Here is a 288,358-nt window from a genome sequence, read left to right as displayed (position 1 = left end):
TCCAACTCATCTCTGCTCTGTTTGTTTATTTTTTTGAGTATTTTTAGTATGTATTTGTATTTTCCTGATTATAAAAGTAAAAACTATTCATGTAGAACTTTTTAAAATTAGGATTATTCTGTCATATAATTTAGAAAACTTTTTCCCCCTTAATGGAGTAGGTCTACTATATAGTTTTTCAAATTTAATGTTTAAATTTTTGTCAAAATAATAGAGGTGTGTAGATTAAACTAGTTCAATTGTGTGATTAAGCTTATAGTGGAACAGAGCAGTCCCTCTTCTATTCCTCCTAGTCCTGATTCCCTTTCCCTAACAGATAACATCTTTTGTGGGGTATATACATTGATAATCTGAAATCACACGTGAATACCACTACATTCTGTTTTTTTTGTTTTTTTTAATTTCAGTATTAGCTTTTATATGCTGATCTCTGCTGGGCCCCCCATTTTTCTGCCCTTATGTTTCCACATGGACCGATGTTGGTTAGCCCTAACCTTCAGGGGCCCCCTCCTCCAGGGAGGAGTGACTCACCTGCCTAGTGAGCAGGCCCGCCTCAGTCCCTCCTCTTTCTCTGTTGTCAGAGCGCCTTCTGCTCTGCTCTCCCATTCCCTGAGCGCATTGGGGCAGAGTTGCCCTGTGCGTGAGGCCAGTGATGGAGTGGCTGAGTCAGCCTAACTCACAGTGGAAATATTAGCACGCTCACCCTGCACGCTTCCGTCCAGCTTCTGTGTGACAGAGCTGTGCAGACCCGCCCCGTATCCCACACCTGCCTCTCAGCCCACCTGCTTCGGCTGGAGTGGCAGCTCCCAGCCTGCTGGCAGCCCCCGCTTCTCTTCGCTTCTCCGCAGCTGGGCTGTCTCTGGCCCGCAGGCGCTCTTATTCGTGCTGCTGGAATCAGAAGCGCAGAGGAGTTAGCACCATCTTTACCTGGTGGGACCAGACTCCTCATCCTCTGGCGGGACAGTTCTAGGGTGAGTTCCACATGGTTTCTCAGAAGGTCCCCTGCGGGACTGATCTCATTGGCACATTCTCTACTGGCTTTTCTCCCTTCTCTGTCTCTCTTTCCCACGTCCTCACTTATTTCCTAGGACCACTTCCCCCAAAACCTTCCGGGACACATATCTTGTCTCGCAGTAGGGAAACTGATATTTTGATCATCTGTCTCCCTCTTACATCCATCTGTCCATCTCTCAGTTGATTCTGAACAACCTCCTATTACGAAAGTTGAGGATTTAATCCTCTCACCACCCCCCCAACTCACACATAGGTGCTTTTCTAATCCCCATGCCTTAAATATAGTTATATAATCGGTATTGGGTTAAGTTAGTACTTATTAGTAACAATGTAATTAATGTCAGATAATTACATTATTATGACCATAAATATAAATCTTATCTGATCCACATAGGTACTGCATTATGTTTCCCTCCTGGCACGACTTTTGTCTGTAAAATCCCTCTGACATGGCCAGACACATTTCACAGTCTGTCAGTCTCAGTTTTCCTTGGTGACATTGCTCCTGCTCCAGCCTGGACTGGTTGCTCTCTGACCTGCTGCCCCGTTTCTCCCTTCACCCCCATCATGGGACTGCCCCGGCCTCCTCCGTGTGCGTGACCCCCCTTTGCCTCTTTCTTCGTTTACTCCCAGTTACTTAGTGGAGCCCAGTCACTCCCAGGAGCTTTCTGAAAAAGGATATGGAAGGTGAAGCATTTCATGCCTTGCTCATCTGAAAATATCTTTGTTTTATTTTTGCACTTGATTTAGAGTTTGCATAGGTACAGAATTCTAATTAGAAATCATCTTCCTTTAGAATTTGATCAACTGCCTTCTAGTTTCTAGTGGTTGCTACTGGGAATGCTGATTCCATTCTGATTCCCAATCTTTTGTGACCTAGGTTTCCTCTCAAGGAACTTTTCATACATATGTATTTTAAAATCCCTAGTCTTCTGAAATTTCATGATGCTGTTCCTTGGTTTCATTTTTTTGTAGGACTCTAAGCGAGATCCTTCCATCCGAAAACTCCCGTCCTTCAGTTCTGGAAAACCGGCTTGTGCTTTGCCTCTAATTTCCTTTCTCCCGTGTTTCATCTTTTCGTTCTTTCTAGGAGATTTGCTTGACCATATCTTCAAGATTTCTTTTGATTTTTAATTTCTACCATCTTATTGTTTAATGCCCAAGTCCTTTTTACTGTTTTCTGAATATTCCTTTGAAAAATATCTTGGTTTTGTCTCATGGATACTTTACTTTTTATCTTTTGGAGGATATGATTATAATTTTTTGTTTTGAGTTTACTTATGCTCCCTGAATTGTCTCTGCATTGTCGCGGAAGTTGCTTGCTCTTTCTCTTTCGTGTTAAGAGTTTTCCTCAAAACTCTAGTGAACCTTAAGTGGTTCTTACCTAAGCGTAAGGTACAGAATGTGATGGGAAGCCCTATGTGCATGTTTGGGTCTTGTCTGTATGTCTGCACGTGTGTGGGCTTCACTTAGGGCAATTGGGCAGAAACCCAGTGGTTTGGTGGGAGACTCCCAAGTGTTGGCTTATGAAAGGGTTTTCTCCTGGAACAGCCAGCTTCCCACAGAGGGGATCTCCTGTCTTCTGCCCAGAGAATGTACATCTGGCTTCCAGCACTCTGGGAGGCAAGCAGGGGAAGGGGGGGGTCTTGCCATTCTATATGTGCACTTTCACTTGAATCTCACCCTCTTTTTTCCCTAGTATGGACCCTCATCCCCATCCTCAGCTGAACCTGGTGTCCCTGAGATTACAGCCAATCTGCTTCAACCACTTGAGAGAGCAAGCTTCCATTCTTCTACCAGGATAGGGGAGGGATAGTAGCCATGTAGGGAGGGGTGAAGAGATGGGGAGAGGGGTCGTCTCCCTACTCCTTTTGAAGGTTTTTAACTACCCTTTCTATTTTAGGCCCAATTGCATCCTTACCTCCAGTGAGGTCCTTGGAGCCTCCACTTCCTGAGCCCTTCTGTGACTCTGCAGTTTGCTTCTTATTGGCCCTCTCCATGCTCTCCTCCTCCACCCCAATCCATTCTCCCTCCTAGGCAGAGTTAAATTTCAATTTTCTCTAGTCTGCTAAGTCAGTTACCACTCATTAGATTTCTAGCAGGTGAAAGATTTTTTTCCATATAGTGGTAAGATTATTGACATTTGCTTCCAACTACCTCACTAATAATGACAAGACATTTGCATGGGGTGTTGTAGTTTATGCATATATCATCCATGTAATCCTTCCATCAATCTAGTGAAAGATTATCCTCATTGTGCAGATTTATTTCAAACGTAGTGCAAGATAATGCTTGCTGGGTACCAAGCACTGACAAGCCGCCTTTACAGATGATAACTCATTTAGTCCTCAAAACAACTCTATATGGTGAAACTATTACTAACCCCACTTCACAGTTGGAAAAATTGAGGCACAGAGGTTTAGTAACTTACCCAAGTTCAATTAGATAGTAAATATGGAGCTGGGATTCAACATAGTTTGTCTCCAAAGTCCATGATTTTCAAGAGTATTTTATGCTGCAGATGAAAATGTTAAGTAACAGACTCAAAAAGTAATTTTCTGGAGTCCGCCAGTAAATAAGGGTCAGAGAAAAGACTTGACCCCCAAGTTTTTTAACTCCATGCCTAAAATGTTTCTCAGATTACTATGTGAGATGACCGTCAGCATTGAAGTTTATGGTAGACCAGTTAGACAGTAGTGGGCTAGTAAGTGTTTGGTGCTGTTATCTTTGCCAAATCTAACTCATTATGTCTACCAGCCTATATCCATTTACAAAGATTGTCATATGATTACTCAAAACTATAGCCATTTAGATACCAGGAGAGAGATGTGACTCAGTGACTTCTTGAGAGAAATGATGGAAATAAATATTTTGCTCGTCTCTTTGAACATAGCAAGTCATAAATAGCTTGGTGATTCACAAATGCCCACGCAAAATAAAAGCCCACTATAACTTTATTAACTTATTATGCTGGTAAGTGTCTTTTTACATAATACCAAAAAGATTTTTATTGAATTAAGATTAATTCTCCTGCCTACGTTAGCATATGAACTTTAAACTGCATAAATGAAAATTACTTTTATGTATATTTGGAAATGGAGAGATCCTTAGTATTGAAACAGCCATGGCTTTCATCTTCAGACTGTTTAAAACTATGTTGTTAAAATGTAAATTATCAATGGCTTGAAAACTGAAGGGTCTTTCTTAAAAATCAATTCCTCTGAATTAAAATATTGAGTGCTTTGGAGTAAAACAGAATATATACTACACACTTAAAAAGATTTCTTGCCGAGGTTCACAGAACTTTACAAGTACCAAATAACGTGCAAAAGTATTAGCTGTTATTATTTATGACAATTTTATAAAGGAAGTAAAAGAATAGTCTTCATGACATTTTCTTTTTAAAAAATTAAAGTTCTTCAGTTTTTGATAGTATGAGCTTCAGTTAAGTGCCATATGTTTGGGTTAAGCCTTTAACCTCTCTTGTAATGCACATAAATCCTAGAGGAACTGCAGACAAAGGCACAGTAGCCCAGCGGAGACGTGTGACAGTGAGCAGGGAGCAATAAGATGTGCCGCTCATTAGAGAGAAACGCCCAGACAACTGAAGGCTTCCTCTTCCCACCCCCAAGTTCCTCCAAGACTCACTACCTCGTCTCCAGGACAGTCCTGAGCCCTGTGAGGACACACCTGCAACCACCAGTTGCTTAAGGGCTAACTCCTGTGCTTCTTAAAGAGGGGTGTTTGAAGCTATAACCTACGTAAATGGAATAATGACAAGAAAGTGTAATTTACTGAGGTGTGAATATGCTCTAGGCATTATAAAAACTCTTCAGCAGAAAAGTTCTTTAAGACTTGCACACTTTTTTTGTGTGTGTGTGCTGAGGAAGAGTCACCCTGAGCTAACATCTGTTGCCAATCTTCCTCTATTTTGTATGTGAGCTGCCATCACGGCATGGCCACTGGTAGACAAGTGGTGTAGTTCTGCGCCCAGGAAGCGAACCTGGGCCGCCAAAGCAGGGGGCACCAAACTTAACCACTAGACCTCTGGGGCTGGCCCTTGCACACTTCTGTACCATTTCACCCCCATCACTTTCCCACCAGGCACCCACCAAAGGAAAGAACCAAAAACATTGAAGTGTTATTCAAATAATACTAATGTTCAGTAATCGTTAGCAGAAATAATAGGTCTAAAATATCAGTGTGATGTTAGATATTCCAAAGGTACTTTCAAATGCTGTGAATATCAAACTTTCTCAAAATTTGGAGTCTTAGTAATAACAATATATATTGTCAATTGAAGTAGATAAAAAATCGCAGCAGAAACCCCCCTCTGTAGGTCAGTGCTCACTGCTGAGCCTACTGTAATTATGCACACTAAATGAGCCACAGCTTGAGCTAGTAATACCATACTGAGTACTAGAAATCAGTAATTATAAAATTACATAGTGAATGCTTGGCAAGATTTTCAGTTTTGGGGAATCTGCTGTCAAATAGCATCTGGCAGAGTTTAAAGTCCAACTTGGGGGTAGAATAATTGGTCTAGACTGAACTAATTCAGGGCATTGTGGCTCAAGCAGAATAAGTTGTATGCCTATTAGACAGACAAACCCAATGATAATAGTGCAAACTCTTATGTCCTATAATCACATTACTCTAAAACACAAAGCGTTTCCAAGATGAGCACCTGCCACATACCTATGCACTGTGCTGGGTGCAGGAGAATAAAAAGCAAAACAGGAGAGGAAGAGAGAATTCCTGACGCCAATTGCTCATAATTGTGACATAGGGTGAATTTGTGTTTTCACAGTGGTATGTCCAAAGTACAGTGAATTAGCCATACCATCGATAGCTCTGCTTTCTTTAATGATGACCTAGATTAAATCACTACTTGAATGTCTTGTTTGAAAATATTTCCTTTAAATCTCATATTCTTCTCATATTTCCTGATAGAATTACACAGGATTGCCTTCATCACAATATTTCTGTTAAGATTTTCTCCCTTCTTGCTAAGCCATTACGTTTTATTTTGAGTCCCACCTACTCTACTAAGGGCAGCTAAGATTATTCCATTATTACAAATTTGTCCTTCCATCTGTCCCACATAATGGATGCAGAGAAGTCTTTTCTCCTTAATAAGGGTTAATCAGTGTTTCTTCTGTATGTCTTAGCTCTGAATTCCATTTAGCGTACAAAAAGTTTTATGTAGAAATCTAGTTGGTGGTGTTTAAAGTACATATGCTTAAATTTTGCCAAATGCCACACTTTTATTCTGGTAGAAATTGCTTGTTGGCCAAGTGATTTCTTGGACTTTTTAGGTGGTAAAGAAATTTTCCATCCAATTGATTTGATCATTTTTCAGGAACTTGTTTCTAAAGGCATCTAGATTTCTCGTGACTATTTCCGGAAATTTCCGGCTTCTACAGTTATGTATTTGCATGGAAACCTTGTCTAAGTTTATTATGGTGGAGCATAATTTTATTCTATATATATTGTTCAATTCAGAGAATGGTGTGTATATCTTGATGCAACTAATCTCTTGAAGCTCTTATTAAGCAATAAATTTTAATCAATTTCAACTGGCAAAAATGATCACTTTGACCTAGTCATTTTTGATAGGTCGTCATTTAGGAAACTATTCAAGAGACTTTTTTCCGCCTCTAATACATGTGCTTAACTTTTCTTCTCATTGTGAGTACTGTTGAGAATGTTCAGAGGTTATTAAGTATGGCTATTCACAGAAAGCCATAGAATATTGATTATCACTCCGCTTGCTGAGATAAAGCAATACAAGTGGTCCTACCCTTTTGTAACATAATACATTCCTGAAATTCATAATTATGTGGCAAAAAAAAAGGACTGAGCATATGAATAAGGAAGCCAAAGGTAATTATAGGTATTTACTAGGCAGAATTGAATAAGCTGATCATTGAAATGCAAAGCAGAAATTACCTGTGCCATTAAACTAGACCAGCTGATTATTACTGCATGCTCCACAGGGTTCAATTCACTGTTTCTCTTTCTATATGTAGGTCACTAGATTATTGGTTTCTCCTCATCTACTTCAGAGAAAGTACACAACTTTTTCTTTCTTTCTTTCTTTCTTTTGTTCTTTTGTTCCTTTGTTCTTTCTGTCTTTCTGTCTTTCTTCCTCCCTCTTCTTTTTCTCTTTTTTTTCTGGATGAGATAATCCCAACGGAATCAACAGAAAGACTACAATCTAATAAGAGATTTCACAAGAATGACAGATAAAAGATCCATTCACAAAAATCAGTAGTGTTCCTCTGCATCAGCAATAGTCAACAAAAAATATAACAGTCTATGATGCCATTCTTAATAGCAATCAAAACTATAAACTATGAATTTAACCAAATAAAAGATGTATAAGATCTTTATGGAGAAAAAGTTTTAAATTTACTTAAGGACATAAAAGCCTAAATAAAGGGAGTGCTATACCATGTTCATGGAATGGATGGCAACAGTGTAAAAATGTCAGTTCCCAAGATTAACCTGTAAATTCAATTCAATCCCAATGAAAATTCCAGTAGGACTTTAAAAAAATGAATTCAACATACTTATTCTAGCATGTATAAGAAGATTAAATATGTTATGAGTAATTAAAGCAATTTGAAAAAGGGCAGTGAGAGAGGCACCTCACTGCCAGGTACCAGACAGCTGATACGTGCAGGTGGAGAAAGGATTGATAAAGTGTGTAATAGATGATATTAGGGAAATGTCATTTTATGGAGAAAAGTAATGCAGTATTCTTAGCTTATACCAGTGATTCTCTACCTTTTTTCATTATTATCCTCTTAAGAAACATTTTTAGACTTTTTCTCCCCTAATTTTCCTCCTTTCCCAATAAAATTTTAATACCACAAATATAGTATATATCTGTTTATGGCCCTTGGAAGGGTGAAATCTGGTTGAATTAAAGTTCTAAATGGAAAAGGTAAATCTGAAAAGCTAATAGAAAAGAAAAAAGGAGACAGATTATTTTTTTGGCTTTAGGATGTGGAAGAACTTAAACCAACCCCCCAAAGCACAAACTCTAAGATAAAAAAGAAATGGATAAAAAAGAAATTAAAGTTAAGAATTTCTCTCTATCAAAAGATATAATAGGCATCCCCATGTGTGCACATGTTGCCTAACCCTCTTTGTGTCACCCTATAGGAATTGGGCTTTGAGGAACTGGTACAAGAAAAATGATGATACTCTGGCCACTGCTATTGCTGTGAGTAATAAACTGTCCTTTGTCTCTGAACCAGGAGTCTTGTGTCTTCTGCCAACATCCATGACACTGTGGCAGGGTAACTTTTAGCTTGCAAGTAGGGTAAAATCTTGGTCCTCTCACAATTCTTGACATGAAGATTCCTAGGCACCTCCAAGCCCCGTAGTACAAGGGATGTGAGCCAGAAAAAACCCACAGGGTATATGGGATTAGCTCTGTTAGTCTGTCTACAGGCAGATTGTGGTGAATGAGTGTGGTGAGGTAGGGAATGGAAATCTTTTCAGAAGCTACAGGGCTCTGGGAACCCCTCTGCATTCCTGGAGCACAAGGTGCTGTCTTCATTTTGACATATTCACTACTGACAATGAAGCTGTAAAGGTCAGGGGGATGGGGTCCTACCTAAATCATGTGGAACTCTGGGCCCTCTCTATTTAGTTCTTTCACATAATTATTTAACATAATTTGGAATTTACGTATTACAAATACAGACACAAAATAATACCACATATTTTATAAGGATATAGACGTATGGAAGGATGTATATTGTTTATACACCAGGATGGGTCCTTATGAGGGAGAGAGGAATAAGGGTGGGAATGAAGGATTAAGGAGGAAAATCAAACAAAACCAAATAAGAAGGAGCCCTTGCCCAGGCTGATGATGGCAGCACACCACGAGTAAATCAGTTCTCTCTACCTTCAGTGCAAAACCAAAAACAACAAAATATAGATTTGATTACATTCCAGCAAACAACCTGTAATGGTCTGAGATTTGTGAACCCTGATTCCAACTCCAATTTGAATTGTTTTCCTTCTTTTTTTGATTTTTGAGCTCTGTTGCCTATTTATGATGTCACCTCAAATGCCTTAGGCATTTGACTTTCTGCTCTTTCTAAAGGACTTTCTAGCAAACTGGTCTCTCATCTTTACAAATTTCTTATTACCTCAGGACAGGATCATTCTGGTTCTTCAGGGCCCAACAATTCTGCCTCAGCCCACTTGGCTGGCATCATGGCCAGGCCATACAGGACCTCCGAGGAACCGCTCAGCACATGGAAAGTGTCTTGGGCAAGCAGGGGTCTCAGAAGTGGTTGGGGATACAAAGCTTTTCAGGGATATTATGAGAAATTCTTTCTGGCATGAGGCGATAGTAGTGGTGGGTGGTGGGAGGGATTTGTAGTGTGGGAGATGGAAAATGAAGTGAGGGGAGGATAAAATAATGAGAAAGAAGAGGAGGAGGTGACTGTGAGAGAAACTGACGTTTGTTTCTCATTACAGTTTATCAGAGTTCAGCATGTGATCTGTGAGTTTCAGAGAAAGTGTGTTGGGGGTCGGAAGGCAGCCACACTTGAGTGATCTGACCCTGGGAAGTAGAAAATTTGACTTCAGCCCTCTTGGAGTTGGACCAATGGATATCTAAGTGGTAGACAGTGGGCTGTGGAAGTGATGAATGCTAAAAGGGAAAGTTCTTTCCTCATTTCACAATTATGAACAAATTAAAAAACTTAAAATATTAGAAATTTGATAGTTTCTAAAAGGGATCCTATTAATTTCACATACCAGCTACTGACTTAATGCAGTTATTTATTGTTTGATATTAAACTTCATCCTATTATTTTGTGCCAAGAGCATTTGCAAAGTATGATAAATAAGGAAAGAACACTGGCTGGTTTCATGGAGTAAATATTTTTATGTATACCACACACTGAAGTGGTTATCCTCATATATTCAATGATTTGAATGAGATAGAAGTTCATTTCTCCCTCACATAATAGTTCAGGGTTGAGCAGTCCGGGGCTGTTATAATGATTGTGTTGTCAAGTCCCAGGCTCCTTTTAGCTGGTTTTTCTACCATATCTAGAGAGGGACCTTTGTCTTTAAGGGCGGAGATGGTTCATCGCCATATCCCCAATCCAAGTAGCAAGATGCAGGATGTGGAGGAAGGAAGGTATTCTCCTTCCCTTTCCTGGCACAAACTGAGAGTAACACTCAACACTTTGCTCACATCTCAATGGCCAAAACTTTGTCACATGACCACACCTAGCTGCAAGGGAATCTGGGAGGCTTAGTATTTACTGGGTTGCCCTATGCCCACCTAAGGTTTTTATTACTCTTTAAGAAGAGGAAAATAGATGTTAGGTGATAATTACCAGTCTTGGTCATGGTAGGATATTCACAAAAAATTTGAATTGAGATTTTTTTGGGGGCAGTGATATGAGCTTACTCTGACAATGAGGAGGGCTATGAAGAGTTTGGTTCAAATAATTTAAATGTCTGACATGATCCCCATCCCTATATGTTCCATCAGGAATTTATAGCCTCACTAAGGGAGACAGGAACATAAACCAATTATTTCAATAGAAAATAAGATTTTCAATTAAGTATACACAAAATGCCATGGAAGACAAGCAGGGAGCATTGACCCAGATAGGAACTCTTTGAAGATGCTCTCACTGAACACCAAGGATGAACCAAGTCTCTTTTTTTGTTTTGTGAGGAAGATCAGCCCTAAGCTAACATCTGCCAATCCTCCTCTTTTTGCTGAGGAAGACTGGCCCTGGGCTAACATCTGTGCCTATCTTCCTCCACTTTATGTGAGACACTGCCACAGCATGGCCTGACAAGCAGTGCGTCTGTGCGCGCCTAGGATCCCAACCCGGGCTGCCAGCAGCGGAGCGGGTGCACTTAACCACTACACCATAGGGCCGGCCCTACCAAGTCTCAAAGGATTAGACATATAAAGAGCTATGGAAATGAAATGTTAAAACAAATTTTCAACAATACTTCATTAATAATGGTAGTTTCATTCCTTCAGTGGAGTGATAAAATGATCACTAGTCCTGGCAGTGTTCTCAATGACATCATCAGTGGGTCAGTAGCGCCCCAAAAGCTGCAGCACATTCCAGTTTTGCCACTCTTGGTCCAAAGCATTTCAGGAGCTGGCTCTGGGGACCACGGGTCTCCTTCTGCTCTTTGAAGGAGGAGCCGTGAAGAGTCCATTCTCTTGGTTTTAACCTCTGTAAATACAACTGTACTTAGGAAAATAATCAACCGGCCCCCTGGTTTCACTGGTTCTTGCTCCGCCTGCTAACACAGGATCTTAGTGTTCTGCAAAGGCCCCTCCCAACCCAGGTATTTACGAAGGTCCCCAGGTATCTCCCCCACAAGTTCCCCAAACAAGGCTGGTCAGTTACCTACCGTAACAGTGATTTTGTTTCTATGCTTCTATCCTCTATCCACCCCAGCCCTTGTCCACTGAGCACGTCAGCCCCCTCTCCAGGTAGAACCGGTCCAGAGACCTTGCTGTCACGTCACTGGCTGTGCCTGCTGGGCAGTACTGACTCCTCACACTTGATGCTCCCACGCAGTGAAGCCCTGTGTGTGCCGACCACGTGTGGGGATTGTCCCTTTCTCCTTTTAGAAACTCACATGTACAGTGCTGCTGTCTCACCGAACTTTTGTGAACGAACACTTAGTTCTCACTCACAGTTTTCCTCTACTAGCCAGCCCCACGCCCTGTGTGGAATGTGAGTCTGCGAGGCCTGATCTGAGGACAAATCTGAGTGAAGGACACCAGGTAGTCCTCAGAATTGCCTGTCCCCTCCTGCAGCTGTGATGTCTGTTCCCTTTGCTCAGGGACTGATTCTCTCCAAGGGATCCTCCTTCACTCTTGCCGATTCTCGCAGCCCCACCCTATAGCTCACCAGAGCCAAGTCTGAATTGGCTTGTCTGAACTCCACTTGCGTTCAAAGTGGGACACCTTCCAACACCACGTTAGGGAAGGAGGAGGCGCATATTAAATTGTCTGAATTTAATGTCTGAATTCCACTTGCGTTCAAAGTGGGACACCTTCCAACTCCACGTTAGGGAAGGAGGAGGAGCATATTAAACTACACTCCCCATATCCTGACATTGCCTCCAGGCCACAGCCCCTCCCCTTGACCTAGCCGTGGAGAGCAAGTTTCAGCGGAAACCCTGAAGCCCATCTCTTTGCTGCTTGCGGCACCGAACAGTCATCCAGAGGAGGAACACTTCTCAGTGCAGCAGAGATTTTGGAAATATCTCCTGGTGTGTTCTCCCTTTTCCGTCACCTGGTTGCCTTCCCTGTGGACGGCCCCTTTGCTGTTCTAACCCTAGAAATGCGTGCACACATGTGAGTGTGGTGTGTAAATGCCATTTGGCAAAAGAGAAGGATGTGATGTGTGGACAGTTCCTGTTGGGCAAGAAAGGGAAATGGAAGGCCTCTCCGTGACTGGGTGAGAAGAGAAAAGGAAGCAAAAGTTACACCGTCAGATGGGAGGGTCCAGGCACGGTTACAGAAAATAAACAGTTCACTTAGGTCAGCCAGAAAAGGGCAGGAGGCATGAAACTAGTGGATTTCAAAAGCCTTTATTTTCACGCTAATGGACCCTTTGGCTGGGAGGCGCTGATTTAGGCAGCCCTCTGCTGAGATGATGACCTGTCGTCTTTGATTCTAGTCAAAGCTGTTGGCCTCTGGCTCTTGACAGCAGCCCTTTTAACCCTGGTACTAATCTGAGTGATGCGGAAGTTAGAGTAAATCCACCCTGGTTTAACAACATGGAGTCATGACTTTCACCAGTGGCGTACTTCATGCTGGCAGATAAAAATTACTTCACTTGCTTAGGTGATTTTAGAAGTGAGTTATCGGGAGAGCATCAACTCTGACTCCCAAGGGTAGTCCAATAGCATTGTGCCGAATGTCAACAGATGCCAGCAGCCAATTGCAAACAGTGACCGTGCACTCCGGGTGGGCTCTTAGAGCCGAGCATCTGTGGGCATTTACCGCTTATTCTGCCGCACATTCTTTCCAAAGAGATATTCCACGGTTCATTTAGTGAACAGGACAACAAGGACCCTCAGCTGGAAAGGAAGTAAATAATTATTTAAACTATTTGTCTTATTTCTGGTGAGAAAGAAAAGCATTGTATTAGTGAATTCAACATTTGGAGCTGAATACATAATTCCCTTCATGGCAACAAAGAACAATAAAAGCAATTTTACCTGTTCTGAAGTTTTGCTTCCTCCCTGCCCCCATCTCCCCGAGGATTATAAAGGACTGTGCTGGCTGTTTTACCAGATGGGGAAATCTGAATCCTTTCAATAGGCAGAAGAGTTAATGGTGTCTGAATTTCATCAACGATCTATATTCCTCAAATAGAATTAGAACTACTTCCTATATAGAAAAATGTTTACTGAATGGAAATTTTATTATCTGGGTATTGAATTCAATGATACCAAGGGCATTCCTTTGCAGACAAAGGTCCTTCTGCCCAGGTTTGATTTTCATCCTTTTACTAAGTTAAATGCAATTAAATAATGCCTTTGAATTACTGTTCAATTTTTTTGGTGGGTTTGATATCTCAGTCTTTTTTTTTTTTTTAAACCGGTTGAACATTTCTTTTGGGGTGTTAATTCTTTCATATACATTTTCCCTTTTTACCCAATGGTGAGCAGAGACTAAGGGTCCCTCAGCAGAGGGGGCAGGGCTGCACAGACACTGGGGGTGGGGGCGGAGTCAGCATAAACAAGAAGCCTCCTCTTTGCTCCTCTTTGGACTCTTCTTTGCTGATGTGGACACTGCTTCCTCCAACATTTTTTCATCACGATTTGATAAACAGTGATTTTTGGCACCTTTTAAACTGGTGACAATAAATTACTTTTGGAAAATGTGCTCAGGAGACACAAAAGCAGTCCTGTGTCACCTCTGATGCCTTCTGCCGGCCTCCCTCCCCTCCCCCCAGGGCAACAAAGCCTGCTGTCGGTGATCTGTCTTCGTCTTAGCCTTGGTTCAGTGACTAGATGGCTGGTATGATTCACCCTGATTCAAGTTTGGTTTGGTTTTGATCACAGAGTTTTTCCCTAAAGATTTTGAACTGCTGGGGGGAGGGGAAAAGAGTGCTTGAGGAGAGAGTAATATTAAATGTGTATGCTGTGGATAAAATTATATCTCAATTCACAAAACATTTGAATTCGTGTTCGACTAACAACAGATTTCTGATAGTCCTTTAACTGCCTGTGACTTCTGTGCTTTGGGTCTTGATCAGTCATCTTGGAAATCCACTTTCATGCCTCTCTTGCCTTTGGTGGCTCACCCAAGTGAACTTGATGATTTTCTCTTGAGTCCTTATTATGCCCACTTCCAGGGATTTTCAAAATCCCCTCTGAAGAGTTTGCAATCCAGTCATTTGCACTCCCCTAGGGCTTTGTTGGTTGTTTTGTTTCTGTACTTTGTCTTCTCGCTCTTTCTTCTCCATTTTTCCTGCTTCTTTTTTCCTTCTGGTTCCTCCCTCTCCCCTCTACTCTAATTTCTGGGGACTGTAGCCTGATGCTCCTCTCACTGCTTCTCGCCCCGCACCTCACTCTCCTCCTAGGTGCACTGCTGACTTGGGTACCACTCTTCCAGCTGCGTGGGGTTTCTTTGCGCTCTCAGGTGGAGGAGCGGGGCGGGGTGGGGTGCATCTTGCTTCAACATGGAGCTCTGTGATTTGGATCAGAAATGATGGGAGTCCAAGCTGTGTTCCCCAAAACCAGACCCACCACTCTTGTCAGAAAAAGCCTTCCATCTCTGTAGTTTGCTTGGGCAAAGTATAATGTTTAAAAATTTAAAAATATGTCTCTCCTACATGAAAAGGACATGTTTCAAAGATTTATTCACATCGTTAATGAAGGAATCAGGAAGAGGATTAAGCTGATTCAAAGAGCATTTGAGTAAATGGGTATTTAAGGACGTCAGAAAAAAAGAATATTAGAATTAAGATTGTTAGGTTAGATATAAAACTGGTTAATAGTCTACCAGGCAATAAAACCATAAATTTGGGATAGTCCTTCCATTAGACAGAAATCATTTACATCTCTCCCAGAGGAAAAAAATCTACAAGTTAAGATGCAACTTCACAGAAGCTGAGTTTTTAATCAATGCTAGATGGTGAGTCAAACAAAGGTGTATTCCCTTAGATACTTAAATAATCCCGTGGGTGGCCCTGTTAAAATGTTTAACATTGAAAGGATGTGCTACCTTTCCTTTGCCTTGTTTCTAAGTTTTGGATATTTTTGTCTTACCCCTCTCTCCCTCATCTTAAAGCAGCCCAGCTGCAGGGAGTAGAGACCCTGGGCTGTGCAGCTCAGCTGCCTGTGGTCACTAAGTCCTCAGCACGTGCGCTCCAGTGCTGTGATGACCTTCAGGACGTGGCGCACGTGGCCAAGGTGGTGTAGCAGTGTGGTGGGGGAGGCAAGAATGACACAGAAGGGATCCCTTTGTCATGTCAACATTTTACCCTTAAAATTTTGTTGTAAAGGAGCCACTTGTGGAGATTATGCTCAGGCAGAACAAGCGCTACCCCTGTAGCGGTGTGGTAGGGAGGTGAGAGAGGGTACGGGTATCGACTCAGGTAAAGAGCGTGAGTGCGCTTCAGGCGCCTCCGTGCCGTGGGAGCTGGAGAAGCAGGAGGTCGTTTCTAGATGTGGCGATGCAAAGAACCGTTCACTGACCAAAAAAAGAAAAGTGAAATTCAAAACAATTTCTAGAAACTATTAGTTCATATTTAGAATTTTTACCATTTTAAAAACTGCAAATATCTCACTTAGAAACAAAACAAAACAATTTCTGAGCTGGGCTTCAGTGTCTCTCAGCGACAGCTCCTCATTTATGACAGCCCAACCTAGTTGCAGGGAACAGGATCACAAGTGAAGCCTGTGTGCTGGCCCCTTAAAAAAACCAAAGCCTCTGAAGGTGACAGACAAAAAACAAAGTCTTATTTTTATAGGATCTGAAAAATCCAGACGGTACAAAAGCCCAAGTGTGCTACACGTAGCAGCAGGAATTCAACCAGTATTGATGTCCTTGAACCAAATGTACCTGAGGGCACTTAATTGTGCCTTCCAGACACCAAAGCCACCTGTCCCTCTAGTGGTGGGAGAGACTGAACACAGACAGGAAGCACACTGTCTCCCTGCCCCAGGCGGTGAATTCTGCTGTGGGCGCTGCAGTAGAGGGAGGAAGCGGGGCAAGATGGTCTCTCTTCTGGTTTTGGTGCTGGAACTTGTAAGCCTAAATGTACACACCACAGAGGTGAGGTGGGTGCACATTTCTAAGTTAGTAGTCATTTCCTCACGATATTCTAAAGATCTTATTCTACTGTGTTCTGGCTTTCGTTTTATAGTTGAGATGTCTGCGGTCACATTGTCATTTATGTTTAGGTTATCTATCTTTCGTCTCTGACTGCTTTTAAGATTTTCTCTTTGTCCTTGATATTCTGTGGTTTCATTACATATGGATTTTTAATTTACCCTGTTTAGTTTACACTGTGCATTCTGTATCGGTGCAATTATATCTTTCATTTTCTGGAAAATTCATAAGCATTATCTCTTCAAATATCACCTTCCTTTTTTCTCTTTATTCTCATCTTCTGAAATTTCAATCAGACCTTTTTACTCTGTATTGCATATTTCTTACCCTCTGTTTCATTTTTTCCATTTTATATGCTGCATTTTTGAAATCTATCTTCCAGTTTACTAAATTTTTTTTCTGCTGTGTGTAATCTGCTAGTTAACTCATCCATTGAGTTTTGTTGCAACAATTATATGTTTCATGTCTACTTGGTTCTTTTTCAAATAACTTTTGTAGTCTTATTTCTTCCTCAATTTTGTGACTTCTTTCTTATTTCTTCAAATAGTTTATATACAGCTTTTGCATTCTATGTCTGATATTCGACATATATAGTCCTTGGGTCTATGTGTTTGTTGTTCCTCCTGACTCTTACTCATGGTGTGTGAATTTGGAGTTTGAACTTTAGTGTGAGCTAATATGGAGGGCATAATTGGGGATGCTTTTCTTCAGAGAAGATTTGTGATGTTTTGCTGGGATCCAGGGATGTTACTGACCTGGCACCACACTAGTTCTTTTTGCGGGGCTCAGCTTAGCATAAAAGTCTCAGCCTCCCCTCCCCTACATTGCTGCTGGTCCAGGCTCCTCTGCTGCAGGACGTTGCTGGCGTCTGCTTCCAGGCTGTCTATCTGTCCTTCCTGTAGTTGGGGCTTACCAGTCTTATTCTAGCCCATGGGCTTTTCCCCCTCTCATTGTCTGTAAGCCCAGCAAGGTCTATTTCTCATGTGGGATCTAGTTGTTTTGTAAAAGAAAATTCCCTCAGAATAAGTGAATTTCTTCATTTTGTTCAAGGCACTTAGCACCATCCAACATTATATTATATAATTACTTGTTTATTATTTTATGGCGGGTCTCCCTACCAGAACGTCAACTTCCTGAGAACAGAGACGGTGATTCACTGCTCTGTCTCCGGGGACCAGCACATAGCGCTCAGTTCATAGTAGAGCCTGGAGCTTAACAACTGCTTCTTGAATGTTGAAATGAATTAATGAGTGAATGAGTGGATTCCATCATAACTTCATTAATATCCACTGTTCCATTGTGTTCTCTAGATACAAAAATGAACCTGACAAAGTTTCTTCCCTTGAGGTACTTACTAGACTAGTGGAGGCAAAAGGATATGAAAGTAGATAAATTTAATAAAGTACTGTGGTACACACACATACACATACACACACATATTATAACACCAGATCAAAGCTCTCTCTCTCCCAAGCCATGTTCAGTAGTTTTTAACCTCATCCTGTAAATGACTGTGAGCCATTCATAGGGGATGCTTCCCATACAATCAATTTTGTGCCTTAGAAAGACTTTGGTGGAGCATGGTGGATGGATCAGGATAAGCAAGATTGAAGACAGGGAAAGAATATGAGAGATTACTGCAGTCCATGCTTCATCTAATCAAAACTATTTTCTGAGTGCCTGTGATTAGCCAGGCACCACTCTACACATCAAGGAAATATCTGTAAATGAGACAAGTAAGGTCCTGCTGTCAACAGAGTTTATATTCGAGTTGATGAAAACAAAATAAATAAGTAAACAAGTTAACATAAAATAATTTCACATAGTGGTAGGTGCTATACAGCAAGTATAACAGGGTTATCAGAAACAGAGCTGTCGGTGGGGCTGTGGTGACGGCGCCCGAGGGAAGACCTCTCGGAAGAGGTGACACATGAACAGAGACCTGAATGTCAAGAAGGAGGCAGCCACAGGCGAGCCAGAGGGACAGGCCTTTCAGTGAGAAGGAATGGCAAGTGCAGCCCCATGTTTCCTGCTTCAAGGATCAGGAAGCAGACCCCTGAGCCGGGCGCTGAGTGAGCGAAGAGAGGATTACTGGAGGCTGGAGAAGTAGGCAGGGCCGAGACCATCTAGGTCCTCAGAGCCACGTACCGAGAGTGGGTGTTGTTCAAAGTGCAACTGGAAACTGCTGACGGGTCCAAGGCAGGAGCGGGGAGCATAACACGACTTAAGTTTTAAAAAGCTCATTCGTGTGGTTGCTCTTTGAAAAACGAGCAGCAAAAGTCCAGAAAAGAGGTGGTACAAACCACTGGGTTGGGCAAGATATGCAAAGGGCCGGAGCTCAGGCGGGGGCGTGTCCGTGCTGACCTATCTCCCCTCCTAGACCGGGACTCCTTCTGCAGCTTGCGCATCGCCGAGTCCCTGGTGTGCAAAAGGGATGAAATGCACGTTCAAACAATGCTCGAGCCAGGGAATCCTGTTCTTAGATGGCGTAAACTCAATTGCTTAAAGGATATTGTGAAGCTGTGGGCTCAGTCACAGTGTAGGTGAATGAAGTTTTGGGCTGTTTCATGGTTACATTGTAATCATGGCAATTGTGGTAACATCATCTATTCGTCTTACAAATGCGTTTTGCCACAGTGGAGTCTGGATAATTCTGTGTATACAATTCACTACGAATCCGTCACCACTATTAGAAATTAATTGCAAAGAAATACGTATTGTGTCTGGTTTGTCGGAAACCTTATCATCACACACGAGAAGATAATGTATGTTTAGAGAATTTTTACTGCTAATAAGTGTGAGGCCTCAGAGATGATTACATTTAGAATTACCAGTAGAATATTCTGTTTATAAAAAGCAAACTAGTCTTGTTTTTTAAGCACACGTCCAGGAAATAACTAGTCCTCCAGAGAAGTGGGAAGAGAATTCTAGCTAAGACTACTGCTTTGGAGCCAGACACACCTGAGTCTGAGTCCCCACGTGGCCCTCATTAACTGTGTGAGCTTGGAGAAGGTATTTCCTCAACTCTGACTTTCGGAAAATAATACCCACGTCCAAAGTCGTGAGGATCGAATGAAATGCTATCACCCTTTTAGGCTTCTCGGCATCTAAACTCTTTTGTCTGTTTTAGAAGTTCCCATTTACGACGTTGGGTAGCACAAGGATCGTCTCGCCCTGTAAGCGTCGCAAGGGCTCAGCGCCTCGCGCCCCGGTTTCCGTGCGGCGAGGGCACGGGCAGGAGCCTGGGCTCCACCGCTGGCGGCAATGCACTCGCGACGCGGGAGCGACGCCCAGGAGAGGGGCCGGGAGCGCTCCAGACGGCGGCCGTGGCGGCGGCCGCGGGGCTCCAGTCAGGGTTCTGCTGCACACGTGACAGCGGCGGGGCGGCGGCCGCGGGGCTCCAGTCAGGGTTCTGCTGCACACGTGACAGCGGCGGGGCGGCGCCGGCTGCGTTAACGCGGGCTCCAGTCAGGGTTCTGCTGCACATGTGACAGCGGCGTGGCGGCGGCCGCGGGGCTCCAGTCAGGGTTCTGCTGCACACGTGACAGCGGCGGGGCGGCGCCGGCTGCGTTAACGCGGGCTCCAGTCAGGGTTCTGCTGCACACGTGACAGCGGCGGGGCGGCGCCGGCTGCGTTAACGCGGGCTCCAGTCAGGGTTCTGCTGCACATGTGACAGCGGCGTGGCGGCGGCCGCGGGGCTCCAGTCAGGGTTCTGCTGCACACGTGACAGCGGCGGGGCGGCGCCGGCTGCGTTAACGCGGGCTCCAGTCAGGGTTCTGCTGCACACGTGACAGCGGCGGGGCGGCGCCGGCTGCGTTAACGCGGGCTCCAGTCAGGGTTCTGCTGCACACGTGACAGCGGCGGGGCGGCGCCGGCTGCGTTAACGCGGGCTCCAGTCAGGGTTCTGCTGCACACGTGACAGCGGCGGGGCGGCGCCGGCTGCGTTAACGCGGGCTCCAGTCAGGGTTCTGCTGCACATGTGACAGCGGCGGGGCGGCGGCCGCGGGGCTCCAGTCAGGGTTCTGCTGCACACGTGACAGCGGCGGGGCGGCGCCGGCTGCGTTAACGCGGGCTCCAGTCAGGGTTCTGCTGCACACGTGACAGCGGCGGGGCGGCGCCGGCTGCGTTAACGCGGGCTCCAGTGCGGAAGTGGCACCGGTGCGAAGCGTACCACCCAGGGCGCTGTGACAGTGACAGCCGTTTCCTCTCAGCACGGTTCCGGCATTACTCCTGGGAATTCAGCGAAAATCTGTTTCTCCAGGTTTCCGGGCAATTCTGCAAGAAACACGTAGCCCCTGATTAAACTCTCGTACAGTGTAGTCGGGCAGGTTAGCTTCCGTTGCTGGCGACAGAGAACCCCGTTGATTTCGATTCTGCACCCACACTCAACAGCGCAGTGACTGGCAGAGGGGACTCAACACGTGCGGCTGCCAGCAGCAGTTATTAACAACATGGCCTAATATTATCTGGGTACTAAATTTTAAAACGAAGCTTTAGTGATTTTGCCCACATTTAAGAGCTGTGTTTAATATTGCCAAAAAGGTGATGTCTGTTTATATTCTGAATTACATCTTGATTAATCTAAAGACCCTTCTCTAGACTGTAAGCTTCTTGAAGGCAGAGATTGTCTTGTTCACAATTAGGTTATTTTCTGGCATAGTGCTTAGCATAGGTGGACCCTTAGTAAATATCTGTGGAGGATGTACATTGTGAGCTTATTCATGAAATGGAAGTGCCATGTCAGGTATCTGGCTGCGGGCTTGGGCAGACCTCTAGCTTGCCGTTATCTCAGTGAGGTAGTTTGGTCCAGGCTTGGTCCTCAGCTCTATAGGCCTAGGAACTTGATATTGCACCTTAGCCAAAGTTGATCACACTCTTGTGTGTGTGAGGTAGACTAGATTAGTCTGAGGTAGACTCAGACTAAATAGACTCATAAGAGACTGATGTATAAACCATATTTCTTTCCACTAAGAAATATATCTATCGAGTGGTCTGGAATTCTGCTTATTTATTCATTTAAAAATTCACTATGTTTCTTATGTGTCAGGTTTTACTATATCTTTGTATAAACAGTGAACAAAACAGACAAGATCATTACTGTCATGAAATTTGTACAACTATGTCAACAAATAAATATATAATTTCAGGTAATGGTAACTGTTATAAAGAAAAATATAGCAGGATAAAAGGATGAAAATTGTTAGGAAGGAGTGTGTGCTACTTTAAATTGGATAATTAGGGAAGGTGTCCTTCAGGAGGGGACATTTAAACTGAAACCTGAATGAAGTAGGGGATGAAAATACCAGAAAGGCAACATTACATTACAAGGCTCTGAGGCAGAAATAATCCTGGGGGTGTATGAGGAATAAACAGTTGGCCAGTGTGGTAGGCAGCCTCTAAGGTGGCTCTCAGTGGTCTCTGGATGTTGGCATTCACGCCCTTGTGAAATTCCCTACCCTGAGTATGGCTGGATGTAATAACCAGCTTCTGACAGATAGAACGTGGCAGAGGTGATGGAATGTCACTGCCAATATTAGGTTGCAAAAAGATGGTGCCTGCCATCTTGGGCCCTTTTTCCCCACTCGCTTGTTTTCTCACTGTGCAGACAGGAGCTAACACGGGGGGCCCGAGACCGCTGCCCTTGTAAAGGCTGGCTTGGATGACTGGCCCGTGGCTGGCATCTGGAACTTGGCTGGTACACAGTTCCCTACACTGATATAAAACCGTGCCTGGACCTTTTGCGCAAACAATATGCTTGCGCTGACTCCTGCTTTCTCCTGGGAGTTGGGATTCTAGTATGTGCTAGGCGGAGGGTACCCGGGTGACCAGCTCCCAGTGAAATCTTCGGGTGCTGCGTCTTTAATGGGTTTCCCTGGGCAGAAACACTGCACACACATTGCTGCACTTTCTTTGCTGTGAGAAGAGTGGGTTCTGTGTGAGCTCTTGTGGGAGGGTGAGAGCATGAGGGAGCCTACAAATGGATTCTTCCAGATTCCGCCTGTGCCTTTGTCTTTTATGCTCCGGCTGTGTATCCTTACTGCATTCCTTTGATAAATCTTAGTGTGAGTACAATCGCGTGGTGAATCTTGTGAGTGCTTCTAGGGGTGGGCTTGGGGGCCCTCAGCACAATGCTCTGATGAAGCAAGCTGCCATGAGCCGCCCTATGGAGTGGTCCGTGGGGCAAGGAGCTGAGTTGGCCTCTGGCGGATAGCCAGCGAGGAGGAACTGAGGTCTTCAGTCCAATGGCTGGTAAGGAACAGAGGTCCAGGCGAGTGAGCTTGGAACGCATCTTCCCCCAGTTGAGCCTTCAGATGAGGCTATCGTCATGGCCAACATGGCCAACACCTTGATCGCAGCCTTTTGAGAAACCTTGAACCCCAGGTACCACCTAAACTGTGCTTGGATTCCTGGCCCACTGAAACTGTCAGATGATAAAGCTTTGTTGTTTTAGCCTATACGTTTTGGGGTGATTTGTTATGCAGCAATAGATAATCAATAGAGCCAGAATGGCCGGAATACAGGGAGCAAGGAGAATGTGGGAGGTGATGGGCTCAGAGAGGTAGCCAGGGCTCAGCTCGTACGGGCCTTATAGTCTGTGGGAAGGATTTGGCGTTTTATTTCATTAGAGGATTTGGAGCAGGGAAATCTGATCAGCACATTGTCTCCTGTAGGCCAGTGGTTTTCTATCTTGGCTGCATTTTAGAATCACCAGGGAGCTTCTTAAAAATACCTATGCTGGGCCCCACCCTCAGAAATTTTAGTTCAATTGGCCTCAGGGGAGGCTCCAATATCTTATTTTTTAAAAGCTCCCTAGGTAATTCTGATGGGCAGCTCGGCTGAGAACCAGATGTGCTTTAGGTCAGCAAACCTGTGTGGGAAGCCAGAGAGGATAGTTGCTGAGTTGGAATCAGAACAAAGGGAGTGAGTTGCATATTTCTAATGATGGATTGTTATATCAAAGAAAGCAGGCCTGTGTATCTAGGGTGATACTCTCTCTTCTGATCAGTGCTGGAGAAACAGTTACAATTGCTCAAACCTTGGATTGTCCCTTCCTGTGGTAGCATCATCCATCTGTTCTGTTCACACAAGGTACAATACTGTGGATTAGGCTTCAGTTTTAAAGAGACCAATACACTCAGCAAATGTAAATCTTTGGCCCTAAAATTCTTTTGATAAATTCCAGCCAGAACAGAAAGAGTCTTCTGTCTTATATTTCCAAACAGAAGGACAAGATGAACTCCTCAGCCTACCTGGCTCTGTTCTAAAAAGAATGGATCTTATAATTTATGTTGTGTGGCTCTATAATCAACATATGCATGTAAGAGAGCAGATTAGGAGACATGTCAAGATGTCTCATCAAACCTCAGGTTCTTAAAATTTATCCCCTATAATGAGAAGCACAGACATTAATACACCAAAACAAAACAAAAAAACCACTTTCAAGTTTCATGGGACTACAACAATTTTGGATTTTTATGTTTACTGTATTTTCTATCAGTTATCTTCTATGTTTTTGGCTGAAGATATTTGTCTGAATCTTAGATTCTGATTAACACACTAACATTCTTGACTGAAATATAATGAAAAATTTAATTCAATTGAAATGTAAATTTTAAAATCTTGATTTATAATGTTTCATGTTAAAAACCTATGGCTTTTTGAGGTGGAGATGAAGATAATTATGTTTGCTTCTCCTCGCTTGTCAGTGTGTGGCCTAAACAGAAGGGACGTTACTTGGGGAAAGTGTGACAGTGTTGCTATGACCAGAGGCAATACCCTACACTCACTGAAAAGAAACAAAAATGGCAAGTTCGAAAGCATTAAACTCCGAGCATTCGTTCATTCATTCAACAGACATACCGCGTGTATTGCATGCCGGGTGCTCTCCCGTTGCTGGGATGCAGCAGTGAGCAACTACACAAGGTCCTTACTCAAGGAGCTCTCTTCGCCTGGCTGTGTGTGTCAGACAATTGACAAATAAATGTCAGGTAGCAGTAAGTGCTATTATTACAATAAAACAAGATGATGTGAGTGGGATGTGGGCCTGGAAGGGTAGAGGATGGCCACTTTGGGGTAGGTGGTCTGTCAGATATCAGATTTACTCCAGAAGAAAACTGTTTGACCCACAGTTTTAAATATTTTTTTAATTAGTTGCCAATCTTTTAATATTTGGGAGATTTCACATAAAATCCATATTTTTATCTTCTCTTGAAAAATCTGAAGCTATAATTTTGCTGGGGGGGCGGTATTTCTGTGTGGCAGTAGCATTCCTTTCGATGGAAAGGTCCCTCTTCCTCATAAGCCCCCTTTCCTCACAGAGCGGCTGCTCTCATTTCCTCTATCTCCTTCTGGATTCTGAGGAATTTACGACTCCTGGGCTGTCAGAGAACGAGGCCAACGCGTGGTGTGGAGTGGACGCCAGCATCCAGAGAGCCCGGAGCTGAGGAGCAGTGGGGAGCGGCCTGGACGCCTGTGTGGACATGGGAGGTCCCTTGCTTGCCTGGTCCCAGTACGGCTGGTAACGGTATGGCGAGTCCATCTGGAAAGCGTGTGCGGAGGGGACCAGAGGCAGTGTCAGGGAAAAGGGCGTGAGCTGGTGGGCGGGTCTGCTGCTGCATAGCTGCATAGCTGCATAATTCTACACGGTCACACGTGTTTACATGACCGTATGTTTTTCTAAAATGAGCAAAAATAAGATTTTTGAACCACTGTTTCTTTCCACTCAGACTTCCTGTCTATTAGAACCTCCCTCATGTCAGATGTCATTGGAATGGCAATGGGCATTTTTAGAATCCGGATAAGGAAACGTTGGGAATATGCCACTTTAACTTCAATTTGGAAAGCCATTTTGGAATGTTTTGACAAAACTTGTGAGAATTGATAGACTTTTTTTTTTTTTTGAGGAAGATTTGCTCTAAGCTAACATCTGTTGCCAATCTTCCTCCTTTTTTCCTTTCTTTTCTCCCCAAAGCCCCAGTAGATAGTTGTAAGTCACAGTTGTACATCCCTCTAGCTGCTGCATGTGGGACGCGGCCTGAGCGTGGCTTGGCAAGCAGTGCGTAGGTGCGCGCTGGGGATCAGAACCTGCGAACCCTGGGCCGCAGAAGCGGAGCGCGCACACTTAACTGCTATGCCACCAGGTCGGCCCCTGATGGACGTTTAATTTGGAAATAAATGAAAGGTATGTTCTTTTGTCAGCTTTAAATTTATTATAGAATTGAGAAAAATTCTGATAAATATTTAACGGAATACGACACAAAAGGGATAAAGAAGAACAGTAAAATCAATGGAAATTATTCTGACATTGAGAGACAAATGGTAACGAAATTGTTTTGAGAGCATAACAAAACCAGTAACTCAAAAAAGGGAAGATATAAGAGTCGAATTGTTTGATACTCTGGTTAGGAAGAGTTGATCACATGGAGAAAGACTCAAATTTCTCACTGATTGACACGTGTGGTTATTGGTATACTGCCTTTCAGTTTCAAATCACCTTTTTTTGTCTGCTCTTTGAAAAATGGATCCGGGCTCTTTAAATAATTTTCCTTTCCCGGCCGGCACTGAGGCTTAGTCGGTAGGAGATGCCGGAGGAGCGCCGCAGGAGGAGGAGGTTTGCTTCCCGATTCTCGCGCTTGGGCAGGTCTGCGGCACGCAAGGCTTCTGCTCGCAGCGTCTGCAGCGCGCGAGTCCTGCCGTGAATGGTTTCTCCAGCATCCCCCTCCTACAGTGCCAGCAGCTTCCCCGGTGCCCAGCTCCTGCGGGGCACAGCAGCCTGTGGCCGCCCTGGCAAGCCCCCTGGGGGGTTTGGTGATCAGCTTTCACCAGCACTCTGTAGTGCAGTTCCAGAAAGTTCCACAGGGGGCGCCACAGCAGCTTCTCTGCCATTCCGTGAGTCACAGCCCTGCACCGTCTGTGTCTCGGTCCTGGTGGGCGGAGGGGGCCTGGGGTGCTCTCTCTCAGCCCTCAAGGCAGTGGCTGCTCCTATTATCTGCATTTCTATATTGTACATTCTTTTTAGTTTATTCTCTTTATTAAACTTTTATTATTCTTTTTATTAAACTTTTTCTATCAAATTCTGTGTGGTTTTCACTTCTGATTGAACCCAGACTGATACAACATGAAATAGTGATATCTATGAAAAAAAAACAAAACTCATTTTACACAGCTACAGTGAGAACATTGATGACAAACCGACTAATGGTTGTCATCAATTTAAAGAGTATGTAAAATTAGGTTTTGATCAAGAAAACTTACATGCCCTGAGAAGCTTGCAGCTCACTCATGAGAGAAACTTGATAGGGTTTTGCCAAATTTGACAACAATCCTAAAAATATACACAATCGTACTGATAAGAATTGTAAAACTGAAAGAAACTTTCCTAAACTGTAATAAAAAACAAACTGCTCAACCATGCTGGAGGAAAGATCAAATTACCTTTCAGTTGTCTCCAACTAGAAAATATGAAGTTATCATATGAAGAGGTGATTAGAGTATGCAGTCAAAAAAGGTGGGAAAGAATAACAGAGGTGTGTCAAACAGATGATTAATAAGAATATTACGATTTTTTATGATTTTGTAATATTTGTGGTATTTATCAGCTTTTTGAAGTTTGTAACGTGTTGTGATTTCTTTTCTCCTTAGAAGTAGATATTGGCTTGTATAGCTAATGTTTCATTCATAATTGTGTATTCTTTGTCTTAAAGAGGATCCCCGAATTGTATAAGGTTGTCCACAGTCTGGAGCTGGTCCCACCAGCCCCTTTTTCCCCGTCTGTATACTGGGGGTTTGTTTGGATCTGAGTCTCCACCAGAGGAAGCTCATCCCTACTGCCTTGTGAGATGCTGTTGATAAGGTGATTTGGACCCATGAATAGGATGGGGCAGGAGAAACAAGTTGACCACTAGTTGTGATGAATTTCACTTCCCAAATTCTAAGATCCTAATGACTTATTTTCTGTAGAAATATCCTCTCCAAATATGCAGGAGGGAAAAAAGTAAGCTCTCCCAGACCTGGGGGCAGCTCAGCCTCTGCTCCCGTGTGAGGTACAGGAGGGGCAAGGCTGTGCTGGGCTGTGCGCAATGTGACAGCGAGTGGGACCACCCCTCCTCCCACCCCACAAAGGGCAGAACGAAATTTTAAAAGATTCATCATACAAACTTTTCTGATGCCTGGAATTTGAGACATCAGAAGATGTCATCATCAGAAAGACAAAGCTTTTATTTCTGCAAGGAATAATAAAGCTAGGTTAATAAGATACAGATACTCTCAGGGAATGTAACCTATTAACTTAAGTTCACACACAAGTGTCAAATGACTGCAATTATATCCTTTCCTCGACAGTTTTTTTTTAACTTTATTGAGAAATAATTGACAAATATAATTGTATATGTTTAAAGTGTACAACATGATGATTTGATGTACATGTACATTGTAGAATGGTCACCAAGATCAAGATAATTAACACATGGGTCACCTCACATAGTTAAAGTAGTTAACTCTGTGTGTGTGTGCGTGTGTGTGTGTGTGTGTGGTAAGAATGCTTAAGATCTACTCTCAGCAATTTCAAGTATACGATATCGTATTACTAACTATAGTCACCATGCTGTACGTTAGATCCTCAGAACTTATTCTTCCTCTAACTGAAAATTCGCACCTTTAACCTGTATCACCTCATTTCCCCTCCCTGCAGCCCCTGACAACCACTCTTCTGTTCTCTGTTTCTGTGAAATCAGCCTTTGGTTGAGGAAAGGAAAACGAGGTAAGGACTGGAGAGCCACTCCCACAGGGAGACTTGTTCCACGTACAAAGAGGAGTCAGGACATGAGATGAACCGTTCCCACACCTGACACCTGCCAGAGGCTGGCTTGGAGAAGCTGGCTAAAGGACAGGGAACATTTTTAATAAGAAAACTGTGCGTAAATGTATTCATTGTGGCTAGAAATAGCCGTACACATGCAAAGGGAGAGAGAACCCCATCAGGAAGCACTCATTGGCAGCCCTCTAAGGAACAGGCGATGGCAATTGTAATGAGCTCACCACACAGCTTCCCTGACTCTTCTGAGTTCGTTCATACTTTGTTGTATCTTCACTAATGCTCCAGGGGGTCTCGTTACTCTTTATTCACTATTTCTACTTACAGGGAGGTAAATTGACTGTATTTTCTTTTGGGAGAATGCATGTTTTGTTTTTCCTCATTTTTGAGAAAAGGCATGTAACACTTGTCCCTTTTATACTTAAGTGTTTTTACATGGACAACAGATCTTTATGGGGAAAATGTCTACTGCTGGAATATGAAACACATATCTCATATTTATGTAATTATGGAAAGATTCCAAATTATGATATGTGTGTCTTCTATTGCAATTGTAATATCTGAGAGGAAGTTGCGTGTGAGTGGTAGAGACAGAAGGGTCGATGCTTCAATAACGAGTTGTACCTGACTGTGGGCATCATGAAACTAGAATTTAAGTTGATTCCCAGCCCGGGGATCTTTTCACCACACCAAATTACTTCCTGTATTTGCCTCATTGTTTAAACGAGAGTGATAATCAATTAGACACGATTCATGTTATATAAGCAAAAATTCTCCTTAATATTATCCAATATTCTGCCATTTTGTGGAATAGTCAGCCAATGTAGAAAAAATAACACTAATAATAATAGCTACCCGTAAGTGAGTGCCTTCCACTTGCTAGCCATATATAATCTTCATTAACCTTCACAATGACTTAGGAAGTACATACTGTGCCCATTTTACTAGTGAGAAAGATGAAGGCAGAACTGGAAGCTGAACCTGGTTTATCTGACTCTCAAACCTGCCATTTTAAGGAAGCATGGCTATGAATTGATGTTATAACCAATTTTACTTGTTTTGTATTTACTATTTTAAAAACTTACCATTTTACTAACACTCAAATAAGTGGCCAAATCAATACTTTTTAAAATCCCAGCTTTTCCCATATTTTCATGTCATAAATAGGACAATAAGTTCATTGAGTTTTATGGCTCATAAAATTGTTTCACTTGGATGCCTCCTTTAAAAAAAGTAAGTAAGGGGCCAGCCTGGTGCCGTAGTGGTTAAGTTCACGTGCTCCGCCCGGGGCTCACAGGTTCAGATCCTGGGTGCGGACCCACACACTGCTCATCAAGCCATGCTGTGGCAGCATCCCACATACAAAACAGAGGAAGATGGACACAGATGTTAGCTCAGAGCTAATCTTCCTCACCAAAAAAATAAAAATAAAAAAAAGTAAATTGTCATGTCACTGCTGTGCTCAAAACCTTCCAAGATAATAAAAGCCAAGGAATTTATCATTACCTGTAAGGTCCTCATAATCTGGCCCCCCTCACTCCTCTCAGGCCATGCTGGCCTCAGGACCTTTGCCTTTGCTGTTTTCTCAAACTGGAATATTCTTCTGTCAGATATACACATGGCTGGTCTCTCACTTCTTCCAGATTTCTGCTCAAATGCCGTTGCGTCTGAGAGGTTTCCTGACCACCCTGTCTAAAATAACAGTGTTCCCTCTCTCAGCCTCCTGCTCTTTGTCTTCATGTCCTACCATATTTGTGTACGTAGAAGTAACTTCACACCATGTGTTCTGTATACCTGTTATACGGTTATTATTTGTTATTGCCTGCTCCCCGCACCATTAGAATGTAAACTCCATGAGGACACTAGACAAATGTTTCTTGAATGAATGACTGATGAGGAAATGTCCAGAGCGGGTTGCTAGGCAGCTTTTATCTGCTTGGTGGTTCTCGTGGTCTGTCTCTATTAGAATCACCAGGGAACATCTTAAAAGTAGAGATTCCTGGGCCCCACAACTAGGGATTCCCTAGCTCTGGAAGTGAGGGTCCAAGAATCTGTATTTATCCTTTATGGACTATTTGCTGATGGTTTGTAGTTTTCAATTGATTCTTTTACCAGAAAATTCCATCATACTTAGTTTTATATATGGCACCCAAAGATCCTGTTCAGTTGTTTGCATGGTTTGATAAGCCTGAAAAGTTGGATCAGGTAGTTGTTCTAAGATAAAAATTTCCCCTGGAGATGGTACCCTGTAATCAGAGACATGCCAAGAAGACATCAGTATTGGACATTATTCTTTCAAGTTTGTGCACAAACATATAGTTATCAGCAGGGAGAAAAGCCTGCAGCACTGCCTATGTGGTAAGTTTCTGCTAAGTTCTTTCCCGCTGGAGAGTCTTAAACCATGAACCCTTCAGCAGTGGGAACCCTAACAAGTAAAGTGACCTGTACACATTGACCGATTGCAGGAAGATCAGAAGCTTGAGTTTCGTGTCTTGGGTCAGTGCAGCAGAGTCCAAAAAGACGATATTGACTGTCCAGTGTTCCATTTTCTTCTTTTACTCAGTCACCTAATGTGCCAAAATTATTTTTGAGGTCTTCATTATCGTCAGTCAACTCCCAGATGTCATTTTTTTAAATTTATGTTTGAAGTCCTATTCCCTAGGGCCAGCTCCATGGCTTAGCGGTTAAGTCCCTGTGCTCCGCTACTGGCGGCCCAGGTTCAGATCCCGGGCGCGCACCGACGCACCCCTTCTCCGGCCATGCTGAGGCCACGTCCCACATACAGCAACTAGAAGGATGTGCAACTATGACATACAACTATCTACTGGGGATTTGGGGGGAAAAAAAAGGAGGAGGATTGGCAATAGATGTTAGCTCAGAGCCAGTCTTCCTCAGCAAAAAGAGGAGGATTAGCATGGATGTTAGCTCAGTGCTGATCTTCCTCACACACACACAAAAAAAAGTCCTATCCCCTAGAAACTAGAAAGCAGGCCTAGCATGGAAGACCAGAATATTACAGGGACAATAGAAATTGTGAACTCAAAGCACTTATTATAGAATGTTTCTGGATAATAGTTTCTGTCTGTATGGGAATCAGCAATGCCCATCTGTTTTTTATTAACTTGGGAGAGGTTGAGTTTTGCAAAAGCCTTCTTCTTGAGCATGTGCAGTAATGATTTTATGGGCTACAGTAAGTGGAGGCAGATGATGCTCAAAGGCCTTCTTCCCCATATACTTGCAGGGACCTGGTGGACGGATGAGCAGGTTGTGCCCTGCACAAGGGCACAAGGGCTGGCATGAGGCACGTGGGAGCTGATGTCAAACCTGTGCTCTGGTCATCAAGCTCTAAGCCCTGGAAGGGATCATGATGGCCGAGAGAAAGAGATATCACGGCCTCTCCATGATCCTGTGTTGGACTTCAATTTAGTACCATGGTGATTCTTGCAGACTTCTGTGCAGGAGCGACTAGTGCAAGGACCAGAGGACCAGAATGAACAAACAAGACGTCAAAGGAACCAAGGAACACTGAATCACAATATGTAGCCCCTAGCAAACATAACCCCCGCAAATGCCCCTTTTCATATTCATTCTTTGTTGGTTCAAATTAGAGATCAAGAGTCATACTGGGCAGCAACCACATTCATATAATGAGAGTGGAAAATCTTTCAGTTAAAAATCAGGTCTTAATTATGGAAACCATTCAGGATAAAATATTATGAATGTAATGAGTGTGGGAAAACCTTTGCTTCTAGTTCATATTTTATGTGACACCAGAGAATTCATTCCGGAAAGATGAGATAAGGAATGCTTTAGATGTGGTAAGTCCTTCAGCTGCTGGTCAAATATCTTTCTTCACCAGAGAACCCATACTCAGTTAAATATGTGGGTAGGCAATAAATATGGAAACATGAGAATTTAGTAGAATGGAAGATTCCCATTTGAATCCAAGATTTTTTAGTAGATTTTCAGCTTCTCAAGAATAATCCCATGCTTTTCTAATTGCATCTTGATTTTACCCAACAAAATGCCGCTCAGTGGTTATTGGCTGAACTGTTGAAGACAAATGAGAAGCCTCTTACCACGCTGAGGTTTCTGTTTTTCCTAAATGTCTGTTGCCCAAGGCACAATTCCCTGCCTTTTCTTATGTTGTTTTCTATGCCTGGAAATCTTTCCCCATCTCTTCAACTTAAAACCTTAAATGTCAATTCCTTTGTCCAGCTGTCTTTGACTTTTCTAGCATGAATTGGTCACTCTCTCTAGTCCTCCCTTCATACTTTATTTCATAAATGTTCTTCAGAGCTTGGCACTGTAATGGTTTGTTTATGACTTGCTAGCCCACTGGATTATGAATTTTCATTGTTGTTGGAAGAATGGGTATTTTGGCAGTTCTGTGAGAATATGTTTTCATGTAGTTTGATGTTTTTCAGAAACATTTGTAGCTAAAATAAAAGAGAGTTTAAATCAGTATTTTTTACTGTGCTCATACTATGTGGAAAGCACTACAAAGAATGAGACATGGTCCTTTTCCTTAAAAGAAGTAACAACAGTATAGTAGGGGAGATAAAGCATGTAAATAAATAACTACCGGATGAGGCAAGAAGAGTGTATTAAGTGTGTAAGAGAAATACAGGCAAAGTGCTACAGAAAAGCAGAAGAGGAAGACATTACGTCCTGCTTTGGGTTGGGAGTGGAAGGATTAAAGAGAAGATATTGACTTTTTGTCAAGTGTGTCTATTTTTCAATCTTTTATTGTAATTAGTTTAATAGGTGAATGTAATATTATGATTTATAATAAGAAATATATATTTGTTCTTTGTCCTTATTTCCACTAGGAGCACAGTGCTCCTAAACCTCTTGGAATTTTCTTTTTTTTTTTTTTTAAGATTTTATTTATTTATTTATTTCCCCCCAAAGCCCCCGCAGATAGTTACATGCCATAGCTGCACATCCTTCCAGCCGCTGCACGTGGGACACGGCCTCAGCATGGCCGGAGAAGCGGCGCGTCAGCACGCACCCGGATCTGAACCCGGGCCGCCAGCCAGCAGAGGAGTGCACGCACTTAACTGCTAAGCCAAGGGGCCCGCCCTCTGGGAATTTTCTAAATGATAAGAATGATAAAGGTGTCTTTGTCACGTTAATGAAGTGACTTTTGGAAACCCCCTAAGTAACCAAAGGATAGGGGCTGGTTTCCAGGGGAGCCAACCAAGTGATTAGAGGCTTGGAACTTTCAGCCCTATCGCCACCAACCTCCTGGGAGGGGAGAGGAGCTGGAGATTGAGTTCAATTGCCAATGATCAAGATTTAATCAATCATTTCTATATAATGAAGCCTCCATAAAAACCCAAAAGGAGGGGGCCAGCCTGGTGGCACAAGCGGTGAAGTGGGCACGCTCCGCTGCGGCGGCCTAGGGTTCGCCGGTTCAGATCCCGGTAGCGCACCGGTGCACCGCTTGGCAAGCCATGCTATGGCAGCATCCCATATAAAGTGGAGGAAGATGGGCACGGATGTGAGCCCAGGGCCAGTCTTCCTCAGCAAAAAAAGAGGAGGATTGGCAGATGTTAGCACAGGGCTGATCTTCCTCACTAAAACAAAACAAAACAAAAACCAAAAGGAGAGGGTTTGGAGAGCTTCTAGGGTTGGTGAACATGTGGAGATTCAAGGAGAGTGGGGGGCTCAGAGAGCATGGAAGCTCTGAGTCCTTTCCCCGTACCTTGCCCTGTGCATCTCTTCCACCTGGCTGTTCCTGAGTTATATCCTTTTATAATAAACCCGTAATCTAGTAAGTAAAATGTTTCTCTGAGTTATCTTAGCTGCTCTAGCAAATTAATCAAACCCAAGGAGAGAGTCGTTGCAACCTCCAACCTGTAGCACAGAAGCACAGGTGATAACCTGGGCTTGCGATTGGCATCTGGAGTGGGGCGAGGGGCAGTCTTGTAGGACTGAGCTTTTAGCCTGTGAGATCTGATGCTATCTCCAGATGGATAGTAGCAGAACTGAGTTGAATTACAGGACACCCTGCTGGTGTTGGAGAATTGCTCAGTGGTCTTGGGAAAACCGCCACACATTGGAATTGGAGGCAGACTCCTTAGTGAAAAACAAAGCTAAAATGTGTGTTACAACAGGGGCATTTTTGGAACTTGGAGAAGATAAAGGGACATTCTTGAAAATTTAAGCAAAATCTAATAAGTTTTCTATAAGGATACCATCACTGCGACCTTTGTTAGCACCTAATCTTCTTCATTAACGTGTAAACAGCTGAAAGTGGCATTGCTATATATTTGCCCACATCGAGGCATAAAATGTTAGGCAGCAATAAATTAGACAAGCATAATAAGATTGTAAATGTTTTATCAATTAAGGTTTAAAGGAGTCTTTATAAAATTGAAAACTTTACAGCTTTCTGCAAGATGTAATGCCCTACTAAAGTAGTGAAAAACGAAGTAATGGAAAAAATTATGGACATTATCAGAGAAGAGCTATTTACTTTAAAAGCTTCAAGAAATGAACCCAGAACTTCTCCATAAGCAAACTGAATGTGAAAGGAAAAGAGTCACACAGTCTATTTGACCTAAATTTTACATGGGAAAGAAAAGCAAGGTTATTCCCAGACTAAAGTTCTGGTTCCCTTTTGAGAGTAAAGTGGAGAGAAATCATGTCATGATTGAGATCAACGATGGCAGACAGGCTAGCTGGGCATGTAGCTAGTCAACATTTCCCAGTGTCCCTTGCAGTTAGATGCACCAGGGTGACTGAGTTCTAGCCAATAGAATGTGAGCTGGAGAGATGTATGCCTCCTCCAGGACAGGTCCCTAAGACACTTCCGTGCTCTTTTCCCTTCTTCTGGTTTGATGGAGATGAACATGACAGCCTTGGAAGTCATGTATTGAAGATGAAGGAGCCACAAGATGGGCTGGCTCTTAGTGGAGAGCCATCTGCCATCAAGAACACTCATTTTGGACTTCACGTAATCGTGAAATAAATTTCTATTGTGTTTGAGCTATTGTACATTTTGAGGTTTGTTTGGTACAGCAGTTAGTGGTATCTTAACCAGTATAACGGGAGTCTGTAAATCATTTCTTAGTGATAGTGGCATGCTTCAAACTAGGTTAACCTAAAGGCTCCCACACAAAAACCACGGCTATATCTTACCTTTATCCAGCCCTCCAATATAACCCATCCCTAATACTGATACAGGTCTTAGCCAAGGGTATAATAGGGTAGGATATATTTAATTCAGTGAAGTCTGAATCAGCGTGAGTTGAATCCCATCTCTGCAACTTACTAACTGCATGGCTTTAGGCTCTTAGGAGAGCCCATCCTTCCCTGCTGGTCCACGAGAAAGAAGACATCGCCCAAGCTGTCTAGGCCTCTGTCCAATCCAGGACAAAGGAGGAGTCTTGATTTAGCCTAAGCACCAAGTTCCACTGGAGCTTGGACCCACAGCTCCAGAAAGGAATACGGAATGATTTTGCAACCTAACAGTGGTTGCTATGGCTTAGGTAAGTAGCTGGGTTGGGATACCAGATTTTGGCTGTCCTGCTATCTCTTTCTACCTGGAAGACATAACTACCATTCAGAAATATCCAATTTCAACCTTGATGACCTCAACTTTAGAGATTTAGACAAAAATGTTGTTTTAATTAAAAAGAATAGCTGGCACCCGTTGAATACTGTGTGCCAGGCACTGCTCTGAGTGCTTTGAGGTATCCTTTATTGCTTGAGATAAATGGAAGTGTTTTCTCCCCACAATCCACATCTTTTCCAGTGTTCTCTGTACACATCACTATTATTGATCCAGGTGTTCAGGTCAAAATCCTGAAGACATCCTAGTTTCCTTACTTTTATTACACCCTATATCCATCAACATATCCTATGGGTTCTATCTACAAAATGTATAATTTCACCATTTCTTATTTTTTTTAATCTAGTCTAAGGCTCTCTATATCTCTCTTACCCAAGCTACTGCTATAGCCCTTTAACTGTTACTGTGAACTCTTTAACTTCTGCTGTTGACTCACTAGAGTGTATTCTTTACGTAGCAGTGAGAACGATCCTGCTAAACGTAAAGCAGATCATAATCCCCCATCCCCTTCCTCCTTACCCTCCTGTGGCCTCCAGCATCTATTCCAGTCTCCTACTGTGCTTTCTCGTCCTGCAGGGACTGAAAGGTTAAAAATCGCGTGTCTTAGACGCTGTTGCAGCTATGGCTCGGACACTATAAGAACTTAGGAGGGTGAAGCGGAGTGGAGGCCATGTGCTGGCTGCTCTGACTGTGCGGCAGGTCAGTGTGGTCACAGAGAGCACACTCGGGTCGGTGTGGGTGTTAAGAGACAGCTGTGGTGGCAGCGATGAGGGCTTCCTGTTCCCTGGGTCACGGCCATGACATCTATTCTTGAAATCACCTGCTCCTTTGCAACCTCTTGATTGCCCCTCTTCCTGATTGCGGCAGAGGTGGCAGCTTTGCTGGCAGGCTGGTTTGACGGTGTGTTCTGGGTGTCGTTCCTGAGGCCCAGCTTAGAGCTAGCTCCTGTAGTCTTTTCAGTCATTTTATAAGCACCCAAATCTCTTTCTAATTAAATAATGAATCTTTTCGGTCTCCTGTGACTGAATCCTAACTGATACACTTCTAATCACACTGAGAATCAATCTGTAACCCTCGCCAAGGCCTACAAGCCAGGATGGTCTGGCCTTAGCTACTCTTCTCTTCCCGACTCCGCTCAGCCACACTGCCCTTCTGCACTCTTGCACAGTGCTCTTCCTGAACACACGACGCTTGCCCCTATCTAGGGCTTTTGTGCCTGCTGTTCTTATTCCCCTAGATCTATGGCAGGACTCTTGCTTTTTTCATGTCCTTGCTCAAATACCACTTCCTCAGAGAGGTCTTCTCTGACCACCTATCTGAAATACCACTCCCTGTCACTCTTTTCCTTTCATTTTCCTTTATTTTTCTTCATTATACTTAATATCTATCATTATAGAATACATTTGGTTAAAGTGTGTCCGCCCCATTGGGAAATAAGCTCTCTGTTTTGTTAATTGCTCTATCCTCAGAGGTCAAGCAATTCTTGGCACATAGTCGGTGCTCCATAAATATTTTTCGCATGGATTCCCATTTTACAGATGGGGAGACGAGGCAAAGAATGATTAAGGGACTTGTGCAAGCTCACACAAGAGTGGCAGCTGATGCAGGAGCATTTACTCTTAGGCAGGACACCATGCTGCCTCCCCAGCATGGCTTGCCTCCAGTCAAGTGCCCGAGGACTCCGTCTGGAGAAAGATTATAATCCTGTTGCGGGTGGAGGCAGGTACCGCATGAAGATTGAAAAAGGAAAGGAAAAAAGTGCTTAAGCGTTTGCCTGTCCAGGAGAGGGATGTCCTGACCCACAAACACAACAGCCTGCCATGAGGCAGGCGCATCTCTGTGGCGGGACCAGGTGGCAAAACAGAAAAAGAGAGATGGCCCAGTGCCCAGTGCCCTGCCTGGGAGACCATCCCCCTAACTCCTCCACTCAGCTCAGCCTATTCTAGAACCACCCATCCCACTGCTTCCCAATCTCCAGACATGCTGAAATGCCCTTGAAATTACCCTCTCCCTACTCAGCACCTGGACATTCTCTCCGTAGTGGTGGATTTTTTTAATCCTACAAGGGCTGGTTCTTACTCTTCTTTATTCATTTCTGCCTTTTTACTTCCTTCTCTTTTTTCTTCTCTGTTCTCTCCTTACAGTTTAATAAACAAAAGTAGTCCAATGCTAATTTTATAACATACTAATTTAAATTCAGAAATAACAAAAAGTGTTAACCCGTTCACATTGCCACTTCAGGCCACCAGAGCGGGAAGTTGTTGGTTTTGTATCATCTGCCCCTTTTGTCACCAGCTGGGCTCAGGGTCTCCATCATTTTCTTCCACACGGAACCTTAGTGTCTCTCTCTGGGAGTCACTCTGTCCTGTGGAATCGTTCAGCTCTGGAGTCAGACAACCTCTGCTCGGATACCAACCTCCGAGGTTCTCACTTCTCTCAGCCTGATTCCTTATCTGTAAGATCAGAATGAAAAAATCTTCCCTGCCAAGGTTTGTGAATAGTAGAGATAATGTATGAAAAGAGCCTAGCACAAGCAATACAACATAATCAAACCACCAAAAGAAAGCAAGAATTTTTCTCTTTTTTTCCCCCATATTAAACCATAATAACATGAAATGATTATTCTGTGATTGCATGGAATTAATTTGTACAATTTGTTTCCTGAACATACATGCTTCCTACTGGAGAATGCACATACAGACTTCTAAAAATTTTTGTTCAAGTGCCTATTGCAAGATATTTTCTTTTAAAATGATTTAAATTGATGGTCTATTTTCTTCTATACTGTATCTGAATTTTCTAAAAGCTAAGACTCATAAATATAAGATAGATTTTTTGATCTGAATTTAAATTTGATCATGTAACACTGTGCTAGTATAGCCATTTATATTTAAACTGAAGAGCTTTACTATTGTCTTCTCCCATAACGAAGGCAGATTAACCAAAATAACATTGTATCCAGAACTATACTATTCTGATGCTCTGTGCTGACTTCAGTGTCTTCCATAGATAATTTTTAACTGTTAATACTCGATACTCATTAGGATGTAGTGCAGTAGGCACTCAAACTTCTGATGGAAGTATAAATGGAAGCAATCTTCTCAAGTGATTCAGTCACTTACAGGAATTTATTCTAAGAAAATAATCAAGGTATGGTCAACTATTTTTGAACAAGGACATTCATCAAAGCATCACTTTAAAATAGAGAAGAATTGTATACATCCTAATTGCTCAACAATAGAAGAATAATTAAATAAGATATTATATATCCATTAAAAATCATTTTGGGGGCCGGCCCCGTGGCTTAGTGGTTAAGTGTTCGCGCTCCGCTACTGGCGGCCCGGGTTCGGATCCCTGGCACACACTGACGCGCCGCTTCTCCCGCCATGCTGAGGCCACGTCCCACATACAGCAACTAGAAGGATGTGCAGCTATGACATACAACTATCTACTGGGGCTTTGGGGGGAAAAACATAAAAGGAGGAGCATTGGCAATAGATGTTAGCTCAGAGCCGGTCCTCCTCAGCAAAAAGAGGAGGATTAGCATGGATGTTAGCTCAGGGCTGATCTTCCTCACAAAAAAAAAAAATCATTTTGGAAGAAATGATTTAATGACAATGGAACATTTTGGAATATAATTATAAGTTTAAAAAGTAGAACAATATATAGTAATATACCTATAATATGTATAACAATATAAAATAATATATCACATATATGATACAATCCCAATTTTGTAAAGAAAAAACTAGAAATATAATGCATAGAGAAATGAATGACTAAAAAATACAGGAAAATGTTAACAGTACTTATATCTGGGTGGTAGGAATTTTGTTTTCTTCTTTGTAATTTTCTGTATTTTCTTAATTATCTACAATAAAAACATATTATTTTGATGATAAGGAAAAAAGTTATAAAACAGAATAAAAAATCAATTTAAGAGATTTAACTTTTACCATAGAATTTAAAGCATCAAACAGCAGGATGGAGCTATGTTACACAAGCTGTGTGAAAGTCCTGCTCCCACTGCGGCTGCCTCCATCACGTCTTCCATGAGGGGTCACTGGTTCCCGATATCTTCCAGTGGGAGGCAAGCTGAGGAAGGCAGGCACGCGGTGGACTAAGTGCGGGCTCTAAGAGGCTTGACGCCCCAGAGAGAACCATTCCTCACCCCGTGCACCCAGGGAAGTGGACTGTGTCCCTATCTCCTGCTATAGACTGAATGTTTGTGTCCCCCGCAAATCCACATGTTGAAAACTAACCCGCAATGTGATGGTGTTAGGAGGTGGGGCCTCTGCGAGGTGGTTAGGTCACGAGGGTGGAGTCCTCATGATGGGATTAGAGCCCTGGTAAAAGAGACCTCAGAGAGCTCCCCTGCCCCTTCCGTCATGTGGGGACACAGCGAGAAGACAGCCTTCTGTGAACCAGGAAGCAGGCTCTCACCGGACACCAAATCTGCCAGCACCTTGATCTTGGATTTCCCAGCCTCTAGATCTGTTAATATAAACGTCCGTGGTTTATAAACCACCCAGTCTGTGGTCTTCTTTTATAGCAGCTGTGATGACGGGCTAAGATATCTTCACTCACTCCTTCTGGACACTTTCAATTTCCCTGAGATCCACTAGTGTCAGGCAACTGTACCAGGCACTGGAAATGTGAAGGTAGAGTTGTTGCCTTCCTGGAGCTCTGGGGGGAGAAACAGAGAAGAAGCAGTAAAACAACGTGCTGACTGCCACAAGGATGTAGAACCCGGATGCTGCGAGGGCTCAGAGGACACCTTAGCCCAGCCTGTAATCACCAGGGAAGGCTTCTTGGAGGAGCCGATTTATACTCCAGATTTATTCCAAATGCGTGTTATGTCTCTAACCCTTGTAGTCCCACAACATAGCTTAAAAATTCTTTCACCTGTTCTTAGTTAATTCCATCTCCCATTCCACTTAGAGACTTCCAAACCTTCCTCCTTTCCTCACAAAGCTCACAACCTCCTCACCCTCAGCAGTCAAACCCATCTTTCCAGAAAAACTTGCATTCCTCTTTTTGTGTGCCAATCAGAATTACCTAATTGCCACCTTTCCACTTTTGCCTTCCCTACCAGGAAACGTAAAATTAGAGTTCAATTGCTGTTTTATACCAGATTCTCTGCCTTTTAAATGACTTCTGATTTTTGTGTGTGTGTGTGAGGAGATCAGCCCTGTGCTAACATCTGCCAATCCTCCTCTCTTTTTGCTGAGGAAGACTGGCCCTGGGCTAACATCCGTGCCCATCCTCCTCCACTTTATATGGGACGCTGCCACAGCTTGGCTTGCCGAGCAGTGCGTTGGTGCGTGCCGGGATCCGAACTGGCGAACCCCGGGCCGCTGCAGCAGAGCACGTGCACTCAACTGCTTGCGCCATCGGGCAGGCCCTGACTTATGATTTTTAATAACAATAATATCACTATTTCATTAAGACTGCGGTCATCCTGTGTCAACTACCTCTACTTCTTTCCAAACCCACTACTTTTCTGTATCTGTACTTTGCTTGCTTCCTATCCTCCAGTCTCAGGGGAATGCACTCCAATTTGTGAGCACTGCAGGTGAACTCTGATGGAGTTTCTGGACTTGCCTTCCTAGCCTCTCTGTAACCTTGTTATGTGGCTATTTCTTGTCTATAGACGTGCAAATAACTTCTGTCTGGTGGACAGACCTCCCCTCTCTTCCCTACGACCCAACTCCCTCCTCCCCATCCCCAGGGAAAAAGCCAGCGTTACACTGTTAAGTGTAACAGTGTTACAGTTAAATTCATTTCAATATTCTTTTACTCCATATAAATTTGTGGTTCTGACTTCAAGTCAGTTGTAACATCTTTAAAATTTCATCATTAAAAAATATAATAATAATCTTTGACATGTCTTCACTTCATATATCTGTCTTGATTTTTATCTTTTTTGAAAATTATTCTTAATACTCAGATAAGCTTTTGAAAGACGTAATCTATATTTTCTAGTTCCACTTGCTCACTTTCTAATTACCCATTTAAATCTATCTTCTGCACTCCACCCCCCGAAAAAAATATCTCTTGCACTCATTGACCCTATACTGCAACCATTCTGAAAAGAATGTGACACTTTTCAGCTCATCTTGCTGTCATTTGCCGCAATGATAGTGTTAAGTGCGAGTGATATTTACCGGAGGGCAAGACGCTCTATCTAATGGCCTCATTTGTGCAACCACAACTGTTCCAGGCACGGATGTTCCTGATCTTGGTTTCAGTATTTTGTGTAGATTCTTTCTTTCTTCTTTTTTTTTTTTTTTGAATCCCGGAGAAGGAAGCTGGAATGAAGCAGTACTGACGTCTGTGTAACCACAACTGCCCCTCTTTCTGTGCTTATCAAAGTCCCTCACCCTGGCAGGAGAGCTGCCTAGCTATGCAGCTGAACAACCCTGAAGCTTGATACCTTTGAAAAATAATGTGGTCTTCTCCCATAGCGTCTTGCAATTTCTTTAACTCGCTTAGTGTTAATGTCCTCTTTCAGATGGAGCCCCCAGAACTCAGTTCTCACATCTCTTCTCTGTCTGGAGTACTCACTCTCAGGTGATTTCATCTAGTCTCAAGTCCCTTCATTGAAGACTCCCAAATTTATTTCTCCAGCCCACACTGCTCCCTTGAACTGCAGATTTGTATATCTAACTGCCTCCTCCATATCTCCCCTTGGAAATCTAAATGGTACATCGGACCTAACATGTCCAAAATTGAGCTCCTGATCTCCCATCTCCCCCTAAACCTACTCCTCCCACAGATCTGCCCATCTCAGCACAAGGCCGCTTCGTCTTGCTGGATGCTCAGCTCAGAAACTGGAGTCATCCTTCATCCCCACCCCCACCCCTTTCCCTTCCATTCAGTCCATCAGCAAATCCTGTTGGCTTTCCTTTCAGAATGTGTCCGGACTCCCACTCCTTCTCCCCACTGCTGCTGCTACCACCCTGTTTCAAGCTGCCATTGTCCCTTGCCTGGATTGTGGCCTTCTAACTGATCTCTTTACTCTTGTGCTTGCCCCTACAGTCCATTCTCAACACAGCTGCCAGGACAATTTTATAAAACACAAGTCAGATCATGTCACTCCTTTGCTCAAAATCCTGCAATGATTGTCCACCTCTTTCAGAGTCAAAGCCAGAGTCCGTAGAGTGGCTATCAGGCCCTACGTGATCTGCCCCTGATCGCCCACCAGAACCTGGACCTCATCTCCCATGCCCTCGTCCTTACTGCTCCTGCCTCCTTGCTCGTCCTTGAACATCCTAAGCACACTCTCACCTAGAGGTCTTTGCACTCCTGATCTCTCTGCCTGCAAGGTTCTTTGCTCAGACATCTGCAGGGCCTGCTCTCTCCTTTCTGTCAGACCTTTGATCAGACATCACATTCTCAGTGAAGCCTTCCCTGACTCCTTACGTAAAATTACAACTGCCCCAGCCCTCCCCTAGGACCCTCCCCCTCCTACATTCCCCTCCTCTTCATTCCCCAGGCTGTGTCATTGCCTGACATTCCATGTACTCTACTTTGTCAGTTGTCTATCTCCCCAGGGAAGGCTGTCTACGATGCAAAGTTGACCATATCGCTCCCTATTGAAAGGCAGCCTAACATCACGTTTATGATCCCAGGTTACACAGTCAGACTGCTTCGAGCCCTAGTTCTCTCACTCAACCTTTCCATGCCTCAGTTTTCTTATCTAGGACAATGCACACAAAGTGCTTAGAGCAGCGCCTGGCACATGGAAAATGTACAAATGATCATGTACTGCCTTGGTTCCAGGGCCTGGCGATAGGCAGGTGTTTGGTAGTGTTTCCTTCTCATTTCCTTTTTTTTCCTTTTCTTTTTTATTCTTTTTAAGTGTCTGGTATTTGCTAATTAGGGTGAATAAGTGAAGACTGGCTTGAATAGCTTCATCTACTCTTAATACTCAGGCTCAGAGACTGCAGAATATCCAAGCAAAAATGTGGCCTCCTTTGCTCCTTGGGGCAAATGGCAGAACAGAGCTAACAGCAACTCTTGAGTTTTATACATTTATAATCCAGGCACTGAGAGGCTGACTTAACTTGCTTGGTCCCCAGTCCCTTGGCCCATTGGCCCAACACAGGCCAGGTGTCCACCTCTGGTCCAATCAACTACGGTGAGGGCATGGAGTCATGAAGCCATGGAAGCATAGAGTCATTATGGGGCAGCTCCCACTGTCACAATATGGACGAAGTCAGCAGAGACAATTTCCGAAATAAAGAGAGGATAAGAGAATGCTGTAGGTATCCACTGGATTGGTACAGTATTATTACAGAAAATGTTTGAGATTTTCTACAAGGTTTACCAGATTTGAGTCAAAATGGGAAGATGTACCCATAACAAATTTGTAATATTTCAGCTTCTTCAAAGAAACTTTATATCTTGAGTATTCGAAGAGGCTGTAACTTCTTGAATATTTTACATGGTGAATCCTGCCCTTTGAGAAGGATATATGGTTGACTTGGTGAGCTGATGTTTGTTCGTGTTTGGGTTTTTTTGTTCCTTTCTTCTATATTTAGACTAGGAGAAAACCACAGCTACATTAGGAATTGTATGCTGGCAGCTGATGTTTCTATGTCTTTCTGCTGATTAATGAAATTTCAGTATTTAAATTTTTGTTAAATGTAAATTAAAATTGATTAATGTCTTTATGAATACAAGCACTTGGTGCTTAACCTAGCCTGGCAAGTAGTGCAAAGCATTATAACCACAAACAAAAACAAAACAGCCAGACTACTCTCTCCCCTGATAGGAAGTTTGTAGATAAAAAAAAAAATTATTTCACCTTGCTTAACATAAGCTCGTGTATTCTTCCATAAAGAGTGACAGATTAGGAATTATAAGTCTTATGACCAAATAGCTACTATCTGCGATACTAGACAAGTCACGGTTTCTCTGATTTCAGTTTTTCCATTTGTAAAATAAATTGATTAGCATAGACATAGAAGGGTCCTCCCAACTTCAGAAATCTCACTTTGCTACTTGTGAGTCTCAGAGCAGGTAGGTAAACAGCTCTTTATATGACTAACACTTACTATAAGGGCAGGAGAGCAAAAATAGTAAAGAATCTTGAACTGCTCAAAGTATGACCAGACAAACTGTTAACAAAGCAAAACTCAGTTTATTCGAAGTCGCTGCAGTCAGGGAGAACAGCGCCTTAACAGACTCAAAAGGGAAGGGCAGAGAAGGGTTCTATAGGATTTGGGAGGTCTGGGCTCACAATTGGGAAAATTTGTAAAATAACAGTTTAGGGTTGGCAGACATAGTGAGGTGAGACTCTTGAAGTGAGTCTTGATAAATAAACCATGGTTTGATAAGGGAAACTGTTGTCTTAGATAAATTGATTTGCAGGGATTTCCTGAAGCAAACAGTGAAGTTATTTATTGGCTTATGTTTTTATCTTCTCTGGACAAAGTTTCCTGGAACAAATAACTAAGCCATGTTGACACAAGTGGTCTCAGTTCTTAGCCCTTCTAACTATATCATATTGATGCAGGTGGCCACAGTTATGAACTTTAAGTTCATACAGAACAAAATAGCCTGCAGCAGAGAAATCTTTGATGAAATCTCTCCTCTTGGCCTCTCTTGAGTTCCATGCTCATATATTCAACTTCCTACTTGACATTTCTTCTTGGACGTATTATGTATTTCACAAATTCCAAATAGAACAAATAACAAATTCCAAAGAGAACTCTCCTTGATATTCTCCATTTCAGTAAATGGCACCACCATCTACCCAGTTATTTAAGTCAAAAACCTAGGCGCCTCTCTTTTCCTCGTATCTTCACGCGCCGTATCAAGTCTCACTGTTTTGGCCTCCAAGATATATACCAAGTTCAACCACTTAACGTCTTCAACGTTAAAACTCTAGTTCAAGCCATCATTATCTCTTGCCCAGGCACAGAGTCATTACACAAAAAATGTCACACTGGTCTCTTCTTTTTCTAGAATATTCATGGTTATTCCCGTGCCAGGGCTCTTGTACTTGTCTCCCCTGTCTAGAATACCATTTTTCCAGGTCTTCCCATAGCTCCTTCTTGTTGTTGAGATCTCATCATGGAGAGCCTTTATTTCCTCAGAGAGGACTTTTCTGAATCACCCTACCTAAAGTTGGCCTCTCTCCCCCATCACCCTTTCCCATTGCCATATTTTATTTATTTTATAGTAGTTAGCAATTTCTGAACCTATATTATTCTATATTTTGTTTCCTGTCTGTCTCTACCCAGTGAACATAAACTCCGTCAGGGTAGATCCCACCCACTATGTACCAGGCCCTGTATCCCCACTGCCTTAAACAGAACCTGGTACACAGTAGATTCTCAAGAAGTAATTGTGAAATTATTCGAGAAGAAATTTTCAACAAAAAATAGATGAATAGATGAATGGAAGTACGGATTAACATATTAATTATTTAAAAAGTAATAACCATTTAATGGTAATATAGTCAAAGATGCTAAGTATATAATCTCTCTATTCTCATTAATGGCTTAATGTGCTTATCTCAACACTTATGTTAATTAAATTAATTAATTAAATTAAGTGGATTCCTTTCATCCAGTGAATCCCGATGTTAAGTAATAAAATTCTTTTCATGATGGAATTGAGTATTTTCAGATTCATAGTAGGTATTTTTCTTGGACTACTTAAAGAGTTAAAGAAAGGGAGAATGGTTAGTGATGAGAGGTTCAGGGAACATCTGAATGGTTAACTAAGTAGCTCAGAGCTAAAACCAAAATCACTAGGAAAGCTTGGCTTAAAACTTAAAAACCTCCCCTACCTAATACCGTAAGGGAGAAGGTCAAATACCGTATGATTTCCTTCATTAAGTAGTAGATAATAACAACAATAAACAAACACATAGGGACAGAGATTGGATTGGTGGTTACCAGAGGGGAAGGGGGGAGGGAGGAGGGTGAAAGGGATAATTCGGTACGTGTGTGGTGATGGGTTGTAATTAGTATTTTTGTGGTGAACATGATATAATCTATGCAGAAATAGAAGTATAATGATGCACACCTGAAATTTTTACAATGTTATAAACCAATGTTACTGCAATAAACAAAAAATTAAAAAAAAAAAAAAAAGATGCATATATGGGGGCCAGCCCGGTGGCACAGCGGTTAAGTGCGCACGCTCCGCTTTGGTGGCCCGGGGTTTGCAGGTTTGGATCCCGGGCACACACTGACGCACCACTTGTCAAGCCATGCTGTGGTGGCATCCCATATAAAGTGGAGGAAGATAGGCACGGATGTTAGTCCAGGGCCAATCTTCCTCAGCAAAAAGAGGAGGATTGGCATCGGATGTTAGCTCAGGGCTAGTCTTCCTCATACAAACAAAAAAAGATGCATGTATTGAAATGAATCCCATAGATAAATGCCATCTAAATATATGATCTTGTTGCCACTATGAGACTTTAAGTTAGGCCACCCTACTATACCACTGAGAATTTAGCAAAACTCCATAGAGGCACAGGAGTCATTCAACAGATATTTATGAGCACCTAATATATACAGGTACTCTGGATGCTACTTTAGAATGTTTTTTCAAATCAAGGAAACAGTTTCTAATTTTCTTTTTCAAATGTATTTTTCTCTACCTATGTTCAAATGACACTTTAAATAAAAACACCTTTTCTGACTATCTAAAAAAAAAAAAACAAAAACAAAAACTTAAAAACCTCCCCGACCTAACAGTATTTTTTTGTTTATTTATGCAGAAGCTAAATGTTAAAATAAACTTCTGGAGTTTTGTAAATATATTTAAAATGCTATTTCTTTATCTCAGAATAGCAAAATTGAATTTTAATGATTAAAATAAAATATACTAACTTTTACATACACTCTCCTCAAGCAACTTAAAGAGAGCTGGTTTTCAGTTGATGCTAGGGAGGGGCTCCACCAGGCAGTACTCTGGAAGTAACCCCTGGCCATGGTCTAATGTCCTCGAGTTATGTAAGTCTAGAAAGCATAGTGCCGTATATGCGTGCGAGGAAGTGAATGCTAGAGAAGGTCTGAAAAATAAGCATGAAGATGAGTCTCGAAAGAGCTGATGGAGAATTCAGGAAGCTTGGGCACTTCGTATAAGCTTCAATAGATGGAGAGCATATTTTTAAAACCACAGAACTAGGCCAGAAATTCAACAAATATTTATTGAACCCCTACTGTCTTCCAGGTACTGAGCCAGCAACGAGAATATAAAGATTAAAAATAACAATAATAGAAATTTAAAAAGCTGCAGTCCCTGCCCTTCAGATTCTTGTTAAGCGACTACACAGATAGAGACTTAGAGTCCAATCACCTAAGGCCTCATGTCCCAACCTTCCGGGTTTGAACATTATTCTAAGAACAAAGAGAAGTTGTCGGAGGATTTAAGCAGCAGAGTGGCATGATTGGAATTTTCACTTTACAGAGAATAATTGGGCTGTTGGGATGTTAGTGGGTGATTGGGGGTGGGAAGTTGGTGATGGAGGTTAGGGGCAAAGACACTGAGAACCCATTTAGAAGGCTGCTGCAGTAAACCGAGTGAAGAGATGATGGTGGCCGGAACCAAGAGGGCTGCCCTGGACATGGAGATATGCAGATGGAAATAGTAAGGAGGAGGAATTGACAGGACCCAGTGAACGGTTTGATGAAAGAAAGTACATAATTAGGGAAAAGGAGGAGTCAAGGCTGAACGCTGGTTCTGCAGAGAGAAGATGGAAAGTTCATCAAAAGGATTTTGGCTTTTATTTATTTTTTGAAATTTTCACCCTGTAGGCTTTTGATGTAACATTTATTCCATCAGGCATTTAAGAGAAATCTCTACTGTAATAATTTCTTCCAAAAAATGTACTACTGTAAATTCTGTTTGTGATTAGAAATCAGCAAATAGTAAGAAGGGAACTTTTCTTAATTACAAACTTCTTTATCGTTCTACGTAAGATTTTGAAGTACATTAATATATTTACAAAAAGACTAGTAAAGATACCTGTACTTTACATCTGTACACTAAGTAAACTTTTTGTGTGGTTGGCAAATGTATGGTTCTAAAATTTTAAAAGAATGCTCTGAGTGTGAAGTCCTGGGCAGTAGTAATGAGACCATGAACACTGCCTTTACACAGACAAACTCCCTTATCCATACTAGAAATGTTCTACCTACAATCTTCTCTAATCAGCATGTTCCAAAAAGTACCCTTCAATTAGACAAATAATTACATTCAGTCAATTCTTTCATACATCAGCCATAAAACAATTTTGATAGTTTCTAATATTAAAAAAATAATAAAAACTTGACTTTTCTTAAAAAACAAAAGCAAACAAAGAAAACAGGCCTTTTGGTTTTATCCATAAATATAGAAAAGTGATCTTTATTATTGTGTTAAATATTTCCCAGTGAATTCTCTACACCAAGACACGACAACTCAAAATAAACCTGTGGTTGCATCTATTTATACATTTTTAGCAGAGTTTCTAGAGTTTATGAATTATTCCAACTGGTATTTTATAATGCAAGGACTTTACAAGTCTTTACTCATTAAAAAGATTTTCTAAATAAATGTTCATTGACACAAATGTTCATTACTTAATTAGTGTGTAGGCAATACGTTAGGCAATGGTGACGTGAAGCTCATGAACTTGGAAATAGAGTTTAAGTTAATTCTAAATTTATAAAATCTGTACGAGATGGATGCCCTTACAGATAGGCAAAATCATCTTAAAAGACAGGCTCATTGTCTGAGGAAGCCCTGGTTAGGGTCTAATTGATTGCGTTAGTATTTTCAAAAGATAGGAGTTAATAAGTGTACAGAAATATGACAATAAGGGCAAGCCAGGTCCCCACTGTTTAGTTTGTCTCAGTCCATGGAGAGTGAGAGCCTAGACTCCACCTGTGGACAGACTGTTGGGCAACTCCAGAGTTTCCTCTGGGAGGGACTTATGGAGGCAGTCCTTCCACCAGCGGAAGCTAGAAACCCATCTGGAAACTCCATTTGCAGATAAGCACACTGTTTTCACTTCAATTTCGCTGTTAGTTCAGTTGCTTTAGGGGTGCTGAAGGAGACTGGGGGAGACCAAAGGGCTCTCGAACCATCCTTTGGTGCTCTGTGGTAGAGCTGCCTGTCTCAGGATATCTTGGGGGCACAAGGATTTAGAGAAATGGGCCTTGATTTCCAATACCTATTATGTCAGTCGTTGCCTTGGTACTTTCATGAAATTATTCAATCTTTCTAAATTTTGGTTTGCTTATCTATAAATGAGTATAATAATATCTTGATCTTGGTTTCGTTATTTGAAACAAGAGTGAATGTGTAAACATGCCTAGCATATAGCAAGCAATGATTAAATGCTAGTTCTTATTATAATAGGTTAACGAACTAAATACTTAAGTCATTTTGTCACCCCCTAAAATTTCTTTACCACTGTGTTAGTTTCCAATGCTGCTGTAACAAATAAGCACAAACTCACTGACTTCAAACGACACAAATTTATTGTCTTACAGCTATGGAGGTCAGAAATCCGAAACAGGCCTCACTGGGCCAAAATCAAGGTGTTGACAGGGCTATGTTTCTTCTGAAGCTCTAGAGGAGGACTTCTTCCTTGTTTTTCCAAGCTTCTAGATACTGTCCTTGGTTTGTGACCCCTAGCTAGCAATCACATCATTTGGACCTCTGCTTCTGTTGTTACATCTTCTTCTCTGACTCTGATGCTTCTGCCTCTCTCTTATAAGGACCCTTGTGATTACTTTGGGCCTACTGGATAATCTCAGATAATTTTATAATCCCCCATCTCAAGATCCTTAATTTAATCACACCTACAAACTCCCTTTTGTCATGTAAGGTAATATACTCACAGGTGTATTAGTCAGGGTTCTCCAGAGAAAGACACCCCATAGGAGATATATATATATATATATAATTATTATACATATACATAATTTATTATAAGGAATTGGCTCTCGTGATTATGGAGGCTGACATGTCCAAAATTTGCAGTGTGGGCCAGCAGGCTGAAGACCCAGGGGAGTGGATGGTGCAGATATAGTTCAAAGGCAGTCTGCTGGAGCATTCTCTCTTGCTCAGGGAGGCTAGTCTTTTTGTTCTATTCAGGCCTTCACTGATTGGACAAAGGCCACCCACATTATGGAGGGCAATCTGTGTTCAACCATTTAAGTGTTAATTTCATCCAAAAACACTCTCCCATTTGACACGTAAAATTAACCATCACATCAGGTTTCAGAGATTAGGATTTAGACATCTTTAGGGGGTACGATTATTCTGCCTACCACAAATATCTCCCTCTTGATATCCATATATTGAGCTCTGTGCTAACCATAGATCTATTAAAACAAGTTAGCCCAGTTTCTGCTTTTAAGGAGCTCGCATTTGGTGGAGAGAACACATAAATTGATAAGTACCGTACAATAGAGTAGGTGTAATGATATGGTTATGCACAGTATGCCAGGGTAATACAGAAGAGAGGCAAGTAATTCCGCCTGGGGGTGGGAAGTGCAGGTGGAGAAGGTGGAGGTGACAGAGAAGGCTTTCCAGAGGGGTGACGCTTAAACCGGATTTGAAATAATATGTGGGCGTTAAAAAAGGGGAAAGACCTTGCAGGCAGAGGAGTCAATGTGAGCACAGAGAAACAACTTCTCCCCGTCGGGTTCTGCCTCATCTAGCAGCTTGTCATTGCAATTTAACTTCCCTTGAAGTTTTTTTCCTATAAGGAGAGAATATGTAGGCCAGAGAACTCAATGCCCAGTTCTCTTGGCAATAATATTGCTCAATGTAAATGAATAAATTACATCTGTGTAGTACTTATCAGTCTTTGTGGTGTGGTAGGCACTATTGGCTACTGCCAAGCAAACATCTTGCCCTTAGTCCTTTATAAGAGAAATCCAATTTTGTTCAGAGATTTGGTAGCAATGTATGTACTCAGGGAAAGTGGGTCCCTTCTTCACTGCAGGGGACAAATTGTGAGTGTTCTAATTCAATGGAAATACCCATTCCTTTTTGTGGTGATTAATTTAAGGGAGGCAGGTGACACAGTTGTGGCCATTGAGACAAAAGAGAAAAGAGAATTTGGTTGGAGAGCTTCTAGAAAATATTTTCCTTCCTGATAAAAAGATAGATATACGAAGAGAAGCTCTCGGCCCTTCTGTCTTTGTTTTCTGACTTTCAAGAATGGGATGTGTGGAGCTGAGGCAACTGTTTTGTTGCCATGAGGTAAATAATATTCTGACACACCAAGCACGAGAACAGACAGATGAAAAGAACCTGGAGCCTTAGTGACATCGTTGAGCAACTGGACCAAGGAGCAGGGTGGAGGCCAAGGAAGACTTCACCTTGGGTGCCCTTTGAGTTTATCTGTAAAATAATCAAGACTGCATTATCTAGATTAGCCCCTTCCACATTATTTATAAAAGAGCATCTGTCTTTTATCTTTTCATGGTCTAATATGCCATATTCCAGGAAGATGTAGGGAGAAGAAAGAAAAGTCCATCCCAAGAAGAGATGTATTTGTTTTAAACATTTTCTAAACCTTTTCTATAAACCACTAAGATTTGGACTTAAAAATCAAGAAAAATCACCTCACCTAACACTCTGTCTCTTTTTCCCCTCCAATTTTTGGAACTTTTTTGTTCTATTTAGATCTTAGATACTAAGGAAATTCTTTTACTTGTAGTATTTTTGCACTTAACCATTGTATTAGAAAGATTTCAACTGTGCACAAAAGTGTTGTTTTTAAAGACATGCAGAGATGTTTAAATTTAGAAAAAAATTTCAAAGGTTAGTTTTCCTTTAGGTTTTGATTCATATTTCTATATGTGAAATTATATACACGAGCTTCTCTAAAAGTGCAGAGTTTGTACATCACAACTTTTAAATCATGGATTTCACTGTTTTGAGTATCACATGAACAAATAGTTAATGAATAAAGCACTAGAGAATACACCTAAAATGAGCATTCTATTCAGCACCTTCTTGGTGTTTTTTAAACCGTGTTTTATTACTACTAACGCACAGTAAATGTCCCCAGCCATATTATGCATCCTTGCATTATATATTGATTTATAGCACATTTAAGTAGCAATTATTCTCACTGCTGCAAAGTGCTTGTGCTCTGCTCACTCAACATGCAAACATTTCAAATTACAGCACATTAAGATGTCAATGACAAAAGGGAACATTCTAAAAATAAGGTGATTTTTAAGCATTTTATAAAATGACTAACTCCTCCTTTACCAGTGAGCACATACTCTACGTTCCTTCAGATGCCTCTTAGAAACCCTTATGAGACAAAGAGACACACTTCTAATTATTCTCCATTGGTGGGTTAGTTTTAAGAAACAGTGTCTCCCTGATTCTTTAGCATTTGTCATCATAGAATTAGACTTGCTTTTCAGGCAAGGATGAACCCAGCTATGCCCAAGGTAAACTAATGTACAGTTAGTTGATCTTCTTGATGACCTTTTCATTTCCATTTTTGGCTAAAGCAGTACATGGATCTGATATCTGTAGGAAAGATTTAGGGTGATTCTCAGTTCTCATTCATGGCATGAGGGAAATGTTCAAAAACCACTGCTTCTATGCGTCAATAAAACTAATTTGCCACTTCTTTGCTCCCGTGATAGCTTTGAAAAATTTATTTGAAGTGCCTATGTATGAACCAGGAATGTCACTACTGCTTTTAGAGTCTTCTGAAGTCCAATAGATTTGATAAAACACTCTCTTTTCTGGATGGTTTACGAAATATTGTTTAAGGCAAGTCTGATCTCTGGTAAGCCCGACCTTTTGCACTGCCTTACTCAGAGAAGAGCTTTATTATTTTATTCTTTCAACAAACATTTATTGAGTGCCTGCAATGGGATGGATGCTAGAGATATATCAGTGACCAAGACAAAGCTGGTTCTCTGGCCTTCTGCCCTTCAGGATGGAGGGAGGAGGCTGGGGATGAGGCAGGTGCAAGGGAAAGAAACTAGCTTGCATGAACTGAGGGCCTCTCTGGGCTACTTACTGTACTGATTACTGTCCATGTACAGTAATCCAGGTACAGGTCCTAGTTAACCTGACAGAAACCCTACGCAGAAGGCATTTTTATAATTTTCCACATTTTACAGATGAGGAACTGGGACTTAGAGGAATATCTAATTTGCTCAAGATTGAAGAGGTTCTAAGCAGCAGAGCTAGGATTTCAACCCCAGGTTGCCTGAATTCAAACTCAATCCACCTATTCACTATGCCAAAATGGCTCCCTATCATCTCAATAACTATGAATAAAAGGAAAAAGACTTTGGGTTGAAATACTTTCTCTGTGTGCGTGGAAACCTAGTTGGATGTCTTTGGGCTTAAGTGCTGCTAGTCTTTCTCACTGATAGCAAGTGGGTTGTCATCTTAAAACAAGGCAGCCAGAGAGGGCTCTGATACACAGATTAGACACATACGTACATACATACATACATACAAGGTATAGATATATAGTATGTGTGTGTGTAATTATAAATATAATGGAAAAAGTTGATAAGGTGTGAACAAATGGAGAATTTCAGCAAAGAGATAGAAACAAAAGAAAATCAAATCAAATGCTAGAAATGAAAAATATGATATCAACTATAAAAGATTCATTTCAATGCCTTAAAAGCAGTCTGGACACAGCAGAGAAAATGGTCACTGAACTTGAAGACATTTGGGTCAACAGACATTAGCCAAACCCAAACACAAAGAGAAAACTGAGATTAAAATAAAAACAGATTACAACATCCAAGAGTTTTGGAACAATATCAATGACCTGAAACACGTAATTGGAGCCCAATACGGAGAAATGAGAGGGTGGGAAAGTTTCCAATAATTTTCCAAAATTTTTTAAAGACATCAACTCACAGAACCAAGAAGCTCAGCAAACTACGAGAAAGATAAACACGGAGAAAAGATACATATGTATGTTACAGTCAAACTGCAGCATCTTTAAAGTGCTGAAAGAAAACAGTCAGCCCACAACATACCCAAATGATTCCTTAAAAAGAAATACAAAATAAAGACATTTTCAAATAGATAAAAGATGAGGGAATTTGTTGAAGGCTGACCTAAACTACAAGAAATGCTAAAAGAATTTCTTTGGTCCAAAGGGAAATGATATCAGATGAAAGCCAGATCAGCAGGAAGGAATAAAAAGCACCAAAAGGCCTACTATATCTTTTTTATATTCTTTTTTTCACATATATATATGTGTGTGTGTGTATATACAGAATGTTATATATATTTTATATATACTTGATAGATACGTAGATAGGTAGACAGATAGGGACAGATGGATTCCTGTAACCTGTGAAAACTGGCAGGAAAATATGGAAAATATGGTCCAATGTATAAGGGCAAGAAAATACCACAAAGTAATTTACAGAGTGCTACCAAGAGTGGTATAGAGTCACCATGAATGTGATTTAGGTGTCAGCAGGAGTGCCCTCACCCTGGAATCCTGAGTTCCAGATCTGATTGGGTCAAACCCTCCATTTCCATGCTTTGATTTCTTGTTCTGTTCTTTGCATGTTTGTATCTATTCCTGTATCTCTGCTGTGACATTGACACGAGCTGAGGCATAGCCCATGCTCTCTGTTCCCCTCTCCCACCCTAAAGTAATCATGAATAAAAAGAATGTATCAAGCAGCAGAAATTTTACTGAAGATAGGAGCCTGCATATCCCACTTCAAACACCTGAAAATTGTTTGTAGAACAGTCCTGTTCTAAAGTGTCCCTTGTTCATCCCACTGCCAAGCTTTTCTCATTGGCTACTTCACCCATGTACCACTCATCCTTCCACATCACATAAGCGTCTCCCTTTGTCCTGCCACCTTTCTGACCCTTTTTAGTCTTCTCTTCTGTTGTCTCTCAAGAGCTAAATCAAAATTCTCTCATGTTCTCCTGCAGTGAAGCCTAGCCATCCTCTCATTGCTTTGGCTCCTGTCAGCATTCTCACCTTCTTCCCAGAGCTGCTTCATTGCATAACTCCCTAGGCCTCACTCACATTGTAGTCCATGTAAATGGGGTTCCCTGGAGTTGTGCAGTGCACAGACAGAGCAGCAGTATGTGTAGCCCTACCTCTACTTTATGAGGGAATTTTCCTAATCAAAAACTGTTCTGGTGTCAGCTATTATGCTAATAATATCCCACCTATATTACGTAAAAGACCTACAAAATTTTTAGAAGATTGAAAAAAGATGGAATACGTGGAAAGCTATGCCATATACTTGGATGGGAAGTCTAATGTTGTAAAAATGTCTATTCTTTTCAAATTACTGCTAAGGGTCATCAGTTCTGATTAAGATATCAATAGGTTTTTCTCTCTTTTTTTGGTATATGACAATAATTTTATAATACAGTTGAATAATTGAACAAAATAAATCTTTTGGAAAAAAATAATGGGGACAAATATTAGACCCTATAATGACCACTAACACATGCAACTGTCATCTATACAGTCATCTAATTAGCTAGTTTCCCATCTAGCTAGCTAGCCAGCTGGCTATCTCTGATCTATCTTTTGTGGACATCTGAAGCATTTCTTTTCTCTTCTTTCAATAACATCTTCCCCTTCTTCAGGAGCAGCACGTCACCCCCACTATGCATCCCCTATGGTTTTTGTGGAGCTGCCAATCATATGTTCCCCACTCCCTGGTCTGAAGGTAGATATGCAACGTAGGCAGGACCAATCAGAGTACTATCCTCTTGACCATAACGATTAGTCCAGGGATAAGTAAACGACTCAAGTCACTCAGAGTTTTCCCTGGCAATATTCAAAATGAAACTGAAAAAATATATCCTCTTCTGGGAAAGATAACTGGGATGATATAAGCCCAAGACTGCTGGCAATATATTTTCTGCCAGTGGAAAAAGCCCATCTGTTACAGGAGAGAATGAAGCCACGCAGAAGTAAGTAAACACGAGAGATGGAGAGCGTGCGAGAGAAAACCCTGGAGGTATTGAGTCCCAGTTTGAATTTCTGAAGCTGCAGAACCTATCTGGTTCCTGAAGTTCTTCTCTCAAATCTCAAAGTTTTCCTAGGACATTTCTAATAATATAAACATAAATATAGAGATAGAGATAAAACTACAGGGAGTATTTCACCTGTCTCTGTCCACCTCTCTCCTGTTACCTGATCCAAAGCTGGATAGGAGGAGATGCTACCCTGATTGGTCAGGATCCCAGACGTGTTTTAGGGTTGTGATTTACGATTGGGTGATTGCACTCTTAGCCAACGATGGTGGTTGTAATGGTGACAAGAGTACTAGTATTTGTAATAGAGTAGCAGCAGCTCTGCTCCTGGGTGTGCCAGAAGGTGCCTGGACGTCCTGAAGTCTCTCCAAGTATTATTGGCCTCTGGGGTTGAAGCAGGGCTCAGTGGTTTGGGAAAGTAGATGGTATAGAAGCCATAACTGGTATGGAGTAATAGACTCTGAGACAAATGGCATGAGTTATTTTACACAAACTCTGTGGGAGTTTTACCAAGAGTGGAACTCTCCAAAGTTCTCCTTTACTAGGAACACTAGGATTCCCCTTATTTGGGAGAGAATCCGGACATACTCCATCTTAAGCTATCTGACTTCAGTTGTGTATTTCTCTGGGTTATCCTAGGTTGCCCAAGGATAATAAAGGCTCCCAAGTGTACCACACCATTGAGACTGCTCAAGATTCCAGTTCTAACTCTTCCTGGCACCATTTTCTGCCATTCCCACTCATTCATGTCACGTGGACATTTTTTCCTCCCTCTCATTTAGGGAGTTTGTGCAACTCTTTAGTGAGTCTTTCTTCCATCTTAGACATTCATTCATTGATCCATCCATTTATTCAAATCTATATTTAAACAGTACCTATTTTGTGCTGATCATTGTGCTAGTTGCACCCCAGGAGCTTTTAGCCTGCTAGGAAGACAGACACGGAAACACTTTCGTAAATAATTGCTAAATCTAGCCACATTTAACAAGGTCTTGATATGGTTGGTCTAGCAACCTTTCCTCAGTATCTCAGTGTTTCTTGCCCCTTCTTTCTTGACTTACATACCCAGTCCCCTGCCAGGGATATAGCTGGAGATGCTTAGTTCAAGCTGCTAATCATAGGCAAATCCTAGCAACTCCCATCCTCCTTATTTCCTTGCTTACAGAGCAGGGGATGAACAAATGCCCCCACTGTAACACATGATACCTTCCTCTACAGCAGACCATAGCACCACAGCCCCTGGCCATAATGCCAAAGAACCTGGCTTTTTCTAGGGTTTAGATAGGAAGTGGGGAAAATTCCGTATCCCTGATCCTGCAAAATAGTTCCTACTGCACTACCAAGGATGGTAGTGGAAGGCTAGTAGCAGGAGATGTGGACTTGAAGCCAAGGGATAGAAGTGGCTTCACTGTTGGCTATTAAAAATATAATTCCATACAATCAACTTGCTCTCATAACATAAAATAGAATTCAGTTTTTCATTTATATTAGTACTTGTATTATCTACGTAGATTTAAAAGTGACTAATCTGAAAATTTCACTTTTACATAATTTTGTTTACTTTGCTCTCATACTTCAATTAATTGTCATCTTAAAAATACCACCCACTGGGGCCGGCCTAGTGGCGCAAGCTGTTAGGTGAGTGCGCTCCACTGCGGCGGCCCGGGGTTTGCTGGTTCGGATCCTGGGCGCGCACTGACACACCGCTTGGCAAGCCATGCTATGGTGGCGTCCCATATAGAATGGAGGAAGATGGGCACAGATGTTAGCCCAGGGCCAGTCTTCCTCAGCAGAAAAAAAAAAATACCACCCACTATCATAGTGGTGTGTAAGTTTTAATTACTGTTTAATTTTATAGTAGAGTGTAATTGTGTTTTCTATTGTTTTATGGATTGTGTAGTAATGCAAAACTGTGATTGAATTAAAAATATATTTTATTATAAAAGTAGTGTGTGCTGTACAAATAGAAATAATTGAGAAATTAAACAAATTTATCCCATTCTTTCCTCTCAAATTCCACTTCCCAGAAGTCACATCATTTTCTTTAAGCGTGTACAATTTTTTCCCACAAATTCCTCAAATGAGCTTATACCTACACACACACAATCTTACAATCAGCTTTCTTTACCTAACAATCTGTTCATGTCATATAAATATTTTGTAGTATGGATGGACTGTAATATATGTAACTGTTTATCTATTGAAATACAATTGGAATGATTTTAGAGTTTTCAGTACTACGAACACTGCTACAATAAATAACTCTGTAATATATATTCTTGCATGCTTATGTGATGTGTCTGCAAGGCAAATTTCTAGAAATGAAACTGCTGGGTCAAAGAGTTGATGTATTCGAAATTTAGAGAGATCCTATGAAAATGCCATCCAGAAAGGTTGTGGCAGCCTGTGCTCTTACAGCAGACGTGTCTGAGAGCATCTGTTTTTAATCTTTGCCAATCTGGTCGTGAAACATGGGGTAGCATTGTTATTTTAATAGGCATTTCTTTAACCATGAATGAGATCTAACACCTCATTTTGTATTTGTTAACCATTTGTATTTCTTTTTCTCTAAAGTGTATTCTTTTTGTGGCTGGATTTTTTATATTACACATAATTTCCAACAAAGAGTGTACATGTTCTTGAGTTTCACATTAAATGACTCTAAAAATTTTAAAGCACACAAAATTAAAATGAGATGGGTGCCAGGTCATATATAATTAAATAACGATTTTTGATATGAGGAAAAGATACCTAGTCACGGAGCACCTCCACTCCCGCCTTGCAGAGCCACAGTCTACTTGTGCTGGCTCTGTCGTTCTGATTACCCAGCTGCGCGAGTCTCAGACATTCACATCCTCTTTCTTTAAAAAGCTCACAGTGTGGTTTAGTGTAGCCTCAAACATTGTAGCTTAAAAATGTAAAAATCATAGAGGATGGGTTAGCTCAGTGCCAACAGCATAGAAAGCAGCTTTTCAGAGATTACATAAGAAAGAGATAAGAAACAAAATGATTACACCATGTGTAAAACTAAAAAGCTGGGATTGGCCCAGATCTCAAGAGCAGCCGCAACAGAAACAGGAGGCTGTTGTCAGATGCGAAGGAGAAAGTCACCAGGACCCAGTGAGTTTGAATACTGGAATGTCAGACAAAGATTAAGCAAAGGACCTGTTTGTCTTCGTTTAATTCAATTTAAGCAGCTCTCCCGTATAGGGAAGCCCCTGAATAGGACAAACCAACGGCTTTAGTTTTAGTTAGTTTGCTGGTGGCGGTGGTGGTTTTTGGTTGCAAGCGAATGAGCCTGACTCATACTAGTTCAGGCTAAGAAAGAATTCACCCGTTTATGTAAAGGGAAGCTGAGGGTTCACAATGTTCCAGCGTCAGTTAGGTCGGGGCTGATTCGAGGGCTGCGCCTTAGCCTCCAGCTCTTGCCTGCTTTCCTCTGTGTGGGCTCCCTCTCAGGTGGCTCTCCCTGCGGTCCCCAGCAGCAAGGTTTTACTATGGAGCACCTAACAGATGCCGGGTGACTTCCCTAGTGCTGGGAATATAAACATGAATAAGACAGTATCCCTATTCTTTCTTTCATTTAATAAAAATTTATTATTAAGTCCATTTTCAGAGCATTCATCTGTATTCCCTTTACTTAAACAACGAATTCCTTCTTTTCTTGACTATTTTTGATCTCTTTCTACATATAACCAATTTATTAAATTCCAGAGTATACACAATTTTTTACCTTTTCACCTTGATATTTCATTTGCACTTGCCCAAGAATGTAATCTTTATATTTTTATTAATGGCCGCCTAATTGTGCATTGAGTCAATGTACATGTTTTTCATTTTTAAAGACTTTAATTTTTTTAGAGCAGTTTTAGGTTCACAGCAAAATTGAGGAGAAGGTACAGAGATTTCCCATATACTCCCTGCCCTCACACAAGCATAGCCTCCCCCATTTTCAACATCCCCCACTAGAGTGGTTCATTTGTTACAAATGATGAGCCTATTGATGAGAGTATGTTCAATGCCCTAAAAATCCTCTGTGCTTTGTCTATTCATCCCTCACCCATACCCCCTGTGCCTCAACCCACCCCCTGTAACTCCTGGCAACCACTTCTCTTTTTACTGTCTCCATAGTTTTGCCTTTCCCAGAATGTCATATAGTTGGAATCACATAGTATGTAGGCTTTCCAGATTGGCTTCTTTCACTTAGGAATATGCCTTTAAGGCTCTTCAATGTCTTTTCATGGCTTGATAGGTTATTTTTTTTTTAACCCTGAATAATATTCCATTGTCTGGATGTACCACAGTTTATTTATCCATTCACCTAGTGAAGGCCATCTTGGTTGCTTCCAAGTTTTGACAATTATGAATAAAGCTGCTATAAACATCTGTGAGCAGGTTTTGGTGTGGACATATATTTTCAACTCCTGTGGGTAAATACCAAAGAGCACAAGAGCTGGATGATACGGCAACAGTATGTTTTGTTTTAGTTAGTTTTATAAGAAACCAACAAACTATCTTCCAACGTAGCTGTACCATTTTGCCTGCAGCAATGAATGAGAGTTCCTGCTGCTCCGTATCCTTGCCAGCATTTGGTGTTGTCAGTGTTCCAGTTTTTGAACATTCTAATAGGTACGTAGTGATGTCTTACTGTTTTAATTTGCATTTCCCTGATGACATATGATGTGAAGCATCATATGCTTATTTGCCATCTGTATATCTTCTCTGGTGAGGTGTCTGTTAAGATCTTTGGCCTATTTTTTAGTCAGGTTGTTTTTTTCTTATTGTTGCATTTTAAGAGTTCTTTGTGTATTTTGCATAACAGTCTTTTAACAGATGTGTCTTTTGCAAATATTTTCTCTTAGTCTGTGGCTTGTTTTATTCTCTTGACATTGTTTTTTGCAGAGCAGAAGTTCTTAATTTTAATGAAGTCCAGCTTATCCATTTTTTCCTTTGTGGGTCATGCCTTTGGTGTTGTATCTAAAAAGTCATCACCATACTCAAGGTCATCTAAGTTTTCTCCTATGTTATCTTCTAGGAGTCCTATAGTTTTGCATTTTATGTTTAGATCTGTGATCCATTTTGATTTAATTTTTATGAAGGGTGTAAGGTCTATGTCTAGATTCATTTTTTTGCATGCTGATGTCCAGTTGTTCCAGAACCATTTGTTGAAAAGACTGTCTTTGTTTCATTGTATTGCCTTTGCTCCTTTGTCAAAGATCAGTTGACCATATATATCTGGGTGTCTTTCTGGGCTCTCTATTTTCTTCCATTGATATATTTGTCTAGTCTTTCACCAGTACCACACTGTCTTGATTATTGTAGCTTTATAGTAAGTCCTGAAGTTGGGTAGTATCAGTTTTCCAATTTTATTCTTTTCTTTCAATATTGTGTTGGCTATTCTGGGTCTTTTGCCTCTCTATATAAACTTTAGAATCAGTTTGTCACTATCTACAAAATAACTTGCTGGGGTTTTTATTGAGATTGCGTTAGATTTATATATCAGGTTAGAAAGAACGGACATCTTAACAATATTGAGTTTTCCTATCTAAGAACATGAAATGTCTCTCCATTTATTTAGTTCTTCTTTGATTTTGTTCTTCAGAGTTTTGTAGTTTTCCTCATATAGATTTTGTACATGTTTTCTTGGATTTATACAAAGTATTTCATTTTGGGGGGGATTCTTATGTAAATGGTATTGTGTTTTTAATTCCACTTGTTCATTGTGAAAGCAATTAACTTATGTATATTACGTATATTAATCTTGTATCCTGGAAACTTGCTATAATTAATTATTAGTTCCAGGAGTTTTTTTGTTGATTCTTTTGGATTTTCTACATAGATGATCATGTCATCTGCAAACAAAGACAGTTTTATTTCATCTGTCCCAATCTGTGTACATTTTGTTTCCTTTTCTTGTCTTATGGCATTAGCTAGTACTTCCAGTACGGTGTTGAAAAGGAGTAGTGAGGGGAAAAATCCTTGCCTTATTCCTGATCATAGTGGGAAAGCTGCTAGCTTCTCACCATTAAGTATGATGTTAGCTACAGATTTCCCGTAGATTTTTTAAATCAAGTTGGGGAAGTTCCCCTTTACTCCTAGTTTGCTGAGAGTTTTTATCACGAACAGTGTTGGATTTTGTTGAATGCTTTTTCTGCAGCTATTGATACGATCATGTGATTTTTCTTTTTAGCCTGGTGATGTGATGGATTACATTAATTGATTTACGAATGTTGAACCAGCCTTCATAATTGGAATAAATCCCACTTGGTTGTGGTGTATAATTCTTTTTATACATTGTTGGATTCAGTTTGCTAATATTTTCTTGAGGATTTTTACATCTATGTGCATGAGAGATATTGGCTTATAGTTTTCTTTTCTTGTAACATCTTTGTCTGGTTTTGATATTAGGGTAATGCTGGCTTCATCCAATGAGTTAGGAAGTATACCCTTTGCTTCTATCCTCTGAAAGAGATTGTAAAGAATTGGTATAACTTCTTCCTTAAGTGTTTGATCAAGGCACATTTTTAAAATTAATTAATTTATTTATTTATTTATTTTGGTGAGGAAGGTTGTCCGTCAGCTAACTTCCTCTATTTTCTCTATGGGATGCTGCCACAGCATGGTTTGACAAGCGGTGTGTAGGTCTGTGCCCAGGATCTGAACCTGTGAACCCTGGGCTGCTGAAGCAGAGCACGTGAACTTAACCACTACACCACCAGGCTGGCCCCAAGGTACATTTTTCAAGTACAGTTTTCATTTGGAAATTATATGGTAGGTTAGGGTGAAAGAGCTCAAATCCTAAGCATGGTTTCCTAAGTTATCATCACAGGAAAAGGAGGTGCTAGATCACCTAGAAACCTGTCCTTGGTTTGTTTCAGAGCACTCTTCTCCTGATTTCTAGAACATTTACTGAAAATCTACTACATGACAGGAGGCATTGTGCTAGGTGCTTAATAAACAAAGAAACAAACATACACACACACACAGATAAATAAATATATATCCATTTCTTTTGTTTAAAATTAAAATTTTTTATTTTGACATAATTTCAGACTTTTGTTGCAATAACTGTACAAAGAATTTCCGTACATCCTTCACTCAGATTACTCAAACATTAACATTTTATTATCATTTTCTCTTTGAGACTTTCAGACGTGACATTCCATTATCCTTAAATACTTCAGCATATATTTCCTAAAAACAGGGACATTCTTTTATACAACCGTAATACAATGATGAAAATCAGGAAATTAAAGTTGATGTGAAAGTATTGTCTAATAATTGGATCACATTCAAATTTTGCCATTTGTCCCAATAATGTCTGCCGTAGCAAAATGAGTCCTATGTTACATTTAGTTTTTATTTAATTTGGAATAATTTTGCAGTCTTTCCTTGTCTTTCGTGACACTGACATTTTTTTAGGAGTACAGTTTATAAATTTTGTAGAATATCCTTCAGTTTGGGTTTGTCACATGTTTCTGCATGATTAGATTCAGGATATGGCTTTTGGTAGGAATATAACAGAAGTGATGTTGTCTTCTTCTCAATGAATCATTTCAGGAGGCACGTAATACCAATTTATCCCACATCTCTATTTTTAAAGTTCTTAGCATCTAGGATTGGTGACAGGCACACAGAGCAATAACTGTGATATAGTCTGATTAGCACAATAAGAGGCACACGTGTGTGTTTGTCAGACATCTTTTATTCCCTCCTCATATTCTCTTGGCTCAGCTTTTTGCTCCAGCCACTGCCGCCATAGCCAGCTCTGGACTCTGCCATAGCCTTGCCTCAAGTGCATGGAGCAGTCTTTGCTTTTTACAGTAGGGCTTCTCTGCTACCACCACACGGGATGCCTGCAGAAGCCCATCCAGCTGTTTTGGCACAGGCACAGATTGGGGAATGTGAAGGAGTTGACATTCACTGGGATAACATTTTACCAATGAGGAGTAGAGCCAGTGAATCAATCATCTCCTCTTCTGTGTCAGACAACTTGGAGGCACAATTCACACAGTTCTCAAAGGGCTCACAGCAGGACCAAGATCCATGTGCCCACAGTGGTAACCAACTCAATAATGCACCCGTAGATTAGCTTTCTTTCCTTGCATTTACCATTCTTCTCCAGACCCCCATTCCTGCCCCCTGGAATCACTTGCCTACGTAAACCAACTGCATCCAAGTCCCTGTCTCTCAGATTCTGCCTTTTGAGGGGACCCAACATAAGACATTAGGAGTAGACCTAGAAAGCAGAACCCCAGGAAGGGATTCTGGAACTGAATCCCAGTCAGATACTTCCACTGCTGGTGGGAAGTACGGGTGGTGATAACCCCTGGCCTGAATCTGTGTCACTAAGACTCTGACTGGTAGATGGTGGGGATGAGGTATGGATGGAAAGTCAAGCTTTTGCTTATGGACCAGGGATGGCCCTTGAACAGTTTGAAGACAATGGTATTTATAAGACCTGTGGATTGGTTCATTTTTGTTAAGGGCTCTTGGAGAATTTAAAAAAAAGAAAAGGATAGGCTCAAGTTACCATCTTTCAATTCAAGGCAGGCTGTGAAAATCAGAAAGCCTCCAAGGCAGTATTTAAAGAGATGGTTGTCTTTTGCATCCATACAGCAAACTGCTGATAATCAGACCCAGGATTGAATTGTAAGGCAGCAGATCTACAAAGGATACTGAATATACTGCCTTGACAAGTCTTCTATGCTAAAGGCAGGGCCCTGGTAGGGAAAGAATAGAACCCTGAGACTTGTAATGGGAGCATTTAGATAACAAGCCTGAGAAATTTGAACCCCCAGATTCTTCTGAACTCTATGTTGGCACAAGTAGCTCCCTCTGCTTTGCTTGAGGAGAATGTGCCTCCTTGTCTGGTGACCCTGCAAAAACCTCAAATGAGGCAATAGCATATAAATAAACAAAGAATTGTAAGGCCTGGCTAATATTTACTGAAGGAACTGAGGATACAGGTATGGGAGTGAACCTTGAAAGCCTTGGGCCAGGGAGGGCAGAATACAAAGGTGGACAGGAGAGAATTTATTGACTTTGAAAAACTCTTAGAGTTTCATGATGCAGCAAGGAGACATGGAGCTGGTCCTAATATATTGCTGGGATGGCTCCTCAAAGCTTGGCTAGAGTGAAGCCTTATAGCAAATGATGGAGAGATTCTAGAAGTGCCTTGACTGCCTTGAAGAAGTTGTCAGAAGGCTCAGGAAGGTTAGAATGTTAGAATAAATTTATAATATGAGACCTGAGAACCCACCATCTGACTATGTACTTTATAAGGACCCAGAGGACATACCCATCTCAAAGGCAGTGAGAAATACAGTGGTGAGGGTACCACTGGCATCCTTGAGAAGCTCAGTGGTAGCTATGCACTATAGCTGACAGTAAGAGATGCTGCTATGGGACTGGGGTTTCTAATATCAATTGGATTGATCAGAATCCAAAATAGCAGAGGCCAGAAGGTAGCGGTTATGTACACTTTCCTTCTGTCCTTGACTGACAGAAGGAAAGTGTACATAACTATGATAATGGGCTACAAGGCCAGAGTGGCAACCAGAAAGTTTTTACGCATAGAACTCTGTGGTGATGATTAATAGACCATGGTGTTCCTCAGGGCAAATGAAATGAGCATTTAACACCCTCCAGTAGGGTCTTACTTGATCTATATGTATAACCAAAAAAATTCAACAGCTGGTGAACAGAAGGCTGACGTCAGCTGTCTCAATGGAAAATTGCAACTTCTCACCCAATTTTCAGATTTAAGCGAGTTCTCAGACCCAAAGCCCATCATTTGAAGGGAAGGCTGAGTAAAGACCCAACAATACCAGCACAAGTATATATATTACATTCCCCCAATTGTTCTCCAAAAGGACATCCGCCCATTTATGGAGAAACTGCACATTGAGAAAAGGAAAACATATAGGCATTTCAAGCCTTGTTGGATACGGAGTGTGAGCTCTCACTAATACCAGGAAGCTAGAAGCGCTATCATGGTCTCCAGGGAGAGTGGGAGTCCATGGAAACCAGATGGCCCAGGTTCCTCTCACAGTGGTCCCATGGAGTCACAGACCTGTCTTTGCTTATATCTCTGGTTTCCAAGTGGAAAAATGGAACAAATGTACTTAGCAACTGGCAGAACCCTCACTTTGGTTTCTCAATCTGTGTAGGAAGAATTATTGTGATAGGAAGCACCAGTGGAAGCCCCTGAAACTGCACATTCTCACTGGCTAAGATAATGATCAGACGGCATACAACACCCTGAGAAGAAATATACAGACTAGTGCCACCATCAAAGACTTGAAGGATGGAGAGGTGTTGGTATCCAAAATATCCCTGTTCAACTCACCTATTTAGCCTGCTTGGCCACTGCAAAAACCAGATCCATCATAGAAAATGATGGTGGACTACTGTAAACTTAACCTAAGAATAGCCCAAATCACAGCTGCTGTGGTAGGTATGGTATATTTACTAGAACACAACCATACAGCCTTTGGCACCTCATACATAGTTATTGCTCCAGTGAATAGGTTCTTCTCAATCCCCATGAGTAGAAAGGAGCAAAAGCAGTTGTCATTTATGTGGGAAGGAGAGCAGTACACACTCACCGTCTTGGCCCAGGGCTATGTTAACTTCCCTGCTCTCTGTCACAATATGCATAGTCCAAAAGGACACTGACCAACTCGACATTCTACAGAAATTCATGCTACACTGATGACATCACGCCAACTGGACCTGCTAAGCAGTGAGTGGCAAGGTGCTTCCATGCCCAGGTCTCAGTGCTTCCACATCCAATGATAACCACAAATGGACAAATGCAACAGCCCTTACCCAATCAGGCTAAAGCGACTAAGAGCTCCAGCCCCTCCGAGATGAACTGGGTGACTCACCAGGCAGACACCCTAGATCAAGCAGAGTGGTGGAAGAGAGAGAGCATGAATGTCACTTATGGCCTTGAGACCAATTACAGCTTCAGAGAATGCTACCTGTTCCTCTAACACTCCTGTAGCGAATCTTTTGTAAGCATTGCTGTCAGCTTCCACCTTGAAGGCTCTGTGATAGATACATATAATGCAGGCTACTGGCAGATCTGAGCAACACACACTGTGGAATATATCAGACATCTCTTAGGCCCATTTCATATTCATAGCTACTAATGGAGCCAAGGTGCCCCCTGATAGCAGCACCAGGTATTTCTTACTTTCTACCCCCAGGCTTCTCTGCTCTGCAATCACGGAAGTATAAGAGAGTGAACTCTCCCTGGGGCAGCTATATATATCAATAGAGGATGAGATGCTCTCTTCTTCTGTATCTCAGCAAACAATTCTGCATTCTGGCCCTTCAGAAGCTGTCCAGCAGGGCAGAGCCCCCATTGCCTATAAAGGTAGCCAGATCAATAACGTAAGTCCAAATTGGTTTTCTTCTTATCCTGTTTTACTCCTAGTCCTCTACCCCCAACTCTTATTCCCTGGGATCATGTTTCCAAATGAGTGAATGTGAGGAAGCCCTTGTCTCAGGTTCTCCTTTCTAGGGAACCCAAGCCAAGACAACAGTGTAAGATAGAGCCCCAGATGCAGTACCATAAGGTTTTTCAGAGGAAATAACAATTATGTCTTAAAGTCTCACCTTAGAAATTTTCCATGTGGACAAGAGGGAAGAGTGTTCCAGGTGGAAGTAACAGCATGGACAAAAGCAAATGGGCAGGAAAAGGCTTGGCAAATTCAGGAAATTTTAAGTGTTTCACAATGGGAGGAGCAATAGAATCACATGCGGGAGGTGGCAGGAGAGGCCAGCAGGAGTCACATACATTTGTGTGCCATGCTAGTTGGAACTTCTTTTTGTAACAAATGTGGAAGCAATTGCATTAATCCTTATACCAAACCTTCTGCCTAGCCTGAAGCAGTGTGAAAACCAGCTCACTCTCCAATATTGAGATGTGAATTGCTGCAACCTGTGAACATTTAAAGATGATCTGGTCTGAGAAAGCCGATTGAAATTTCTAGAGAAAATGTGTGGTAACATAAAGCAGACATTGTTGACAACCCATCCAAATCCATTTCTTCTTCCCTGCTCCTTCTTTGCTGAGAAGAGCCTTGATTTTGCTTGTGCTTAACTGACCATGTAGTCTTGTGTTCAGGGGAGGGGCGCCCTGGCCACAGGTGATACTCTAAGCCAGAAGTTGGCAAACTTTTCCTGTAAAGGACCAGAGAGTAAATATTTTAGGCTTTGTGAGCCATATGGTCTCTGTTCCAGCTACTCAACCCTGTTGATGTAGTGTGAAGGGCAGTATTTAAAAATACCTAAATATTATTTATGGACATTGAACTTTGAATTTCACATAGTTTTTGTATGTCACAAAATATTTTCTTTTGATTTTTTTGCAACCATTTAAGAATGTAAAACCTATAGCTCACGGGCTGTACAAAAGCAGGCAATGGGCCAGATTTGCCCATAAGCCATAGTTTGCCAACCCCTTGTATAAGTTAATCAGGGTGGTCTCATTTCTTTTGCCAAAGATTGGCTTTAGCATGGACAGGTAGTTAAATCCTGACCAATGCAAACTGAGGGATGGTATTCTGCAAGCTTTTCTTAATTTAAAAAAGAGGCACAACAGAAGGAACAGTCCTTTTACTGCCTGTAGATACTCCTATGTGATGAATAATGCCTAGAGCTGCTGCAGCCATGTTGAGACCATGAAGTTTCTCACCTTTTTACTGAGAATAGCAGAGTAGAAGGAAAGAATCTGATTGAATCTTTGTAATATTACTGAGCTGTTGAATTAACCTAGAAAGTATTTGAATTTTCATGAAATTACTGAAGTGTTGACTTAATCTGACTTTAGACTTCTTGTTGTAAGAAATAATAAAGGTCTTTATCATATTAGCCACTTTTAGTCAAGTTTTCTGTTACTTAAAGCCAAAAATATTCTAACTGATATACAAGGAGCCAGGAGAATACTACATAAGCCATTAAATAGAATAAAATAGAGCTACAAATGCTGCAATGGAAAGATATTCAAGACAAATTCTTAAGTGAAAAAAAGCAAAGTGTGGGACAGTTTGCACAGTTAGAATGTCATCTTTTAAGGATATGTGTGTATACACCTTAAAATTTGGGGAAACTACGGTTAACCATGATTAACTCTGGGAAGTGTTATTGGGATGAATGGGGAGGAAAAAGAGACAATTTTAACTGTAGGTATTACCTTATTATTTAAATTTTTTAAGGGATGTGCAATTACTACTTTTAAAATTGAAAAGCTGATTAAAAAAACCCAAAAAAGAGAAAACCGGTAATTCCTAGAAAAGCAGGTATTTTGAATAAGATTCTGCAGGAGTCTGGGGATGTAGCAACAGAGTGCTGAGTCTAAAATGGAGTAAGGCCCTAGATTCAGATAAATGAGTTCACTTCTATTTTATTCTCATAATGGGGTAGCTTGCTCTGGCATCTTCTCTCTGAGCAAAGTTCAGAAGGGTATAAATCAGAAGAGAGGAGCAGGGAATACCGGATAATGCACTGCAACAATTCAGCTCCTCCTACCTTTCTGAGAGACACACCATCTAATGGACTTCCTTTGGATGTTAGGACTGTGTCTCGTCTCCTTTACCAGGAGCATTAATGATTTACAAGTGGGAAAAGGGTTACTTAGTGGTGGAAGTCCTTCCTTACGTTTTACTAGTAAGACTTTACCTGTCTGGGAATGATTTAGGCAAGGAAGATAAAAGGGAATATTAAGAAGATTGAGAAGAAAATAAAAGAAGACCTACAGCATGAGAGATTTAGAATAGAAATCAGGAAGAAATTTCTGTTCATAAAAACCCTTACAGACAGAACAGGACAGAGGTTAATTACGGACATGTAGACTTGTCATTATGACAGTTTAAAAGGAAATTATCATCTGGTAGGATTGTATTATTATAATTAGAATCATAAAGATGAAAGACACTTTAGAAAGCACCTATTCCAAGCCCTTCCATTTTACAGATGACAAAACTGAGGCTGAGAAATTAAAATTACAAAGATAATACAATTAATTAGCTGTAAAGCCAGAACTAGTATTCAATTTCTTATAATAGTCTTTCTTCTATACCACATTTACTGAGAATTATTTTATCTGAAGGCACTAGGATAAACTAGATGCCTTCCCAAAGTCCTTGTTAGGTTAAAGACAGTAGTTAAGAACTAAAGCCATGATTTATCACAATCAGGGATTTTTTCACCTGGGGTCCTTGGACTATGCTCGGGGAGTCCTGAACCCTCTGATATTTATGCAAAATTTTGTGTGTGTATATTTGGAAATCTGTAGTTCCCAGTGCCTTCTCATGATGGACTAATCCAACAGCAAGTATCCACAGAGCCGAATTTGAGAGTAATCTTAAAGAATGAAATTAGGAAAAATCATGCAATGACTGAGGTAACCAGTTATAGAGAGAACCCAACCTCAGCAATGAGGGGCTGAGGAGATAAGGGGACTCTGGTTCAGCGATCTGGGAATATTCTCTAGAGTGTCTGATTATATCAACATGTCAAAAGCTGAGTGCGTGTGGAGGAAAACGCTCATGTGTTGGGGATTTTTGAAACGTCCAGGTGGCTACCTAAAACCGCACCACAGACTTTCCCCGCCTTAATACTTGTTAAAAAAAAAAAAAATCTAGAAAATTCACCAATTCAGCAACCAAAAAATGAAAAGGGACATACCTTAAAATTAAGAAAAATAAAAAAACTGGCAAGCACACAAAGAAACATAATATTCTGACACAGAGAAGGGAAGAATAAACGGGCTTACTTCTTAAGTTCGCCCTTTCAAACACCTGCCCATCTCAAGCTATACTGACAAATATGTCAAATTCTGAGATCCATACTAATATCCTCAGATGTTTAGAGAAACAAACATACTGCATCTCCTTATATTTTTCATTTTCTCACTTTACAGTACTAGAAATAGTTGCAAGAATGGCTGGTGATATGGGGAAAGTGAACTATGGGGCTGACTCTTTCTACTGACAGTGAAGGCTCCAGGGCTGCTCACTGAGTTAGGGACACTCCCTGATGGCTGAGGCTACTTCCTCTGGGAATGAGATGTAATTCTCTGCTAGAACAAACACTCAGCAAAGAGAGCACCACCCAGGCTTTCTGACACAGACTGTGTCTTCACTCAACAGAGCTTATCTCTCCCCTATCTTTTCCTTGAGGTACAGAAAAGTAAACAGAAGATGAAATACTCTGTCCTGAAACAGAAACTAAGAGTGGAAACCAAACTGGACTCAGATATGGAGGAGAGAAAGTAAAAACGTCAAACACACTGTATCACAACAAGAGGAATGTCTGTCAGAGCTACCCAAGCCTGAGCAAGATGGAAAGAAATGGCATAGCAACCACGAAGCATGCCATAGCCAGAGAACGTACGTAATCTTCCTTAGGTCACAGAATTAAGATGATAGAATTGGGATTCAAGGCCAGGTGGTCTGAGTAGCCTGGGAAATCTGGATAGAAGAATGTTTTGATTTACTAAACTGTTTCCTAAATAAGATAAAGCAGTTGAGCCAACCATGGTTAGAGTTCCAACTCTCAGTTTGATTCTTAGGTGTAAATGAGCCAATGAGAGAAGACCCCTTGGTTCCTGATCCAATAGCTTAGGGGACATGAACCAATTAGGATATATCTCTAAGGATGGACGGGGACCGTGGGGAAGAGGTCAGGGACAGCAGCGCTGGGGAGCACTACGGAAGTGGCCTGGTCATATCCTTGGCCTACAACAGCTACCACACATCCATACTGTCCTGATGAAGCTCTGATACAAAATATCCTCCTGAACAGGAGCCTCGGCAGGGGTCCAGTAGAGTGAGTTCAGGCACTATTAGCACAACCGTCGCCCTTTCCATCCCTAAGTTAAGCATGCCTGAAACATGAGTATCCTGCCCTAGAATCAGGGTGACAGGAGAGTGGATGTTATAGTTGGGACCACTTCTTTAATGTGTCACAACAGCCAAATCAAAGCCCTCTTCTTTTTTTAAAAAAACAAAGTGTAAAGAACACTCAATTTGTTCCCACATGGGTTTGGGTCAGTGAAGATGTGCAGAATTTAGTCCTGTAGTCATTCTGAAAAACATAAATGACACTAAGTATATGGCACCACACAGGAGGCAAGCAGAGAATGGGCAGAGACGTGGAAAAGCTGTGGGAGCTCATTGAAAACATGTTTTGACTTTTCCACATTTCCCCCTAATGCATAGAAGGAATAAAGCTTCTCTCAACTGCTTTCATTGCCTAATGGTAGCAATGTAAAAGATTTATTTTCAATAAGAATTAACTTCATCTCCTCTTAAAGTTGTGATTAATTGTAAGTACTATGTAGATAGTCAATTACAAAACAGTTTTCTGGGACTGTTGAACTGTTATAGAAAAGCTAATAAATAGTGTATTGGATCAAAGAGGTAATTTTACGGCAACAAAAACGTATTTTTCCATCCAGTCATGATACATAATCAACGAGCACATGTCAACCTAATGGCTTATTAGCTGTTGTCTACATATTTGATTTCAGAAATTATTGATACATCATTAGTTGTTTGCAAACTACCTAATGTGTAGATGTCTACAAACTCCCCGGTACAATCTCATGTAGCCATCATGTTAACTCACTGTAAAGGGTTAACTCACCTGTAAAAGGGAGATATTGACAGTATTTACCTTTTAGGTTTCATAATAGAATTAAATGAAATAAAGCACAGGAAGCATTTAGAACAGTGACTGGCACATAGATTGTCTATCAGTCAGGGCACCTCCAGGAAATACAATTCCCTCCACGTGACCCAAAGGAAGAAGTGTTAGTGAAAGTACCACTTGCAGGGCTGTGGATAGGGTTAAGGGGACAAGCAAGGGCTGGTAGGCACCCAGAGACCAGCAATACCGCTCAGGCTGAGGGGACATGGTGATGAGAGCCAGCTGACAGCAGGCACTGTAGAACAAGGACCCCACTAGGTAGGCACTGTAGTCTAAGAGGGATGAAGCTGCTGACAGATGCTTTGTCCAAGTCGAGGGAGAATGGGACGAAACACTCTGACCTACTTCTGCCCCTGCCTCCCACATTGGCCAAGCCCAAGCAGCAGCCAGTCTGGCCAGTAGTAGCCCAGGAGATGCAGTCCTTGGTGGCCGATTTGCTAGAGCATAAGGCAGAAAACAGCAAAGAATGGATTTTGAGGAGTGGGGGAGAAGAGGTAATGCAGATTAACCAGCATACTTTCATTCATTTTCTATTTTAAACCAAAAAGTACTATCTTAATCCTAACAAAGTTGGTATAACTTTATCTTTTCCTCCTAGGGGAAAGAAATTATGTGGAATTTTGTTCATGCTTTCCTTTTTTCTTATCTTCTTCACTCATTATTCATTCATTTAACAAATAATTATGGAATAACTACTATGAGGAAGCAATATGCTAAGTATTATGTATAAGATTGGTATTCTTGTCCTCATGGAGATTATCATTTACAAACCACTCATATAAATTAATATCATGTAAATAATATCAGAATATAGTAAAAAAAAACAGAATAAATTTTCATTTATGTAAAAGGAAGCAGTACTTCTAAAAATGTGGATTTTACGTTTTAAATGTTCCTAGATTTGAGCAACCTTTTTTGGATCATATACCCACTTGAAAATCTGATGAAAGCTGTAGATTCTCTCCCCCCAAAAAACATGCACACGCATACAAGAAGGACTTTCGCTGCTCACTGTCTTAGCTGAGAGGAGGGTCTCAAGCTTGTTCATTTGAGCCTTTCTCAGGCACTCTTCCTACCTCTCCACTCGTAGGTGCTCATGGGGTCTCTTTGGGCTTGGAGGTGCCCCAGAACATTGCAGAGGTCAAAAGGCAAAGAGTCAAACTTAGTGGCACTGCCTGGCATGGCCACACCTTGAGTTATTCCCAAGGAGTAATAAAATGACAGAGCCATGGTGCTTACCAAGAGAAGTAGGCTTCCACATACAGCATGAGAGGTGGCCCTGGGTGTTGCAAGGGCTCTGATCTACGAGGCTCCTGAGTACTTTACATGCCCTTATGGGGAGTCTTCTCCTCTTCTCTGAGTGCACTCACCCCACATTTCCTGGAAGCAGGATATTTTCTTAGACAAGTTTAGATCCATCAAACTCTTGCTATTTGGACAATCCTCTCTCCCTGCCCCCTTCAATACATACATTGTCATTTCAAATCTTTATTATTTCCCCACACAAAGTTCCATTCTCTTCCTTTTTTTTTTTTACAAGAGACATTGATGGCCCCTGAAGACTGACCCCCAGCTATTAGTAGTGATTCTACTCTCTTTAGGAATATAATCAGCTCAGTCTTCAAACAGTTCCTGGAAGGGAAGAATACCTTGTATACTTATAACAAGAATACTTGTATACCACACCTCCCCCTCCCCCACCAAAAATAACAAAATTGGTTATACATTCCTTTTAAGGGAGTAAAGCTTAGGAAAAAAATAAACAGTTCTATTAAATCAAGTTGAATGTTTTGGTCCTGCCATATTCTTGTAAACATACAACTTTGTAAATGATTTCTGGGGTTCAGGCTTTGCACATTGTACTATCTATTGCTGTATAATAAATTATCTCACATCTTAGCAGCTCAGAAAAATAAATACTCATGTTTCACACAATTTTAGTGGATCAGGAGTCCAGGTGGGTGGGTCTGCCTCAGGGTCTCTCATGAGCTTGTGGTCAAGATGTCAGCTGGGGCTGCAATCATCTGAAGGCTTGACTGGGGCTGGAGGATCTGCTTTTAAGCTGGCTCATTCACATGCCTGGCAAGTCAGTTCTGGCTGTTGGCAAGAGGCTTCAGTTCCTTGCCATGTGGACCTCTCCATAGGGTTGCATGAGTGTCTTCATGATATGGCAGCTGGCTTCCTCCAGAGTTGGTAATCCAAGAGAGAACATGGCAGAAGCCACAATGCCTTTTATGACCTGGCCTCAAAAGTCACACATAATTTTTCTGCAATATCTTATTGGTTATACATGTCAGCCCTATTCAGTGTGGGAGGGCAATATGCAAAGGTGTCAACACGTAGTGATGAGAATTGTTAGCGACTCTCTTAGAAGCTCACTATCACACATGCCAAGTTCTACATATTTCCTTTAATTCTCTATTTTAATTTTATCCATATCAATGATTCAGACAGAATATGAGTGCAAGAATATTGTCCTCATTTCACTTAAAATAGGATTATAGAGTATTGTTATATGTGCTTACTTTCTTTTGTGGAAATAGCAAACCCTTGCCCCTTCCCAGTTCTAAGTAGTCAGTATTTTATTTGGTTTTAGAGTCTACAATTTTAATGAGACATAGAAATTTATGAAATGGCTTATAGGAAAATCTTACAATTAACAGATTTGATTAGAATTCAAAGGACTATGATTACTGAACAGCATTTGGCTAGGTCAAATAATCTTAGTGGTATCTCAAATATTATCTCTATGTCGTGGTTACTAATTCTAACATTTACACAGAACAAATGTTTAATAATTATTAAATGAACCAAACAATAATTCACTGAGGATCATTACAACAGAAAAAATGTGGGGTAGAGGCAAGAGTAGTAGATGAGGAAAAGTCAGGAGGCTTCTAGACATGGTTCTGTTCCTACCTAGTTTTGTGACTTTAAGCGGCTTTCTTAAATTCCCCAACCATCATTTCTCCATTTGTGAAATGTTGGAGTGGGACTAGAACTGGACAATCTCTAATGCTGTCTTTACCTCCAGCAGTCTGTGAAGTTACATATGAAGCTACATCTATACAATAATTCCCCATTGCTTTAAATGTCTGCTTCTAAATCCATGTCACAATTCGTCTCTAATGAGGACCATTTTCTCTTTGTATTTTATTCTCTTTCAGCAATTGTTCTGCATTCCTCCATAATTCTATGCTATTCTTTTACAATCTATCCATTGACATGCCCACTTTCTCTGCTGTCCTTTACAGTATCCTGAATATATTGTCTCAAATCTGGGTGTAGATAAGAACTCTATAATTACCAACATGGACTCTGTATCTACAGGGTTCATTTTGGTCCATGCTGAACCCAGCCCAAACCTCAGCTTCAACATATTTTCCCAAGAATGGCTGCTCTTGTTCCTGGTTACTTTCCTTCTTCATTTAATAACTATTTATTTCAGTCTTACAGTAGTGAGCAAGGCAGACATGGACTCTAGTTGAGTTGTTTCAATTTCTTTTCACCTACTTTTAATATTTTCTCTATGTTTAAGTTGTAGAATTCTCAGACGTCACAAACAAAAATGTCTATAGCAGCCAGGCAGATAACGAAAATCAGTGAAGCAGGCCATAGGTCCAGTAGAGACCCAACGAAGAGGCCTAGATCTCTCATGTTTTCCAGATAAAGTAGAAATCTAGATTTTAAAAGTGAAATCTCTTGATTTATTGAATTTTGGAATCTACTTAAAATATATTTAGAAAACTACCATGTGGGCCATATGAAATATTTTTGCTGGCTGAATTTGGCCTTTGATCTTTCCATTTAGGATCTCTATGAGCCTAGGATTACTGAGAAGGCTACACATCTCCATTTCTTGAAAAGGCCTCATCATACTCCTACTCCAGTGTTCCTAATACATGGGCACCCATGGTACATTCTGTTCTGTTCTCTATGCCTAGTCTCCTCGCTCCTCTGCAATTCAATACCTTCTTTATCCCCTCTCCCAACTTGATGACTGTTTTCTTTCTTTACTCTCATCTTCTCTCTGTTCCCAGTCAATGCATGGGAATGCATAAGGGTAAGGAGGGGCAAGATGAAAACTGAATTGTTGAAGTGAAAATTACTTCTGTCCATGTTAAAATGCCTCTGAAAGCAGTTTGGAGCTCCAAAGGCAGAATCCTAATTCTGTCCAGTTCTGCATGCTGGGTGAAAGAGTCAAAACTAAAATTCTTGGTTTGAGCCAGGACCAAAAGAATGAAAATCAGCTCAGGCTGAAAATGAGAAAAGCAGCAGAGCCAGGAGGACAGACACAGACAAAGCCAGCTGCAAAGTTAACAGAGAATCTTGTTTTTCCCACGGCCAAGCAGCAGCTGTAAAATGCCAGATCCACCCCTCTTTGCTCTCTTACCAGTGACGCTCAGGCCCACTTTGCTATTTTCATTTGTTACTGGGCGTGCCCAATTACCAAACGGTCCTCTCCTCACGATAGCGTCCAATCCCTGGTTAATCCCCGCTTTTCCTAATCCTATCTCAGAAACAGCGTCCAATCCAGAGCTGATCTCCGCACTCCCTAGACCTTCCTGACTTTTGGCGGGAACCTAAACCTTAGAAAAGAGCTTCACCCTCCCTTTTCCACCGGTATCCACGCTTCCTCTGGAGTACCCTTCCTTCTGATTTACAAATAAGCCTGATGTGATCGGATTGCAGGCTTCTTCCAGGTGGTCTTTGGCTGATTTGGCTTTAACATGAGACAGGTTAGTTATCAGGATCTGTAACAGTGTTTCAGGATCTCCGCTAAATCTTCCGCTGAGCAGTTTAGATTTACAATTTTTAATACCTAAAAACAAAGATAAATGCTTTCTATAATTGTCCCATCAGCACATTTCTAGGAAGCAATCCCCCCCCCCGCCCCCCACCCCATACAGCCCTAATATCTTTTTAAAAAAGCCTTTAGTCATTTTATCTGGTTCGAATTTCAGCGAATTCAGTTCTTAATTCCTGGGTTACATTAAAATGTAGCAGATGGGGGTGTGGGCTTTGAGGGCGTAAATTTTTTATGTGGTTGCTGTTAACTCAAGACCAACGAGGACGGGTTGGCATCATTTTAAAAGGCTTCTCCAGGAGGCAGCCCCAAGCTTCATCTGTTTTTCCGGACGTCCCCCGGAGGCATAAATTGCGGACGACCTTCCTGAGCGTGGAGGCAGGGGTGCGTCTTCGTCTTCAGGAAGATGCACGTCTGGATTCAAGCCTGAGAGCCCAAACCTTGGGCCTGGAGCCGGGGGTGGCTCCGACCCGGGTCCTTAGGCGGGGTCCCGGCGTCCCGGGGTCTGCGCTGTCCTCGCTCCCCGCCGCCGGGTCTCCCACGCGAGGGCCTCGGGCTCCGGGCAACCCCCTCCCGAGGCCAGCGGCGCACATCTGCCCGGGCCGGGCCCGCCCCCAGCGCGGCGCCCACGCACCGAGCCTTCCGCCCGCCGCCCGGCGCAGTGCCGCAGAGCGCGCCCCCGCTCCGGCCGCCCCGCTCGCGCGCACGCGCGCAGGGACCCGCGCCCTCCGACGGGGAGGGGGCAGAGGGGGCGTCACGGGGGGAGGGGAAGGAGGAGGCGGCGGCCGTGTCGCCTCCGGCGGGGCTCGCGCTCGCCCTCCGCCTCGCCCGCGCCCCGCGAGGGTGAAACGCTTTCTCCCGGCATGCAGCGGGAGGAGGGATTTAACACCAAGATGGCGGACGGCCCGGATGAGTACGAGGCCGAGGCGGGCTGCGTGCCCCTTCTCCATCCCGAGGTGAGGCGTCGCGCCGAGCGCACTCCTCGCCCTGCGGCCCCCCGACCTTTCTCGCCCGGATTCGTGGAGGACGGTGGCCTACATGTGGGGCAGTGGAACGTGCCGAAGTTGGGGAGGGCGGGGAGGCAAATGCAGGCCCAGCGCGGCGGCGAGCGGATAACGGGGGAGGAGATAGCGGGGCGGGCCCGGCCGGGGCGGGCTCTGGGACGGGGCCCTGCTCGCCTGGAGGACAGAGGTGCAGATGGGGTGGTGCTGCTGTGTCGCCGCGCTGCTCGCCGGGCCTCCGGCGGCGGGGCCTGGCGCCCGGTGGGCACCGCAGCTCAAGCCCCTGGTCCTGCTCCGAGCCTCTCGGGGCGAGGGGGAAGCGCGTCTGGGTTTGGGTTCTTCTCTTTTCCTTCGCCGGGGTGAGGGACGGTATCTCTTCCTCCCGTTTAGCTCACTGTGGGGGAGTGTGGGTAAGAGCACAGTGCCTTGGACAAAGTGATGTCCTTCCAGGTTATGCCATGGGCAGCACCTCCGGGCACCTTGTGTCTGATGTCCTTATTTGAGCGTTTGTCCTTAAGTGATTGAAAAGAGAGATCACAACTTTTAGGACTAGACCCGCGCTCGCACTAGCTGTCCAAGTACCGTTTTTGTGTTTTGGGGGAGCCTGGGGAGGACAGTGCAACACGTTTCGCATCATAACACGAGTATCTTCCCATATAAGTAAGCAGTGCCCCGCTCCACGATCAGTCACAGTCTGTACTTGTTTACCTCTTAGTTTGTAGCTGAGCTAGTGCTAATTCAGGCCTGGAAGCAATTCTTGATGCGTTCCGGTTTTTAATGATCCACAGTGATGTGCGGATGGGGCAGCGGCAAAGCTTCCTGAAGAACTCCTGTAGTTTTTATGAGGTTAAGGGATGAAGACAATCTTTGTATTGTAGTGGGGTGAACAAACATGGAAGTCTCTATCTGGTTACTTTGCATTGTGATGATTCTATTTATTTCTGGATTTTGGCTTGTAGTATGCTTATATTTTGTAAAATGTAAATAAAGACAAGCACTTACCCATGTTATATATTAATACTCAACCACTCTCTCATTCATCACTTTGATTTATCAAAAACAGTTGAGACAGTTTCTTAGGAATATGCCTGGGCCACTCTCAACAGAAAAAGCTACTCTGGATTTGTGACAAACGGAACTGTACAGTATGATTAAACATTTTCTTTTTACCGAAGTGGTAACATTTTCAGAACTAGCATTGGAGACATCTCTCTTTAAGTTCACACTTAGGCCCTAAAAATATGTCAAGAATTAGACAAAATAGTCTTCAGATGATACTTTGAAAATGTCGCTAAGGAATGTTTCTCATCATCTGTTCCTGTGAAAGTATTTCAAATACTTAAATGTTGATTCTATGTATTTTAACATACTCTTCTCTCTTCATAAACCTTTGCTTTGTGAAATAGTACTTTGTTTGGTACTTTAAGAATAACTTTGGTAACAAATCCAAAGATTGTTTGGTATAATGGAATGGCCTGTAGGCTTGAAGTTTAGAGACCAGTCTTCAGGTTACCATTTACTAGAATATTACTAGAAAATTGACTTCATCATCATTGAAAGTGGAAGTTGATATAAAAGGTATCTACCATTCTTTTTTACCTAACAAACGCAAAGTCTGATTAGTTTAGATGCTTCGAGTCTTAAGCTCGTAACTCCAAGGGCTGAGGTCTTTCTTCATTTTCCCTCTGGTGAATGTTGCCTTCACACCTGGTGCAGACCTGGTATAGTACTGCTGCTTCCTTGCACTGCTTGTTCTTGGGTAAGCTACTTCGCTGAGTTCTATCATCATCATTTATAATTATAGGATGAAATAATACTAATAGGCTATTGTGAGGATTAAATGACATAATGTATTCTTTTTTGTTGTTGTTAAATTAAAATAAGCAATTTTCAGTCTCCCTTGGAAAGAAACCCGTTCTCTCTGCCTTGGTGAGCAAATAAAATAATAGTACTTTAAACCCGCTTTTGGAGAGAACATAGACTTGTGGTCAGAAAGACTTGGGTTCCGTTTCTGGATTTGTGGTCATTAGCTAAGTGACATGAGACAAGTACTTAATCTCTTAAAGCCTCAGTTTGTTAGTTAGAAAATGGGGATGTTGCAGTTCACTTGGCTGTAAGGGATTAGGTGAGACTCTGTGTTGGCGTTCAAGAACTGGCATGTTGTAGTTGCTCAGTTACTGTTGTTTCTTTTTCCTCTACCAGAAGAAAGAGGGAAGTGTTACACATTTATTTTTGTTTTGGTGTATGGTTTAGAAACTTGTGTGGGTTTTAATTTAGTGGAATAGGATCTTGCAGGAAAAAGTTTTATTTTACTTTTTTCCTCAGATTTAACATTGTGTCACAAAAATAGTTTCTCATTAAATATTTGCTGAATAGATAAACTATCTGTAGGATAAAGAAATTAGTCATTCCTTAAATCTGCTGTTAGTATGCAAACTGCTCACTGTTAAAATCTTTCTTAGGGGATTCTGTAATTAGATGAACAATGAGCCTTTCTTTTTTGAGGTATTTGCTGTGAGAGAATCTTACTTTTTAATTAAATAATTCATTCATTTAGTCAGCCATTTAAACATTTGATTATCTTGTTTGGGTCAGGCACTGTGCTGGACTCTTGAGACTGGGACTTTTGTGGTAGATTCGTTGAGAGGCAATATAGGATCCTGGTTAAGAGCCAGGGCTCTGGTGACAAACTGAGAATCTAGGTTCTACCACTTAGTATCATCATGATCAAATTACATTTTTGCATTTATAAAATAGATGAACTGATTATCAGGGGATTAGGGTGCTAATCCCAGCTCTGTGACTTTAGACTAATGGATATTTAACTACTCTTAGTTTCTTTGCTTTTAAGACAAAGAGGCTAGACTAGATGATCTTTTAAGATTTCTTTAGACTCTAATATTCTGATTGTATGTTGTGATTTTTCAAAATCGATAGGCTTGAGCATCTGTCTACTAGATGCATAGCACTGTGCTAGGTTATAGGGTGAAAATAAAATAAATAGGATAGCTTCTGCTCTCCAGAAGTTAATGATCTAGTTGGGAAGATGTATGCATATGAAACACTTAACAGAATCCAAGTAAGTGCTGAGTTGAGTAGTGTAGCCTATAAGCAGTGTCAGATTCCTGTCTTCTAGAATGGTTAGAAGAAAGACTTGAGCAGAGAGATCAGAGAGATAGAGACCATATGTGTGTCTCCAGGTTCAGCTGACTTGCTGTCACCAGTCTTCTGTTTCACCCACTAGTGCATCCTCAGTAAGCCGTGTCGGCTCTTTCATGGAATGAGGCCACAGTACTCTCTTCTGCAGAGTGTTGTTATAGGGGCTCTCTGTTTCAGCAAGATCTGACTCATAGCTTTGAACTGGATTGCCTAGATTATCTAGGGCTTTCATCTCTTGCTCGCTTCCTTTTTGTCTCAATTTCAAAACTTCTATTACAACCTTTTCTCTAGTTTATCAGTTTTTTTAATGGTAACATTTTTTGCCTCACATTAATTTTGTCTATATTCATGTCTAATGTTTTTTTGTTTAAAATATTAAACTGAAGTATTACTACATCTCCTGTCTTCACAGATTTTATTAAGTCTATTATTTGAAGATTTTCTTTAGTGAAAGTGATTTTGCCTTTTTCCATTACTATTTTTTTGGCCTATTATGTAGTTAGAGATATATATGTGTACGCACATATAAATTAACTCACTTGCTTTCAGGACGCAGACAGAAAATTACTTTGACAATTTTTCTTCTTCTGATAGGTTACTGGCTTGCTCTTTCCCTTCAAAGCATATTTTTCTGACAGTCTTTAGCATCTGGTCCCTTTTTTTATTCAGCAAAAATGCTATAGGTCAATTTAGGTCATATAATTGTAATTTAGATTTAAAAATACTATACCTTAAGCATAGTAACCACTAAGTCAGCATATGTAAAATGAAAATGGAACTAGTTGGTGACCTCGTGGATTGTAGCAAAGCCAAAATTGAAGATTATTGACCTCTAGAACCAGAAAATTATATTTTGTTGGGAGAAATGCTGTTTTACTGTTTTGACTTCTTTGCTTTATTTTGCTCGTTATTTTAATACAATTTGAGAGAATTATTCCAAAACTATTTATTAAGGGTGGACTGTGGAGTGGGTGGATACAAGAGGGTATAGGTTAAAAATGTGAGTGCTGGTGTTTGCCTGCTTGAGTTCAAATCCTAGTTTTGCCACTTATTAGCTATGTGACCCTGGGCAAGTTATTGCACTGTGTCCCAATTTTCCAGACTAGAATGGGAATATAATAGCATGAGGTCGTTGTGAAGATTGAATGAGATAATGTATATAAAGTTCTGTGTCTGGCCCTTAGTAACACAATATGTGGCAGCTATTAATGTTGTGGTAAGAAGTTAGTAATATCTTAAGCAGTAGTAGTATAGATAAATTAGATATGGAGGCAACTGACTAAGTAGGATAATTGAAATTGGTTGGGGATGGAAGAGAGGACGGGCAGAGGACTCTGTATTATGAGCTTTTTTTGCGCCATTTAGTTTTCTTAAAATGTGTGCTTTGATATGAGGAGTGTTTATTGAGCCCCTAAGTATGGTCTTGACGCTTTGCTAGGCCACAAAGTAATGAGGAATACAAAATAAGACATTGCAAAATAAAAAAGGATTAACTGTAGGCTAAATGATCCCTCAGGGTAAATGAAGGTGAGTGCGTGCATCTGTGTGTGTGTGCGTGGGCATTTTGTTAAAAATTAAAAGTGCACTGCGGACGTCCTTTCCTCTAGAGAGTATCATATGGGTATGTTAGGGTAGGTAGAGTTAGTCAGTTGAGGTGTCTTGATGTAGTATGCTTTTAACAGAACCCCAACCACCACATAATCCAAAAAGGTGTTACTTCAATGTCAAGGTTATATGAAATTCTCTTTCAAAGCATCATCTAATTCTAGTATTATTTTATAATTAGATTTTATTACATATGGGTAATTCAAGAATAAAATACCAAGTATTTTAAACTTTGGAGTTTGAAAAACTGATTCAAGTCAATATCACATTATAAAATATGCAAGTGAAATTCTCACCCAGTGTAATAATTATCCAGTTGTAGGATAATATCTTCTATAAAAATCTCCTTAAAATAGAGCTACAGGCAGCTAATTTGAAAGTACAGTGAAACTTCAGCTTTCTGTAAAGAAGATATTGTGAAGAACTTAATTTCCTGAGGTATAGAGGGTTAAACAGAATACTTTTGGGTTATTTCCCAATCATTGTTGAAAATTTGCAAAATGAATCACTGTTTTCTAAGGTTAATACATACTAAATATGGTAGTCTTCCTTTGATAAATCAGAATATTATACTGTCTTAGGCTCATCTTTTTGATCATCAGTGATTATTGTTGAAGAGATGGAGATGATAGGGCTGAATGTCCCTGTAGTTTTTTTTGTATATATGTCAGATAGCTTGTGTTTTTTATCAGTTGTTTTCTACTAGGAAAAATCAGGTGAAAAATGATATCTACTGATTGAGATGTTACTGTACTATACCCTTGTTCGGTTTTTAAAAGTAACTTTCTGATTATGAACATATGTTAATTTGTGAAGGTTTAATGAAGGATGACCAAAACTGGTGACCAAAACTATTCCCATTCTCATGAAAGATAAATAAATAAGTAAATAAACCCTCTGTGAGCTGAAGGCAGGAGTTGCTTGTTGTGTTAGTTAGAATCCTTGGGTTGCAAATGTCACCATCTCTGTTAAAACGTACGTGGGCAGAAAAAGGGAATTGACTGGCTTCCATAACCCAAACTCAGGATGGCAGGGGTGCAGTTGGACTCAAGGATAACTGGAACCTGAGCTGAGAATGTCATCTCTCTCTCCTCATCTCTGCCTTTCAGTTTCATTTTCTCCTAGTGTAGAACAGCATCTTTCTTCTGTGTAGTGGGGACGTGGATGCCAGTGTTTTTTTGCCATACATGTCAAATCTGCGCTAACTAGAGGGACTGCATGTCTTCCCTTATTCCATTTGGAAAGGGGCATCTGATTGTCCTGATTTAGGTTATGTGCCCTGTCCTATGACCATGGGAGAGGGCCTGTAATTGGCCAAGATCTCGTGGAGTTGGGAGAGGAACAACGTCCTTAAAAAAGGAATGCTAGCAGGCAAAACTGTTTCTGTCCCCTGTACTCTTAATGTAAAGCACTGCTTGTTTGCTTTGTTTTCAGTCTTCTAGTTTTTTACATACTTTAAGAGATGTTGTTGGGAATGTCAACTGGTGCAGCCACTATGGAAAACAGTATGGAGGTTCCTCAGAAAACTAAAAATCAAACTACCATATGTTCCAGCTATTGCTCTTCTGGGTGTTTATTCAAAGAACACAAAAACAGTAATTTGAAAAGACATGTGCACTCCTGTGGTCATTGCAGCATTATTCACAATAGCCAAGACTTGGAAGCAACTTAAGTGCCCATCAATGGATGAATGGATAAAGAAGATGTGGTATATATACACAATGGAATACTACTCAGCCATAAAAAAAAGATGAAATCTTGCTATTTGTGACAACGTGAATGAACCTTGAGGGTGTTATACTAAGCAAAATAAGTCAGATGGAGAAAGCCAAATATTATATAATTTCAACTCATTTGTGGAAGATAAAAAACAACAAACAGATAGATACAGAAAGTAGATTGGTGGTTACCAGAGGGAAAGGTGGGTGGGAGGAGGGTGAAAGGGGTAAAAAGGAGGGCACATTTGTGCAGTGACAGATGGCAGGTAGACTTTTGATGGTGAACACAATGTAGTCTATACAGAAGTCGAAATATAATGATGTACACCTGAAATTTATATAATGTTATAAACCAGTGTTACCACAATAAAAAATTAAACTAAAAAAAGAGAGATGTTGTAATTACATCGAACTCATTCTTAACAGTAAGTGTTCTAATTGAGCTACTGAATAGCATTCTATATGAATAATCTAGACCAGGGATTAGGAAACTTTTTCTGTAAAGGTCAGATAGTAAATATTTTCAAGTTTGTGGGCCATATAGTCTTTGTAGCAACTGCTCAACTAGGTGGTGGTTGTATGAAAGCAATATGGAAATGAATGCATGTGCTGTGTTCCAATAAAACTTTATACATAAAATCAGGTGGTGGGCCAAATTTGACCTGTGAGCTATATTTGCCAGCCCCTAACCCAGACAATACATAGAAACTCCAAGAAATTTATGTTAAAATATATGCTATTTCAGTGCACTGAATACCATTAATTGCTGGTGTGCAATAACGTCATCAGAACGGGATTTGTGTGGGAGCTGGGTGGGTGAAGTAAGAGTGTGTGTGTGTGTGTGTATTAGAATCTTATGGAGAACTTGGTTGGAGTAGACATGCTTCCATACACACCTCTCAAAGTTTCTAATTTAGTATGTGGGTTTGTGGTATGTATGGTTTGAAAATGTTCCCAGGTGATTCTGATAAACACTCTCATACTTTATCCCCCACTCTCCGATATGCTCTTGATATGTGGGAAAAGTTTTATTACAGGAGGAGGAAGTTAATTCGACATTTAATGTGTAAGGCATTGTACTGTGTGCTTTTCATGTCATCTCTTCAATCTAATAGGTAATAATAGTAATTGCTAACCCTTATCAAATTGTAACTGAACTAGCTGCTATCCTAAACAGTTTTGCATATATATATATATTCATTCATTTAATTCTCACACCTGTTTTACACATGAGGAAATTGAGGCATAGGGAGGGTAAGTAACTTGCTGGTAAGTGGTGGAACTGAATTTGAATCCAGGTTCAGACCACTCGAATCCAGTTGCCCGTTTTTTATAGCGAAGCACAATGATGATATAGTTACAGAGCTGATTGAATATTATTTGCCAGGCACTGGCTAGCTGTGATTGCAAATGTCCTCATTTACTTTTTAAAGAAAATTTTTATTTTTTTAATGGACTTTATTTTTTATAGTAGTTTTAGGTTTACAGGAAAGCTGAGCAGAAATTAGAGAATTCCCAACTACCTGCTGCCCCCACATGCGCACAACCTTCCACACTATCAACATCCTGCACCAAAGTGGTAAATTTGTTACAGTTAAATGAACCTACTTTGACACATCATTGTCACCCAAAGTCCATACTTTACATTAGAGTTCACTTTTGGTGTACATTCTCTGGGTTTTAACAAATGTATAATGACATGTATCCATTATTATAGTATCATACAGAATAGTTTCACTGCCCTAAAAATCCTCTGTGCTCCACTTATTCATCCTTCCCATTCATCCTTCCCTCCCTGCTAACTCTGGCAACCACTGATTTTTTTTATTGTCTCCATAGTTTTGCCTTTACCATAATGTAGGGTAGGTAGAATCATACAGTATGTAGCCTTTTCAGATTGGCATCTTTCACTTAGTAATATGCATTTAAGTTTTCTCCATGTCTTTTCGTGACTTGATAGCTCTTTTTCTTTTTTTTTTAGTGCTGAATAATATTCCATTGTCTGGATGTACCACAGTTTATTTATCCATTCACCCACTAAAGGACATTTTGGTTACTTCCATGTTTTGCTTATTTACTTTTGACAGTAATTCTGCAAAGTAGATATTATTGAACTGTTTACAGATTAGGAAATAGACTCAGAGGGGTGAAGTAATTTATTCAAATTCACATCATTAGCGGTTGGCAGAGTTTGTATTAGAAACCTAAACACTCTGACTCCAAACCCTTAATTGTCACACATACTTTGCCATATAAATTAATAGGTCAAAACACAAATTATTTTTTACTATGTAATAGAAAATATCAGAGTTACTATCAGCTCTTGTTAATAAAGGAGTTAGGAGAGGACTCAGTTTTGGCAGTTGCTCCAAGGCCACTTCTTTGAGTTACCGTTTGACTTGAAATAATAAAACTAGATTCCCTTAAAAACCTTCTTTTTCAAAATTTTCTTTTATTTTCTTTTTCTTTCTTTCTCCTGCTTAGTCTAAATTCATAGGTAAAATATACTTTCTTTAGTAAAATCCCTTGGAAGGAAGTGAAATAACCCTGTGTGTGGATTGGGGTGGGGGGGCTGTAGATAAATATTCTCAGTAGTAAATCTGTGGTAATAGCTGGCGAGAGGATAGGTGCTGCTGGCTTAGTTATAGACGCCTCAGGTTTAAGCCTTTTGAAGAGCCCCCCTATCTTTCGTATTATTTCTAAATCTCTTCTAAAGATTTGTTGCTAGACCACATTATGTTAGTTAATAGAGCTTTTTGGTTTTATCGGGGAGAATAATGTAGTTCAATTGCCACATCCAGCAATTAGTAGCTGTATGATCTTGAGCAAATTACTTAATAACCTCTTGGTGCTTCAGTTTTCTTATCCGGAAAATGAGAATCATAATAGCATCTACCTCTTAGGTTTCTTATGAGGTTAAATGAGTTAATATACCATATTTTGTAGGTTTTAACATGTATATATTTTACATTTTAATGTCTCTGAAATTGGAGTTTGTCTTACAGTGAATGGTGCCTAGTGGCACTAGTGATTAGTTGTCACTGCTGGCACATGTGCAGTCTGGGTGATTATTCTTAATGGCGTGATTGTATACTTGCAGCCCCCATTTCAGTCACCAGTCCGTTTGAGGAATGTTTGAGGAAAGACTGAGATTCCTGGTTGCTTTCCGAAAACTGTTGATAGCTCTAGTAACATCAAGAAAATGCTAGCATCAAAACTTGAAGAATGGATGTCAGTGGCTTGAAAGGAAATCTCTGAGATAATAGTGACACATTCTCTTAAGAAATGCTGTATGTGTTCTTGGTGGCTCATAAAACAATACTGTAATGAAAAACAGAATGTGGATATTGACCACTCTAGGTTGAGAAGTGATTCAGAAGAGTCTGATCTTGAACATGTTTTAGCAATACCGTAACCAATTTGTTTTGCTTATGTATCTCCTTTTAATATATCCAAAGAGTGGTATATGATAAAAATCTGTCAAAATAAGTCTGTAAGAGATCTTTCAATTAGTATAAATAAAAATTCTAAGTAATAAGAAAGCACTGTATGTAGTTAAGTTGGTGGTGGTTTCTTTTTTAGTGATACATACAGTAATGATGCCTCTTACAATCAGCAGCATCTTTGATTCTATGGAATTCTGTCTCTAAAGTTTAGAATAGTACTTGGCACATAATTAGAGTTAGCTATTATTTGTTTTATAATCTTTCCTTTCTTTCTGCAGTTCAAGATTATGTGAGGGCATATATACCATTATTAAACCTGTTTCTACCTTGGAGATTTTATCTCCCTTCACTGTAATTAGAAATATCCATTAATCTCCATTCATAATTCTGTAACTATAATCATGAATAAACTGTAGACATTATTTTCTAAGGAAATTTTGCATTCTGATTGAACACCCAATATAAATATCTAGGATCTTCCAGCTGTTTATGTAAGAAGTTAACTTGATTTCATAAGTTCTCATTATTTAAACTTGTTTTTTCCTTATTTGTCTCCTTTTTTCTGTGGATAACTGAAAATAACCAAGTCCAAAAAAAGCCCACACTTGGGGGAAAAAAAAAATTTGACAACCCGGAATCTAGCACTATAACATAGCAGACCAAATAAAAGTTTAAACTTTCTGAACTATTATTCTAACTGATTTATTCTATATTGTTGAAGAGTATCTAAATTTTTAAGGTATCAGAAATTTAGACCTCAGCGTGGGTTTTTTGGCTTTAAAAAAAAAGTGGCACAGGGGCCAGCCCAGTGGTGTGGTTAAGTTCATGTGCTGCTTTGGTGGCCCGGGGTTCAGGGGTTTGGATCCCGAGTGTGGACCTACACACTGCTCATCAAGCCATGCTGTGGCAATGTCCTACATACAAAATAGAGGAAGATCGGCAGGTATGTTAGCTCAGGGACAGTCTTCCTCAAGCAAAAAGAGGTGGATTGGCCACAGATGTTAGTTCAGGGAAAGTCTTCCTCACCAAAAAAAAAAAAAAAGGCACATGATTACTGTCAAAAATTTAAATAATACAGAAGGGTCTATAGTAGAAGGTAAAAGCATGTGTAAATGTATATGTTATTTACATACATACATTTGTTTCTTTGTTTTTGTACATAAATGGTATACAATGTTACAAAATTTGCATTTTTTTTGAATATGCTTTGGACATAGTTCTATCTTAGCATATAATAATCTTTTCCATTCTTTGTAATGTCTAGATCTGCCTTGTCCAGTATGGTTGCTATCAATGACATGTGGCTATTTAAATTTAAATTAATTAAAATGAATAAAATAAAAAATTCAGCTTTGCAATCATATTAGTCACATTTCAGGTGTTTATTAGCCATGTGTGGATAGTGACTACTGTTTTAGACAGCACAGAAATATAGAATATGTCCATAATTGCAGAAAGTTCTATTGGACAACACTGCTGTGAACAGTTTTTTAAAAAAATTGTATGTCTTTTAAAAATATTTTTTATTGTATAACTATTTTCATTGAGGCATATTATGGTAAATTGTACAAATTTTAAGTGTTTAGGTTGATAATCTTTAAATTAAACTTTTTATTTTGAGATAGTTGTAGATTCACATACAGTTGTAAGAAAAAATGCATAGAGATCCTGTGTACACATTACTCAGGTTCCCCTATTGGTAACCCCTTGCAAAATCATAGTATAATATCACAACCAGGAGGTTGATATTGAATCAGTCAAGATACAGAACATTTCCATCACCACCAAGATTCTTCATATTGCCCTTGTATACCCATACTATTTTCCACTTCTGTAATTTTATAATTTTTTTGTGTGTGTGTGAGGAAGACTAGCCCTGAGCTACCATCCAATGCCAGTCCTCCTTTTTTTTTTTCGCTGAGGAAGATTGGCCCTGGGCTAACATCCATGCCCATCTTCCTCTACTTTATATGGGACACTGCCATAGCATGGCTTGACAAGCGGTGTGTCGGTGCACGCCCGGGATCCGAACCTGCGAACCCCGGGCCGCTGAAGCGGAGCATGGACACTTAACCACTGCACCACCAGGCTGGCCCCTGTAATTTTATAATTTTAAGAATGTTATTTAAATGGAATCATGTGGTATGTAACCTTGTAGGATTGGCTTTTTCCATTCAGCATAATTCTCTGTAGATTCATCTAGGTTGCAGCGTGCGTCAGTAGTTTATTCCTTTTTATTACTGGTTAGTATGTGGATATGCCACAATTTAACCACTTACCCACTGAAGGACATCTGGGTTGTTTCCAATTTTTGGTTATTATAAATAAAGCTGCTTTAACCATTTGTGTACAGGTCTTTGTATAAACATAAATTTCCATTGCTCTGGGATAAATGCCCAGGAATGCAATTATTGGGTAATAAGGTAGTTGTATGTTTATGTTAATGTTAATGTTATTAAGAAACTGTCAAGCTGTAATTTTACTTTCCAACCAGCAGTTGTATGAGTGATCCTCACCAGGATTTGGTGTTGTCACTTTTTAATTTTAGCCCATTTTAATAGGTATGTGGTGATAAGTCATTGTGGTATTAATTTGCATTTCCCTAATGGCTAATGATGCTGACTGTGTTGTCATGTGCTTATTTGCCATCTGTATATCCTCTTGGGTGAAATGTCTCCGTGTCTGGATTAGTTCGCTAGGGCTACCATAACGAAATACCACAGATAGGGTAGCTTAAATAATGGAAATTTATTTTCTCACAGTTCTGGACGCTAGAAGTCCAAGATCTCAAGGTATTGGCAGGTTTGGTTTCTTCTGAGATCTGACTCTTTGGCTTACATATAGCCGCCCTCATGCTGTGTCTTCACTTGGTTTTTCCTCTGTGCACGTGCCCTTGTTGTCCGTGTGTCCAAATTTTCTCTTCCTTTAAGGACACCAGTCAGACTGAATTAGGGCCCACTCTGATGACCTCATTTTAACTTAATTCTCTCTTTAAAGAGCCTAGCTCCAAGTACAGTCATATTCTGAGGTACTGGGAGTTAGGGCTTCAACAAATGGATTTTGGGGGACACAATTCAGCCCATAACAATGTCTTTTGCCAATTTTTAAAAAATTGATTGTTTATTTTACTGTTGAGTTGTTTATATATCCTAGACAGTAGTCCTTTGTTGTGGTTTGCAAATGTTTTCTCCCAGTCTGTAGCTTGTCTTTTCATTCTCATAACAGGGTCTTTCTCAGAGCATAAGTTTAAATTTTGATGAAGTCCAGTTTATAAATTTTCCTTTTATGGATTGTGCTTTTTGTGTCAAGTCTGAGTTCTTTTTCCTAGCCATAGATCCCAAAGATTTTCTTTTATTTATTTATTTATTTTTACAGTTTATAATTTCACATGTAACATTTAAGTTCAGGATCAGTTTTGAGTTATTTTTTGTATAAAGTGTGAGAATTAGGTTGAGTTTCTTTTTCTTTTTTTAACCTATAAATGTCCAACTGCTCCAGTACCATTTGTTGAAAAGCTTATCTTTCCTCCATTGAATTGCTTTTACATTGTTGTCAAAAATCAGTTGAGCATATTTGTGTGTTTTATTTCTGGGTTCTGTGTTCTGTTTTATTTATCTATGTGTCTGTCCCTCAGCTAATACTACACAATCTTGATTACTCTAGCTATGTAATAGGTCTTGAAATTGAGTATACTATTTCTTCCTACTTTATTCATCTTTTTCAAAGTTATTTTAGTTGCCTTCCCATATAAATTTCAGAATAACCTTGTCTATATTTACAAACAATCTTGCTGGGCTTTTGATAGGAATTGCATTAAACTTGTATATCAGTATGGAGAGAATTGATATCTTTACCATGTTGAGTCTTCCAATCCATGAATATGGTATTTCTGTCTGTTTATTCAGATCTTTGATTTTTTTCGTCATCATTTTGTGGTTTTCAGCATAAAAGTACTGTATATGTTTGGTTTCACCAATTTCTGTCCTCTCATGCCCACTTAAGACATCTCTCCAGCAGTTCTCTACTCATACTCCTACATCAGCAGTTTTTGGCTCTACCAGCTTATTTCTCCCATCCTAAAAAAAGCCCAAAACCAAAACCATATTTTCCTTGATCCCACTTCTCTTCTGTCTACTGCCCTATATCTTTGTTCTTCTTTGTAGCAAAACTCCTCAAAAGAGTTGCCTGTACTTGCTGTTTCCAATTTCTTGCCTTCTATCTTTTCTTTAATCACTTCCAGTGTGCCATATTTCCCCATCTTGTCAAAGTAATGCGACATCTATGTTCCTGAATCCGGTGGTCACCTTGCAGGCCTCATCCTTCTTTTCAGCAGCATTAATATAGTTCCTCTCTTCTAGGTAAACTTTCTTCACTTTGCTTCAGGGAAATGCAGATCAAAACAAGATGTAATTTGGTACCCATTAGATTCCCCCCACATTAAGAAGTGTGGTGAATCTAAGTATAGTGAAAGGAAAATTCATACACTACTAGTGAGAGTTTAAGTTGGTGCTACCACCTTGGAAAGCAATTTAATGGTCGTAAAGTTGAAGATATTCAAAGTCTTTTTATCCAGAAGTTCCACTGCTAGGTGCTTGTCCTAGACAAACTTTTACAGATGAGACCTGTAAACACATGAGAACAATAAGTATGGTCTATAGTAGCAAAAAGTCTCTTAGTTGGGGAATGTATGTGGTTTATTCATATAATGCAATACCATCTAGCAATTGCATTGAATAAACTAGAACTACATGTATCAGCACAGATAAATCTCAAAAACATAATGTTAAGTGAAAATACTAGGTGTGAAAGGATAAGTATTTTTGATGTATGTAATAGCGATATTGAGACTTTTCTTGTCACCTAAGCATTTTTTTTTTTTTTGGAGCTCAAATCTGAGGACAGTAGCTGACAAAGGATTCCTGCAGTATAAACAGAGGTACTCAACTTGCTGGGAAGTGGCCATCATTTGTCTTGGAACTCTTGTTACATCCAGCCTATACAAGATAAAGAGAGACGTTAATGGAAAAAAGGGTTCTTTGAAGAGTTATCAACCCAAGAGGGAGTGCTGTAGTTTTTATATTTTCCTCCATGTGGGTTGCAGACAATTCCTCTGAAAGACTGGGGTCTCTGGTTGGATGCCTGCTGGGTTGCAGAAAATAGGCCTCTCTGGGATGCTGAGTGGAGTGTTAGAGAATCCTTGGAAAAGTGTGATTTGGGTCCCCTGGAGTTCTTGAAGACTCAGAGTCTTGTGGCTGCTGCTGTTTTAATGTGAAAGTGTAAAGGTAAGAGATACATAGAAGAGCCTTGCAATGGAAGAGCCAGAAGAGAGGGCTTCCTCTGTGTGTCCAGTGATGTTGAATTAAGTAAGGGTGTTTCCTTTGGGCCAAGTAAACACCTTAGAGGCTAGATAGGTGAGAGAAACTTACCAAAGAAAGTTGCCTGCTCAGCAGAAACAACCTCAGAGTTATACCACTAGCATAGAAGCTGAGGAGGAGTTTTTAGAAGTGAGCTGGAGAATGTCTCTTCTGTACCAGAGAATGTTCTAGAGGGAGCTTCTGTCAAAGAAAAACAGAGCCGGACAGTGGTTAAAGTAGTAAAAATGGATTTTATTCAGGAATTATTGCAGTAGGGGAAAAGAAGCCCTCAGTACAGAACTGGGCTCCGTTCTGAATACAGCAAGGACGATTACAGATTTCTAGCCAACAATCAGAGTTAGGGTATCAGTGGATGGAAAATACTAAGAGGAGACATCAAGGGTAGGGGGGTTCTTGCTAAACCAATTTAACAAGATTCTTGCTGAAGGCAGACCAGGGTGATCGAGTATCAAGGATGAGAAAGTCTCTCTAAACTGACTTAGCAAGATTCATGCTAAAGCTGTACTGTGCAGTTCCATTAAGGATGGGAGGCAATGTCAAGGCCTAGTTGAGAAGAGGGCTCAGAAGAGACTGACTAAAGTTTGGTCAGTGAGAGAGTCTTTGTTTGTGTCTGTGGGGTGAACTTCAGCATTCTCAAAATGCCGCATGTGACAGAGCCAACAGTTGATATTTATTCCCAATTATTGAGGGTATTTGATAGCTGAGGGAAAACTGCAAACAGTACCAGCTTATGTAGTATGAATTTTGCCTCTTTACTTTTCTTTTTTTTTTTTTTAAAGATTTTATTTATTTATTTTTCCCCTGCAAAGCCCCAGTAGATAGTTGTATATCATAGCTGCACATCCTTCCAGTTGCTGTATGTGGGACGCGGCCTCAGCATGGCCGGACAAGCAGTGCGTCAGTGCGCGCCCGGGATCCGAACCCGGGCCGCCAGCAGCGGAGCACGCGCATCTAACCGCTAAGCCACGGGGCCGGCCCTGCCTCTTTACTTTTCTCTTTTCCACCTTTATTCCCATCCTATGGTAGGCAGAGTTATGGCCCCCCCAAAGATATCAAATCTTAATCCCTGGAACCTGTAAGTGTTACCTTATGAAGGAAAAAGAGTCTTTGCAGGGATGGTTAAAATAAGGGTCTTGAGATGGGGAGATTTCCCTGGATATCCGGGTAGAGTCTAACTGCAATCATGTGTATCCTTATAAGAGAGAGTCCAAGGGAGATTTGAATACACACAGAGGAGAAGGCTATATATGAAGTTGACCAGAGACATTTCAAGTTGCTGGCCTCGAATATTGGAGTGATATTGCCACAAGCGAAGGAATGCCAGAAGCTGCTAGAGCTGGAAGAGGCAAAAAATTTCTGCTCCCCGGAGCCTCCTGAGGGAGCATGGCTCTGCTGACAACTTGTGATAGTGATATTTGCTCTTTTATTTCTGACCTCCAGAACTATAAAATAATAAATTTGTGTTGTTGTAAGCCACTAAGTTTGTGGTAATCTGTTACAGCAGCAATAGGAAACTAACACATATACCATCACACAACACTATAATAATTTGTTTGCATAGCAGTGGGAACACAGATAACAGGACAGTTAACTCTGCCTGAGGGAAACAAGGAAGGCTGTGATGACTTGTGATTTGTGAATCGAAGGATTTGTGAAAGTTTGCCAAACCTGAGATGGGGTGTGCCTTCTGAGTAGAATAGCTAAGATGAGCAAAAAGATGTGAGGGTTTTAAAGTGCGTGACTTTTTGGAATGGCTGATATACATAAACGTGTAGGGTGTTTAGAAGGGAATGGTGGATACTAAAGCTGGAAAAAGTAAGTTGGGGCCAGGTCATGTGATTTGGTGTGATTGCTGAAGTGTTCTCGCTTTACTCTGTATGCATGTTATTAAGGATTTTAAGCAGGGGAGTGATTGGAACAGTGATGTAGATAGACCATTATTTTTTTATTTTATTTTATTGAGGTCATAATAGTTTATAACATTGTGAAATTTCAGTTGTACATCATTATTGTCAGTCACCATATGTATGTGCCCCTTTATCCCTTATGCCTACCCCCAACCCCCTTCTCCTCTGGTAACCACTAATCTGTTCTCTTTGTCCATGTGTTTATTTATCTTCCACATATGAGTGAAATCATGCAGTGTTTTTCTGTCTCTGTCTGGCTTATTTCCCTTAACGTAATACCCTCAAGGTCCATCCATGTTATTGCAAATGGGAAGATTTTGTCTTTTTTATGGCTGAGTAGTATTCCATTGTATATATATACCACATCTTCTTTATCCATTCATCAGTCAAGGGGCACTTGGGTTGCTTCCATGTCTTTGCTATTGTGAATAATGCAGGAATGAACATAGGGGTGCATAAGTCTCTTTGAATTGTTGGTTTTAAGTTCTTTGGATAAATAGCCAATAGTGGGATAGCTGGGTTGTATGGTATTTCTATTTTTAATTTTTTGAGAAATCTCCATACTGTTTTCCATAGTTGCTGTGACAGTTTGCATCCCCACCAGCATTGTATGAGGGTTCCCTTTTCTGCACATCCTCTCAACATTTGTTATATTTTGTCTTGGTGATCGTAGCCATTCTAACGGGTGTCAGGTGATAGCTCAGTGTAGTTTTAATTTGCGTTTCCCTGATGATTAGTGATGTTGAACATCTTTTCACGTGCCTGTTGGCCATGTGTATATCTTCTTTGGAAAAATGTCTTAGACCATTGTTTGAGAGGATATTGTAGAGACAAAGCAGAAAAGGACTGATGTGGATTTGTTTTGAGACAAGTAGTAGTAAGACTTGGTAACTAATTAATTACACCTGAAATTTTGGGAGCTTGAGTCAAGGTTGAATGAGTTTTTAGCTTGGACATTTTGTTAGTTGGAAATACCTTTTAGTAAATAGGACAGGAAGGAGGAAGACTATATTGTGGAGCTGGTGATAAGGAAAAAATATCATTAGATGATCTTTTAAAATTGCATGTATAATCCTGTTACTTCCTTGCTCAAAACTCCCTGATTGATTCTCTATTGCCTACTGAACTGGATGGCTAAGTGCCTTTGTTTATTTTCAATTGAATATGGGATTTGTACATTTCTTCTTTTAGGATGTACAAGTGTTTCTTTGCCATCCATATTTGCATTTTGATAATTAAATTTAAATAATTTACATGTGCACTTGACTTATACAGTTAAAAAACAAAATAACAAAACAACTTATAACACTTAAAAGGTGCTTCCTCAGAGTTTTCCAGAGATGGGACATTTTGTGTCTACCCCAGCTTTATGGGGCCCAGTTGGAAATGTGGCCAGGACTTGAGTTTGGGTTGCTGGTAAGAAGAGTTGGTTGTGTATGTGAAGGGCAGGAGGGAGGCTAGGTGACTTCCATAAGATTTTTAGTCCGACTAGGAGATGTATTAAAATAATGCTAGTCAGAATCTTATAGTTGGAGGACAAAATTGAGAATCTCAAATGAAATAGGAAATTGGACATATTCTGTAATGCAAGGAAGGGCGTGGTGGTCAAGTGGGCATTTATATCTAAATGCAGTGTTATTCTCTGGAATGTATTTGAATAAGGATGATTTAACAACCTTATATATAATGGAGAAACAGTAAAGGCGTTGTCTTTTTAAAATGCAGAAAAATATAAGGAAATAAGGATGTGCTGTCATTATTATTTTTTTCTGATGTTGCATTTGGTGTCTTTGCCAATGCCATATGCCATGGAAATGAAAGACCACACTTGATTGCAGGAGATTTGATTGTCTTCTTAGACTATTCAAAGAGATCATCAAAAATCAGAGATTATATATATATTTTTTTAACAATGTGGCCAGATACCAGATAAATCTGAACATTAATAGTTCATTAATAGTTCAGTCCCATATGCTAGTTATAACCAGCTCTAAAATACAATGAAAAGGATTTACATAGATCCCCAAATGCATACCACTTATCAAAGAACTCTCAGAGCTGTATTAGGTTAAGCTAGGCTTTGCTGCAGTAGCAACCCTGAAATCTTAGTGGCTTACATGTTAGTGGTTCAGTACACATGCATTGTGGGTTGAATAGTGGCTGCTTTAGGACCCAGACTGATTATCTACTCTCTGGAACGTTGCCAGTTTCCATGGCAGAGGGAAAGAGAAAGTGAAGAATTGCATACTGGCTCTTAAAACCTATTCTCTGAAAGCAACATGTCTCTTTTATTCGTATTGCTTTGGTTAAAAAAACAAGTCAGTCACTTGGACTCACTTTCAAAGGGCCAAGGACATACAATCTGACCATGTGCTTGGGAATAGAATTGGAAATATTTGATGTATTTGCCTGTACCTGCACTAATGGTTATAGTAGTTTTAAATATAAAAGTCAAGACCAAAAAAGACCAAGGAAAAGATTAATGTATATGACTATAAAACGTATAATCCTAGAAATATATTAAAAGCGTAGATAATTGTAAAAATGGAACAGAAGTGTTTAAATCAGTATGAAAAAGATTAATATCTAATCTTCTCTATACAGAAAAATCTGATTCAAATATATTAAACAAATTTTAGGGCTCAATAGAATAAACAAATTTTAGGGCTCAATAGAATAAAATCTGATTCAAATATATTAAGCAAATTTTAGGACTCAAATAGAATAAAATGGTCAAAGGATAAGAACAAGCAATTCTTAAAAGATGAACTAGAATAGGAAAATATATTTAAAGTTGAAATTTCAAGTATTATTTACTCTATGTAAATTAGAGGAGAATTAAAAATAATACCTAGTGCCAGTGAGTTTATGGAGAAATGGTTAGTCTTATATTGCTGATGGCATTATAAATATAATGCCTTTGCAAAACAATTTAGATATTGTATCAAGAACCATAAAAATATTCATACCCTTTAAGAATCTCTCTCCAGGAAGTTTCCTCAGTTAAAAAGAAGAAATGTTAAATGAAGTATTTTTCAGTAGTGAGGAAAAACCTATCCATTTACTTTTTCATTTCATCTAAGAGCACTAATATTATGCCACTCGCTGTGTGTGCTAAGCACTGGGAGTATGCAAATGATCAAGATAGGGCTCTTGCCCTGTCATAGCTTACAGTCTGATGGTGAAGAGAATGTTAAGGGAAGACGTAGAAGAGGAATGCCTAAGAATTAATGTCTGAGTTTAGTTGGGAAATGTAAGAATAACCTAAATGTTCAGTGATTGAGAAATGTTCTAGTATGTTTCAATATATCAATTTAAATAATTTGCAGTGGTTAAAAGCAGTACTTATAAAAACTATGTGTAATGGCATGAGGAAATGTAAAAAGGAAGAATATAAAATATGTGAGTACTATGATTACAGACTACATGAAAATACATAAACGTGGGCAAATAAAGATTGTATAGCAGTGTTGAAAGCAATTTTCAAAATTAGGTTAAATTAAAAAACACTTCCTCATAAAGACACATAACTCCAGTTTAGTAATGAAAAAACCATCAGACAGATCTGAATTGAGGGTCATTCTACAAAAATACCTGACTAGCTCTGAAACTATCAAGGTCATCAAAAACAAAGTCTGAGAAATTGTCGTAGCCAATAGGAGCCTAGGGAGTCATGACAACTTACATGTAATAGGATATCCTGGAAGGTATCCTGGAGTACAAGAAGGACATTGTGTAAAAACTAAGGAATAAAGTATAGACTTCAGTTAATAATAATGTGTCATTATTGGTTCATTAATTGTAACAAATGTACCATACTAATGTTAGATGTTAATAATGGAGGAAACTGGATGTGTAGAATACGGGACCTTTGCGTTGTTTTTGTAAATCTTAAACTACCCTAAATAAAAATCCTAAAAGGAAAATTACTTTTAAAAAGATAGGAGAGGGAGAAAAATATACATATTGGTATTTGTTCATCAAATGTCTGTGGAAAGAAAAAAAAGTATGCTAAATTTATGTATATTGTTACAAATACGTGTATACATATGGATTAATGCTAGAAGGAAGTGAAATGAAAACCAGTTTTTAAAGAAGCTAGAAGGTGATGAACATTTTCCTAGTCTAAAATTTGTTGGAAGCAATCAAAGTTAGTTTGATAGTTTGGATTGAGGCACTGGTAGTACTACAGCGTGGAGAGAACCTGTGCCTCAAGTTGGACTGTGTTTATTAGAAACAACAATCATATACAGCCAGAGATCGGGGACCACAGCAGAATATGTAATATATAGGAGACCTGTTGCTTACTGAAAAAATTGATTCGAAATCTTTCCCTTATTATAACCAAATCATTTTTGTCCAAACTTCCCGTAAAGAGGGTGTATCAAATAGGTTAGTAAAGGATTCTGTCTTGAGTGTAGTGCCATCTGCTGGCATTGTTAACTAAATACATTTTTAAAGAGAATTTTGTAGAGGCTACTGGTTTTCCTTATCATTCGTTGTTCACTTGGTTATATATGTTTTATGCTTATGCTGTCTTTCTTTTCATTGTATCTTATCAATATTCCTTTTTAAAAATCCTTATGGTATCCCCAGAATTTAGTTCATCACTACCTCTGTTTTAAAGAAGGTCTCACATTTGGCTCATTGATTTTAGCTAGGACTTAAAAATGATTCAAGTACTCATGGAGACCTTTTTTCCTTTCCCATCTTTTCTTGTCAGCAGCCCTTTATAAAAGTGTTCTAATTTCATCTTACACATTTAATGGAATTAAATTTGAGCAGCTCAAAATTGTATAAGTACATTCAGCTTCTTGATTCAGAGTCTAACCTGTTAGAATGATACCTGACAGCAGGCATTTACACAGTGCAAGTCATAAGCATATGGTTAAGCCCTACTGGCTTGCTAATTCACCTGTGTATATGGGCTGTACACCAAAGGCAGGCAGGTAACCTGTGTCTTGTAGGTAACAAGTATGTGCCCTAGAATTTTATTGAATTGATTTCTCTCCCTCTTCTTTTTTTTTTTTTTTGGTTTGGAAATGCATTTATTTAGTTAATTTAGAATTACAAAGCGTCTTTTCCTACATATATTTGCCATTGCATTTGACCCTCTTTAAATTATCTTCATATCCTTTGCCCATTTTTCAAATGTGTTATTCATGCTTTTCTTGGATTTTTTATTTTATTTTTTACATTAGGACTACTATTGCCAGTATTCTCATATTTAAATCTTTGGTCTGGCTGAAAGTTATCTGATATGAGGAGTGAGGTGGGAATCTATAGGAAGAGTCCTTAGGCAGACTGAGACCTGGTCCTGCCAGGGGATAGTCACATCTCTGGGAAGCCTGGGAAATTGATCTGCGATTTAGCTTGTTTTGCAGTAAACATTCAGAAAAGTCCTGGAGCCAGTTTTGAACAAGTTATTTAGACCTGGTGAGCACCAAGCCTATGGCCAGAGTCTCCAGAACAGTCAGGAGAGTCCAGGGTGGCACAAATACTCTCCAAGAACAGAAGGGTGCATGCTTCTCTCACCAGGAGAAGGGTATAGGCATCTTTATGTTCTCATGGGGAGTGTGGCTGACCTGAGAACCCTTCACCTGGGAGCATGCTGCCCTGGATTCTGCTTGGTGTGGCCTTTTATTTTCAGTATTATCTGCCATTAAAGAAACTATATCCTTGACTGTATTTGTTGGCATCTTTCTGTCAAGCACATTACCGTTCTATGTTGGAGCCTGCTGAATTTTTTTATCCCAGATGGCTAGCCATTTGTCCATTTATACGATTTATTGACTCATACAGTTATGTGCTGCAGAACGATGTTTCATTCAATGACAGACTGCATATACGATGGTGATCCCCTAAGATTAGTGCCGTATAGCTAGGTGTGTAGTAGGCTATACCATCTAGGTTTGTGTAAGTACACTCTATGATGTGCGCACAATGACAAAATCACCTAATGACACGTTTCTCAGAATGTATCCCCGTCATTAAACACGCAGTATATCTTTCTCTCCTTATTCTAATTCTCCTTCTTCAACCTCTGTTCCATGCCCTGTTAATTACTGCAGTGGTCTTATTTTTGCGTTAGTTTGCTTTCTAATATACTGTAGTTGATAGTAGTGCAAGTCCCTTCCCTTAATCCTTCTTTCTGAATATTCCTGAACTTACTTTTCTTGCATCTTGGTTCTTTCAGATATACTCTACCATGGAACTGATTCTTGGAGGACCTTTTTTGATAGAGCACTTATAAAACATCTATATTTGGTTGGTAATAAAGTAATAAGCACTGGGTCATAGAGGATTCTTTGGTCAATGCTGCCTCTCTCTTTTTTTTTAAAATCAACATCAACTAAAGATTTAATAGGTCTAGCATCAAAAAAGTTAACTAGATTGCACACAGACACTTGGTAACTAGTTGATTGGTTATATAATTCCACCCCAGCATGTGAATAAGCATGTCTTATGGCATCTGTCATCTTGACGTACAAGCCAGTGTTGGCCTGTACCTGCTGTGTAAATGTGAGTTCTGCCGTGTTGATTTCTCTTAGCAGTGATGTCCAGCAGCTGAGCTTGTCCCAGCTCTTCTCGTCCGTGCCCACCACTTCAGCAGCAGATTTGCAGGTGCTCTTTCTCCTTCTAGTTCTCTTCAACAACTATCAGGGCTGTAAAAACCTTTGGTACTTTAAGGATCTTCCTAGTGGCTGTAATTTCTTTATTCCAGTATATAAAATCATTGTGTGTCAGCCTTAGAAGGGATCTTGGAGGACTTCTAATCTAGTAGTTTTTGAACTTTTTTAAAAAAGCAGCAGATTCTTTTTTTATTAATTAAAGAAATCTTAGGTAAAGCCCCAGTATCTAAAAACAGGATCAATAACAAAGTGCTTTGTTTAAGAAGGGAATGAATTGAGTGGGGCTGAAACCATCAGCTCTTTGATGCCTTGATGTTGGTCCTTGAGGCACCTCACAGGAACTCTATGCTGATCTTAATCATTATCCTTTTTTTACCAGTGAGCGACCTGAATCCTACAGTACAGTTAATTGCTTTGCTGCGTTGTAGTCTAGGTAAGAGAGTGGCAGACTCTCAATTCAGTAGCCTCTGAGTCAAGGACTTTTTCTATTACACCAAGCTGCGTCTAATGAAATTATACTCATGTGTTGCTTAATGACCAGGATACATTCTGAGAAATGTGTCGTTAGGTGATTTCGTGGTCAACATCATAGAGTGTACTTACACAAACCTAGACGGTATAGCCTACTACACACCTAGCTATATGGTACTAATCTAATGGGACCACTGTCATATATGCAGTCTACTGTTGACTGAAATGTCATTATGTGATGCATGACAACTGCGTTCTTAAAAGTTACAATGACCTACATATATATTTTTAAATTAGTATTACTTTTCTTGGTGGCAGTATCAATTAAATTGCTTCTTGGTTCCCATTAAAATCAAGGAAAAATGATAGAATTTAAAAGAGTGTCATTCATTAATGTTTGTATGTTGAAAATGTATCTGATATATAATAGCAAATTTATGATTTAAAAAATTAATATTATCATCTGTACATATTTATGATATACTTATTTACATGAACACAGTATTTTTTTAATTTTATGTTTCTAAGTTTAACAATTACAGTTATTCCTAAGCCTAGTGAGAGTGGTGGTGATCTTGATAGAGAGTGTTGTCATTTGTCACATTGACTGGGTGCTAGTTCTAGAGATGAATCAGTTTCCAATCTGTTTAAAAGTGAGAAAAATAAATTCCATATTATAGTTTTTTTTTGTTTTGGCAATAAAACAGGTTAGAGATTTGCTTACACCCCATTTCGTCTACCTTTTAATGTGAGTAACTCTTCCTCTCTGGAATTACTCTATTTAAAGCCATCTTTTAAAAAAATCGGATTTCTTTTACTAAAAAGTAAAAACAAACAAAAACAATCCTTATAGATGGGATAAAACAGATACGGTATAGGTTTAATTTTAAAATGTTACTGGAAAAAGAAGTCTGATTTCTAGTATATTTGAGAGGTCACATTTGGCAGTCAGTGGGACAAAATGGACTGTAGAGAAACTGAGAAGCCAATTTAATTGTTATGTACAGTAAGTGAAGACTCTGGGGATAAAAGTGAAATTAAAGTCACATGAAAGCATTACAATAGTAAGCTTTAAAAGAGATTTACTTTTTATTTTGTGAATATTCGCTATTTGCCTGTGAAAGCAATGTATTTGTCCTTAGTAAAAAAGAAGAGCAGTTTGCCCTAGCAGATTTTCAAATTGAAATAGTTTTTAACAGTTATATTATGACTTTTTGGACCTTATATTGTCCTTATTTAGGTTTTAACGTACTGTCTGAAAGCTCTCGCTTCTAATATTTGACTTATGTTTCTTATCTACTTTGTCATTCCACTCTGGGTTGTCAAGTCCTTGAGGGCAAGAGACTGTATTTGGTATATGTTTGCAGTGCTGCTCTGAGCCACGGTGGAGCTTCATGCAAAGGAAAAATCAGCAATACTGATGCTGTCTGTAGTTAAAATGTTGATGTTTGCGATTTTTTTTTGTATTGGTTTTGATTTTTAAAAGGTAATCCATTAAAATATTTTTTTTATCTTGATTACTGAGGTTTTTGGCACCCTTTTAAACTTTGCACCTGTCCTGGCCTAGGGTCCTAGTACATTGTAGAGTGCTTTATGCATGGCGGGCTCTCAATACAGGTTTTGTTGGATATATTATTCCATTCTGCTTGTAAACTACCACCAGGTTTTTGTTTTCCTTCAGGTGTCTTAATAGCCCTATAAAAGTCAGTGTCAAAAGTTTAAAAAATTATTTTCCATGTGGTAGGGGAGAATAAAATCAGAAAAGAAAATTTAGAAAGAAGGAAGTGTGGCTGGTCTAAGTGTCTTTCTTTACTTCTCTCCACTGAATGTAGAGCATAGAGAAGTTGGGACTCAGAATTCAGTGGAGAAATTTAAATAGAAAAGGTTTTAAAAAATTAAATGGGTAGGTCTCATGTATTGTTTTGCTTCATCAGTTACTCAGAGTGTTGCACATACCCCAAATACTATACCTGCCCGTGTTGAAATTTAACCAATTCTATTTTAAAGGAGTCTGAGAACAGTCTTTCAGAAAATGACCTGTAAACTATATGCAGTATGTATGTTGCGAATCTCAGCTTAAAACTGATGTCTATTGTCTTTCTTCTGCTAATGTGGGTTTATAATTATTACTGTGGTATTTTAATATTGGCTATAGCATTTTAAGGAACTAATAAGCATTTATCTGTTGAAAGGTTATATACTAAGCAGAATTTGCTTTTGTGAAACTTTTTAATTCCCTGTCGTTGAAAATACTCAGATTGATAGTCTTCTAAATTTATGGCTTAAACAAATTAGTTTTGGAATTTCTCACACAAATTGAATGGCTAAAGTAATCTAAAGATAATAGCCTTTTTTCCTCCAATAAAAGGCCATTAAAATATGTATTATTAAATATCAGTGGCCAAGAGATCATGAATTGTTCTAAGGATTTAATTCTTTCCAAACATCTTGCTATGACTTATCCTTTTATTTATATTTACTTGTGTGTGTGTGTGTGTGTGTGTGTGTGTGTGTGTATGTGTGTGTGTGAGAGAAAAAATAACAGAATCATAGAAATTTAAATGGGTGATATTAGAGCCAAACACATAATTATATCTTAGAGCTATACTATATTGAGGAAGCTGACTGCATAGCAAGTTTTGTATTTTAAATAGAAAATTGCACACAGCATATAACCTTTGAATGGATATAAGAGTCTATAAAACTGTTAATTAAATTTTTATATAAAAAATTACTTTCTTTAAGGGTGACATTTTTAGAACTATTCAAGTGGATTTACATTTTATCAGAGCTACCTCAATGTTCTTTATTCGCTTAATGGTAGATGCTTAATAAGCCATCAGCATGAAGGAGAATAAGAAAAGGTAATATCTGAGAATAATAGAAGAAGAATATCTCTGGGTTCCTTTCTTTACGAGCTTAGAATTTCTTTGGGATGTGATGACGGTTTTAAAGTAGAGTGTCAGAGCCAGGAGTTATGCTGGAATAATAGAAAAATTGGTCTGAGAGAATGAGAGTTGATTTGATGAAGAAGTAAGCGAGTTCTGTGGAGCTCAAGATGAATTTCAATTACTAATTTGTCACTAATTTCTAGTCTTGCAGCTTTTCTGTTTTGAGTATGTGTACAAGGGTAGAGCTATTTGAACATGCTTTTTCTCTAACAGACTTAAGAATAAGGTAAAACTTAATCATGTCAATAATGAGCATTCTTAAAACAGCACAAAAGCCGTAGTAAAATATTGAAATGTTTTCTGTGTGTCTTTTCTCAATTCTTGACTCTGTGTGATATTCTCTTTAACAGGAAATCAAACCCCAAAGCCATTATAACCATGGATATGGTGAACCTCTGGGACGGAAAACTCATATTGATGATTACAGCACATGGGACATAGTCAAGGCTACACAGTAAGTTTTTTGTTGTAATTTTCTTTTTCAACATCTGTATTTTAAGTGAAATATGAACACAATTTCTTTCTCTTTATTGATATTCTCTATTGATATTCTCTATAACAATGTCTATGAGACATTGTTCTCATACTTTCCTTTAGGTCTTTAGACATGGTTTCCTTTAGCTCTTTGTACAGATTTAAAATAGCTAATTTAAAGTCTGTCTAGTAAGTCTGATGTCTGGGATTCCTCAGGGACAGTTTCTATTAATTGCTTCCCCCCACCCCCTTATGGGTTATACTTTCTTGTTCTTTTGCATGTCTTGTAATTTTTTGTTGAAAACTGGACTGTTCAAATAATATAATGTGACAGTTCTGGATATCAGATTCTCCCGGGGTTTGTTGTTGTTTGTGATATTTCTGAATGAGTTCTGTAAAGCCTGTATCTTTGTCATATGTGGTCACTGAAGTGTCTGCTTGGTTAGTTAGTGGTCAGCTAATGATTGGATAGAGACTTCTTAAATCCCTAGAACCAGTAAGTCTTACTCGTTGTTGAGGGACCCTGTGAGTGTTGGGCCACTCAACACTCAGCGAGACAGCTTGCCGCTCTGCCTTTAGCCTGCACTTTCTGCTTGCACAGAACCTCAGGGTCAGTCGGAGGTGAGAACTTAGGGCCTTCTCAGATCTTTGTTGAACATGTGCACACAACCTTAGGCGTGTGCATGGTCTTCTAGATTCCCAAGAATATATCAGAGCTTTTCAAAGCCCCTAGGATATCTTATTCCTCAGCTTTTGCTTTTAAGCTGTTTTGATTTGTCTGTTGTTTGTCACAACTGTTATCCATCCTCTGAAGCAACTGTGATGTTAAGATATTCAACAAATACCCCCCAGAAAAAGCTTTTAATTGAATTTGAGGGAGGTCCGATAGATAAGTCTTTTCAAGTGAACTCTTCCGGGGAACCACCAGACGGGTCAAATAATGACTCCTCTTTGGGAATGAGGCTTGAAGGAACTCCACCCCTGTTCTGCTCACTCTGGCACCAGTACTAGGAATACACTTATTTTTCAAGGCTGCTGGGGTGCAGAGGATGGGACTATGTGATATGTTAAAACACCACAAAGTTCACTATTCTTACTGAAATTCAGCCGATTTTCTTGACTAAATGTTCCTTAGGTTGCTGAAAGCCTTTTGTTAATTTCCAGAATCCTGAAAAAGTTGATTCTGACAGTTTTTGCCAGTTTTTTCGTTACTTTTGTGGAGAGGCAAAACTTTCAGAGGTCCTTAGAACACTGGTGTCACCCTACCTTTTTGAATGTTATGTCAAAAATCAAAGCACATTGTGCCAACTGTATTTAGCAAACAAATTATCCTGCTCAATGTTCATTTTTCCTTTTGAGATTTTGCTCCTTTTGATATCTCCTTTGTCATTAATCTCCCTCACCCTAATGCATCACTTCTGTCAGCAAATATACTCCAGCATCTTTTATCTTCAGAAAAAAACAACCACCTTTCTTGATCCCTCACATGCTCTTCTAACTATCCTATTTCTTGAAAAGTATCTATGTATGCTGTTGGTAATTTCTACCTTTAAAAACATTTGTTTAAATTTTGAAGCATTTCAATCCTACAGGAAACTGTAGAGAAGAATATAACTGTGAGATTAAGCAGATGCTAACATTTTGCTGTCATTGCTACAGATTGCTCAGAGTACTCTTTCTCCTCTCTCGCCAAGGAAACCTCTCTTGAAATTGTTGTGAATCATTCTTATGAACATTCCTGTACTTTTCTATGAACGTCTATAAACAAAATATGCTATTGTAATGTATGCTTTTAAAATTTATATAAATTATGTTCTACTCTATATATCCTTTTGCAGCTTGCCTTTTTTAAAAAAAAATTTGAGTTCTTTCACTACATTCTTACTAAATCCTAGTTTTGTCACACTTAATAATTATTGTCAGTTTGATGGTTGTGAAATGGTTTTTCTCTATTTTGATTGTCCTTTCTCTGATTACAAATGGTGTTGAATATATTTCCTATATTTATTGGCCATTTGGGTTTCTTCTTGTGTGAATTGTCATTTTAAATCCTTTACCCATTTTGAGTTCTTTTGTCTTTTTGTAATTAATTTCTAAAAGTTTTTTATGTATTTTGATGGAGTCCACCATGAAGTTAGTGGGATCTGTGTCCCTTTAATGCCCTCCAAGAGTCCTGTCTGCAGTTCTCCCAGCCTCTTCCTACTCCTCAGTCATGTAGTTCACGATTCAGTACTCCTCTCTGATATGTCCAAACTCGTATTTTTTTGCTGTGCAATGTACTAGACCTTCTCCTCCGGAAACCTGGACTTCCATAAAGGCTCTCTCTAATCTGTGGGTGATTGTCTAAGATAATGTTGTCTCTGGCGCCCAGACCACGGCTGAGGGGGGCTAGAGCTAGTTCATGGGCCACTGCAGGGTCCACAGCTGGGACTGAGGTCTGCCTGCCTCTTAGCCCATGCATGGGTGGGTGAGACTCCTCTCAGCTCCCTTGGCGTATGGTGCTGGATCCCACAGCTACCGCAGAGACACTTTTGTTCATGGATAGATGCCGAATATTGTTGTTGGAGGGGGGACAAAACGGTGGATGTCTTATTCCCTCATAATGCTGACATTAGTCTGTGGTCCATTTCTAAATACTCTTTTTCTCTTCAGTTTGTTTAATCTTGTATGGTACCACATTGTTTTAATTATTTCTTAGGCTTCAGAATTGTCTAAGCTATTCTTGGCCTTTTACTCTCTCATAAATGAATTTTAGGGTTCTATTTTGGAAATTCATGAGATATTTATTTGGGATTTTAATTAGAATTTCATTGAATTTGGGGAAATGGGTATGTATATTTCTTTAGGTCTTACTTTAATGTCTCTCATTAATCTTATTTACCATGAGAATAGTATAATTTAATATACTTCATTATTATTTAGATGGTTTAATATTTTATGTTACAACAATATGGAAATCTGACCCTAAATTTATTTTATTTGGATACTTTGTCTTAATGTTTTTTGGTTTTTTTTTTTGCTGAAAAAAGTTAACCTCACAAAAAGACATAATTCCCTAATGGAAGAGTTACAATGTATGCTGCATTTACTAAGTCACTTTTTCAGTATTATTCACTAACTAAGCAAAGATTTTACTGAATTTTACCTTGTAAATATCCATTTTGTGATGACAGTTCTTGCAAACTAATCAGGTTTTGGCATTTTTGTAATTACAACAAATGAGTTCACACGTGTTAGAAAATTGTTTCAAAATCTTTTAGTGTGTCCACATGAGAAGGTTTTTATAGGTGATGTATTTAGAGCTTTCAGAAACTGCATTATATAATGATGGAAACATTTCCAAACATAGTTTTTAAAAAATACTCTCTTTAGAAGAAACAGGTATTTTTCTGAAATAAAAGTAGTTGACTTTCTCACTGTGTCTAAGATATCCCCTTTGGCTTGAGGGGGAACAGACTAAATGTCTTTACCCTTCTTAAGAGTATATGGTTGATAGCACACTATTCACAGTCATTTGCTATTACTACCCCCCTCCCACAAAAGCCAACAAATTTGAAACATTTGTCTTTTTTGTTAAATGGAAAATGCATACTCACTTTTAAGTGTTAGAAAAATAACTGATGATTCTCTGTATGGTTGAAAAGATTTTCATGGTCACTTATTCAAAGTGTGAGGTAGATTCTGCTCTTTAAGGTCGTATGCCTTGTTCACTTACTGGGCACATGGAAACAATTTCCTGAAAAAGAACAAAGAACTGAAGGTAACACTGTTACCCCTGTGAATTGTGAAACTCTTGCTCTTCTCTTAGGTTGATTACCTTGTGCACACGTGTGTGTACACTTGCACTACAGAGCCAGTGAGGGCAGCAGTGTGAAGGCTGTATTAAATATTAATGAAGCTTAATTTCTTTCTCTATACTAAGACATGAATATAGGTAGAGGTTTTAATATTTGCTTCTAGTGTCCCAATATTGTGCCACCCCTCCCACAACCTCACCCTGCGGCGTGCTTTCCCCATTTTGGAGACTACTCTGATTAAAAAATTACAAATACAGTCAAAGCTCATTTAAATTTATTCTTGTGTCTCATATTTCCAAGGACCCAATATTTTGTCTAGGATAAAATTGATGGTTCTTGAGGCTCCATGATGGATTCTTGGTGGTTTATTGTACTGTTCTCTCTACTTTTGCTTATGCTTGAAAATTTCCGTAATAAAATGTTTAAAAAAACATTATGCTGCCACACGGTGACCAAGAGCAGAAAGGGAGGAAAGATCAGGCTGTCCACATGCGCCTCTCTTCTTTATCAAATACGAACGTCTTTCCTAGAACTCTCCCAGTGGACTTGAACTCACAGGACTCTTTTCCTACACACCCCACTTCTACCCCCACACGTTCTTTTTTATTTGCCTTCAGGATTATCAAAGCTTATAAAATGTCCTTTCTTCTTGATGTTCTTCTAAATCATTGATATGCTCTTTGTTACTGCCTTTTATGATTTAATGTTTTTTTTAACATAATTGTATGTATTTTTATAAACTGCCTTAAATGTTTTGTGGAATAAGTGGCGATGCTAATAAAAACAAGCAACTGATAGACTTTTTATTTCTGATATCACTTTCCCTTCCACTTAATGAGATATTGCATTCTTATAGATGAGACATTTAAAACTATAAAATGGATTAGTAAAAACTGTTGGAATATTGATATTTTAAAAGTAATATTTTATGTTGATAAATCCATTTTAATTTCCAGGGATCAAAATGGAGCATTATTTTCTTCTGGAAGTGTTATTTTGAGCTTTAAATTTCTTGTCAAAAGTAGTAACAATCTCATATTTCCTTTCCTTTCAAGATATGGAATATATGAACGCTGCCGAGAATTGGTGGAAGCAGGTTATGATGTACGGCAACCAGACAAAGAAAATGTTACACTCCTCCATTGGGCTGCCATCAATAACAGAATAGATTTAGTCAAGTATGTGTTTTCTGTATTTTTAAGTAATTAGTTATTATTATAAAATTATTTAAAATAATTATAAAAATTAATTTCTAAAACTCATAGCTTTTAAAATGTAGATTCTCTGTACCTTTTTTCCTGAAAAAATCATCTGTTTTTAATGTATATTGAATGCTTATTATGTGCCAGATACTGTGCTGAGTGCTTTCCATGTGTATTTCCTTTCATCTTAATTCTTGAAATAATCCTATGTGAAAAATAACAATTACTACTGTCCTGCTGATGTGGAAACTGAAGCATGAAGAGGTTTTAAATATGCTACCTATGACATCCAGCTGTTCAAGATTGGGGTCAGGACTTAAACTCAGGCAGTCTGACTTGCAGCTCACATTCTAAATATGAATTCTATGGGGAAAGGCTACAAAAGGGAAGAGAGGGGTTACAAAGATAATAGGTAATAATAATAACCTGATTTAACTGTTCACACCAGCAGAAGTGATGAATACTTTACGTACTAAGTGTAAATGAATTTTATTACGTACTGTTAATCTGCTTGTTTAGTATTAATAAGAGATAGTTCAATAAGCAAGAGTCAGGATGATAGGAAGGCTTAGTAAATCTGGGTTGGTAGTCTCTGACAATTTGAACATAAGACCTTTAGATAAAGACATGAATCTGAAATGAACTACTTGCAGATGTGCATCATAGCACACAGAGTCTAGAGACAAATAGGATGTTAATGTCAGGTGAAAGAATCTGCCCTTAGAGTACTAAAGAAAAGTTAAGCAAGTAGTAACTAAAGTATTGAACTCCATGAATCAGTTTCTTCCACAGAGACTATTTTCATTTTATTTATTCCTTTTTTTCCTTCTCGTATCTCTAATGTTCCTTCTGCCTTCAGTATGGGTCTCCTGATGTCCAATTCTGTTTTTGTTTGTCGGAAAATGTTTTTATTTCTTCCTTATTTGTGAAGGAAATTTCCACATGGTATAGAAATCTAGGTTGGCAATTTTTGTTTCATTTTTGTTTTTTACCCCTTGGAAATATCATTCCACTCTTTTCTGGCTTCTGTTACTATTGAGAAATCGGTCTAAGTATTGGGCTTTTGAAAGCCTTTTTTTTTTTTTCCTTTTTTTCTGCTTGCTTTTAAGATTTTCTCTTTGTTTCTGGTTTTCTGCAGTTTCATAATGATGTATGTAGGTGTGGATTTCTTTTTATTTACCTTGAATGAGATTGCAAGGAATTCTTGATTCTGTGGATTGATGTTTTCATCAGTTCTAGAAAAATCTCAGCCATTATTTCTTCAAATGTTGCTTCTGCCTCATTCTCTTTTGCTCTCCTCCTGGAACTCCAGTTAGATGTATGTTTGATCTTTTCATTTTATATTCTGTGTCTTTTATGCTCTCTTCTGTGTGTACTATCTTTTTGTCTCTGCTTCATTCTGGAAACTTAGTCTGACCTTTCTTCCAGTTAATTTATTCTCTATGTATAATCTAATAAATCTATTCGGTGCATTCCTAATTTTGTTTATTTTTTAGTTCTAGAATTTTTATTGTTTTTTCAAATCTGTATTGCTTAAATCACTTGTTGCTGAAATTTTCAACTTGTCTTATATGCTTGACCACAGTGATATAGTTATTTTGTAATCTGTGTCTGAGAAGACAGCATTTGGAGTCTGTGTGGGTCTGTATCTGTTATGTTATTCCTTTGTGTGCCTGATTGTCTTTGAATATGTATTAGACATTGTGTTTGAAAAATTATTCATTGAATGAGTTGAGGCCTAAGATGAGAGGATTCCATTTGTTTCTGCTAGGCCAGACTCTAATTTAATTTAAAGACTTTAGATTTTCTGGATCACTCATTTGGCTGAAGACCAAGCTAGAGCAAGATTTACTTCTGGTTCTGCATTACTTCTACACTGCAGCTTTTTGGGGTCTCAACCCTTTGTTATACTTTTGTCTGCTTACCTTGCCTCTTGGCCACTCTTCTGCATCAGCAGATTGTCTCTAGGACAGATGGTACCCAAGTGGTTTTCCAACTCCTCTGGGTTTTAACCCTCTCCTGAATCTTGGCCGGGTAAATGCTCTTAACTTCTTAGGCTGTGCTTTTTAAGAATTGTTTCTTATATTGCATTGAGCTTTTTCAGTTTTCCTTATTGGGAGGGTTGGTTCAAATTATCCAGTCTTCCGCAGCTTCTGTATTTTTTTCGATTAATATTATTTAATCAAAATAGTACATAAACAATTTGAAAATCAAATATAGGTCATGCAACACTTAATGACGGGGTTACGTTCTAAGAAATGTGTCGTTAGGTGATTTTGTCCTTGTGCAAACATCACAGAGTGTGCTTACACAAACCTAGATGGTATAGCCTACTACACACCTAGCTATATGGTACTAATCTTGTGGGACCACCATCGTATATGCGCTGCATATATGCCCTCTGCTGTTGACTGAAACGTCCTTATGCAGCACATGACTGTAGTACTTAAAGGCTTGCAATGGGAAATAGCAATCACTCCCTGCCCTCTGGGTCCTGTACCCCAGAAGTAACTGTTTTCAATACTTTAGCTGTTTTTTTCAGCTTATATTTTATATATTTATATTGCTGCATTTATCTAGAAAGTTATTTTCTTTACATAAATGATAGCAAACACCTTGCTACTTTTTCATTTAATTTATATGTCTTCAAGACTTCGTATCGCTACAAATAGAGCTGCATCATTCTTTTTAATTGAATTTATAATATTCAATTTTATGGATTTAAATATTTAATAGTTTCCCTGTTGATGGACATTTAGATTGATTCGGGTGGTTTTACTATTACAAACAGTGCTGTAATTAATATCTTATTCACATACCATTTTGCTTATGTTCATATATATCTGTAGAATTCTTAGGAGTAAGACAGAAAGATGGATTTTGAATTTTAATAAATATTGCCAACTTTTATGCTATTTCTTGATTTATCAGTTATTATATTTTGACTTTCTATTTTGGGATAACTAGATGTCCTAGATCACCTCACTACTTCCTCCATCCTCTGTTATAGTTTTACCTGAAGTATTATGCAAAATTTAAATTGTTGTATATAAAAATTCTGACTGCTAAGCCCAGAAGTGTTCTGTGATTATCTATCTGTTCTTTCCTATAGAATTTTGATTTTTGTTTGAAGTATTAGTTGCTTCATTTTTTTTAATTTGTTGAATTTTCTATGTATTGTAACTAATTCTTCCCATACTCTTAGAACTGTAAAACCCCTCTGTATGCAAGCAGTATCAGATAATTTATTGAGTCCTTTTTTGGTGGAGGAGCGAGGATGAACTCATTCCTGATTTCTCCACCTTTCTGCTCTTTGGAGCTACTATACAACCATTGTCTTGAGACTTTCCTTTGCCATCATTCTGGGAAATTCCTTTGCTTTGGTATTGGTCTCAGTTTCTGGGGTTCAGGTTTTTGTCTCTATTGGTTTGCTCGCTGGTTTTAGTAGAGCGCTTTTCTGATAACTTTCTGAAAGAGAGAGTGCTTGGGAGAATGCATTTGGAAGTTACTCTCTCTTCTGCTCTTACTCCTTATTGGTTGTTTAGCTGAGCATAGACTTCTAGATTAAAAATAGTTTTCTCGGGGAGGCTGGCCTGGTGGCATAGTGGTTAAGTTTGCGCGCTGCACTCCGGTGGCCCGGGGTTCACAGGTTCGGATCCCAGGAGTGGACCTGCGCACCGCTCATCAAGCCATGCTGTGGTGGCATCCTACATACAAAGTGGAGGAAGATGGGCACAGCTGTTAGCTCAGGGCTAATTTTCCTCAGCAAAAAAAGAGGAAGATTGGCAACGGATGTTAGCTCAGAGCTGATCTTCCTCACCAAAAAGAAAAATAGTTTTCTCAGAATTTTGAAGGATTACTTTATTTTCTTGTTTCCAAGTATTACAGTTGAGATATGTTTGATCTCAGTCTGTTGATCAAAAAATTCACATTTGTCTTGTGTTTAAAAATAAACAAGAAAGTCTGAAGTGGGAAATACAGACAAAAAGTCTTGATGCTGCCTGTCTTACAAATTGTTCCAAGCCAGTTATGGACTAGTAAGGTTACAGAATAACGTAAACAATTATAGAGTGGCTTACTAATCACAGTGTCTGTGTTTATTATATCTTCAGGTGGGTAAACTTAATTTCTTACAATACGTAGTCTAGCAAGTTACTTTCCTAAAAACAACATGGTGAGTAAATGCAGTTTTCAATAACAAATGGTATTCATAGCCTCAAGATTAATTTTTACTCTTGGGTCTGGAATTACACCCTACTTAGAAGCTGCAGCATGTTACTTTTTCATGGATACTGGCAGAAGATGACTCAGGAAGAGACAACGGATTTTATTCCTTTGCACAGTAAAGGAATAGCATAGCACAGTAAACAGCATGAATATCATATTTGTATAGGACCCTCTTGCTGCCTAGGTCCTATGGGAGTAACTTGATACGGTCTAGATGGATGCAGCACACACAGTGGGTTTGCACTGCAGCTTGGGGAATTCAGTGCTTTTTCGTGGTAAGCAAGCTTGCTCTTTGTCCCAGAGGGAGACATTACCTCATCTCTCAAGGTTGCTTGAAGCAAACACAACTCTGAGAAATGGCCCGTGTAAAGAGCACTCTTCTCATAGACCGAGCAAGACATATGGGGACATGAGAGATCCATGGATAAATGTCTCTTCTAACACTGATGTTCCATCAGAATATATTAAAGGAACTTACTGCAAGCATGAGGGTGGGTCACTTTCATGGTGACGATAAGATACAAAGTAAGTGTAATTTGGAAAGGAGGAGAGCTTTACCCTAGCCTAGGTTAAGTTTATATTCATAGTGTTTTCAAGTGAAAGTTTTTCAACTAGTATTTCACAGCTTTTACCTTAGTATAGTAAAATAGAGAGGATTAGTTCAGGCTCTTGTCTTCAACAGTCTCCTGTTACAGTAAGATTCATTAACCACAGCTAATAGTGCTTGTAGTCTCTGATTTCAGATTAATTTCAAGTCATGGCTTTATTAAAGAATATGGGTCTTTATTAAAAAATTTGGAGCTTGTAATTTTCTGAGAACACACTGTGCGACTGTGCGTGTGACTTACTCTTTTCCCTGCGAACACATAAGTTTTTTTCTTTCTCCCGACTTTGTGAAAGTTTACATTATTGTGCATTGATGTGGTTTTTAAAATTTATTTATTTTAAATCCAGTTTATGGCCATTAAGTGGCCACTTCTAATCTGGAAACTTGCCTTTTTAGTTCAAGGAAGTGTTCTTCATTGTACCCTCAAGATTGCCTCACTTTCATTTTCTCTTTCAGGAACTCTTATTTGTCAGATACTGGAAGCAACCTGATTGATTCTTTTTTTTTTGGTGAGGAAGATTAGCTCTGAGCTAACATTAGTGTGTTGCCAATCCTCTTCTTTTTTGCTGGGGAAGATTGTCCCTGACCTAATTTATGCCCATCTTCCTCTATTTTATATGTGGGACTCTGCCACAGCGTGGCTTGATAAGCGGTGCGTAGGTCCACACCCGGGATCCGAACCTGTGAACCTCGGGCCACCAAAGCAGAGCACGCAAACTTAACCACTACACCACCGGGCTGGCCCCTGATTCTTTCTTTTTCTTATCTTTATTCCAACTATCTTTTATCTCTCAGTCTAGCTATTGTACTTTGGGGAAGTTTTCTTGATTTATCTTCTAAGCCTTCTTTTGAATTTCTAATTGTATTTCTTGCATTTTCAATTTTCAAGCGTTCTTTCTTGATCTCTGTTCCCACCCCACCACCTTTTTAAAATATTTTCTTCTTATATCATGGGTATATTATCTTCTCTTATTTTCTGGAAGATGTTAATTATAATTTTTGTTTTGTTTTTTAAGTTTGTCTTCTCTATATATAGTCTATTTTGGGTTTCTGTTTATTTTGGTTTCCTTCCGTATTTGAAGCTTTCCTCATTTATCTGGTCATATTTGACCATTTATATTTAGGAGAGACATAACAAAGCTGATTGGAAGTTGTGGGACTTGGAGAGTTCACAACAGGAACTTCTCAAATGTCTATTTCTGGAAGTTTTTCTTTTGGGTTCGGTTTTTCTTAGAGAGGAATCATCTAATCTCTTTGTGAGGAGGGGCTGCCTGCCAGCTGACCTGGGCAAGGAAAGGGACCTGGGGTTCTTGTTGTTCAGCATGTAAACTTTCATTGAATTGCTACATTTTCAGTACGATGTCTCTTATGGTTCTCTGGTTTAGTTCCCTGAGTCTCAAACTTTTCTGGTAAAGGTGCACTGAATACACCTTTGGCAAATGCTGAATGATTGAATGTTAAAATCCACATGAGCCTGAGGCTGAAGCCAGAGATTACCACCGTGCAGTTTGAAGTTTAGCAATGCAAAAATGAATTTGAACTTTAAGAGTTTGAATTATTACTACAATAGTATTAAAACTTTGAGTAGTGAAATTTTAAGCTTTAACGTTACGGTGCACGAGGAATCCTTCTCTAGCACTGTCAGCTGCTTGACTGCTTCCAGGTCATGAGGATGCCTGTTTGTGATGCTAGATAAATACTCACTTTCAGTGGGAATATAAGTTAGAAAACAGTAATTTTTTGGCAACTTATATTGACTTTCAACCAGTGTTTCTGTTTACAGTTCAGCTTAGTATTACTTATCTTTGGAGATAACAATTGCCTTTAATCCCTTAGCCTTTCTAGGGTTTTATAACATCTTCTGGTTTGCTTCTCATTGGTGTCCTCCTCTGGAAACATTTGCTTTTCATCTTTCAAATATTTGTTGATATCTCTTGTTCGTTGACGGTGCCTTCTCAAAACCTAGAGGTCATTAGTACCTGCAAGAACGTTCCTTGAAATAGCCTTCTTGTAGGACTCCAAGGAGGCTTGAGTTTAAAAATAAGAATTATATGATCTTCTCACAATTTTGTAGTTTTGAGCTAGGGTCTTAAGCTACAAAGAGTAACATGTTATAAAAATATAGTACTTCTCTTCTAGGAGTTTATAATAAAAAGGTGATAGAAGTTATTCTTTTTTTAGCATGAAGAAAAAAGTTCCCCTATCCTTCTGAAAAAAAAGTTATACTTTAGAACTAGTTTGGAAATCACTCATTGCCACAGCCCTAGCAAGGATTTGAAATGTGAGTAAAAATAACTTACAGGAACGGATATATTGACTATAGAGAAATTAATAAAATTTCTTTAAAAAAATCCCAGTTGGAATTTTTAAGAAAATATTTTCTATCAAAGCTGTTCTTTTGCTGAGCTATACTATCTTTGGGCTCAAGAAACCATTTTCAATTATTATAAAATGTCTAGTAGGTACCTTGAGAAACAATTTAGGAATAGTTAAATGTTTGTGTTCAGACTATTGTCTGATATTTTGGACTAGAAATATTTTGTTTAGTTACTTCAAACTATTTACATGATAGAGTGATGTTGGGGCCTCCGTTACATAATGCTTTAAAAGCACCAATTTAACAAATATTTATATAAAGCAGAGAATTTCTGAATCAGGCATTACAGTATGAATACATTAAATGTTTAGAACTGTGTATATTAAGAATGAATGCATTGGTAACCTAAAGCAGTAATCACTTAGAACAGTTTAAGAGCCTCAGTCCTATACATATGTCAAGCATTTAACATCAAATGCCTTGAAATCATTTATGTTCAAGATTCATTTCATTGATCAGTCCCAAAGCAAGCGTTATAATAAGCAGCTAGGACCTGTTCATTTCAGAGGATATCAAGATGTTTTGACATTAGCATGTTAAGCAATGAGGTTGCTCTTTTTAAAGCAACTCAGCTTTAAAGGCATAACAAATTAGCATCATAAAGAACCTTTATGTTATACTTTAGTGTTTATAAAATTCTTTCACATGTATTGTTTGATTTAACCTACAGTAATCTTCTGAGGAAAGTAAAGCTTAAAGAGCTGAACTCCTACCCGTGGTAGACTGTCTAGCCTGTTCTGTAACTGTTTTAATTCCAAGATTCTATCTGCTACCGCTGTCTGATCCACATTTTTGTGGTTTTCTGACTGCCTTCTTTTTTATAAGGTTGCTATTTGGCATCGCTGTTCTTTTTTGTGGCTTAAAAAAAATTATTTTACTTCTAGAACAAAAGAGAGTGATGTGTTTGATATAAAATTCTGCTAAATATATTTTCAAAGCTATCACAAAAGATTGTTTATCATCAAAGGTGTAAACTAGCATGAGATCTAAAATGGAAAACTTTTTTTTCTTTATTTTTCACATAATTTCTTAAAATTGAAAACAAAAGTTGTCTAAATTATTTAAAATTTTGTTTTATAGATACTATATTTCGAAAGGTGCTATTGTGGATCAACTTGGAGGAGACCTAAATTCAACTCCATTGCACTGGGCCACAAGGTTTAAATTTGCTTCTGAATTATTTTTCCTTTGGTTCCTTTATTAGTCTATAACTAAGCAGCTTTTTAAAAATAATATACTAAAATGAATGAGAGAACTTATGCCAATAGTTAATATCAATAATGTTCTAATGTATTGCTGACCAGTGTTACCTTGTTACCTGCATTGGAAGCAAAGTTTATTGTCCAGAGTGTTCTTAGGAAATTAGCCATGCTGATATTAATCCAATTAGTTATAAGATTGGGTTAAACTTTGGATTTGTAAACGTAATACTTTTGCACATATGTATATTTACAATTAAAGAAGTTTCTCCTTTCATTGGACAATTAAGATCATATTGGAATAGGATTAATAGAATATAGTAATTATTTATTACATATTTAAAGAAGCTATAAATTTTCAAAGACTGATATTCCAGTCAAGACTTAAGAACCATAAAATCCTAAATGTGTCTTAACATATACCTATGTTGAAACAACTTTAAAAATATTTGTGTAATCTTTTCCACCATTACCCTATTTTAAAATAGATCTTTCCAGAGGATCCTGTTTGAAATAACATTATATATTTAAGTGTTTATTCTTTTATGTTTTAGACAAGGCCATCTATCTATGGTTGTGCAACTAATGAAATACGGTGCAGATCCTTCATTAATTGATGGAGAAGGATGTAGCTGTATTCATCTGGCTGCTCAGTTTGGACATACCTCAATTGTTGCTTATCTCATAGCAAAAGCACAGGTAAAAAAATCACAGTGGTGTCGATTTGAATCAGATGTTCTTCATAGTTTAAATGCCTGATATCATTGGTGTTACAGGTGTAACAACCTGGTGGTATTTAAATGGTACTTTCTGATGGATGAAGAGAATAAGTAAATATATAGTTAGTTTGCTATTGAGCTATTTAATGTAGTTAACATAAAAATAAGAATGATAATCATGAACCAGGTAATGATCCATGAAGTTGGGTTTTTTATTTCCAAGAGTGGTAGAGATGAATCTCAGAAAAGGAGAAAATTTAGGTATCTATTTTTTTCCCTTAATTACATCTTTTGAATATATCATCTGAATTTATTTAAACTTTTTTGAAGATATTACCAGTTATTTTCTATATTAAGTACCTCTCTAGGGGGATGAATTCTTTAAGATCGGTTTCTCAGTTTCTACTGTATAAAATAATGCTGCTGCTTACATGTTAAAAAACGTCTCATGATTTAAGTGGTTCTTTCTGATTTTTCTTGAGTATGTAGTGACTGTAATCACATTAAATATTATCAGTTTATATGTATCATGTTTTTGTAATAAATGTATTTTGTTAGAAGTAATGTCACAGTTTTTCTTTCATGTGTTTTCTCTGGTTGCACTTAAACATTAGTTTCATAGCTAATGATCTCATCATAACAGTAAGACAAATGATTTTAATTCATTGCTGTTAATAATTGTTAACTTAAAATTCTGTGCTGATTTATAGTTTGAATAGTATTTATTTTGTGAATTTTTTAAGGTATTTGTTGTTGGCAGTGTCAGGCAATGACAGTTGTGTGTTGTGCATTGTAACTTAGGAAAAGAGGCATAGACCGGTTAAGTTAATTGCTGGAAGGGGAGTTTATTATCTATTACTGTGTTAATAGACTACTAAAATCTCATGGCTTTAGAACAACACCAACCATTTATTATATATCTCAATTCTGAACTTGGCTGGGTGGTTCTTATCCTTGTGATCATGTCTGGGGGCTCAACTGAGCTGGAGAATGGCTTGCTCACATACCTGTACCTTGATAGGAATGGCTAAAAGCTTGGGCTCAACTAGGATACTGCGGACAGCTAGGCCCCTCTCTTTTTCTCCGTGCAGCCTCAGAACTTCTTCTCAACAATGTGCCTCTGCATGGTCTCTGTAGCAGGGGAACTAGACTTCTTATTTGGTGGCTCAGAGCTCCCAAAAGAACAAGAGCAGAAGCTGTCTGCCTTTTTTGGGTCTTAGATCTTGAACTGGCACAGCAGCATTTCTGCTCCATTCTGTCAGTTAAAGCAAGTAACAGGGCCAGCCCACGTTCACTGTGGGAAAACAAAGGTGTGAATATGAAGAGGTGAGGTTTATTGGGGGCCATCTTTGGAGACCAACTACCCAGCGGATTTTCCTTTTCTCCCACAGTGTCTTCTAGACTGGGGTTTGAAGCAGTTGATGGTGCTGTAGCACGTGACAGTGTCTTTAATGGCGTTCTGTCTTGCAGATGTAAATTTACAATATGCACATTCACTTTTCTTCTTTCAGTTTTTAACTGGGTAGGAAAAGTAGTGTAAATTTTTGAGTCTTTTTTATTTTTATATTTTTATTTTTGTGAGGAAGATCAGCCCTGAGCTAACATCCATGCCAATCCTCCTCTTTTTGCTGAGGAAGACTGGCCCTGCGCTAACATCTGTGCCCATCTTCCTCCACTTTATACGGGACGCCGCCACAGCATGGCTTGATAAGCGGTGCATCGGTGGGTGCCCGGGATCCAAACCCGGGCCACCAGCAGCGGAGCGCGCACAGTTAACCACTTACACCACAGAGCCGGCCCCCATTTTTGAGTGTTTTTGTTAGCTTATTGATTTTGGAGTTTGGATGTTTCAGTAATCTTTTTAATTCTGGCATAGTATGTAGGCTATAAAATTTTTAAAGGGTAGGGCTTTCTACCTGTCACAGTACCTTTTGTACAATAAATGCATGATGATGATAGTAAATGTCTGACAATTATTTTTCTTTTTCATGAGTAAATTTTTTTGTTTACAAAAGTAACACATGCTTATTGTAAAATATTCAAACATAATAGAAGAATATGACTTAGAAATGAAATCCCACCTCTCCCCTTACCCTCTCCTCGCTACTGAGATCACTTCCTTGAACAGTTTAGTATATATTTTTCCATGTATATGCTAATATATTGTAAAAGAAAACCCCTCTAAGGTGCATTACGTCATCCTTTGAATGGGGTCCAAAGTCCTTCTCTGGCCTACAGAACCACGTGTGGTTGTCTGGATACCTCTCGAGCTCATCCTTTGTGGTCTCCCCCTCACCCCCTCTGCTTTAACCACACCAGTCTTCTTGCTGTTTGTTGAACAACTCTGATATACTGTTGTCTTAAGTAGGGCCTTTGTGCTCCTCTTTTCTTCTGCTTGGTAAATCCTTTCCTCAGATGGTCACACAGTTTTCTCTCTTCCTCTCTCCTACTTCAGTCAGATGTTTGCTCAAATTTTATTAGTTCTGATTAGTTCCCAGTGATAAGCAATAATAAAATTAGTATATTTTTATTTCTTCTTTCTCTTCCCTGTCTTCCACTGACTTTAGTCAATAATATTGTTTTTCTTAGTATTAACTTTGTTCTGATAAATATAACTGCATTTCTATTAGTTGACTTTTCAGCTTTAAATAATATCCTTTGACTCATAGCTATTACAGATTAGGTACTCATCATACTTTCTTTTCAACCTCCTTTTTCCATTTTTTTTCCCCATTTTTTTGTTAATTGTATCAATGTTACATTCTTAGGGCATATAACATTTCCATTCAGTTTGTCATTCTATTCTTCACAATTGTTTCATTTTAGTTATACTGTTAAGTATATTCAGTGCTCACTACCAATTCTTTTGGGTGATTTTCAGGAGAAAAAGGGGAAAAAGCTAAGTTATGGAGCCCTGTTGGTCATGGAGTTCCCATAAGCTTTTGATCTGGGCTTGGTTAATTCTTCCTAATAGAGAATACCCATACATCCAGGCAGACCCTGGAAAAGAATTACCAGGTTTTAAATCCTGACCCAAAGAGAGAAAAGGTTGAATTTAATTTTTCTTTTAGTACTCTAGAGATGTGGCATAATTTTACATTTTTTATTTTGTTGATTGATATTTTTAATACTACCACTTCTTTAAAAGGATATGAAATGACTCACAGCTAAGAAGGAAGAAGAAACTTAAACATAAGAATTTACGTGTTTGTTTTAATTGGACATCAAATTTAGTTGAGCTTTCTTGAAACCAGGACAGTGAAAAAAGTAAAATAAGTTACAGTACTTAACTCTGATTTAAGAAACAAGGAAGTTTGTCATTTCTTCAGAGAACATTTTTTAAAAAAATTTTTTATTGAAAAAAAAATCAGCGTGTATATTGGAAATATTGAGTGAGGTTACATACGTTGCCAACAACGCTTAAACTAAGTCTAGAAATGGATTTGCAATGGCTAAGGCATAACGTTCAGTTACAGTATTCATGATGAAGGACTAAAACTAGTGACGTCCAAGAGTGTGTGTTCTAGTTTGAGTAATGTAGTGGTTCTCAGCTTGTTTTCTGCCTCAGTACACTTGGATAATGTTTGCATTTGACACATATTCCCCTCAGTAATAGTGGCTCACAGAGAACTGCTGCATAGAGATAGGAAGTGTTTTACAGTGTACTGACTATAACTCTGTCCTGTCTCCATTGACTGGTAAATTAGATAACACAACTTGGATTAGAATTGCTGATTCAGCGTAATTCAGGAATAGAAGATGGGGAAGAGAAGAGGACACTTAATATTTGTTGAATGTCTGTTATACCTGGACTAGGTGCTTTGCACACATTATTCCATTTAATCATCACAGAGGTCTTATGAAGCCATTATTTGTCTTCACATTTTAGATGAGGAAGCTGAGGCTCAGAGAATTAAAGTAATTTTGCCAGTCTTACAGCTATTAAGTGGTGGAGCTAGGAATTCAAAATCATGTCTGTCTTATTCTAAAGCCCAAGCCTTTCCTAAGCCTAGAAGAATAGATAGATAAACATGTCTTTTCATTTAACAAATGGTTTTTGGTCACCTGCTGGGCACTGAGAAAACAAAGATGAATTTAGTATAATTTTGATCCTCAAAGAACTCCTGATCTAGTTAATGAGACAGAGGCCTCAGACGTATAGGATAATCAATCTCGATTGGAGTGGGTTAGGAAAGATGATTTTAGGAAAGTGAAACTGATAGAATCCCTAAACTGATACATCACAATGTCTTGAAAAGAGATTTAGATAACTAGGGAAGAGTTTTGGTTGAATAGATGGTAGTTTTAATTCTAATTTGCTAAAAAACTAAGCAAAAGTGGGGGGAGGGGAAGTACCAAGGAAAACAAAAAGTTGGGTAGGAGAGGAAAAGTAATAATGGTTTACTACATGATTTTGCTGGGAATAGTATTCATATATATTTATAATAATGTGACTATCAAGTATTTATAGAACCAGAATAGATCTCTTGAGAGGAAAGAATAGGAAAGATGCATATTTTTGACTGGGCAGGGAGAGGAAAGAGAGAAATTCTCATTTTGCATACTGAGGAGTCTCAGAAGATAATGCCTAAAACTGAAAAGTGGCAATTCAAGCATCTTATTTTAAGATGTGGAGGTAAATACCAAAATAATGAGCTAAAAAAAGGTGAAAGTGGTGGGGAGTGAGAGAATTGCTTTATCACATTGCTTTTTTACCACATACTTTGCAGAATCATTTAACTCTAAAAATGTATATGTATAACAATTAAATAAAAAGCAAACAAACTTTTTTGAGTTTATTAGAAAGACAGGTGTTTTTATTATTTATTTTGAAATGCCTAGGAATAAACAGAGTTTTTTTATTTCCTCCTATCGTGAATTAGTATAAGTAAGTTTTTCAGTTAAATCATTTAACCTATCCTTTGTGGGTGAAAGATCAAAAGAGTAGCTAGGTCAAGATCTTGAAATGCAGAACAGTGAAAGGCTGATTAAAGCGTCTTAAAAGGGAAGACTATAAATATATGTTAATTACATATATTTAATATGTCAATTAAATATTTATATACACGTTAATTAAAATATTTAGTGACAATAAATAGTTTTATTTTAAAGTTAAGAAGGAAAAGGTTTCCTAAATCACCTTTGCTTGAGTAATGTTATATTGGCTTCGCCTGTGGTGTGTAAATTAGATTTTTCCAAGTAAATTTGGTAGGAACTTTGAAATTTTTACTGTCTGACTTTTTTCTTTTTACTCTATCAGGATGTAGATATGATGGATCAGAATGGAATGACACCTTTAATGTGGGCAGCTTATAGAACACATAGGTATGTAACCATTATAAAATACTTATTCAGATCATTTTCAACATAATAAAATGTAAAATAAGTAATGAGAAAAAGCAATTAATGTTCTACTTCTAATATTTAAAATTTTTATTATGACTACATGGTATATAACATAAATTACCTTTTTGGGTATTTGTTTCTGTGTTTGCCTTTACCTTGGTAATTATAGTATCCTTAATTTGTTCCTTTTTTAACAATTTCCAAGAATGGGAGATGTTATCTTTCTTTTAAAAAGTAATTTTTTCATGAAATTTGCACATGGGCAAGTTTAACATATTAATAAGTTGCCTTAAATCATTTTTGAAGCAATCCGAATTTAAATTTAAAAAATTGTTTTATTATATAGATATTTATTAAATGATATTAATCCCTAGATCAAAAACAGAAAATGTCAGGACCAAGTATGCACTCCCTTGGAACTATATTACTTTATATGGTGTTGAACATTCTTAATGTTTCCTATTAGAATTTTGTCTCATTACCAATTATAAAGTTGTTGAGTATAGGTTAGAATAGAAGTGTTCCAAGATGGAATTCGTATGCAGCCACAATCAGTTTAGTATCTGTAATGATTTCTATAATTGAAATTAGGGTTGTTGTTGTTGTTTGTTTTTTTTTTTTCCTTTTCAGTGTGGATCCAACTAGATTGCTTTTAACATTCAATGTTTCAGTTAACCTTGGTGACAAGTACCACAAAAACACTGCTCTGCATTGGGCAGTACTAGCAGGGAATACCACAGTCATTAGTCTTCTTCTGGAAGCTGGAGCTAATGTTGATGCCCAGAATATCAAGGTAAAAATATCCTATACTGATTATGCTATGTGAAATGTGGTTACTAAGATGTGAATTCCTCAATAAAACGTTTTTTTTTCCCATAGACTTTCGAAGATGGAAGAAATGTCTTGTTTAAGCTCAACCCTTTGCTTCCATGCAAGAATTTATTTTGAAAGACTGGTTTATTTACTTCATCTTTTAGTATTCAAGTAATTTTCAGATTTTAGTTGCCGTTTCGTTAGTGAATTCTTAGTGACTTTTGGAAATTAAATGATATAATCTGTATTTTTATAGCTGAAGGGAATAGTTTTCTGGTTTCTTTAAGAAGACCATTATGGAGAGTCACAAGTTTGTAGTTAAACCACATTATGCATAGTAACTTTTAATGATTCTTTGACTTGGTCATTTATTGTCTTACTTTTTTAAAGATCAAGACCTTTAAATTTGGTGAACACTTTTATTGTGTTTATAGGAGAACTCCTCTCCTCCAAATGCTGAACTAATCCAGGAAAAGTATACACTAAAAACAAAGCACAGTTAATATTTATAGTTTGAGCATGTAGAAATTTGTAGACATTTTATGACTACCTGCAAGAAGATTCTGTTGGTAGTCTTAAATTTTGCTTAACTATTCTCATTTTTTGAGCTTCAAGATCTACCACATCTTTCAGCAGCAGTCTCTTTCTGTGAAATGACTTCACACATCCTCTTTTAATAATGTGCATTCATAAATAACTTGTGCCCATTGACAAATGTTCTTTAATTTTGACAATAAATTTTGACATTGTATTTTCTGAATCGTGTTTCTTAGATACCTAAGGGATATGTACTAATTAAATATGAAAAGGGTTCGAGCCACATAATAATCTGAAATGACAATCAAAAAGTAGGTTATCTCCTGCTGGATCAGGGCATCTATTTATGTTCCAATGAATAGTTTTTGTCTGATTAAGAAGAGAAGTTTATACTACTAAAATAAAATAACTTAGACTAGTTATATGGAGCCTAATTTAGTTAAGATTTTAACCAATTTTTAGAAGTAAGTCTAATCAAAAATATTTAGTTCAGGGGCCGGCCCCGTGGCGCAAGTGGTTAGGTGCGTGCGCTCCGCTGTGGTGGCCTGGGGTTCGCCAGTTCAGATCCCGGGCGCGCACCGACACACTGCTTGTCAGGCCATGCTGTGGTGGTGTCCCATATAAAGTGGAGGAACATGGGCATGGATATTAGCCCAGGGCATCTTCCTCAGCAAAAAGAGGATTGGCAGATGTTAGCTCAGGGCTGATCTTCCTCACACACACAGAAAAATTTGGTTCAAAGTAAATACCAAATATCTTATTGGAAAGTATAAGAAATTGAGAAAACCATTTGTTTTCTGTCTTTTTTTTTTTAAATTTCAAGTCTTCTTGTCCTTACCCGGAGTAATCAGAATGGTCTAGTATCTGCCAGTAAGCATACGGAAGGAGTAAAGTCAACATACCATAGTACCTGACGTGTAATGGGCACTCTAAATATTTGTTGACCGACTGAATGACGATTTGTGTAATCCTGGGCTTTACGTCTAAGCTAGTTTTCATGACTCTGCTGGTATAACTCTCTGCCACTTCTGAAATTATAGAGAGAAATTTTTGCTTTTCCAAATGTTTTTAAATAGGAAGCTCTGAAAAGTTCATAACATTCTGATTAGTAGATTAGACTGACCTTAAGGCCTAAAGGATAAGAAAGGATGAGTTTGACTGAACCTGACCAATATCCCCATAAGAAAAAATTAATGAGATTACCTTATATTTTATTATCTGAATTGCTTTAGAGTGTTATTTTTCTTCTCTTCGATACCAGACAGCCATTCCTAAAGTGTTCCTGCCCCAGGAATACATTTCAAGATAATTTAGTGTTATATTATTGAAAAGATAGAACCAGTTTCACTATGGCAAATAGTGAGTCTCCACAGACTCTGCCAAGAGCCTTATCAGTGTATTGAAATTACAGTAATACCAAAGAACTGAGACAGGGTGACTACATAGTTCTGGAATTTGAAACTAGTAGTGTATATTTTTAGAGCATTTAAAAATATCGTTTCTATCTATATAAAATTTTAGGTAACTTCTCTTGGATCATGATCTTTAAGTATTTAAGGTGTGATTTGTAAATTTAACGTCTTTCTCAAATAAAAGTAGCTTCTGGAGTGACATTATTATTTTTTAATTAATTTTTTTAATTGAGGTGTGATTGGCAAACGTTACACTAGTTTCAGGTGTACAACATAATAATCAACACCTATACACATCACAAAATGACCACCACACCAAGTCCAGTCAACGTTCGTCACTGTACACAGTCACAAAATTTTCTTTCTTCTTGTGATGAAAACCCTCAAGGTTTACTCTCTTAGCAACTTTCAAATATGCAGTACAGTATTATTAAATATAGTCGCCATGCTGTACATTAAGTCCCCAGGACTTATTTATTTTATAACTGGAAGTTTGTACCTTTTGACTCTTTCACCCATTTCTCTCAACCCCCACCCCCCACCTCTGGCAACTACCAGTCTGTTCTCTGTATCTATGAGCTGGGTTTGTTTTTCTGTTGTTTTGTTTTTTTTTTTTTTAAGATTCCACATATAAGTGAGGTCACACGGTATTTATCTTTCTCTGTCTGACTTATTTGGAGTGGCATTATTTTTAAAATAAAGTCTAAGGAGTTGCGTCAGTTCCTCGGGGAACAATTATACTTTCAGAGTAAAAATAATCTTTTTATCCACACTGGTGAAAAAGTAGATTTTTGTTTAAAAATGCTCTTTTTATGTAATTTAAAGGATGAAATAGTATCAGATGCTTTTTCCACTAGAATCTGGCATTCCTAATATGCTGAAGTCTAGTCACCACCTTCTGATGGAAACCTTTTATTCATTCATTCAACAAATATTTGTTCAGTGCTGGGGAGTCATGGTGTTTAAGACAGATGAAGTCCTTATTCTTTCAGGATTTACATTGTATTGAGGAAATAAACAATAAATAAAGTAAACACACTCACAGACAAATGTGGTAGACTGACAAGGGCTGAGAGGGCCACATCAGGTGAGAGTGATTTGTGCATGCCTCTGAGGAGACGACATTTGCTTTGAGATTTGTCTGATGAGAAGGGATCAGTTATGCAAAGATATGTGGGAAAAAACTTTCCATGTAGAGGAACCTGGAGGTGCAAGGCCCAAGGCCGGGAATAAGCTTGCCGTGTTAGAGGTTCACAAATGACAGCCTGGACTGAGTGCAGTGAGCAAGGGGGTGAAGTCACTGAGAAAGGCAGGTGCCGGATCATGCAAGGCCACAATAAGGAGCTTTAATTGTATTTTCAGTCATGAGAAACAGAAGGCTTCATGTAAGCTGGTTATATAATCTCTGTGTTTTAAATATTTTTAAAAGATCACTTTGGTTGCTGTATGGAGAATGCATTGAAGAATTAAGAAAATGGAAGGGACGGATGAAGATCAGTTAGACTATTGCAATAAATCAGACAAGTGATGGTGTTAGTCTACTTGTGATTGTGGGAGTAGAGATGGAGAGGAATGCATGGATTTGGAGATAACAGTTGAGAGTAGAAATGCAAAGGTAGATTAGATATGAGGGTGAAAGAAAACATTGATGACCTAGGTTTGAGTTTGAATAATTGAATGTCTTGTGATATATATTGAGGTTGTGAAGACTGAGGGAAGAAGATTTTTGGGGGGTGAAGGTGATAGGAATTGGTTGTGATCTAGTCATATATAATTTGAGGCATTTATAAATTTAGCTATGTGGAATGTCAAGCCAATTAAGTAAACTTAAATTGCTACAAGTTTTGAAAGGGAAAAATCCATTAATGAAAAAAAAAAAAAGCACTTGGGGGCCAGCCCTGGTGGCGTAGTGATTAAGTTTGCGTGCTCTGCTTTGACAGCTTGGGGTTCATGGTTTTGGATTCCAGGCATGGACCTATGCACTGCTCATCAAGCCATGCTGTAGTGGTGTACCACATACAAAATAGAGGAAGATTGGCACAGATGTTAGTTAGGGCTAATTTTCCTCACCAAAAAAAAAAAAAAGTTACATTCTCCAAAGAATAGGAAAAATTATACTTTGTGTTATAATAGTTAGATAATTATTAGTTGATCCTATCTCTTCTAAAATAGCTATTTCCTAGATAAGATTAGGCTTAAGTTTCATAGAAATCTATATTAAGTAGATATTTATTCTTGTAAATTATATTTACTTTTTATTAAGTAGATATTTACGCTTGTAAATTAGTTATTCGAGTAAGGAATTCCGTTATTTCATATATAAACAAATGATTCTTTTATCAAAATTAAGATAGAACTTATTTTGGAGACAGTTAATAATATTAAATGGTAGGTAACTTGAAGATGGCTATTTTGATCCTTAGGGATCAGGAATGGCCATATACCCTAGATTAAAGGTTCTTAATCTGGGACTCACCAGTGAAATTTGGTTAGAGGGTGGGTCCATGGACCCCTGAAATTGTTATTGAAAAGTTACATGTAGGGCCCGCCTGGTGGCGCAAGTGGTTAAGTGTGCGCGCTCCACTGCGGGCCCCCCGGGATTCGCCAGTTCAGATCCTGGGTGCACACCGACGCACTGCTTGGCAAGCCATGCTGTGGCGGTGTCCCATATAAAGTGGAGGAAGATGGGCACGGATGTTAGCCCAGGGCCAATCTTCCTCTGCAAAAAAAGAGGAGGATTGGCAGATGTTAGCACAGGGCTGATCTCCTCACAAAAAAAAAAAAAAAAGTTACATGTATCAGCACTTTTCTGGGGAGAGGGTGAATGGTTTCATCAAATATGACTCAAAAGAATTTAAGAACCATGGCCCTAAATAATAGTTACATAGAATAAATAACAATTTATTATTATTGTTAAGTAATAACAATTGGGAGGAAAAAGTGATTTGGGATACTAAGAATTAAAAAAAACACATATACAGTAATCCTTTTTTATGATAGCATCTCATTTGTGAATTTTTAAAAAACTAATATTTTATCCCTTGCACATGTTTTTGGTTATACAGATAAATTTAGATGAAGTGAGTTTGGGGGGAACAATTAGTCTCTGAGTGCTGCCCAAGCATTTATAATTTTTTCTTTCTAAAATTATCAAATGACATGATTTTGATCTTGTGCAGAACATAAAATTACTGAGCTTTGTTAATTAATGTATTGAAAGACTGTTATATGTTTTCTTGAAATGAAGTAAGAAACTGTTTTCAGAAAATAGTTTTCATTACTTCTTAAGTACCTGACCTAGATGGTCTCCCAGGAAGAATTTTCCTTAGTTTTAATAATGAAATGCGACCTCACTTAGGCAAAAAGTCATCTTCCACCCTCCACCATCCATAATGTTTATCTCGCCAAAACCCTTGAAGAATTTCTTTTATTACCAGTTGCATAGTCTATAAATACTCCATGATTCTTGTTGTTATTGCTGCTATTATCATTTACTATTTTGGCTGACACATGGAGTGATAAATATGGACTGGATTCAGAACCCTGGGTTTAGTATAACTTCTTAAATTAATTGCCTGTTTATTTTACCAGCTGAATAAAAGAGCTATACAAAAGTAGTCAGATGACTAGAAGAGTAGTTGAAAGATTTCTTAAAGCTCCCTCCATCTTTTTGTCTAGGCAATCCTTAGGTGTCACATGGCCCTCTAGTGGAAGGGATGCTCAGCTGGACCGAGGCAACTGCAGATATTCTCTGGGAGTTGTTACCCAAGGGATTGCTTTTATTCAGGTAATCTTTATAGTTTGGATTAATTAGCTGGTTCTGACAACTTAGGTGATAGAATTTTTGAATAGGTAAGGAGATCTTTTAAAGTAAATATCCCTTTTTGTGGAAGACTTACCTAGATTAGCCCATTCCTTGTTAAATACTATTGATCTTTTTATTAAAGGATTGGTTGGGCTTTTTGTTGTTGTTGTTGTGTTGTTATAGTTGTTACTGTTGCTGGTAGTGATGTGTTTATTTTGTTGTTTGCTTCTTTCTCTTTTTCAGTGTTTTTTTTTTAAAAACTGTACTCCATACTTGCTAAATAATCATCCCTCATAAATAATGCACCCCAAGGCTCCTTATTCCTTTATTTTCATTCGGTTTTTTAAAATAAAATTTCAATATCTTTTTCTTTTTTTAAAGTAGTTTTTTGAATATTCATCTATACATTCTTGAAATTTTGGCAAAGAAAATTTTTAATTTCACCTTTCTATTTAAAGAAGTAGATAAATAGTGGAGAATATTAAATAGACTAGAAATGTAGGTGTCTGACTAATTTGCAAAAGGAGAAATAAGATTTTAAATTAATAAAGGCAAAAAGAAACGTAGATCTAGAATTGGGGACACTTATTTCTTGTTTCTTACTTCTTTTAAAACATTTTAGTTCTGTTCACTTACACTCCGTGGCATTCTTTTTCTTGTGATTAAAGGGAGCTGCAAGTCCATAACTTGAGTTTCACCAGTTTTTGTTACTGCTCTTATTCTCTTTGGAAATTTCTGGATGGGTGAGTGAAGTTAAGATGATCAAGAATGCTAGTCTTGTAGAAGTAGTAGAAGTAGAATTTGACTTTTTTTTCCTTCTCTATTCTCTTCTTCAGACTTGTCATCATTGAAATTAGACTGAGAGATTTCTGGCAATTTGATACTATAGCAGGATGTTTTGTAGCAATAGCTATTACTAAAAAACCCTTGAAGAATGTGAAATAACTGATAAACTTAGGGGTAGCCTCTGATCCAGCAGGTGCTAAAATACCTACTTTTTGATTTACTCTCTAGTATAAGTCAAAATGCAAGCAAAAATAGAATCTAGTGAATAAGATGAGTAATACATTTTCTGATTATACCTTGAATGGGAAAGCATAATAAGTAATATGTAATGATTTAGATTCTTTTAGTAATTGACTTTGCCCAATGTAAAAACAATGTTAATGAATGAATAGTGCAGTCAATTTGTTTTTATGGAAGTGCTCTAAAAGTAACTAAAGTATTATGCTTTTTCTTTATTTTTAATGTGAATTTCTTCTACTTATATTATAGGGTGAATCAGCACTTGATTTGGCAAAGCAGAGAAAAAATGTGTGGATGATCAACCATTTGCAAGAGGCAAGGCAAGCAAAAGGATATGACAATCCATCTTTCCTTAGAAAGCTGAAAGCTGATAAGGTAATTTTATGACTGAAGATTTTCAATATATAGTCTTTTTAAGTAAGATTCGTAGGCATACTTTCTTAGCATGAGTATTTACAGCCTTTAATTTTGGCATTGGCCGGTATAATTTTTAAAATATCATTTCATTCAGTATAAAATGAAGTAAGATAGCAAAGTTTCTCAGGGCTCTGCTTGCTTAATTGATGGCCTATTTGTATTATCTGATAATTAAGAAAGATGGGTAAATCTCCATAGGCTACTGACATAAATGTTAGTTCATTGATTCAGCTGGCCTTCGTTAAGTAATGGAGATATCATAAAAGTCTTTCCTGTTTAAGTGCATTTTTTAGTATGGTAATAAATGGTGAAAAATCTTAGTCCTAATACATAGCTGTTTTAACTACTCACAACTCGAGCTCTAATTAATTTAAGCTTTCCATTCTTATGTGATGTGTTGTAACTTTTTTTAGAGAGAGAAACGTATATTCTTTCTCTCTAGAAAGCCCGTTTTAGATCTTCCATATACCTTCAATTTTAAACTGTCTGACTGTTGGCTCAATTGCCTAATTGTAATAATATGGTATCACAACTAAGAACATTTCCTCAAAAGAGGAGTCTGTATTTCTTAAAAATGGAAAAATTAGCTGACTGACAATTTCTTTATATACCTAAATAATTGACAAGATATTTGCTAACTTGTCAATAATTACAACTTGAATGGCATTAAGACTTGAGTACCATCTTATGTATGTCTTATTCAGGGTGATAGTGGTAATACTGTTTGTTTAAAGTTAACATTGATCTATCTGTTAGACAAAATGACAAATTTTGGATAAAGAGAAATACACTTGAAAGCATACCTCATTTATTTGTGGGAAGTCATACTTCCTTAATGAGCTGAAAAGTCCATTGGTCCATTACTTAGACATCAAAAGAATTAGATTTATAGTTTATAAACTTGCCTATTTTCCATCTCTCAGTTGAGAATGATGGGCAATTTTTGCATGTCATGTTAACTCTCTTGTTTCACTATTAGATATAATATAGAAAATGATTCATTATTTATTTACTTTGATATTGCTCTGTTCTCTAGGAGTTTTTTGCTTCAATTTTTCTCAACAGAGTAAAAAATGGCTAATGTCTCATAATAACTAGCCTAGTAATAAAAGTGTCTTGTATTACTTTAGAAAGTTCCATAATGTTTATGCTTTCATTTTGTTTAGTGTAAATATTCTAAAAGTTTTTAAAAAATATATAGTCAGATGAAAATGACTTTGTAAATTTTAGTTGTTTTTTAATGTATAAAGTTACTTATTATAGCAATAATGAACTGTATATGTGTTTAGATATGATTTCTTTTGAAAAAGAGAGCTTCATTAAAAAGTTTAACAATTTTATTAACATTTATATATTATTGTGATCAGTTTGGGAGTCGAGTATTCCTGCATTTTATTTTTTGAAATTTTTTTTTTTTGCATTAGTAGCTTTAAATATATTACATTTTTTTAAAAGTTTACTAGATAAAAATATATGATGGTTGAGGGCTTTGTAACATTAAGTATTTATAATTATGAAGACCGTTCTTCTCTTTTCATTTCACATTAGAAAAATTTAAGTCGTGTACATGACTTGATTTGCTAGTATGAAGTATGTTCTATATTTAAAACTAAGCAAGAAAACAGTGACACCTAGGACTCAATAGTATTTTACTAAAAACAAGTCATCCCAAAATGAAAACAAATATATTTTTGGACAGTGCTAATAGCCAATTAGATATGGAGGGAATCTTGATTTAGAAAACTGTTTTTAAAACTCTTAGATTTTTGAGCTTAGAAGATTTTAGACAGGCAGATTTATGGTTAAATAAGTGTTACTTGGTTAATAATAAGTTAGAGAGAAATCTCTAAATTAGTGTTTCTCAACATTTAAAAACCCATGATCCCTTTGGTAACAGTGGAAATCTCACATATCTTCCTCTTTAATGTTGTTTATTGATTATGGGAAAATGAATCTGGGAAGATGGAGTAGATATACTTTTCCCTATTCCTCCCTGCTAAGTAAAACCGAAAAACCTGGACATTATGTACAAAGCTAATGTAAGAAGACTCTGAAAGATGGAGAGAAGAAAGCAAAGCAGCTAGGGAACTCAGGCCCCAAAGAATGACATGGTGGTGATTTCCCTGCCTTCTCTTTTTTTGCCTCATGTGTCCCAGAAGAGGAACTGACAGATCCAACAAGCCAGAATCATGAATGGGTGCAGACAGAAGAGGCCCAACAAAAGCCTGGTCTCTAGCCCAAGGACCACAAAAGAGGCAGCTTAGCAAGACAGAAACTTTTAATAAATAACTTTCTACTACAGCTAAACACTACGGAAAAAACTGTGGCTCCACCCTGACTCATACCAGCAAAGGTGTAACTTTACCCTTACCAGTCTGTAATGAGGTTCCCCAACTTCTCTCCTGGGGTGATGTCAGAGAAGGCCAGGTAGAGAGTTCAGACTTTCACCCCACTGACTGTTGAGGTCCCATCGCCTGCTGTATCAGTGGAAACCACAGAGGAAACAGTAATGAGGCGCTCCTGACCCTCCCAGCCAGGGAGGTATCAATAGAGTTATAGTGGAGAGCTGGAAGTCCCACCTTTGCCTAACAGTAATGGGAAGCCCTCCTCAGCTGTCAGTGGAGGCCAAGTTGGGATCTGGGACTTCCACCCCACCTGGCAGTAATGAGAAGATGCCTCACTCCTCTCCCCCTGCCAAGCTACGTCACAGGAATCCTTCTAAAAGGAAAAGTTTAAGTAAAATCCAGTGTCTCCTAATACCCAAAATGTCCAGGTTTCAAACGAAAATCACTCATCATACCAAGAACCAAGAACATCTGAAACTGAACGAAGAGAATCAATAGATGCCAACAACATGATGACAGAGATGTTAGAATCATCTGACAGAAGATTTTAAAGTAGCCATCATAAAAAGCTTCAGTGAGTAATTATGAACATGCTTGAAACAAATAAAAAATAGAGTCTCAGTATAGAAGTAGAAATATAGAAATGGAATACAAAGAAGAACCAAATGGAAATTTTAAAACTGAAAATTACAGTAACCAAAAGAAAAAAAACTCAATGGATGGGCTCAACAGCAGAAATAGAGGGGACAGAGGAAAAAATCAATGACCTTGAAGATAGAACAATAAAAATTACCCATTTTGAATAACAAAAGGAAATAAACTGAAAAAAATAAAATGAACAGAACTTCAGGAACCTGTGGTTATAACAGAATATCTAACATTAATGTGATTGGAGTCCCAGAAGAAGAAGAGAAAGAGGGTGGGGCTGAAAAAGTTATCAAAGATATAATGGCCAAAAACTCCCCAAATTTGGCAAAAGGCAAACCTAGTGATTAAGAAGTGGAATGAACCCTAAACAGAAAAAACTCAAAGAAATCCTCACCAAACACATCACGGTCAAACTTCTGGAAACTAAAGACCAAAAAATAAAAAGCCTGAAATCCTCTTACAGATGGGGATAAAACAATTCAAACGATAGTGGATTTCTCATCAGAAACCATAGAGGCCAGAAGGAACTGGCATGTTTTCCAAGTGCCGAATGGAAAGAACTGTGAACCTAGAATCCTATATCCAATGAAAATATCTTTCAGGAATAAAGGAAAAATCAACACATTCTTAGATAAAGGAAAGCTAAGAGAATTTGTCGCCAGCAGACTTACCCTAAAAGAATGGCTAAGAGAAGTTCTCTAAACAGAAAGGAAATGATAAAAGAAAGAATCTTGAAACATAACATCAGGGTAAGCAAAATTATGGGTAAATATGGTAGACTTTCCTTCTCATCTTATGTCTTCCAAATTACACTTGACAGTTGAAGCAAGAGTTCTAATACTGTCTGATGTGGCTCTAAATGTACGTAGAGAACGTATTTGAGACACTTTACAGTATAAACAGGGGAGGGCAGAGGGACATAAAGGGAGGTATGGTTTCCACACTTCACTAGAACTGGTAAAATCGATGACACCAGTACACTGTGATATGTTTATATAATGTAATACTTAGGGTAACCACTAAAAAAGATACAGAAATATACTCAAAAACACTATAGGTATAAACCAAGATAGAATTCTAAAAAACTTTCCAGTAACCCACCATAAGGCAGGAAAAAGAAAACAGAAAATCACATAGAAAACAAAATACAAAATTATAGACTTAAACTCTAACATATCAATAATTACATTAAATGTAAATAGTCTAAATATACCAATTAAAAGATAGATATTGGCAGTGTGGATTATAAAATTTGACCCAACTATATGCTGTGTGTAAGAAACTCACTTCACATATAAGAATATCAGCAAGTTGCTTATACAGGCAAGTAGTAGAATGGAAACAATATATGTTACCAAAACCAGACAAAGACAGCACAAAAAAGAAAATTATAGACTAGTCTCCTTCATGGATATAGACTCAAAAATCCTTAACAAATAGAAGGCAGCAATATATAAAAGGAATTATGCATCACGGCCAAATTGGGTTTATTGCAGGGATGCAAGGCTCATTTAATATTAAAAAATTATTCAATGTAATCTACCATATTAACAAAGAAGAAAAATCTCATGATTATATCAATCAATGCAGAAAAAGCATTTGATAAAGATCAATATCCGTTTATGATAATACTCGCATAAAAATAGGAACAGAAGAGAATTTCCTGAACTTTATAAAGAGCATGTATAAAACCTTCAACTAACATCATACTCAATAGTGAAAGACTGAACGGTTTCCCCCTAAGATCAAGAACAAGGCAAGCATATCCCTCTTACTCCTCTTATTAGCGTAGTGCTGGAAGTTCTAGCTAGTGAATAAAGCAAGAAAAGGAAATTAAAAGGCAAATAAATCAGAAAGGAAAAAATAATAAAATTGTTCCTGTTTGTGGTTGACATTATTGTCTATATAAAAAAATCCCAAGGACTCTATAAAATAAACTCCTAGAACTAATAAATGAGTTCAGGAAGGTCACAGGATATAAGATAAATATGTAAAAATCTATTTTATTTCTGTATACTTGCAATAAACATGTGGACACTGAAATTAAAAACACGGTACTACTTAGTGTCTTAGTATCGCTCAAAAAAAAAATTTATAGTTAGGTGTAAATCTAACCAAACAGGTAAAAAACTTGTATACTAAAAATTTTTAAATGCCAATGAAATAAATCAGAGATGATACAAATACATGGAGAAGCGTACTGTGTTCATGAATTGAAAGACTCAACATAGTATGTCACTTGTCCCCAAATTGATATATAGATTTAATATAATTAAACAAAAATTCCAGCAAGATTTTTTATCTATAGTACCAGTATTATTCTAAAATTTATATAAAGACAAAAGACCTAGAATAGCTAAAACAATTCTGAAAAAGAGGAATCACTCTACGCAATTTGAAGACCTGCTATAGAGCTACAGGAATCAAGATTGTGTGGTCTTGCTGAAGGAATAAACTGACAGATCAATGGAGGAGAATAGAGAGCCCAGAAATAGAACCACAGAGATATGCCCACTGACTTTTGACAGAAGTGTAAAAGCAATTCAGTGGAGGAAAGATATCCAAATGCCCCAGCATCATTTGTTGAAAAGGCTACGCATAGGCAAAAAACAAAACAACTCAAACCTCACACCGTATGAAAAAATTACCTCAGAATGGTTCACAGACTTCAATGTGGAGTGTAAAACTATAAAACGTTTAGAAAAAAGAGAGAAAATCATCAAAATCTAGCGCTAGGCAAAGAGTTACCCTTGATACGAAAAGCATGATCCGTAAAGGTAAAAACTGATCAGTTGGACTTAATCAAAATTAAAAATTTTATTCCACAAAAGACGATGTTACTAGGACAAAAAGACAACTACAGACTGGGAGAAAGTATTTGCAAGCCACATATCCAACAAATGACTAGTTTCCAGAATATATAAAGACCTTTCAAAACTCAACAGTGAGAAATCAAACAATCCAATTAGAAAATGGGCTAAAGACAAGAAGAGATAGTTCACCAAAAAAGATATAAAAATGGCAGATAAGCACAGAAAAGATGTTCAACATCATTAGTCATTAGGGAAATGCAAATTAAAACCACAGCGACTTACTATCATACACCTATCAGCATAACTAAAATAAAAAGCTGTGACACCACCAAATGCTGGTGAGGGTACAGAGAGACTAGATTACTCATCCATTGCTGGTAGGAATGTAAAACAGTACAGTACCCTAGAGAACAGTTGGCAGTTCCTTTTAAAAAACTTAGCATGCAATTACCACACAGCCCAGAAACTGCACTCTTAGGCATTTATCCCAGAGAAATGAAATTTTATGTTCACACACAAAACGTTTGTAGCAGCTTTATTCATATAATAGCCCCAAACTGGAAATAATCCCAAAGTCCTTCGATGGGTGAATGGTTAAACAAACTGTGGTACGTTCATACCATGGAATATTGTTCACCAGTAAAAGAAAATGAACTAATGGTGCATGCAATAACCTGGATGAAACTCCAGGTAATTACATTGAGTGAAAAAGCCAATCCTATGAAAGTACATACCATATAATTCCATTTGTATAAAGTTCTTGAGATGACAAATAAAATTATAGAAATGTAGAACAGATTGGTGGTTGCTAGAGGTTACTAGGGGAGTGAGAATAGGGTAGGGAGGAAGTTGCTATAAAAGGCCAACATAAGGAATCCTTGCAGTGATGGAAATACTGTGTATCTTCACTGTGTAAATATCAGTATTCTGGTTGTGATATTGTACTACTGTTTTGCAAGATTTTAACAATTGGGGGAACCTGGGTAAAGGATATTTGAGATCTGTCTGTGTTATTTATTACAACTGCATGTGAATCTACAGTTATTTCAAAATAAAAAGTTTAATCAAAAAATTGATTACTGAATTATAGAGTCGATGTAGTTGATATATAGGTATTCACTATAAAATTCTTTCAAATTTACTGTATACAGTCAGCCCTCCATATCTGCAGGTTCCAAATCCACGGATTCAGTCAACCTCGGATAGAAAGGCCTACAATAGTTGCATCTGTACTGAACATGTACAGACTCTTTTCTCGTCATTATTCCCTAAACAGTACAGTATAACAAGTATTTACATACCATTTATATTGTATTAGGAATTATATGTAATGTAGAGCTAATTTAAAGTATGCGAGAAGATGTGCATAGGTTATATGCAAATACTGTGCCATTTTGTGTGAGGGACTTGAACATGCCTGGATTTTGGTATCTGCAGGGGTCCTGGAACCAATTCCCTGCAGATACTGAGGGACGACTGTATTTGAGAATTTCCATAATAAAATGTAAGATAAAATAGATTTCTCATATCTGCAGAAGCAGCACATCACCATTACATCTTTATATTATAATATGTATGTTAAATGACAGTTTGAAAAAAAAATCCAGAAATCCCATGCATCGGTATTTATCCAAGTGAAATCAACTTATGTTCACGCAAAAACCTGTATACAAATGTTTATAATGGCTTTATTCACAGTCGTCAAAAACTGGAAACAACCCTAATCCCTTAGCTGGGGAATGGGTGAACAAACTGATATATCCTGTAATAGAATACTACTCAGCGTTAAAAAGGAACAAACTACTGATGCACGCAACATGGATGAATGTCAAATGCATTCCTTAAGTGAAAGAGGCCAGACTTAAAAGATTACATTCAGTATGATTCCATTTATATGACATTCCTGCAGAGGAAAAAATATAGGGACAGAAATCAGATTAGTGTTTGTCAGGGGCTGGGACTAGGTCACAGAGTATTTCAGGGCTTGATAGAACTGTTCTGTGTCTTGATTTTAGTGCTGTATACACAACTGTGTATGTTAACCAAAACTCAGAGAACTGTACACAAAAAAGTGAATTTTACTATATGTAATTTGTATATTAATTTTTAATAAAAAATGTGGCCACTGCTGAGGGAAACAAGTATCTTGACTAGTAACAAGCCAAATTACAGATAATTTTAGAAAATACTTTTTCAAATGACACATGTTCACCTTCTCTCCCATCAGTATCTACCCTCATCCGTACACTCTCTTCTCCCAGTTATAAATCTTCTCTAACGTCTTGATATAAAATTCACACATACTAAAGATGAAAAAACAAGTTAGAAGGCTTAGTTATTTTACTACAGCATAAAGTTAAACTCTGAAGTTGATATGTTTAATTATTAGTCTAAGTTAAAATTGCAAGTTTAGGTCAGAAAATGAATTACAATGGCTAGTGGGAAAGATGTGGCCATTTATATTAAAAAGTGTTTCACTAGAAGCCAACAGTGAAAGAGGTGGTAAAAAAAAGTGTAATATAATGTTAGCCTGCAGAAAGGTAAATAATCAATGAGGAAAGTAATATTTACACTCTGAGCTTTGTTAGATCTTAGTTTTATCAACTAAGGTAACTCGAGAGACTTGATAGCTGCCTGTAAGTTTGTGAAGGGCTGTTGTGTGGAAGAGGCAATAATAGACTTATTTTGTGTTGCTCTGAGGATACAATTGTGATAGATGTCACAAGGAAGTAGATAGGTTTCATACTTAGAAGTATGGACTTGGTAACAACCAGACCAGTATAAAAATGAAATGGAATGACCTCTGGAATATTAAGCACTCTGCTTTGATATGTGTTCAGAGGCACATAATCTCCATTCTGTGGGGTCTAGTACCCTGTAGATTGTTTGATTTTATTCTCTTTCTCATTTTAAGGTTTTAATATACTGTTTGTATGTGTCATTCAAAATGTTTTCTCCAGGCTAAGCATCCTCAGGTTTCCTTATCTGATACAGTTCTTAGACCATCAGTCATTCTGGTTGTCCTTTTCTGTCTAGTTATCAGTGCCCCTGGTAAAATAGGGTGGTATTTGTCATGAACTGTTTTCTAGCCTGCCCACGTGTTAGCAGGTGGTACTTGCTATCTTTTATATCTGACTATCTAGACCCACTCTTATAGCTTCTGTTCTCATTTTCCACAATTTTAACCAAGTACTTTTAAATAGTTTGTTTAATGCCTGTCTCTAGAAGATAGAGACCACACCTTGAATAGTACACACATAGTGTGTAGGCACATTTGAATGAATGAATGAATTTCACCCTCTGTTGCGTGTTTTCACAAAGGTAACAGTGGTTCACACTGAGGTTACTTGGAACTTGGAAAAGCTTCTAATTTTTTTTTTCTCTACAGGAATTTCGGCAGAAAGTAATGCTCGGAACTCCTTTCCTAGTTATTTGGCTGGTTGGGTTTATAGCAGACCTAAATATTGATTCTTGGCTCATTAAAGGGCTAATGTATGGTGGTGTTTGGGCTACAGTACAATTTCTTTCAAAGTAAGTGTGTTGTTTTTAATTATATTTTTAACTGTACATGAAAGAATATAATTTGGACCCTGCTATATAAAATTAATGTTTTGTATGTTTAGAACATTGACTTTATGTAACATGTTTGGTCTTAATTTAATGTTAAAGAATTTTGGCAAATTTATATGTGAAATCTTTTAAAATTTTAACATTGTTGTTAAAATGATTGTAAAGGTGCTTTCAGTGACGAAGTCTAGCATCTAATTTTTAAGGCTAAAATATTTTTAAAACATTTCAGTAGATGTGTACTTGAGTTTGTTGAACTCTAAATGTAATATACATATTGCTTATTTCCGGGTAATTATAATGCTTGGGCTTATCTTTCCATAGGAATTATATTTTCTTTGGTCGTAGGCAATATGCAAGAAAGAGGTTTGATTTTAGTAGAGGGTAGAGTCTAAGCATATCAAGTAGGCTCAGTTTTTTGAAAAAGTTTTCTCCTCTCTCTTTTTTCTTTAAACATTGTAATCATTCCCTTTTCTTCCTATCCTTAGATTTCCACCTAATTTCCATTCCTTTAGTACCTTGTTTTCACCTGATTTTCAAAAAAAGCTTCTGAAAATAATTCACCCAGAGATGAGAATGACTTGTAATACACTAATGTGTTAACTCCCAGAAAGGGGCTTAGTTCTAGGTAATTAATCTCAATTTTAGTGTTTATAGGAGCTCCAATGGCTTTTATAAATAGGAAATCACCAAGACTTTCTATTCAGCCTACATGAATGGTTGATTTTGCTTGTTATTTATTTTTTTTGTGAGGAAGATCAGCACTGAGCTAACATCTGATGCCAATCCTCCTCTTTTTGCTGAGGAAGATTGGCCCTGAGCTAACATCTGTGCCCATCTTCCTCTACTTTATATGGGATGCGGCCACAGCATGGCTCTACAAGCAGTGCGTCGGTGCGCGCCCAGGATCCGAACCGGTGAACCCTGGGCCGCTGCAGCGGAGCACGCACTTAACCGCTTGCACCACCGGGCCGGCCCCGATCTTGCTTATTTTTAATAACATTTATTAACATTTATTTTTCTTAAATACTGTAAGTAATGATGTTCAGTTCCACTAAATTAGCCAGTTCATTGTATTTGAAAAGATGTGCCGAAAGCTTAATGGAAATGTGTAGGTAAGGAGAAATGATGAAACAGAGAAAAATTTGAGGATTGCTTTGTACTCATGTGTCAAAATTATAATGTCTTTGGTCAATAATATGCTGAATGTTAGAGTTACTACACACAGTCATGTATTGCTTAACGACAGGGATACTTTCTGAGAAATGCGTCGTTAGGCAATTTCGTTGTTGTGTGAACATCATAGGATGTACTTAGACAAACCTAGATGGTATAGCCCACTACACACCTAGCTATGTGGTATGAATCTTGTGGGCCCACTGTTGTATATATGTGGTCTGTTGTTGACCGAAATGTCGTTATGTGGCACATGACTGTATACTAAAGTGACGTATTGAGTTAAAAGAATAGGAATACCCTGATATTCTGAAGTTGAAAAGTAAATGGAATATAATTTTAACTCGTGGTGAATTAAAAAGAGCTTCAGAATCTTGCTGAGTCATTCAGCTATGAACTTACTTATTGTTGATTAGTGTGAAAACAGTCTTAGTATTTAAGCATCCTGGACTTCTGGATTTTGGTTAAACCAGAGTTTACTACATAGAATGTGTAATTTTCATTTAGATAAATAAATATTCATTTTTACAATGAAATATAGAGCTCAAATTTTACAAAACTTGTGTTTACAGATCTTTTTTTGATCATTCAATGCATAGTGCACTGCCCCTTGGAATATATTTGGCAACCAAATTCTGGATGTACGTGACATGGTTCTTCTGGTTTTGGAATGATATCCTTTGGTTATAAAGATCGTATCTAAAGCAATTTTCGTTTGTTTTTTAAACAAATGTTTAATAATAATTTAACATTAGGACTGAACTACTCAAGATTTGCTACAGTAAAACAGTATTCTTAGAAAAATAAGTGTGAACTAATGTAAATATTGTTTTTAAATGTTTTATATTGAATAGATTGCTTTTGAAAGCTGCTTTTAATAACGTCAATAATAATAGCTACCATTTACTGAGTGTTTAAAGGGCATTTTCTTAAATACTTTGTACTCATTTAATACACATCGTATATTTTAGTATTGTTATCTCCATTTTATTGATGAAAAAATTTAAACTTAAATAGGTTGAGGTGTTATCTTTGCTCAGGGCCACATAGCTAGTTTCTGGTAAAGCTGGGAAAGAAATATGTACTTGTTTGATTCTATAGCACATATCCCAAACCTTTCTACTAAGCTGTGATTTTCATGTTTTAGTATCAAACTATTTTTTCTAAATATTTCTTAATTTCACAACTTATTATTTTGCTGTAGTAGGTAACAGTTAATTTTCTCTTTTGCTTCATGAAAAGCATATAATGCTGTATCTTCAAATATTTACTAACTTCAGCAAATTGTTTCAATGTAATATACTTTTAAAAAGTAATATAATTTGAAATTGTAAATGTGTGTGTGTGCATGTGTGTGTATCAAAGAAATAAGGCCAATGTCAACTTTTGATATTATTAACATAGATCAATCAGTTGGACAGTTTGATTTATTATAATAAAGGCTAATGTTTCATAAGTGTCTGTTAATCATTTTTCAAAACATTACTATAATGTATATAAAATAATGTTTTAAATGGCATGCAGTTATCGATGACTTGTAATTGTTCTGAACAATTTTAATTAATACATGGTTTCACTTCACAGTCTTGCGTGTTATAATACTGTATTCTTTTTGTTAAGTTGTTTTGTATTTTAATTGAAGAACAAAATATGCTTTTTTTTTGAGAACAAGGCACAGAATTGTAACTACACTTGTAATTCTTTTATTTTTACAGCTTTATATGATTCTTTCAGAATTATTTTAAAATAATTTCTTAACATAAGTATCTATTGAAATTTTTCCATGTTGTGGTTTTCACTAGCTCATTCTGGCTTAGTGTTATACTTTGACATAAAATTGTTGCTCAGGGATTTATTGAGCATTAGAATTGTCTTATTGGGACATTTAGTGTGAGTAAAACAGATCTGCTTGTTTTTATTACCTCATCTATTTTAGATTTATAAAAAGTACTGACCTCTGAAGTGACTTTAGTATTCCAGACATATTTTCTAACTTTGTTTCCTAAATTGGACAGTAAATTTTATGTTCAAGAAAAAAAGTCAGATTCACATCTCAAAATAATTTTAGACTGTTGCTGTTCTCTTAATCTGTTATGCATGTAAGTGGAGAAAAGCAGAAAAGTTAGTAGATTACCAAATAATGAAAATTTTATGCCAGAGAGTTTTATATAGTATAATTTGAATTTTTTCCTTTTTCTTTTCGTTATTTGGAGAGAGTGTAAAATAGCTATGCAAGTTTCCGAAGCAGAGAAGTTGAGAATGTGAGAGGTAGATCTTGAAGGGAAGGCTAGAACAATCAAGTCTATTTAACTTGCCTTATTTGAATAATTCTGCCTTTCAAATAGATTGGCATATAATTCATTTTTTAAATGTACGGAGTAAATTGCCTGTGTTAATTTTCAAGTAAAAATTGTAGTATGAGAATCCTAAGTTTTATACTTGTGCATAAGGGAGGGATGATCATAGCACTGTCTCAGAATTCTTGAAAGGATGAATATAATAGAGCTTAAGACATACCTGACACGTAAAAAGTACTAAATAAGTGCTTGTTATTATTTATGCGTGACTTTTAAATCTAATTAAGTTTGTGTCCAAATGGACTTTAAATATGCATTTATAGTTTTTTATTTGAATGTTTGTGTATGTGTGTATGATGCTCGTGGAATGTGGAATGAAATCACAAATAAGGTTAAATTCTGATTATCCAAAAAAAACTTGATACTTCTCTATGTTATAAAAGAACCATATATCTAGGCCCTGTATGATTTCAGAGCTACATTTTTTCTTTTTGGTATTAAATTTCTGAGACCAGAGAGTGGAGCAGAAAGGCAACAGAAAAGAGCCCAGAATAATTTACAATGGCAGCACAGAGGATGTCAGACAGGAAAGAGCTATGAGGTTCCTGATACAAGGTAATGACTAAGGTACAGAGATAAAACGGCAGCAGCTGTCAGGGACTACCTCTCTTGCTGACCTCAGCCTCTTTGTTGTTGCTTCTACCACTTGCCTCCTGCAACTCATGATTACATATCCTTAATTAAAGCTGGTTAACACTAGTTTTGAGAAATAGAATTAGAGTCATTTTTCATTGTTCACAGTAGTTATGTTATATAGTCTCTGGAAACACTGACTTACCAAATACTGAACCCATTGCTCGCAGGGGAAGAAGAAGGTTAATTCCTGCAAGCCTCTAATCACAACATTTTTGTCAACCAGTCAGTTCATAACCTTGTTTTATGTGTTTCTGTTTAAACACCAAATTTAATATTTATTGTTGATCATTAACATCAAACTCATGGCCAGCAGCACTATAACCCATACCTGAGCAAAGCATGTCTGATGCACACATTTTCTTTGTCATCAGTCTTCTTGCCCTTACGAACATTAGACAGCGCTTCAGCACTACACTTGTCGGTCATTTTAAAAAGCAAAATCATCAACAAAAATGCGAAAAATGTGGCACTAAATAAATCACAGAAAGAACACTTATTTACAATATGAGAGTTGAAACAAGAAGGCAGAGTATCACCTTGTCAACTCAGCTGGGAATGTGTGGGACGGGTGATTCATATTTTTTGCCACTTTGCAAGTGTCCACGAATGACTGAAAAGGACCGTGAGTGTTGATTGTGGGGTGACAAATAAATTGTAGTGAGTCGACGTGAGGATCAACTGTATGAACTTTTAGTTTTTCATAATAGGATATCCACTTTAATAAGTATTTTTATGGTGGTGATGAATTTTATATTGATATAAACTTTTAATAAATAAGTTCTTATTCTTTTCTAGTGTTCATTAAATTATTATCACCCCATATATACTTTACATTAATTCAGTGCTTTTTTTGTTTATAGCTGTTTCAGATATATTATTTTACTTGGTTCTCAGAACAATTCTTTGAGACTAAAAAAACAAACCACAGAAATCATAATGCTGTTTTTTAACTGATGGAAAATTGAGGTTCAGGGAAGTTGTATGTCTTGCTCAGAGTCACATAGGTGATTATCAAGGGTCTGGTGTAGAACCCAGCTTTTTGACCTGATACAGTGTGTCTTCAAATGTCCTTATATTATACTCTGAACATGATTTGAAGTTCGTAAACCCTTCTGGAAAGCAATTTGGCAACCTGTAGAAAGAGCTTTAAATCTCTCTTAATGATCTCTTAATCATTCATAAGTAAATAATCAGAGATATGATCAAAGATTTATTTACTAGGATGTTTGTCATGGCACTATTATAATAGGGAAAAAATGGAAATAACATAAATATCCAACCTGAATAGGGGGAGAGTTCTATCACTTACACTACATATGGTGTGGGATAAAATAGCCATTAAAATGCTTTTCTAAGACTTAATGATATGGGCTGATACTTAGAATATAATAAGCAGAAACATCCTAAATTATATTTACAGCATGATTCTAATTTTAAAATGCAAAAAGCTGCAAGTGAGTACATGTAATTTTAGCTGTGGTTATCTCTGAGTGTTAGATTCATGAGTGATTTTATTTTGTTTCTCATCCTTTTATGTATTTGAAAATTTTGGTTTTTGACTATGCTTCGTTTATAATAATCAACTCTAAAATTCACTGTCATAGCCAGGATAGTCAACTGTGGTTGGCACCACTTTTGAAATATTAATGGTAGGTTATTAGAAATTTATGTCTAAAAATAGTTTTTCAATCAGATTTTAAGTTAAATAAAGTTTTTAAACTAAAGATAGATATGAAGAACTTCTAGAGCCCGGGATGATTACATATATAAAAATGAAGAGAGTACAGAATTATAATTTTCATCATTCTCTTCTATGCATTTTCCTTTTAACCATTTTTTCTATAGTTTACTCTTAGGACTCCTTCAGTTTACTGTGTATTTTTCCTAGTTTCCTTCTGATATTCTCTAAGCTTTTTAATGCCTATCTTCAAGTACCCAATCACCGCCTTCTGTGAATTCCAAAAATATTGCTATAAATATTCTTGTATATCTTTTTTTTTGCACATGTGCAAAAGTTTCTCTGAAGTCATTAAAGATACTCTCTTATTTATCATGTGTATTTGACTACTGTGTATAAGGAATGATGTGAGGGGAGGGGTCAGTATCTTTTTTGCTTATTAGAGAAGTCGTTGCTCCAGCATACCCTTTCCTTATTCAGTTGCAGTATCAGCCTTGATATTCCTGGCTTACAAACAGCCACCTTTTGCCTGGGTCCTCACATGGCAAGGAGAGAGCAAGAGAGATCTCTCTCTCTTCTTTCGTTCATAGGGTCACAGGCTTGTCAGATTAGCGTCCTACCCTTATGACCTCATTTAGCCTTAATTGCTTCCTGAGGACCCTATCTCCGGATACAGTCACGTTAGAGGTTAGGGCTTCAACGTATGAATTTGGTAGGGGACACGATTTAGTCCAGAGCAGAAGACCTGGGTGGGATTGATGAGAATTCTGACTTTGTCTTCTCATCTACGTCTTTCATACTAACTATACAGGTGGAGGCAGGATTAAGGACTACCCCAGGCAGCCTGCCTCACCAGAATCTTCTTTCCTGGACATCCAGCTTGAACTTTACGGTATAATGTGGCTTGTCCCCTTTCCAAAGTTGTTCTGGTATTTTGTGGGGCAGTTGGTTTGTTTGATTTACTGTTTTTGGTTCATTTTTTTGGGTATTATGATAAATTAGAGCTGCATTTCACAGCAGGCATGAAAATAACATCCAAGTAGATTAGAAAGTTAGATGTAAAAAATGATTCTATAAGCATTTAAAAACACTGATGACAGATACTTCTTTCGTCTCTAATTGGAGGACGGTTTAAGCATAAAAGCATTAATATAAATTAAGACAATAAAATAATGCCTCTTTTGCCTCTAAAATTGGCAACATTTTATTCTTTACTCAATGCTAATGCAAGCAATATGTGTTGCTAGTGGGGTTATAAATTGGTATCTCCTTCTGGAAATAATCTGACAGTATAAAAATATATATCAAGCCTTAAAAATGTTCATACCCAAAGATACTAAGCACTTCGAGGAAGCAGAATAGCATTGATAATAAGAGCCTGGGTCTTAATATCAGTTCCACCTCTAATTCACTCTGTAACCTTGGATTGTTTAATTAACCTCTGCCTCAGTTTTGTGATCTGTAAAGTGGGGATAGTGGTGGGGTTTATCATCGGGTTCTTGTGCAGCTTGAATGGCACGTAATTGGTGATTAATAAGTTATTTATTTTATTAATGTTAATAAAAACACTATGATCTCAATTATGATAAAAAATGCACAGTGCCAAAAAATAAAAGAAGTTATCTCTGGGTGGCGTTATTGTTTTTGTCTTTATACTTTTTAGTATTTTTTAATTTTCATCAGGAATAAAGGTGGTTTTAAACCTTTACAGAAAAACAACCATGCTATTTTGCCTATTTCAGTTAAATTTTTAAAATTAACTGATCTGCACCTATTGCTCAAGCTAATTTCAAACTACCATTTGAAGATATCTAATCTCTTTACCTTTGAAGGACAAGCAAAGAAATTCTTTAAGTTCATCTGATATTTAATTCCTAAATAAGTCCCTTTGAAATCTGTAGTTATTTATTGAGCTGATAGTTAGCCCCTTACAAATTTAATCCAGACCGTAAGAACCTGACCTATTATTTATGTTAGCACCTTTTTGTAACTGTTATGGTAAGTAAAGGTACCACCCCTAAAAAAATGCCACGGTTCGGCATTCTTTGCACATACATGTACTCAGCTTTATACTCGAGACTTTTAGCTATTGGAACAGCTGAAAATTTGACTTCTTGTTTATTCTGTGCTGGTTATATCAGTGGATTTTGTGGAATAAGGATGGTGGAAGTGGGGAGAAAATAAAGGAAGGGAGAAAGAGAAATCACTTGTATATGGCAGGTTGTAATAACTATATCTCCTTCCTTTTTTCTCCTCTATTTTCAGTGGTGGTTTAGTGTTTTGGTATTTACCAAACAAATATATGATCATTTCGTTCAAGAAGCCGTTCTTTTTATCTTTGCTTCATGAGAAATGTAAATGATGTGTATACGTGATAATGTCAAAAAATCTTACAAAATTCTTGTATGATACTTGTACCTACATAAAATCTTGAAAATAAAGTATCCCAGATATTTTGTCTGGAACTCTGTTGCTCTAGCAACATTGCTTGATTTTTCCTAGTGTTATTTAAAATAGTCTTGATTCTTCACTTCTATTTATAAATGCCTAGTACATTTGTTATATTTTCATTAGGTAGAAAAATGTGAACATAGAAACTATTTTTATTTTAAGCAAGTTTATATATATCTTTTCTAAAATTAAAATCAACTTGAATGTGTTCAAAAAAGGTAATGGAGAGAATTTAAAAGCAATCTTTAAAATATATGGGTATGATATCTGAAGTGTTTAGTAGATATATAAAGATTTTAATGCATATAGATAAAGTAATATGCTAATAACTTTGAACATGAGCAGTCCCTTCATTTTTGTCAAAAGAATCATTTAAAAATAGTGTATTCACTGAGTTTTTAATGTATTCACTGATTTTTAAAAAGTGTTAGATAAGCCTAACCTACTTGATTTACAGTTTGTAAAGAAGTAATTATTTTTAATTTTTACATTTAGTTATGAACATAATGGAGAAATGTATCTATTTTGATGTCATAGGTAAACCAGCTTGTATTTTGTTTGATTGGTTGGTGTGTTTTTTTTTTGTGGTAAAATTTTGTGGATTATGAGTTTATGTATAATAGTAACTCATTTATCATCGCTTCGTTATATTCCTTGACTTTAGGCACATCTCAACTTTTTATTTATCCATCTTCCATTCCTTGCCAATAGTGTTGCACTTTTCTACAATTTTGGAAAATCTTGGAAATCAGATCCAGGGATTATTAAAGCTACAGAAGAACAAAAGAAAAAGGTAGCAAGATAGAATCTAACTAGTCACATGTTTAACTGACAAATTAGCAGTATTTATAGCAGATAGAGTACAAAGGAAGAAACTCTTAGAATGTGAAGAAGTTTCAAACCAAACTGAGATTATGTGTAGTTGGTGCTCACCCTTGGTGCTCTTGTGATCCTGTCCTTACACTTCCATGACATTTTATAATTTCATGTTTCTCTCCTTTGTAAGGCTACTGTGATTGCTTTGAGGAACAAATACAGTATTTTAAACATCTCTATAAAGCCTCAGCATTCACTAAATGTTTGCTGAAATATAGTATAAACTTGAAGGCCAATAAATTGGTTGACAATGCAGATATATTGTTCCAATAACTGAAATATTTGTGTATATGATCCAGGGAACCCCTCGTCTATAAGCCAGGTACTTAGGAAACCAAATTTATAATCTAAGTAAATGAACAAAAGATTTTATTATTTTGAGCTGAAAACATGGGTTAATTAAAGATGAACATCGTGTTTATTGATTCATATTGATGGCACAGTAGTTGGTAGACATTGTTCCGTTTTGAATAAAATATCTCTATGTTTTTAATTCACAGACAATAGTTGAACTTGCAGAGACAGGAAGTCTGGACCTCAGTATATTCTGCAGTACCTGTTTGGTAGTATTTTTTCTTTATTTTTCCCTCTCTCCTCTTCTCCTAGCAGTGGCGGAGCTTAGAGGGTGTGGGGAACAAGGAGAACAGTTTCTTTCACTGAGCACATTTCACCCCCTAAAAGTGCCTTTGAGACCGTGGGACAAGAGGACAGGTGGTAAAATGATGTCTCCTTCCCAATGTGCTTATTCCCCTGAGGTAGCCCTTGGCTGCACTTCAAATTCAGAGGTGCCATTCATTCATATTCATTCTTTCTCTATTTTTCTCTTTTAAAATGTAACTCAACAAATAAAAAACGAAGTAATAAAGTTTTTAAAATCAGAGGTTTACTATGATTCCCTAATGTATTGTTTTCCTAATTACATTTTAAGAAAATTTATTCTTAGTATTTAAAAGTCACAGTGGGAAAATCCATTATATAACTTCTAAGACAACATGGCCTCTAAACTGGTTCAATTTGAGTAGTATCTGCCTGTGTTAGAGAGTTTCTGCAACTTTGGGCACTATTTTATCATTGATATTAAAAGTTGTCATCTTCAGGTCATAGATAAAGATATAATATGAAATTAAATAACATTTACTTATGGAATCAGATATAGTAATATTGACATTGTTTATTTTATTATTATAGACATCAAATTTCTATAGAATAATGCTGTTTTGTGTTTTTATTTTCTGCTTAAGTTTTATAATTAGCTCTTGTGAAAAATGTGTAGACTGCCACAGTGGTTAAACCATGTTTTCCTACATGGAAACTGAAATATCCCCAAATCGTACCTGAAACTAAATGCTCTTAAATGTATATCTTTAAGTTATCTACTGCAACTGAGCTAATGTCTTAACATTTGAATAATAATAAAATAATTGACTTAGTTTAGAGTTATAGAATGAACAAGTTTTTGAAACTGAGCTCTAATTGTACGGATTCTTTAAGTTATTTCACTTAACAGTTTTTTTTTGGGGGGGGGGGTGGGATGAGGAAGATTGGCCCTGAGCTAGCATCCATTGCCAATCCTCCTCTTTTTGCTGAGGAAGATTAGCCCTGAGCTAAGATCTGTGCCCTTCTTCCTCTATTTTGTGTATGAGATGCCACCGCAGCATGGCTTGATGAGCGGTGCATAGGTCTGCACCCGGGATTCGAAGCCACAAACCCCAGGCTGCCGAAGCGGAGCATGCGAACTTAACCACTATGCCACCGTGCTGGCCCTCACTTAACAATTTTTTATGAAACAGTAATGATTTTGAGTATTCAAAATATATACTACATTACTTTTGGTAGCAACTTGAGGGTGCTGACTAGATTCTTTTATATTTTTAAAAAGCATTTTTTTAAAAGGGTTTTGTTTCTGTGCTTTACAATGGGTAATTTATAAGATTGGCATTCTTAACGTTTAGAATATTCTTTTGTTTTTTGTTTTGTTTTTGATTATTTTATTGAGGTCATATTGGCTTACAACATTGTGTAAATTTCAGGTATACATCAGTATATTTCAGTTTCTGTGTAGACTGCATTGTTTTCACCACCAACAGTCCCGTTATTATCTGTCACCATGCATATGTGCCCCTTTACCCCTTTCACCCTACCCCCTACCCCCTTCTCCTGTGGTAACCACTAATCTATTCTCCTTATCTGTGTGTTTATTTGTTTATCTTCCACGTATGAGTGAGATCATATGGTATTTGCCTTTCTCTGTCTGACTTATTTAACTCAGCATAATATCCTCAAGGTCCATCCATGTTGTCACAAATGACACAATTCTGTCTTTTTTATGGCTGAGTAGTATTCCCTTGTATGTATACACATCTTCTTTATCCATTCATATGTTGATGGGCACTTGCGTCGCTTCTATGTCTTGGCTATTGTGAATAATGCTGCAGTGGACATAAGGGTGCATATATGTTTTTGAGTTATTGATTTCATGTTCTTTGGATAAATACCCAGAAGTGGAATAGCTGGACCATATGGCATTTCTGTTTTTAACTTTTTGAGAAATCTCCATACTGTTTTCCATAATGGCTGCACCAGTTTGCATTCCCACCAGCAGTGTATGAGGGTTCTCTTTTCTGCACATCCTCTCCAGCATTTGTTATTTCTTGTCTTAATTATAACCGTTCTGATGGGTGTGAGGTGATATCTGATTGTAGTTTCGATTTGAATTTCCCTAATAATTAGTGATATTGAACATCTTTTCATATGCCTGTTGGCCATCTGTATATCTTCTTTGGAAAAATGTCTGTTCATATCCTTTGCCCATTTTTTGATTGGGTTGTTTGGGGGTTTTTTTTGTTGAGTTGTATGAGTTCTTTATATATTTTGGAAATTAGCCCCTTGTTAGATATATGATTTGCAAATATTTTCTCCCAGTTGATGTGTTGTCTTTCCATTTTGATGACGGCTTCCATGCCTTGCAGAATCTTTTTGGCATGCCTACTCCATGTCTACTCAGACATGGTATTTGAAAAGTTACTGCTAAGACCAATGTCAAAGAGTGTACTGCCTATATTTTCTTCTAGGAGTTTTAAGGTTTCAGGTCTTACATTCAAGTCTTTAATCCATTTTGAGTTAATTTTTGTGTATGGTGTAAGAGAATGGTCTACTTTCATTGTTTGGCATGTGGCTGTCAAGTTTTCCCAGCACCATTTATTGAAGAGACTTCCTTTCTCCGTTGTATGTTCTTGGCTCCTTTGTTGAAGATTAGCTATCCATAGATGTGTGGTTTTATAGGTGGGCTTTCATTCTGTTCCTTTGATCTGTGTGTCTATTTTTGTGCCAGTACCAGGCTGTTTTGATTACTACGGCTTTGCAGCATATTTTCAAGTCAGGGAGTATGATTCCTCTAGCTTTGTTCTTTTTTCTCAGGATTGCTTTCACTATTTGGGGTCTTTTGTTCTTCTATATAAATTTTAGGATTCTTCGTTCTGTTTCCGTGAAGAATGTCGTTGACATTCTGATTGGGATTACACTGAATCTGTAGATTGCTTTAGGTAATATGAACATTTTGACGGTGTTTATTCTTCCAATCCATGAGCATGGAATATTTTTCCATTTCTTTATGTCTTTGATGTCTTTCAATAATGTCTTATAGTTTTCAGTGTATAGCTCTTTCACCTCCTTGGTTAAATTTATTCCTAAGTATTTTATTCTTTTTGTTGTGATTAAATGAGATTGTATTCTTGATTTTTCTTTCTGCTAGTTCGTTATATTAGTGTATAGAAATGCAACTGATTTTTGTATGTTGATTTTGTACCTTGCAACTTTACTGTATTTGTTTATTATTTCTAATAGTTTTTTGGTGAATTCTTTAGGGTTTTCTATATAGAGAATCATGTCATCTACAAATAGCAGCAGTTTTATTTGGTCCTTTCCAATTTGGACCCCTTTTATTTCTTTTTCTTGCCTAATTGCTCTGGCTAAAACTTCCAGTACTATGTTGAATAGGAGTGGCAAGAGTGGGCATCTTTGTTATGTTCCTGTTCTCAGAGGCATGGCTTTTACTTTTTCACCATTGAGTATGATGTTGGCTGTGGGTTTGTCATATATGGCCTTTATTATATTGAGGTACTTTCCTTCTATACCCATTTTATTAAGAGTTTTTATCAGAAATGGATATTGGATCTTGTCAAATGCTTTCTCTGCAGCTGTTGAGATGATCATGTGATTTTTATTCCTTGTTTTGTTAATGTGGTGTATCACATTGATTGATTTGCAGATGTTGAACCATCCTGCATCCCTGGAATGAATCCCACTTGATCATGGTGTATGATCTTTTTAATGTATTGTTGTATTCAATTTGCTAATATTTTATTGAGGATTTTTGCATCGATGTTTATCAGTGATATTGGCCTGTAGTTTTCCTTTTTTGTATTGTCCTTGTCTGGTTTTGGTATCAGGGTAATGTTGGCCTTGTAGTATGAGTTAGGAAGTGTCCAGTCCTCTTCAATATTTTGAAATAGTTTGAGAAGGATAGGTATTAAATCTTCTTTGAATGTTTGGTAGAATTCACCAGAGAAGCCAGCTGGTCCTGGACTTTTGTTTTTTGGGAAGTCTTTGATTGGTGTTTTAATCTCTTTATTTGTGATTGATGTCTTCAGATTCTCTCTTTCTTCTTGATTCAGTTTTGGAGGTTGTATGATTCTAAAAATGTATCCATTTCTTCCAGTTCATCCAGTTTGTTGGCAGATAGCTTTTCATAGTATTCTGTTATAATCCTTTATACTTCTGTGGTATCTCTTGTTATTTCTCCTCTTTCATTTCTGATTTTATTTATTTGAGTCTTCTCTCTTTTTTTCTTAGTCTGGCTAAGGGTTTGTCAATTTTGTTTATCTTCTCAAAGAACTAGCTGTTGGTTTCATTGATCCTTTCTATTGTTTTTTTTAGTCTCTAATTTATTTCTGCTCTGCTTTTTTTTATTTTAAGCCAGGATTCCTTTATTTTTTAAAATTTTTTTGTGAGGAAGATCAGCCCTGAGCTAACATCCATGCTAATCCTCCTCTTTTTGCTGAGAAAGACCGGCTCGGAGCTAACATCTATTGCCAATCTTCCTCCTTTTTTTTTTCCCCCCAAAGCCCCAGTAGATAGTTGTATGTCGTAGTTGCACATCCTTCTAGTTGCAGTATGTGGGATGCGGCCTCAGCATGGCCGAAGAAGCAGCGCGTCGGTGCACGCCTGGGATCCGAACCTGGGCTGCCAGTAGTGGAGTGCGTGCACTTAACTGCTAGGCCACGGGGCCAGCCCCTCTGCTCTGATTTTTATTATTGCCTTCCTTATAGTGACTTTGGGCTTTGTTTGTTCTTCTTTTTCTAGTTCTTTTAGGTATAGTGTAAGATTGCTTATTGGAGATTTTTCTTGTTTCTTGATGTGGGGCTGTATTGCTATAAATTTCTCTCTTAGTACCGCTTTTGCTGCATCCCATAAGAGTTGGTATGTTGTATGTTCATTTTCGTTTGTCTCCAGATATTTTTTGATTTCTTCATTGATCCAATGGTTGTTCAGTAGCATGTTGCTTAGTCTCCACATCTTTGTCACTTTTCTGGTGTTTTTCTTGTAGTTGTTTTCTAGTTTCATACTATTTTGGTTGGAAAAGATGCTTGATATGATTTCAGTCTTCTTAAATTTATTGAGGCTTGCTTTGTCTCCCAACATATGGTCTATCTTTCAGAATGTTCCATGTGCCTGTGAGAAGAGGGTATGTTCTGCTGTTTTTGGATGGAATGTTTTATATATATCTATTAAGTCCATCTGGTCTAGTGTTTCTTTTAAGTCCACTGTTTCCTTGTTGACTTTCTGTCTGGATAATCTATTCATTGATGTAAGTGGGGTGTTAAGTTCCCTTACTACTATTACGTTGCTGCCAATTTCTCCCTTTAGGTCTATTAATTATTGCTTAATATACTTTGGTGCTCCTGTGTTAGGTGCATATATATTAGTAAGTGTTATGTCTTCTTATTGGAATGTCTCTTTTATCATTATATACTGCCCATCTTTGTCTCTTGTTATCTTTTTTATCCTGAAGTCTGTTTTGTCTAAGTATGGCAACACCTGCTTTCTTTTGCTTGCCATTTGCCTTGACTATCATCTTCCATCCCTTCACTTTGAGCCTCTATTTGTCTTTAGAGCTGAGATATGTTTCCTGGAGGGAGCATATTCTTGGGTCTTGTTTTTTAATCCACCCAGCAACTCTGTGTCTTTTGATTGGAGAATTCAATCCATATACATTTAGAGTGATTATTGATATATGAGGGCTTAATACTGCCATTTTCTCTTTTGTTTTCCAATTGTTCTATATTTCCCTTATTTCTTTTCCCTTGTATTTCTGTCTGTCATTTGAGTTTGGTGTTTTTCTCTGATGGTTTTCTCAGTTTGCTCTTTATTTACGATTTGTGACTCTGCTCTGATTTTTTGTTTTTTGGTTACCATGAGGTTTGTATAAAAGATCTCATAGATGAGATAGTTCATTTTCTGATAGCCTCTTATCTCCATTAGCCTATGCATGTTCCATCCCTCTCCTCTTCCCCTTCTATGTTTTTGTTGTCACAAATTGTTCTTTTTTGTGTTGTGAGTTTATGACTAAATTGAAGTGTTTATAGTTATTTTTGATGCTTTCTTTCCCTTTATCCTTTATGTTATAATTAAGTGGTTACTAACCTATTCTGTTATAGAGCTGCAATTTTCTGATTCTGTCTGTCTATCTCCTTGCTGAAGGTTTTGTAAACCTTTGCTGTTTAGTTTCAGATAGGAGAGCTCCTTTCAACATTCTTGTAAGATAGGTCTAATGGTAATGAACTCCCTCAGCTTTTGTTTATCTGGGGAAGCTTTTATTTCTCCATCCATGTCTGAAGGATAATTTCACTGGATGGAGTATTCTTGGCTAATAGTTTTTGTCTTTCAGTATTTTGAATATATCATTCCACTCTCTCATAGCCTGTAGGGTTTCTGCTGAGAAATCTGCTGAAATCCTGATAGGAGTTTCTTTGTAGGTTATTTTCTTCTCTCTTGCTGCCCTTAATATTTTTTCTTTGTCATTGACTTTTGACGGTTTAATATTATATGCCTTGGAGAGGGTCTTTTTGCATTGATGTAATTAAGAGTTCTATTGGCTTCATGTACTTGTAAGTCCAGCTCCTTCCCCAGGTTTGGGATGTTCTCAGCTATTATTTCTTTGAATAAGCCTTCTGCTCCTTTCTCTCTGTCTTCTCCTTCTGGAATACCTATAATCCTTATGTTACTTTTCCTAATTGAGTCAGATATTTCTTGAAGAATTTCTTCATTTTTTTAAAATCTTAGTTCTGTCTCCTGCACCACCTACTCATTTCTAAGTTTCTATCCTCGAGCTCACAGCTTCTCTTCTCCATATGGTCTGCTCTATTTTTTATGCTTTCTACATTATTTTTCATCTCATTTATTGTGTTCTTCATCTCTAGAATTTCTGTTTGTTTTTTTTATAGAGTTTCAATCTCTTTGGTGAAGTACTCCTTCTATTTATTAATTTTATTCATGAGCTCAATGAAGTGTCTTTCTGAGTTTTCTTGTAACTTGTTGAGTTTCTTTATGACAGCTATTTTGAATTCTCTGTCACTTAGAGTGTAAACTTCTCTGACTTCAAGTTTGGTTTCTGGAGAGCTGTCATTCTCCTTCTGTTCTGCCATGTTACTGTAGTTCTTCATGGTGTTTGATGAATTGATCTTCTGCTGGCACATTTGTGGTAGTAACCACCCTTCTTATTTGGGTACGGCTTTGGTTACTTTGGTTCTGTGCTGTTTCTGGTTGTGTTTAAGAGCCTGCACTTTCCCCCCTCCAATGCCTCTGCCAGGGGCATTATCATTGCCCTCCTTGTGCTGCTTGTGCCTCTGGGGTTGCTGGTGCCTTTGCTTTAGTCTCAAGTGTCTCCACCAGTGTCTCCAGGCTGCGAGCACTTCTGCTGCTTCCAGGGTTGCCTGTGTCTCATATTTCTCCACTGGCTCTCCATGGACTTGGACACTGCTGCGGCCCCCATACACCACCTGTTTTGCTGCTCCTGGGTTGTCTGTGGGTGCTGGTTGCATTGCTGCCAGGGGCACTGGGTTCATAGGTGTCACTGTTACTGCCAGGGGCCCAGGGAGCTGGGAAATTGTGTGCAGCCCTCACTGCTGGAGGAGCTGCATGAGTGTCAGGGATACCACCAATGGGCTCTGGGTCACCAGTTCTGTAGTTCTGGAAGCCTCTGGTCACAAGTTCCACCTGCCATCACTAGGGGGGTGCAGGGGCTATGCAGGGAGAGGTTTTTGTTGTTGCTTGCAGTGCAGCCTCTGCTCTCTGGCACTAGCCAGTGTGTTTTAAGAATTCAGGTCATAGCACCCCACCCCAGCCGGGAAAATCCGAGTTTTGTATATTATCCCTACTGTTAGAAAGACCTGATGACTGCTGGGGAAGGAGGAGGGGCACGCATGGTGCATCTACTGGGAGATGGTCAGGTTGCAAGCCAGCCTGCCTTCTCCCTCACTGCTGGGACCACTTGCAGGTGTGCAGGCTAAGTCTGCTGGGAGATGGGCTGGGGGCAAGCCATGCCTGTTTTCTTGCAGGTGTACAGACCAATGTGGGGATCTATGCCCTGGATTGCTGCTTCCTAGGGAGGCGGGGTGTGCTCCCCTAGTACCACTGCCTCCTGGGGGTCCAGTCCACCTACCTTCAGCTGTATAGATGCCTGGATCTCTTATGCATCCTGTTGTGCTGTGTAGGGAATCCTCTGTTGATCAGTGGACGTCTAATTGGTTGTAACTCAGAGGGGAGAGAACAACTCACTCCACCATGATGCTGATGTCACTCTCTCTAGGATGTTTTTATGTTTTGCTATTCTGTGGAAATATTATTCTGTTCCACAAAGTCAAGTATGCGTTGCTGCTGATGTGTTTGCCATATGGAAAACAAATTCTTTATCAAGTCACTCAATACAGTTTCATTGTTATATAAATATCTAATGGCAAGAACAAGACTAATTTTGTCATTATAGTATAAATGGTTTATTATATATAATGTTATTGTAAGCTGTGTACTTCTGGATAGATAATTTGGTATTGTAAATTATTGAGCATATCCTATTATAAAATGATTCAGATTGACAGAGGTATTTATCATTATATGGGTATCCTTCACTTTGATAAATAGAAAAGTCCCTAAGAAGACACATGTAGATCAGAAATTTCCTAAAAATGCATTACTCTGTAAGTGAACCAAGGAGACTGTTATGTTCAGGAACCTAGTGTCAGTCTTTGTTCAGAATTCATTGTCCAGTGTTGCCCAAAGGGAATGTAGCTGAGCATTGGAAGTGGGGGTAGAATTTGTTTGATATATCCTGCTGCTTTCTCCTAAATAAATTTATTCTCATATCTGTAACTTACCCTTTCTTTTGTCCACAGATGATTTTAGTACATGTCAGAACTGCATAGTCCACTTATGCTTTTTTCTTGGTATCTCAGAATAGTGTATAACCTTACGCAAACTCTTGGGGAAATGGCAGTAATTTTGTTGAAACACCAGTGAAGGATATTATAAATTTTGTTTCTGGTATAGGCTAATAACTTTAGCTCTTGTCATATATCCAGCATTGGGACTACTTGTATTCACTTGGCTGATTTAGAGTAATGTAGAGTAAAACATTTTACAACACTTAAAACAGTAAGACATCATAAACACGAATTTTTTATTGCCTATCAAGAGCTGAATAATGTATTTTATGATTTTTGCAAGAAATAGAGACCACCTAAACTTTCTTTTTTTTTAATTTTATTTTTTATTTTATTTTATTTTTTATTTTTTTATTTTATTTTTTAATTTTTTGTTTATTGCAGTAACATTGGTTTATAACATTGTAAAAATTTCAGGTGTACATCATTGTACTTCTATTTCTGCATGGACTACATCATGTTCACCACCAAAATACTAATTACAACCCATCACCACACACATGTGCCGAATTATCCCTTTCACCCTCCTCCCTCCCCCCTTCCCCTCTGGTAACCACCAATCCACTCTCTGTCCCTATGTGTTTGTTTATTGTTGTTATTATCTACTACTTAATGAAGGAAATCATACGGTATTTGACCTTCTCCCTCTGACTTATTTCACTTTGCATTATACCCTCAATGTCCCTCCATGTTGTCACAAATGGCTGGATTTCATCGTTTCTTATGGCTGAGTAGTATTCCATTGTGTATATATACCACAGCTTCTTTATCCATTCGTCCCTTGACGGGCACTTAGGTTGCTTCCAAGTCTTGGCTATTGTGAATAACGCTGCAATGAACACAGGGGTGCATGTACCTTTGCAAATTGGTGTTTTCAAGTTCTTTGGATAAATACCCAGTGGAATAGCTGGATCATATGGTAGTTCTATCCTTGATTTTTTTGAGGAATCTCCATACTGTTTTCCATAGTGGCTGCACCAGTTTGCACTCCCACCAGCAGTGTATGAGAGTTCCCTTTTCTCCACATCCTCTCCAACACATGTTGTTTCCTGTCTTGTTAATTATAGCCATTCTGACGGGCGTGAGGTGATATCTCATTGTAGTTTTGATTTGCATTTCCCTGATAGTTAGTGATTTTGAACATCTTTTCATGTGTCTGTTGGCCATCTGTATATCTTCTTTGGAGAAATGTCTGTTCAGGTCTTTTGCCCATTTTTTAATTGGGTTGGTAGTTTTTTGGTTGTTGAGATGCATGAGTTCTTTATATATTTTGGAGATTAAGTCCTTATCAGATGTATGGTTTGCAAATATCTTCTCCCAATTGTTAGGTTGTCTTTTCGTTTTGTTGATGGTTTCCTTTGCTGTGCAGAAGCTTTTTAGTTTGATGTAGTCCCATTTGTTTATTTTTTCTATTGTTTCTCTTGCCCGGTCAGATGTGGTGTTTGAAAAGATGTTGCTAAGACCGATGTGGAAGAGCGAACTGCCTATGTTTTCTTCTAGAAGCTTCATAGTTTCAGGTCTTACATTCAAGTCTTTAATCCATTTGGAGTTAATTTTTGTGTATGGTGTAAGGTAAGGGTCTACTTTCATTTTTTTGCATGTGGCTATCCAGTTTTCCCAGCACCATTTGTTGAAGAGACTTTCTTTTCCCCATTGTATGTTCTTGGCTCCTTTGTCAAAGATTAGCTGTCCATAGATGTGTGGGTTTATTTCTGGGCTTTCGATTCTATTCCATTGATCTGTGTGTCTGTTTTTGTGCCAGTACCATGCTGTTTTGGTTACTATAGCTTTGTAGTATATTTTGAAATCAGGGAGTGTGATACCTCCAGCTTTGTTCTTTTTTCTCAGGATTCCTTTAGCTATTCGGGGTCTTTTGTTGTTCCATATAAATTTTAGGATTCTTTGTTCTATTTCTGTGAAAAATGTTGTTGGAACTTTGATAGGGATTGCATTGAATCTATAGATGGCTTTAGGAAGTATGGACATCTTAACTATGTTAATTCTTCCAATCCAAGAGCACGGACTATCTTTCCATTTCTTTGTGTCTTCAATTTCTTTCAGAAATGTTGTGTAGTTTTTGGTGTACAGATCTTTCACCTCTTTGGTTACGTTTATTCCTAGGTATTTTATTCTTTTTGTTGCAATTGTAAATGGGATGGTATTCTTAATTTCTCTTTCTGCTACTTCGTTGTTAGTGTACAGAAATGCAACTGATTTTTGTATGTTGATTTTGTATCCTGCAACTTTACCATATTCGTTTATTACTTCTAAAAGTTTTCTGGTGGATTCTTTAGGGTTTTCTATATATAAAATCATGTCATCCGCAAATAGTGACAGTTTCACTTCTTCCTTTCCAATTTGGATCCCTTTTATTTCTTTCTCTTGCCTGACTGCTCTGGCTAGGACTTCCAATACTATGTTAAATAGGAGTGGTGACAGTGGGCATCCTTGTCTGGTTCCTGTTCTTAGAGGGATAGCTTTCAGTTTTTCACCATTGAGGATGATATTAGCTGTGGGTTTCTCATATATGGTCTTTATTATGTTGAGGTACTTTCCTTCTATCCCCATTTTATTGAGAGTTTTTATCATAAATGGATGCTGTATCTTGTCAAATGCTTTCTCTGCATCTATTGAGATGATCATGTGATTTTTGTTCTTCGTTTTATTAATGTGGTGTATTACGTTGATTGATTTGCGAATGTTAAACCATCCCTGCATCCCTGGAATAAATCCCACTTGATCATGGTGTATAATCTTTTTAACGTATTGTTGTATGCGATTTGCTAGTATTTTGTTGAGGATTTTCGCATCGATGTTCATCAGTGATCTTGGCCTGTAATTTTCTTTTTTTTTGTGTTGTCCTTGTCTGGTTTTGGTATCAGGGTAATGTCAGCTTCGTAGAATGAGTTAGGGAGCTTCGAGACCACCTAAACTTTCTAAGCCTGTTGGACTTTCTTAGATATGGTCGTGCAGTTCAGCAGGGGAAATGATACTGTACCTTGATCTGAGATCTCAGGAGGCACTGAAAGAAAAAAGATGTATACACTTATTGTTTGTTACTAGATTTGTTAACTTTGGGAAGACATATTTTATTAATGAGTTGGAATTTTAAAAACTTCTTTTATTCATTTCTAACTTGACTTTCCTTTTACTAAGGAACAATTTCACTTTATTAAAGAACGGCCAGTATCATGACCATTAATCACAATAAATTTTCATTTAGATGCCTGGAGGGTGATATGTTTTATTATTCAGAAATTTGATGGATGTGAATTAAATATATTACCATTCGTTGCAATAGCAAATGGGTCTTTGTTTCTTAATTACTTTTGTAAATTGCTCCATTCTTAAAGTTTATATTCTAGAGTACTCTTGTCCTTTTCAACTTATTCCTTTGGAAACATTGTATAATCCTTTTCAAAAAATATAGTTTTATTTTTTCATAATTGTATCTTGGGAAGGTAAATGTTTAGCTTTCCTGTCTTTGGTATAATGACTTTATAATCTTTTAACATGCTGTCGACAGATACGGAAACCAGTGAGGTCCAAACATTGTGGTGTGTGCAACCGCTGCATAGCGAAATTTGATCATCACTGCCCATGGGTGGGCAACTGTGTAGGTAAGTTTTATTAGTGATTTCTGACTACAGTGTTCATTTAAGTTACTGTAAGTAATGAATAAAGTACAATATTAAAGTAGATGATGGAATGGTCTTTCCCGCACCCTACTACACCCCCCATCCCTCCACTTATCTTCTGGTTGACAAAATAGCAACTCAGTTGAGAGAGAGGGAAAAAAGTTAAAATCAGGTTCTAGAAAAGATTGATATCATTTCTCTATCAATTCTTTCTAGTGCCTACTCTTATTTTCTCCATCGGATAACAGTGAAATTGATAAGGAAGCAGATGGTATTGCTTTTTAGTTCAACTAGAGAAAGTAAGGCAATAAAAATACTTCAAAGGATGTTATGTACAGAGGCAGAGGGGAGTGACAGATGAGGACTCCACATACCTCAGTGTTCAAGAACCGTGCAGTCTGAGGAGATGAGCTAAGTGGTCTGAGAGATGGCCCTGGGGATTTTATGAGGTGACAGCAGGGAAACATTACAAAGATTGTGTGACTCTGTTGGGGAGAAGCTTTTGAAAAGTTGGATTATAAAATTTATTATAAAATAGGGTTATTTTAAACCTCATAAGGCAAACAGTAGGGTTAAAGCTCAGAATTGTGGTTTATTTGGTTCATTGGGACTCTTTTGCCTTCAGAATGAGTATCATAGCAGTCGTCACATCTTTGTGTGTAATTATAAGCATTTTTATTTTAAGACTTCTATTAAAACATTTATTTTCTTGAAGAAAATTTTATAAAATAATTAGTGTATGTGATTATTGTCTAAGTTGATCACACCGTTCATGGCATTTACCCTCAACCCTCCAAAGGGTGTGTTTCCAGTTGTTTTTTCTTAGCTGAAAAAAATTGCTTCTGTGTTGTTTTTTAGGTGCAGGCAACCATAGATACTTTATGGGCTACCTATTCTTCTTGCTTTTTATGATCTGCTGGATGATTTATGGTTGTATTTCTTGTGAGTACAGTTAGTTTTTTACTTTCTTAAAACACAAATGTTTGCATACTCATCCTTAATCATATTAACAAAAAATATGATAATGACAGAAGTCTTTTAACTAAAAAATATGGTTTGGGGCACTTCACTACAATGACGCATAAAGAAAAAGGTAGATATAGAACTATCAAACATATTCAACATGTAGCATAAGCAACAGAGTTATCAATAAGTTAACTGGTTAACCTCTTAATACATGTACATATGTCCTCTGAAAAACTCGTTGGCTTAATAGGCTTTGAAAAGCTTCTGGGTAAAATACACCAACATTTTTCACATCGTGTCCTTGCCTTACTCTAGTAGTTTATAGGTTTTGTGATTGTGCTAGTTGCTTTCTCTCACCAAGCGGGAAAAATATAGTTGAAGTTAAATTTGCACAGAACTTGAATATTTTGAAAAGTAAGGTATAATTATTATCTGTTAGAGAATATTAAAAGGTATTAGAAGTTACTTGTTTAAGAATAAGTTTTCATTCACTTGATCATATGGGTTTAGTATCTTAGAGGAAGTGATGGGTTTTTATTGCATTGAGAACATAATTTGGAAAGTTTAAATGAAGATATTAGTTACTATGCTTCAGGGCTTGGTGGTATTTGGCATAAAGATGTATTAGATCCTAGCCTAAAAATAAGTCTTGGAAGGATGATTTCCTAGTCCTTCTACTCCCACAGATATTAAGAATAATCTCTGTTATTGCCCTAATGAAAAGGGAGGCTACTTCCTCAAATAGAGATTAATAGAAAGATTTGGTCAAAGATCTTGACCTAATTTCTGGCCCAACACACCTAACAGAGAGGACACACACAGTCCTGCTAATAACAGTAGTTCTTTTTGGCAGCAGCTCTCAAAAAGAAGTGATTTTGGGGGGCCAGCCCCGTGGCTGAGTGGTTAAAGTTCCACGTGCTCCGCTTCAGCGGCCCTGGTTTGCAGGTTTGGATCCCAGGTGCGGACCTACTCCACTCATCAGCCATGCTGTGGAGGCATCCCACATACAAAATAGAGGAAGACTGGCACAGATTAGTAGCTCAGGGCTAATCTTCCTCAAGCAAAAAAAGAGGAAGATTGGCAGCAGATGTTGGCTCAGAGCGAATCTTCCTCAGCACAAAAAATAAAATAAGTTAAAACAAAAAAAGAGTCGATTTCGTTTTAGAAAAAGCCCCCCTCACCAAGGTGATCTTAGTATGTTATATACCTGCCCTCCAAAAAAAATCTCACTTATATATCATCTTATCTTAGTTTAAAGAAAATGTTCTTTTAAGTATTGATGTATGCAATACCAATCAAATAAAAACTACATTGTTACAGTATGGTAGTTTTTTTTTTTTAAGATTGGCTGCTGCTTTTTCCATTTCTGTCTTTGATATGTTTTTTCACTAATGTATAATGAGATTATTGAAGAGTATAAAAAATTTGCATGAAAAGTCATCAGTTAAAGCTAGACTCTGGACCATGTTTTCTAAGTGGTGCCCACCACAAACGCCTGCACGAGGTGCTTGGATGATTACTGAGTAAATACGAGTGCTTCTGTTCTCATTGTAGACTGGGGACTCCACTGTGAGACCACGTACACCAAGGATGGATTTTGGACATATATTACTCAGATTGCCACATGTTCCCCGTGGATGTTTTGGATGTTTCTGAACAGTGTCTTTCATTTCCTGTGGGTGGCTGTGTTACTCATGTGTCAGATGTACCAGGTGCGTGCGGCTGCCTTATCTGTTCTTCATTGCACTCACTGAACTCTTGAAACTCACGCCTTGCTTAAGAGATAATATCCCCTCTTTAACCACTCTGACTGCTCAAGGATTACAATTTTCAGTTTACTTTTCCTGTCTGCCTCCCTCTTTCCCTCCTCCTTTCCTCCCTTTTCTCATATCATGAACTTCTGACTTGCAGTACTACTCTCAACAAAACTTATTCCTGTTGCTCCTGATTCACATACATCCACTTGGATATAGTGTGAGCTTAGATTGATGATGCCATTAATTTTGTGTTCATTTTCATAGTAATGTTTTATTACCCATAAATATCAATATTTATTCAAGCGTTTGGGTTTTTTTGAATTAAGGATTTTTTTAAAAGCTCCTTCGTAAAGGGGCTGATGGAGAGATGGTCTGTGTACATAGTGTTCATCTCCCCACCTGCACAGTGCCAAGTAACCTGTTTTTAAGTATTTTCCCCCTTTAACTGGCTACTTTTAAGAGAGTCAAAATATCATGTAAACCAGCTTGATAATCTCCTGATGGAAAACCAAAAACGGACTTCATCATTTTTCTCTCCATCCTGGTCCTTTTGAGAATTAACTTATTTTGCATTAACTATTCAGAGACAGTTTAATGGTTTGCTTTTTCTTGCCCCTTAGATATCATGTTTAGGCATTACTACAAATGAGAGAATGAATGCCAGAAGATACAAGCACTTTAAAGTCACGACAACATCTATTGAAAGCCCGTTCAAGTATGTAACATTTACAAATTTAGTATTTTCCCTTGGCATATAAATTTCCTTACTAACCAAACTCAGCAAGTATCTAGTGAATACATCAAAGAGAAGTATTTTCTTTAGATGTGGCAATAGGATATTAAGCAGGGAGTATTTCTTTTACTTAGCAATATGTAAAATAGCTTAGAAATCCTACTGAATTCTAAGATTTCTGCCAGACATAGCTTTGGTTAGTTCACCATAACTTTAGAATTCGTGACATTAACTGTATATATATTTGTGATATTTTTCTTTTTCTAAATTGCACAATTCAAACTTTATTCACCTACTGACATTTAGTATTTGTTCTTTAAGCTTCCCATCAGTTTACAGATTTTTATTGAAAAATGAATATATTTAGAGAATTGAAATAAGATTTTAAAAAATACAGTCAGTTGAAATTCATATTTAGGGAAATTTCCCAGACTCTAGGGCAGCTGCCTTTCAGTGCGAATTATTTATTTTATTTTGCCCTCTGAATGACACAAAAATTCCTACACACCTAGTTTTTTTTTTCCTTTTTTTAAAAATTCACATATAATATATTAGTTTCAGGTGTACAACATAATGATTCGCTATTTGTATACATTGCAGAATGATCACCACAATAAGTCTAGTTAACATGTATCACTGCACATAGTGACAAAATTTTTTTTTTTCTTGTGATGAGAACTTTTAAGATCTAGTCTCTTAGCAACTTTCAAATATACAGTACAGTAGTATTAACTATAGTCACCATGCTATACATTACATCTCCATGACTTATTTATTTTATAACTGGAAGTTTGTGCGTTTTGACTCCCTTCACCTGTTTTGCCTACCTCCCACCTCTGGCAGTGACCAATCTGTTCTCTGTATCTGTAAGCTTGGTTTTCATTCATTTGCTTGTTTTTTTAGATTCCACATATAAGTGAGATCATATGGTATTTGTCTTTGTCTGACTTATTTCACTTAGTGTAACGCCCCAAGGTCTGTCTATGTTGTCACAAATGGCAAGATTTCCTTCTTTTTTGTGGCTGAATAATATTCCATTGTGTGTGTGTATGTATATACATTTTCATCCATTCATCCATTGATGGACACTGAGGTTGTTTCCGTATCTTGGCTATTATAAATAATGCTGCAGTGAACATGGGGGTGCATATATCTTTTTGAGTTAAGTGTTTTCATTTTCTTCGGATAAATAACCAGAAGCGCAGTTGCTGGATCATACGGTAGTTCTATTTTTAATTTTTTGAGAAAGCTCCATACTGTTGTCCATAATGGCTATACCAGTTTACATTCCCACCAACAGTGCACAAGGGTTCCCTTTTCTCACATGCTTGCCAACACTTGTTATTTCTTGTCTTTTTGATAACTGCCATTCTAACAGTTGTGAGGTGATATCTTATTGTGGTGTGGCATTTCTCTGATGATTAGTAATACTGAGCACCCTTTCATATACCTTTTGGCCATCTGTATGTCTTCTTTGGAAAACTGTTTATTCCGATCTTCTGCCCATTTTTTAATCTGATTTTTTTTTGCTATTAAGTTGTATGAGTTCTTTATGTGTTTTGGATGTTAACCCTTATCAGATAAATGATTTGCAAATATTTTGTCCCAGTCAGTAGGTTGCCTTTTCATTTTGTTGATGGTTTTCTTTGCCATGCAGAAGCTTTTTAGTTTGATGTAGTCCTACTTGTTTATTTTTGCTTTTGTTGCCTTTGCTTTTGGTGTCAGATTCAAAAAGATACTGCTAAGACCAACATCAAAAATTTTGGCACCTGTGTTTTCTAGGCATTTTATGGTTTCAGGTCTTACATTCAAGCCTTTAATCCATTTTGAGTTAATTTTTGTGTATGGTGTAAGATAGTGGTCCAGTTTCATTCTTTTGCATGTGGCTGTCCAGTTTCCTCAACACTATTTATTGAAGAGACTGTCCTATTCTTTATATATTTATATTTTTTAAATTTGCATTCAGTTTGATGCTTAGAAACAGTAGTTTCCTAAGTATATGAAAGAGTTAAAACTTGGAGTTGTACTCCAGCTGCTTGCCTGCTACCTTCAAGGTTTTGTGGTAGCATGCTTTAACAATTGCATGCTTCTGGGAAGCAAGCAAACCTTTAAATAAAAGCAAAAATAAGAGAGTCATTTGGGTAGTTTTGAGATTTCCCCCAGTAGGCACAATAATTATATAAGCTGTAAAACTGACTGCTTTTCCAAAGTTGTTCTTGAAGGCCTAAAATTGCCTGAACTTTTCCTTGACATTTGTTTTTTTAAATTGTTACTGTTAGGGGCACTGCCAAATTCATACTATTTGTAATTATTTTGTCTTTTACTTTCTCAATTTTGGATGTAGTTAGTCTCCTCACCAAAGATCCACCAATCAAGGAAAGGTTTTTATCAAAAATTGCCTATGACACAGGAATGAAAGAAATGCAAATTTGAATAACTTATAATTGTGTAACCGAATAAATTAGCAAAAGAAAAATCAGTGTTGGCAGAGCTGTGAAGAAACACGAATGGCATATATATTTTATAGTTATAAACAGGTTCTTTACAGCAAGTAACATGACTTTTTAAGTTTAGAAAATAATATCTTTAACACCAAAATTATAGTAAACTCATATATTAAATCATTGTACTAATAGACTTTTTCCTTTCCTTTTTTTGGGGGGGTTTTTAGCCATGGATGTGTAAGGAATATTATAGACTTCTTTGAATTTCGATGCTGTGGCCTCTTTCGCCCTGTTATTGTGGACTGGACCAGGCAGTATACGATAGAATATGACCAAATATCGGGATCTGGGTACCAGCTTGTGTAGCAACATCTTTACCTTATGAAGCATATTGCTGAGTGGTGCCTGAAAATTGTGTCTGTCCGTGTCTCTCTCACACTCGAATCCACATCCTTTGAATAATAGCATGCTATATGTAGGGCTAACAGTGAATTTTACAGTCTTTTTTTCAATGCTTTTATTAACAAAAGTAAACATGGACAGAACACACTGCCACTTCTGGGAAGAAGAAAGATCCTAAAAAGAATTTTAATGGTTCTTAATGTGGGAATTCATAACATACTCAACTTTTTGGTTTTGTTCTCATAACATTTTTCACAAAAAAAGAGTGAACTTATTCTGTTGACAGACATGGTATACTGATCAGAAATGCTCGATTCTAGTAAAACTAAATTTATGGTATACAGCTAAATTTTATGATGCAACGTGCTAATAGTATTGCATTTAATTCCAGGAGAGGTGTCTTAAATTGATTCATACTAGTATTATGTACATTTTAGAATGTACATGGAAATACTGTGGTGAAAATCATGTGGTTTTATTAGGGATCTACTATAATGTGTCTTCAAAGGTACAAGAAAATAATGTTCACAAAAAACATATGCTAACAATATTTTATTGCTATCAGCTGTTGCAACGCTGATACATTTCTAGTTCAGTGAAATAATTTGTAGTAACCTTATTCTGAGGTTTTATGGTCTGATAATAAAGCACTTGCATGAGTAAGTCATCTTATTTTGTTGAAACTTAAAAGCCCTACTAAGTGCATGATACACTTCATAGAATGTATACTAGCACATACTATCCAGTAAAGCATAAATTAGAATTTAATTTGATGTGCAAACAGTCCAACTTTTAAGAGTTGAGGCATTATCAAGAAAAGGCAGAACAAATAAGTTAATGCAAAATTCTCAGTAAAGGAGATATAAATGGATATACTTTTTAAATTTTGAGCTGCAAAATACATTGTAGACAAAAGGGAGATTAGCTAAAGATGGAGCATGATTTCTGTACATAGCATATGTGACTAAAAGAAAAGCTAATGGTATATTCTGGTTTAAAAAAACTGACCTATCAGAATTTAATCCCCAAGATTATTTCAATTTTCCAAATATTGAATGTTTTGAAATCTGTTAATGCTGTCTGAAACAATTTCAGAAAAATTTTCTTACTGTTAAACGTGATGCACTGATCAATTTCTGTTGCAGCATTTCCATACTCTCATGGTGAACTTAGTTATACTGCTTCCGTAAATACTGTTTACAGAGTGAGACTCAGTTTAGTCCTCCTGAGTGCTGTAGCAAACTGTGGTTCGAGCAACCTGTGGGAAACCTGTGAGAGGCAATGGGCTGGGGGAGGGTGGGAAAGGGTGGTCAGATGACAGATCCCAGACCAGTGTAAAGATTGTGTATCTGTATATAAATAATTTATCACATAGTTTTCTCTTTGTGTCTGTATGTGTTAGTGTATTTAAAGCTGCTCATTTCATTTTATCCAACCAAAAGGAAAAGGGAGATAACTAATGAGCTTCTAGTGATGTTCAATATCGCTGTTAATAGGCATTATAATCTGCAAGTTCACTGCATGTCTGATGCTTGGTAAAATTAGTATTCCCTGTAAAATGCAGATTACAGGTATTAAAGCAATCTAGTGGTATACCCGCCCCTTGCCTTAGTAAGAGGAGCAGTGAAAATGTATATAGTTGATGTTCAGTATTTTCAAGTACCATTTTTATATAGTAGTTTCTTTGACCATAAGTCACACATCAAAAAGATTTACCCTTAATGTACGTGAGTGTTTTAATATTAGAAAATTGGCATACGTACTTTATTTTTGAAAAGGGAAGAGATGGGTGTGGGGTGGCGATAGCATTGTGCCATTTTGTCATAGAATGTGAAAAATTGGTTAACTTTACAAATGTCTCTGCTAGTTTTGACTACTAATTGGGGGAAATTTTAGATAATTTTTAAATTCAAAGTTATTTATAAAAGGCTAGAATTTGTTTTAATTTTTTGTATTTTGAGCCACTTCACATGAAGACTCAGTTGCAATTTTTAATACATTTTTATTAACAAATACAATGGTGGTTTTCTCAGAGTTTGGATAAGAGTGTTGTTACCATGTTCCTTCTTTGTGGTACAATATTCTTTTCAGTGCAAAAGAGATGTCTTTCAGTTAAATAGAAAAAAAACTCTAGATGTATAATTACATGGAAAATATTTGCAACGTTAATGCTTTAATACTAACCATCTCAGAGTACCACTGAGATCTATGACTCGGAAATGTCAGATAGTCAGGAGCCAACTGTGCAGCAGTGTACCGCCTGTTTAATTCTTCTGTAGGTCTTGTGTGTGGAACGAGCTTAAACCAGTTCTAAAGTTGTGTATGAAGGTGACCCTTTGGGGAATAGTTCATATCAGCTTAATTGGATACTTTTAACAAATAGGAACTTATTTCTCAGCTCTGAACATGAATTATTTCTTTGGAGTTTTTTTTCTTCATATTTTTTTTGTCCCCAGGAATTTATTTGAAATATTAATAGGCTTAAAACAGCATCATTATACTTAAGCTATGGATATTTTTATTTTATATTTTCTTTATTTATAACTGTGCCAAGTATTATTTTGCTACTTACCGTGTTACTCTGTGGAAAGAAAAACCTGTCAAGTGTTTAATAAATTAGCTCTCCTTATATAAATTAAATCTGTCAAAATTTTGTAAAATATTAATCATAATAAATATTGACTCTTAAGTGTGTGCTTCTTTGTTATTTTGCTCAGTTCACTTCAAGAAATTGATGAGACACTGGTCGTGGTACCTATGATATGAAAAGATATATTTCTATCTGGGTCAACTAGGATTCAGGTCACAAGACTGTAGAAATTGGCAAAAGTAAAAGGTGGTAGTAGTATTCTGAAAAAACTCCAATCCTGTGTGTTATGTATGTGTGTGTAATTAATTTTTTTTTAATAAGGAGAATAAATTTTTCTTTAAGAATTTTGGATTCCATGGAGTTAATGAGGATCCTTAGGGACTGTGTGAATCTCCAAGTTTTAAATAAATATGTCTAAAGACACTGTAGTAAAATGTTGCAAAATGAAACCTACCAAGCCATTGATCTGTTATTTGAGAAGCTATGCATGACAAAGAAAGCTCTTTATTGGGGAATTTAAAAAGCAGAAATCATGAAGGAACCCTTTCTTGTTCACATGATTGTTTATGGTTCAGTTGAGAACCCAGTGGTAATAAATATTTTCAGATTGGACTAATACTCATTTCATAAATATTTTATGATATTGAAAATAATGCCTCCAGAGCTGTGTAGAGCTCAAGTAACAACATTTTGAACAAGTTTATAAAATAAAGCAAATTCTACAGCAGGCCCTCAGTTTTCATCCCAGTTAGGTGTTTATCTCCTGCTTGTTGTCTGCTTGTCTGGATCCCCTAGTCCTTCCCAGATTGGAAGACTGGACCTGTGGGATGGGTGTCTGGGTCTAACAGTTTGCAGAGATAATGGGAAACAAGTGGTATACACCACGACAAGAAATCTTTGCTTCTGTCAGAAAGTAAACCTTCACTTTCATAAAGTTCTTGGTATAAGAGTTTTCTACTAAATATCTTTATGTGACTTTTAAAATGAAAAAATCTGTAATTCCACGTGGAACACTCAGATGTCCCTTGTTCTAGGTCAGCTAAGTCACAAACTCAAGGAAACCAGATGTGTCTCTTAGAAAACTCCTTTTGCCTTTGAATTGGAGTATGAATGTTTTGCTCAGATAAATTTTACTAGAAATCTGTCATCAGACATTTACTTGGATTGAAAAATACTTTTTACTAGACAGCAGTGTTTCTAGTACTCAAAGAGAGGGACTGTTTCCATTCAAAGCGTCAGAAAGCCTCATTGCTGCTGCTGCTGCTGCTTAAATCTGTAGGTTTACAGTTTTTATCAAATTTGGAAATTTTTCAGTCATTATTTCTTCAAATATTTTTCCTCCTCCCTTTCAGGAAACTCCAGTTACACATTAGGCCACTTGAGATTGTCCTACTGCTCACTGATCAATTTATTTTTTAAATTCTCTTTTTGCCCAGTGTTTATTTTGGATAGGTTTTATGTCTTTAAGTTCACTTAAATTTTTTATGCACTGTCTAGTCTGTCATTAATACCATTCAGTGTATTTTTCATCTCCCACATTATAGTTTTCACCTACAGTGTTTGATTTGGACCATTTTCATATTGTCCATATCTCTACTTAACTTTTTGAAAACATGGAGTACAGTTATAATTAACTGTTTGAATACCTACCTGCTGATTTTCACATCTATGTCAGGTCTGGGTTAGGTTTGATAGATTTTTCTCTTTCTGGGGGAGGAGAGAAAAATGGATCATGTTTTCCTGCTGCTTTGCCTGCCTGGTTATTTTTGATTGGATGCCAGACACTGAATTGAGTGCTGGATATTTTTGTATTCCTATAAAAAATTCTTCGTTCTGGGATGCAGTTATTTGGAAACTGATCCTTTTAGGTTTTGCCGTTAAACAAGATTTGTTAGGACCAGAGCAGTGTTCAGTTTAGGGTTAATTACTCCCCATTACAGAGGCAAGACCTGTGTACTCCATCCAAAGCCCCATGAATCGTGTCTCCAGTCTCACTGGTGGGAAGAGGCCCTGTTCCTGGCTCTGTCCCAGACACTCTTCCCTCTAGGTCTCTCAGGGGGCTTTGTCCACGCCCTGGTTACCTCACACCCATGTGCTGTCAGAACTCAGCTGAAGACGTGCAAGGTGGGGGTTGAGCAGTGCTCTGCGTATTTCTGGAGTTCTTTGTGCAGCTCCCTCCAGCCCCTCCAACTCTTGCCACCTTGGTCCCTCTGGACTCAACTCTGTCTCCTCCACTCGGGGTGCCCTCCAGCTCCACCTGTGTCCTCCCTCCTTGCACCATGGACTGGAAACTCTCGAGCAGTAAGCTCTGCTCATCCTAAGAGGGATCTCATTTTCCCCATAACTGCTTTGTTGCCTCTTGTCCAGTGGCCTGAAAACCATGTTTTTTCATGTAATTTGTCCGTTTTTGGTTGTTTCAAGTGAGGGTAAATCTGGTCCCTGCTATTTCAACTTGGCTGTAAGTGGAAGTCTGAGTTAATACATTTAAAAAATTTTTTAATTTCTAATATAGGAAATATTGGTAGATATAACTGTCATAAATAAAAGCTCTTTCGGGTCCTCAGTACTTTAAGAATTGTAAAGGGGTCCTAAGATCAAAAAGTTTGAGAACCAGTAGTCCTGACATTTCCCAGTGTTCCTTAAGATGTTAGTGGTTCCATGGACAACTAATTCAGTGTAAGGCTTTCTTCAAGTTAAAACAGACTTCTCAAGGATCTCAAGTCCTTCCATATGCGTGTGCGCTGTGAATCTACAGGGATATATATACAGATCAATGGCTGCAACACTCCCTACACTTAACTCATCATGAAGACTTTCTGGAACTAGAGTTGCTAGCAGTCCTCTATGAATATACCAACCAACCACAAGGGGCTGAAAATATCCCAAATGGGTAATTTTTAAAATAAAAATATTTACCATGCAGCACTTCAGTATCACATTTGGATTACTTTGGGGCTACCTTATCGACTTAGATCCAAATGATGAAAGTGATTCCTCCCAGAACAGGGTCTGCCCAAAGCTAAATTCCCTTTTCCACTCCTAGAACCACTGGAAGCTAAGTTTATGGTTTTGGAGTAGCTGTTGTGCCATGGCTCCCAATTTAAGGATAATTTTCATTTTGAATGGATGTCTACATGGTTTATCAGGCAGAAATCAATCAGGCACCTGGCAACTTCATTTAGAGCATTTTCCTCCCAGATGTCTACTAGCATCTCCAGCACAATTTGGGGAACATAGTTGGTGTGGGAAATGTTGGTTCTGTGTGGGGAAGTTATTAATATATGTAACATTCTGGTTACCTATAGCTGCCTAACAAAGCACCCAAGAATTTAGTGGCTTAAAATTATATTTTTTTCACAGACCTGCAATTTGGTCAGGACTCAACAGAAATAGCTCCCTCTGCTCCACTTGGTGTCAGCTGGGATGGTTCAAAAACTGGGACTGGAATAATCTGAAGGCTCACTCACATGTCTGATGGTTGATACTGGCTGACGGGTGAAATCTCAGCTGAGGCTGTGCCTGTATTACCTACATGTGGCCTCCTCATGTTGTATGGGCTTTTTCACAATGGAGCAGTTGAGTTCCAAGAGTAAGCATCCCAAGAGAAAGAGGCAGGCAAAAAGCTCTATTGTCTTTTCTAACCTAGCATTGTCCATCACATTCTGTTAAAAATGAGTCACCAAGGTTGGCCTTTATTCATGGGAATGTCAAAGAACTTGTGGGCATGTTTTAAAACTACCACATATAGAATTAGAAGTTACTCCATAACTCTTCAATTCAACCTGTCTCTTTATTGATGAGTAACTTCCCCAGCTTGCTTAACAAAAAGGCCCCCTGGTCTCCCACAGTGGAACTGGCGTGCCTTATGGCATACGTGAAGAGCTCAAGGCTAGGATGGAAGCATGAATTCTTTCACTCAGTACACCCTCACTCAACTGCTTCCCACTGAGTTCCTGCTTATTTCTTTGATGTCATACATAACACACCCCCTTTAGCTTTTCAAAATAAGCAATATAGTATGTTGAACTAGACTTTGGAAAAGATTAAGACAGGCCAGTTTCACACCCTACCCCTGAAAATAAAGGGTTGGATTGCGTCTTTGGTAAAGAACTAAAAGTTTATGGGGGAATAATGAAAATATTCCTTATACAGTCTAATGCTCCTTTTCTACCTGAGCCAGCTGAATGTGCCAGGACAGTGCAACATTCTTTGCTACTTACTTATACAGAAGTGAAATGTGACAAAAGCTCCCCAGTTTCCAGGACTTAGTAAATCACCATCTATCAGATTAGAGTGGGGAGTCTAAAAAAAATCACACTAAGCCTCCGATTCTACAGTGTTCTGTAGGTAGCTGTCTGTAATGATCTGTAGGTATAGATAAAAGAATTTTTAAGTGTTTGGTTTAACAGTGTGCCCCACCTCTAGAGATTCTGCTTCTGTGGGGCTGAATGGGGCCTAGGAATCTGCCTTTCAATGCTGCCAGATGCATGTAATGCACATTGTCTAGGAGCCATGCTTTAGAAGACTGCTCCAAAAGAGAGAAAGTAACCAGCAAGCTAGAGGATGGCAGGCAGGCAGGAGGTGTTGCCCTGCTGAATGCCAGCTCTGGGAGCCCAAATGGTGAGGCCTGTTGCCTAGCAACCCTCACTCTTGAGTTACACTTGTCAACTTAAAAAGAGAGATCTTTTCCAACAGCTGTAATGCAAACATTAACCTAGTGAGCCAACTGTATAATGGGGTGGACTCTCTTTAACTAATAACACACAGGTAAGTGAAATCAGAGCAGCTCCTCTGAAAGGTTAATTGAAAAACACTGAACACCCAAATCAAGCTGAAATTTTATTTAAAATGTAAAAGAAGTGGTTCTTGAAAATGCTGATGAATAAAGCAAAAGGATACAGTGCTCTTCCTACTAGTCAGCCAGCCTATTCGAGTACAGGGCAATATACAGTACATAAGTGCTGGGAGAATTTCACAGTAGTTTAGTGTTAGATCATCTGTGCCTAGATTATGTAGTGATTCTCAGTGTGTGACCTTGGTTCTGGGGTCACACCTTTACTGAGCATGAACAAGGGCTCCAGCTCCTTGGCCGTAGCCAAATCCCTTGGGCCCAAAGTTCTTTGCATAGCACCCTACAAAAGAAAAGGGAGAGTTAGTGCAAGTCCATTCAGCTTCACTAGCATTGCTTAAGACCCACACAACAACAGATCCCCATAAATTAAAAAACTGTTGGCTATGCCAGAAAAAGTTCAACTTATTTAAGATGTAAGATGTGCTAGGTTGTAAATATCTTAAAGCTGCAAAGGCCATGTACAAGCATCCTGGTTCCATGGTGTTCAGTCGCGGTCCCACTGAGTTACCAGCATGGTAATCGGGCCAGGCAAGTTATACAATTGTCTACCACCTTATCTACTCAGGTATATAAAGCACATCCTCACAGGCCTTGCTGAAAACATGAAGTGGAAAGAAGACTATTTGTGGTGAGGTTTTTTGTTTGTTTTTATTTGTAGGGGAGGTTTAAATGATCAAGAACTTAATTGTATCATCTAAAATTGTTCTGTCTTTCCGTCATCTGTAAGCATCTCTAGATCTTTTCTTTTCAAATAGCCAGAGACACTCTCCCTCTTTCCACCCATTTGCAGAGTACAGTTTTGTTCTAACCAATAGCCAGTGTGGGATATTCATATGGCTAGCAATAACTGAAATTAATTTTACCTTTACAATAGATTTCACCTTCTTTCTCAGTCAGAGTTGTTGATTCAAGACTCTTCCCACACTTGGCACATCGGAAACAGTTTTTGTGCCATGGCTGGAAGGGACACAGGAGTAAGTTTGAGAGGCCGGTTTCCTGGCGTACAATTTAGATGCTGATGCTGTGGCAAGAAGGGGCTCAGAAAGATCCCACCAAAGCAAGCTCCTGACTGCTGTGGTTCATGGACCTCCTAGTACCTACATTCTTGGTCACCCACAAAAGGGCTGAGTTTGAACTTCATTCACAGAAGACATGGGCTAGGAGTTGTACCATGGAAGGGCTGTTTCCCTAAGAGCAGTCTCAGACCTCACGGCAAGCCCCGTGTGCTGAAGGCTGCGTCCTTTATGACTGAGAACACTGCAGCTCAAAGAGGTGAAGTGGTTATGGAACTTTCCCAAATCCACACACTGAATTAGCATTAGGTGTCCTGACACTGGTTCACCGCTTTTCTTCACTACACTGAATAAACCTGCAGAGTTCAAATTTGTTAAGAGTCTGGCCTTTTTAGTTAACAACCTTTAGGAGCAGCCCCTTATGAAAACAAGTTTCTTTTAAACATAGATATGATTTGTCAAATAAGGGCATCACTTCAAAAAATTAATGATTCAGATGGAAATTCTATTTAAAAAAATGTTTAATTCAAGGCATTTATTTATAAGACCGAGTGCCTGAGTGGGATGAGGAGGGGTTAGTGGAGGAGAAAGGGGGTGGAGAGTAGTCATTTGCTGTCATTAATTCCAAACAGCACTGTACCTTTCCAGCTCCAATGATCTTCTCGGCAGCATACACAGAGTCCCCACATCGGGAGCACTTCTCAGCACCTCCATATTTCTGAGCAAATTTAGAAGTGTTTGGATTTGTCGTAGGCCTGTGAGGTTGAACACTTGTGGAAAGGGGGGAAAAATTAGGCAAGATTCTCCAAAGGGCCCTCATAAGTCACAAGGCAGGCATGATCTCAGATGCTAGTCAGTTACCACTTTAACCTGTTTATGGGCTCGTTATTGTTAGACAGACACACAAGGCCCCAAACTTAAATACCTGTCCCTGAGTCTAACCTCATCAAAATTCATTTACTCTCCAGTGCTAGGCTCTCCGCTAAACAATTATTCTGTGCTTTATAATAACCTACCATAGCACATATTTTTACCCCAGATTCATAGTATTACTACCACTAGAATCACATCTAGCCTTGTACTTCACATGAGATTGAAGAATCATTGTTAACTTAAGCAGTTAAAAGTTCTGCAAATAGGTCAGCTGACTTAAGTAGTCTATAAGGAAGTTAAGCATGTTTTACAGATACTTAATTTCTTAATATATCTTAAATATGGGAAACAATAAATTTCTTCATGGGAAAATATCTTAGAAACTCTGCCTATTACTCTGTGATCTATCTTTACTTCTCTGGGTAGAGTGGTATTTCTGTCACTATTTACAGGTCACCCAGTGAACCATATTTTCCTCACTCTGTAATTTTTTCCATTCAACATGTAGGTGCACCTACTATGTAGAACACCATTCTAGGCTCTGAGAAGATTTAAAGACCCTTTTAGAACCTTGTAAGTTAGCAGAGCAGATAAGATATAACAACAGCAGTTAGCACTCAGCCAGTGGTAGCTGTGTTAGCTTTTCCTGTTGGTAAAATAGGTTTCTTCCAAGTTCTATTAAATAAGTTACATACACATTTATAATAAAATGTTAATTTAGAAATACTGCCTTTTCATAAAAACAATTTATTCAGACTCTGCACATCCATCTTCAATAGCTTCATCTCCACTGTAGCCACTTTTTCATCATTTAAGTTTTCTACACTTCCACCCAAGCTATTGAACATAAGGCATTTGATGAATCATATTTGGTGCGGCCACTAGAAATTTTATTCTAAGAAACAAATATCAATTCAAGTACTAATTCACAGTATTGGTTTCTCTAATTGTCCCTAATGTAGGCATATTAAAAAAAAAATCTCCACAACCTACTGTATATACTTACTTTCAAAAGTGATCTTTAAATGCTATTCACAATGATATCCAACACTTGCAGTTATGAGTTTCCCGAGAAAAATTTCCAAATCTGCCAATCATGTTAACAAGAACTTCACACAGATTCTCGCTGACCTGCCTTCTAACAACTTCACAGGGTATCGATAATTGTTACCTCAGATTACAGACAAAGAAATGGGGGCTCAGAAGTTAAGTAACTCGCTGAAGGGCTCGAGACTGCTAAATTAGTGAACAATGCAGGTCTGCCTCAATGGAGGCCCCTGCCCACTCAGAGCTGCCTCTCCAGGAGACCCTTCGGAAGACGTTTGGTCTCCGTAACTGTTACAGTTACCTCGTGCCACTGCGTGGTGCAGACCACAGGTGCTCCCAGAGTTCAGAGTCATTCAGAAAGGCTTCTTGGAAAAGGAAGTCCCTCTCCCTGGTCCTGAAGGATGGGCAGCACGTGGCCAGGGTAAGAAGGGGAAGAGTTAAAGGCAGAGATCGAGACAGGCCAGCACAGAGGGCTCACCAATTATTGGAGGGGGTGGAGAAGCAGGAGAAAAGAGATCTTATTCCCAGTGAGATCTTGGGAAACAAGGATGGATTTTAACAAGTTGGAAAAGGAGAGCAGGGCAAGAATAATGAACTCTAACAAAGACAAAGGGCAGCCGGGCGCTGCAGGTGGCGGCACGCCCCGGGCGTGGGCTGGCCCTGTATGACTGGTGCACAGGCACCAGGGCTTGGAACCAGGCAGGAAAACCCAAAGAACAGAGAGGTGGCCCCCTGCCATGGAAAGAGCACAAGCTTGGGAGCCAGCTGGACATCAGTTCCAATGCTGGCTCTGCCACCACTCACCTGTGTGACCTGAGCCTTAGTGTCCTATCTGTACAATAGGGACAAAGTATCTAAATGCTGACAGTTACTGTGAGGGTCATACATAATGAACACAAACGGTCAGCAGACAAGAGGCACGCAATAATTATTATTTCAGGCATACCACATGCATCATGTTTAAGAGTGCAAGCTCTGGGGTTACACTAGGTTAAGTTCCAGGCTTTACATTAACTAGCAGTATGATTTTAGGCAAATCACTGAATTCTCATGGTCTCAAAGTGTCCTGAGTAAGACGGGAAACCCCACCTTGCAGGGTTGTGAGTATTCCATAAGTGAACAGGTGTTAACGCTGCATGCTGTGCAGCCCACAGCAGGGCGTGACTAATGGTCTTGTCCAAGGAAGGGCCATCTTCTTGGAGCATTATACCAATTTTGGCCTCTTCAATATAAAATGGATATGAAAAATGTGAAGTTCAAATGGGGGAATGACTGGGTCAAAAACAGAAATTAAGAGGAAATTCCAAATGAAGAAATTATATGGCCTGGACATGAACTACTAAGAGAAGTTTAGCAAATTTCACACTTTGCTGCTTTGGTCCTGAAACTTTTAAAATTTAATACTAATCTTTCAAAGAATCAAAAACAGGAAATCATTTCAATTTTTAAGTTAGAGAAAAGCAATTTCTTGGTGAGGAAATATTCTTACGTGGAAGGAGTGACTGAGGAATTCTCATTGACCACTTAATTGCTCATGAGAAATGCATCTCATGATTCAGACACCACACTGCTTTATCGTTAGATTTCATGACACCAGTCTCCAAAGCGCTGTGAAACGGAAGTTAATTTAAATCTCTTTTGAGAACATCATGACACCTGGATACACCCTAGAATGCTCTAAACCCAGGATTAGGAATCACTGGAAAAATCAGTAAGAACTGTGTCAGGTCCAAAAGTGTCAGTATTTCAAGCTTAAAAAATAGTCGCTAGTTACACCAGAAAATCAGAGTCATTTACTTAATTTAAGCTATAAATCCGGAAACTCCTAGACTCCTGTTCCCCAAGCAACACGAACTGTTATAACTCATCGCTCAGGTAGCACCCAGTCCTCACTCACCTCTCCGGCTTGATGCCCAGCCTCTCGCCCCGGTCCATGTTGAGCGTGCCCGCGCCCTGGCCGTAACCGTAGCCTTTGGGCCCGTACTTCTTCCCATAGCAGGATTTGCAGTAGATCTCTTCATCATGAATTGCCACTGTGGTGCTGTCTAAATTTTTCCTGCATACCACTGAGGGGGGAAAGTCAGACTTTAAAAATGTGTGGAGGGGGTCTTTTTCCTTAGAACAATGGTGGCACTGACACGTGGTCCACAAATGGTAAAGGCACGGGCTCTCTGACACCCCTTGCTTATTCTGTGGCTTCCCAAAAGTCACGGGACAGCATCTGGATGGGGCAGCCACACTGGAGGACGATTTGCCTTCCTCCATGGATATGACGGTTGTTTCAGAAATATATCCGAATGTTAACGTCCTGAAGCCTCACACAGTTCCTATGAGTTGCCTCTCTGGCAGGAGGGAGAGAAGTTTCAGAGATGGCTATAATGACATGAACAAAGGGAACACTTTGCTCCCAACCCTCAACACAACCTTTTCAGCCTCTTCATCCAAGGTTTTGTGTGTGTGTGTGTGAGGAGATCAGCCCTGTGCTAACATCTGCCAGTCCTCCTCTGTTTTTTGCTGAGGAAGACGGCCCTGGGCTAACATCTGTGCCCATCTTCCTCCACTTTATATGGGACGCCACCACAGCATGGCTTGCCAAGCAGTGCGTCGGTGCGCGCCTGGGATCCGAACCGTCGAACCCTGGGCCACCGCAGCGGAGCGCGCGCACTTAACTGCTTGCGCCACTGGGCCAGCCCCTCTTCATCCAGGTTTTGTTAGATCATAATCTAAGAAAGAATAAAGGGGGCCGAGTGCGCCTTGGGGGAGCTGCCTCTGTAGCCCCGCCCCAAAAAGGACCCTCTGGGATAAAAACAGTTTTATATTCAGAATTCGCGTTTTCATCACTAGTCTAAAGGATAAAGTATTATTCTCTCATCTCGCCCTGGCTTCTCCAGCAGTAGTGAGTACACCTGAAAATAGCAAGTGATTTACAGTCTGCATATGTCTTCTCTTCTGTCCCAAAGGAGAACACATTCATTCTTGATGGATTTCTTGCCACAAGACATTTCCATGTGTCGCACTTCATAAAACTGCCAAATGTCATCATGTTCTATCCAGACATTATTTAACTTTCTAAAACTTCAATTAAGCTTGAGAAAAAAAGAAATTTTGAGGGAGCTCACTGGTGCATAATTGGGCAGCTGGAAATCCATGATGAGTGTAATAGAAAAGGAGATTCCCCCCTTATTTAAAAGAGAAGGGAGAAACAAAAGGAGGAAGGATAGAAAGAGAGAAGAAGGGCAGGGAAAGGCGGCTGGCTGGCTTGTTTAAAACAGAGGTAAATTATGAAGTTTCTATTATCTGGTAGAACAGTCTGGCATCCTGTACTCTAGACCTTGCTATCGAGGCTCAGTAGTGACATACATCTACTTCAGACACAGTTACCCTAAAACCACACACCGCTGAAGAACAAACACCCTTAGCAGGCAGAATAAATATAAATAAATATAAAAACTTTTGAAAACTCATCTATTAACCAAAGCAAGTTTAAGTATATGAAAATTTTGCTATATAACCACCCCCCTGCCCCAGTCCTCATCCGTATTCTCTGTAGTAAGTCTCCTAGGTTTGCAAACTGCTCGGAATTACATCTGCACAAGGCTTTAGTCAGCAGAGACAAATATTAGGAAGAACTTGACATTTAGTAAACGCTGACTTTATTAGAGTGTAGCCAGCATGGCTTCACCTAGATGAAACTCAGAACAATTTCTAAAGTATTTGCGTTTCCTCTTTGTTCACATACTCTCTTGGTTACAAACCTGCTGGAAAATAGATTCCTAAAAAAAAAGAAAAGTAACTTCTAAGAGAAGAAATGGTTAAACCAAATCTGAGAAGTGGCAGCGAGTCTGGAGGCACACACAGCAAACATTCCTCTGTTGTATTTTTATTCTCTGTAACTGTGACTTTCTGTTGCCTGTTTCTGGTTGTCTGCAAAGCAGTTACACTACAGAAAAGCCCAGACCCTTGAAGGCCGGGGCCCAGAGGGAAAAGGACAACTAAAATTTGAGAGAGAAGTGTTTTCTGGAGACTATTCCTTAGTGTGACCTAATTTGTTTTTATTTTTTGATTTATTTTTTCCCCCAAAGCCCCAGTAGATAGTTGTATGTCATAGCTGCACATCCTTCTAGCTGCTGTATGTGGGACACGGCCTCAGCATGGCCGGAGAAGCGGTGCGTCGGTGCGCACCCGGCATCCGAACCCGGGCCGCCAGCAGTGGAGCGCGAGCTCTTAACCGCTAAGCCACAGGGCCGGCCCTGACCTAATTTGTTTTTAAAGGATGCAGTTTCTAACGGTCATTTTCACTGTCCGGTACTCAGGTACGGCCACTCTCTGCACATATAGGGGTTCCTCATCTGACAAACCCTTTATGAAAGAATATTCTGTCGTCTGAATCAGAGGATGATGATTAATGAAGAACTTTCTGAAGCGGCTACTCTCCTGTTTTAAAACTGAACTGTCGTCAGAGGGAATGTGAGTGGAGAGGGGCTCATCTCTTGTTCTGTTTCTCTCATTATTGGTATTTATCGAGCATATCGCCACGTACTGTTTTATGTCCTACTTCCTGTCTATATCAGACATTCTGATCATTTTCCCTCTACAAACAATAGTAATTCCCAACTTGCTCTATGAGATTTTCATATCCTAAGTTCCTTTCCCTCAAATTTAGGATATCAGTAACCAGAAATAACTCTGATTATTCACTACCAGAGAAGACATATTTGAGCTTCTAGAGAAACTGAGCTTCTAGACATTTGAATTTCAACTAATAGTGTGGTAAGAAACAAGCAAGTAGATGTCAAAGAGAAGGAGCCCAGCCAGAAAGAGAAAGCTGGGGCGGAGGAGGAGCAACCGTTTGTTCAGAAGCGAAAGCCAGGCCCATACGTCGTGGATGCCAGGCTATAAAGGACACCGAGCCCTTAGGGAAGCAGGGGAGACGCATGTGATACCAAATAAGTGCAGTCAAGGCCAAATGGAGGCTGCAGCTGTGGGGACACAGGAAGGCCAGGTATTCCGGGTCAGCCCTGCTGTCCTGGCTGCTACACCCAGCACTTATAATGTCTAGGAGGACAGACGGGCAAAAACCACTTGTGCTTCTAAAACAATCTTTGTTAACAACACCACCGTGTTTTCCTTAAATAGGTAAACTGAAGCTGCTCACACATAAATTCCATCCAAGCTCGAGCGCAGGGAGATACTTACTGCACAGAAAGCAGCAGCGGTGGAAGCTCCTCCCATCACACTGCACCTCCTCCGCATGGTACACGGTCCTCCCACAGGCCCCACACTTGTTTCCACCTCCCCAGACGGGCATTCTGAAGGAAGAAAGGATTCGTTAGAATGCCCCATACCACACGAGATGTCTTACAAGCTCCCCAGAGGCTGTTGAAACCCAGGGGACAGCTGCAGATTTTGTTTCTTTATGAACCGCTCTAACCACATCTTTAAAAGGCTTGCGTTCCTCCAAAATCACCTCATCTCGTCTCCCAAATTACAGCTCTTTCATTAGGAAACTCTGGCTTGTCATACCCACATTTTTTTTCCTACAAGACAAAGGACCTGCATTCAATAGAACAGTACAGATCGCCAGGCACAAAACAAACTCTGCCACCAGAAGCCCCAGGAGTCAAGAAAGGAGCGTGGGGAGGGAAGGCGCACGCGGCCCCCACCCCCCGTCTCAATGAGTGGTTTCTAAACTCAGCTGAGGAACTTACACCCAGGTGGAGGTTCCTATTCCACGTTTAATTCACTGTACCACCACCACATTCTTAACACTTAACATGTGAAAGCTCTGGGACACTCTAGGGAGGAAGACAGTGTTGTGCTGCCGTGCAAGAACAGGGTTATGTCTGTCTGCTGAGGTTACGCGAGGTAGAGCGGAAGCAGTTGTGTCTGCGACTCGTACAAGTGTGTGCATGGAGCTGTGCTGTAACCACAACAAACACTATCCAGATGCCGACGACGTCAGTTTCTGTGCTTCACTCATCCCAAGGTCCTCTCGTCCAGCCAGTCGTCGTTTTCCCCTTTGACGGGCCTGTCAGTCCATAGAGAGTATGCTACCAAGTTCCCTTCCCGGGGAAGTGAACTGCTTGTTGAGTACGTCAGAATAAGCTCTGGGCAAGTGGCCTGATGCGGTGGAGCTGATGTTAGAATCCCAGGCTCTCCTGCCAGCATGTGGGCCCAGCGTGTTCTAATCTCCCTTCTCAATGAATTGGCTCACCGGGACCCAGTTCAAAATGCCTGCTTCTGAATGGCCAACATACTCAAGGTGCCTCAGCCAGGGCAGAACACTGTCCTGCAAGGACAGCATGTTATGTCTGCCCGGTTTCTGGAAACACAGTGAAAGTGTGCCTTTTCTCCTCACTTTATTTTCAGACTTCCCTTCTGTGAGGGGTACCTGCAGCCCTTGCCTGTCAGTCTCCTCAGACGAGCCGACTGCCTCTCCAGGAAATAGCTGGTTAAGAAAGCTGAGACCTCCTTGCTAACTCAAGCCTGGCTAAGAAAGAAGGGAAAAGGAGGGCTGCTAGCAAGAGACTGAAGAATCCTCAATCCTTAAACTAAAAAGGGGCTTGTCAATTCCCATCCTACACCATTAAGATGATCCAAACCCAACCATTTCTTGAACACTGAGACGAGGTCTTTTCAAAAGCAAGATTTACAGAATTAATCATTGTGGTGGGCCTTGTTCTGGCACAGGGCGTTCTCTTGCCCTCTTCTGGTAATACTTCCCCCAGATTTTCTTCCAGAGAAACAACCATCTGTTTCTTGGTCCATGTGGTTTAGCAAAATACTTATTAAAATGTGGTCTCCTGTGGATGGTCCACCATGCTTGTTACCAATTCGAGACAAAAATCAGGTAAGCATGTAGAAACTTTTAATGCAATTTTATGCCACAACAATCAAGAGCATGATCAGTGGGCTCATCTTGTTGAACAGAGCAGAGACAAAGAATGTCTGTACTTGGAAATTAAAACAAAAATAAGAGGCAGTTTGAAAAGCACTGATATATATGGTATTGACTACCTTCAACTGCAGAGCTGAGCATGTGCCTCATCATGGCAGTCAGATCCCCACGTCCCCCTTCTGCCATAGTGACTGGTTTAGGAATGGGCACATGACCCGGGGCTTTGGTGTAGAACTGTGAGAATGTAGGGCTGGAGTTGCTAGCAGCTGTCCAGCCACTACAGGAACAGAACCTAAGAATGAAGCCAGCACAGAGGAAACGGCGAGATGGAGAGAGAGGTTTAGACGCTTTTCAGCCGTGCTTCATCTTATTGTGTCCTCTTCAGTTATGTGAGCCAATTAAGTGCCCTTTTTAAGTCATTTGGAGATGGAGCTCCTGTTCCTTGAAACAACAAACACACATACACAAAGAGACCTGGCTGATATGACGAGTTGTCACTAACCTGTCAGTCTCAACTTGCAAAAAGCCTACTTCCCTTATTCAGACAGGAACAAAGTAATTCCAAGGGTCCAGAATGTTCCCAGGCTACCATGAAGGCATCTGTATAGGCATCCAGCAACCACGGAATATATCCGCAAGCTCTCCTTCAGTGTTGCAGAAATCGCTCATTCCTTCCCTGGAGACAGGTGCTTCCGTTTCAATCCACAGTGAAACGAGCGCGAATGTAAAACCTGACTCGCAGCCTTGGCTCCGGCAGCCGGCACTGGCTTGAGTTGGAGTGCAATTAGTGATAGTGACCTTGCCCCACGGCTCCAGAGTGACCCGTGTTCTGGAATGCTCATGGATGCCACAGACATCAGCTGGAAGTACTTCATGATTCCTGAGGACACCAAAACCCAAATCCCAGCCTGTAGGTAATGACATCACAATTACTTCAAACTGGATCCCGAGCATCAATAGCCCAGCTGGCTTTTAAAGTATTCTGTTATTGCTGAGGCATTTCTCATTATATTAGAAAATGTACTGTTTACCATCAACCTGGTATCTTACATTTTCACACATATTTACTGTGTAGCAATCACCAATAAGGAGCCAGATTTCTATCAAGACTAACTTTGAACAGGTCGTCTTTGAATAACTTTAAAAATACATTTTTAAAAAACTTATCACTTGCTGCTGTTCTCTATTAAAGAGCAGCTTGGACTTTTAAAAAGGGGAGAATATCTTCCCTTTCCTTATCAGGGTTACTTGAATTCACTTCTTGTAAGTCAAGTTTCACTTCTATTGTACATGACACACAGCCAAATGTGAATGTGTTCTCTTTTCAGGAAATACCTATCAAAGTTCTACAACATTCAGCTTACTATGTTATAAGCTTCTTCCCCTTGAAGGTGGGGACCACATCTCTGTATTCTCCACACCATCTACCAGAGTACTTGGCACATATCAAAATATTTCATTTCTATTGTTTTAAAGAATCCTTCCTTTTTCAACCTGTTTGTACAATTCCCAAGTCGATCTTATGCTTATCAAGACAAAGGTAGCACTGTCCTATTTCTCTTTGTCACATTTTTTGGATTCTAAGTAAAATTTCCAAGTCATTAACTTTTTTAAAGTTCCATCCAGTTTAAAGGCTTTCCTACAAGTTTCTGAATAACCCTCTCTGTGGTCCAGGCAAACAGTGTAATAGAAAGAGCATCCTCCGCAAGCTTCAGCTGGATTTATGTTTTATTTTTTAAGCTGGAGTGGGTATTTTGGTGTTCCTTATATTATTCTCTAGTTTGTATGTCTGGAAGGAAGGAAGAAGGAAGGAAGGAAGAAGGAAGGAAGGAAGATTGGTTTACAGAGATCTGGGTTAACTTCACTATTATAATGGTTTTGCAACCCTGGGCTTAGTTTCCTCATCTGTAAAATGGGGAAAGGTAGCTCTCGCTACCCCACAGAGCTATTGTGAAGATCAAACAAGGTAAGTAAATGCCTTGGCAGCCATCCAGTCACTGTCAGCTTGAAGATGGAGGGGGCATTGCATACTGTCCCTCCATCAGTACTCCAGGAAGAAAATCAGCACCTGGAGAACACAGCTCAGAGCAACAAACAGGGTAAAGAAAAAACTCAGCTGATTGATTAGTCACTCATAAACCTCCTTTTTCTGGGACACTAAAACACCCTGCAAGTAGAAAAATAGTTCCATTTGTGGTGACTGTCTAGCAAATGAATTTCAAATTTACACTTTCAGGGTGAACCCCTATGGACATTTCCCGAATTTTTCAGGAGGAAGGTGATCCTCTTCCATTTCTGCCACTCTTGGCATGGCTATGCATATAAAGAAAAGCAAGGTTTTGTTTTCCTACACGCCTCTGGCTGCAGTGCTCCGCCACAGCTGACACTAATCACAGCACTGCATCTGCACGGAGCGGTCCGGGCTGCAGGCCTTTCCCAGTCCCATGCATTAATTTACAAAATGGTAAGAGGAGAAATAAAATCCCACTTTACACACATCTCACAAAAGAGGCCAAACACAGTCTTCTTCTGGTTCTTAGTCCTGTTCCTTGGTTTTCAGTGTCTGAAAGAGTTCCAGCACTAGGATTTATCCACCGCGTTAGATTAAAAAGCTTTGTTTACATCTGAACAGCTATGTGCAATTGCTCTTTGCTGCTTCTCTCCAATCTAAGAAACCACCCAAAATTCATCAGACTTACCCCTAGAAGAAAATTACTGTTGTCTAAATCTGAGTCACCTTGCGGTAACGTTACTTCATCCTCTAGATAATCAACAAGAGCGCAAGATGACCACATGGGTCATTCTCACACCACCTATGCTGCACTGACCGTCTTATAGAATCTGAATGACGAATCCATGAATTTCGCATCTACATGTCGCCACTTGCAGTTTACGTTATTCGCTCTAATACCAAAGGTTTGGAATGAATCCATCTATAAACCCAGATTCTAAATGCTTCCAGAAGCTTTGACATTTTATTACTACATACAGGGCTTTGCTGTTACACTAGAACCTGGCTATAATCCAGTTTCCTGAGATGGAGAATTTATTATACTCTAGTTTCATCTTGAGCCACATCCAGAGCGGTCACTTATTAAAGAATATGTAAGTTGGTAGCACTGTCCCCAATTACAATGATTTTAACAAGGCTGGAGTTTGAGAGCTGTAGTTAATTGGAAATTAAGCTTTACTCAATGCCTATTCTAAAAATTTTTTCTTCTGCTACCTTGCTTAGTCTACTTCCCTTATCTAAGTGAATAGCACTGAGCCAAGGATAGACATCATGTCTCAGTGATCAGCTGACTCCATGGTCCATTTGGCTCCTTCTACCAAAGCCAAATCCTCAAGCTGGCCTTTAAGACAGCTCAGCCTAAGGGTGAATTAAGAGCATGGATTGTGGAGTCAGCAGTCTCACTTCCCTCATATGTAAAATAAAGATAATAGTACCTTTCTTACAGAGTTGTTAAGAGAATGAGATGAGAAAATTCGTATAGTAGGGGCTAATTACTGGCAGCCTTTATCATCATTTAGCAATGTTCAGTCTTTGTGATGAGTAGTCATCTTCTTCTGCCCATCTCATATATCCATTCCTTCATTATGCTCCTAATCTCTCTACATCAGGGCAACTGACTTACCTCCCTCCCTCATCCAGCTAACCCTGACTTCATTTCTCTATCTCAAGTAATTTTTCTAGGGCAGGGGCAGCTAATAAACACTATACAATGCTTTCCTATTCATGAAGCTCTCATATAAATGTATTAATTCAACATTCTATAAGCCATAGCCTGGGTTGGGAGCTGAGGATAAAAGGGTTATAAGGAAGGGCGCCTGTTTCTCAGGGAATTCCACTTTGGTGGTAGAAATATGTAAACAAATAATAGCAATACAGTATAACCCATGACCTAGAGGTGTGTAGAAAGGGCTCTGGCAAGTCTGCATTGTCTACTTATACAGACAGGATGGCAAAAAGGCTTCATCTTATAGATCCACTGATAGTGAGTTCCTCAATTCTGGAGTTCAGTCGAGGTTCTGCATTAAGATTATTGTGATTAATAATGTCTGGCATAGAAATTGCAGTGCACATGCCATCTCTAAGACATTCCTGGTATACGAGAAAGAGCGTGCAACTTAGAATCAGACACATATAAGTTTGAAAGTCAGTACTTAACCTCTGAGCCTCAGTTTCCTCAGCTATAACTTGGAACTGGATGAGCACTCTCTCATCGGGTGGTTGTAGGATTTAATGAGACACCTTTGTCAAGTACCTGGCAAAGAGCCTGCACTCCACAAATGTTGGCTTTCTGTTCCTTCAGGAGCACTCCTGGGCCTGGAAATGGCTACGAGAAGTTCAGTAGTTAGGTGAAGTGCTGTCACTGACCTCCGAAGACGCAAATCCAGACTCAGCCACTTATGTTTGACTCCAGAACCACAAGCTATCCCCAGAACTCCCACATCTGACTCAAGCGTTGAGACAATTCAAATCACCTGAGGATTATCAATCCTTGAGTTACCCAATTACTTGCGCATAGAACACCTTCTCTGCCCAGCCTTCATCCATCCAACTAGCAGTTAGTAAGTGTCCTGTATGTGTCGATCTCATACTGAAACTGCTCCTTTCAACCAACAAGCTCTCTACCAGTCCTCTCGGCTAACCCAAGTCTAACCTCACTACCGAGAGAAACCTCCCTTCTATCTAGTGAGCTCTCCTATGTTCACCTCAGCCGCACGACTAATTCTGTATCCTGTAACCACTTCTGTTTTCAACTTGGAGTAGAGCACAGTCCTTGACACAGATTTGGATACTACCTGTCAAATCACATGTTGTAATTAGAACGCAACTATGCTATAAACTCGGTCACCCTGACTTTCAGCATCAGCCATAGCAATCCAGTCTGTGCAAACTACAAGATGTTTAGTTATTCAAACAATTTAATGGTTACATGATTTTTACATGGAGTCAGACTGAGATTTATATGCCACGACTACTGTTTATTTGCCAAATGATGTTAGGTTGGTTATTTAATCTGCTAGTTTTCTCATTTTAAAAATGGAAATAATATTTATATCATAAAACAATGATGAGATTAAACAATATACATAAAGCACTTAGAATAGTACCTGCCACATGATAAGTAATAGTAATTACAAATACTTTCATAAAACTTACTGGATGCTTTACTTCTGTTTGGTAGTTTACTTATATGAACGTATTTAATTCCTTATAACAACTGAGGTAGGCATTATCATTATCCCCGTTTCATGGGCGGGAAAGCCGAGGCATAGAGATACCAAGCGGCTCATAACTGAAACCAAAACAAAATTAACAATTCAACTTAAAAATTTATACCAATAAAATTCAAGTCAAGTATACTGAGTTTATTTGATGTCTCACTACAACTAAACCACTGCTGACTGCACAGAGTGCTGACGTCTGTGGCCCGGGCACAGGTTCTTTTTACACTGGGTGTTTCCTGTCCTGCCGCGTGCTTGATGAGGATCAATCCTCTCTTCACTCTTCTCTTTTGGAAGGACTGTCAAGCCACCATGAAACCTCCTTTTCTATAGGGAACTGGGAAGTCATTTGGCCCTAATGTCTTACGTGGTCTCTGTCCTCTTCTTATTAGTGAAGGACAATTAGCAGCACTGTTAGCACAATGAGATAGTAAACAAAAAAGCTAGAAACCTGATATTCTTTGCAGATGAGTCACAATATATCTCCTCTTTGGCTGACAGCAAAACCTCAGATGTTTAACCATCAGAACTTGTGCCCAGCTCCTCCACAATCCAATCTGAGAAAACTCCTCTAAGTCAGGGTTCTTAACCCGGCGTCCAAAGACTCCTTGAAATTCTGGGGATTGGTGAACTTAGAACCACATACTTTATTTTATGCACTTAAAAACATTTTGAGAAGGGATTCAGAGGCTTCACCAGACTGCTGTAAGGGTCCATAACACAAAAAGAGTTAAGTATCACCATTCTAGATAATCAAGGCCCCAAGAGAGTCTGGGGAATCCCCACCCAATAGACCCCAAGGGATGCCATGCAAATACCGGACCAGGAAATGATACAGTGCCTTGAGGGAACCGTGAATATCTGCAAAGGGAAGACCTCGCAGATACTGTCCCCGCCTGAGTCAGCGCTTCTCTGGAAGAGGCTTGTACTGAGAGCCACATCCCCATGTATTCAACATAGAATGGCATCTAATTACAAGGAACCTCTCCCAGGCTGCGCTGAGCTTTGTACAAGGATCAACAGGCCTTAAGACAACCCTACAAGGTATATGCTATTACACCCACTTTACAAGATGAAGTAACTTGCCCAGGGTCATCAAACCAATGGGTGCTGGAGCTGGGATGTGAATCTGGGCCCCACTGGCTTCAGTCCTGCCCTTCTCGCCATCCCTCCTCTCCCACAGGGGGCTTGCTCTCCCCAGCTCATCTGATGTACCTAATTTTTGACAGAGAAGAAAAATTAGAGGCCCAGATCTCCAGAGCTGTTCAGTGGCAGCCTTGAGGCTAGACCCAGGCTTCTAAAGCTCCTCATTCATTGAGGAGCTCCTCATTCTTGCTGTTTTGGTATAAAATACAATTTCCTCAAAACCCAAGTGATTTGGCAATTTCATCAGGACAGACCTCCAATGAGTACTGCTTTCAGCACAGTAGTTAGCATATACCAGTATCAATCAATATTTGTTGAATACATTTGGAGGAATTCATTAAAAATTTATGATAGAAACCTTAGATCAAATCTGCTAATGTATCTATTGCTTGTCCAATTAAATCTTTGATCTCCACAACTGCAACTTGACTCATTCTTTCATTCAGTTAACCAATATCAGCTCTGGTCCAGCCATGTTCAAGGCACCCAAGTAAGCACTGTGAGTTTCAAAGACTCATAGGATGCAGATACTGTATCTACACATCTTCACTCTAAAAGAGCAAAGGACACCAGAATCTAGAGTAGAAAGAACCTTGAGAAATACTGATAAAGTATGAGTGGCAATCAACTTGAGAGCAATGGTGAAGCGGATAGTGGGGGGAGACCTTAGAGGACTTCAGAAAATTGGTTATAGTGTGGTATGTAGTTTTGAAATTATGAGAGATTCACCATTTGAGAATCTGTCACCCATCTCTTTCCCCAAAAATTTGAGTCAAATTATAGCCAACTTTGTGGTGGTCCTACCTGAATTCTTGGCATTTTATAAGTAGAGCTAAAACAGGTTAATTAGAAAAGTTAAGAACTAAGATCATTTCTACTGCCCGAGTTAAAAAAATTACTACTCAAAATAGAAAACATTTATAAAATGAAAATGTGCTTTGTCTGCATAAAACACGCTAAATATTTTGGGTAACCATTTAAACAAATATCGTTCAACAAATGTCCTGGCTTGGGGGAGTGGGCAGAGGGGAGTGTCTACCGACTTAGAAACCCGCTTGCCGCCAGGAGCTGCCTACGTGGAGCTCTGGAACCCAGGATATGATTTTCAGGACCTGTTGCAGAATTTTACAACCAAGCATTCCTGCTTTCCTGTTTGTACCTGAACTGTAGAAAGTTCCGGAAAAAACTGGGAGTGATCAATCTGACATTTCACTGCTGTTTCTTCAACATTTAAGGTTCAGTGCTTGGTGGGCAGAGACCACCAGACAATGGGGGTGCCAGGAGATCGGTACCGCAGCCAGGGAAGGGGTCTGGGCTGGGCGGGCTGCAGAAGCCCCCACCTCAGCCCCAGGGCCCCGAACCAGACACCGGGGAGGTCGCCCCAGCACCGCCACATCGGAGCAGAAGAGACCCCAGACTCGGATCCCGCCCTCCCTCCGCGGGGAGAGGACCGGCGCGGGGTGAGGGGCCCACGGCGACTACAAGGCGGGTGAGCAGCACCGCGACACTCGACCCGCCTCTCCCGGAGAAACGGTATGGAGGGCACGCACGGTTACTTCACTGGCCCCCGGCCCTGGGATCCGAGGCGGGCCCGGGGCGGCCGCCGGGAGCCGCGCAGGTGTGCGGAGGGAGGTGGGAGGCCGGGGAGTGAGGAGGTTGGCCGGGGGCCACATGGGGACCGCGACGGGGATGTCAGGGGGATGGGAGGGCGCCGGCGGCAGCGTGATGACCGCGGGAGGCCGTGGGACCTGCCCCCCGGGGTCGGCGGAGACGCCCTCACAGCCGCTACTCACTCGAGTGGGAGCAGGACCACGCACTGCCGGAGGACGAACGAGGCCAAGCCGGAGGGGGGGCCGAGTCAGGAGACCGCGGCGGAGCGAGCGCCTCGCCTTTTAAAGACGCCCGGTGGGCGTGGCCTGTGTGGCCCCGCCCCCGCCCCGGCGCCCCGGCGGATTCTTGGGCACGCACGCAGGGCCGGGGCGTCGGCAGGAGGGTTGCCCGCCGCTCGGCTCAGGGCTGAGGACCGGGAGACAAAAGGCAGGAATCCCGCCTCTTCCTGCTGCTTCCCGCCCGCCGGCATCTTCCCACGTCCCGGCCCGCTCCCGCCGGCGTCACCCCTCTCCCGCCCAACGGGCCGGGCCGTTTCCAGGAGTGATTAGGAGTTAGAAAAGCAGACTTCCTCCCCCTGCAGAGGGCCGGGCCGGGGACGCAGACCCCGCCGCCTGCCACGCACTCTCCCCACCGCGGGCGCTGCGTCTCCTTCAGGGGGCACAGTCCAAGGTCGAGGAGGCTCCAGCAGTAGAAAACCGGCCCAATCGGGGGTTTCCACTACCTTCCCCCGTGCCTTATCCGTGTAAGTAAACTCAACGTGGTTCACTTCCCCAGTGGACAAATGTTCTGTGGTCCGATTTCCAGCTTCTGGGAATCCGCAACCTTCCTGTTCTTAAAGAGCAAAATTTCTCATCTAGACTAAATAAATGACGTTACGAAAACGCCTCCTTCTCCGAGTGTTTTGCTTTTCCCACCACAAGGGCACGGCTGCACACGCTGCTGCGGGGGAAGGAACCTACACCTAGCCACAGACTGGGCGCCAAAGGGCCCTGCGTTTCGGTTTGTTGATGTCAGAAAAGCCCAGGGACGCGAGTGACAACCGAGGGAACCTAAGACCTGAGCTACAGGATGATTCATTGTTTTAGATGTTGGTTCACATTCTAGGCCTTCTGATGACCTCTGTGCCAGAAGCGCTGATCCCCGAGAATTGATATTTGGGAGAGTGGAGCGCTCAAAACGGCGGTAACCAAAGCCACCCCTCAGGCCACAAATGCAGTGGCCTCCTCTGGTCCGGGGCTTCTCCACCCCGACGCTATTGACATTTTGGGCTGGGTGATTGTTGGTGTGGGCGCGTGTTCTGTCCATTACAGGATGCCTCTGCCCGCTGGAGGCCAGGAGCACCCGTCCCTCCGCGTTGTAAGGATCAAAAACTTCTCCATACACTGCCAAATGCCCTCTCGGGGAGGGGGCGGAGGGCATTGGTTGAGAGTCACTGCCCTGGTATAGATCTGCATGACAAAGTACAGAACTGGCTTATAATATTATTATTGTTTTATTTTATGTGCTGGGGCCAATCCAGGATAAACTCATTATAGCAGCAGCCTTATTCTCTGTCCACCAAGCACTGTGCAAAAACACATAGTGGTGATTGACATCTCTTGATATGTGGCAGGAGTCTGGAAGTATTCCTGCCTGCTGTGAGCTTTTCTAAATATGGGCAATCGGTATTTTCATGATATCAGCTAATGTGAAAGTGACGACTCCTAGGGCTGACATGAACATTTTGTCCTTCAGAGTCTACATTCGTTTAGCCCTGCTGCTTACAGTACTTATTTTTTCTTGCTTGGGTTTATTAGTGTTTCTACTGAATGAAACTATATTGGTGAATTTCACTGCCACACTGGTTTTCAGCACACATCGTCATTTCTCTGCTACCCTTGTGTTCTTGATGCCTCCAGGACCTGACCTGTTTGCTTCCTGACAGGCTTGTGTTGTCCCTAAATTCCACAGGCACATCCTGTCATTTGAAGTTGGGTCTGCTTCTGGCCTGAAAGTATTTCTGCTATCTGTCTCTATATGTATTTGTCTCAGTATATTTTACAGTGAGTAAAATTTGATTTCGAATTTAATTTGCATTTAATTATCAACATTTTAAAAAGTATTTTATTTCCCTTCTCTTTAAACTGTTGACTCTTTTTGTTATAAATGTTAAGAAATTCTTTTCAGTTTATTTAGACAGAGTGATGCAAATGAAACAGTGCGGGCTTTGGAATCAAGCAGACATGGTTTCAACATTCAGCTCTGCCGCCCACTAGCTTTGTGAGCTTGGCCTAGTACTTGACTTAGGGCCTTTGCACCTGTTTCTTTGTCTGTAAAATGGTGATACTACACACCTTGTAGGATTATTAGAAGGATTAAATCAGATGATGTGTGGAAAATACCATGCATAGCACCTGGCGCATGGTGAATACTCAATAAACGGTGGTTGTTATGTTAAGCAAGGGTATCTTGATGTCCTTTTCTGCCTTGAGAAAGAACTAGAAACTTTTGCTGAGCATTCATCTTATGTTGCCTACTGAAGGGTTTGGTAGTAAGAAGGTATTAATTGTTTTTCAAAACAATTAAGAGACTTCTAGTAGAAAGTAAATTGTGTGCCTGGGGAAGAGCTAGTGGGAGAAATTCACCCTCATGGAGAATAAGCCCTTCTTAATTCCATATGGTCCTGGTCTGTTTGACCCCCTTCAACCTTTTAAGAGGCAAGATTGAAGGTTAAATGTTTCCAGCAGGAAGTTTCTTTTTCCCAAGAAATGCATATTATACTTGCAACAGCTCCTTCATTCTCTGGAATCCATTAACCAATTTCAAATCAAAGTCCTTTGTCAAGATCACTGTCCTAAGGCAAGTTGAACCAAGGTTACCTTTCTTCATGACCTTGTGCTCCAAGTTCAGATTTTTCAAATATTTTTATTATTTTTATTTCATGCTACTTTTTCTTAACAAAACTCTGAACCGGATGAGTGTGAATATAAACAGAGGGCCTCTTTGTTTTATTTTAGAGCAAGGATTCCTTCCCAGAAGCCAGTTAGGCTACGGTGGAGAGGGATTTTTTAGAATACGTTAAAGGAAAAGATGAATTCCCACTTTGCTAATCTACATGCTTAATAATAAAAAAGAAGCAACTGTTCCACTTTCTTTCTTTCTTTTTTTCGGGGAGGGGAAGATTGCCCTTTGCTAACATCTGTTGCCAGTCTTCCTCTTTTTTCTTTTTTCTCCCCAAAGCCCCAGTACAAAGTTGTGTATCATAGTTGTAGAGCTGTAGCTCTTCTATATGGGACACCACCTCAGCATGGCTTGATGAACGGTGAGTAGGTCCACGCGCAGGATCTGAACCGGTGAACCCCAGGCCACGAAAGCGGAACACGCAAACTTAACCGCCACGCCACCAGGCGGGCCCCCCACTTTCTTTCTTAGTCAAGATTTAGCAGCAGTGGTGGGAATTAAAAATTACTCATACTCAACCCTAGTACTCTGTGATGTGTTTTCTGGCAGACAAAGGAATAAGTTATATATGCTTAGATTTTGAAAGGTAGATTAAAGTATCTTATTCTTGATATATGTCTTAGTTGCTTATTTTAAAAACTTGCTTTAAACTCCCACTTCCTTATAACTTGTATTATGTCTTAACCTCTTTCTCCAATGAGTACTGTTTCCCTTCAGTGCTGTTTTCTTCCGTTACAGCATTGTTTAGGTTTTCTCTTCTGCCAGAGCTTTCTAGCTTTTCTAGCTCTGCTTATGCTTTCTTATGGTAGCAGAGTTATTCTAGCTCTACTAGTATGAAAAATACCGTTAACTTTAGCCTCCAAGACAGCCCATTCCATCCACCTTATCTCAACCCCTTAAATGCCCTATTTCACTTTTCCCCCTTATTTTCAGTTGGTGACATCACCTTCTCCTTCATTCGCATTCCCAACCACCAGCCAACGTTGCCTCAGCCATCTTCCCCTTTGTCTCTAAGTGTCCGTGTTTTCTCCCCTGTTTCCATTTGCTGTCCCTGGTCTCAGAGGAACAGGTAGTTCTCCAACTCCTTACCAAGAATATCCACTCTGCCTGTGCTTTTGATCCATTTCTCTGTCATTCTTAGTTATATCCCCTTGCTCTTCAATTTCTATGTCTTTACTGCTTTCTTTTATTTCAGATTACAAAAATGCTGTCTACCCCATCTTAAAAAAAGCTAATGAAAACTTCCCTGACTTTTGTAGTAGGTATTCGTAGTAGGTATTTCATTTTGAGATGGATTTTCTTTTAGTTGCAGTTAGGATTCCCAACTGATTGTGATGGTTTAAAACTATGTCCACAAATTCTATGATACTCCTCCCTTCACCAGGTGAAATTTAATTCCCCTCCCTTTGATTGTGTGCTGAATTTAGTGACTCGCTTTTAGAAAATAGAATAAAGTGTGTGATTCTAAGACTAAGTCAAAAAAGGCATTGTCACTTCCTCCTCATTCTTTCCCCATCCCCATCTCTTTCTCTCTCACCCTCTCCCACTCTCTCTCTCTCTGGTAGATCACTTGCTCTGAGGAAGCCAGCCACCATGTCAGGAGGACACTCAAGCAGCCTATGCAGGGCCCATATGGTGAGGAACAGAGGCCTCCAGCCAATGGCCCTAGGGGAGTTGAAGCCTTCTGACAACAAAAACAGGAGTGAGCTTGGAAGGAGATCCTACAGTCCTGTCAAGCCTTGAAATGACTCCAGCCCTGGCTGACACTTTGCCATCTCGTGAGAGAGCCTGAGCCTCTCACTGTGGTCATCAGAGAGCCCCTAATTGCCAAACCAATCACTATTTTGCAGTCCTTACCCTATGCCACCTCTTGGTTAGAGGACAACATTGAATAAATATATGATTGTGTGTGCATGCACAGAATGGATTCTTCTAAGTTTCACACAAATGTTAATTTCTGACTTAAGATACTGTTCTGTGAGAAATGGGAGTCAATTCTCAAAGCTACAACCACTAGAAAACTTATTTCTTCCCCCCTAAAAACTCTAATACGAGGAACAGAACATACTAGAGGATGCATTAAGTAATTTTTTATTACCTCACTTGTGATAAGAAACACCAGATACTTCCAGGAAAATAATATAAATATATATATATTCTAACTTTTACATAGAATTGTTTTCTTGTTAAAGATTATATAAAAATAAATGTATATTTATCCACCAAATTTCAAAAAAAATTTTTAGAATTTGCAATAGGGCTTATCAAATAATTTTGATGTTTCCTCCTGTTCAGAAAAAGACTAATTAGAAAATTAGTCTAATTTGGGATTTAAAAGTTAGCATTTAGGTGTATATTTCATTTCAAATGTAATTAAACAAGATTTCCGTATGCATTTTGATCATTGAACAGTGCTCTGGAGAAAAAATCTTATAAAAATTTCCAATTAAAACCATATATATATATATATGAATAAAATGCTTCTCTGGGAAATGATGTAAGGAAGTTTAACAGGGTTTTGGAAACAATGCATAATGCTATAATTGATAGGCACTTAATTATTTATGGCATATGCCTGGATTTGTGTAATCCTCACATATGGGATTGAAAGTCGTTTGTAAATTGAACCTTTTCTTGTAAAAGAAAATAAAAACTGTCATGTTTCTGCAGCTCTCACCTCATAAGAAAGGTGTCGAGCTACAGAAAAAAGGTTAATACTTTTAAAAAAATAATAGCTCCTATAAATTCTATATTTATACGCTTATAAGGAGAGCTGGCTTAAATTTTACTTTAAACATTATAGACTTACATGTTCCAAAAAGATTGTAGAAATACCTAATTCCCATTCCTAATTCTTAAATAATGTCATGTGTTAAAAGACTCAAGCTTTTGATTTATTTGTCCCTGTGTTCACTTCATCAGGAGTGCAGCAGTGCTGAACTCCACTGACCTGTTAATGGCTGGGTATGAGCTCAAATATGTGTGTTTACATAGACTTGAAAAACCATCTGAGTCCTCCGTAAAATGGCATTGGGCTACCCCAGAGTGCTCTTACTCTCCTGTGCAAATTCAGCTGTAAAATCATAAAGGGGAAAGAGCCAAAGTATACATCAGGGGCTGTTCTTCAGGCCAACAGTGTATATTGCAACCCAATAACAATAACTATTTATTGAATGTCCCTTGCGTGTCAAACGTTATAGGAATGTCTCTTCTGGTCCATACAACAGCTTTTCTGTTTTACAACCTTTTACGTTGAGAAAAGTGAGATTCACGGAAATTGAGTAACTTGTCCCAAGACCACATAGTTGGTAAGTAGCAGAACTGGGATTCAAATCCACTCTGGATCCAAACCTCACAGTCTTTCCACTACTGAGTGCAGCCTTTCAACAATGATTCTTTCCCGTCATACTAGAAGAGCAAAAACGTACCTTTGGTTTGACAGCACAAAAGAGCGTTAGCTCCTTAGGAACTAGTCTTCATTCAGGCAAACCAAACATAAACTTTTCCAGTTGGAGGAGATTCTTCACACCATCGCTGACTGGGGTGGAGGCTACAAGTAGTGGCACCACAGGAAGCCTAGCTGGTCTTCAACCAGGGGAGCAGGCCTGGGGGGAGGGTGGGGGGGGCAGGGGTGGGGAGGTAGATGTGAAAAGGAAGCAAACACATTAAAAAGGCATCACACTTTGACTGTCCTCTTTGGGTTAAAGGCTGCCAGATGAAGGATGAGCTTGTTATGCAACACAAAAACATCAACGTTTAACTTGGGATACAGCCATTTTTGTCCCATCTCCTCATTGAGGCACAGGATGGAGTAAATTCCTTATACAGAGTGAGAATAAGGAGACTTGCATGTGGTCTTGCCTCCACCACTGTCCATCCATCTGAGGAAACGAGTGTGTTATTTAACTTCTTTGAGCTTAATTTTCCTAAGTCTAGTTGATCACTGAGGTCCCATTACCTCTAAAATTCTATGACTCTGTTGGGAGCAATTGTATGATATTTTAGTCATGTATTTTTTTTACATGGAAAAGTATTCACATGTATTCATTAGGATTCTTAGTTGCAGATAACAGAATTTCTGAGAGGAGCAGGGATGCAAATGATGCTATAGAGCCAGGATTGATGCCTGACCCCAGTTTGGCCCAGTGTTAAAGGAGTCCCCACGGCTGCCACGCCTGCCTCTCGACATCTATTATGCTAGACCCTGGGAGCAGACTTGCTACTTCAGCTACCAGAAGATCTGCTGCCCCTGATCATGGCCATCACCTCCTGTTACTCACTTACCTTCCAAATCTGGCTCAGGGTATGAATCTGCCAACAGGGCTTGGTAGAAACCAGGTTACGAGTGGAACCCAAGCTGCAAGGGAGTCTTGGAAATGTTTAGCTTTCTAGCCTCTGGAGTACAGGAAGCTGTGTTAGAAGAGTGAGAGGGTGATAAATGAGCCTCTGTGTAGTGTCTGCCACATCATGCCACATTACTGAGTGCACAAAGGGGAAAAAACTCATGCATACCACTAGCCCATCTTCATGTGTAAAAAATACTATACAAAAAAGTTGGAAAGGGTATACACTAAAGTTTTAGCAGTATTTTTGCTTTGATCAGAAGCATTGCTGTGTTTTATCTTCTTTTCATCTCTCTGCATTTACTTATTTTTCTACCATGAGTGAGTATTGTATAATTTTTTAAAAGAACGGTTCTTATTGTTTATGTGCCTATGTTCTACACAACACAGAGGTGGTGTCCCTGCCTTTTTGTGTCTTGCAGATATCTATCTTCAAGATACAGGCCACAGAATTAGACCTTGAAAATAACTCTGAAGGGCATGTAAAGCATTATTCCAATTCAGATTGTGCTATCAAATTTCTAGCTATTTGAAGCAATTTCTTAAGGAAGACTCACAGACAACGTAATAACAGGGAAGCGGAAGTGGGGTTTGAAGAAGCAGTATTATCTAAAGGAGTTGTTTTTTTCCTCCTCACATCATATCACTCTCATTGCCCATTTTCAAACAATGATAATTTTCTTATGAAGTGAGATCTGTGGTATTACATGGTTTTGTTAACAAGCAAAGATAAATTTGAACTATCATTTGCATGAAGATCACACAACTGCGTGTACAGCGGGGGTGAAACAGAATCAAGGATAAAGCTGGACAGGGAGGTGAGGCTGGACCACGGGGGTCTCTGAATTCCCTGTTGAGAAACGTGGACTCAATTCAAATCTTGCCGCCTCGATTCCCTCAATAGGTGCTGATTTTTTCAACCAGAAAATGTTAAAATATATTCAATCAATTCCTTAAACTTGAAACCTCATTTTGAACTTGGAACAGTAGCTTATGAGATTTCTAAATCAATAATTATGATTCATAAAACTTAGCTTAAATAATTTGATTCATTTAGTTTCACAGAGAATGTTGGGAACTATTTAGGTGTTAGATTTCTATAGTGCCTTTCTTCTAAAAATCCTCAATTTGATTAATGTAGTTAATTAATCCAGTTTTGTTTTTTTTTTTTTTTTTAAGCACCTGCTATATGAAAGGTACTTTGTTAGGCTTTGGGAGATACAGTATTTAAAAAAGCTTTCTGTTCTCAGTTTACAGCTTAGTTATGAGAGCCAAGAGATTCAGAAAACCCTGCAATACAGAACATAATGTGAGACAAAGGACAATATGCAAACAAAGGACCCCAGACAGGGAGCAGACCCTAACACAGGGATGCAACAGCAGGGACTTTTCTTTGGAAGGTGTAGGAAGGAAGGCGAGTGGGGAGGTGAGATGGATAAGAGAAGGTGGCTGACATAAGATGCATTATCAAGATAGTCACCACTGTGGGCAATGGGAGCTTGTCCCCCGGAGAAACCGGGAAATGACATGGACACAACCTTGGAGTTATTTCACCCAAGGAGCAAAGGAGCAAAGGTGCTTATTAACCAATATTATGGACTGAATATTGTGTCCCTTCAAAATTCCTATGTTGAAGTCCTAACCTCCAGTGTGATGGTATTGGGAGATGGGGCCTTTGGGAGGTGATTTGGTTTAGATGAGGTCATGAGGGTAGGGTACTCACGATAGGAGTGCCCTTATAAGAACAGACAGAAGAGACCTTGCTCTCTCTCCCCCTCATGTAAGGACAGAGCAAGCAGACTACTGTCTGCAAACCAGGAAGAGAGCCTCCCTAGGAACTAAAGCAGCTGGCACCTTGATTTTGGACTTCCCAGCCTCCAGAACCATGAGAAATAAATTTCTGTGGTTTAAGCCACCCAGCCTGTGATATTCTGTTATGGCAGCCTGAGCAGACTAAAACAACCAACTGCCATCAGTCTTGGAGCAGCCTTCTCCAGGTCTGGAGATGGTTCTCAACCAGACACATGCTGCTACTACAGTTGGAAGTCCACCTGTGAACACTGAAGGTAAAGCTAGGGGCATATGGGTGAGAGTTACCAGCATCTTCCGGGAGGTTAATTCGGAAGTTGGAGGGATGTGAATCTTGATACTTCAGAGAGGATGTGGTGCTTCATCTGAGCCTTTAAGAGGTAGGACATCAACAGATATAGGCAGAGAAAAGCCATTCTCAACACAAGGAATAGTTGGAGCACAAATGTAGAGATGGCAAAATTTAGGATACTTCAGATAACTAATACAATTGGTGTAACTCTATCTTACTTGTTTTTCCCCCTTGACATTATTATTATTATTATTACTTTTATTTTTTTTTTTTTCTGAGGAAGATTCACACTGAGCTAACATCTGTTGCCAATCTTCCTCTATTTTGTATGTGAGCTGTCACCACAGCATGGCCACTGATAGACAGGTAGTGTAGGTCCATGCCTAGGAACTGAACCCGGGCCACCAAAGTAGAGCACACTGAACTTAACCACTAGGCCCCCAGGGCTGCCCCGCTCCTTGACATTACTTCTTATTTTTATTGCTGCCTTATATTTCATTGTGTTCAGTCACTTTTTGCTTAGCCATTCCCCTATTTTTAAATATGTAGGTTGTTTTCAAACTTTATTATAAGGAATATTCGTTTAACCAATAAATATGTATTCCACAAATATGAAGGTGAGCAAGACAGATCAAATACCTGCCCTCATGGAGCTGCCGTTTAACAGGGGACAGGGTTGAAACACAGCTATAGCAGATGGGTCAGGCCACGGTATTCACAAGGCCTGCACCCGTGGGAGACACGCAGGTGGGCCAGGTGACGGCTGTGAGCCCCTTGCAGACAGGGCACTGGCTTCGTTACATTTAAACCCTGATAACTCTCATACCACCTGGCACTTGGTAGATACTGGGTAACATCGGCTAAATTATGGGAGAAAATCCCTAAGCTGAGTGTGAAAGGGGTAACAGGAGAGCTTGAGTTTAGGTTCTCACGAAAGAATCATTGTGATTAGCAACACTTTATTCAACTGCAACTTTCTGCATGTCTTGACATGTGAAATTTATTTCTCAGATACTTTGTTTTATGAGGTTTTAGCTTAGGATGAAACAGATTCCATTTCCTTGGAAAACGGTCACCTGAGGCCACCCCTCTCTTGTTAACATCATAATATGCAAAGAAAAGCTCCTCTTTAACTCTAGAAGTAAACTTTATTTACTGAATGAGTGTTTTCACCTCCTGTGGCTTCACAGAAACACCTGCCCAGGCTTCTGGCTTTCTCCTGAGTTATATTTCCGTCAGCAATTGCATGTGTAATGTTTTATCTTGCTAAGTTGTGCCTCTCACTAAAACAGTTCATGAATCACTTTTTATGGTTTCCACGTAAGTTACAGAATGAGCTCATTTGCATATAGATTCAAGTCCCTGCCAAACCTAGGAGATCACCTTTAAAATTTATCCCCAAACTCCCGCTTTCTTTCTAAGACCCCCTTTTTAACATCACCTCCACCTTCAACTCCAAGTCCTTTTTATTCTTCTTTTAATTTCCACCACCAAAACCAGCAGCTGACATTTTTTCTAGAGCCATTTTCACAAATGAAACAAATTTTTATTACTACAAAACCTAGAGCAGCAAGGTAGAAAGCCACATTGGGGTATGTACCGTGGGCAGTGGGCGGGTTCATTAGCCAAGTGACTCACTCCGCAGGCGTGCCACCTTGCTCCAGCAGAATCACAAATTATTACAGCAATGGAATTTCTTCTGACAAATAGCTAACATTGAAAATGGTAAATTTACAAATGCCAAGAGTCTGCTCCAGTATTTCCCAAACTGGTTTCTGAGGGGCATTAGTTGCTAGTTGAGGAACTTGAGTTCCTCAAGTTGCTAATAGGTGTTTGCAAAATAAAATGGTTCTGTGGTCAAATAAGTTTGGGAAACACTTCATATTCTATCTTCCTCTTGGAAGATTCATAAAATACATTAACATGTTACAGGTTCCCAACCCTATTCTACTATAGAAACCTTTCACAAAGCACCTGTTAACAACTCACAGTGTACTAATGTTCTAAGGAACATCATCTGGGAAAGATTGGTCTACATAATTTCTGTGGAGTTTATTTCCTGGATTTATCAGCTAAGAATGCATGAACAGCTTCTTAGTTCTTGTTATATGTGTCTCCCAGTGGATTCAAACAACAATGTATAAGTACTTATGATTGTGTTTCAATGACTGACAGGTGTTGTCTTGATTATCAGTGTGGTTCATGCTGTATTGCTGATTTGTAGGTGAACATCATCTGAAATAGTCTTAGTTGAATAGTTTAACACAGTGGTTCACAAAGCATGGTCCCTGGACCAGAGGCTTCAGCATCATATGAGAATTGCTAGAAACGCAAATTCTCAGGTCCCACACCTACTGACTTAGAAAATCTGGGGGAGGGTCCAGCAATCTGTGTTTTAACAAGCCTGCCAGTTAATTCTGATGAGCACTAAAGTTTGAGAAACACCAGTTTACCACAGTTTAAGACTTCTGCTTTCAGCCTAGAAGGGTTAACAGGACCAGATTTGTCTTCCTACCTGAAAAAAGTGAAAAACTTGACAAAATGTACAAAACAATGATCAGACATTGGACATCAGGCAGCTCAGGACAATTATCCCTGAGAAATGGAAAACAAATGAAGTGATCCCCACGGCTGCTCTAGCTTACTTCCTGGAGAAAGGTTCCAGGTTCAAGTTGGGGGAGGGACCCCAGGCAGGGCCTGCTCACCTCCCTGAGTTAAGGAGATGGATTGGGAGTCCAGGGAGACCAAGGTGGCTAGAATTCTCAGGGCAGAGTACCAGATAAGAGAAAGCTGCACAGAAAGAAAGACCCAGAGAGTTGCAGAGGGTCTCCCTGAAGTCTTCAGTTGAGTACTGATTAGAGCCTGAGTTTGAAGAAACTGTCTGAGGTATGGGAATGGTCCGCCCAGATGGGGCAGAGGAGACAATCCCTACAGCCCACTCAGGGCTGGGGATCGGTTGTGCTCCCACTAGCCCAAGAGGAAGAACATTCTAATTCACAGAGCATGGGTAGAATACTGCGGGGTATTGCCTCAGTAGTGGGGCACATTGGCCCTCGATTAAAGGCTGCTCTGGTCCTGACTAATAAAGCTTAAAAGCAAGTCTTGAAAGGACCAAACTATTTCCAAATAACATCATTGCCTCCCAGAACAGAGTTCTAGAGTATTGATGGGACCATTCATGGCTGGTATCTAATCAAAATTTACCAGGCATGCAAAGAAACACAAAAATACAATCCATAATGAGGAGGAAAAAAAATCAACCAATAGAGACAGATCCAGAAATGACACAGATAACAACATTAGTAAATAAGATGTTAATATAGTTATAACTATATTCCACAAGTTCACATGATAAAGTGTAGAAATGCTTGAGCATGTTAAGTAGAGACACGGAAAATATTAAAAAAGGCCCCAATTGAACTCGTAGAGGTACAAGATATGATGTGTAAGGTGAAAACTGCAATCTGTTAGACTCAACAAGATAAAAGATTGAATAACTTAAAGATCTAGCAACAGAAACTATCTAAAATGAAACCAAGGAAAAAAAAAGACTGAAAGAAAATGAGCAGAGCATTAGTGAGCTGTGGAACAACTTCAAGTGACCTAATACATGTACTTAGAGTCCCTGAAAGAGAGGAGCAGAAAGACTATTTGAAGAAATAATGACCACAAATTTTCCAAATTTCATGCAAATTATAAATCTCCAAATCCAAGAAATTCAACAAATTCTAGTCCTTCAGGCGGAAGGAAAAAGATACTAGAAAGAAATCTGGAGCTACTTAAAGGAATGAAGAGCACTAAAAATAGTACATACATAGGTAAATATAGAAAAAAAAACTTTTTTCTTATTTTTAGTCATTTAAAAGATAACTGACTAAGAAGAAAATGCAATGTATACAATGTATTGTAGGGTTTATAGTGTATGGAGAAGTAAAATGTCTGACAGTAAGAGCGCAGAGGCCCCGGGCAGGGAAGAAGCGGACTGTCGCGAGGTTCGTATACTATGTGTGAGGTGGCATGTTAGCGCCTGCAAGTTGACTGCAATAGATTAAGGGTGTATACTATAAACCCTACAGCAACCACTAAAACAAAACAAAACAAATAGTTACAGGAAATAAAAGGGAATCATGAAAATACTCAATCTAAAAGAAAGCAGAAAAATAGAAACAAGGGAACAAAGAACAGTTGGGTCAAATAGAAAACGAATTGCAAGATGATAGATTTAAACCCAAACATATCAGTAAATACCGGGACAAATAAACAGGGTTTTTTTGCCTGTACTCTTAGGCAAGTAAACAAGTAAACTTTTATCTCCTATCAGCATTAAACTTCTCTCAAAAAGTTGTGCAGTGAAAGATAAGAAACTTGAACTGATCATGGTTACAACAGCAAAATGATCTTGGCAGTGATTCCTATTCTGACAAGCGTATCACAGAAAGATGGCTAACAAGTTCAGCCAAGAGACACTGTGCTGAAGGCACTTTCCATTGCTTTCTTCACAGAGCACTTACAGAACTTAGAGTGCTCTAGCGTAACAACCCAGGCATGGAGCATTCTAAGGGGATTTCTTTCTCACAAGGCTGGGGCTTAGGAACACTATTAAAAGGACTTTCTTTGTCGCCCTGAGACTCAAGGAAACTCTGCAAACCTTTTGGGCCAAACTCTCTTGTGTGGTCATTGGTGTCTGCTTTTTTGCAGCCCACTGCTTGAGGATCACCTGGGCCTCCTCCTGTGTCATGCTCTCTTCGCTCTGAACACACTTGCTTCTTTTCAGTTCCTACCTTCCTCCAGGCTCAGGGTCTTGTCCAGTGATGTATCTCCTCCTCAGAACACTGTCTCACTTGCCAAATCCATTCACTTAATCGATTCTTGTTCATCCAAGATCTTAATCTTGTTAACCCTTTAGATCAAAAATCTGTCACTGTCCCCCTACCCCCATCCCAGATTCTTATCACATTTTGAAATTATGTACTGTGAGGTATGATTATTTGGGGCAGAGACAAAAGAAAAGACTTGTAAGTGTTTGTATTTTTCACCTCCTCAGATTAAAATAGTCCAATCTTTTGTAACCACTTGGTCCTTCCCACTCCCACCCCCCAACTTTTAAGAGAATTTCTGCCCTGCATTATGCTGGTTGGGGTAATCAGGAGGGAAAACGTGAGAAACAGGAAACCTGGAAGATCCACACTGGGGAAGGAAAGTACTAGAGGTAGTGGAAGAGTGGACCCGGACAAGGACAACTGAATCACAATAAATGGGGGAAGCACAGCAGGGATGTGAGCTGGGCTTGGGATTCGGGTACGGATTGGACTGCAGCATGTGCAGAGAGGCACTGGGACAATATGGGATATGAGAGCTATTGAGAGTGAGAAGAAAGGGAAAAGAGAACATCAAGATGTGCATCTGTGGGCTATGCATTGAGTGCCCTTTGACAATTTTTTTCTTTTTTTTGATTATTTTATTGAAGTCATATTGGCTTATAACATTGTGTACATTTCAGGTGTATATTATTATATTTCAGTTTCTGTATAGACTGCATTGTATTCACCACCAATATCTAGTTTTTGTCCATCACCATACATATGTGTCCCTTTACCCCTTTGACAATCTTTGAGAGGCACCATTAAGGATATAAATTGCTTTTAGTGGAATTTTGGTTGCTATATTCGTCTTGAGGAATAGGAGAGCACCGGGAGACTGGATCACATGCAGCATTGCAGTGGACAGTGTGCTTTGGCTGCCAGTGTCCATTTCACTTCCTTTTGGTGAGGCATCCCCAGTTTCTTCTGGAGACCATCCCTCTTCCCCACTCTCAATTCACAGGCTTCTTCTGGAACTGGCTCTACCCCCAAGTCTAAGGATGAGCATGTGACCTAGGCCTGACCAATCAGAACACCACAGCCCCCTGGCCAGAATTAGCTTAGGGGCTGTGCATATGTTCTCTTTCAGACCAGTGAGAGTCATGCCCAGAATATTTGTTGGGAGAAGAGAAGCACTGTTCTTTTACCAGGGGATGTGAACTTGGGAATGAGACCAAAACATAGGTGAGCAGGGCTGAAATAAGGAGAGGTACCAGGTTCTGGTGATATTGTGTGAGCCCCTACACCAATCCACGCTTCAACTAGCCCTCAGATTTTTAACTACATGAACCAATAACACCCTTTTTTTTTTTGTTTTTTTTTTTTACTTTTGTGAGTTGGGTTTTTGGCCACTTGGAACTGAAAGAGTTCTAAATTATACAGCATTCAACTTCTATCTGCATTACATTTGATTAAGCCCTAAACTTTATGAGGACAAGCTCTGTGCCCTTCTTGTTCTTTACTGTGTTCCCACCACCTTGGACAGTGTCTGGAACATTTGATGGATAAACGATTAACTCCATCCTGTATAAACACATTGTTTTGTGACTGGTTATTGTCTGTTTCCCTCCTAGACTTTAAACTCTCTGAGGGCCAGGAATTTTTTGTCTCACTCATCTTGAGCTCCCAGCCTAATTCACAAGGATTGGAACATATTAGGTGGTTCATAAATGTTGGCAGAATGAATGAACAAATACAGGAAAACATCATGAAAACGCCAATGTACTCAGTTTCCGTGAACTGATTTCCCAGATACATATACTCAATGCCTAACAAGTGGAACTTTGGTTCTTATGACAGATTTGGAAAACTGGGAAAGAATCAGACAATTGTAATCACTATTCTTTCTTCTCCAATATTTTTTATCATCAAATGGGATGATAACTTTTTGTTACTAGACTCGTATGCCTCTTTGACCTAAGAAGGCCTAAGCATGTGTATAAGACTTCAAAAATGAGCAGTGGTTAACATACTGCCATATAGTTTAAACATTTGCAGTATCTAGAGAAAAACAATTGGGACACTATGATAGTTACAATATCAAAAGTTAAGGCAAAAATTCAAGCTACATAAGCTCTATTTCTAGATTATTTAAAATTCTAACTTGTAAGAGACAAGGAAATAAATATCCAGTCAAGACCCTAAAAAGCCCCCATGTGATTCTAATCCCCACTCCTCGACCCATGCAGGCAGTGAGTCTATACTGAGAACAGGAAGAAAACTTCTTCATCATTTCCTCTCCCTGTTTAACTACTGTATATGATTCAACAAAGAAAACAGAGTTTTCTGGAAAAGACCCGGATGGTGTGAGTTCTCCAAACCATCTTTAATAGCGGGGAGAAAAGGCTGAGATTCTGGGAAAATGCGGTCTTGCCGGGGCCATCTTTTTTGTCAGGGCAGCGCTGGTGGGCAGGCTCCTGACACCAGGGAGAGCTTTCCTTTTCTCCCTCAAGACCGAACCAAAACCAAATCGAAACCTCAGAAATGAGAACAAACAGAGAACCAAACAGGGCTTCCCTTTGCTAGTGCGTGATAGTCTTCTCCCATCCGTTCCAACTTTTTTTTCCCTCTTACGTGAAATGACCATTAAGTTCACAAAGTTGAGCACATTATGCGTGGGAATCTCAGATTTCTTAGATTGATTTTATCAGTTAATTAATGCATGATGTTGTTGGAAATTGGAGGAGTCAACTCCCGTGATAATGAGCTCTAGAGAATATAAAAAATTGTAAAACAAGAACGTTAGTTTTAATGAATTCATGGTTAGAAAACAGGTCTGAAAGAAATAAATGAGGTCTGAAAGAAATAATTAACATTTATTCCCTTTGTGATGCATTAACAAGGAGAAAGGACTGAACTCAGAAAGGGAAATATTTCCTTTTCTATGTTAACATCTAGAGTGAGGATTTGAGAATGTATACAACACAGGAAGAAGTGAGTGCTTCTTTGACATCAGGACAAAAGAAATTCGTGGCTTTCAATTACTGTCCAGCTTGATGTTCCCCTCCACAAGAAACAATTATGAACTTGTACAACAATTCCTTTTTTTTTTTTTGAGTAAGATTGGCCCTGAGCTAAAATCTGTTGCCAATCTTCCTCCTTTTTTCTCCCCAAAGCCCCAGTAGATAGTTGTATGTCATAGTTGTACACCCTTCAAGTTGCTCTATGTGGGACGCTGCCTCAGCGTGGCTTGATGAGCGGTATGTAGGTCGGCGCCCAGGATCCGAACCAGCAAACACTGGGCTGCAGAAACGGAAAGTGCGAACTTAAATGCTATGTCACTGGGCCGGCCTCACAGTTCCTTTTTAAAAGAGAGACATGGAAAAGTATTTGCCGTACAACAGGAGAGTGTATTGCAATCAGAGTAACAGCACATTGACGTTGTGGGTATTCTGCTGTGATATTGATATATTTGCTCTATAGTATCCTTCTTCATACTGGCATTTACTATAATGGGATTTTATTTGTGTTATTTAAATCATATAGTACCAGTCATTTTAATATTGCTTTATCTGTATCCTAAATAGCTAGTAGGCAGTGAGTACTTGGTATTTGTTTGTAGCAAATATATCATAGGTGCTCATTATGTGTTAAAATAAAAGGATAAAATGTCGATTTGTTTTAGCAAGTATTTATTAAATAATTCCTCTAACTTTTTATCTGGCTTTTTTGGTAAGAGTAACCTGATGTGATTTAATGTGTTTATCCCTTCCCAATGATGGACGTAGAGATCCTACAGATATCTGGAACCCATGTAACAGCCTCCTTAATAGTACATTTAAGCACTCACTACCCTACATTATAATTTTAACTGCCTTGGATGCTAAAGTTAGTTATGCTCTTCCCATGCTTCAGACATGGGAAAGATTGTTTCTCTCTGTCGCTTTCTCAGGGCAAGTTTGCAAATTAAAGAGGAAAAACCTGATCAAGTTGTTTTTATCATCAACTAATATTTTAAAATGTGAATCCATGGGATAAATATAGGGGGAATGTAGAATAGTTGGTTATTCGATTATCAGTTCTTTATTACTAAACTGAATCTTTGAGACACATTATTTTGATAGTAACAGAACTTTCCTCTTAAACTTACAGTGTCCCTGGAAGTTTGCTGTCCCTGACTTGAACCGTATGATTCAAGGTGTTGAGATAGGTGGCAGACTGTATTTTCCAAAGATGGTCCCACATATGTCCACCTCTTGCAGTGTGATGTTGATACTCCTCCTATCAAGAGGTGGCATCTGTGTTTCCTTCCCTTGAATCTGACAGGCCTGTGACTATGGCAGAAGTGACCCTATGTGACTTCCAAGGCTAGGTCATAAAAGGTGACATAGCCCCTGATTTGGGGACACTTTATCCTGAAACGCAACCACCATGTTGTGAGGATGCCCAGGCCACACAGAGACTGTGTGTAGGTGTTCCAGACTATGACTTTGGCTGACATCCAGCCAATAGCCAGAATCAATGGGCCCCGTGAATGGAGAAAACTTCGAGATGACTCCAGTACCCAAACTGTCAGGCTGCGTGAGACAAAAACTCCAAGAGAGAATTTCCCCCCTGAGCCAAGTAAACCTTAAGAATTGTGAAAGTTAATAATAATAAAATTCTTGCTGTTGTCTTAAGCCACTGAGTTTTAGGGGAGCACATTATGCAACAATAGGTAACCAGAACAAAGTAGAGTGAAGTTCTCTTTAATTCCCTCAGTAGCCTTTTATGGCCTAAAGAGTTTACAGCATTCTAGGGGCTGGCCTGGTGGCATAGTGGTTAAGTTCATACACTCTGCTTTGGCAGCCCAGGATTTGCAGGTTCAGATCCCTGGCATGGACCTACATTGCTTATCAAAGCTGTGCTGTGGCAGCAACCCACATACAAAAAATACAGGAAGAATGACACGGATGTTAGCTAAGGGATAATCTTCCTCACCAAAAGAAAAAAAGAAAGAAAGAAAAGAATTCACAGTGTTCTCTATTTTTTGAGAGAGGATTTCCTTCTGATCGCATAGCATCAAACCATGCAAGGAGATGTCAGACTGGATTGCCAATTACAAAGCACTCAGTGATCATCTTATCTCTCAGATCAGTCAAGACTACTGGAAAACCACAAAAGCCTGACAAAACTAGCAGGATATTTAAAAGGACTAGCATATAGAAAAAGTGGATTACAAACAATATGAAAACTAGTCTCATTTTTGGTTTTAAAAAATGTATTTTTTTAATATATAACTGAGCTCATTGAGAGAATAGATTTCTGTTTGTTTTATTCCTGCTGTACCCTCAAAGCCTAGAACAGGGCCTGGCACAGAGGCTCGATAAAAATATGCTGAACGAACAAATGAATGTAAACACATCTGGCAGAATAAGCACCAGAATTTCTTTCTGGCAGATAGAGTTATGTGTGGTTTTTCTTCTTTGTTTTTCCTAAATTCTCTGCCATGATCATGGATTGCTTCTATACTGTACTTGTAAAAGGTCGTAGTGTTTTATTTTAGAATAATAAGAGCTTTCAAATGCTTGCATATAAACATTTATTCAAATCTTTTTCTAATCAAAATATCCTCTTGGGGAAAAAAAAGTGCATCATAATAAATCTGAAGAGAAGGCTGTGTTGTGTGCTCAGTGCCAGGAATAAATGCAGATTACCTGAGTTACTGTATGGATTCTACACAAGGTATCACAGAAACAAATTTCTGTCAAGGATTGAATTAATTATTTCACTTATTTTACTGTCTAATTATGATCTCTTTGGCCCAGGTAGGATTCCTTTTGTCTGCCAATTTAAAGACACTGAATCATCACCTTACGCCAAAAATGCCCTGAGAGAAAGTCTCTTGCTACTATAATCGTTCAGCTTTAGAATGGAAAATAGATCTCCATTTGCATGCCAATTCTGATTGACTGTGCTGGTGATTTCCTAGCATCCTGTGTGGGAAGGATGCTAGGGTTACGATTATACCTGGTTGATTATCAATGTCTGCCATGGATCAGGTATGGAGGAGAGGAGGCGAGATTGCCTTGTGAGCGCGTGACTTGGTCAGTTACTTTGTCTTAATCTGTCTTGTATCAGGCCCTACTTCTTTACAAACTCTGGATCCTAGTTAGCTTCTCAGGGTGAGTTCACAATGTGATAAGCAAAATAACAGCCCCTAAAGATATCTACATCCTAATCCCTGGAATTGGGATAACAGTCAGTCTTGACTGAGCTGAGCGATAAAATGTTACTGATTGCGACATAATTGGCAATCTAGTTTGACTTCTCTTTCCATGGTTTGTTGCTATGTGAATATGTTATTTCACATGGCAAAAGGAAATTAGGGAGCAGATGGAATAAATTGCTAATCAGCTAACCTTAAAATAGGAAGATTACCCTGGGTTATTCAGGTAGGCCCGTTATAATCATAAGAGTCCTTAAAAGTGGAAGAGTGAGGCAGAAAAGACACAGTCAGAGGGAGACATGATTATGGAAATGAGAACCAGAGAGTTGGTAGCATGAAGAAGAACTCTACTTGAAGTTGCTGGCTTTGAAGATGGAGGAAGGGAGCTGGGAGTCAAGGAAAGCAGACTCTAGAAGCTGAAGCAGGCACGGTAAAGGAGTCTCCCCTCAGGCCCCCAGAAAGGAACACACTCTGCCAGCACCCTGCTCTTAGTCCAATGGATCCATGTCATACTTCCAACTCTAGGGGAGGAAAAATAATTTCCCTTCTACCTTTCTGAGTTCTTGGCTGAGACTCCCTGTAATAAAAAACAGATAAATAAGAGAAAAATCACAGAAGTTTATTAACATGTATACCTCATGTATATATGTGAAATACCCAGGAAAAATGAATAAATTAAAGAGTTAACTTTAGAATTCAGGATTAAATACCATCTTAATAGGAGATGAGGAGGAGGATGTAGGCCTCTTAGGGGAGAGTAAATGATTTTTATGAAAGATAAATGGGCCCTTAGAAGAACAGATGGGAAGTGTGATAGTTGGTGACAAAGTTTGTCTGGGTCTGATGTAGACTTCTAGTCTCCTCTCCTGAGACAAGAGTCAGCACTCCCTGTTGATGAAACTCCCGGAGAAGGGATTTATGACAAGTGAGTCCATTTTGGAGGCTGTCTTTAGGCAGATAAGGGGAGTTCAGGGAAAGGCTCCCCCTGCATTTGCTGTTTTTCAAGTGCCTGCAGCTCAAAATAATCAATATGCCAAAGAGGCATATTTTGGGGAGGCATATTCTGCTACCTTTCATAACACTCGGAACTGTAAGATAATAAATTTGTGTTGTTTAAGCCACCGAGTTTGTGGTAATTTGTTACACTGCAATGGAAAAGTAATACACATATGGCTTATTCTACTTTTAAAAAGGAAAATGCTATTCCACAACCCCCTTGCCAACTGCTGACCCATTGATTTTCTGGAAGCCTCTTTAAAATTCATAGCCAGTTTCTTCTAACAATTTTAGGGTTAAGTCTCTCAACTTAATATGTTATATTATATTGTGTGAGAAGCAAGCAGGTTTTATCACTGATGAAAAATGGTCTGTTTAATTTCCCTTTCTCTGATATAATTCTTGTCTATCCAGTAAGGCCACATTCATTAAATAAATATAGAACAATACCAAATAAAGTATTTGAAATTGGAATGCTGTATAATACAAGGGTGGAGAGAGAGTAACATTAGCTAGAGTTACCGGCCATGGCTTTGAAAAAAAACTATAATCACTGAATATTGGATTAAAAAGTAGTTATTTATTAAGAACCAACTATTGCTTCATATACATTATTTCATTTAATCTTTAGAACAACCTTCAAGAGGAGGAATTATTGTCTCCATTTTACAAATGAAGATATCAAGTTCGTAAATTGATTTGTCCAAGTTCAAGTAGGACTGTAGAAGTTCCCCTGGTGGATCAGATAACATTTTCCTTTGGGGTAAAAAGACTTGCCCTCTGGCCTCTTATTTTCTCAAATCCTTCATTTAATGACATGATACACCTTCTGGAGGAGTTTCCTGCAGACCATCTCCCTCCAGCTGTGGGGATGTACAGATGACTTGCTGTGTTCTCAAGAACTACAGTTGGCTTTAAGAGGCAATAGCCCTAATATGTAATTATAGCCAAAACAATGTCTACAGCAGTGCTTCTAAAATTTTGTCTCATTTTATGAGATACCACCTTGCATCTGTCAGAATGGCTATAATTAACAAGACAAAAATTAACAAATGTCAGAGAGGATTTGGAGAAAAGGGAACCCTCATACGCTGCTGAGGGGAATGCAAACTGGTGCAGCCATTATGGAAAACAGTATGGCGTTTTCTCAAAAAATTAAAAATAGAAATACCATACAATCTAGCTATCCCGGATAGCTATCCAGATATCCCACTTTGGATATTTATCCAAAGAACTTGAAGTCAATAATTCCAAGAGATTTATGCACCTCTATGTTCATTGCAGCATTATTCACAATAGCCAAGACATAGAAGCAACCCAGGTGCCCTTCAACTGATGAATGGGTAAAGAAGATGTGGTATATATATACAATGGAATACTACTCAGCCATAAAAAAGACAAAATCATCCTTGAGAGTATGATGTTAAGTGAACTAAGCCGGGCAGAGAAAGTCAAACAATGCATGATTTCACTCATATGTGGAAGATAAACAAATACATGGATAAAGAGAACAGATTAATGGTTATCAGAGGGGAAGGGGGTTGGGCAGTGGGCGAAAGGGGTATAGGGGCACATGTGTACGGTGGCAGATAAAAATTAGACTATTGGTGGTGAGCATGCTGCAGTCTATACAGAAACTGATAAATAATAACGTACACCTGAAATTACACAATGTTATAAACCATTGTGACCTCAATAAAATAACTGAAAATAAAAATTTTGTCTCATTTTAGAATCACAGGGGGAACTTTTTAAAATCCAATTTCCAGGCTACACTCCACACCAATTAAATCCTAAACTCTTGGCGTAGATTTAGACATTAGTATTTTTGTAAAGTTTTCAAAGTGATTCCAAGTTGAGGAACTCCTGATCTGTAACCAGAGACTTCATTTGTGGTATGAATTTAACTGGTTTATGGTACGTAACATTGTTACATGAGCATGCATTTTGTCAAACTAGCTTATTTTGAGAGTTCACCCTACTTAGTTTCTTAAGGTTAGAAGCTTAATGAAATTCGGGTTCTCTTAAACTACACATTCATTGTAATGGGTTTTGGATTTCTGAGTCTGCTGGTGATGTTTCCTAACTTTTTCTTAATTTGTATATTTTCTTCTGTTCACAATTCTTCTAATGCCTTCACTCTCTGTATCTTTTCTATTTATGTCACTGATACATGTTTAAAGAAAGTCTATCTTTCTAATCTTTTACTATCATGGTGGTCATTGTACCTTGCAATCATCTATTACAATGCCATATTGTCATTAAGACAAAAACTCAGAAGCAGGAAAACCTTTTAAAATGTACTGTAAATAACAGAAATCCAAAGACACTATCAGTCTTGTGGCCCCAGTAGGGCCAAGCAGGAAATGTAAATAAATGAAATAGACTAGTGCTTTTTTTTTGGTGAGGAAGATTGGCTCTGAGCTAACATCTGTTCCAATCTTCCTCTTTTTGCTTGAGGAAGATTGTTGCTGAGCTAACATCTGTGCCAGTCTTCCTCTATTTTGTATGTGAGACGCCACCACAGTGTGGCTTGTTGAGCAGCGTGTATGTCCGCGCCTAGGATCCGAACCCATGAACCCCGGGCCATCAAAGCAGAATGCGTGAACTTAACCACTACGCCACCAAGCTGGCCCTGGAGTAGTATTTTTAAAGAGAGAATGAGAGGGAGGGAGGAAGGGAGAGAGAGAGAGAGAAAACAGAGAGCACATAGGGTGTCCATTGTTCCCAAATCTTTCAATTTTTAAAGAGAAGCCAGTAATCAAGCCTTTTCTTTTTAAGTGTCTATACATTTTTAATGACTGTTCAAAATATTTTAAAACACTCTGTCATTCAAACAAAACATGCCTGGGCTTGGGACTCAGCCCACGGGCCTTGGATATGCAATGTTTTAAGCCCAGAAAGTGGGGGGTGTATAGGGGAAGTGTCCTCAAGGGCGCCTCCTTGGGATCCAGCCTTGATTAGAACGATAGCAGATGGTGCCATCCTGATCTTTGTTTGTTTGTTCTTTTTTTGCTCTAGAGATAAGATCATTGGCTCCTGAACATTAGTGATAAAAATAAAGATTATTTATGTGACCTGCATTAGGGCATGACAGAATACACATTTTCTGAAACATAACTGTTTGAAAGCGTGATCAGGGAGACTATCATAAGACTGAACAGTTCTGTATTTGTTAATATAATTGCCTGCAATACTGTTTTTGTATGTTGTGCATAGCTAATATATATTATTTAACAGCACTATCAATCAGTAAAGAATTAGGGAATTGAGACTAATCCATGGCTGTGGAAGACCTCATGGAATGGTGGTAACAGTGGCTTTTGAGATAGAAAAAGTGTTGAGGGACAGGGTGTCAGAGTGAGCAAAGGCCTGAGAACCCAGGAAAACTGAGTTTATTTCTACATCAGGGAAACTGGTGAAATTATTTACTTAAAAGAGGTTTTGATAAGGATGGAGGAATTTTAGAATTCCATTTTTATAAATACTTTTATCTCCTGCTTTAGTCTAGTCATTATCTATCAAACTCAAAGCAGACATTCCTTTTTCCTTTGTTGCTTATTATTTGCAAAGCACATGTAGACCAAATTTACCATCTCTCTGACCTTCCCCTACCCCTTTCAGCTTTCACTTCCTTTGTGTTTGATGCTTTGAATTACATGCAATAATACAGACTGGCTACAGTTGATTACTTCTGAAGGGTGTTAAGATTAGTCACCTGCAATCCACAGCGGCCATAGGCATAAAGAATCTTCTTTTTTTTTTTATTTGCTTAGCCACTGACTTGCAAAAATGTGATTTCTCAGTAAACCTGAAGTTTGTTAATGGTAAACTCTTAATTCCATATAAAAAAAGTAATATTCGAAAAGGCCGGTTGATGTTAGCCCCTTCTGTCGTAAACATTAGCCGCAGCAACCCAAGGTGGAAAGGAAGTGGTGGTAATCCCTCATTGTTTAGCATCATCGAGTTTGATAGCTGGCAGGGATTAAAAATATCTGGCCGTGCCCTTCTTTTTACAGTGTGGGTTAGTGACCTGGCCAAGGTCACACAGCTGGCCAGTGGAGGCTCTCACCCTAACCCACATATTTTGACTTTCGCCTCTCTATAACGCTTCTCGCAGTTTCCAAGGCATTTCCATATTTGGTCCTTTCAACGGCACCGTACAATAGGCAGGGTGGGAAATATTATCCCATTTTACAAATGATTAAACTGGGTCTCCAAGATATAGGAATATATTCAAGATCAAATAACTAGAAGCCAGAGGTCTCGACAATATTCAGAACCTTTTAGAGGCTGAGAATGCCCAGGCTAGTTCCATTCCTTGAGACTCTCAATATCTGCAAAGATGACGAAATGCCCAAACTGGATCACATTTACTTTAAATGTTTACATTTAACAAATCATTTCTTTTAACACGACCCCCACCCCCAAAGACTACTATAAGTATAAGCTCACCTGGAGACAATGTCGAAAGTCTACATTTCAGACTTGAGTGAATACGAGGGCCAGGCTAAATCGTCCTTTGGATGATCCCTCACCTTGGTGGAGGTGAGTATGAGCCTTGATCATTGGTGGGGAAGAAAGGGGAGAGAAGCACAGAGAGACCGTGAGACCACAGCTCCTTTCATCTGATACCAGAGCACCTGCCCAAATAAAACACTCAAGACTTGGGGTGTCTTAGGCAGCTGCATAATTTCCATGCAGAAAGGACAACAATGGCTGGAATCTTTGGCTTGAAGCAGCATTTGCATAGCACTTTAAGATTGAGAACATTTTCAAAGAATGAAGAGGTTGGTAGAGGTAGGAACCGGCAGAAATTATTGGTTGTGGTTGGAGGGGGTTGGGTGGGAAAGAGTGGCTAAATCATCCTTGGGTCCTGACCTGTTTTTGATTTAGTGTGGACTGAACCACCAGCCAACTTCCTTCACAGAGAAGGAATACAATCAGCCCAGACCTGGGAACTCTCCTTTCCTCTCTCTCTTCGTCCTTCCTCTCTTCCTCTCTTCCTTCTTTCCTTCCTTCTTCCTCCCTCCCTCCCTCCCTCCCTTTCTTCCTTCCTCCCTCCCTCCCTCCCTTCCTTCCTTCCTCCCTCCCTCCCTCCTTCCCTTCCTTTCTTCCTTCCTTCCTTCCTCTCTCCCTTCCTTCCTTCCTCTCTCCCTTCCTCCCTTCATTCCAAATATATTTATCAAGCGCTTATTTGTTCCAGGCCTTGGGCTATGGAGTTGAACAGGACCCAGAATGCCCTATTCATATGGGGCTTAGAGTCTAGCAGGGAGAAAAAGGCAACAAACATGGCAACAAATAAACAAGATAAGTAATCAATGGTATGATGAAAATAAAAACAGGGCAAGGAGATACAGAGTCATTACCATACTAGGACTAGGCATTCTTTTCCCAAAATATTTCCTAGTTTCCTGGGATACCTCACTTATCCTTTTCACTCTAATACAGAGCTGATCAGAGATAGTCAAATTTATATCAGCCACTTGAGGTAAAGCAGCAGCAGTCTAAACAATACTGAAGAATGTGTGCCATGATTGACAGATATGTACCCACAGATACAGATATGTACACCTGAGCACACAAATACAAATGCATGAAGTGTAACTATGTTGTAATGTGACTGATTAACAATAGGATGAAACCAGAACTTGCTCAGTCTTTTCAAGAAAGTTACCTACACAACTCTAGCTAAAGCTATACAAGTATTAAATTGAAGCTGCCATTGCTAAAGCAGCTTGAAAATTGTCTGTTGTGATTGCCTATGATCAAAGACCAGTGGCACTTTCTTTTGAATAATCCACAATGATAGCCAAAACTCAGTCTTTACAGACAGATTTGATTTTTGGCAGGAACCAAAAATGTTTGGAGGCCAATTCTGAATGATATCATTTTAGTTTACAAACAAAATGTGAAGCAAATCTAAAAATGTTTCAAACTGGGGAGGGAGGAGTTGGAATAAATATGTCTATTTTGAAAAAGATAGTAAGTTTGGTTGTTTTGAGGGAGACAACATGTTATTTTAATAAATATATTCAGATATATTTGCTATAAGTCTATTTCATTTGTGCAATGTAACACTTCTAATTTTTGGTGAGAAAGATTTAGATTCCTGGAGACCAGGGGTTGGTTGCTTAGAGATTACCAGTTCATTAATTTTAGTTAATTTTTTCCTCATTTCTAACAAAGTCCACTAAAGAGGATTCTGTCCTTGTATTATTGATTGTGGCCTTAAATAAAGAATTCTTTAGATTCCCTCCTGCTCACCACCTCTGGCTCTTTCCAGACCAAGTTCCAGAGCCCAGGACCATAATGAAAGCCGTAGAAATATCTGTCTCACTGTAAATATCCTCATAGTTTTCCAGACAGTTTCACATTTGGTCCTTTCAAAGCACCATGCAATTGGTAGGGTAGAAACTATTCTCCTCTTTTACAAATGATTAAACTGAATCTCTGAAGGTATAGAAATATATACAAGGTTGCATAACTGTGACCCAGAAAGAGATAAATTGTTTCCACAGTTTTGTTTCAATTCTATAGATTCTCTAGAAGGATACTTTGCTAAAGATTTAGAACAAACTTGGGGGAAGTTCATGTCTGATTTTAAAATTCAGGATATTTTTATTGTGTTTATCACAATTTACCCAAATAACTTCAAGAGTTTCATGTGTTTGTGTTTTAGTTTTTGAGAAATCACGCAGCTATTTTTAAATGATTCATTATTTGTTTTGGACTCTAATCCAGATTTGTTCACTGCTATAGTTTTCCATTGGTCAGCTGCTTCTGGGTTGTTTGCTGTTTATCACGACTAGGATCAGTTTAGGAGAGATTTGAGGAGGACAACTCTGTAATTATTGGTGTTTTTGCTATTCAGCATTCGATAAATGTTTTTCAGGAATACTTAAGGAGATAGTACTTCTGATGAACACCACTGAAATTACACTCTTTCTTAAAGCACAGGAAAACCATTCTTTTTTGACATAAAACAGCTCTTTTAAGTGCTGGAATGTATAATTTAAGGCTCTGACTACTACTTTTTATTTTTCCAAAGCACTTGCACATATGTTATCTCCACAAAATCCTATGAATGGGAAGATTATGTACAATTCCTTCAGTTTTCAGATTAGGAAGAAGAAAGGCTAAATTTGCCCAGTGTGGTGTAGATGATTAGTGGCAGACCAAGAACCCTAACTAACTCCCAGTTTGCCTTTTGACCATGCTTTCCACATGTTGACATAGCAAGAGGGCAATGATTGTGGCCAACCAGCTAGATTTAATATTTGAGGAAAATAACAGTTTGTATCCCTTCCTTCTGTGCCCGCCACTAGCTCCTTTCTATCTTTGTCCACATAAAAAAATCATTGAGTCTTAGATCTTAGGAGCTTCTTTTTGATTTAAAACATTGGCTCCTCTCTTTTCAGAGTCCTCATTATCTGTAATATGTATTCTGCCACTTGGTTTATATTTAATTTAGCTCTCTAGTATGTCATTTTGTTTGTTTGTTTTTTTAATATTTCATGTATTTAACCCTAGTCTTGCCAATATAATAAGGTTTTTATAGGTAGAAACGGACAAATTTTTCCATGTGCATTCTTGAATTCAACTACTTGTTTTATTGTTTTTTTTAGGTGTCTTGATAAGCTTTGTAAGATATGTATTAAAGGGAAGATTTTTTTCCCTCCTTGTTCTCGTCAGTTAGTCATCTTCTTCTGCAGAAAAGATAATCAGAAAGGACCACTGCCAGATGCTGGTTTCTTTTCACATGCTATTCTTTTAATTTTCTTCCTAGTGAAAAGGTCATCTTTTGTTTCAAATTAATGTCCAGATTCAAGTGGTGAAGCTTCAAATGATTATTATCAGGGCCAGCTGCATAATTTGTGACATCCAGTGCAAAATGAAAACGTGCAGCCCTTTGTTCAAAAAGGAGGGATAAGTGCCTTTAAAGGTACTAAAATATAAAGCTTTCTTCCTTAAAAATATTTGATTATTGGGGCTGGCCCGGTGGCCTAGTGGTTAAGTTAGCGCACTCTGATTTGGCGGCCGGGGGTTCACAGGTTCGAATCCTGGGTGCAGACACACACACCACTCATGAAGCCATGCTGTGGTAGCATCCTATATACAGAGTAGAGGAAGATTGGCACAGATGTTTGCTCAGGGACAATCTTCCTCATACACACACATAAAAAAATTTGATCATTTATAAAACATTATTGAGGTAATAGTGATGGATGAGTAGCAACATATACTTATAAATTGCAAAAAAGAATATTTTGGTTGTCACAATTTTAATATACTGAAATAGTACTTTATTAATGCGATACTTGGATTGATAATACAATTTTTCTGGCTTAATTTTCTGTGAATTTATTTATTAGATCATCAAAATTTAGACTTTTCCATCAATGTATTTAAAGTGATGTTGGGGCTGGTCTGGTGGCGCAAGCAGTTAAGTGCGCCCGCTCTGCTGCGGCGGCCCGGGGTTCGCCGGTTCGGATCCCGGGCACGTACCCGATGCACTGCTTGGCAAGCAATGCCGTGGTGGCGTCCCATATAAAGTAGAGGAAGATGGGCGCGGATGTGAGCCCAGGGCCAGTCTTCCTCAGCAAAAAAAGAGGAGGATTGGCAGATGTTAGCTCAGGGCCGATCTTCCTCACACAAAAAAAAACAACAAACAAAAACAAACAAAAGTGATGTTAATCACTCTGGGCAAATGCAAGATTGCAAACAATTTTTGATTATTTGTAATTTTGAGAAGGATCTTTTTGCTGATGCAACTGTTACTGGAGCTGTTAAGAGTATTTTATAGACTGTGATAACATTAGGGTAAATTTCTGATAAATTATTTTGATATAAATTTTAGTACATCTAGAGTTGATGATTCTTGGAGCAATTTTCTAAAAATATTTAACTTCTTACAAATCAGCTTTGTGTAAGTCTGAATTTAGTTCTAAAGGTAAATTTATGCAATGACATTTCAATTTTTCCTCTGGGATTTCCTGTAACTCGTGGAGATCGTACAAGAAACCAAAAGAGGCTTTACGATCTGTATATTGTTGAAAACACTGATTCATTCTAATGTGTATCTTCAGTTACAAGTTCAAAAATAATTTGGAAACTGCTTTTCTTACTAATATTTGGTTCAGCCAAACCTCATATGAAAATAGCGGTCTTTCTCATTGAACATGACAATATTTAAATTTCACTTTCATTTCTGGCCTTTGGATATGTGCTTTCAGTATTGCAGCAGTTTTCAAAACCAGAGTTTCTAAACTCTTTAAAGAATTCCAGTCATCTTCTGATATACTTGATTTCCGTGTGCACGTGTGCACTTTTATTTTGTAATAATTTACTGATGAAGTTTACTGCCTGAGTGCAGGCAACTATGATCCCAGCGCTGCAGCCAGGGGGACAGTTAATATTCATGCAGATGTGGCAAGGACAGCCTCTGGGGACAGAGGGGCGAGCTGGCCTCCCATGGCAGGGCCTGGTGCTGCCCCATCCAAAGCCCCTTCTCTCTCCTGTGGCTGCCGCTGCCACTGCTGCCACCGATGTTTGTTGGCACGTAGTTTATTTTGCAAAGTGCCGCCAGGCATCAGCACTGAGGGACAAGTAGGAGTGAAATAAACAACAGTTAGTGAAATGGCAAGGGAGGTCCTTGCTATCTAGGCCCAGGTCCCAGCCCGGGCGCACCCTCAGGCCCTGTGCCGCCCCAGACTGCCCCGAGGCAGCCATGCATGCCTGCTGCCAGCCGTGCCCACAGATCTGAGCCCTTGTGTGCATGGGCTGCTGCAGATCGCTACTGCTTGCCCACACGGCCACCCAGGCTGCTCCTCTACTCCTGCTCCTGCTCCACTGTCCCGTCGGACTTCACGACAAAACGAAGTTCAAAAATAAAATATTAAGAATTTTAAGACAGCAGAATGGGGCATTAAACCAAGTGCGGCCCTGTGCAAACGCACAGATTACATGCCCATGAAGCCGGCCCTGGCAATTAAGCCTTACTGAGCACTTGCTCCAGCCCTGAAATTGGAGCTTCCTCAACAGAGTTAGAACTCATCAGTCTCCACTGCCCTGCCTGGTTTGGTGACACTGTCCAACATCAGCCCCACCCACTCTTCTCCAGACCTGCCCCTGCAGGGTTTATTGGCCCCACTTTTGAATACCACCTATCCTTGCTTATCCCTAACACAGCCTGCTTTGAGGCTGTCGCGCCCTTTATCAGTTAGTCCCGTGTATTGACCTTCCTCCCTTGCCATTTCACTAACTCTTGTTTGTTTCACTCGGTTCTGTCCCTCAGTCTTGATGCCTGGCAGCACTTTGCAAGCAAACTACCTACATGTGTGCCTTTGTCTCAGGCTCTGCTTTCAAGAGAACCCAGGTTCTACCAGTCAGGTCAGTGCTTGGAGATGTGATTCTTGATGGGGCTAATTGTACTCACTCGGTGATCAACTAGACCGCTACCGTGCCAGCAGCCCCATTTTCAGATACCAACATTCATTCATTCATTCAACAGACATTCAGTGAGCACCTACTCTGTGCTTGGCACAGAGTAGTAGGAAACAAAACATCCAAATTCCTGCCTTTGTGGTGCTCACGTGGAAAGGGCTATGGAGAGAAATAAATCAGGAGAGGAGGCGGAGAATGTGGGAGGAGGTTTGGGATTTTAAATAGGGTGTTAGGCATGGAACAGACTTGAAGGAAGGAGGGAGCCATGTAGAAGCCTGAGAGAAGAGGGTTCTAATCTGAGGCAAGGACAAACGCAGAAACCCTGAGGTGGTAGAATGCCTGGCTGTGTTCTGGAAGCACTGTGGAGGCCAGCGTGGCTGAAGGGCTGTGGTCAAGGGCAGAATTGTAGATGAGGTGGAGAACAAGTCCAAATCGAGTAGGAGCATGAAGGACACCACCAGGACTTTGGTGTTTACAAGGGAAATGTTGACAGATTTTCTGCAGAAGAGTGACTTGATCCGCTTTACTTGCAGATGCAACAAAGTCTTGCATATGGAAAGCCGTCCCAACTGGGTACCACAGTTTTCCCAGTCCTTCCAGCTTTCAAATAATTTTAAGCAGACCTTCCTAAATTTTTTCATTTGGTAAAATGTTCAGACTTTGCTCCTAATGTTGGTATGACACTCTTTGATTTCTTGATTAAAAATGCTTTTTGAAACGTATTTATTTTTATTCAAAAAGAGATGTAAATTACATATGCTATTGTCTTTATTTGAAAGAGATCTTTTATTTACTGGTAGAAATACTTTACATCAATCACTGCCTACATTCTTTGAAGACTAGCTTATGATGTTGTATACATAATTATTCTCGTTGTTTGAAAATGCGTAGTTTCCACCCATTCGAATTTGCATTTTGATTTTCTTTCCTTTGTCTTGCAATCAAATATCATTTTCTTGTTTGCCAAGTATGTAAGTGAAATAGAAACCAAATTGTTTTAGCAAAGAGGTATGACATGAATACAACATGAAATTTTATATGGGATCAATTATTCTCTGCCATAATTAAGGCAGGATGGCATAAAATTAGTTTTCTGGGTCTTTAGTCAATAATGTTTTTGTTCAAAGTTTTGAAGCTCATTTCAAATAAAGTCACGGAATCATTCAAGAGAGGCCTCTTTCCCCGAAACTCTAAATGAGTGCTGACAGCAAGCAGTGGACAAATATTTATTCACGTCCCTGAAGGCACAATTCAACCTGCATCATCTACTCTGTTTTTCCCCACTACTCTTCCCTAACTTTCTGTTCCTCTTTTCATGCTCTGGTCCTTTCTTCTTTCCTTATACTCTGCTCCCTTCCTCCAAACCACCCACCCTTGAAAGTCCACCAACTTGCAGTTGGGAGGGGACAGGGTCTAGATGGCAGGCTGGACAAATTGTTCCAGTTTCGCTTGTTCTTCCACCAAAAGCCCTGTCCAAATGCTAGTGACACATTCCCCAGAGACCAGAGAACATTTCCACAGGAACAAAATGTTCTCCTCGCTTGGCCAGATTCAATGACCCGTGAAATCTGCAGGCAAAATGCTTTTAAAAGGATGTAAATGTAACTCATGCGCTTGAATAGTTACACTGCACTGTAGAGATTGAAAATTCATTCTACTCTTTGGCTCACTGCTGTCAACTCCATGAGGGCAGGGGCCGGGATCTTGGTGGTTTTCTCTGGTTTCCCCAGCAGCAGAGGAAATGCCTGGAACATAGTCAGCACTCAATAAATATTTCTTGGATAAATGAACAAAGAAGAAACTTTATGCAGAGGATTGCAGTATTTTTTTTTAGTGGAGTTTTTGGCAGTGGAGCAGATATTTGGGGCCACATAACCCTTTTTCTTAAAATTTTTATTTTATTATTTTTTAAATTTTTAAAAATTTTCTTGAGGAAGATTGGTCCTGAGCTAACAACTGTTGCCAATCTTCCTCTTTAATTTTTTAAAATTTTACTTGGTTATTTTATTTTATTTATTTATTTTCTTTTGAGAAGGATTGGCCCTGCGCTAACATCTGTTGCCAATCTTCCTCTTTTTCTTTTTTCTCCCCAAAGCCCCAGTACATAGTTGAATATCATAGTTGTAGAGTTGTAGCTCTTCTATGTGGGACACCGCCTCAGCATAGCTTGATGAGCGGTGAGTATGTGCGCGCCCAGGATCCGAACTGGCGAACCCCCTACCGCTGAAGCGGAGTGCGAGAACTTAACCACTGCGCCACCGGGCCGGCCCCTGTGGTATTTTTAAGTCAAGATATTTGGTTTGTTAAAGACCTACCTGAAAGGAGCAAAGTGATTCAGTAGTGGATGTTGAAAAGTTGCTGAATTTATTGGCTAATATCTGTCAAAAAGGACAAATCAGTACCAAATTTGCCCAAACCTGAATAGTCACTTCTGGCAAATAGCCTGTAGCGTTCAGGTGAATTGGAGGGTGTTGAATCATTCCATGCAACAGATCAAATTTGTTTTGTTACGTAGAGAGACATTTGGCAATTAACTCTTCTCGGTGAGCTCATAGGGTTGAAGTTCTATTTAAAATAAAACATTTTACTGAAGTTGTGGTGTCGTACATATCTGTTATTTTTTGCCCTAGAGCAGCCATTCGCCATTCTTCTCTAACTGCACCCTGATTTTGGTTAATGTGCTACCAATAGTGTTGCCTACTCCTGCCGAGAGATGTGGTTCAAGCTTAGCCAACCAGAGCATCACATTCCCTGGGCCATGGTTATTGGATTAGGGATGTGCTCATGAGCTAATCAGAGCCAATAAAATGCAATGACTCACCTACTGAGACAGCGGGTAGGAGATCTGCCTTTTGCTCTAGAGTGTGGTTATGAGGATACGGGCTCTAGCTGTGTTGCCCTGTGAGGGGAGAGTCTGTTTGATAATAAGGAAACTAACATGGAGGAGAGTGGAATTGAGAGACTGAGAGAAACAGGGTTGAATTAGGGTCATGGTAATACAACTAAAACCCTCCATAAGTCCATGCCTAAAGTCATGCCTATCTCTGGACTTTTCCATAATATGAGCCAATAAATTCAATATTTATTTGTCAGTTTATATTAAGTTTTTGGATTCTTTATGACCAAAAGAGTTAAAACTAACATATATGATTAAAAGAAAAAGTCTACTAAATCTCTTTTTTTATTCCTAATATATTTGTGCCTTATTTTTTTGTCCCCTGATCAAACTTGCCAGGAATTTTTTGTTTCTGTTTTCCTAGCTTTTCAAAAATTACCAGCTTTTGTTTCTTGTGATTCTCTGGTATTTCTTTGTTTCCTATTTCAATAAATTCTATTCTTATCTTTTTTATTTCCTTTTTGTACTTCCCCTGGCTATATTCTTTTGTGCCTATTTTCACTTCCTTTGTTGAAAGCATTAATTTTCAGTCATTTGTCTTTTTTAATATATGCCTTTAACAGTGTAGAGAGCTTTCTAAATAATGCTTTAGCTGAATCCTATAGGCTTTACTACATAATATTTTCATTTTATTCAGTTTTAAAATGTTGTCCAATTTCTATTTGTATTTACTCCTTGATCTGCAAACTCCTCACGATTACATTTTTTAATTTCAAAACATGGGTATTTTGGGAAGTTATCTCTTTGTTAATATGTTCTATTTTTAATGACTTGTGAATAGACAATGTGGTGAGTATTATGTTGAATTTTTTGGTTCTGTTGAGATTTGCTTTGTGACTTAGCATAGAGTCAGACTTTATAAGTATTTTATGTGGTTAGAAAGTTGTTGTGCTCAGGACTCACATGTATATTTCCATTAGACTAAGCTTCATCATTATTTTGTTTAAATCCTTAATGCTCTTACTACTTTGTGTTTGCTTTATCTATAAATTGCTGAGAAAAGGATGTCAAAATCATCCACTATGATTATGGATTTGTAAATTTCTTATTATGTTTGTCAATATTCTTAACATATATTTTGGCCATGCTGTTAAGTAACTACATGCTCAGGATTGTTACATCTTTAGATAAATTGTTTCTTTGTCATTATGTAATATTTTTGTCTTAAAATCGCATTTATATATTAATGAAGCTGCACCAGCTTTCCTCTGGTTAGTATGTGTTCGTTACGTCTTTCCCAATCCCTTTTCTCTGATTTTTTCTATGGCCTTATGTTTATTTTCTTTTGTCAACAGTGTGTATTTTAAAACAATTTATAAATATTATCTATTGATAGGATAATCACTGAAAGAAAGATAAAAGAGTCTATAACGTAAAAGCAAATAGAGGAGAAAAATGGAATAATAACAATACTTGATTAATCCAAAAAAAAGAAAAGAATTGAAGCGTAAAGGAACAGAGAACAAGCAGGACAAATAGAGAACAGGTAGTGTGGTGAGAGATTTGAACCCAATCATATCAATAATTTTAATAAATCTAAAGATAATTCACATTCCAAATAAAATACAAAGATTGTGAGTGGATTTAAACAAAACCAAACCCAACTGGATTCTCTGGCTTCTTCCTCCTTATCAAGTGAGATCACCAGAGAGCTCAGTTTGGACTCTCTTACTTTAGTCCACAAAATGCTCCGTCTGAGCTGTCATATTAAGCAGTCTGCTTGTAGTGCTGGTTGATAGAAGGAATGGCCATATAAGGAATATTTCTGTATTATCTGTAGACCCCTGATTAAAGACCTGACATACTATGTGGTCCAACGTCTCACATAAGGTTTCGTGCAGTAAATCCCTCCTAGGGTTAGTGCTAGGAAAACTTTTGGTCTCCTGACGAACCGACAGCTTTCTCTTATTAGAGTGATATAAGATGATGTTTTCCTTTGCTGTCTTGTATGCAATAAGCTTAGGGGTAAATCTTGTAATTATTTTTAGTGATTATCCTTAGTCTCAGTTTATGACAGAAGTATTTCTTCCTCCTAGTTACCCACCATGAGTCGATTGAACACTAAGCCTATTTGGACTGTAAAGAAACAAAAGATACAAAGATTTTAAAAAATGGTAAAGACAGACATATAAACAAATAGTTACATGATAACATGGTAAGTGCTGTGATAGAGGTATGTACAAAGGGCTATGGGGACATAGGTGGAAACGATTGATTTTACCCGGAGTGAAGGGCCAAGAAGGCTTCCCAGAGGAGGTGACATCTGAAGTAGGGTTTTAAGCACAAATAGGATTTTATAAGAAGGAGAAAAACACAAACTAGAGCAGTGCTGTCCAAAAGAAATATAATGCAAGCCGCATATGACATTTTACATTTTCTAGTAGCCATGTTAAAAAAGTAAAAAGCAACAGATAAAATTAATTTTATTTTATTTATTTATCTATTTATCTATCTATCTATCTATTTATTTATTTATTTTTGTGAAGAAGATCACCCCTGAGCTATCTGCCAATCCTCCTCTTTTTGCTGAGCAAGATTGGCCCTGGGCTAACATCTGTGCCCATCTGTCTCTACTTTATACGGAATGCTGCCACAGCATGGCTTGACAAGTGGTGCTTCGGTGTGTGCCCGGATCCGAACCCGCCAAAGCAGAGTGCTCGCACTTTAACTGCTCCACCATTGGGCCAGTCCCAAAATTAATTTTAATAATATGCTTTATTTAATCTACTATGTCCACTATATTATTTCCCTTCTATTATCAACATGCAATAATATTTAATAAAACATCATTAATGGGATATTTGACATTAACTTCTGGTACAAAGTATTTGAAATCTAGTGTGTGTTTTACATTCACAGTACATCTTATTTTGGACCAGCTGTGTTTCAGGTGCTCAACAGCGACATGTGGCTAGTGTCCACCATCAGACAATGCAGGACGAGAGCATTTTCAAAGATGGAAATGAAGCAGGATGTCTGGGAAACCACATCCTGCTTAGAGCATGGGCGGTGTGTGTGTATTTTGGAAGCTGGTGGTAAATGGAAGAAAAAAGGACCCGGAAGGTAGATTGGGGCAGAATATGAAGGAGTTTGACTTTGTTGCATTGGAACTGTTGAAAGTTTTCAGCAGAGGACGACATTTTCACAACTCTATTTTAAAACTCTAGTTCTGGGGGCAGTGTGAAAAATAGATTGAAGGGGGGTTGGAGACTAGAGACCAAGTAAGGGGTTAAAGGACAGCTCAGCAAGAGCTGATGAGAACTTGGGTCTGCAGTTCTGAGATGGACGAGGAAAGAATTTGATAGATGTTTGTCAGTTAGCAGGACTTGGCAACCATTTGGATGTGGGGAATGAGGACGAGTAAGTGAAAATGAGCATGTGTAGCAGTGTGAATACCATTAACTGAGAGGGTATTAGAAAATAAGAACGAATTTTGAAAGGGCAAAAATTAGTCTGACCTGTTTTGTGCATATTGGGTTGAAGTTTGTAATAGGCATTTGAAAATACTGAGCAGTACCATGTCCAAAAATGGGAAAACCTGCATCATAATATTGATAATCTCTGCCAAATTGGGACCCAAATTTAGTGCAGTTTTCATCATAATTTCAATGTTTTTGAAGTGATCAGATTATTTAAATTATTTCATGTGAAAGAATTACCATGTTAAAATTTCCAAGAAACCATTGAAAGAGTAGAATAATATTGAAGAACAAGCGTAAAAGAATATCTCAACCAGATAGTAAATCGGGCAGGTATTAAAATATCTTCAAAAGCCATAATCAAACTGTAAAATAAATAAAATAGGCACAAGAAAAGACAGCATCTGAAAGCAGAAGGTACAGTTAAAAGAGACTAGAAATAGAATTTAGGGAATGTCTATTTATAGAGGTGTAGGCAGGGTTAAGGCAAGCTACAGAGAGGTTGAGGCACTTTGGTGACAAAGCAAGGAAGGATTGGGGAAGAAATATTCTCTCTGACGTCTCTGTCCTTCTGACCTCTGACCTCCTGCCATTGCCTCCCATTGGCCAAAGCCCATTTAAAATCAGGAAGCAAGGAGGCCTGTGTGATGCAGACCCCAGAGGTCAGCTCCCCGAGATGCAGGGCTGGACACAGAATGAATCTGATGGCACCCAGCACACATGGAAAGTTCATATATGATAGTTGGCATTTCAAGTCATTGGGGGAAAAAAGGCTTTTGTAAAAATGGCACTAGCTATCCACTTGGAAGAAAATAGTTGAATTACATAATCAAAAAAAAATTCTAGATGAATTAAAGAGCTAAATGTTAAAAATAACATTTTCATAACTTCTCGTTGAGGGAGCCCTTCCTAAGCAAGAGGGGAAACTATAAAGAAAAAGATGGAATTATTTACATATACATATACATATGTATATTAAATATACATGTATATTAAATATATATATTAAATATACATATGTATATGTAAATAATATTATAAATATATATAAACATATATATATAACTGTTATATGTATATATATAAAATTCTGAATGGCAAACTCATTACAGGCAATATAAAAGAAAAATAAGAGGCTAGGAAAAAATATTTGCAATATATGATAGACAAGGGGTTAATAGATCTTGTATTCAAAAAGCTACTAAAGGGGCCGCCCCGTGGCTTAGCGGTTGAGTGCACGCGCTCCGCTGCTGGGGCCCAGGCCCAGGCCCCGGGCGCGCACCCACGCACCGCTTCTCCGGCCATGCTGAGGCCTCGTCCCACATGCAGCGACTAGAAGGATGTGCAACTATGACATACAACTATCTACTGGGGGCTTTGGGGGGGAAAAACATAAATAAATAAAATCTTTAAAAAAAAAGCTACTAAAAATTAATAAGAAAGTTAGCCTAATTTTTTTAAATGGGCAAAGGATATGAATAGGCATTTCATAGAAGACAGAATGCAATGACCATGAAACATGAGAAAAGTGTTCCAGCTCACTCTCAGTTAGGGAATTGCAAAGCCAAATAATGACTATAATTTTCCTCTATCAGATTGGCAAATTTTTCCCCACTATTTTTCTTTTACTGAAAAATGACTAAATCCATATGACAAAAAAGTCAAATGCTCCCAAAAGGTGTATAATGGAACAAGCCTCCCTCTTATTCTAAATCACTAGTCCCCCAGACTATCTCCAGGGGCAGTCACTATCAAGTTTTCTTGTGTATCTTCCTGGAAATAGTCTCTGTATATCAAGTATACAGTGAAAAAAATATATAATAAAAATTACAAACGGGAACATGCCATACCCATTATTCTGGATATTAGCTTTTCATTTCGTATCAATCTACTTCATTATATTTTAGAGCTGTATAGTATTCTATTATTAGGAGGCACCATAATTAATCAGACTTTTAGGCTGTTTCTAAACTGTTGCTGCAATAAACAATACTGCAGAGAATATCCTGTGTGTTCAAGTGTGCCTGCGACGTGTAGCTGCTGGGTCGGAGGGTTTGTGCGCGTCAGGTTTTGTGGAGAGCACCAAATTGCCTTCCACAGGAGCCGCGCCAGTTTCCCCCGAGTAACCGCGGGTGTTGAAGGATCCGCATCCAACTGTTGACACCAGTCACCTCAGGGCTTAGAACGGATGAGAGGCAGACTCTAACTTTTTCTTTATGCACCTCTGATTTACTTGTTATAGAACCCATGAATTGCTTTGTAATTGTTATTTTTCAAAAAATAAAATAAATACCAGTTTGAAGTTCAGTGGATCTATATGAGAAGAGGACACAAATTAAGCAGACAGCTGGGCATAGTGAAAAAGCCCTACTGAAATGCATTTTTTATTGGAAGCCTTTTGGAGTAGGAACCCCGCAAATGAGTGTAAGTATGAAACATATGACCACGGGACTGGAATGGAAAGCCCCGAGTTCTCCTGGCTCAGACGAACCCCAGGGAGGTGGAAGCCCACCATCTCCACCTCAGACCTACCGCATTTCTCTTTCTTTCTGCACACCACTTAAGGATTGGGAAATATTAGTGTCTGTCCCAAACTGTCACATGAACTCCTCTTGAAGACAGTGATTTACCTGGGCTATGAACAAGAGTGCATCCCTAACTCTTCCTCAGTAAACGCAACTTATGTGTTAAAGGTCTTTTCATGTGTTTACCTCCAATTTCAAAAATTTCCCATCGTTTTGTACGCCCTGCTGGTAGCCCCTTTTCAGTACGGTGCGCCGCTTCTGCAGGGCTAAGGCCCTGCCAGGGGGCCGCCCAGAAGGAGGCCCTGCTCATCAGGGCTTTGGTGAACCGTGTCTTACGTGCGTTCCTGTCCCTTCCGACAAGTGCTCTGGATGTGGGCCAACCAAGGAGGGCCCTACAGCTGTCAGGGAGGCCGGTGACTTTAAGGAAAACAGGGAGGCTCCTGTAACCTTCTCGGGAAGGGAAAAAAGGCAGTACCTGGGGCTTCTGAGAGAAAATGGTGGAAACTAATGGTGAGATTGCATAGGGCCATGCAGAAGAGAAATAAATGCTGGGATGCTAAAGGAGTTCAGAAAAAAGTGACATCATAGATTTTTCTTTTAACAAATGATAGTGTTTAATAAATTATTAAAGACTCTAAAAGCCAAATGAATATACATTTTCATTTTAGACTGATTTTTTTCCTTACTGAAAGTTTTTATATGTACCTCATCCCACTTGGAGAGAGAGAGAGGGATTTTTTTTTCGCTGTGGGAACAAAGTCAAACCCAACTTGGCATGCAAGACACTTCACAATATCCCGACTTTACTGAAGGCCAGCAATTATCAAACATAGCACATATTAAAAGTAAAAATATACATTAATCCTTTTCTCAGAAAATTCATTGTCTATCAGGGAAGACAGAATTAAAGGGAATGATTTTGATATGGACGGTAATTTTAACAGTAGAAGCCATAGAAACAGCCCCAAAGAGGGGTGGTTCATTCTCTCTGGGGTCAGGACAGATACCTCAAGGTGGTGATATCTAAGAGGGGTTTTAAAAGAGGACCGGGAGACAGACAGGGGGAGAGGCTGGGGGAGCATTCCAGGCACATGCCAAGTCAGGGCCGTGCACAACAGCCCGGCGGCTGCAGGCGGCAACACAGCCGCGCGTCCTTCCTGGAGGATAGCGTGGAAGGGAGGAGCAGGGGAGCCGAGCTGGAAAGATAGGCAGGGGCGAGGTTACCGGGCTCTTGCATGACATGCTTGGGAATTCGGGCTCTATACACAGGGGATGGGGAATTTGTGGAGGGTTTTGGCAGAGAGGAGACTTGATCTATTGTGTTTCAGAAAGATCACCTCCGCAGCAGCGTGGAGCGGGGATCGGGATTGGATGCGCTACAGACAGGCGGCTTGGTTGGCCCGGGGAGGTTTGAGGTGGGCTCACAGGAGGCGCTGGCTGAGGGAGTGGACAGGAGAAAACAAATTTCAGACGTGTTTTTTGTTTTTGTGGCCTTTTTTTTCCAGAAGAGGCAGACTCTTCAGAGCCTGGTGATTGTTGAGATGGGGAAGGTGGAGAAAGAGAGTCTCTGGGAGCTCCTGAGCCACCTGCCGCCATTTCTGCGTGCTTACTCTGTGCTCTAAGCATGTCAAGCGCCTTACGGGTCCCCAAGCGTCCCTTTCGCCCTCAGGCCTCCAGCACCACTGGTATTGCTTCATTTATCCACCAGACTCTTCGCCTCTTCTCCTGGTAGACCCGTGATTGTCCTTCAAGGTGCTGGCCAAACGTCGCCTCTTCTGTCAATTCTTCTCTAGGGCATGCTGTATATACCCTCAATGAATATTAGCCACACATTATTCTAATTATTTGTGTAGCAAGGTCTTCAACCTGAAATTCAGCTGTTTGTACTTTGGGAGTCAGACATGTTGCTAATCCTGTGGGGCAGGAGGATCTTCCAGAAATGTGTTTGTATGAGGACTCTTCTCGGAGAAAACTCAACTTGAGGGAAGAAAAGCCAAGAATAACAAGTTGTCCCATCACAAAGCCTCAGTTGTTACAAAGCAGAGCAATCTGAGGGCCATGTTATGTCCGTGTGCTGGTTACTAAGCTCTTATCCCTCACCTCCAAATCTACGTGTTCACACTCTTTGTGGTGCTGGGATGGGGATTCTGCTCTGCCAATAGAAAGCACTAGAGGGAGATGGAAATGCAGGCGAGAAAAGGGACCTGCTCCTCCTTGTTTGCTCTCTGTTCTGTATCTAAGTAATAGCACTTCACCCGGAAACAACGGTTGATTACCAATCCCCCTCAGAGGTGCCAGTGGCAGCTGGGTGGTACCCCTCCTCAAAGGTCGAATCCCAGCTTTGGGGGTCTCCTCCTCCAAGCTCCTAGGTTGTAAAACCCCCACCTTCCTCTTTCTCCCTGAGGCTTTGGACAGTGGCTGCTTCCCTTTTGCTTTTTTGGTCCTCCAGTACCTGTCTAACCGATTCCCCATTATGAATCCTCTCTGTTAAAACCAGTAATGTGGCTGCTTTTTTCCTGACTGGACCCTGACTGACACATACTTCCACTCAGTTCTCTATGGACATACAGCTGAATCCTACGAGATGAAAGTAAAGAATTGAAAGATAATTTTCTGTAAAAACAGTACTGTTTTGTATCTCTCCTAGAAAGCATGGCAAAATATTAACACGTTCTCTCCATCTGGCCGCAGAATCTCTCTAAGATTCTCCTGCAGAAGAATTCTCTTGTGGAACTCAATGGAATCACTAAGAGTTTTTAGAGCTTAGTAACCAGTTGAGAGGGCAGGGATGGAGGAGAGGAAGATTTGGCTGATGGCCAGGCGGGTAAAATAAATGAGTAAAGAGGTTAAGTCAGTGAAACAAGAGAGGTGGGTCACTGGTAACCTGGAGACTAAGTACCTTGTCAATAAGGGGCAGCTACTACTCCGTTCCAGCCTGTTACTGCCACGTGGGAATGTGGGGCCAACATCTACTACATTTTCCAGAAAGCTCAAAATCACTACTTTTAGGGCTGGCCCCGTGGCTTAGAGGTTAAGTGCGCACGCTCTTCTGCTGGCGGCCAGGGTTCGGATCCCGGGCGCGCACCAACGCACCGCTTCTCCAGCCATGCTGAGGCGGCGTCCCACATACAGCAACTAGAAGGATGTGCAACTATGACATACAACTATCTACTGAGGATTTGGGGGGAAAAATAAATAAATAAAATTATTAAAAAAAATCACTACTTTTAGGAAAAATTAGTTAGAAACTAATACAGGTTAATAAAAAACATAACTATTCAGGTCAATACCATGCAAGTCAAACAATATCTTTTATCATTATAGACCATTGGTGACTGTTTCTCAAATCTGCAGGAGCTAATAAGATTTATTCATGAGACTCATCAGGTCTTAGGAATACTTGATGATCTTGGGAGGTATCTTTGCAGGGCACTTAGTTCTTACAGTTGTATATGCGGTTAAGAACCAGTGACACAGAGTTTATATTTACTCACAAGTCTTCTTCCTTATTAGATGATGAGCTCCTTGCGGGGCAAGGGTTATGTCTAATTCATTCTTCTGGCTCTAGCCCCTGGCGTAATTCCTGGAATCTACCAGGTGTTCAGTAAGTTTTAATGAATGGCTAAATGGATCAATGAGTTCATTATTAATCTGTAGCACCATTCGTTCGTTATTAAAGATCATGTAATGTGTAAAACATAGCTTGGAAATTAGACTTGGGTTCTGCTCCTGGATTTGCCATTAGCTGTGTGACTTTGGGACACCACTTAACTTATCTGAAATTAATTTTTCTCATCAGTAAAGTAGAGATACTAATGCCACCTTCCAAGGTTTTCTATTTTATTATTTATTCTCAATTTATTAAGATAATAAAAGTAGAAGACCCTTGTGGAGGGATTAGCTGGGAATGGGAGTTGGGGAAGTGTTCAAAGGTTTCGTTTCCCCAGTAGCTTGCTCTGTATCTGTAGCGCAATTAGGACTAAACCCTGATGCAGTGTCCTAGTCCAGCGATACTTCACCTCCGTGTGCTGCAAGTCAACAGCGTATTGAAGGAGAATGCCAGTATTTTATTATGAACGTTGAATTGCATTTCCCCCAGAATGACTCTGCTGTGTTGAACATTCACCCATCATTCAATGAGGAAAACCTTGCACATTAACCACATTTGTGCGGCTCAAATCTTTTAAAGTATTTTTAAAAGAATGTATCTTAGATTAATTTTCCTTTTCTGGAGTATCCGAGGTTATGATTTGAGAAAATGCCCTTTTATTAAATGTACTTTTTGGATTTCTTCCCAGAAGTCACTTACTTTTCCTAGTCTCATATTATTTGAAGTAATGAAACCAGTGCTTTCATGTAGCTCCGGTACTTAATGTGCTTGAGGGGTTTATGAGGAAATGGCTCTGGACACCCCCAGGTGGAAAGCTCCTTCCTCCTGGTTTCTTCGCTGTTAACTTTCTGTTTTCTCTGCCCAAGGCCTCCATAGCATCTCCATTTGGTGTTGCAACCCTGAGGTCTCTCTCGCTCTTATCTCTCCCTGGCGCCTCAACTGAGCTGTCTACTCTTCAGCCAAATGTGAGTTTGGTCAGATGAAAAGGGAGCAAAGTCTCATTTACCTCAGTGTGTGCAGATCCTAGAAAACAAACTTTGTAGCGCTAGACTGATTATAAATTCATATGTTTCGTATCCAGTTAACTCACTCTGACCTGACTTGGTATAATCCTTAAGCTTGTCAGCTTTTTAAAGATACCTTTTATTTTACTTCCTATCCTACAGATTTTGCACTCATCAAGCCTCTACAATTATGGGAGTCAATTCCTTAAAATAAATATCTCTATCTCTATATTTCTAGATCTAGATATGTAGATATAGACATATAGATGTATCTATCTATACTTAAAGATGTAAAGACACATCCTGTTAGTTTTATAAAACTATCTATATCCATCTCTCTACACACACCCATATACACATCCTGTTGGTTTTATTTCTCTAGAGAACCCTGACTAATATAAAACCATAAAATAAGAATGTATAAATTAAATTTCTTCAAAATTAAGAAATTTTGCCCTTCAAAAGACACCAGGAATAAAATGAAAGGCATGCCACAGACTGGCATAAATTATTTGCCATATATATATATATATGAAAAAGGACTTGTATTCAGAATATATGAAGAATCTTACAACTAAATAATCAGAAAGCAATAATAAATGACCAAGATCTGAATAGGCACTTCACAAAAGAAAATATGCAAATGGCCAATAAGCACATAAAAAGATACTCAACATTGTTAGTGTCAAAAATAAACAAAACCAGACATTAGTTAAAGTGGTGAGGACAGATTTTATTCAGTAATACTATTGCAATAGGGAAAAGAGTCCAGTGTGAACTGAACTCAACGTTGATTTGTGCAGAGGTGGTTGGGCATTTTAAAGGAATAATGAGGGACGAGGGAGTGGAGAGTAGTGGGCCTCCAGTAGGAAGTAGAAATTTACAGAAAGCAGGAAGTGTGGGTTAGTTAATGTGACTAGGCCATCTGGGTTTGTTCATCAGCACTTATCCCAAGGAGAGACAAATTTCCTGTATCTTCATGACAAGAGGCAGGGATGTAAATTAGAGCAAGGAGCCCAGTGAAGTTGGGCCCTTATTCTCCCATGGGGACTGGAAGCAAGGTAAGAAATTACTCCCTGACTCTTTGCATTTCAAAGAGATGGCTCTCAGGTCCTTGAGAAAACAGTTTTGGGTGGTAGATTTATAGCTCAAAAGGCAGAGAAAGGGTTTGTAATTGCAATGTTTCTAAAGTAACTCCTGTAAGGGGAGATTCAGGGGCTTATATGCCTATTACCATTTTAAGGGGGGCTGGGTCATCCTAGGGATGAGGCCTGGAGCTGTTAGGAACTCTGCTAGTGTTTGTTCAAGTCTCTTAGTGTGGGGTGGGCAAAATCACGAGTGCTGGCAGTCTGCAGTTTTTTACAGGCCAAGGTTGAGGCCTAGTAGAGAAAAGGCTCAGAGAAGCCTGACTAGAGTTTGGTCAAGGAAAGAGTCTTTATCATTAGTTGTTAGGAAAATGCAAATTAGTACCACAATGAGATAACTTTACACATCTAGAACTCCTAAAAAAAAAATCACAATAGCAAGTGTTATGGATGTGGGGCAAGGATTGCTGTAGGGACTGTAAAGTGGTACAAATACTTTCAGGAACAGTTTGGCAGTTTCTTGTAAGGTTAAGCATATAGTTACCATATTACTGAGAAATTTTGCTTCTATATATTTACCCCAGAAAAGTATCCATCAAAAAGTGAATGGCTAAATGAACTCTGGTATATCCATACAGTGGAATCTGACTCAGCAATAAAACGGAACAAACTACAAATATACTCCACAAATAGGTGAATCTCAAAATCATGCTGAGTGGAAGAAGTCAGACGAAAAAGTATATGTATTATGATTTTCTTTATATAAAATTCTGTAAAACTCAAACTAACCTGTGACAACAGAGCAGATCAGTAGTTGTCTGGGGAAAGGGGCGGAGGGAGTGATGGATTTCAAAGAAGCAGGAAGAAACTTTTAGAGTTGATAGAAATGTTTAATATCTTGATTGGGGTGATAGTTTCATTGGAAAACTCATAAATCATATACTTTAAATATGTGCAGTTTATTACACATAAAGTATACCCCAGTATAAAATTAAAAATTATATAAAATTTAAAAATAGAATTAAAAATTAAGATTTCAAATACCCATTAATGCAAACATTTCCTTAGCACCTTTATTTAAATCGAGGAAACAGGAAACAACTTTGCTTGTAATTATGGTATCTAGATCCTAGGTTGCAAGCTTTTCCTATAAAGAGCCAGGTGGTATATATTTTAGGCAGGCCACATGTAGTTTCTGTTGCATATTTTTCTTTTCTTTCTTTTTTTATTTTTAACACTTTAAAATGTGAAGACCATTCATAGCTTGCGGGCCACACGAAACAGGCTGTGGACCAGATTTATTTGAATCCAAGAGAGCCAACGCCACCATCTTTTATTCATAATCCATTTTATTTTAATATTGATTTTTCAAAATGGACTCCCCTTCATGATCTCATGTGATGAGTGACAGTACATTTGTAAGGCTGGCGGAGCCTATGGTTCTTGTCTTACCACTGGGCGGAAGCTGACTACTGGGGAGCCTAAGTGGATTTCCACATGGTCAGTCAGTGCCGCAGAGCTTTGACTGGCACATTCCACTTTAAGGAAAATACAATAATTTGAGAAGGAAATTAAGGAAGTATAATCACAACTATTGTTAATATACCACCTTCCTAGTGAAGAGGTGGTCACATTTATCATGCTCTTAATCCTCCCCAGAATCCTGTACATTTTGTTGGGTGGAAAATTATCAACATTTATAGAGACTTCATAATTGATAACAAAGGTTCACTTATCTAATTTTGTCTTCAATTCAAGGACCCTAGCCTTGATATGCTTAAAATCTAATTGTCACCCCAAACCTTATTATTCATGCCTTTAAATAATCTAAGCTTTCCTTCTTCTCTATGAAATGCATTTTTAATCATTAAATAAATTTGTAGACAAGCAAAATTTATAGATATTTTTCATATTAAATCCTGATGATATTTGAACTGTAGGAAACATGTCTGTAGCACTGCTTTGCATTGTCTATGTCACCAGGACAATTTTTTCAATATGAAATTCCATGGTATATGAATAGCATGTGAAATGTACTTCATTAACATGACATAAAACTTTATACTTATGTATATCTTTTTTTGATAAAAGAAGAAAACAATCATGCAAAATATCTTTAATTTTCCATATAAAAATTTAGACACCATCTTTAATGTTTTAAAACAATTCTTTAAAATTAGTAAACAATGGAATCAGACTTCATTTTCTTAATTAGAAAATTAGAAAAAACAAAAATGTTTCAGTAAAGCGCTATTTTTCATCCTGGAAAATTTTATTCATAAATAATGAAGAGAATGTTTAGAAAGTTACACATAAAACTAAATACCCTCAATAAAATAAATTATTAGATGTACTTACATGAAAACCTAGTGTAATTTTTAAAAGATTGCTTGTTGATCATTTCCCTTAGATTAAAATATGAAAGTCAAAATCTCGTGTTGGAAGAGTGATGAGTTACATTATTTTCTTTGCTGCTTTCTTGGTGTAATTTAGTTGAGTATGTATATAACCTAGGGATAATTTATCTAGTTTATACAGAATAGTATTTTCCCATGTAATTTTACCCAATTTCTGCAGAAACTCATTTTGGGCTAACTGCAGTGGTTAATAAATCATTAGAGAGAATTCATTTTGTGATAGGTATAATTAATAATCAAGGCTTCCAGAATCATTCTTCAAAGCTTTTTATATTAATGAAATTAGTCACATTTCTAAAGGCAGCGATAGGCACCATATATATTTTTGCAGGAAATATAAATTGTATTGAGGATAAATATCTTGGAAGCATAATGGTATCTTTTCAAAAGGTTTGCACTTCTCTCTGACTTCAGGATAATTTTCTGTAGAAATTGAGTTAAACTGCTATAGATTTCTTTGAAGTGACAATTCTGAAAAGAAAAAAATAGGAAAAATGGCAAATATTAGAAAAATTTGAAAGAAGTTTCTGCGTTTCAATCTTATTGGAAAGGAGGAAAGGGAAGATGTATTGCAGGATGTTTATTGGGGCATGCTTTGAAGAATCTGTGGTTTTATAATCCTTCCTTTCAAAACATACATTTAAGAGCCTCCGAGGAGAGCCGATCCTTCAAAATGCCTTAACAGATCCATCCTCCTGGATGGGAAATTGGTGTAGAGCAGGCAAGGTGCCCTTTCTTGATAAGGGTTGATTCACATCTCTCAGACCTTGGTTAGTCCTAGGAAAATTTATAACGAAGACGTTCTAGTGATAATTCTGGTATCTCTTGTGTGTTGGGCTGCTAGTAAAATCACAGTTATACATGTACAAACCACATTGTGTAAATGTACACACGTATAACTGTGTAATCCTAGCCTATGAAGAGCCATTTCAGATGTCTGTTATCATCCTCACGCTCTGGACAGTCTGACACCCATGTCTGGTTGCTTTATTTGGTACCAGTGGCAGCAAGCCAAGTTTCCAGGCTGCTCGCGCAGCAAGGCATGCTAGGTGGATGGTCTGTGCTGCTGAATTTGCTTCTTGACGCACAGCCACCAAGGCTGTGGGGGCAGACATTGGCACACAAGCAGACTCCCCCTTCCTGCTGGAAGGGTCTCACTTACTGTGGCTTGGTGCCTCTGGGAAACAGGAAGTTTATCAGGCAGCCAGTGTCACTGGTAATTTTTCAAGATATTCAGAGGTCAAGATATCTTAACAGAGTCCGCAGACATACACACATATACTCATTCACACTTATCCACAAATTAAAGACAGAAATCTTTCCCATCACCTCAAAATGACAGAAACTTTATGGATGCAAAACAAATGCTAGATTATGAAGGCAGACTTGTTTATTCACCATAGTTTTTATTAGGCAGGAGAAGAAATAGCTATTGATTCAAGTTTTAATCCAAGCATTAGGTCTACAAGTTTAAAAAAACAAAAAAACCCAAAAACAACTAACATAGAACCTTGAATCAAACATATCCATGCTCAGATTACAACTGAGTCAAATGAGAGCTAATTTTGGCAGGTGCACTAGTAATTCAGGATCATAAGTCAGCATACAAATTTCTACATCACAATTCTCTCATGCAGCAAGAATCCTGCAGAAAATGGACCCTGAGAGCCAGTGTGGGAAGCTTACAGCCTTGGCATTCAAGATCATCAGATTGGTCAGAAGGGAAAGTAGCACTAACATATTTGTCCTTTCCGTGCAAATACCTTGTTTCTTTATTTGCAATTTAAAATATACTGTGGGATTTCACATCCATACACACAAATGTCAGGGCTTCTGAATTGTTTTTTTTTTTTTTTTTAAGTAACACTCCAAAGAAAAGAATAGTGATATGGAATTTCCAACACCTGACCAGTAATTTTTTTTTTTTTTAATAACACAAGAAACAATACAGGCATTGACAATTATGGCAAATGTCTTCAAAGGCTGCTGTGGGGTCAACATGCCATCTCCTGGAGATGTCAGGTTCAAAATCTCTGCCACCCAGGAGAAAAGTGTGTCTGTGTGTTTCTCCATCTTGACTTTTTTTTTTTTAATCAAGGATATTTCCTTGTCTCTACCCCATTCATCCTGTTCAAAGTACAACCAAACTTTGTTGTAGGATGTGAGACATTTAAGACATATAATCATATACAGCTATGCTAAGTCCCATGACACTGAGTATAAAATCCAGAATATTAAAAAACCTCTAACTGCTTGCTATTGTATTTAGAATAAATTTCAAAGGAAAATCTCAACAGCTCCAGAGCATGGCCTCCACAGGCTTCCAAGATCTGCCATGGTCACCTATCCCGCCTCACCTTCTCCATCTCCTTCCCTATGCTGTGGCAATACTGGCTTTCTTTCTGTCCATGGAACATATGAAGCTTATCTCACCTCAGCACTTTTATTCTTGCTGTTTCCTCTTTCCCCTGATCTTTACATGGCGGGCTTCTTTCCATCATTCAGTTCTCAGCTCAAAAATTCCTTCCCAGAGAGGCCTTCCTGACGACCATGACTGAAGTAACTAGCCCTCCTGTCACTTTTATCAACTCACCCAATCTTATTTCCTTCGTAGCATTTTTCGTTATCTGAAATTAATTACTTTTTAGAACTTATTAACATCTATCTCCAACCCTCCTACCTGAACTTCTTGGATATTAGCCTCATAAAGGCAAGGACTTTTCTGTCTTGTCACTGTGGACCCTAGTATCTCAGTCAGATAATTGAGTGAGTGGGGGCTCACATCCTTCAGTGAGCTTGGCCAACTTTTAAAGCATTAAATGTTTTCAGAGACACTTTTATCACTCATTCATCAGTCTACACAACCTTCCTCTGGGCCCTATTCCTAAGCCATTTGTAGTAGCCTGTATTAGTTAGGGTAACACTACCAGCCGTAAGAGAGAAACTCTGTATTCTCAGTGGCTGGTGGTAATACAAGTCTATTTCTCACTTGTGTCACAGTGCAGTGTGTATTTCTGGTTCCTTGGCTTCCATGTGCTCATTTAGGGACCTAGGCTCATTCCACCTGTGGCTGTACCTACTTCCAGAAATTTGGTGCTCTCTTCGTTCAGTCAGCAGATGGGGAAAGAGACTGGGGTGAAGACATACATGTATCTTAACCATTTCATGCGCGAAGTGGTACCTATCATGTTGCTCATTCCATTGGCCAAATCCAACCACACAGGCTACATATAACTGCCAGAAAGACCAGGAAAAGTAGTTAAGCTGTGAGCCAGGAGAAAAGGAAATGGGATTTGGTAAACACTTAAATTAATTAAACAATGAGGCCGTTAGACAGGGGAATCTCTAATGCCATGGTGACCCAAAACAGAAGCAAACCAGAATCTAAGCCCATAAATGCCTCAAGGTTATGAAATCAAAACGCGGAGGACAGCCAATCACAAACAGCCAATGACCCCTGCACGCCCCCGCCCCCACTCTTGTTGGTTTGTCGCTGCCCCTTTGAAATTGATTTTTGGTAAGATAAACTCTTAAAATTTTTAACATGCCTCCATTTATCTTTTAACAACACACAGCATAATCCTTCAGGAAAGACTGCCCTCTTTCCCCCACCTCCAGCTATGGCCCAAACTCTTCTTGGGAAATCAGAACCTTTGTTTTCGGGCCACCTCTGGTTGTGGGTCCTGATTCAATCCGCTGATGTTCTTTGGAATGCTCCTTCTACCCCCTGAAATCCTGTGTGTGTTCATTTTTCTTTAACCATCAATGTTCTTGATGACGTATGAGACATTGATTTTATTGCCTCTGAGCCTCTGATATTGATTCCCTAAGTCTTGGTCCACTTCCCTTTGGTCATAGCCTCATCTAATAGCTTGTGGCCTTTGATCTGCATTTTCTCATATCCCTGGCTCATCATATCTGTGTCTGCATCAGCTTTCCACAGCTCTGTCACCCCTCCAATCCTCTGCAGCAGGTCATTTGCATTCAGTTCACTCCATCCTCTTTGCAGTATCTCCACTGGGGGATCTTCCATACTTTTCTTCGTATTAACTGCATCACCATCTTCCCTAGGAAGTCAAGGCAATACTTTAAAACTCCGTTTTACATTGTAGCATTGCCTTTATGACAATTGATCATCACATTTGGAGGAGTTTTGTGTAGCCATTTATCGAAGGCTGCTCTTATAATAGCAGGGTGGTAAAAATATGCAGGGAAAAGGGCATGTGCTTTGGGATTAAATAAATCTGGATTTAAATCCATATTCTAATTTATTAACTGAATCATCCCATGGAGATGGTTATAATATTATATTTATTGTGAGGAGTAATTAAAATTACAGAATGTTTAGCATATAGTATTTCTCAATAAATATTAATGGATAAACCCACTATCCTCATGTATTATTTCTATTCATAGACAAGAACTGTGACAGATAATACAATGTCTGGCAAAATGGAACAAATGATTAATTTGACTTGATAGTGGCAGGTAGTCTCTGAATGAAAGTTTTGCTTTGCACAGTGTGGAGTGGAGACTCAGAAATTGGCTCATAAAGTCTACATTCAGAGAGTAGTAGACTAGAGAAAATCTGAGCCACCATATAGGACTGCACAGGCTGTGCACTGCACAACTGAAGGGGGTGCCATTCTCATGGCTGATGATGTGAATGACCTCCGGCAGCTGTTCAGTGAAAGAGTTCTGGGGAAAATTTATTGGATTTGATAGAGATAATTTTCTTGATTTCTTTCCTTACAATTCAGAGAAAAAGAGTTTTCCAGCTATCTGCTTTAAATTACTCAAACTCCGCTTAATAATTTTTGTTCTAGTTTTGAAAATATAAAACAAATGATCATAACAGAGGAGCAAAAAGTTAACATTTACATGTACAAATAATTGTAGACATTCTTTAACTAAATTTAATTATTTTTCAAGCTTGGTAGAGTAGACTGTCAAGTTAATACAAACTCACTGGTCAAGTGGGAAAAAAAATGAGAGCATTTTTGTTCTTGATAATTCTTAGATATTTGATAGTCTTTGAAAAAAAGACATAAAATGGATGATATGCATCATCTGGTTCAATGAACAAAATATATTTTTCTCCTCTTGCCTGCTCGTTCTAACTTACTCCAGTTGAGGCTCCCCTGTAGCATGGATGTCATTTCCCAGACTCCCTTAGGGAGCCATTAAGGGAACATGCTTCAGATTTACAGATACTACTGTACTGTAAGTACCATGGAAAAAGGCAATCTTTTACTTGAAATTGTAAGTTTTCCCCAGAATAACTTAATACAGTCACTGTCCCTGACACCACGAGGTTATGAATGTTTTACAGATTTTTGATGTAATCCAAAGAAAACAAATTACAATTCCCTCCTGCATTGTCGATTAGGTGAGCAGATGCAACTGCTAAGAGGCAAGGTCTTTGGAGAGCCGTTGCCTGTGCTACCAAAATTAAAATTGGGGTGGATGTTTGGGGCTCCTTGCTCAAATCCCTTAATTACCTTTACTAAAGCAAATCATTTTTTAAAACATGACTGCTGCTGTATTGGTAAAAATTTGGAAGATATTACCTAACAATCCATTAAGGATGAAGGCAAATGATTAAATGTCAGTTCCTATAGTCCTTGCACTTCTTTAGGTGTCAAGGTTCTTTGGGGAGTGTTCTTATTTTAATTTTCTCTGTCCAATGAAAATGAACCTACTAATGCTATCTTTGCTATTTGGCTCATCTTCTGACATTTTTACAACCCTCAGGTGTCTGACTCTATCTTTCAGATTTAATTTAACTGGAGAAGAAATGAAATAGCTTGAAGATGGCCTTGTTAGCTCCACATGCTATCAAATTAATAAAAGGTCTTGTCCCTGGGTACAGTCCCCCATTCCCTACATTTTTGTTAGGAATGAGGATTTCTTTATCTGGCTTGGATTTGTGTGTATTCTGGCCTTGGCCAAGCTCTCTTCATTTTCTAGATAGAAACTTAATGCACATAAAATTAACAACAAATCTGATTATGGTGATTTGCATAAATTAGAAGACATTTTTATTAATTTCCAAGGGCTTATCTCTACAAGAGAGGACATATAAATCTGGATGCTAATTAAGCCAAGATTACCTTTGTTAATGAACATTAAGTTCGCATTAAGCTTTCTAATGAAGAGGAGGGTGCACACTCATGGGTGAAGACATGATACTGTGGGTGCTGGCACAAATAATAAAATTGTGTTGTGATATTTCACAATACAAGGGTGGCTCATTTATATTAAAAATATTTCTGTTAGTCTAGATTTCTTTTTTTCAGAACAAGTAGAAAAAAAAAAAAACCCAGGAGACATCTCTCCTTTGAAGAAAGAGAAATTTGAAAGGAAAAGAATATCTCCTGTTCCTGGTAAAAAATTTGCAAGAAAAACTCATCCCAAGGAGAAATCACTCTGCATTCTCAATTGGCTCCTACTTACGGTGATCATATTCTCGAATTGGCCTTCATCTGAGGTAAACTTCCTTCTGTGTTTCTTCTGCTCCCATAATGGTTTCTCAATATTGTTGGCCATCTGCATTTTATTGATGCTCAAGCGAGATGTGGAAAACTTGGAGCAGGTCGAATGCAAAGTCATTCAAGAAAATTCTAGGGAATAAGAAGGAATACAGTGACAGCCGAGGACAGGATTTTGAAGAAGGTAAAATTTATCTCTAGGATTTAATCTTCTCTTTCTGTACTTTTCTTTTTCTTCTGTTGCTTTTCCTACGTCCCCATATGTTTCTACATTTCTTTCTTTTACCTTCTTTCTAAGGTGTCTCCTGTTTGCCCTCTTTAAATTCTGAGGGGGCCTGCCCTAACTAGGACTGACCTTATTCTCAGAACCTCTCCCCATCTCTTTCCATCCATCAAACCTACTTGTTCTGTGGCCCAGGGTTTGCAAGGACCTTGTTGAGTGACTGGTTAATCTGGTGAACAGAATCAAAGCAACATTGGCTAGACTGAGGCTGAGTGAGTTACTCCCCTGAAAGTAGCAGCAACATGGCACACTGTAAAGCACACAGGCTTACGTTTCAGGTTCAAGTTCTGCCTGTAACACTTTCAAGATATTGTGACTTTAGACAAGTTGTCTAAGTTTTCTAAGCTTCAGTTTCTGTATCCATAAAATGAGGCTGAGAGATTCAAAGAAGACCATAGAATAGTGTTGACCTTAAACAACAGATAGCCAGTTATTTCTCCCACAAAAATGGGTTTATTTAGCATCAGCAAAGAATTGCAATTTGGGGTCTGCAACCATGGCAAGCCACGTGCAAGTCCCCCACAGTGAGGGAGGAGAAACTCTTTTATAGAGAGGAAGAGGAAGTGGGAGAGCTATTGTAAACAGAGAGGCAGAGGTGTAGTGGCTCTTCATTGGCTGAGTTGTGGCGGTCTCTCATTGGCTGAGCTTCTTGCTCATCAAGAAGACGAAGTCTTTCTTCTTCCTGTTGGGGTCTGCTATAGACATGGGGAGTGAGAGCTCCCCCTTTGGGCCTCCCAACTCTAATTTAATGAGGTTTCTGTTTATTAATTTGACAATAGCTTATATTTAAGTGTTTGTTATATGCCAGGCACTGTTCTAAGGGCTTTACATCTAAAGTCATATGCCGCATAATGAGGTTTCTTGACAAACCGCATGTACAAGGGTGGTCCCATAAGATTATAATAGAGCTGAAAAATTCCTATTGCCTAGTGACATTGTAGTCATTGGAATGTCATAGCATAACGCATTACTGGTGCATTTGTGGTGATGCTGGTCTAAACCAACCTACTGTGCTACCAGTTATATAAAAGTATAGCACACACAATTATGTACAGCACATAATACTCGATAATGATAATAAATGACTGTTACTGGTTTGTGTATTTACTATATTTTTTATCATTATTTTAGAGCATATTCTTTCTGCTTATTTTAAAAAAAGTTTACCGTAAAACAGTATGCCATGTTACATTGGCAGCAGCCTCATACATCTCATGTGTACCACGTCTCTTGATTGCATCATTTCCTCTTGTGCTTGATTTAATCTCATGTTGTTTTGTTCATCATGGCCCCTAAGAGTACAAAATCCACTGCTAATTTTGCAAGTCAGAGGCCATGTCGAGTGATTGACCTGGAAAGAAAATTAACGGTGATTAAGGATGATGAAGGTGGAAAATCAGTGATGGTTATTCCTCACCAGTCAGGTGTGTCCCATTCCACCATGGCTATGATCTTGAAGAACAAGAACAAAGCGATGGAAGCTGTTAAAGAATCTGCTTCATTGAAGACAATGAGACCAATAAACATTGTGAAGGGCCTATATCAGACCTGGAGAAATTTCTAATGACCTGGATTGAAGACCAGACACACAAGTGTATCCCTCTTAGCACCATGATGCTCATGGCCAAAGCAAAAAGTTTGTGATTTTGAAAGAAAAAGCTGGACATACCTACAACATTGAATTTACTGTTAGCTCTGGGTGATTTAAACGATTCGAGACTCATTCATTGCATAATGTGGTGAGCCTGCGAGCGCTGATGTGAAGGCAGCTGAAGAATTTTTGGAAACTCTAGATAAGCTGACTGTGGTGGAAAATTACTTGCCAAAGCAAATATTCAATATGAATCAAACCTCCCTATTCTGGAAATGGATGCCTGAAAGGACTTTTGTCCATAAGGAGGCCAAGTCAATTCCAGATTTCAAGGCTTTTAAGGACAAGATAATAGTCTTGCTTGGGGGCAATGTGTTGGCCTACAAAATGAAACCTTTTTAAATCTGGCACAGTGAGAACCTCTGGGCCTTCAACCATATCAATAAGCACACACTGCCAGCGTACTACAGGAGCAATAAGAAGTCATAGATAACCCAGCTGCTCTTCCAAGATGCCCTCCTGAATTGCTATGTCAGCAAAATGGAGAAGTACTGTTTGGAGAATAACATACCTTTCAAGATTTTGCTTATTGTTGATAATACTCTTGGACATCTTCCTTTTATTGGTGATCTTCATCCCAATATCAAAGTGGTGTTTCTCCCTCCAGATACCACGTCTTTGATCCAATCAATAGATCAAGGAGTAATAGTAGCTTTTAAGGCCTACTACCCAAGGAGAACCTTTGCCCAGGCTACTGCTGCAACTGAGAAGACACTGATTCAACTTTGGAAGGATTACAACATCTATGACTGCAAGCACCTTGCTTGGGCTTGGGGTGATGTCACCAAGCAGTGTATGAATGGCATCTGGAAGCAGACACTCAAGAGGTTCATCCATGACTTCAAAGGATTTGCCAAGGATGAGGAGGTCACAAAAGTCAACAAGGCTGTGGTTGAGATGGCAAATAACTTTAACCTGGGTGTGGGTGAGGATGACATTGAGGAGCTCCTAGAGTTGGTTTCTGTGAAACTGACTAACGAGGAGTTGTTGGAACTGGAACAGGAATACAGAGATGAAGAAGAGGCAAGAGAGAAGGAAACTGCAGGAGAAGGAAAAGAACTCCCAAGAAAATTCACAGTGAGTGGTTTAGAAGAAGCTTTTGCAGACCTCAACAAGCTCCTTAAGAAGTCTAAAAACACGGATCCCAGCACCAAAAAATTTTCGTTAATAGAGAGGAATGTTTATGAAGCATTATCTGCTTACAAGCAAATCTATGACGAAAAAAAGATGCAAACCAAGCAAACCACCATGAACATATTTCTGAAAAGAGTGACACCTCCTCAAGAAGAGCCTCAGGAAGGTCCTTCAGGAAATATTGCAGAAGGAGACATTGTTACCATAGGAGATGATAGCTCCATGTGTGTTATTGCCCCTGAAGACCTTCAAGGGGGACAAGATGTGGAGCTGGAAAACAGTGATGTTGGTGATCCTGATACTGTGTAGGCTTAGGCTAATGTGTGTGTTTGTGTCATAGTTTTAAAGAAAAGTTTAGGGAGTGAAGTCAGCAACATGGTGGAGTGAACTGTTCCCTTAGTCTCTTCCCCCTAAGCTACAACCAAATGGATATTCATTAACCAACAGAGAATTCCCTACAAAGCACAATAGGAGAGATCTGTCTGAGAGACCTACACAGCCATACATCTGAAGGTGGGCGTACTGGATCCCTGGGAAGCAGTGGAAGGAGGTGAGCAGATCCCCTCCTCCTCCCTAGTGGCAGAGATCTAGTCACAGGTCCTCATGCAGCAGCTGGCACACAACTGTAAGTGGAGGTGGGGAAGCAGGCAGGCCTGCATGTGGACACTTTTGCTTTTGGAGTTGCAGTCTGGCCTGCAGGAATGCTTCACCCTGAGTGGCATGGCTCAGCCACTACATGGGTGCCCCGAAGAAGTGCAGCAGCCCAGGTGAACCACCCATGAGTTCAGAGTGGGCCCATGCATGTGAAAGAAAGCATGCCTCCCCTCCCCTCCTGACTAGTGCACCATCTTGGCCAGTCCCTGGTCAAGGCAGTGGTTCTGCACCAGAGCACCTGTGCATGCGTGTGTGACCTGCCAAGCAGCTGCGGCCAGCGGGCAAACACAGACAAGTCCTATTGGCACGACTTCCAGCAGATGCTGAGGGTTCAGAAAACAGGGTTCCTGCCCACCCCCAGTGATGGCAGGTGCAATCTGCGACCTGATACTACCACAAATGTGCTGGCAAAGGATCACTTCATCAAACACCATGAAGAACTACATTAATACTCCAGAGCAGAAGGAAAATGAGAAGTCTCCAGAAACCAATCCTGAACTCATAGAAATTTACAATCTAGATGACAGCGAATTCAAAATAGTTGGCATAAAGAAACTCAATGAGTTACAAGTAAGCTCAGAAAGACAGTTCAATGAACTCATGAATAAAATTAATGAGCAGAATGAATTCTTCACCAAAGAGATTGAAACTATAAAAAAAAACAAACAGAAATTCTGGAGATGAAGAACACAATGAAGGAGATAAAAAACAATCTAGAAACCTTAAAAAGCAGAGCTGATGTTATGGAGGACAGAATTAGTAATTTAGAGGACAGACATATAGAAATGCTTCAGGTGGGGGAGGAGAGAAAACTAAGATTTAAAAAAATGAAGAACCTCTTTGAGAAATATCCAACTCAATTAGGAAGTGTGACTTAAGGATTATAGGTATTCCAGAGGGAGAAGGGAGGGAGAAAGGAGCAGAGAGCTAGTTAAAAGAAATAATAGCTGAGAACTTCCTAAACCTGGGGAAGGAATTGGACCTACAAATATATGAAGCCAATAGAACTCCTAATTACATTAATGTTAAAAGACTTTCTCTGAGACATATACTATTAAAACTGGCAAAAGTCAATGACAAATAAAACATATTAAGGGCAGCAAGGCAGAAGAGAATAACCTACAAAGGAACCTCTAACAGGCTTTCAGTGGATTTCTCAGCAGAAACCTTACAGGCTAGGAGATATTGGAATGATATATTCAAAATACTGAAAGACAAAAACTTTCAGCCAAGAAGACTCAATCCAGTGAAACTATCCTTCAGATATGATGGAGAAATAAAAGCTTTCCCAGATAAACAAATCTGAGGGGTTCATTGCCACTAGATCTCCCTCACAAGAAATGATGAAGGAAGCCCTCATACCTGAAACAAAAAGGCAAAGATTTAAAAAGCCTTGAGCAGGGAGATAAATAGACAGACAAAAGCAAAAAATAGCAGCTGTCTATCAGAACAGGTTAGTAAACACTTACTTATAACCCAAAAGATAAAAGGAAGGAAAGCATCAAAAATAACTACAAACACTTCATTTTAACCACTAACTCAAAACACAAAACAGAATAATTTGTGACAACAATAACCTAGAAGGGAAAGGGGGAAGGGATGGAACCTCATTAGGCTAATGGAGATAAGAGGCTATCAGAAAATGGACTATCTCATCTATGAAATCTTTTATATAAACCTCATGGTAACCACTAAACAAAGAATTGGAGCAGAGACACAAATCCTAAATAAAGAGAAAACTGAGAAAACCACCAAAGTGAAATGGCGGTCAGAAATACAAGGGAAAAGAAAAAAGGGAAATATAGAACAACCAGAAAACAAGAGATAGAATGGCAGAATTAAGCCCTCATATATCGATAATCACTCTAAATGTAAATGGATTGAATTCTCCAATCAAAAGACACACACTGGGGCTGGGCCTGTGGTGTAGCAGTTAAGTGCACAGGTTCCACTGCTGGCGGCCCAGGTTCGGATCCCGGGCATGCACCAATGCACCGCTTGTCAGGCCATGCTGTGGCTGCATCCCACATAAAGTGGAGGAAGATGGGCATGGATGTTAGCTCAGGGCCAGTCTTCCTCAGCGAAAAGAGGAGGATTGGCGTGTTAGCTCAGGGCTGATCTTCCTCACAAAAAGAAAAAAAAAGACACAGAGTTGCTGGGTGGATTAAAAAACAAGACCCAACAATATACTGCCTCTAATAAACATATCTCAGCTCAAGGGAAATACAGGCTCAGAGTGAAGGGATAGGGAAGACGATACTCCAAGCAAACGGCAAGCAAAAGAAAGCAGGTGTTGCCATACTTGTATCAGACAAAGCAGACTTCAAGATAAAAAAAGCAAAGAGAGACATGGAGGGGCAGTATATAATGATAAAAGGGACATTCTACCAAGAGGACATACCACTTATGAATATATATGCATCCAACACAGGAGCACCAAAGTATATAAAGCAACTATTAACCGACCTAAAGGGAGAAATTAACAGCAATACAATAATAGTAGGGGATCTCAACACCCCACTTACATCAATGGATAGATCATCCAGACAGAAAATCAACAAGGAAATAGCAGATTTAGATGAAACACCTGAGCAGATGGACTTAATAGATATTTATATAGTACATTCCATCCCAAAACAGCAGAATACACATTCTTCTCAAGTGCATATGGAACATTCTCAAAGGTAGATCATATGCTGGGAAACAAGGCAAGCCTCAATAAATTTAAGAAGATTGAAATCATATCAAGCATCTTTTCTGACAACAATGCTATGAAACTAGAAATCAACTATAAGAACAAAGCTGGGACAGTCACAAAGATGTGGAGACTAGACAACATGCTACTGAACAACCACTGGATCAATGAAGAAGTCAAAGGAGAAATCAAAAAATACCTGGAGACAAATGAAAATGAAAATACATCATACCAACTCTTATAGGATGCAGCAAAAGTTGTTCTAAGGAGGAAATTTATAGCAATACAGGCCCACCTCAACAAACAGGAAAAATATCAAATAAGTAATGTTAAACTACACCCAATAGAACTAGACACAGAAGGGAAAAACAAAGCCCAAAGTCAGCAGAAGGAGGGAAATAATAAAAATTAGAGCAGAAATAAATGAAATAAAACCCAAAAAACAGTAGAAAGGATCAGTGAAACTAAGAGCTGGTTCTTTGAGAAGATAAACAAAATTGACAAACCTTTAGCCAGACTCACTAAGAAAAAAAGAGAGAAGGCTTAAACAAATAAAATTAGAAATGGAAGAGGAGAAATTACAATGAATACCACAGAAATACAAAAGATTATAAGAGAACACTATGAAAAACTATATGCCCACAAGTTGGGTAACCTCGAAGAAATGGATAAATTCTTAGACTCATACAACCTCCCAAAACTGAATCAAGAAGAAACAGAGAATCTGAATAGACCAACCACAAGTAAGGAGATTGAAACAATAATCAAAAACCTCCCAAAATTCAAAAGTCCAGGACGAGATGGCTTCTCTGGGGAATTCTACCAAACATTCAAAGAAGATTTAATACCTATCCTTCTCAAACTATTCCAAAAAATTGAGGAACATGGAACACTTCCTAACTTATTCTGTGGGACCAACATCACCTTGATACCAAAAGCAGACAAGGACAACACAAAGAAGGAAAATTACTGGCCAATACCGCTGATGAACATAGATGCAAAAATCCTCAACAAAATATTTGCAAACTGAATACAGCAATATGTTAAAAGGATCATACACCATGATCAAGTGAGATTTATACCAGGGACGCAGGGATGCTTCAACATCCACAAATCAATCAATGTGATACACCACATTAACAAAATGAGGAATAAAAACCACATGATCATCTCAATAGACACAGAGAAAGCATTTGACAAGGTCCAGCTTCCATTTATGATAAAAACTCTCAATAAAATGTGTATAGAAGGAAAATACCTCAATGTAATAAAGGCCATATATGACAAACTCACAGCCAGTATCATACTTCATGGTGAAAAACTGAAAGCCATCCCTCTGAGAACAGGAAAAAGACACGTGTGCCCACTCTTGCCACTCCTATTCAACTGGAGGTTTTGGAAGAGCAATTAGGCAAGAAAAAGAAATAAACGGAATCCAAATTGGAAAGGAAGAAGTGAAACTCTCACTGTTTGTTGATGACATGATCTTATATATAGAAAATCCTAAAGAATCCACCAGAAAACTACTAGAAATATTCAACAACTACAGCAAAGTTGCAGGGTACAAAATCAACTTACAAAAATTAGTTGCATTTCTATAAACTAATAATGAACTAGCAGAAAGAGAACTCAAGAATACAATCCCTTTTACAATTACAACAAAAAGAATAAAATATCTAGGAATAAATTTAACCAAGGAGATGAAAGACCTATACACTGAAAATAATAAGACATTATGGAAAGAAATCAAAGATGACATAAAGAAATGGAAAGATATTCCACGCTCATGTATTGGAAGAATAAACATAGTTAAAATGTCCATATTACCTAAAGCAATCTACAGATTCATTGCAATCCCAATCAGAATCCCAATGACATTCTTCATGGAAATAGAACAAAGAATTCTAAAATTTATACAAAACAACAAAAGACCCTGAATAGCCAAAGCAATCCTGAGAAAAAAGAACAAAGCTGGAGGCATCACAGTCCCTGACATCAAAACATACTACAAAGCTATAGTAATCAAAACAGCATGGTACTGGCACAAACCAGACACACGGATCAATGGAACAGAACTGAAAGCCCAGAAATAAAACCACATCTATGGACAGCTAATCTTTAACAAAGCAGCCAAGAACATACAATGAAGAAAGGAAAGTCTCTTCAATAAATGGTGCTGGGAAAACTGGACAGCCATATGCAAAAGAATGAAAGTATACTATTATCTTACACCATACACAAAAGTTAACTCAAAATAGATTAAAGACTTGAATGTAAGACCTGAAACCATAAAACTTCTGGAAGAAAATATAGGAAGTACACTCTTTGACATTAGTCTCGGCAGCATCTTTTTGAATACCATGTCTACTCAGACAAGGGAAACAAAAGAAAAAATAAACTAATGGGACCCCAACAGACTAAAGAGCTTCTGCAGGGCAAAGGAAACCAGGAAGAGAATGAAGCCAACTCACCAACTGGGAGAAAATATTTGCAAATCATATATCCAATAAGGAGTTAGTTTCCAAAATATATAAAGAACTCATACAACTCAACAACAAAAAAAACAAACAACCCAATGAAAAAATGGGCAGAGGATATGAACAGATATTTATCCAAAGAAAATACACAGATCACCAACAGGCATCTGAAAAGATGTTCAATATCACTAATTATTAGGGAAATGCAAATCAAAACAACAATGAGATATCACCTTACACCTGTCAGAATGGCTGTAGTTACCAAGACAAAAAAATAATAGATAAAAAAATGTTGGAAAGGACGTGGAGAAAAGGGAACCCTCACGTAGCATACCCTTTGCTGGTAGGAATGCAAACTGGTGCAGACACTGTGGAAAGCAGTATGGAGATTTCTCAAAAATAGAAATACCATGTGATCCAGCTATCCAACTACTGGGTATATATCCAAAGAACTTGAAATCAACAATTCAAAGAGACTTATGCACCCCCTGTCCATTGCATCATTATTCACAGTAGCCAAGACTTCTACACAGTGGAACCAACCCAAGTGCCCATCAATAGATGAATGGATAAAGAAGATGTGTATATATATATATATATATATATATATATATATATATATATATATATATATATATATAATGGAATACTACTCAGCCATAAACAAAGACAAAATCATCCCATTTCCAACAACAGGGATGGACCTTGAGGGTATTATGTTAAGTGAAATAAGCCAGATGGGGAAAGACAAACACTGCATATGTGGAAGATAAAAAACATACGGATAAAGAGAACAGATTAGTGGTTGCCAGAGGGGAAGGGGGTTGGGGGGTGGGCAAAATGGGTAAAGGGGCACATATGATGATATGTGATATATGGTAAATATATGGTAAAAAACATATATGGTGATATATGGTAAAAATTAGACTATTGGTGGTGAGCACGATGCAGTCTATACAGAAACTGATAATAATGCACACCTGAAATTACACAATGTTATAAACCACTATGACCTCAATAAAATAATTAAAAGATAAAAAAAGTTTAAAAAGTAAAAACAAAAAAATAGAAAATAGCTTATAGAATAAGGATGAGAAGAAAGAAAATATTTTTGTACAGCTAAACAATGTGTTTGTATTTTAAGCTAAGTGTTGTTATAAGAGTCAAAAAGTTTTAAAAAATTGAAAAGTTTATAAAGTAAAAAAGTTGCAGTAAGCCAAGAATAATTTATTATTGAAAAAAGAAAAATCTTTTTTTATAAATTTAGTGTAGCCTAAGTGTTCAGTGTTGATCGAGTCTACAGCAGTGTCCAGTAATGTCCTAGGCCTTCACATTCACTCGCCACTCACTCACTGACTCACCCGGAGCAACTTCCCGTCCCGCAGGCTCCATTCAGGCTAAGTGCCCTATATACAGGTGTACCACTTTTTATCTTTTGTACCATATTTTTACTGTATCTTTTCTATGTTTAAATATGTTTAGATGCACAAATATTTACCGTTGTGTTACAGTTACCCACAGTATTCAGTACAGTAACATGCTGTACAGGTTTATAGCCAAGGAGCAATACGTTGTACCATATAGCTTAGGTATGTAGCAGGCTATACCATCTAGGTTTGTGTAAGTACACTCTATGACCTTTACACAAGGACGAAATTGCCTAACAACACATTTCTCAGGACTTATCCCTGTTGTTAAGCGACACATGACTGTATTAACGCAACATCTCACTGACTACCAAAACAGTGAGCATTACTATACCCATTTTGTAAATGAGAAAAAAGACACACAGAGATGCTGATTAATATAAGCCATCATCTCTCTGGCCTCGATTATTGCAATAGATTCCTGACTGCTCTCCCTATTTCCACCCTTCTCTCTCTTCAGTCTGTTCTAAGACACAACAGGCAGAAGGATCCTGTTGAAACTTGAGTCATGTCTTGTCACCCCTCTGCTCAAAACCATCTAGCGGCTTCCCATCTCACCCAGAGTCAAAGCCAAAATCCACCCTGTGTTCTACCACGTCCTCATGACTGGAGGCCTCTCTGGCTTCACTGTATTCCACTCGGTCTCCTGCTCGCTCCAGTCGGTCACTCTGGCCTCCTCGCACCCTCTTTTCCCTTCACGTTAGGGCCATCGTACTGTCTGCTTTCTCTTCCCTCAGTTATCTCCTGGCTGCTTCCCATGCATTCTTTTCTCAAAAATCACCTTCTTAGTAAGCCTTCCCTAGTCACCTTATCTAAAATGACAGCCCCACACCCCAACACTTATCTCCCTTCTCTGCTTTATATTTTTCTCTTTGGCACCTATCCTGGTCTAAATTCATATATTTACTTATTTGTCCATTATCTGTCTCCCCCAGGAGCATATAAATTCCATGAGATAAGGAGGGACTTTGTTTTGTTCATTGCTCTCTCTCCAGTTGGCACATTATGGCTCAATAAATATTTGCTGAAAGAATGAACCACCTTGCCCCGTGTCCCACACCAGCAAGAGGTAAGATTTGATCTAAGGCTGTCTGATTCCAGAGCCTTAACCATGAAGCTTTATTGCTTTGCAAACTGTAAAATATTAAGTAAATAACAATTGTCATGTGTTATTTAGAGAGATAGTGGTGGTATATGGGAAGAGCACATATCCCGCTTGCCCAAGCTGAGAAACTGGGAGGATTTGATTCCCTGTTTATTACCAAAGCACTGATTGGAGATGTGGGACTCACAAAGGGCAGACTGAAGCTCCCTCCAACCACCACCTTCCTTTATAGCTCTAATATCCGGTCACATATGGAACGGCTTAGGTAAAGTCTAGCCCAGGGGTGGACCAGACATTGAGTCATAGATGCTATGAGAAAGTCATACAGCAGTTGTAGCTGCCACTCCCCACTGTGTTTCTATTCTATTGTTCTTTCTCTGCTCTCCCCTTCTCTTACTTTCCTTTCCAGCCAGTTTTCCCAGTTTTCCATCTGTCCCACAGCCTGAGGGTGGCACTCCTGGTTTTTGCCTTACTGTGTTGGTGGCATCCAAGTGAGGAGACTGTTGATCTAGTCTGGGCCAGATCAACCCTCCCCAAACCCTGCCCAGCTCTGAAATTGTATATCTGAAGTCTAAAGTACTTCTACATTTATAAATTGCTCTGTTCACACTGTGTGGAGTTTCAGGTCCCAGACTCAAGACTGAAAACAAGGGAGAGAACGAAAATTGGAAGACCAGACAATGGTCCAGAAGTGGAACAGATTAAAGGCTGTGTAACTTTAGCGGCCAGTTGTTACTTCTCCCATCACTGGGTGGTCTGCTCCCCACGAGCCTTATTTGGAACTCAGAGGCACTCAGTCAAACAGCCTGTTCTTATTCTCAGGAACCTCCTGCTGCAAAATTCCTTTGTCTCATATTTCACTTCACTGAGGATTTCCTCTCAGGCTTAAGCTATCTTATTAGGGCCCTTTTCCCAGCCTGGTATAAACAACGCTATGCACCTGCCTTCAACTGTTTACCCTGCTGGGTCCCAGTGCTTGGCTTAGTGGACGTTTTTGGTCCAGTTATTCAATGGTCTATAAACCATTAACTACAACTATATTAAAGTTTTAAGAATCAATTCTGAGAATTCCAACAAAGAATATATTTATAACAGTTGCAAGTTTAGGAAGTTTTAGGAAGAAAATGTTTCAGGTGTAGCAGCACGTAAAAAAAAATCCTGGCACGTCCATATGCTTTTTAAAAAATTGAGTTTACCCAGAGTGTTTTAAACATCAAGTGGAGGAATAACGATCCGATTTCATCTTTCTTAGACAGTGGGAGGCCTCTTCCGTTGTGACCTTCTGGTTTTCCTGTTAGTCTCCCTGCAGGACGATTTCCCTTCTAGCCACTGCAGACCGGCTGTTCTGGCACTCTGGAAGCCTTGCTCCAAGGAAGAGTGGCGTGAATGTTATTTATCTGCCGTGGAGTGAAGTCCTGCTGATCTTGGTGATGGTCCAAGATCATTCACGTTGCAGACTATTCTTCTGATAGTACTTTTTGCCATTGCCTGTAGGCACCTCTTGTTTCCTTTTTTGACCTCTTGGAAACTAATCTTCTTAAAGAACAGAAGAGGAACACAACAACAAATTTTCACTCAGAGTTGAACATTGATTGGGAGAGGGAAAGAGAAATAATTAGAGTAATCATGATGATAGCAATAGTTAACAGTTTTGAAACTTACGACGTGCCAGGCACTGTAGCTAAGTACTTTATATGCGTTATCTCATTGAATCCTCATAGTCACTCATCTCACAGATGAGAAAACTGAGACTCAGAGATGTTAAGTACATCCTCCAAGGTCAACCAGATAGTAGTGTAGCTACCTTTCACCTAACAAAAAACTGTGAGTTTTTTTTGCCTTCCCTATACGGAGCAACAGACCTTCCTTTGGCTTCTGGTACATTGTGGAATTTCAGGGAAATTTCTGTCTAAGGAATTTTTTTCTTTCAGCCTTGTTTGTATCCACCAATTTCCTATTTTTTCCACTCTGCTTTTGTTCCAGTCCACATAGTATAGTAGAAAGAGAAAGGAGTTTGGAAATGGATAAAGTCCATTCAATTCTCACTATGCAACTTCCTCAGGGTAAGAGCTGAGGCAAATATCTTAGTCCTTTGGGGCTCCATTCCCTATGCTAAAAAAAAAAAAAACGATAATAGCTCTTTCATAGAGTTGTTGGGGTGGTTATATATGATAATGTATGTGAAACTTGGATATTCTGGCCTTTTAGTTGTCTAAAGTTTCTGCCTTGTACAATATTTCATTCAATAAAACATACATCCACTTCCAAAAGAGCTAAGAAATAATACAAATCATTATTGAAGTGTCTAAAAAAGAAAGGAAAGGAACAATCCCATTATTCAACATTTATCAAAACCTCCTAAAAGTTCTCTTCTCCCCAAGTGCAGCTACCCCAACTCTGTCCAAAAATACTGGCTACTCCTCATTGCTCTCTTTCCCTAATGTCCCTCCCCCACTGCCATGCTACCTGCTCCTGCAGGAGGACGGTTCTGTTGTCTGAGCTTTGATAAGGAGGCATTGCCTCAAATTATTTCTAAAGAAGTTTTTCTGGGATAAATACGTACAACTGCAAAAATCTCTCTCTCTCTTTTTTTTTTTTACCCTCCCTCACTTCCCATTTTTTCCCCCATCCATCTCTTTTTCTTCAATTATTTCCCAGATAGAAATGATTTAGATTCCTCAAGACTAATAGTACTTTGTTGGAGCCTGTCTAACAGTATTTTCTTCTTTTTGTCTGATATTTTATGGTTATCTGTGGCCAATTTTTCAAATAGACTATGAGTTCATTGATTCAGTTAAGAATGCTTTAGGCTGCAGGTAATAGAATATTTGACTCAGGGTGGCTTAAGCAAATGGATTTGTTTTTCTTACATACAAAATGTCAATTTGAAAGAAGCCAGCTGCTGGCATTTGTTCAGCAGCTCATTCTTTGCAGAGTCAAAGTCTCTGCTCTAGCTAAGTCTGTCATTTCATCAAGAAAGCTTTTCTGGAAATCCGAGCATATTTTTTCTTATACCTCATTGGTCTGGACTATGTCAAATGGCAACACTAAGCTTCAGGGAGACTAGGGAGCTGAGGAGCTCCATAGGGGAGGTGAATTCGAGGGAAAGGAGTCGAGATTAATCCTCATGTCTGCCCTGCTCCTTAAAGACAGAACATGTATCTTTTTCAGTCTTTCCTCACTATGCCTAGTGCCACTTCTGGAACATAGAAAGTACTCAATAAATACCTGTTAAGTTGATGAATTTATGAATAAGTAAAAAGCGAATGGGTGGATGTATGACTTTTCAGCTGCCAAGGGCACATAAGGCCTCAGGGAGTACTCATGACAAAACTGACTGGAGTCAGAATGTGGCGCAGAGAATTTTCCATGCTGAAATTAGGAAAAAATGGTTTAGATAATCCATACTCTAATTTTTAGAAACTCTTCAAAAGGCTTAGAAAGATTCAAAGGGAATACTATGAGCTTTGATAGTTATACTAGCTGCAGAATTAGGGGAAATATTTCTAAAGAAATCTGGAGGAGTTGAAGATCTGAAATAGGTAAAATTATGGCTTTCTATTATGTGCTGCATTTAAAGACTGATTTGTTTTTTTAACCTAAGTGTTTTGAAGTCATCGAACTGCTGACAGGCCGGGAGAAAGTTATGCCAGATGAAGGCCTGAGTAGCCATGTCCACATGAAGTCAATCCCACTTGGCTTTATTCAGAGACATCCCTGAATCTTAGAAAAGTCTCTTCATGCTCGGGCAGCACCCTCCCTGGAAGTACAGGCATGCCTTTTGTGGACTAGCCTCATTCCCACCCCTGTTTTATGTCTTCATTGCTTTCTCTTTGTTTCTTTTTTCTCACCTTATTTCATGTATCTTCAAAAGCTGTCTTAAATTCATCATGAATAAGGATATAAATAAACAAGTAGATAGTGATCATGCATAGCACTATTTTCTATGCCCATTTATGAAATGAAAACCTGTAATGACTTGCATTTTTAAATAATTAAGCATATTCAGAAACAGTCACAAATTTTTCGACAGAACTGACATCAAAGGTAATTAAAAGTGTTAAAGATTGCACTTGAAAATGTATGTAGGCTTCTTTGAAGTGTGACACATTGTAAGTTCATGGGTTGTTTGCCAAGTGTGAATTTAGACGCCTTATATGGCATTCACATTTATGACGGGCAGATCTGTTGTTTTCACAATTGTCACCCCACCCTCCCCCAACACTCACCCTAATATTCCTTGGGTGATTAAAAAATTATGATTAGTATCTCATTGACTTTTTGCCTTCAATTTGGTATATAGGAAACCAAGAAATCTTTTCTTTTTGTAAGATTTGATTGGGCTCTATGAAACAAATATGATATAAATCTTGCTTTTTATTACTGCTTGTTAGATAAAAAACGAATCTAACCAATGCTTTATTTTAAAAAGAGCTAGTCTTGGGAGCAATTCTTCAATTGGTATACATTCTCAGTCTTCACTGTGAAGTGAGCAGTAGTGAAAACTTAACAAGTGGCTTAGTAGTTGATGCACAAAGGAAAAGAATGATTCCAACACCTTGACTGCTTGCAGATGTCCTGGATAGAAAAAGAGATGCTGCTTTTGTTTCATCGTGCCGTCTTTCACGGTTAGTGATTCTTTTATTCTTGACAGGACTGTCTATAAATGAATCCAACTGACTTTTTATTTATGACAAGGAGAATTTCCACTAGAGGGGGGAAATCTGTCAATCTGTTTATTCCTATTTAGTGAAACGAAGGGAATCTGATTGAAGAGTGAGCACAAAGGAAATGATATCAGAATTCCAGAATTCTCTGTTTCGTGGTAGAACTGCTCTGGAAGCTGCATTTAAATCTCTCCCTTTTCAGTTCAGGCATCCATCTTTGAGTATCACAATCCTGCTGTTAAATGAGATTTATTAGTGTACTTTGAAACATTATAAAGATTGATTTCAGACCAGCTGGTGAAGCTATTGTGTCTCCTCTTCCTCACTCTGTTGACTCCAGCCCCAGAGTGTCAGAGGACATATGGTCATAACAAAAACCACTCTCCTCACATCACAGAGGAATATAAACTCTTTTTGTGGGATTTGTTTTAAACTTCTAAAATACAAATACATACCCCTAATGAAATAAGGAATCCAGGCAATCATCTTCACTGGTTGCTGACATCACAGAGGGGTCATACAAAATTGTGTGACTCCTATCCGAAGTTTACAGTACCACCTATAAAGCATTTTCTGTCAAAAAAAAATCAAAGTTTTATCAGATAAGCTTTAGATCTAACTCTCAGTTTGTAGTGAATAGAGGAGAAAGAAGAATATATAAAAAGACGCTACAGGAATTTATCCGTCAAAATCCAGAATATGAGGAACTCTAGAGGGCAAAGAATCTGGTTTCTTTGGCGAATGAATTGCAATGAAAACAAGGAGGGGGAAGAAATAGATGGAAAGAGACTTAGGATAAATACCAAACAAAAACAATACGGGAACCTCCTTGTTTGGAACCTGGTTTGAACTAGCCAATTGTATTTTTTTTTTTTAATGGATACGATTGGGGAAATTTGAATGCTCACACGTTATTTAATGATATTAAAGAATTATCAGCGATTTTAATGTGCAGTGATGGTATTGAGATTATGTTTTAGAAGTTCTTACTTGTTTAAATGTCTGGAATTTCCTTCAAAATAATTTTGGCAGGGGAAGATGTGTGGTTTAAATGAAATAAGATTGGCCGTGAGTTGATAATTAATGCAACTCAGTGATACACCTGGTTTTGGGGGTTCATTGTATTCTTTTTCTACATTTATGTTCGAATTTTCCAAAATCAAAAGTCAACAAACAAGCAAAATTTAAAAATCCCTGCGGCACAAACACACACACCTTTGTAAGAACTCAAATTCTAGTCTGACAGTTTCAAGCCTGGACCTGGAGCGCTCATTCCCCAGAAGCCTTTCTTGGGGCTCATACTGGATTATCTGGCCTTCATTCATATCCACATGGTGCTGTGTGCTCACTCCTCTTTGTTTGTAACATCATGTTGTAATTGCTTAGTCACCTGTGGAGTGGAATAATATTTTCAAATGAGCTTTTTGTTTCCCATATTTATTCTTACCTCTTGGCCTTTACCCCATTCAGCCAGCTAAGCATTTCATGTTCCATTGCCTCAAGGAAGGGTGATAGAGTAGATATACAGAGACAAAAAAAGGAGTTGATTCTTCACCTTTGAGTTTCAAAGCCTGGGCATCCTGGGAAGAGGAAGAGCCCATGTAGAGATAACAGTTTTGATACAAGATGTGATGAGTTGAAAAGAGCTAACTCATAGCCAGGATTCCCTGAGCTGCAGTATGGCAGATAGGCACAAGATGGACGGAACACAGCCTAGTGGGAGACAGAAATAGGTGGGATCTAGGATGAGGGACCAGATCTGGAGGGTTCACACAGGCAGGCCCAGAGCCAGTCTCTAGAGATAGCTTGTCCACAGTTTACCATCCTCTAGAGTGAGTGCTATTTGGCACCAGTGCCAGGCTGAGAGCTGAGTTAACAGCCTCAGATAGTCCAGTCCCATTCCAGTGTGGATTGTATATCACCTTAGCTGTCCTTATCATTAGTGCTGAGGCCTCTTAATGTTGGGGAGGAGTGGAGATGGAGGAAATATAACCTGGTGGGAGGCAGAGACAGGTGAGATCTGGGATGATGGAATATGCCCAAGCTCTGAACAAATTCAGAAATAAAACCGAGAAGTGGCAAACAGCTACAATGTCACTCTTCCTAGTGATAAATCCTAGGTTGCAGATGTAGAATATGGATTATAGAACCCCAGATGAGAGAGATGTACCTTCTCTCCCCACAGGCAGTGCTGGATGAAGGGCAGGCTCTCCCTCTGGGAGATGATGGGATGTGCCATGAGCTTTTTGGCAGCTCCCACTACTCATCCTGGTGAGCATGTTTGCCCCAAAGAGGAAAAAGGGAGATGATATAAGCATGCCCAGTTAATCTTCCCAATTTGGTCAGATAGGAAAGTGACTATACTTACTTATCTGAAAAAATTGGGGTGGAGAGCCAGCAGTGTTAACATTAGCTGTGTTTCTCTCAACATTAAAGGAAATACCAGGAATGAAGAAGAGGCTCTCACCTCTAAAAATCAGCAAACAGAACATCACTTTATTGATCATCTGGTAGAGTGATATCTATTCTTAGAGTTGTGCTCTAAGAATGTGCTTAGAGTGTATCTCTATTCTTAGAGGTCACATCTTGTATCAAAAAGGTCTCGTGTATGTATTTCGTCTTGTAGTACACATTTACCAATTTTTGACCACTCAGCACCAATACCCTTTCTTACCTGCACTCTGATTGTATTTAGGGAAATTAATTCTCTCCACTGTGTGCAGTCTCAGTATAGTGGGAATCCTAGGTATTTACTCTGCCATTATGGACTGTAAAGTGATTCCTGGAGGCTCCTTTCATCGGATCCTTTTTCTTGTCTCTCAAGAACCACCAAGAGGTAGGCACATGATATTATCAGAGTCTCATACAACTTTAAGTCTTGAACGGAATTATGCAAGGTTGGAGGAAATTATTGGAGCTCCTGAATGTCAATGGTACAATTTGGGCAAGATTAACAGCAGTTCCTGCTGCAAAGGGCGTCTGGAGTCACCCGGTTTTGTCTGGTTCAAGACTGGATTTTCATCTCTCCCTTCCAATTTGTGGTTCCCACATAGCCTTTCAATTAATCATTCCCTTTGTGTTTATGTTTGCTAAGACAGTTTCTATTGCTTGCTACCATAGAATCTTAACTGATTCACAAAGTTTGGGAGGAAGCATCATGAAGTGGAAGAAACCCTGGGCTAAGAGTCATGGGACTGAACTATAGTTGTGGCTTTGCAACTAACTTGCTTTGAGACCCAGGAGAAATCCTCTAACCTCTTTGGAGTTTAATTTCCTCATCTATGAAGACAATAGACCAGATAACCTTGAAGGTTCAGTTTTTAAAACTATAATTTCATGACTTAATTGTTACTGGTTAGGGACCACTATCAGAAAATAACGATGCTCTAATTAAAGTAAGAACTTTTATAGACATTTCACTTGATGTTTCAACACAGGAGGTGCTGTGAATGTTCCAGATATGTTAATCCTTGACTGAGCATTTACTCTATAGGTCATCTCTTGGGTGGGATGACCAGATATTGGAACAGATTACTACAAAAGAGAGAGTAAAGGGGCATGTAACTGCCTGTTCTTGGAAAATGTTACCTCAGCTCACTGGGGTGGGCATGACAGAACTAGCCCCAAAGATGATTGATGGGATTGGCTTTAGATCCAGAGAGTACAAAATGCTGACTTATTACATTAAAATTAAAATAAAACCCATTCAGAAGATACTTGCTGTGAGTAAGGCACCCTGCCTTTCAGAGGGCTTGAGCCTGTTGTAAATTTGAGGTATGTATACACAATCTCTGGTTTGGGAGTGGTTGTCACGGAATGTTTCCTAACATTTCTAGGCTTTTCCTTGTTTCTGGTTTCATCAAATTTGGACTCTTCCAATGTGGATTAGCTCTTTCAGTGACCCATGGATAATATAAACACCAACTGCCAATTGCTTCAGATTTGAACTAGACTTTGTGGTTATTAGACATGATCTGTATTTCACAGTTTGATAACTCAGTAAATAATACTATAGCAACACAGCATCTAAAGGAAGTTTGACAATTGTCCAGACACTTCTAATGATTTCTACAGTAAATTTGGATCCTATAAAATACCTGCAAAATCTACTTTGAGGTCACAGTAAATGACCTGTATGTTGTTTGCTTGACTATCAAGATCAAAGCATAACAACTCATTTGGCCTTGTATGGATACTTAGTCTCAGAGAACTGATGGACCGCTTGGCTTAGAGTCTTAGCTGAGACATTTGCTTCAACCAAGCTGATGATATTTCACTTCTCAGAATCCTGCAATGGCTTTCCATCTCATTCAGAATGAAAGTCAGAAGTTGTAGAATAACCTATAAGACCTGCCATGATCTGGTCCTGTTTCCTCTCTTGCTTCACCTCCTTCCATCTTCCCTTCTTCACTCCACTCTAACCACACTGGCCATCTTGCTATTCTCTGAACATGCTGAACTCTTGACTGTCTCAGGGACTTTGCCTTGCTGGAGGAAAGACGCTCCTAGCACACAAAGCTGTGTGAAGGAGTTCTTCACTCTACTAGTGGAGTCCACCATCAAGCCGTCACCATCAAGCACAGCGTCCTGCTGCTGTGGGAACCAGAGAGTCTGATGGTGGGTGGTAAGCCAGAAGGATGCCAGAGTTTTGGTTGCTGGAGTCTTTGTGCCAAAGTTGTCTATTATTCATCAAAGCCAGTTCCGTACTAGTTTGCTGGGGCACCACTTGTACTGGTGCCATCCCCACAGGGCAGACTGTAGCACCACAATGCGTTAACAGTAGTAACTAATATTTGTTGAGCACTTGCTATGTGCTAAGAAGTTTACTGATTTAATACTCATAATAGCTCTGTGAGGAGGGCGCTATTATTATCCACATTTTATAGATGGCCATAAAAGAGTATTGAAAGTGTTAACAATTTTATACAGGGAACAAGTATAGAGGTTGGATTCCAACCAAGGCATTATGATTCTAGAAGTTGTGAATTAACGGCTCCAGAATCAGCCCATGATGTTGGGTTAAAGTGGGAAAGAACCCTTTCTTCCACCTTTTTCTCACTTTAAGCACAATATATTCGTGGAGTTTTCATTTTAAAAATATAACTGTAATTTTGTTCAGTTTTTACTCGCTGCACCGGGGACAAATCTGTCAGGCTCTGGGCTAAAATCAGAATCAGAACTAGCTAGATACCACCTGGACACTGGGATTAGATTGACATCACATGTAGCAAAACGTGGGCGCTCTTGCCTGTCTGTAGGATTTAAGCTAAAATAATGGTGAAGATGATGACTATTATTATTATTTTTTTTTTGGTGAGGAAGATTAGCCCTGAGCTAGCATCTGTTGCCAATCCTCCTCTTTTTTTTGCTGAGAGAAATTGGCCCTGGGCTAGCATCCGTCCCCATCTTCCTCTACTTTATATGTGGAGCACCTGCCACAGCGTGGCTCGACAGGCTGTGCGTAAGTCCATGCTCAGGATCTGAACCTGCAAACTCTGGGCCACCGAAGTGGAGAGCATGAACCTAACAACTACGCCACCAGGCCGGCCCCAGGGTAATGATTATTTTAAGAGATGACTCATGATTAGAGTAAGAACAAGCATGAAATCAGCGGCTTAGGCCCTTCCTCTCACCTGCCCAATTTGAACTGAAAGGCATCTCTACTTTTGTCATTTTATTTGTTTTACATTTTGGACTTCCTGGTGTGATTTCTTTTGGAGAAAGAGTTCTGGTACTTAAAAAAAAAAAAAGATGAAAATCCAAAATCCAGAGAGCCATTATTGATGTTCCTTCCTATTCCGTTTTTGGTTGGGTGTGTTGGGGCCCGGTGAGGACATAATTCAGGCTACAGCCTCACGGAGATTTAGTCAACAGGATGGTACATTTTAACAAAGACCAACACAGAGTCCCTGTTCTCTCACCTTCTAGACAGAGGTCAATTTCCTGGCAAGGATGCCTTTGAAGTGTTTTTTCCAGGTTTCTCTTTTGAAGTGTCAGAATAAACAAAACCCTACTTTAAATTCTTTCTATTGTCTTTGATTGTTTCTCTTTTCTCTGTGGATAAAAATAAAAATTAAAACACAGATCCCAGATATTTCTGATATTGGTAGTTTAAAAATTGTGAGTATCTCCACACAGAGCAGTTATGTGGTTGTTGGGACCACATGGAAATTCTGATTTGCCAAAGGCATTGTGGCCCAGTCTGCAGTCCTGACAGGACTTGCAGACTTAGGGTCGTACAAGGGTTGAGGGATTCTGCCACAGCAGTCATGGTTTCAAAACTGGGAGCAGCATCACCTCGTGATCCCACAAGCCTGCTCTCCAATTCCCATTTTAGCTATGAAAACTATAGTTAAAGAGGGGGAAATTATGTGCAGATATAAAACTGAAATTATCTTATCACCTGGCAAAGTACTTTTCTAAACTGAGCATTTTATGAGTTCAGAATAAAATGGAGTGATGCTAGTATATAAATACCTATTTACATTTTAAAATAACCAGCACAGCAGGTGTCATGTGCGAGTCACATGAAATGTAACATTAGAAAAAAGAGATCTCAACGTCTTTCAGAACGCAGAACACTGGAGAAAGTTTGCTTACATTTCATCTGTTAGAACAGTAACAGAAAAGTTATCTCAAAGTAGTATATTCCGTTCCCACAGTTGGGTTGTCTTCCACAGGATGTAGTTACTGAAATGATTTTTTACAGTTCTGGTTGATATTCAGTAATTATTGGGCCGCCAGTTCCTTATTATTATTTTTTTTACACTATCATTCTATTGTGCAGCCTATTTTTTCCTTCAAAGAGGTAGAAAATGAATTTCTCAATGCCTGGCCCTGTATTGACCCATAGTAAACTCTAGAAATGTTTGCCAAATAAATAAATGAATGCAGGGATTTCACAGTTCACTGAAAATGACCAGGTTGAAGCATTTATTTGAAGTCCACTGCTTTAGTACTTTTGAAATAGAATTCTATTTTCTGAGTCTGGCAACCTTTTAAAACTTTGGATAAATACATAAATTCTCACACTTTATTCCCATTGATTCTGCTAAATTTATGGAAGAACCAACGGGTTATTTTGGCATGAACCATAAATCTCCTGAAGTGTTAACTTAGAGATAAAGCTGAAATAGGTTAGTGCAGAGTTGTAATATCTAACTTGCTATATAATTGTTGACGTTTGGCCAATTTGAAATGTGTTTACTTTTGATTTAGATTAACTCTTTAGGGCCCTAAGTTGCCCCAGTCTGAGGTAAAATCTTTGCCCCCACTTTCTGTAGGAATGATGACTTTGAAATAGGAGCCAAGCTGGAGAATTTATCCCTCCCTCCGGACATCTATTGCTGGAACACAGCTCTTAAAGAGATTATGTCTCTGGAGGGGACCAGACTGCTGATATTATTTCTGACTTCAAAATATGTCAACGATGTAAATAGGCTTCAACATATGGAGTTGAGCTTTGTAGAGCAGGCACATAATACTTTCATATAAAGTGGTCCATCCTTCCAAGCCAATATTAAACATAAGTTATGATATGTTTACTTAGCATGCTGTGAACAGATAATTTACTTTATCAGAGTTAGAACATTAAGCTCAGAAGGGATCTCAGAAATCTAGCTGATGCATGAATCCTTGGAATCTATATCCAACTCCTCCCTAAAGTACTTCACTCTGTAACTTCATCTCCTTATGAGATGCCAGATCTAAATTCAGAATAGCTCTAAAAGTTGAATAGTTCTTTCAACAAGGAGTTGAAATGTCCTTTCTGCGTCTTTGGCTAGATGCTAGTTTGTGTAGACACCTTTTGTAGGGCTCTGAGGGAAGGAGCTGGTGGATAGAATTTACAGAGAGATTGATTTTTATTATTATCAAGAATAATTTTCTACTGGTCAAAACAGTCTTGGTGTGGAGTGGGCTGCTTCGTGATGGTGGGGGTGATGAGTTGTCCATGACAGGAGGGGTTTGAGTTAGGCTGTATAATCAATGGGCAGGAATGTTATAGAAGAGATTCAAGCATCTGATGAGTGTCTGGGATGGATAATACCTAGAGATTCACCCAATCCTGAGATATTATGGTTCCTTTTAGGATACACTTCTTCAGATGTCTCTTCTGGACTTCCTACGTGTATCAAACTGCCTACTTGAAATCTCCACTTGGATGTCTCAAATGCAATATATCTAACCTCAAACCCTTGATTTCTTCTTCCAATCCTGCTCATCAAACAATCTTTTCGTATCAGTAAACGGCTCCTCTACACAGCAGTCAGAATAACTCTTTAAAGACTCTTTTACAGTTTCTCATCCTGCCTCCCGCTCGCTTTACCTGGAATGTTGCTCTCTTCCCCCAAAAATCTGCATGGCTACCTCCTCACTTCCTTGGCTTCTGCTCAAATATCACCTCTTCAGCGAGGTTCTCTTTGACCCTGGTATCTGAGGTAACACCCCGTCACCCTCCTTGTTATTCTCTATCCCCCTTGCCTACTTGATTTTTCCGTGAGAAACTGACATCACCACATGTTTAGTTACTCATTTAATTGATTATTGTCTGTCTCTGCAACTAGAATATAAGCTTCTTTAGGAAAGAGAATTTATTATATTGATTGTATTCTTAGTGCATGGAACCATTTCTGGCCTATAGTAGGTAGTCAATAAATATATGTTGAAATGATGTAAATGAATAATTATAAAGATTTAATTTAAACAGGAAAATAAAGAGTAAAAATGTAGTATATGCTATATGTATACAGGGGAAAGGGAAAGGGATGGTGCTTATGAATTTTTCATAGTAAAGGAAAACAAATTAAGGGCTTTGATACCTGTCTCAAAAATCATTATCCCAAAGCAGCCATCTTCCTATGAACCTTACATAGTCATTAATGCACACGTTCACTCTTGGCCTTCAAAAGAAACGGAGACATTGCAAACCTCACCAGCATTGACTGTGGTCAGTTTCCCCAGAGAATATGGATCCCCAGACGTACCAGATATCAGAACTGGTTGACACTGACTAGTAGATGTCCAGGGGTGAGGAGAAATCATTGATTTTATCTCTAACCGGAAGACAGATTTGTCTTTCATATCTAGAGGGCAAATAGAGTTTTATAATTTACTCTTCCCACGAATAGAATCTTCCCCATTCCAAACCTTCAGGACTAGGCTCTCTAACCTGTACAAATTATTAAGTTTCAGAGTCTTTGTTTAAACACAGCAAACCTCCTATCTCAATTAAACTTGAGATGGGATGAGATAATTGCCTTCCATTTTGCCGCTAAAAATGGTAATTTCTTCCTTATTTGCTTTAACAAAATAGCTTTTGTCCCAAGTAATAATAACTAATGATTTGTACTTTTTCCTAAAATTAATATTACTACATTTTACACCCACTTTTCATTTAATAATAGAAAAATTGATATTCTCAGAGTGAACACATTTTAAATCTTTCCTATGTAACAAGAGTTTTAAAAGATAGTGGGGAAAGCAATCAATTTTTATTTTCCTTAAAACCTGAAGACAACATCTTACAACTATCACAGAATTAAAACTTGTTGATAACAAATTTTGTGGGAATCATTTATTTTAGTTCTTGGAGACTCTTGCATTTTAATGTGGAACGCATCAGAGAAAATAAAGAAAAATGTCTCTAGAGGCCTCAAGGAATGAAGTTATTTTTTTCCAAGTCACATTTAGGGTTATGCATTGAATGGGGGGAAGGATGCTATAAATCCATGGTCCGTTCTGGAATGCAGTTTAACAACTCATAAAATATCAGACTCTTTGACCCAGTACCCCCACTTCTAGGCATTTGCTGTAAGGTGATATCATGTAAGAATGAAAAGATGTATGCACAGGAAAAATCTGTTTTTAATGTACAAAAATTGGAAACATCACAGACATCTATCAATAGGGGTGTGATTAAGTAAATTATTTTACAGAAACATAACAAAATTCTTAAGCCATTAAGCTTGATGTAGCTCAATATTTATTGACATGGAGAGATGTTTGTGACATAGTGTTAAGTGAAAAAAACAAGTAAAAAATGCTGTAAGCATGATTCCATTTGTGTAAAATTATATCCTTCTCTTTAGAAAGAACTTCACTGAAATGTTATTTGTGGTTATTTATGGATAGTGGGATTTTGGTGATTTACCTTTTCTTCCTGGAATTTTTTGTTTTTTAAGTTTCTATTGTGTGTATGTATAATTTTAATTAAAAAAACCCAAGTTCATAGATGAATATCTTATAATGAAGTAAAATCTAATAGCAAATATGCTATTCAGACTTATTTATAGCAGCAAATCTAACTGTAGTCAACTTGAGTTGACTGATGTAAAACATTACATCAGTTTGCTTAATGTAAGAAGAAGAAAATTGGAAATAATATTATATGAGGAATTTCTTCATGAAAATAAAATTTTAAAAAGCATTTTAAAAGATGATCTAAACAACATGACATAGTATGTTATTTAAACCCAATCTGGAAGAAAACATATTTTCTTAAAATAATATTCCTAGAATTCCAAAAGTCTTTTCACTTCCACTACTTTCCTATGAAAATAATCTTTCATATGGATGTTTTAGAGCCTGCTCATTTGATACCTAGCAATGAACTGAGGAGACCCTGGAAGCATGTGGTATTGGGGCTGATGAAAATCCTCCAGCACTCAAACCTTTTCTGGTGGTGAACAGTGTTCAGTTGAATGATAAACTTGCTCATCTGATTGGCTCTGATTGCTACACATGCTCACTATGTACACATTTGGAATCTCTTAAACTGTACAGTTTTAAAATCAAAGAAGTAGATCATCTTCTTATTGGTTGATTTCTATAGGTAAAGATTGAAACAGTTGCTACTGTGCTTTTAACACAAGGTCCCAGGAACATCCTCATGAACTAAGAAGTTTGAGAAAAAATGGTTGAGAAAAGCTATAGAACTACAATGATGAAGACAATGAAAGACGTGCACATTCTACATGGAGGATTCCATGATACATTCAGAACTATATTCCTAGAGCACTTAAAAATCAAAGAAGCTGAAATCATAAAACTCCTAGAAGAAAACCTAGGCAGTAAGCTCTTTGACATAGGTCTTGGCCATGGTTTTTTGAATCTGACACCAAAAGCAAAAGAAACAAAAGCAAAAATAAACAAATGAGATTACATCAAATTAAAGAGCTTCTGCACAGCAAAGAAAACCATCAACAAAATGAAAAGTCAACCTACTGAGTGGGAGAAAATATTTGCAAATCATATATATGATAAGGGGCTAATATCCAAAATATATAAAGAACTCATATAACTCAACAGCAAAAACACAAACAATCCAATTAAAAAATGAGCAGAAGATCTGAATAGACGTTTTTCCAAAGAGGACATATAGATGACCAACAGGTACATGAAAAGAGGCCCAACATCATTAATCGTTAGGGAAATGCAAATCAAAAACACAAGAGATCTGTGGCCAGCTCCATGGCCAAGTGGTTAAAGTTCTGCATGCTCCACTTTGGTGGTCCGGGTTCACGGGTTTGGATCCTGGGCACAGACCTACACCATTCATCAAACCATGCTGCGGTGGTGACCCACATACAAAATAGAATAAGATTGGCACAGATGTTAACTCAGGACTCATCTTTGTCAGCAAAAACACAAACAAAGAAATGAAACAAAGCACAGGATATCTCCTCACACCTGTTAGAATGGCCATTATCAAAAAGACAAGAGATAACTAGTGTTGGTGAAGATGTAGAGAAAAGGGAACACTTATGCTTTGTTGGTGGGAATGCAGCCACTATGGAAAACAAAAAATTAAAAGTAGAACTACCATATGATCCAGCAGTTCCACTTCTAAGTATTTATCCAAAGAAAATAAAAACACTAGCTTGAAAAGATATATGCACTCCCCGGTTCATTGTAGCTTTGTTGCAGCCAAGATATGGAAACAACCTAAGTGTCCATTGATGCATGAATGGATAAAAAAATTGTGGTATATATGTGTGTGTGTATATAGATGGAATGGAATAAATGGAATATTATTAAGCCATAAAAAGAATGAAATTTTGACATTTGCATTATCATGAATGGACCTTGAAGGCATTATGCCAAGTGAAATAAGTCAGACAGAGACAGACAAATACTTTACGATCTCTCTTATATGTGGAATGTTAAAAACAGGCTCATAGAAACAGAGAACAGATTGGTGGTTGCAGGAGGCGGGGAGTGGGGCAGTGGGAGGAACGGGTGAAGGGGGTCAAAAAAAAAAAGGAAATTGTTATAAAACAAAACCTATTACCTGCCCACACATGCAAAGTATTTTTATGTATTTGACAGTTTATTAATTATTTTCCCAGTGTTTGATTCTATTTTCACATAGAAATTTTAATCACTAAAAAATATTATGTTTTAGTGATCAAAAACCCCCAAAGAAAACACTTTCATTGACTGCTTGACTCCTTCCTTTATTCGTCTGTTGTACTGGTGCGGATCCGGCAGGGGCAGTGTGGCTCTGGAACTCACAGCTGCAGCAGCACGTCCCCGGATAAGTTCCTGCAGCAACAGCTGCTGATTCATCAGCTGCCTGACTGTGGCTGAGATGACGCTCTGCTCCCTTCCCTCTGTGTCCTTCCTACCAACAACTGTTCTTGGAAGTGCAACCTATGGCTGCCCCTTGAGTTCTTCCAATGATGGTGTAAACACCTAAAGCCGTGTGTTAGATACATTTCTGCAAGCACCAAATGTGGTTTCGCTATTTATCATTGAATTCTAACTTATTATTATCTCACTTAACCCATGTGTTTTTTTGAGGGTAATTACATGGGAAAAAGTTTTCTCAAATTGTTTCCCACATATCTTGAGAGTGGACATTGCTATTGCTTGCGCAGATACCCTCAGACTCCTTTTACCTCTTCTGCGCACTCCTCTCCCAGCTTTAATTTAGTTTTGCTTTCAACCTCCTGAGCTGCCACTTTTCCTCAAAGGACTGTCCTCAGGCTAGTGGAGCAGCTTTGCCCACAGACGGAGAACTGGAAGGGCCTGGGAGTTTATGATGTCCTAGGGTGATGCTTAGCTAATGAATGATCATGTTGGGAGATGAAAGTCCATTCCCTTGCCCTGGGGCACGATAGCACTGAGGCTGGAATTTATACTCCAGAAATCTCCTGTGGAATGAGACTGAAACTGCTCTCCCAGGAATTTACTGAAATCAAAGCCTTCTTGGTTTCCCTTTCTTCTTTGTTGTGCTTCTCCTTCTTTCTTACCAGTTCCTTCTGGGAGCACTTCCTTGAACACGAATCCTCATCTCAGGGTCTGCTTCCAGGGAATCCAACTAAGACAAACATTGCTTCCTGAAGACTCTCAATGATTTTCCAGGGTTGAATTCAGCAACATGATATCCTTATCTTCTGCAGTAGACTAAAAGCTCTTTGCTCTTTGAAGGCAAGCAGGAGTCATAGTTGATTCTGATACTTTCCTTTATTCCCCATTGAACATGGAAATTAGGTTTATGCCAAGTGAGCTAACTTAGTGAATAAACGGAGGACAGGGTCAGTAGTCAGTAATTTTATGTGAGATTTGCATCTAGATGTATAAGTGAAAATTCTGTGTCTCTCATTATAATTCCTGTGGATAAATTAGTCTGATGTCCCCAGACAAAAGATACTTTACTGCTATAAACCATGATTAAGGGCTAAATGACAAAGATGCATTCCACCTTGAACTTTTTTTAGTTCTAAAGAATTAGGTGAATAAGACAGTACCGCCTCTTCCCTCAATTATGATAAATTGCTTTATCTTTTATATTGTGTTAGCAAGAGGAGTGGCTGTTCTTTTTGTTGCTTTTTAATTTATCTTTATTTGCATAGCTCTTGAAATTAGAGGACATATGTGGGTTGTAGAAGTCAAGCTTGTAAGCTTGTAATCAATGTAATATGATGATATGCCATCTAATTGAGGCCTATTTAGCCTTCTTTTTCTGCATAATGGAGGCATAGTAGGGAATATGGGATATTAGGTTAACTGGTGATGTTTTACTATTCAAGTCTAGCATGAAAATCAATTTCCCACTGATTTGATTTAGTTCCGTGCATCAGGAAGTGGATAACTAAAGAAAGGGATTATGGTATTAATTAAATATAGTTTCTTTCCTTAGTCATTCATCCTTAGAAACCAATAAATATTTATTCAGTACTCTGTGGAAAAATGAAATCCTCACATCAGATAAAATTTTCATTTTCCCTAAGTGATTTTCATAGTCCTAGCATGTATTTGCTGTTCAAGAAGTGAACTGTAACTGACCAAAACTATAGCGTACAATTATCTAATGATTTTACTGTAAATGGAAAAATAACTTAGATTTTCATTCTTGTTTGCTTCATTTGCTTGGTATTGCTTGGTATTGTCAAAAGACAATATGACCTAGCATAGGAAGAGCTCTTCCCTTTCTTCTCTAAGCTTCAGTCAACAAATGTGTAGATTAAAGATTTTGAAACTTGTCCCCACATGCAACTTGGGACCTGAAGCACATCTTTTCTGAAGGTGGGTCCCCGAGACCCGAGTTCTGCCAGGTGACGTGGAGAGAGGGGTCAAAGTTCTCCAAAGGCCTGATGTACAGCAAATATTTCTTTCCTTTCTTCTTCAAGTACTCCTGGATTGCATATCCTTTCGAAGATGCCCTAGTTTTGAAAACACCACAATTATACTAATTAGAGCAAATGGTTTAACAAATGTAAAGTGCTTAGAATAGCTCCTAGAACATTTTGAGTCCTCAGTAAGTACTAATTATGTTATAGGCCAATAATTCTTTCTCTGAAACCCTTGGAGATGTATTTTGGAATTCAGAATTTTTTAGATTTTAAAACAGAAATAAGGTAGATATACTTATCTTGCACAATATCTCCAGCACTCCAAAATCAAATACGTTAGTATTTCTGAAGTGAAACACATGAATATTCACACAAAGTATATCATAAACAGTCTCATGTTAATTCAAGTCGGATTGTGCCACAGAAAAATTATCTTAAAACTTTTGTTTTTTAGAGCTTTTTTGACTTTGTAATTATTTTTTTTAAAAAATAGACTTCATTTTTTAAAATTGGGTAGAAGGTACACAGACTTCCCACATACCTTCTGCCGCTGCACATTCGTAAGCTCCCCATTGTAAACATCCCCCACCAGAGTGGTGCATTTGTTACAACTGAAGAACCTACACTGACACATCATTATCGCTCAAAGTCTACGGTTTACGTTATGGTTCATTTTTGGTGTTGAACATTCTATGGGTTTGGACAAATGTATAATGACACGTATCCACCATCATACAGAGTATTTTCACCGCCCCCAAATTCTCCGTGCTCCATTTATTCATCCTTCCCCCTGCCCTCCCCAACCCCTGGTAACCACTTCTCTTTTTACTGACTCACAGTTTTGCCTTTTCCAGAATGTCATAGAATTGGAATCATACGGTATGTAGACTTTTCAGGTTGACTTCTTTCACTTAGTAATATGCATTAAAGTTTTCTCCATATCTTTCAATGGCTTGGTAGCTCGTTTCTTTTAGCACTGACTAATACTCTATTGTCTGGATGTACCACAGTTTGTTTATCCATTCACCTACTGAAGGACATCTTGGTTACTTCCAAGTTTTGGTGATTATGAAAAAAGGTGCTATGAACATCCATGTGCAGGTTTTTGTGTGGACATAAATTTTCAACTCCTTTGGGTAACTGCTGAGGAGCATGATTGCTGGATCATATAGCAATAGTATGTTTAGTTTTATAAGAAACTGCCAAACTGTCTTCCAAAGTGGCTGTACCATTGTGCATTCCCACCAGCAGTGAATGAGAGTTCCTGCTGCTCCACATCCTCACCAGCATTTGCTGTTTTCATTTTCATTTAGTTCAAAATAATTTTAAATTTCTCTTGAGACTTTTTTCTTTAACCTATATGTTATTTAGAAGTGTGTTATTTAACTTCCAAGTATTTGGGGATTTTCCAGCTATCTTTCTGTTACTGATTTCTAGTTTAATTTCATTGTGGTCTGAGAGCAGACATCATGTGATTTCTATTCATTTAAGTTTGTTAAGTTGTGTTTTATGGCTCAGAATGTGGTCTGTCTTGGTAAGCGTTCTATGTGGGCTTGAGAAGAATCTGTATTTTGCTGTGTATTGGATGAAGTAGTCTACAGACATCCATTATATCCAGCTGATTAAAGTTGTTGAGTTCAACTATGTCTTTACTAATTTCCTGCCTGTCTGATCTGTCCATTTCTGATAATGGGGTGATGGAGCCTCTAACTATAATGGTGGATTAATCTATTTTTCCTTGCAGATCTATTAGTTTTTGCCTCGTGTATTTTGATGCCCTGTTGTTAGGCACAAATATGTTAACGATGATGTCTTCTTGGAGAATTGACCCCTTTATCATTACATAATGCTCCTTTTTATCCCTGATAACTTTCCTTGCTCTGAAGTCTGCTCTGTCTAAAATTAATATAGCTATTCTTGCTCTTTTGATTATTGTTAGCATGTTTTATCTTTCCCCATCCATTTACTTTTAATCCATATGTGTCTTTATATTTAAAGTGTGTTTCTTGTAGACAGTATATAGTTGGTTCTTGTTTTTTGATCCACCCTGACAATCCGTCCTTTAATTGGTGAATTTAAACCATTGACATTCAAGGTGATTATTGATATAGTTGCATCAATATCTACCAAATTTGTTACTGTTTTCTATTTGTTTTCTTGGTTCTTTGTTCCTTTTTTTGTCTTCCACTCTTTCTGCCTTTTGTGATTTTAATTGAGCATTTTGTATAATTCCACTTTCTCTCATTTCTTAGCATATCTTATACTTCTGTTTTTTACTTTTTTTAGTGATTGCCCTAGAGTTTGCAATGTATGTTTACAGCTAATCCAAGTCCACTTTCAAATAACGCTATATCACTTCATGGATAGTGTGAGTACTTTATAATAACAAAATAACAAAATAATTATAATTCTTTCCTCCCATCCCTTAGATTATTGCCGTCATTCACTTCGTGTGTGTGTGTGTGTGTGTGTGTGTATCTGAGCTTCATCTTCGGTTTTCATGACTTGACAACATCTAGAAGAAGAAGAGGACTCTTCTCATCCAATTCTATTTTTTAGGAGTGATAAATCTTTACCAGAAGTCCCCCTTGCCATCCCCCAGTGCAAATATTTACTCACTTCTCCTTGGCTAGATAAAGTTAGATGTCTGTTTTCCAAACCAAGGGGAGATGGATTACTAACTGGCTGATGCTGATCATACGAGGTAAATGGATGTTAGAGAGTCAACAACTGTGACTACAGCAAGAAGAGTAGCCTTCTTAGACTTTAAAGTAGGCGGGGGTTGTTCACGTCATTTTGCTTCATATGAAACAGTTATTAGTGTCACCCTGGAGGTTGGTGAAGTGCGTGAGGTGACAGTTTACAGAGTAAGAGATCTGCAAAGAAGTGCAGGGCTTGGCCTTGGAGGCCCCGTCTCCACTGTGCTCCTGTGCTGGGACAATTCTTGGTTGCTGTAGAGTCAGTGAGCATTCCATCCTGTGGTACTCCAGCAGGAAGACTGTGGCTCTTGATTAAACTGATGTTTATTCAGTGGGTTAGACTCAATCAACTGGAAAGCTTGCCTTCATCCTAAGTTTATTTTAGATTGGTCACAGCAAAGTTAGCAAAGAAGAGAGAATGTTTTGGTCACGAGATTGGGAAGCCCACCAGTTTTTGCTTAGTTTGCATAATTTTGAAATCATTTTACTCTAAATAATTATGGGCAAACTGTAAAAGTAGGAGGAATGACTGGATCTGAAGTAAGAATCTGGCCTTGCCATACCCAAGGAAAACTCTTTTACTGATGAAGAAAAATAATCTGGCTTTAGGAGCTAGCCAAGACAATTTTTAGCTGAAATTTAACTTCAAAACTCTTTTTTTTTAGTGTTCAAGTACTTTTGGCTAAAAGTATTAATGCACTTTAATGTAAAGAGAATTTTCTCATGCTCAAACTTTAGCCAAACAATTTATTAATCTCCTTAATCTTGTTTACATCAATTTATTCAGCCTAAGAGTACAGTGAAAGAGAAATTAAAGTGAAGACACCAAGAAGAAGAATATCCATCAACCCAATGTTCCATCAGGGGGCTTGATTTTCTCTTTTTTGGACATGCTTTGAGGAAACTGGTAGGAAATGATAAATGAGCTGGCTTGTGTACTTTGATGTTTTCAAGCTCTTCCAAAATTTCTAGCACACGTTAGCATAAAGGTCAAGCTTTTGTGGGCATTAATTATTTTTGAATGGTGACATTTATCCATCAATTTTAATAATATGCCATGTTCTAAAATAACATTAAGCTGGCTATTTCTCCGAGTTTATAAATATCAAATAATCCCCTTAGTCAGAAACACAAGGATAGAATTAATATAAGAACAACACCTTCCAGTAATCAGCTAGAACAGAACACTAGAACTTTTAAAAAAAGATTAAATATAAACTAAAAAAATCAAGCTAACCAAAAGGTATAAAATATGCCTTGACTTAGAGATGCTCTCTGGCCAGGGTTTAGTTAGGTTAAGGTTAGAGTTGAGCTTAAGCAGGAAATGGTTACACATAATACATTGAGTACTTATATCAGGCATTGTCCTAAGCATTTCCTGTGTAGTAATTCATTTAAGGCTCACAACAACCCTGTGAAGTAGGTACTCTTACCCTCATTTTGTAGATAGAAGAACTGAGACACAACAAGGTCAAGCAAAAGATCACACAGCTGATGAGAGATGGGACCAAGATTTGAACCCAGGCAGTTTGATGGTAGAGCTCATATACTCAACCACTATATTGACCCTGGACCTGGTGGGATAGCTAATTTGACCCTGGACGTGGTGGTGGGATAGCTGTCTGAAAACAATAGCTCCTGCTACTCTCCGAATCTTCAGTAATGCAGTGTTAAATGCAGGGCTGCTTAGAGGTAAAGGGCAGGGATTATAGGGCCAGACCCCTGCCACTTGGTAGCCAGGTGACCATGGGTAGGTTACTTAACTTTTCTCTATACCTCTGAGCTGTAAAACGGGGCTAATAATTGCGTCTAACTATTCCCCAAACTCAGTGTGCGCAAGATCCCTAGAAGGTTGTGATTCAATAAAACTCCGGCAGGGCCCAGGAATCCACATTTTAAATAAACACCTCAAGTAATTCTGTTACAATCTGTCC

The 288,358-nt window shown here is 39.0% G+C and overlaps 2 protein-coding genes across 2 annotated transcripts; one reads left to right on the top strand and one right to left on the bottom strand.

Annotated features, from left to right (window-relative positions):
• Window positions 1-79,137: 79,137 nt before the first annotated feature.
• Window positions 79,138-175,203, top strand: ZDHHC17 (zinc finger DHHC-type palmitoyltransferase 17). Its single transcript, XM_058568743.1, has 17 exons — window positions 79,138-79,263; window positions 106,923-107,026; window positions 111,899-112,021; window positions 120,337-120,414; window positions 121,010-121,154; window positions 126,435-126,499; window positions 127,151-127,313; window positions 134,363-134,488; window positions 143,725-143,867; window positions 145,652-145,752; window positions 152,870-152,994; window positions 153,578-153,640; window positions 166,101-166,194; window positions 167,071-167,154; window positions 168,733-168,890; window positions 169,556-169,650; window positions 172,340-175,203. The coding sequence occupies exons 1-17, from the start codon at window positions 79,171-79,173 to the stop codon at window positions 172,476-172,478; spliced, it is 1,899 nt and encodes a 632-aa protein (XP_058424726.1). The 5' UTR covers window positions 79,138-79,170; the 3' UTR covers window positions 172,479-175,203.
• A 4,727-nt stretch (window positions 175,204-179,930) lies between these two features.
• On the bottom strand, window positions 179,931-198,031 carry CSRP2 (cysteine and glycine rich protein 2). The gene is made up of 6 exons (XM_058568742.1): window positions 197,959-198,031; window positions 188,086-188,198; window positions 184,787-184,955; window positions 181,610-181,739; window positions 180,820-180,913; window positions 179,931-180,236 (listed from the first exon to the last, which is right to left on the bottom strand). The coding sequence occupies exons 2-6, from the start codon at window positions 188,195-188,197 to the stop codon at window positions 180,160-180,162; spliced, it is 582 nt and encodes a 193-aa protein (XP_058424725.1). The 5' UTR covers window position 188,198; window positions 197,959-198,031; the 3' UTR covers window positions 179,931-180,159.
• Between the last annotated feature and the right edge of the window lie 90,327 nt (window positions 198,032-288,358).

The sequence above is a fragment of the Diceros bicornis genome, chromosome 25 (genome assembly GCF_020826845.1).
Source record: "Diceros bicornis minor isolate mBicDic1 chromosome 25, mDicBic1.mat.cur, whole genome shotgun sequence".
Lineage (NCBI taxonomy): Eukaryota > Metazoa > Chordata > Mammalia > Perissodactyla > Rhinocerotidae > Diceros > Diceros bicornis.
Note: the sequence above shows the minus strand (reverse complement) of the source record. Positions and strands in the feature narration are given on the sequence as shown.

What these genes read in the sequence shown, in the direction of transcription:
- ZDHHC17 (XM_058568743.1), top strand. Translation starts at nt 79,171, where the DNA reads ATGCAGCGGGAGGAGGGATTTAACACCAAGATGGCGGACGGCCCGGAT. An exon ending in CCATTGCACTGGGCCACAAG is followed by an intron (nt 120,415 to 121,009) that starts GTTTAAATTTGC and finishes TTTATGTTTTAG; the next exon opens with ACAAGGCCATCTATCTATGG. An exon ending in GAAAGCTGAAAGCTGATAAG is followed by an intron (nt 134,489 to 143,724) that starts GTAATTTTATGA and finishes TTTTCTCTACAG; the next exon opens with GAATTTCGGCAGAAAGTAAT.
- CSRP2 (XM_058568742.1), bottom strand. Translation starts at nt 188,197, where the DNA reads ATGCCCGTCTGGGGAGGTGGAAACAAGTGTGGGGCCTGTGGGAGGACC. An exon ending in CCGCTGCTGCTTTCTGTGCA is followed by an intron (nt 184,956 to 188,085) that starts GTAAGTATCTCC and finishes TTCCCCCCTCAG; the next exon opens with TGGTATGCAGGAAAAATTTA. An exon ending in CTGGGCATCAAGCCGGAGAG is followed by an intron (nt 181,740 to 184,786) that starts GTGAGTGAGGAC and finishes CCTTTCCACAAG; the next exon opens with TGTTCAACCTCACAGGCCTA.